The 288,358-nt window shown below is 40.5% G+C and overlaps 2 protein-coding genes and 2 pseudogenes across 11 annotated transcripts in view; 2 read left to right on the top strand and 2 right to left on the bottom strand.

Annotated features, from left to right (window-relative positions):
• Window positions 1-55,420: 55,420 nt before the first annotated feature.
• Window positions 55,421-183,092, bottom strand: ADD3 (adducin 3). 8 transcript variants are annotated; one of them, XM_065923292.1, is made up of 16 exons: window positions 182,867-183,092; window positions 104,665-104,710; window positions 84,905-85,128; window positions 73,126-73,264; window positions 71,253-71,404; window positions 70,181-70,261; window positions 69,192-69,341; window positions 68,577-68,720; window positions 68,366-68,464; window positions 66,996-67,178; window positions 66,182-66,439; window positions 64,756-64,875; window positions 64,234-64,320; window positions 60,075-60,198; window positions 58,307-58,402; window positions 55,421-57,687 (listed from the first exon to the last, which is right to left on the bottom strand). In XM_065923292.1, exons 3-16 carry the CDS (start codon window positions 85,097-85,099, stop codon window positions 57,395-57,397), a joined length of 2,121 nt encoding a protein of 706 aa, XP_065779364.1. In that variant the 5' UTR covers window positions 85,100-85,128; window positions 104,665-104,710; window positions 182,867-183,092; the 3' UTR covers window positions 55,421-57,394. The 8 variants fall into 8 exon arrangements, with proteins under 8 accessions (XP_065779364.1, XP_065779362.1, XP_065779365.1 ...); XM_065923290.1 differs by lacking the exon at window positions 182,867-183,092 and adding an exon at window positions 180,699-180,976; XM_065923293.1 differs by lacking the exon at window positions 182,867-183,092 and adding an exon at window positions 180,282-180,382.
• On the top strand, window positions 159,695-160,159 carry LOC136158316 (small ribosomal subunit protein eS25 pseudogene; annotated as a pseudogene).
• Window positions 183,093-196,848: 13,756 nt separating the features above from the next.
• LOC136158315 (protein SET-like) lies at window positions 196,849-198,022 on the bottom strand (annotated as a pseudogene).
• Window positions 198,023-273,245: 75,223 nt separating this feature from the next.
• Window positions 273,246-288,358, top strand: part of XPNPEP1 (X-prolyl aminopeptidase 1) — a 52,505-nt gene continuing 37,392 nt past the window's right edge. The window contains exons 1-3 of one of the 3 annotated variants that reach the window (XM_065923287.1): window positions 273,270-273,384; window positions 279,453-279,541; window positions 284,805-284,929. In XM_065923287.1, the coding sequence (XP_065779359.1) occupies window positions 273,353-273,384; window positions 279,453-279,541; window positions 284,805-284,929 (246 nt within the window). In that variant the 5' untranslated portion in view covers window positions 273,270-273,352. Of the gene's footprint in view, window positions 273,481-279,452; window positions 279,542-284,804; window positions 284,930-288,358 lie in introns of all 3 variants that reach the window. The other 2 variants (XM_065923288.1, XM_065923289.1) reach the window with 2 other exon arrangements.

Raw genomic sequence — 288,358 nt, 5'->3', positions numbered from 1 at the left:
CTGCATTGGCAGATGGGTTCTTTACCAATAGTGCTGCCTGGGAAGCTCCAGTTTGGGGGACATGCTTATGCTATTTGTTGTTCATCTGAAATTCAAATTTGACTGAGTGTCTTGTGTTTTATCCAGCAACTTAACTGGAGAGCTTAACCTAGTCAACTAAATTAGGCCTCTGGAAATGGGGTTCAGTTACCAATAATTTAAAAGATTTCCTAGGTGATTCTTCTGTGCAACTGGGCTTGCGAATCACTGATAGAAGGGACCTAATATGGTGGAAGGCAAAGGTGGAGGAGTGGGGTTTGGCTTAGGGTGTGTAACCCCTGAGCAGAAAGTGGTAGAGACATGTGACAAACTTCACTTACCCAAGGGTCCACTTCCAGGCCACATTCCAGCTACCAAGCACCAGATTATGCAGCTAGTATCGTGTCTCCAGAGCCACACAGGGGGGCCCAGCACCATTTCCAAGGAGCTTGGTGCCCTCCAAAGTCATGGGTCTTCCCTCTACCACCTCCACCCTTATACAGCAGAGCTAGCAGGCATCCAATTTTATTTCCTATGTGTATATGAATTAAGCAGGCACCCAAATTTCGATTGTGACTTGAGGAACTCAGAGTATAATCTGCCTTTGAGAAGTGACACAGCACATGGGTTAAAAGCTTGGGGTTTGATGCTAAGCAGAGATGGGTTCGAATTCTGTTTCTGTCATTTTCTCATATATATGTTTGGGCAAGTTACATAACCTCTCTGAATCTCAGTTTTTCATCTGCAGATGGAAGTGACAATTATACTTAGCTCACAAGATCATTGTGAGGCTCAAATGAGATAATGCCTGTAAAGTGCCCAATGCCTAGTAGGGAGGAAGCATCCAATAAGTGGTGGTTTAGTCGCTAAGTCGTGTCCAACTCTTATGACCCCATGGACTGTAGCCTGCCAGGCTCCTCTGTCCATGGGATTCCCCAGGCAAGAATACTGGAGTGGATTGCCATTCCCTTCTCCAGGGCATCTTCCTGACTCAGGGATCTCTTATGTCTCCTGCATTGGCAGGCAAGTTCTTTACTAGTGCCACCATTTAGAATGGCTATTACCAAAAAGATAACAAGTGCTGGTGAGGATGTGAAAAAAAGGGAATTCATGTGCACTGTTGATGGGGAATGTAAATTGGTGCAGCCACTATAATGGTATGAAAGTTCCTTAAGAAATTAAAAGTAGAATTATCATACAATCCATCAGTTCCATTCCTGGATATATATCTGGACTGCCATTTCCACCTCCAGGGGATCTTCCTGACCCAGGGATCAAACACTGGTCTCCTGCATTGCAGACAGATTCTTTATCATCTGAGCTACAACGTAGCTGTTGTTTCATTGCTTCTACCTTTCCCTGATGGCCCTATAGAGCTTCCTCTCCCAAAGCTTGGCAGCCAAAAATCATACAGGTGGGGCTACAGTCCTGTCTGATCTAGAGCTCCCCAAGGAGTCCAGCACACGAGCTCAGACCCTCTTGTTCTCAGCCTTCTGGCTTTGAGCACTTAACCAAGCCTTGTAAGACAGGATTACTCATGCCAAAGAGAAAGGTGGATTGCACAAAAAGGACATGACTCCCTGAATTCCACTTATGACTTTGTCACTGACCAGTCATGATCTTGGGCAGGTCATTGCACTTCTAAGTTTCTTCATCTATCCAATGGATATAGGTCAGATGGTCACATCTAGCCATAGTGCCCTGTGATCAGCTCGCTTGTAGAAATTCTGGCCCTGAGTCCCTAGCCACTCTCCTCAGAGAGTTAGGATTCTTTTCTACCTGTTCCCAGGCTTCTGAAGTAGAGATTCAGGATTCAAGCAGGACAGAGAGCTCTGAGGTGTGGGCTTCCTGCCTTCTCTTTAGGTACATACATACTCTGCTAAAAAGTCCAGTATATACTCTCTCTGTATTTTCCCTTCAAATAATGGAGGGAAACTTCAGTATTTATTCTGTCTTTTGTCCTTCTTAAAGATGAGCCCAGACTCACCACCATTGGCATTGCCAAAATCCACGGGTACAAATGGAACTGAAATGTGAGGGGGCAATTTTAAGGGTGTCATTCAAAAGCTAAAGTGCCCCCTCCAACTGGAGCACCCTAGATACACCTGTCCTTTTTCTCTTAGGTAATCCCTTGCTAATCCTTTTTCAAATTTCACCTGCCACTGAGAGTCCACTGCTGTTGTCATTTTTAAAGGACAAACCTGTTTTTCAAGTGATAATTGCACTGGCCATCTGTCTCCCATTAGCCATCCCCCACCCACCATCTTTCTCCAGCCCCTAAATAACTGAAATAATAGTGCAATAAAAGAATCTGGTTGCAACTGACAGCATTTTGTCCATGTGTGTTCAATACAGGATGGACCTACAAATACACCGTGTTACAACAGAAAAATCTTCTTTGGTTTCCCCAAGTTTTCTTGGCTCAGAGCTAGAGAAACAGTAGACTCTCATCTCTGATGAAGAAGATCATTTTATTAGTGTGGATCCCAAGGAGCGGTTCTGTTACTTTTTTACAAGGGGACATAATTGGCTAACATCCATGCCGATGGATAGTCTGAGAACACGACTATCTCCATTAGTGCTCGAGATAAAGTCCTAATCAAAGTGGTCATGAACTTCTTTTGAAACTGCACAGGAAATCTCTGGGAAATGCGGTTTAAAAAACTCTAGTTCAAAGGAAACTCCTCCTTTATTAATAATATTCAGAGATTTTTTTTCCTGATTTGGTTTTGGTAACTTGCTGTGCTGAAAGAAGCAAAATAAGAACTGGGGCACTATTTCTGGGAAATCCAACCCAAAAGGTTGGGCAGGGTTGTAGATAATTAATCTGGGGGGACTTTGTCAGCAACCTTGCAGTTTTGGCATGGTGAAGCAAGTCTTAGTAGCTGGTCATTTTGGTATTTTTAAGACAGCCATCCTGGGTATGAAGCTATATCCACCTCCTCTCTTTGAACTATCAAAATGTAACATCCTTTGATAGGGTTAATTTTACTCTGATTACAGATTTACCCAGAGAGGATCCTTGCATAGTTCAAGCCTGATTATCTCTTTGGAAAGAGAGTCACGAAATATCTCATGAAGATATTCTAATAGCAAAAGATTTTGATCACTTAAAAGTGTTGGCAAATTATGCTAGAAGTTAGCGTGATACTTAAATTTCAGTGGGTTTTTTGCTTTTGTTAACAGATGTAAGTAAAACACAGTGAGGAAAGAATTTCCACTTCTAAGAAGATGAGGCAGACATAAATCTTCTCTATTCTTTCTACTAAACACAATTAAAATCCTTGGTCATTATGTATATAGCAAATATAAGAAAACTCTTAGAGGTACAGAGAGAGAGGCAGACCAGTTAGGGATCTCAGGACCCAAGGAACACCACAGTGGTGAAGTCTCTGTGTTTTATTTTTGTCTCATTTATCCCAGACTTGGAGTTGAAGAAGCTAGGGCAGACAAGAAAAAAGAGAGAGAGACAGACAAACAAAAGTCTGTCCTTTCCAGCCAAATGATCAGGAAAGGGGTAGCCTAATAAGACAAAAAAACTTCTGGATAATAACCACTCTGCTTCAGCCAAACACCACAGAAAAACTGTGACCCCACCCACACTCACACCAGTAAAGGTCAACTGGGGAGAACAGAATTCCATCCTAGCTAGGCTGTAACAAGGCTCCCCGACATCCTCTGCCAAAATGGTCCCAGAAATGGCAGAACAGAGAGCCAGGACTTTCACCCCTACCAGCTGGTGAAAAAGACCCCTCTCCTGCAGTGTTAGTACAGATCACATGGGGCATTCCCATCTGCACAGCTTAACAAAAGTGCATCCCCATCAGGTGTCAAATGGGCTGAGAGGGGGGAATCTGGACTCCAAGCTCTGCAGAGTGGTAACAAGGCAGTTCCCTGCCTCTCTCTCTTCTCCTGCCACAGCGGTGTCAAAGGAAGTCACATGAAACAGAGGTTTAAATAAGATGCAGAGTCTTATAATATGAAGATGACCAAGCTTCAACAGAAAAATCATTCATCATTCTAAGAACCAGGAAGATCTCACACCAAGTGGAAAAAGACAATCAAAGGATGCCAATACCCAGATAACAGAGAAATAGCCATGATGAAAGTAGTTCAAGGAATGATTACAAAATGCCTGAAACAAATTAAACAATGGAAAGGCTCAGCACAGAAATCAAAGATCTACAAAAGAACCAATGGAGTTTTAGAACTAAAATCACAGTAACCAAAATAGAAAGCTCAGTAGATGGGCTCAACAGCAAAATGGAGGGGAGAGGAAAAATAATCAGTGATTTAGAAGATGGAGCAGTAGAGATTATCCTGTCCGAACAACTGAGAGAAAATAGGATTAAAAAAAAAAGGACAGAGACTCAGAACATGGGACTAGAGAAAATCATCTAAGATTAAAGTCAGTGGAATCTCAGAAGGAGAGGAGAAAGAGGGCAAAGCTGAAAAAAAAAAAACAACTTGAAGAAATAATGATTGAGAACTCCCTGAGTTTGTTGAGACAAAAACACTGATTCAAGAAGCTGAGTGAATCCCAGACAGGATAAATTCAAAGAAATCCATGATAAGACATACCATAATTAAATTTCTGACAACTAAAAACAAAGAAAATATCTTGAAAGCAGCCAGAAAAAAAAGTGTAGATGTAAACAAGATTATTCTAAAATTTGTATGGAAAGGCAAGTGAATCAGAATAACTAAAACAGTTTTAACTTCATCTGCTTGATATCAAGGCTTAGTATAAACTCTCTTTTATACCACTCACAAAAATTAAATTGAAATGGATTAAAGACTCAGTGTAAAAGCTGAAAACATAAAAACTCTAGAAGAAAACATAAGGAAAATGCTCCTTGACTTTGACCTTGACAATGATTTTTTGATATGACACTGAAAGTGCAAGTAACAAAAGCAAAAATAAACAAGTACATCAAACTAAAAAGCTTTTGCATAACAAAGGAAACAATCAACAAAATGAAAAGGCAACCTATAGAGTGGGAGAAATTATTTGCAAATTGTACATCCATAAGGTGTTAATATCCAAAACATATGAAGAAATCATATATCTCAAGAGCAAAGAAAAAAGAATCTAATTTTAAAATGGGCAAATGTCCTAAATAAACATTTTTTCAATAAAGGTAACCAATAGGTACACAAAAAGTGCTCAACATCACTAATCATCAGGGAAATGCAAATCAAAACCACGATAAGATCTTTTCTCATACCTTTTAGAATACATGTACATACTCATCGTGTCAGCTGTGTCTGACTTTTTATGACCCCATGGCCTGTAGACAGCCAGGCTCCTCTGTCCATGGGATTCTCCAGGCAAGAATACTGGAGTGGGTTGCCATTCCCTTCTCCGGGGCATCTTCCTGACTCAGGGATCTCTTTTGTCTCCTGCATTGGCAGGCAAGTTCTTTACTAGTGCCACTGTTTAGAATGGCTATTACCAAAAAGATAACAAGTGCTAGTGAGGATGTGAAAAAAAGGGAATTCATGTGCACTGTTGATGGGGAATGTAAATTGGTGCAGCGACTATAATGGCATGAAAGTTCCTTAAGAAATTAAAAGTAGAATTATCATACAATCCATCAATTCTATTCCTGGGTATATATCTGAAGGAAATGAAATCACTATCTCAAAGAGATGTCTGTACTTCATGTTCATTGCAGCATTATTTACAATAGCCAAGACATGAAAACAACTTAGGTGTTCATCAACAGATGAATGGATCAAGAAAATGTGATACACACACAATGGAATATTATTCAGTCATAAAAAGAAGGAAATCCTGCCATCTGCAACCACATGGGTAAAACTTGAGGTCATTATGCTAAGTGAAATAAGTAAGACAGAGAAAGTCAAATACTGTATGATCTCTCTTACATGTGGGATCTAAAACAAGCAAAGCAAAACAAAAAACCAAGAACATCTGAACCCATAGAAACAGTAGATCAGTGGTTGCCAGAGGCAAGGTTGGGGTAAATGGGTGAAGGTGATCAAACAGTGCAGACTTCCAGTTATAAAACGAGTAAGTTCCAGGGATCTGATTACAGCAGGGTGACTATAGTTAATAACACTGTATTATATACTTGAAAGATGCTAAGAGAACAGATCTTAGAAGCACTTACCAAACATACATACAAAAAGCTAACCATGTGAGGTGATAAGTTAGTTAACCTGATTGTGGCAACCATTTCACAATACATATGTGTACGAAATCGTCACATTACATGCCTTAAATTTATACAGTCTTATATGTCAATTATATCTCCATAAAACTGGGAAAAGAGAACCATAAACATACACACTGACAAGTTTCTTGTTAAGATGTTACCATTGGGGAAAACCAGGTAATGAGTAGACGGGATCCGTAATTGTATTAAAATAAAATATTTAATTAAAAAGTAGGGGGAAGGGATTAGAGTTAGCCTTAGAAGATACAGCCGTGTCCCACCATTCTTAAAATACAGAAGGTATGTATGTCAAATGTGGGGGCCACATGGCAGTCTGGCTGAGGAGACATTGTTTGCCCAGATTCAGAATCTAGACAATTGCCCGGAGGAGACATGATTATAGAAAAGATGGCCTGGCAATTGGTAACGTGTGTCCCGGGGCCCAGGGAAGGTCATGGGCATTGTCCTTGGAAGATCAGATTGCAGATGAGATTCAGAAGCAAGTAGAGCTTGCCAGGTTGCTCTCTCAACTTGCCTCTCCTCACTCCTACCTCTCTCAGTCCTCCAGCCATCTAGCTTGGATTGCTTTTAGTCTTTTTTTCCCCATCGACTTAAAAAACTTTAAGTAAATAACACAAAATGCAGAGAAGAAAAAAATAAGATAATAAAACGCATCAAAATCCCAGCTGCTACTTATAATATCTTGCTTGATGTGCCATGTGCTCAGTCACTCAGCCGTGTTCGACTCTTTGTGACCCCATGGACTGTAGCCCTCTAGGCTTCTCTGTCCTTGGAATTTTCCAGGCTAGACTATTGAAGTCGGGTGCCATTTCCTTCTCCAGTCTTGGTTGATATATACTCACAAATACACCTACTTTATCCACTTCAGGCCCTTAATTTGTACCACCCTTCCCTCTTGGGCATGTTAAGTGATAAAGCTATATTATCATAATGCAGAAACATCCTGCATAAGCTCCTATATTACATATGCCTCTAGCAAGATCTTCCCTAAAAGAATATTCTCCCAAGCTATCTTATATAAATATATGTACACTTTTTTTAATAAAAAATGAGATCATACTGTACAGGCTGTTTTGTAACCTCTTTTTCACTCAATAATGAATCATGAACATCTTTCCAGGTCAATAAATATGCTTTTACAATATTTTAATGGCTACACAATATTCCATTGTATGACTGTACCATAATTTATTTAACCAGCCTCCCAATTGTAGGCATTTAAATTATTTCCAAATATTTTTTGCTGCTGTAAACAATGTTGCAATAAACATCCTGGAACAAAATCTTAGCCCTTAATTATTTCCTTAGGATACGTTCCTGGAAGGGAATAGCTGGGTATATGTTTGCACATTTTTTAGGTTATAAAAGGTTTTGTCAAATTGTCCTGCAGTTAATTTGCTCCCTTTCTCTGCATATGAAAATATCCCACCCCCTCTCCCCAATACACATGCAGCATTTCTATCACTTGGGTACCATTCTGCTTTTCAAGGAGCTGCCAACAATTTCCTGATCAGTTCTTAACTGATGCCAAAGGTTTAGGATGATGAAAAACTTCAGACTTTTCCACGGCAATTTGCATTTTAGATGCAGGTACCTGAGGTGGGTGGTGTGACTCCTTTCATGGACCCGCCTCTGTAACATCTGCTCTGGTGCTCAGAAATCAGGGGAGGTGACTTTGGGCTATCCCCGACTCTTACTCACCATACTGGAGGGCAGTTTGCTGTGAGCACCCCTCTCCCCTCCCCTTTTGGGAAGGAGTGAGTCCATTCAAAACCAGTAGAAGCTAAGTCTCTCAAGGTGGGTACCTTGAGACCAGGACATGCACATATTTTCTCTACTTCCAGGATTATCGACTTCAGGAATGGCAGCACCTGCTTGTAACCCAGTTTGGTTTCAAATTCCGCACAGAATCATCTGCATCTTGCCATCCTCCCTCCAAGTGGGCAATCAATCCACATCCCTGAGAGTCTGGCCAGGCTGCCTGTGAGTCACATGTCAAGAGAAGAGCATTGGTTCTTTTTGAAAATTTTATTTATTTATTTATTTTTTTGCTGCGCTGGGTCTTTGTTACTGCTCACAGGCTTCTCTATCTGCAGCAAGTGGGGGCACCTTACTAGTTGCCCTGTGTGGGTTTCTCCTTGCAATAGCTCCCCCTGTTGTGGAGTTCGGGCTCTAGAGAGTGGGCTCAGCAGTTGAGGAACATGGGCTTAGTTGCCTTAGTTGTGGGATCTTCCTGGACTAGGGATTGAACCCATGCCCCTGCATTGGCAGATGGCTTCTTACCTACAGGACCACCAGGGAAGTCCCAGAGCATTGATTCTGAAACCAAGGAAATGGGGGTCTTGGGTCCCAACTCTCCAGGAGGGAAGCTGGGGATCAGGAATAAAAACCTCTTCCCTCTATGTCATCCATCCTGATAACTGGGAGAAGGGATGTCCCGTTTTCAAGTCTCTTGCAACCTAGCAGGACTGGACAATGGGGAAATGTCTGGTGAGAAAGCAGACTTTGAGCCCTCAGGACGCGCTCATCCTGTGTTTACTATCGCTGTTATCCTTAATAGTCCCTAACTGATACGAAGTGCTGCCCACCATGGGCCAGACACTTACAGCTTGACAGATAATTCGCTCATTTAATCTTAACAAACCCTGAGAGGTAAGTGAGTAACAGTATTGTCCCCATTTTACTGATAAGGCCCATAGAGGTCAAGAGACTGGCCACGTCCCATAGCTGATAAATGAGGGAGCTGGAAATCTGACCCAGGTGGTGTGACCCCAGAGCCCACGTTCTTAGCCACCATGCAGAACTGCCCGTATAGTCATCACACGGCCACCAGCCACTGAACAGATGCACGGGGTGTCTGGCACAGCGCTGAGAACTTGAAGCACAGAGTCTCACTTGATCTCCTCCACCTTTGGTGAAGTGGGGTTGACAGTTTCTAGTTTACAGATGAATAAATTGAGGTCCTGACAGATCCGGCAGCTCGTCCCAAGGCCAGGAGAGCCCTGACCATAACCCCACACTGCTTCTGCAGGGGCCCGCAAAGCCATGATCAGCAGTGACCGTGGCACGCCAGGACAGCATCTGTGTACTCGCTCCCCAGGACCCCTGGCAAACAACACGACTCACGCTGCTCCCTGGCTTATCTCCTAATTAAGCATTTTGTCAGGGCAAGTGGTGTTCTGTCCTCAAAACAGAACTCCTCTTTCCGACAGAAGAAAGCAATTTCCTCCATGTCAAAGTTGCCAATATCTTTTCATTGTTGTTTCCTGGAGTGGGGGCCGAGGTGACATATCAGCCCATGGCCCTCCCACCCCCTCCAGCCTTCCTAAGGGCTCTGGGCTTATCTGCAGGTATATCATCAGTTTTCAAGGCCAGCAGGCTTTCTATATTTGCAAAGAAGAGAAGGGAGCGCGTTTGGATCCTGGCTGTGTTTGGATGCCAGTTCAAACTTGCAACTGAAGCAGCTTTCAAGGACCGATGGAATCTCCCCCCACTGGGATCTGTGTTCTGAGATCAGCCTTGGGGTCTCAGGGTCCTTTTTTAATCTAAAATTATATATTTCTATGCATAAAAGTTATATATTTCAAACACATTTGAAATGATAAAGAAGTAAGTAGTGTAAACAATACAGTTCTCATTCATCCTATCATATCCCCCATCACTTACCACAATCTTTCCAGGTTTTTCTTCATACTTTTGCATTTGTCTGTGCAGACATAAATATATTACATTTTATAGATGTATACTTTTCATGCACAAAATAATATAAGCTGTGATTATTTTTCACATAAAAATATATCTTGTTCTTTCCATCCTTTTGAAAGTGTGTATGTGTTCAGTCACTCAGTCGTGTCTGACTCTTTGCAAGCCTGTGGACTGTAACCTGCTAGGTTCCTCTGTCCATGGAATTTTCCTGGCAAGAATACTGGAGTGGACTGTCATTTCCTCCTTCAGAGGAGCTTCCCCACCCAGGGATTGAATCCATGTCTCCTGCATTGCAGGCAGAATCCTTGCGGCTGAGCCACCAGGGAAGCCCATCCTTTTGAATAGCTACATAGTATTCAACAGTATGGATATGATCTCCACCCCCTCTATTTTATTTCATAATTAAATGGCTATTTTTATTTTGAAAGGGGAATACATACATGGATAAATTCAAAGAGTTCAAAGAGGTGTATGTGGTGCCTATCTTGTCCACTGAAATATACCCGACGCCTAAAACGTTATTTGACACATAGTGACCCAGTAAATGAAGGGTGTCTCCCACCCACTCCTGGACCGCCACCTCCAGTCGCTTGATTTCCTGTGTGTCCTTCTGAAGATATTCTGCGCACACACACAAGCATAGCGCCAAGACTGTCTGTGATTTAAACCACAAGGAGGAATTCACAGGCAGTCCCTCACTGCCCCCTTTCTTCCCTCCTCCTATCTCCATGCAAATTGGCAGAGGGCAGGGCTTTGAGGGAGAGAAATAACAGTCCATATGAATGCTGGTGTGTGCTGGTCATCCCACACATGAGAGATTGGGTGGAAGGAGTCGTAGCTTCGGTGTTTGGAACGTAGATTGGATGCCAACCTCCAAGACTGACTTCAGAGTTGCTTCAGGGGTAAAGCAGGGGAAAATCACACAGACCACACAGAGTTGTTCTGCAACAGGTGACAGGATGTCGAGCAAGCTGTTCTATGTCCTGCCCTGATGTGAAGGAATCCAGTTTTTCCAGGAAGTAGGGGAGAAGTCAAAGTTTTACTTCTCTGAAATCACATGAGCCATTAGAGCAATCTATTTTTACACCATGGTTTACTGCCATTAATTAGTCAATTAAGACTATATTTGAGGAGTTACCAGGCACCGGGCATTGCCCTAGATGCTTGAGATATAAAGAAAGAAAAGTTTAGGTGCCAGGATCCCTGGTTCTATTAGGAAAGAAAGACACAGCCTTTCAAACATTTGTTTCTTGAGAGCCTACTCCACCATAAAGGATGCAGCAGTGAACAAAACAGATAAAAATGCATAGAACCTACCTTAGAAGCTCAAATAAAGGGAGATAGACACTCAGTGCCTGGGAGAGGGGGCAGTTAGGTTAGCCTGAAGCTGCACATAGAGACAACATTTGAGATCAGTCTTGAAGGACAAGGGGAAATTTGCAAGCAGCCCAAAGGGGAAGAGCATTTGAGTTGGAGAGAACAGTCTTTGCAAAGGCACAGAGATATGAAAGATTACGGCATGTCTGAGGAATGTCTGACTGACTGGAGGACTGAGAGGCTGATCAGGCGAAGGGGACATGATCAGGAGATGAGGTTGGCAAAGTAGGTCAGGAGAGACCACGGCTCTGTATTACTCTCCTATTGCACTTAGCACTTAGTGGCTTAAAACAATACCAATTTAGTATCTCATGGATCTCGAGATCAGAAACCTAAAACAGATCTTACTGGGCTAAAATCAAGGTGCCTGCAGGACTCTGTTTCTTCTGGGGGCTTTAGGGGACAATCCATTTCCTTGACTCTTCAAGCCTCTAGAGGCTGCCTACATTTCTTGGCCTGTCGCCCCCTCTCCATCTTCAAAGCTGGCAGTGTAGTATCTCCAAATCACTTTCTCTTTCACTCTCGCTCGCCCCCCTTTTCCACATATAAGGAGCCCTGTGGTTATATTGGGCTCAGCTGGATAACCTAGGCTACTTGCTTCATCTCTGGATCCCCAGCTTCAACATAGCTGCAGAATTCCTTTCTCCACGTTTGGGTAACTTATCACAGGTCCCAGGGACTAGGAGGTGGACACTGTAGGATGAGTCCTTTATTCTGCCCACCCCAGGCCTCTGAATGAAACCATGTCAGAGCCTAGGACCTGGCTGAGTCATAGACGGAGCCCTGTTTGTAACACTGGGGTTTTGGAGAGCTCGTGTTGGTGGGCAGTGGGGAGGACAAGCCTAGGTCAAGAGGCTGCATCGATGGACCAGGAGAAAGAAAGGGGCTCCCAATGAAGCAAGTGGAGTGGATAGTGGACTTGAGAGGAGATGTGGAGAACTGGGGAAAGATCTTCCTAGAAGCCTATTGCAGGACAGAAAAGGAAGACAGGGCTGAGGGAAGATGTTTCTTATATTTGCTTGTTGATTGGTATTGTTTTATCTTTTAAGATAAAATGAAGTGCCTAAGTGTAATATTTTTGCTATGGGCACCAGGCAATGAATGAGAAGGGAGATTTTGAGAAATTTAAGATCAAACTAAATAGTATGTAAATTTTAACTTGAAAACATGTGTTTGCTGGGTCTCTCAGTTTGGGAACCAACTTCATTTTCTTTCATTCTGCCCAAAACTTCTGGGTCTAAGATAGAAATTCACTGGAGGATATTTCTAAAGAACATTCACCAAATGTCAACTTTAGAAAAGGCAAGCTCTTCCTGTATATATATATATATATATATATATATATATATATATATATATAACCTTTTTGTATTAGCTTCTTTAAAAAATATCTGCTAATGGTAACCCCAGCTGTCCTCTTTCAGGGCTATGCTGACTTCGGAGTCTGATGAGCAGTTTACTTTAAGAAACCACCTCTGACACTTTCCATATTAATGGGAAGAGCTCTGCAATTGAAATTGAAGACCTGGGTTCAAGTCTCAGCTCCATGCCTCTATGTGACCTTGGACAAGTCACTTATTCTTGCTTCTTTTATATGAATTGAGAATAATGGTAATACCTGTCCACTTACTTCATTGTGTTATGAGAAAATTAGTTGCAGCAGTCTACAAACAGCACAGTAATTGGTAAAGTGAAAGGGAAAGTGTTAGCCACTCAGTTGTGTCTGACTCTTCGCAATCACATGGACTGTACCCCACCAGGCTCCTCTGTCCATGGAATTCTCCAGACAAGCATACTGGAGTGGGTGACTCTTCCCTTCTTCAGAGGATCTTCCCAACTCAGGGATCAAACCCGGGTCTCCCAGGCAGATTGCAGGCAGATCCTCAACTGTCTGAACCACCTGGGGACACCATATAATTCAGCGGACCTATCATTACTTTTTAATGCCCAGATATTTATTCTGTCATTTTTCCTGAAGATTACATTCTAGTCCATTTATACGTAGGGAAAGGAGCTTTGGACAAATCCAGGCTCACCTGGCCATAGGGGAGATGGAGAGGGATGTGCCATTTGCTCTTGTTCCTTTTTTCCAGGAGGGGCTCATAGAGTTCTGTGTCCTCAGGGGATAGGGGCTTACAGTCCAGGCAGGGAGGGGAGAAGTGAAGTGATAATTACCACCTGTTTGGTAAGTATTGCGGATGTTGTCTGAATTTTTGGAAAACAGATTCTCACAGAATATGAAATCTGATGCTGGGGACTGGTGGTCAGGAATGACTTCCAGGGAGGTGATCATATGCTGGGTTCAAACAGACAAACAGGTAGGCAAAGGATGGGGAAAGTGCATTCCAAGTGGGAGAAATAGTATGTGCAAAGGCATGGTGGTTTTCAACAATATAATAGTTTCAGGAGCCTTTGTTTCTTGTTGCTGTTCAGTCACTAAGTCATGTCCAACTCTTTGTGACCCCCATGGACTGTGGCACGCTCAGCTTCCCTGTCCTTCACCATCTTCCAAAGTTTGCTCAGATTCATGTCTGTTGAGTCAGTGATGCTATCTAGCCATCTTGTCCTCTGCTGTCTCCTTCTGTTCCTACCCTCAATCTTTTCCAGCATCAGGGTCTTTTCTTGTAAGTCGACTCTTTGCATCAGGTGGCCAAAGTATTGGAGCTTCAGTTTTAGGAGCCTTTGTAGGACTGTCCAATTCACAAGGCTGCTGCCAGCTCATGATTTTATCTTATGGAGTTTCCAAAGCCCAAAGCCCATCTCAGTTTGCTCTGCTCTGGCCTGACCATCCTGTAGGCTGCCTCTCCACCCTGGACCAACTACCCCAGTTATGGAACTCCTGGAGCTCTCAGCTGGCCAGTCAACCTTCACTCCTTTTCCACAGAAGCCTTGGGTCGAAGCTTCATCTCCTGGAATACATTTGCCTTGTAAAAAGCCAGCCTGCCAGGAGTTTCTCACTGAAAGCAATTTTGTTATTAGGCAAAAAAAGCCTCTATGCGCCCCCCTCCCCGCAACCCTCCTCCAACTCCCTGACATGAGTCCGTGTCATTAGTTACTCGCTTTGGCAGTTTTATTATGGAAATGACATATTGAAATACAAATTGGGATGTGTACAGTATAATTACTAATACTGCATATTCATTTCCTCCCTTTGTTACTGTTGAGTCCCCGTAAAGCCCTCTTACCAGCCACATCCCGATTCTGTGTGCAGTTGGTTCTCCCCTCTTTTCTTCTGAGGGCCAGGCTGAGAGGGGAAGCTAGCCAGAGGAAGTACCTGCCTTCCCTGAGAAGGGCTATTTTCGTGACAATGCTGAGCTGACGCAGCAGCTGGGGCCTCCGACGTCCAAGGGCTTCCCAGCTCTTCCCAGACAAACAGACCGGGCCAGACACGGGAAGTTCCAGCCAGGGGACCTTTCTAAAAAATTAAATGCAACAAAACAAACATTTTCAGGGATACAGGGGTCAGCCGTCGTGGCTGCACTCTGACACCTTCCAGAACACCTTCCCTCCCTTCCCTCAGAGCTTCTCAAGAGAAGGAGGTCAAGTAAGTTGGTTAAACTGACCGCCTTGTAGCCTGTCTCATCTCCCTCCGTGGCCTTGGGGTCTGCCCTTGCCCAGGGGAGCAGTGTGCTGTGAAGACACCTCACTGTGACACACACACTCTTCCCTCTGTCACTTAGCAGATGCACCATGTATGAGTGCTAAGTCGCTCCAGTCGTTGTCCGACTCTTTGTCACCCCACGGACCGTAGCCCACCAGGATCCTCTGTTCATGGGATTCTCCAGACAAGAATACTGGAGTGGGTTGCCATGACCTTCTCCAGGGGATCTTCTGCACCCAGGGATGAAACTTGTGTCTCTTATGTCTCCTGCATTGGCAGATGGGTTCTTCATCACCAGCAGCACCTGGGAAGCTCACTTTGGGCAAATTTGCTTAATCCATCCGTACCTCAATTTCTCCATCTGTAAAGTGGGACAACACACAGTGTCCATCTCATAGAGGTGTTATGAGGATGAAATGCCTTAATACAGATAAAGCATGTAGAACAGAACTATTGTACTGTAGATTTCTTGCAGAGATGGCCTCAATTAAGCCCTTGGCTATGTGACTTTGAGGAGTCACAGTGGGCCCGTTCTGGGCCCCAAGAGGTCTTACCCACTTCTCTTTTGTCAGAGCCCTGCTTCTGCCATGAGAACAAGCTCAGGCCAACCTGCTGGATGTTAAGAGACTCAGAGCTGATTTCACCTTCTCTTCCCAGCTGAGGCCCCAGGCATGGGAGAAAGCCCTGCCATGATCAGCCCACAAATGACCCATGACTGTCCGCAGGATAATGAGTGCAGCCCCCTTAGGCCAGAAGAATCATCTGGTCAAGACATAGACTTGAGCGCCATTTTTCTGTTTTTTATTTTAAGCCACTGAAGTTGGAGGTGGTGTGTTATGCAACCATAGCTAACTAATACCCATAGCAAGCTATTGGTGTACTTTCTCCCTCCTGTCATACTTCATGTCTATATATCTTGATCTTTTTCCCATCTACACTAAAGTCCCCGGAGCAGAGAAATAACAAGTTCCTAGGGTAAGAGCATAGACCCTGGCATTGGACAGAGTTCAAATCCCAGGTTTGGCATCGTCAGAGATAGCTCCCATGGCAAGTAAATTTTGAGCTATTACATGGGAATAATAGCATCTATCATATGAGGTTCTAATAGGGCTTGAATCAAGCAATAGATGGGAAAGACACCGGCACCTGGACTCTCCTTCTCTTTCCACAGGAAGCTCAATGTCTTGCACATAAAATAACATTCAATACGTGATGATCAAAGTCATAATTTTCTTGACAAGGTTGAGCCTACCTGTTAAGCTCAGTTACCTGATGCTCAAAGAGAAGGCACAGGTCATAGCCCCACTTGAAGGCATAACAGGAGTCTTCTCCCATTAGCCAATGATGATAATCCAAATACCAATAATAACAGAAATACATGGCATTTGCTTACAGCTTACAAAGCACTTTCACATATATTACATTGTTGAATTTCCCACTCTGCAGAGCCCCTGAGGATCAACATTGTCCCCATTGTATAGCCTCGAAGAATAACACTGGAGTCAGTACTTTGCCCTTTGATACACAGCCCAGAAGGACAGGACTGGGACTCCCAGGGCCCACACTGCCCCAGTAAACCAGTTTATTGCAGCACTGAGGGCCCATGAAGTTTCCCGCTAATAGGATATTAACCTCTGCTTTCTTGTTTACTGAACGCAGATAACTTGAAATGTTCCTCATTTCCTGAAAACACAACTCAAACCTCACTTTGACTCAGCACCAAGGTTTTGGGTTTTTTAGTTGAGGAACCTTTTTTCTAAGGCAAAGAACCTCTCATTACCCTCATCACTCACCGCCAGGAAATAAAAGGACCCACAGCAGTTCTCAAGAACCATCCAAGTCAAACTCTGCAGCTGACATGTGGGTGGCCAGCCGATTGCACCGAGGGCCCTTCTTCCATCATCACTGGAGCATCCTCTCCAGCCACCACTGGACAATGTGTCCCGGCAGCTGAAACCTTCAAGGATTAGAGTATTTCTTGAATAAAGATCATCAACTCATTTCTAGAAGGACAGTAGGAAAGAGAGGGCTACCCCCTGGCGGTGTCAGTCAGCGCATGGACAGAGCCTTCCCTCCCCACAGGCAGATTTCTGTCCTCAGTCAGATCAGAGTTTGGGAGGTGGGCATGGGGGATATGAAATGCCAGTGAAACTGTAAGATCAGTTTCTGCCTCCCAGGAGCTCGAAATCCAAATGGGTCCTGGGAAATGCCCTTCTGGGGAAGCCAACTCCAGGAAATTTGTCAAAAGTTAAAAAGTTATTTGGACAAAGGTATTGATAGCAGAGTGATTCAGAGTGTTAAAAGCCTAGAAATTGCCCAAATACCCAACAAAAGAGAATTGGTTAAGCAAACTTCGTGTTATCAAATTGAAGAGATATTGCTTGACCATTAATAAGGACGATGATGAAGTTTAAGTAGATCCATGGAAAAGTACATGCAAAATAATGCTTGTAAAACAAAAAATGCAAAAGTTTCTGAGCACTCATACTTGTGTAAAATCATATATGCACAGTGACAATGACTGCAGGAAGACATCATAAAATAAAAATAGCAGTTGTCTTAAGGTAAATGGGCATGACAGTAATTGCTTGGTCATGTAAGTTAAATATGCAATGAGGAGTCTAGAAACTAGCAAGAGAGACACACATGTTATCTGACTTTTAGAACACTGTGTAAAACACCAATTGTGGAAATTAGAATTAAAGAAACACATAGCAGTGGGGGAATTATTGTGGATTTTGGGTGGCTTAATGATAGATCCCCAGTGCATTGGTGTTCCCAACACACAGACCCTCAGAAATTCAAAGCCACACCATACAGCAATACCTAAAATGGGATTTCAGTTACAAGGCCAATGTGCTGGGGGAGAGTTTTGGAGTTCAGGGAGGTCTATTTAGTGCCCTTCAAATCACATCAATAACTTTGTTTCTCATCCATCACTTGGAGGATCAGCCTCAACTGCATTCGAGTTTTTTTGTTCTGTTTTTTAATATAAATAGCAAGCACTGCATAAGGATAAGAAAGAACAAAGATGAGCAGTGAAAAGGTGAGCCGTGCATCCAATCTGATTCGAAGAAGCTAGATTTTACTATCAGGATGCTCACTGCAGGATGTTTCTGGGGGTCAAAGGGAGGTCAGTGCATATATCCCCTTTAAATACCCTCTCTAACCCACTCGTTAGTGCCCCAAATTGCAGTTTGGGACTCAACTCATCTGTTCTCAAACTTAATCTGAGGTGAACTTCAGATGCTTGATAAATATACAGATTCCAGGGCCCCACCTTCCTGATTCAGACTACAGACTTCAGTATTTGTCAACAAACCTATCTAGTGATGCTAATACATGTGGTCCTAGAGCTATACTTCAAAAAGCATGGAGCTAAAAGACTTTATATTAAAATGCAAATCCTAACCCTGACTTACCACCCCACTTGCCTCCTTGAAGCCATATGGGTCATTTTCACATTTTAATGAGGAGGGAGAAGGAAGACCCCAAGGGCATAGGACCCTGACAAAGAGGGGGTAGGTCTCCCACCCCCAGGGTAGAGGTGGAAAGCAGGAAGCCAAGGCCCTTGCATCCAACTTTCCTGATGCCATCTCTGCCACCATTGGCTAATGGTCTATGACGTCTACCATCTTGTTGTGAATGGATTGGGGTGTGTGAGTTTTGGAGCTTAGGCTGGGACAGGCATAAGAATGGAATCAGGATTGTGGTTGTTGCCTTTTGGATCTTCTAGCTTCTCAAGGTGCTCACAGATAGAGACTGACTTAAATAATTATATTGAAATAATTTAAAAAATACCTCAAGAGAGTAATAAGGTGTTGCGGGAACTGGGGCAGAGAAGGGCGTGACTAATAACTCTGTGTGTGTGGGGGGGGGGGGTTGGGGCTCATAGATGAATAGTTCATGGCCTATTAGTTAAGGGTCAGGCATTATATAAGACCATAATTTCACACTCACAACCACCCTGCAGAAGGAGGTATTATTTTATGTGGATGAACGTATGTCTCAGGAAGATCGGGTGTATATACAACATCGTACAGTGGTGATTTGGATGCAAGTCTGTTCAACCCTGAAATGTGAGGTGTGATCTCCCCCTAGGATTCATTTGGCTGTGATCTTGGGTGAGTCATTTCCTCTCAGGTTCCTCATCATGACAACAGGGTCGGGTTCCCTGTGTGACCCCGAGGTCCTCCCAGCTCAGAGCCCCGAGAGGAGCCTACCAAGACGTCAAGTGGAAAACCACTGGACCTGAAGGGAAAGGAAGATCTTGCCCTCCAAGAGGGATCGTTGCCTTCCAAAGAGGAGTCATCGTGAGACAGGATGCCAGCCCTACCTCCACCCCCTGCCAGACTTTAGGGCAATCGCTCTTAGACCTGGGTGAGAGGTGAGTATGGATGAGCTCCAAAGCCAGGAATATTTCATCAAGTTGCAGCAAAACTCCCAAGGAAACAGGATGAGATTTTTTTTTCTGGTTTCATATTTTGATCCTAATCTCTCATCTCTGTTCGAAAGTTTACTGATCCTCAGTGCAGTAGAGGATAGAGGAAGTCTTCTTTGTTAGTAGTTTAAAAAAAAAACAAAAACATTTTTGGCCACTGGTGACTTTAGCAGCCCGCAGTGGCTACACAATAAGTGGGCTAGGAGGAAGGCAGTAAGGGGGGGATCCTCTCTGGGAAGGACCACCCATCAGGCTTAGCCTCCCGGAGATCAAAGGCAAACAGAAGGGAAAATCAGCTGTGGGTGGCTTCAAACCTCTGACTTGAGGCTGTTAGAAAAAGAAGAGATCCCCACCTCAACCCCACCCCTACCGCAACTGCTCCCTCCCCTCCCATGAAACCTCCTAGGTCACCAGAAATGCTCTTTAACCCACACCCGTCCCTGCCCCCAGCAAGGAGCCTGCACATGGGCCCAAAAAGTGCCTACCACAGGCTCAGAGAAAAGGACACGGAGACTGGTCCTCCCCTTCCTGGGGCAGCAGCCGTGGCCAGAGTCTGGTCACAAAGGGCACCAGGGCAGCTCCAGGAAAGTCCTGGGCGTCATCACTTCAGCTGCCTCACCCAGCAGCTGCTCAGGGATATGAGCCACACCCCTTGGTCCAGATTATTTCCCTTTCTCTGTGGACAAACAGCCGCTTGCAGGGACCCCATATGATGCTTTGACACCCAGAACCTTGACACCAAACATTTCCCAGCTGTGGAAACAGGCAGAGCAGCTGTGGCTGATCAAACCATGGGGAGCAAAGCAAAAGACACCTCACATTTGGACCATTCCCCACACAGCTGGAGAGTAGCTTTAGCTTCTTCTACTAGTAACAGTAGCAAAGGCTCGTTATATACTTTTATGTGGGTGATCTTATTTATGTCTCAAGGGCTTCCCAGTGGTGAAGAATCTGCCTGCCAATGCAGGAGACACGGATTGGATCCCTGGGTTGGGAAGATCCCTTGGAGGAGGAAATGGCAACTCGCTCCAGTATTCTTGCCTGGAAAATTCCATGGACAGAGGAGCTTGGTGGACTATAGACCTTGGGGTCGCAGAGTCGGACATGACTAAGTACGCACACATACACATATTTATGTCCCAAGTAGCCAGGTGAAGCGGTTACTGGTTATTTATTTATTTTGCAAATGAACAAATAGAGGCTTAGAAATGTTAAGAGGTAAAGACAAGACAGCCTGGTTCCAGAGCCTAAGCTCTCAACCATTATACGAAGGGGAACTCTGGATTCCTCTGAGTTGGAAAAAATCCATCTTGTCCTCCATCCCATGATAACCAGTTAATGGGAAGTTTTTAAAGGCACCTCTCCCTCCTGAGAAAAGAGGGAGCTCTTATTTCAGACGTCGCGGGGCACTTGTTCGTTGGGAGAGGGAGTGTGCCTGGGTGGGGAGTGGGGAGGGTGCGTGCTCAGGACACCTGCGATCAGCCACCTAGGCTTGCCAGCTGCTGCAGGCCCCTAGGCCTCTGATCCCAGGCAGAGCCTAGGCCCTGGGGCTCTTTTCCTCTGCACCTGACTCTCCTCCAACATATTCTACAGCTAAGTTGAGCTAGTGGGCTATTGGCTGCTAAAGTCACCTGTTCCTCCTTTGAGTCACAAACATTTTTACAAAGGCCTTTCAGAAGTAAAATGGGAAGTGTTGGGGTTTTGTGACACCACAGGAAGTCTGAGGGGGAGATCTCTATCTTTTCCTCAAATCAAACCTGGGAGGTTGTCCCCTTGCCTTGCGGTCCTCACATTCAAGGGTAGAAAAAATCTTGCAGGGGTGGGGATGATTAAGTGGGGTGTGGCCATGATATGGAAACAATCTAAGTGTTGTCAACAAATGAACGGATAAAGAAAATATGGTGGGTAGTATGTACACATATACATTCACTCCCTATGTTTATGTATAAATATATACACACACACATACATATATACACAATGGAATAGGGGGTACAGTGTATAAGAATCTGCCTGCCAAGGCAGGGGACACAGGTTTGATCCCTGATCTGGGAAGATTCCACTTGCTGTGAGCAGCAAAGCCCTTGTGTCACATTTACTGAGCCCATGTACTGCAGCTACGGAAGCCTGTGTATCTAGAGCCTGTGCTCTGCAACAAGAGAAGCCACAAAAAATGAGAAGACGCCCATCCACGGCAATGAAGAGTAGCCCCCACTCGCTGCAACTAGAGAGCCTGTGTGCAGCCATGAGGGCACAGAGCAACCAAAATAAATAAATAAAAAGGAAATCCTGCCTTTTCTGACAGCATGGATGAACCGGCAGGACATTATGCTAAGTGAAATAAGCCAGACATAGAAAGACAAATGTTGCATGATCTCACTCATACACGGAATCTAAAAAATAGTCAAACATAGTAACAGAGAGTAGAATGACAGTTACCAGAAGCTGGGTGATGGGAGGGATGGGGGAGATTTTGGTCAAAGGGTCCATCTTTCAGTTGTAAGATGAATAATTTCTGAACACCTAAAGTACAGCATGGTGAATACGGTTGCTTGAAATTTGTGTTGTGTACTTGAAATTTGCTGGGAGTAGACCTTAAGTGTTCACCCGCACACACACATGCATACAAAGATAACTATGTGTTATTTAGCTTGATTGTTGCAATCATTTCACCGTGTCCACATATATCAAAACATCATTTTGTACACTTTATACAATTTATAGTTGTCGATCAGACTTCAGTAAAACAGAAAGGAAAAGAAAAAGTGGCGTGTGGCATCTGCCTCTTGCAGATACCTGAAAACCTAACAGAAGAGATCAGGAAGTTGGACTACGGAGGGCAGAAAGAGTGCGGTGGGTGTGTCTTAAGTGGGCAGTGTCAGCTTAACATAAGTAAGACTGCTTTTTTGTTATTGTTATTATTACTCTCACAGCTGCTATTTACTGAAGACAGCGGAAGGTGTTGAGCTTTATGCTAAGGACTCATATCTACGCTGCCTTAAGTAAGCTTCCTAACAGGCTGGGAAGTAGATGCCTGCAAGTAATTAGTGTCCTTACAGCGCGGATGAGGAGTTAAGCTCAGTGAAGTTCAGTAACTGGTTGAATGTGGCTGAGTTAGCAAGTGGGGAAGGTCCCTACCCACACTTGGCTCCACGTCCACATTTTTAACCATTAAGACCCATCCTGTCCCCCATCCGCTGGAGGTGCTCCCCATTCTCAGAGGTATTCCAGAGATGCTGTAAATAACCTGCCTGATCACAGGAATTCACCCTAGATGTTCCTTCATACCCAGCATCCCAGGCCTTACCGCAGAACCGCAGTTGAACCTCCAGGGAGGGCCGCAGTTTGTTTTCAGCAGACACTAGGCAAGCACTGAGGAAGCTGGACCAGATGCATCTCAGGGCTTCCAACTCCTGTGTGGACTGAGATTTTATGATTCTATTTTTAGGCAAGTCTTTCCTGAATCAAAGTGTCAGACTTTCTGGCACCTTCTGATGGCTCTAGGGCACCTGAGCTGTCTTCAGAGCCGCCCTGATGCCCCAGAGATATGAGGAACAGGGCTGGGAGGAACCCTGGGAGCCAGCAGAAAGCAGAGGGAAGCCAGATTTGCCAAGTGGGAGGCAGGTGGGGGAGGTGAGGGAGAGACATTCTTTCATTTCCAGCTCCAAGGGGGATTCTTGATTCTTTCCACCCTGAGGCCAGCAGTTAGGAGCCTGCTCTCCCTGTAATGGCTCCCTTGCAGACAAGTTATGCCTTATCTGAAAGCGTGGAGGGAGGGACAGAGTTTTCCTTGGACTGTTTTCCCAACTACTTTGGTGGGATGGAAGATGGCTTTGGGAAGATGAGTAGAAGGGACAATGCTAGAGAAGTCCTGTTTCTAGGAGTCTCTGCATGACCAAAATGATGGATGGGGATGCTTGCCGAGGCTCCCCATAGGCAGCCTCTTTGTTAACCCTCCTGAGAATCTCAGGAAGTAAGTACTATGACTGCTTGCATTTTACAGACCAGTTAATAAGCTTGGAGAGTGACATTACTTGTCTCCAACCCCACAATAACTGACAGAGCCTTCAGATCTCACTGATGGGGGTACTGTACTTTCCTGGTGGCTCAGACAGTATGGAATCTGCCTGCAATGCAAGAGACCCAGGTTTGATCCCTGAGTGGGAAAGATTCCGGGAGAAGGAAATGGCTACCCACTCCAGTGTTCTGGCCTGGAGAAGTCCTTGGACAGAGGAGCCTGCTGGGCTACAATCCATGGGGTCACAAAGAGTCGGACACAACTGAGCAACTAACACAACAACCATGCCACGTGCTGCCTCTCAAGCCCCTAGAGAACTTCAGTGTTTCTTAACCTACTTTTGGATCACCGACTTTGGAAGATGTGCCAAAAAGCTATTATTTTGTCATCACAGCTAATGATCAGTAATATTTGCCATGGCCCGACTACTCTTCTAGGTGCTTTGCATGTACTGATTCATTTCATCCTAGCAACAAATCTATAGGGTATACCCATTTAACGGGTGAGAAAACAGAGCCTCAGAGAGGTTGAGTAACTGTGTCAATGCTTATAAACTGCGAGGGCCAGACTTCAAATTCAGTGAGTTTGACCCCGAAGTCTACATCATTAACTATAATTCTATTCTGCCTTACGCCAGAGAAGCATGCACCCTTCCCCGTTCAATACACAGAAAACTGTATATTTAACTTTAGGGAATATAAGATAAGGCTCCTCTGAAATCCTCTTTTGAGGACCAATTCTAGGTTAACAATGACTATGGATGAATTAAAAAAAAAAAAATCAAAGCTCAAAACAAAGATGTGCCTTTACCCATCCAGGAAAACCACATACTAGAGCAGGGACGTACAGGTGTCTTCGTCCAGACTGCCCTGCAGCTCTCTTTCCCCTTCACCAATCCCAGATCCTGGCATCTACACCAAGGCTGATGAAAAGGTCAGCTCTAGCCACGCCTTCTTCTGAGAGCCCATGCTATTGGGCAACTCCATCTCACACCTGTCCCCTTGTCCTGAAACTACTGGGCCTACATTTGCCTTCCTGGGAGGGTAAGAGCCAGTGGTCAAGTCCAGGAGCGTGGGGCAAGTAAGGAAGTGCTACAACTAGATCACAGGTGTCGTAAATCTTAGTTTACAGCAGAATCAACTGTTCAAAAGCAGATTCCTGGCCTCTGCCCAAGATTCTGATTGAGTCCACCAGAGATGTTTTTAATAAAGGCCTTGAGTATTTCTGATGAGAGGGCCCAGCGACCAAGACTCCGATCAAGGTCGGAGTCCACATTGTCCCGGTCGTGGGAAGCTGTAGTTGAGAGAAGGACTCTCGGTTAGCTCTACTCACGCCCGGGGCAGGCTGGGAGCTCCTGGGTTCGTACACTGGGCAGTGAAGGAAGGAAGCGGCAGTCCGGGATCTTCTTCCTGCTGCCGCCTCCCTGACCCCCCAGTGGGCTGCCCGACATCGGTCACTCTCTGGTCCTCCCTCCCCACTTGCTTCCAGTCACTGGACTTCACCAGGCCTCCTCCCAGGTCTCTGCTCTGAAAGTTACCGAGGGATACAAGGCTGAATTTGATAGGACGAGACATAGTTCCTGGCCTCAAGGGACCAGAGTCTAGTTGAGAAGGTGAACAAGTCAAGCAAGAAATGTCAGTGAGCCTGGGGCATTTGAAATCAAGGGAGTCTGGGAGCCAGAGCCCAGCCCAGGGCCAAGACGGCTGAGTGTTGGAGAAGGGAGGTGATTCCCAGTGAGAGGCTGCAGTGAACGCTGGTTGAGGGTGTAGAGGTAAACGTCAGGGGACCTGGGAAGTAGAGTAACTGACTCGTGTTTTCTGGGGAGAGAGGCAGTTCCTAGGATGCAGAACTTTCAGTGAAAAGTCCTGCAACTGCTTGCTCAGTTGTGTCCGGTTCTTTGAGACCCCATGGAATGTAGTCTGCCAGGCTCCTCTGTCCAGGGGATTCTCCAGGCAAGAATACTGGAGTAGGTTGCCAGCCCTTCCTCCAGGGGATCTTCCCCACTCAGGGATCAAACCCAAGTCTCATTATGTCTCCTGCATTGCAGGCAGATTCTCTACCACTGAGCCACCTGCAAAGTCCTGGGCAGACCCTATAGGGAAGGCAGGTTGAGGTCACCTTCAGAAGGTCCCAAGTGCTTCCCCAAGGCACACAAGAGCCCACCTGAATTTTTCAGGACACTAGGCTCTTCCCATCCAGGGAGGAGGTGAAAGAAAGCTAGGGTATCTGGAGACTTGGGAACTCACATCTAAATACTCCAGGCATTTTTTTCCCCAAACCTTGAAATGTCCCTTGAAAGACAGAGGCTGAACCAGTTCACCTCAAGTTTCAAGTAAACAGATGAGTTATACTCCAAGAAGCAGGAGGAGGAGCAGTGACTAAATTAGTTCTTAATTGAGCTCTTACCATGCGTCAGGACTGTGATAAGCGGCTAATAGAGACTGTCTCATTTAATCCCCATAACTTCCTGGTGAGGCAGATTTCATTACCCCCATTAGACAGATGGGAAGAAAGAGGCACAAAGAGAGCAGATCCTGCTCAAAGCCACACAACTGGTTAAGTGCTGAGTTGGGACTTGAAAAAGCACACCTTAATTGAGAATAAATAAAGATCCACAGGATGTTTGCTCTAATTGGTCAGTATGAAACACCTCAACATTTTAAAGAATACTCACCCGTCACATAGAACCAGAGAAAAGACAAGACTTAGGCCAAGTCACTGCAGTTTTTAAAAAAAGGACAATCCAATAGCTAGAGACATCAAAGTGAGTCTTCAGAGTTTAAGCTGCTTCCTGGATGTCTAAGTTGAAGCAAGAAGCGAGAGCTTCAATAAACCTGTTTTCCCAGACAGAAAGGTGCTTTCTGGTCGGGGAGGATAAGCAGCATTTGAAAAAGGAATGAAAGAATGGTTGCATTTCTGGAGCCTGGTGAATAACAAAGAAGGCCTCTGTCATTCTCTGGGTCCGGCAAGGTGACACTGCTAATCCTAAAATCTATTCCACAATCGCTCCGCCAGTGAGAGGCTGCTGTCCCTGCGGCCTTCACCAGAGTCACACAGGCTGAGTCAGAAGATGAGGGCACCCCTCACCTGACTTTTCCCTTCATCTGCTTTATGGCAGTATTTTTCAAACTTTCCTACCACAACCCACAGTGAGAAACACATTTGCTGGCATAACCCAGCATGGACATATGTGTACATGTGTTTCAGGAAAAGAAAAAAAACCTGTCTTAAATGCAGTGTGCTTTTATTTTCCATTCTAGTCAAATTCATTTGTTTTAAGCTGATTGTGTACAAGTGCTAAGTCACTTCAGTTGTGTCTGACTCTTTGCATCCCTACGGACTGTAGCCCGCCAGGCTCCTCTATCCATGGACTTCTCCAGGCAAGAATACTGGAGTGGGTTGCCATGCCCTCCTCCAGGGGATCTTCCTGACCCACGGATTGCAACTGGCTAAATTGATTTCACTGCCCACTAATGGTTTATGATCCACAGTTTGAAAAAATAAAACTACCTCACACTGTGAACAGGGCCCGGGCAACTGAATAGGGGGTGTTAATGACAAGAGTTTATATTGCGGTCATTATCTCTACCATTGCGTCTATGAACAGTGTTTTGTGTTTACCCTGCTTTCATCTAAACAGAGTTTGTCAAACTGTGTTCCATGGATTACCTTTATTCCAGGAGGTTTAAATAGCTGTTTTCCTCCAAAGTGGTGCTGTGGTCAGAAGAGTTTGGGATATGATACATACTGTTCAGTTCAGTTCAGTTCAGTCGCTCAGTCGTGTCCAACTCTTCGCGACCCCGTAAGTCACAGCACTCCAGGCCTCCCTGTCCATCACCAGCTCCGGGAGTCTATCCAAACCCACGTCCATCGAGTTGGTGATGCCACCCAGCCATCTCATCCTCTGTTGTCCCCTTTTCCTCCTGCCCCCAATTCTTCCCAACATTAGGGTCTTTTCCAATGAGTCAACTCTTTGCATGAGGTGGCCAAAGTATTGAAGTTTCAGCTTCAACATCAGTCCTTCCAATGAACACCCAGGACTGATCTCTTTTGGGATCGACTGGTTGGATCTCCTTGCAGTCCAAGGGACTCTCAAGAGTCTTCTCCAACACCACGGTTCAAAAGCACGATACATACTGTAGCCACACACAATTGTCACAATGCAGTTATCATCTTTAAGGCTCTAAGAAGGTCTGCAGTGAAGGACTTTACCTCTGTTTACCAGGCCTCCCCTAGACCTTTTTCTTTAACCACAGAGTCCATATTCTTTCCTGGAGTGCTAGTGTCCTCAGAAACCAGTCAGGGTCTGGGGGCATCACACTCTCCTTTGTGACCTCACCCTGTCCCTGAGAAGCCAGTGATATTGGGATGCTGTTGGAACAGGCAGTTCACCTACTTGTCTGATTTCCCATGTCAAGTTGGTGGGAGCTGGGCCAATGCCAGACCTCCTGACACAATCAGATGGGGGAGCCCTCAGACAGCCCCACGGCTCCTGAAGGGCCACTTTCCCAAAGTGTCACCGTGAGCTGCATCCAGGACCAGTGGAAGGGTGCCGAGTGTGCCAGGAATTCAAAGCTCAGTCCAAAGAACCTTGAGCTGCTCAAATTCCCTGAGCAACAGGAGTTGAAATTCAGGGCAGTGAAAGTATTAGTCGCTCCAACATGCCTGACTCTCTGCGACCCCAAGGATTGTAGCCTGCCAGTCTCCTCTGTCCATGGAATTCTCCAGGCAAGAATACTGGAGTGGGTAGCCATTCCCTTCTCCAGGGAGTCTTCATGACCCAGATATCAAACCCAGGTCTCCTGCATTGGTAGACAGATTCTTCACCAATGAGCCACCAGGAAAGCCCAAGAGTCAACGCAGTGGGTGATTCTTTCGTCTTCACAATTGGTATTTGAGTTTCTTGACCCCTATTCAGGGGTGGAGAGAAAGCAATGGCAAGGCTCCCATCCCTTTTTAGTCTCCAGGGTAAAATGAACATACTCTGTACCCGTCTGCACCTTACTTTTTAACTTAATGATGGATCTTGTAAATTGCTCCCTTTTAGAACACAAAGAGTTTTCTGACTCTTTTGTACCCTCTATATATTATGGCCCTGCATAGATGCATCATAATGTATTTAACTAGCCTCCTTCTGATGAACATGGATCACTTCCAGTGCTTTCTATGAGAAACAATGTTGCAGAGGATAATCATATACCTAAGTTGTGCACACCTGTGAGTGTGTGTGTAGTGTGAGTCCTGGGGTAGAGCTGCCGGGTCAAGGCACATTCGCTTCCTTAGGTGGTATTGGGGGCTGCCTTGAGACTCTGCTCTGGCAGGGGGATCCCAGGGGGAGACTCGGGGTTCTCCTTTCTCTTTTGTTATTTCATCTTGGCTGATTTCAGGTACTGAGACTGGACTCAGGAAACATAGGGGATAATTCTGCCCTGTCTTAAACCAGGTGTATGATCTTAGATCAGTCACATGCCTAACCCAAATTTTTCCCCTCTGTTGTAAAATCAAGGTGTTAGAACACATGATAAGAAGATCTACCACCTCCTCATTCTTTGTGACTCTGGTAGGTGTTCTTGCTGGATTTCTCAGGGGTGTGTCAGGACAGCAATGAACTGTTCTTACCCCCTTGTCTTACCTGCATTCCAAACACATTTCTCATTTATAAAATGACTGGTTAGGATCAGGCCTTTTGGTCTCATTCTTTAGGAAAGGCTGTGTGGCTTGTCTCTGTTATCTCTTTCCACAAAAACAGGATCTTCATGTGCCTGGGGATGTTGTAGATTTCACTCACTGCTGAATCCCAATGTCTAGAGCAACACTGTTCAATAAAAATATAATGTGAAAAGACAACATTGACATACCATGAAAGAAAGAAAGTGAAAGTGAAGTCATTTCAGTTGTGTCCAACTCTTTGCAACCCCATGGACTGTAGCCTACCAGGCTCCTCCATCCATGGGATTTTCCAGGACAGAATACTACAGTGGGTTGCCATTTCCTTCTCCAGGAGATCTTCCCAACCCAGGGACTGAACCCAGGTCTCCTGCATTGTAGGCAGATACTTTAACATTTGAGCCACCAGGGAAGTCTGGGGGAAGACATACCATGACACATCTCTTAGAATGGTGAAAATATGAAACAAACACCAAATGCTGGTGAGGATGTGGATCAATAGGAACGCTCATACATTGCTGTTGGGAATGCAAAATGGTGCAGCCACTTTGGAAGACAGTTTGGCAGTTTCTTACAAAACTAAACCTACTCACACCATGTGATCCAGCAATCATGCTCCTTAGTATTTACTCAAAGGAGGTGAAAGCTTCAGTCAGTACAAAAACCTTCATAAGGATATTTATAACAGCTTTATTCATAATTGCCATAACTTGGAAGCAACTAAGATGTCCTTTAGTCGGTAAATGGATATGCAAACAGCAGGGTATCTGGACAATGGAATATTATTCAGTGCTAACAAGAAATGAACTATCGAGCCATGAAAAGACATGGGGGATCTTTAAATGCATATTATTGAGTGGAAGAAGACAATTTGAAAAGGTTACTGTGTGATTTCAACTGTATGACATTCTGGAAAAGGCAAAATATGGAGACAGTAGAAAGATCAGCGGTTGCTACAGGTGAGGGGGTGGGAAGGATGACTAGGTGAAGAACAGAGGACTTTTAGGGCAGTGAAACCATTCTGTATAATACCATAATGGGGAATACATGTCATTATGCATTTGTCAAAGCTGATAGAATGTACCACACCAAGAGTGAACTAAACCTACCCATAAACTATGGATTTGGGGTGACAAAGGTCATACAGTCAAAGCTATGGTTTTTCCAGTAGACATGTACAGATGTGAGAGTTGGACCATAAGGATGGTTGAGGGCAAAGAATTTATGCTTTTGAACTGTGGTGCTGGAGAAGACACTTGAGAGTCCCTTGGACTGCAAAGAGATCATACCAGACAGTCCTAAAGAATATCAACCCTGAAAACTCATTGGAAGGAGTGATGCTGAACCTGAAGTTCCAGTACTTTGGCCACCTGATGTGAAGAGTCGATTCACTGGAAAAGACCCTGATGCCAGGAATGATTGAGGGTGAGAAGAGAAGGGGGCAACAAAGAATGAGACGGTTGGATGGCATCACCGACTCAATGGACATGAGTCTGAGCAAACTCTGGGAAATAGTGAGGGACAGAGAAGCCTTGAGTACTGTAGTCCTCGGGGTCACAAAGAGTCGGATGTGACTTAACAACTGAAAAACAGCAGCAACAGTGATTTGTCAATGTGAGTTCATCAGTTTTAACAAATGTACCATTTTGATGTGGGATATTTGTAGTGGCAGTGGCTGTGGGTGTGTGGGGACACAGAGTATATGGGAACTCTCTCTACCTTCTGTTCAATTTTCCTGTGAACCTAAAACTGCTCTAAAAATAAAGTCTACTAAAAATGTGAGCCATGTATATATATTTCCATTAAAATTAAGAAATAATTTACATAACATAAAATTCATTCCTTTTGAGGCTTCAATTCAGTGGTTTTTAGTATATTCAAAAGTTTGTGTAGCCATCACCCCCATCTAATTTTAGAACATTTTCATCATCCCCAAAAGGTTTGAAATTCCATATTTGTGAGCAGATAGATAGTTGCTCTCCATCTCTCCTTCTCCCCAGTGCCCCAGCAACTTTTAATTTACTTTCTGTTTCCATAGATTTTATATGCTTTCAAAGTTTCTCTTGGGTGTATACCTAGAAGTGGAATTGTTGGGTCATATGGTAACTATGTTTTACTTTTTTGAGGAACTGTCATACTGTTTTCCAAAGTGGCTGCAACGTGTTATATTCCCACCACCAGTATAGGAACTTCTCCGTAACCTTGTCAACACTCACCAGCTTTTTTTTTTTTTTTTTTAAATAGTCATTCTACCAGCGTGAAGTGGTGTCTCATTGTGGTTTGATTGTATCTCCCTGATGGTTAATGATGCTGAGCATCTTTTAATGTGTTTATTGGCATTTGTCTATCTTCTTTGGATAACTTCTGCTCATTTTAAAAATGGGTTACATATCTTTTGTTATTGAGTTGTGATACTTCTTTACATATATTTAGAGACAAGTCCCTGATTGATAAGATATATAACTTGCAAAATGTTTCTCCCATTTGTAAGTTGCCTTTTCACTGTCTTGATAGTGTCCTCTGCAGCAAAACAGGTTTTAATTTTGATGATGTCTAGTTTATTACTTTTCTTTTGTTGCTTGTGCTTGTGGTGCCATATCTAAGAAAGTACTACCAAATCCAAGGTCACAAAGATTTGTTGCTATGTTTTCTTTTGAAGGCTTTTGTAGTTTTAGCTCTTACATTTAGCTCTTTTGTCCATCTTTGAGTCAAATTTTATAGATGATGTAAGGTTAGAGGACAGGTTCATTCTTTTCCATGTGAGTCTCTATTTGTGTCAGCACCATTTGTTGAAAAGACTTCTTTTCACCACTGAATAGTCTTGGCACCATTGTTGAGTGAATTGACCATAAGTGGGAGGGTTTCTTTTTGGGTGCTTAATTCTATTCCATTGATCTATATGCCTATTCTTAGGCCAATACCACATTTTCTTACTGTAGTTCTGTAGCAAGTTTTGAAACTGGGATGTGTGAGTCCTCCAAGTTGTTTTTTCTTTAAAAAATTATATATATATATATATATATATATTGGCTGCACTAGATCTTAGTGGCAGCAAGCAACTAGTCCTCCTGCATTGGGAGCATGGAGTCTTAGCCACTGGACCACCATGAAAGTCCCTGTTTTTCTTTTTAAAACTGTTTCGGCAATTCTGAATCTCTTGCATTTCCATGTGAATTTTCAGATCAGCTTATCAACTTCTGCAAAGAAACCATATGGAATTCCGATAGGAATGTACTGCGTCTGCAGATCAGTTTAGGAATATTGGTGTCCTGACAACTTTAAGTCTTCTGATTCATGAGTAAAGCTGTTTTTCCATTTATTTAGGTCTTCTTTACTTTCTTTCAGCAATGTGCTGCAGTTTCAATGTACAAATCTTGCACTCCTTCTGTTAAACTTACTCCTGAGTGTTTTATTTCAGGTCCCTTGGAGATCCTGAGTAAAGCTATCTCCCCCATGTTGTGAGTGATCATCCCGTGTGAGTGTATGCATTGGGGGCTCATTCACAATGCTTCAGTTCTAGGGCAATACCCAGATGCTGGCTAACATGCTCTGCTTTGCTTATGCTCTGAGGGACCCCTCCCAGGAGCAGCAGTTTCATTTCACAAGAACATGTTAACACCTCTCAAAGACAAAGGGAACTTGAAAGATCTGGCTCATCACAGAGATGAGTCCCTTCTTCAGACACCCAAGGAGACCCGGAAACCATCAAAAGCTGAGGCTGGGAAACCCGACTTCCTGCTTCTGGCCTCAATTCCCCACCACCGTTACCACCGTGACCACTAAAAATGAGACCAAACCCAACACACACCCTCCCCAAGTCATTCTCTTTGTGATTTATCTCCCTGCTTCCTGTTGATCTTGAAGGTTGTTTTATTTCACAGCCTCTGACTTCTGTTCTCAGTCCACTGGGCATTCCCCCATCTTAAGAGGAAACAGCATTTTAAAAAGACCGAGACAAGGTGGAAGGTGAGAAATAACAGGGTAGTAAGTGTTGAGGCCCTGCCTCTGCTCTTCCATTTTGCTGGGAAAGTGCACACCTCCCTCCCACCCATGATTGTGGCTGCTCTTGGGAACTCTGGTCCAGACCTAACTGAAAGGCTGCCAGGGCCAACCTAGATGAATCTTGGCCACTAGTTTTGACAAATGTCCCCACGGTCCCACGAGTGTTGTGGGGATATGGAAAGCTGACTGGAATTATGTTTTCCAAGGAGCTTAGGGGAGGACTGGGCCACAGGACACAGGGTCTTTGGGAGAGTTGATGAGAAACGCCCTTTACTCCTCTCCTTTCACCTCCAGGAGAAACGGAGACCATTGGCCCAGTTATCTGATTTACCCCAAATGCTTCTTCCAGTAATAATTTCAAAGTCCAACCTCTCCAGGAGATGAGTCTCAACTCCACCCTCTCTCAGTCTCTTAGCTCCCTTTGCAACACTCATATCTGTCTTCCTTGCTGGACTATGAACTGGTGGAAGGGCATGGGTAACCTCTTAGTCACTCTTTTTAGAAATTACACAACTAACATACATTTATTGTGTGAAAATACTAGAAAATCCAGAGAGCCTTCCCCTCCAAAACAAAAAGAAAAGATAAGATTTATCTACAGAGCCTTGTAATGTATCAGTGATCTTTCCATTTTCCTGTGCAGATCCCCGCCCCCCATCCCACCCCAGCACAACACACACACATTACACATTTACTTAGAGTGGAATCATATATTCTATTTTGAGTTCTATAACTCCTTTTATGCCTGTTCAATAATCTTAAGACATTTTCCTATCAACATTTTATATTATTGGCAATCATGGCAGAGTGTTCTCTCTGAAAGTCGTACCACAATTTTCTCAACTGGTCTTCTATGGCTGAGCATTTAAGTTGGATCTAGTTTTTTTTTTTTTTTTTTAATAGCTTAATTGAGATATAATCCACATACCATAAAATTCATCCTTTTAAGATGAACGATTCAATGGTTTTAGTATACTTAGAGAATTCTTCAACCATTACCACTGTCTAACTTTGAACATTCTCATCACTCCCAAAAGAAACTCCACAGCCATTAGCAGTCACTGTACCCCTAGACCCTGGAACTTCTAACTTTCATTCTTTCTTCGTGGATCTGACTATTCTTGACATTTCCTATAAATGGATTCACACGATACGTGGCTTCCTTCATTTAGCACAGTGTTTCCAAGTTTCATCCATGTTGTATAGTGTATCAGCACTGTCTTTCAGTTGCTGAATCATAAACCATTGTGTGGATAATACCACATTTTGCTTATGTATTCATCAGTTGATGGACATTTGATTTGTTATACTCTTTGGCTATTATGAATAATGCTGCTATGAATATTTGTGTACAAGGTTTTATGGAGACATAGTTTTCAATTATTTGGGAGATAAACTGAGGAGTGGAATTGCTGGTTTACTGGATAAGACTTGACCCTTGAATATAGGAACTGCTGAATCCATGTTTGCTGGGCTGATCATGTGCTTTTCCTGAACAAACCTTCTGTTTCTTTGAAACTCATCTACCCACTCTGTCCTCAAAACACTAAGCCAGACCCAGCCTCCATGCTTGGAGCTGAGGAAGGCTTTGTGGAGGAGGAAGTGTTGAAGCTGCCAGACTATTGTATCAAAGAGCATGGATTTGGGACAGGATTAACCACTTGAGACTTTAGTTCTACCACCTGTTAAGCAGGGAATGATAACTATGGTGGAGGTAATGAAGATAATGGCAACCTCCTTCACCCATGCGTGCACTGCTGCACTCAATGCCCCCGACCCTGAAGCAGGCCACTGCCGACACATGCCTCCGCTGGAGACTCCTGGACACTCACGGGCAAGTCTGGGTCAGTCTCTTGTGGGGCCACTGCTTCTTTCCCCTGGGTCCTGGTGCACACAAAGTTTTGTCTGTGCCCTCCAAGAGTCTGTTTCCCCAGTCCTGCGTAAGCTCTGGCAGCTCTATGGTGGGGTTAATGGCGACCTCTTCCAAGAAGGCTTATGCCATACCTAGGCCTGCTGCACTCAGAGCCCCTGCCCCTGGGCAGGCCACTGCTGTTCCATACCTCCGCAGGAGATACTCAAACACTCAAAGGCAGGTCTGGCTCAGGCTCTGTGCGGTCTCCTGGTGAGCACAAGGTTTTTTGAGCCCTCCGAGCATCTCTGGCGGGTATGAGGTTTGATTCTAAATGCAATTTCGCTCCTCCTGCCATCTTGCTGAGTTTTCTCCTTTGCCCTTGGATGTGGCATATCTTTTTTGGTGGGATCCAACATTCTCCTGTGGTCGGTTGTTCAGCAGTGAGTTATAATTTTGGAGTTCTCGCAGGAGAAGATGAGTGCATGTCTTTCTACTCCACCATCTTGGGTCTATCATTGATATGACACTGAAAGAACTCCCCAGGACAGTAGGTGTCCAATATGCTACTGGAGAACAGTGGAGAAATAACTCCAGAAAGAATGTAGAGATGGAATCAAAGCAAAAACAACACCCAGGATGTGGATGTGATTGGTGATGGAAGTAAATTCTGATGCTATAAAGAAAAATATTGCATAGGAACTTGGAATGTTAGGTCCACGGATCAAGGTAAATTGGAAGTGGTCAAACAAGAGATGGCAAGAGTGAACGTTGAAATTTTAGGAATCACTGAACTAAAATGGACCAGAATGGGTGAATTTAACTCAGATGACCATTATATCTACTACTGTGGGCAAGAATCCCTTAGAAGAAATGGAGTAGCCTTCATAGCCAACAAAAGAGTCCAAAATGCAGTACTTGGATGCAATCTCAACATTAACAGAATGATCTTTTGTCATTTCCAAGGCAAACCATTCAATATCACAGTAATCCAAGTCTATGCCCCAACCAGTAATGCTGAAGAAACTGAAGTTGAATGATTCTAGGAAGACCTACAAGACCTTCTATAACTAACATCCAAAAAAGATGTCCTTTTCATTAAAGGGGACTGGAATGCAAAAGTAGGAAGTCAAGAGATACCTGGAGTAACAGGCAAATTTGACCCTGGAGTACAGAATGAAGCTGGGCAAAGGCTAACAGAGTTTTGCCAAGAAAACGCACTGGTCATAGCAAACACCCTCTTCCAACAACACAAGAGAAGACTCTGCACATGGATATCACCAGATGGTCAACACCAAAATCAGACATTATATTTTTTGCAGCCAAAGATGGAGAAGCTCTATACAGTCAGTAAAAACAAGACTGGGAGCTGACTATGGCTCAGATCATGAACTCCTTATTGCCAAATTCAGACTTAAATTGAAGAAAGTAGGGAAAACCACTAGACCATTCAGGTATGACCTAAATCAAATGCCTAATGATTATACAGTAGAAGTGACAAATAGATTCAAGGAATTAGATCTGATAGACAGAGTGCCTGAAGACCTATAGATGGAGGTTCATGACATTTTACAGGAGGCAGTGATCAAGACTATCCCCCCCAAAAGAGAAATGCACAACAGTAAAATGGTTGTCTGAGGAGGCCTTACAAATACCTGAGAAAAGAAGAGAAGTGAAAGACAAGGAGAAAAGGAAAGATATACCCATTTGAATGCAGAGTTCCAAAGAATAGCAAGGAGTGATATGAAAGCCTTCCTCAGTGATCAATGCAAAGAAATAGAGGAAAACAATAGAATGGGGAAGACTAGAGATCTCTTTAAGAAAATTAGAGATACCAAGGGAACATTTCATGCAAAGATGGGCACAATAAAGAACAGAAATGGTATGGACCTAACAGAAACAGAAGATATTAAGAAGGGATGGCAAGAATACACAGAAGAACTATATAAAAAAGATCTTCATGGCCCAGATAACCACGATGGTGTGATCACTTACCTAGAGCCAGACATCCTGGAATGCAAAATCAAGTGGGTCTATGAACAAAACTGGTGGAGGTGGTGGAATTCCAGTTGAGCTATTTCAAATCCTAAAAGACGATGCTGGAAAAGGGCTGTACTCAATATGCCAGCAAATTTGGACAAGTCAGCAATGGCTACAGGACTAGAAAAGGTCAATTTTCATTTCAATCCCAAAGAAAGGCAATGCCAAAAATGCTCAAACTGCTGCACAATTGCACTCATCTCTCACACTAACAAAGTAATTCTCAAAGTTCTCCAAGCCAGGCTTCAACAGTGCATGAACCATGAACTTCCAGATGTTCAAACTAGATTTATAACAGGCAGAGAAGCCAGAGATCAAATTGCCAAGTCCGTTGGATCATCAAAAAAGCCAGAGAGTTCCAGAAAAACATCTACTTTTGCTTTATTGACTATGCCAAAGTCTTTGACTGTGGATCACTACAAACTGTGGGAAATTCTGAAAGAGATGGGAATACCAGACCACCTGACCTGCCTCCTAAGAAATCTGTATGCAAATCAAGAAGCATCAGTTAGAACTGAACATGGAACAACAGACTGGTTCCAAATCAGGAAAGGAGTATGTCAAGGCTGTATATTGTCACCCTGCTTATTTAACTTCTGTGCAGAGTACATCATGTGAAATGCCAGATTGGATGAAGCACAAACTGGAATCAAGATTGCCAGGAAAAATATCAATAACCTCAGATATGCAGATGACACCACCCTTACGGCAGAAAGTGAAGAAGAACTAAAGAGCCTCTTGATGAAAGTGAAAGAGGAGCGTGAAATAGTTGGCTTAAAATTCAACATTCAGAAAACTAAGATCATGGCATCTGGTCCCATCATTTCACGGCAAAGAGATGGGGACATAATGGAAACAGTGAGAGTATATCTTGGGCTCCAAAATCACTGCAGATGGTGACTGCAGCCATGAAATTAAAAGACGTTTGCTCCTTGGAAGAAAAGCTATGACCAACCTAGACATATTAAAAAGCAGAGACATTACTTTGCCAACGAAGGTCCGTCTAGTCAAAGCTATGGTTTTTCTAGTAGTCATATGTGGATGTGAGAGTTGGACTATAAAGAAAGCTGAGCGCCGGATAATTGATGCTTTTGAAGTGTGGTGTTGGAGAAGCCTCTTGACAGTCCCTTGGACTGCAAGGAGATCAAACCAGTCAATCCTAAAGGAAATCAGTCCTGAATATTCATTGGAAAGACTGAGGCTGAAGCTGAAATTCCAATGCTTTGGCCACCTGATGTGAAGATCTGACACATTTGAAAAGACCCTGGTGCTAGGAGAGATTGAAGGTGGGAGGAGAAGATGACAGAGGATGAGATGGTTGGATGGCATCACCGACTCAATGGACTTGAGTTTGAGTAAACTCTGGGAGTTGGTGATGGACAGGGAGGGAGGCCTGGTGTGCTGCAGTCCATAGGGTCGCAAAGAGTTGGACACAACTGAGCGACTGAACTGAACTGAACACGAGATAATGCAAATCAAATGCTCAGCACAGTGCCTGGCAGATAGCAGGTCGGGAGAGACCCCTTCTCCCCAGGAGGCGGAGGAGCTGGCTCTCAGGTGAGGTGGGGAAGGACACACCACAATGAGGAAAGAGTACGTGCAGTGACATGTGTGTGAGAGCAAGTGGCTAGAGACCGGTGAGTGGCTGAAGAGTGGAAATAAAGCTGGCCGGTTCCACAGTAGGCTCCTTGAGGGCAGAGAAAGCTTGATATTATCCTTCCTGTAAGTCATTGATCCTGGGATAGTTGTGACAGGACCAGTATTTGCATTTGAAGAAATTCCCTGTCTAGCAGTATGAGGCTGGAGCAGAGAGACCAGTGAGGGGGCTATTTAAAGAAATGTAGGTGAAAAATGAAGAGCCTAGGCTAGAGCCACAACAGTGGGAATCAAAAGAGTAGCTTAAAGGGGAAGAAATTTCCTGGTGGTTCAGTATGTAAAGAATCCATCTGCAATGTGGGAGACCTGGGTTCAAGTCCTGGGTTGGGAAGATCCCCTGGAGGAGGGCATGGCAACCCACTCTAGTATTCTTGTCTGGAGAATCCCCAGGGACAGAGGAGCCTGGCGGGCTGCAGTCCATGGGGTCGCAAAGAGTCAGACACGACTGAGCGACTAAGCACTCCACAGCAGTGGATGGGATGACCATGTGGCCTCTGTTCTGGCAGAACATTCTACACATGGATCTCGCCTACTCAACACTCACGAGTCTTCAAGGAGGTACCGGTTTCCCAGGGACAGATTAGGAAACAGGCTGGAAGAAAGTAAGTCACTTGCTCAAAGTCCTAGCACAGGGCTATACTCTGAACCCAGGTCTGCCTGCTTTCTTTATATTGGTGTCTCTCTGGGTGACGCTTAGCTACACAACAAAACCCGGGCCGCACTGGATGGGTGGGGAGAACAGGGGGAGGACAGTGCTTCTCAGGGAGGGCTTGATGGCCAGCTCAGAGTTCAAGTGTGGCTGGCTGAGGGCTGGAAGGCCTCTCTAAGGAGCAAGACAGAGGGGAAATAAGAGAACTTGTTCCAAAGGAGTTGAGGTGGTTCTCATCCTCTCTCTTCCCCCAGGGGCTGCCCACAACATGAAACCTCAGAAATGAAAGAAGTGTGTTCATTGTAGACCATGATCCAGTTCTCCCAAGCGTGGAGTAAGGGGGACACATGGGCCCGGAGGAGAACACCTTACTTCCTTCTTCCAGAACGCCATCCTGGAGTGAGACGAGATCCCCTGGGCTTGGGGCCATCTCGGGGGGCTCACAGGACTGGCGGCTGAGGCCAGGCTCTCCCAGATAGCCTGGGGCCTCTTCCTGACAGCAGGGGTGCCGAGACCCTCACCACCAGCCTGCACTCACAGAGTGTGGTGCTGTCCCAGGCCTGCATCACAGGAGCGGGTGATCGGAGGAGCAGTGTAGACGCCACACAAGATGCCCCCGCCTGAGCTGGGGCTGAGGGAGGGGCACCTGGATGGGTGTCCCGAGCTGCCGAGCCTCACACACGAGGGGGAGCCCCTGGCTTCCTCCTCTTCCCCAGGCCCTACCCCCATGGCCCTCTTCACGTGGGCATCAACCTTTGTCCCCGAGGCCCAGATGGGGACACGGCAGGGAGCCATCTGGTCTTCTCCCAAGACCCTCAAACTCCACCCCCAGTGCCTTGCCTGCCTCACCCCAATCACCCCCTTCTTCTCTGCCCCCCGGGTCTTTATCTGTGTTTACTGTCTGTCAGTTAGGCAACCTCAATACCCTGCACACAGAAAGCCAACCAGCCAAGCGTGGAGACCCGGGGGCCCCCTCCCCTGCCTCTCTTTTCCTTTGGGTTGGGGGACTATGGGGCGGGGAAGAAGTCAGTCTCCCCTCCAGCTAAAAGTGACCATGGCCATTGCCGCTTTGCAGTCAATGGTTCCCCCTGGACCATAGCTGGAACTCCTGGGGTGGGGGTCGGGGCGAGGAGGGAAGGGGGCCAGCAGGTGCCTGTGAGTGAGGGGTGGGCGGGGGGCTTGGGGGCTCGGGGGCCTGGGATGTGGCTGTCACAGGTCATGTGATCTCTGGTTGACTCAGACCTGGCTCAGCTAACCCTTACCGTTGGAAGGTTCTAGGCCATCAACAGGTGTGTCCAGTGACCCCTTCTGGCGTCACTGGCCACTCAGCCACATCTCTCGGGCCACACAGAGGCCTCCAGCCCCAAAGAAGGAAGAGGGCGACGGAGAATGGAGGAGGAGAAAGAGGAAGGAGACAGGAAGAGGAGAGAGGTGCAGTGGGGTGGAGTGGGGGGCCCAGGGGGGCCTCACAAGCCCCTTGGGGACACCTGGATCCTGGAGTGGCCAGCTCCAGGGCGGGTGCAGGGGCCCCACTCGTTTCATCCCTAATATCAACCCCTGGAGGCGTGTATGCTCATTTTCACTTTACAGCTGGGAAAACTGAGCTCAGAGAAGAAATCTGCAAAGTTCACTCAGCTGATCCTCAGCAGAGACTCCCGACACCAGAGTTTATGTGTTTGCTTCCTTCTCAGCGGCTCAGCCTCTGCCCTCCACCCCTGGAGTGGAGCCCACAGCCACGACCCAGTACCTCCTTGCCAGGGTGACCCTGCCTTCTCCAGGAACACACTTGGCCCGGTTTCAGGCCCCAGATCTGTCCTGGAAAATCCAGTCTCACAGCAAGGGTCACAGGCACTTCCCAGGGTGAGAGGGCCCAGCCTGCATCCTCGGAGGAAGGCAGAGGCTTCAAAGAGGCAAGAGCTGGGGGTCCCAAGCATCCAAGAGGTGACTTATCTCAGAGAGACGCGGTGGCTTGGGGGCACTCTCAAGTCAGAGATACCAGCCTTTGAATCCCGATTCTCACTCATTGACTTCTGTCTTGGGCAGGTAGTGTAGCCTCTATGGGCCTGAGGTTCCTCACTCAGAACAGGATGAGTAATAGTGAAGCTTGTTCCCAGGGGCATCCTCAGGGATGCAACCATCCTTCTAAAGTGCCCAGAGCACTGTCTTGGACAGGTCAGGGGCACCACACATACTAGCAGAGTTTATCATTCTTGTGCTTTTCAGCCTGGACCAACCTCTCCCAGGGCCCAACCACACACTCTTGGCATCCCTAGTAGCTCAGATGGTAAAGAATCTGCCTGCAGTGCAGGAGACCTGGGTTCGATTCCTAGGTCGGGAAGATCCCCTGGAGAAGGGAATTGCTTTCCACCCACCCCAGTATTCTGGAGCTGGTGGGCTTCAGTTCACGGGGTCGCAAAGAGTTGGACATGACTGAACAAGTAACATTTTCACTTGGGCTCTCAGGACCACATGGCAGGAGTTTGTCCACCTGCTTGTAATGTGGTCTGACCCTAACTTGCAGCTGCCCTCCCGGCACCGTTGTGGGCTCACCCTGCTTCTTTCATCAATGCCAGATGTCCCGAGGGCTTCCAAGTGAGGGATCTGCCTTAGCTATAAAGAAAGGGAAAATTCAACCTAATTGTGACCAAGGTGGACAGCCAGCAGCCAGTGTGTGGTTCACTTCCTCCCAGAGTCTGTCTGTTCCAGCGAGGACAGCTCTGATCCACCCCAGAGGCGCTGGCTGCCCCCTCGCACACACTGCTCCAACCAAGGCAGACAAGTCCTGGTCCTTGCAGAGGTGCTGACAGCTTGGTGGTAGCTGTCTGTTGATAACCTCTCAATATTTGTTGCTCCTTTTCTTGGAGAGGAGGCTGAGCACAGACAGAAGGGTGGAGGGCCAAGTAGGGTGGGGTGGGAGCAGCAATGGGCTTCAAATGCACAGACCACACCCGGAGAGAAAGCCCTGCTGTTCACCAGATCTTCACCTTTGGCAATTAACTGATGTGAGAGGTCTCAACGCCTTCCCCTGCCTCGGAGTATTTCATCATACTATTCTTTCAGTCACAGACGGTTGAAAGATACCTCCTAAAAAGTTGACATTCTTCATCCTTTTTATCTACAAGGATGGTTTTCAGTGCCCTTGTAGACTAGAGCATCGGTTAACAGCCCAACTGACCTACTTCTTACTCCAGCTCTGCCTCTAACCACAGCACTGTTTCCGCGGCTTCCAAACCCAAGAATTCTCTGTATGAGGAAATGTGACTTAGGAACTGAGATAGCAGTGGAGCAGAAGTCCAAGGATTCCCCAGGTGTAAGTTCTCAGCAGAAAGGACTATTGACCAGAGAATCTATCAGCAGATCGTTTGTGGGACTTCCCTGGTGGCCCAGTGGTTAAGACGCTGTGCTCACAGTGCAGGGTGTCTGGGTTCCATCCTTGGTCAGGGAACCAGATCTCACATGCTGCAACTAAGACTGGGTGCAGCCAAAATATTAGAGAAGGTTATTTCTTAAGGGGAATGGAGTGCGCAATGCTGGAAAGGAAAGTAGGGGTAGAAGGAATTCCCCTGGAAACCAGTGGTTAAGACTCCATACCTCCAATGCAGGGGGTTGCACATTCGATCCCCTCCTTGGGGAGCTAAGATACCACATGTGGCCAGAAAAACCAAAATATAAAGCAGAAGCAATATTGTAACAAATTCAGTTAAGACTTTAAAAATGATACACATTAAAAAAAAAAAAGTTGGAGGAGGAGGGATATGGATTCAATGTTTCTCCACTACCCCACAAGCAGGAGCTGGTCTTGCCCTGGATCAGGTCCCACCTCACAGCAGCAAAGAGGCTGCTAGTTACGTGCAGAGAGGAGTACCCATGTGACAATCAACGGATGGAAGGGCAGCGTCAAGAGAAGTCTAAGTGGAAGAGGATGCTAAACTGGGTGGGTGATGCCCTGGCCTTATCAGGGCCCCACAGGCCAGCGTAGCACCAGGGCAGATGGCCTGTTCGATCTCCACCCTATTGGGCTTGGTTCAGTCCCCACCAGAAGGAGGCCCTTGTCCTCACACACCACGGTCTGTGTCACCCTACTCCATTGACCCCACTGGCCTCCGTGTTACAGCCAGCTGCAATGGGAAGAGAAGCTGGCTGACTTTCAAAGTCTGGGGTGAGCAGAGGCAGGGCCTCTGCCTGAGCACCTACTGGCAATGGCAGAAGGCAGGGGAGGTGCTCCTGAAGGAGAATTAACACATTTGATTCCAAAGGACTTGGAGGTGAATTAAACAGCTCTATTAGAATTCATTCAACTTGAAGTATTTACGACATTTCTCTCTGGTGGCCAGTGGCCATGGCTTAGGGAAATCAAGGTGGCAAATAGCTGAAGATGCTTTCCATTTCCCGCTGGGATGGGTGATAGCCCAGCTGTGACCTCAGGCTGACGTGTGCTTGACAGGCATCTGACACTTACTAGCTCCGTGATCGTGGACAAGTTGTACAATCTCCTTGAGTCTCACTTTCCTCATCTGTAAAAATTAAACACAATCCCGTTTGTGAAGGATAGAGCTCAGGATAGAGCGGGGTGCTCAATGGGTGTGTCCTCCTTCTCAAAGTGACCTTCCTTTACTTCTTATGGCCCTTACCATCTCATTTAACTAATTTGATATTGATTTATTTGGAATTTTTATTATACCCTGTGGTGGTTTTTAAATATGACCACAAATTCTTTGACACTCCTCCTTTCAAAAGGTGAAGCCAAATAGCCCTCCTCCTGAAGACCGGCTGGACTAGGTGACTCATTTCTGAAGAGGCTGTGGCAGAAGTGAAGGTATGTGACTTCCGGAGCAAGGTCCTAAGAGGATGTGGCTTCCGCCTTGTTTTCTCTTGGGTTGTGTGCTCCCTCGGCCACCCTGCCCCGAGGACGCTCAGGCAGCGGGTGGAGAGGCCCGTGTTGGGAGGATTGAGGACCTCCCACCAACAGTTACCACCAGCTTCCTGACCTTCCCAGAATCAGGATCTCCAGCCCCAGCTGAGCCCTCAGATGACCACAGCTCTGGCTTATGTCTCAGCAGCGATCTCTTGAAAGATCCCAAGCTAGAATGCTTCTGAATTTCTGACTCAAAGAAATATTTCTGTGAGATACAATAAATGTATATTGTTGTTTTACGCATCTACATCTTAGAGTGACTTGTTACCTATCAGAGGTTTCCCAGGTGGCTCAGTGGATAAAGAATTCACCTGCAATTAAGGAGACACAGGACACGCGGGTTCGATCCCTGGGTTGGGAAGATCCCCTGGAGGCGGGCATGCAACCCACTCCAGTATTCTTGCCTGGAGAATGGGCTGAGGAGCCTGGTGGGCTATAGTCCATAGGGTCGCAAAGAGTTGGACACAATTGCATCGACACATACGCATGTTACCTAGCAATAGATAACCAATACATAGCCATTGCCTTTCAAAGAAGTTTTGAAACTGCATCTAGGGGAAGGCATAGCTCTAACCAAATGGAAAGCTATTAGAACAAGATTTGAAATATAAGAGTGGAGTAATAAATGGGGTGTGTCTCGGTAAGAGTCTGACTGTCCCCCTCAACCAGAAAATCTGGTTGAAGGCAAAACATAGCTCTTGGCTTCTTGGAAGCCAAGGCAAAAATGGAAACTTGATGACTCATATTAAGGCTAGTTTTTTTTTCTTTTGGTTCTAAATGAGGATTTGCATTTGACATGTGGGCCTTTAGATAAATAGCACCACAGAACGTGGTGCAAGGTATCCTGGTATCTTGCAGACATTCTACCTACTGTAGATCATACAGAGTGTGCTTGAAATATATGCATAGTTAATTTATAATGATATGCTTTGTACAATTTTCAGGAACTTTTGACGTTACAATGGGGAAAGTATACTGCATTTTAAAAACTTTTTATATAGGCACTCAATTAAAGAAGTAGAGTATCAAAGCATTTATGGTGAAACATCTCCCACAGGGCACTTCTATTTCCCATGGTCAACCTATGCCACTGATTTCCGGTTTAATTTTCCTGGCATATTTTATACACACACAAACACTATGTATACTTTGCTCCCTCTGTTGCATGAATGGTAGCATGTGATTGGCACTGTTCTGCTCTGTGCTTGTCATTCAGGGTTGACATATGACTTAAAAATAGCATTTCCCCTAATTACCACAATTTTTGATACTCTGTGTTTTTCATATTTCCTTATTCAAAATTTGGAAATCTGAAAGAGTCAAATAAAAAGCACATGTAATCCCACTACCAAGATATTACCACTGTTAGACTCAGACATAGAGAACATAGAGAACAAACTCGTGGTTGCCAGGCGGGAGGGTGAATGAGGAGGGATGGGAGTTTGGGATTAGCAGATGCAAACTATTACATAGGGAGTGGGTAAACAACAAGGTCCTACTGTATAGCACAGGGAACTATATTCCATATCCTGTGGTAAACCATAATGGAAAAGAATATGAAAGAGAATGGATATGTATAACTGAATCATTTTGTTGTACAGCAGAAATGAACACATCATTGTAAATCAACTTACTTCAACAAAATAAATTTTAAAAAAGATATCACCACTCTTAAACACATTCTGTTTGCGTGTATTCTTTCCTGTCTCTCCCCAATAATTATGAAAGTGTATAATGTGCTTAATTATTCAAACTGTCAAACGAATTTTACATTCTGTGTCCCCTTCCCATTTACTTTTACACACCCCTTTTTCCTCTCCCCTACCTTTGATCAGATTTTGTGCACATGCAGGTTTTTCTTATGAAGCATATTTGTTTTCCTACTAATGTTCTGCCCAGCCCAGGACTGACAAGAACATGCCTTTTCTGGGACTTGTTCATGCTGCTTGGAGAACAGTTTTGGTTAACCTCTGTCACCAGAGCATCCCCCAGAGGGAAAACCAAAATTGTGATGTATCATTTAAGCTTATTCATAAAGGACTTTCTTAGATTTCCAAGATCAGACAATTAGAGCCACAGAGGCTGCAGATGGCCAACCCCCTACATGATGGCACTCAATTTTCAAGAGAACAAAGAGAGCTAGGAAAATCCTTTCCAACGAGAGCCGCAGAGGCGGTTGTTTCCACAAACACTCCTTAGCACCTATGGGATTCTCCATGAAGCTGCCTTAGGTCTAGGCATCCCCTCTGGTCTTGAAGTTGCTGCTCTGGAGTATCCTTGTCTGGGAGTAATCAATGCAGTAATTCCTTTATCCATCACCTTCCCAGACTACAAACCTTGTCTCCCAACAACAAAATTTTTTTTCTTACTGGTAAAGGGCCAGTTATAAATTATTATGTTCATCCCTTGTCATTTCTGCCCTTCATTTTCAAGATTTTTTTTTTTTTTTTGATGTGGACCATTTTTTAAAGCCTTCATTGAATTTGTTACAATATAGCTTCTGTCTTATATTTTGATTTCTTGGCCCCAGGGCAAGTGGGATCTTAGTTTCCTTACTGGGGATCAGACTAGCACTCCCTGCATTGGAAGGTGAAATCTTAACCACTGGATGGCCAGGGAAGTGCCAGCCCTCTTTCAAAGACTGGAAATCTAGTCATAATTGTACAGAGAATTTTGAAAAGAAAAGGAATGACAACATTTCAGATAGATAACATTGAAAGGGATAAGTCATTTACAGTTTAATCTTTTTTCTAATATGCATTCTCTCCTGGCAGATAAAGGAGACCAAAGAAAGTGATAATGCTAACAATACCAACATTAATTGAGGGCTTATTGATTCTGAGCTCCATGTGAAGTTTTGTGCATATTACAATTTCACTTTATTCTTATAAACATTCTAAGAGTTTAGTACAATTATTCTACCCATTTTACAGAAAAGTAAAGTGTCAGGAGTCAAAATCAGGTCCCTATGACTCCAGAGCATAAGCTCTAGACTATAATGTTCCACTACTGGACAAAGAAAAAAAGGCTACAAGGATTTCAAATGTGGAAATTTCAGAGTATTATTGGTACAACAGTTGGAATTAGATACTATGTAATGTATCATGTGCCATAGCTAGCATTCTAGAACAAAAGAGTATTCTAGCACAAAAGTGACAGAGTGAAAGAAAATTTGAACCCCGAACCCTGTATAATGTAATAGCATATTAATTAATGTCTGCTGTCCCCAGAGATCCATGTAAGTGAAAAAGATGAATAAAACAGCAGTTATCCTTGGGAATCAAATCTCAACTTTGATTATGTAGGTTTCAACCCCGGCTTTTGCCACCTTAGGCGTCTTCTCTAAAGCCAGTTTTCTCATCTGTAAAATGGAGGATAATAGTGTTTATATGGAGGTTTGCAGTAGTAAATTAATGCATCCATTTAAAGCACATGATGCTCAGTAAATCCTAGCTATTACACTTTACCCAGGGAGTTATAATGTGTCAACAACGTCTATCAATGACAGCAGCCTTCAGTTAAACAATCTGCAGAGATTCAATGGGCAAGATTGGGCAATACATGCATTAAAAAACCACACTGCTGATCAGGACACAGTGACCGTATCACTGTTAATTTAGTAGCACACCTGTAGTAGTGTTTGCTAAGAAAAGACCAACACCCAGTCTTCTTTTCTATACAGATCCTCTAAGCTGTCCTCGGGTTCCTAAACAAAACTATATTGAATATGTGCACAGGACATTCTCTCCTACTCTGAGTTAGTGATTGCAGTGGGGCTGTCCAGGCACTCTGTCCTGGGTTAACTCTTCCTCACCTAGAAGCCAATTTGGCCATGAGAGGGACAGCCTGGGGAAGGCTTCTCTGTTATTGCTGCAAGTTCTAATACTTGATTTTTCTACCAGATGACAAGAGGGCTGCATTTGGTGAATAATCTGGCAGAGAGTAAGAAACAGACTTGGAGTTTGAATCCTGGATCTACCATTTACTATGTAATGATATGAAACAATGTATTAGCTTCTCTCTAAACCTCAGGTTCCCTTCAGTGGAGGAAAGGGAATTAAGATAATGTTATAAAACCTGTGGGACAATGCCTACGTGTGGTGGGCGGGCACTTCCTAAACTGTAGCAATCATTTGCTGTGCAGATCAAACTAGTGACTCTAACCATGGTTTTCACCTCAAGCTGCTTCCTGATTTTGGCTATTTAAGATACACAAGAACATCTTTTTGCTATGTACATATTGTTAAGATGACATCAACGTGAAAGTATTGTCTATCATAAGCAACAAAAATTCAGCATCTATGTTCAATGAAGCATGGTGGAGGACAAAAAGAACAGGTATAACCTCTGCTTTCCCATAGTTCATAATCTTGTAGGGGGAAAACATAACAATGTTAATTTAAGACAGACTGAGATAAGTATGACCCTAAAGTGACATTGGAGTCTGATGAAGAAGGAAGTTATTTTGATGAGAGTAACATGCTTCATCAACGGGGCCAGGTGGAGGATTCCTGGAAAGCTAGGAAGACACTGGAGAGGCTGCAAGCCTTCTGCTAGGTAAGCAGGTTAAGGGAGACGGGTTTGAAGAGATTCTGTTTGCCAGGGGGTAGAACAGTTCTATGGACAGCTCCTGGAGTAGAGGACAGAATGATTTGAACAGAGGATAATGACAGACATGAGGTTTGACAGGTAAGGGCCCAAGGAAGTCTTCCTCTTGGCAGCAGGCTGGAGGAGTGGACTGAGAGGTCATTCTTTGGGCAAGTGTGGCAAGACAAATTGGTGAGGCTCCTGCCCCAGGGCAGAAGCTTGTTACCCATCACCCAAGGGTCTGGAGACATACCATGTAGAATCAAGGTTCTTCTGCTCACCTAAAATCATAGCCTCATTTACCCCAGGAGGAGGAGAAATACAGACCACCCTCTGATTCTCTTCTATCCAATTACTAGTACTCTTTTTAAAGTATATATTTATTTATGTATTTGTCTGAGCCAGGTCTTATTTGCAGCTCACGGAAACTTTTGATCTTCATTGTAGCATGTGGGATCTAGTTCCCTGATTAGGGATCTGCATTGGGAGGATGAAGTCTTAGCCACTGGACCACCAGGGAAATCCCCAATTACCAGCACTCTTGACAAGCAGCTTATACTGACTTCCAGAACGGGGGCCAGATTTGTCACTAGAGCTCATTTTCTGGGGTAAACTCTGTATTTTCTTAGAGGAAATGAGTTCCCGAGGAACACAGGGCCATTCTGACAGCTAGTGTCTTGGTAGTGCTTGGCCCTTGTCCCCCTCAGCTGGGTTCTAGGGTGAAATATTAATAACCCATCCTGGCTGCCCCGCTGAGCCTGTTATCACGTGGGGGCTGCTTCCATCATGAGCGTCAGGCCGGGTCCCCTTCCTGTCTCTGCAGCACTCCTTGCCCCCATTGGCTGGAGCCACTTGACCCCCTCACCAGGCTGTGGGCTTCAGGGCTGGTCCTGATGAGACAAGAACTAAGGTGGCTCTGGGACTCAGTAAGAAGTCATGCCTGTTTGCAGGCCAGTCATGACCTTGTGTCTCGGCTCTGAGCACTGCTTTGCTCCTGGGACCCTAGGCATTACCGTGTACCTCGGCTCTGATCACAGGATCCCTGTCTGTCCTTCTTCCATCTGAGTTTCTGTTCTAAAGAACTATACTCAAACCCCTAAGCCCAAGTTCCTTCCCCGATCTTGCCGTTGCTCCACAGGAAGTGGAGGAAGCACTGCTCTTAAAGCTCAGCCCTGGGCTGGGGCTCCGACACGAGCTACACGATTGCTACAGTCCGATTCTCCTGCTCCAGGTTCCTGACTGGGTCTTAACTTCCTGGATACGGACCACTGTACCAGATTGCGCTTTTGGTCGACTGCCACGTCCTCCGGATTCCAGGCTTCACCCGCTGGGCTGGACTTCCTACTTCAAGCTGCTGCCCCAACGCCCGGCCTTGCCCAGTGAGTGGGTAGGATTCCAGAGCTTGCCCCACCCAGTCTGCCCTGTTCTTCTGCAGTTAACTGAGCCACGCTCAGCCTGACTTCAGCAAGGGTATGTGCATGTACTCTTGCTCAATGTTAACCTAAAGGTCAAAATGGAGACAGGAGGCCATACCTACACGAAGTTATTTCACACACATGGTTCTATAATATAAAATTACCTAAAAGATTATTTTAAAAATGAAACACCTCAATTATCACACACAACGTATTTTAAAGGGCTTAATAGGCTTCCCTGGTGGCTCAGACGGTAAAGAATCTGCCTGCAATGCAGGAGACCTGGGTTTGATCCCTGGGTTGGGAAGATCCCCTGGAGAAGGGAATGGCTACCCACTCCAGTATTCTTGCCTGGAGAATCCCATGGGCAGGAGAGCCTGGTGAGCTGCAGTCCATGGGGCTGCAGAGTCGGACGCAGCTGAGTGACTAACACACGCTAACAGACCCAAACATCCAAGTGCAGTGGGAGCTTCAGCCCTCCCCTCTTTTCCCCTCCTCCTCCCAGCACCATGGCCTGGTGGATAATATTTGGAAAACATTTTGGTTTGTCTTAATAGCCTCAAATGACCTTCATTTCAGTTGAAACAATTGAAGCCAACATTTCCAAACTAGAAATCAGGTAAGAAGTAATGTTTAACCTTGTTAGTCCAGTAAACACCTTTCGAAGAGTAGGCCTGTGCCTGCCAGCAAGTTGGCTCTATCTACATGTTCTCTCATAAAACCCAGGAGGTCACCTACTCTAAAGTCAAAGTCTGCCCAACCAGCCACCACTGCAATCCAGCCCCCAGAGCATTACTCAACAGGAAAGCGGTGAGCTATAGAGTGCTGCAACGACTTCCTCCACAGCTCCTGCTCGGTAAGAATCTTCTGAAGCTATTGCTTTTGGAAAAAACAATTAGTTTAGATCCTGCTTATAAAACAAAGTGCCCTTACATGAAGTAAGGACACACGCTAGTCTAGCAACTCACTGGAAAGTGTCTGGCAGCACTGTACTTCCGAGGTCCAGGCTGGGACTGTCAGGGTTTTTCTTTTTTTTTAACCCAGAAAATATAATTTAAGTCAAGAGGACCAGTGGGAAATGCACAGAATAGTCTGCCTCTTATAACCACACCACTTCCTCATTTCCATCCCTGTCTGTTAGGACATTACTGCTTTGGAAAATTCGTTGTTTTTTTTTTTCTTGAAAAATCCTCAAGTCTAAATATCAGTCCAATAGGACATTCTTTGGTCTAAGAAGTCCAATAATTAACACTCCAAATTGGTCCTTCCACAGGGCTCATACTACTGACCCTTTGGAGTGAAAGTTGAATATAAATGGACAATGAGGAAAAACCTTGTCTGTAAGAGTTTGAAATAATATGTAGTACAGACTCTTACAGACAATATTTTTTACTCGTCTATTATTTTAAAAGCATATTAAAAATTTTAGAATCACTTCTTAGGAATTGATTATTACTTTTGTGTGCTTAAAAGTAAGTTTATTTAGAGAGGTACACATTCCACAGGCAGAATCCAGTTCAATTCAGAAGGCGAGAGCCTGAATGATTTCTCAGAAAAATAGTTTTTCTGTGAACATCCAAACTGGATTAATAAAATCAATGCTATTGATTTTAAGGTATAGAGATTAGCCAGGAACTAGTATGTTGCCTAGAGATAGGAGTTACTCGGGACTGAAAATAAGGAATTTTCTTTTTTTTTTTTTCACTATTACAAGCAAGGTCAGCACTGGCCCAAGAGTGACAGAACCTAAAGTAGTTTGTGCAGAAATAATCAGTAACTTTCACCATTGCTTCATTATCAAGAGTTAACCAACTATAAATTACACAGGCCTTAAAAATAACTGTTAACTGGAGACATGTCCACTTGTCTGCTAGATAAGACATATAACATTTGCTATGGAAGGAATATTAAAACATATCAGTTTGTCATTTAAGGTATAAATGGCATTTAAAGATCACAGGTTGTAGTTGGAAGGCAATCACTATCTGAATTCACTTGAGAGGAAACACAGAAGAGTGTCACAGAGCATCTAACCGACTTGAAATTTTAGGAAACAATTATTGATAAATAACACACGAGCTCTGTTCTGCAATGTTTCTCTTAACTATTCCTGTAATAAAGTCCTAAACATTAATTTGCAGGGAATTTTAGATAACTGTTTATTTATCTGTTCCTAGGTTATGATCCAGTGGGCTTCCAAGGGAGACGGCGGTATTGCAAAGTGTGAGATGCAGACTTGAAGATCTGTGCTTGGATCCTGGCTGAGTTGTTTCTGAATGACTAGTGTTAGGCAAGCACAGCTTCTCTGGAGGACTAATTCTTCCTAAGTCAGAACAAGATAACTAGGCTGTAAGGAATGCATGAAGTAATTCAGTGTTTATAAACTGTCCTCAGCCTTATTCTGACAAAGGTCCATCTAGTCAAAGCTATGGTTTTCCTAGTAGTGTGGATGTGAGAGTTGGACCATAAAGAAAGCTAAGTGCCCAAGAATTGATGCTTTTAAACTGTGGTGTTGAAGACACTTGAGAGTCCCCTGGACTGCAAGGAGATCCAACCAGTCAATCCTAAAGGAAATCAGTCCTGAATGTTCATTGGAAGGACTGATGCTGAAGCTGAAACTCCAATACTTTGGCCACCTAATGCAAAGAACTGACTCACTGGAAAACACCCAATGCTGGGAAAGATTGAGGGCAGGAGGAGGAAGGGATGACAGAGGATGAGATGGTTGGATGGCATCACCAACTCAATGGATGTGAGTTTGAGCAAGCTTGGGGAGTTGGTGATGGACAGAGAGGCCTGGCATGCTGCAGTCCATGGGATCGCAGAGTTGGACACAACTGAGCGACTGAACTGATTCTGCATCCAGTAATACATAATCAGAAAACAGATGCAAATCCAAGCCCAAAATAGACATTTTGAAGTAATTGGACTCCATCAACTAAACTTAGACCCAGGATTGCCCCCTAATGGTCATCTCTTAGAAATGAAATCTCTGACAACTCCCAAAGGCTGGCTGCTTCTTCTGATCTCCAGCATGTATGTTAGAATTTTTCTCCAAGGAAGATCATCTCCAAGTATGTCCATTTAAATAATATTTAAGTTGGTACAGTTTATCTTTTAAAATGCTTCTATAACTAGATTAAGCAGTCTTTCCAGGTTTTAAAAATAACTTTCCTTAGAATGTCTCTCCTTACCCCCAACTTTGGAAAATTTTTTTTTTAAAGCAAAGATAAAGAGCTTCTGCCCAACTCTTTTTTGCATCTTATGCAAAAGTACAGATATCTTGTCTTCTGGGTGTCATGATGAAGGTTCAAGAGCTGGTTCTTTATCCTAAAGGATCATATTACCACAGGTTGTTCCCACTTTTCAGATATTCATCAATTTCTTAATTCTTGGGGTAAACTTAAGTCTTCCAAATCAAAAGTTAATGCTTCATCCCAAATCTACAACCCATCTTATATCAAAACATGAATTCAGCATGGGTGGACTTAAGAGTTCACAGTAAGTAAGCTACCACTCCCTCCAGGAAACGTACGCATAGGACCTGGCACACACACAGTACTAGAATTGTAAAAATTTGTATCTCAAAGTGAAACGCTAGCACCTCCTTTTTGTTGTCTGCAAGCCTTAATCTTTATCTACAAAATGAGGATAATATCATCTACTTTCTTAAGATGTTGGAAAGGCCAGAGGAGGTAATACATGAAAAGCATTTAGCATAGTTTTTGATAACACAGAAGGCGTCAAAAAATGACAGACATTATCAGTTATCTCCCCAGTCAAAAAAATGTCAGTTATTTTTTGGAAGCAGGTATTATATTGCCATTCACAGGTGTGAAAACTCCCACCATGGTTACTTTCTGAGACCACACCTCAACAATTGTCAGTGTGTTCTCCACTGGCATTAGAGTCCCTGCTGGTGGTATCTGCATTGGTGAAATGGGCCTGCTGAGACAACAAAGTTGAGAACAGTCTAGCTGAGGAGAATGATAAGCAACAAACTCTTCTAAGTTCTGGGTATTTGACAATAAACATGGTGGTGCTTAGCCTTTCAGAAAAGGAAAGTTCAAGGACTAGAAATATACAGGATTGTTAGGTCTACCGCACCCTCTAGTGGCCACAGAGAATATTGCTTGTTTAAAATTCTAGTTTGGTTGAAATTGCACTATTGATGCATATATACATCACTCTTGAATTTAAAAAATAACCAATTTGCCTTTTTCTGTTCTCTGCCTGTGTCAAAACAAAACAAAACCTATTATTAGGGAAATCCAATGCTGTCACAATTTGATCCATTTGGTTCTCTCTATTCCCTGCTGAATGAAAATACTAATCAATAGAGGAAAAGGTACAGGCAACGCTACCTTTCATGCTCTATGGACTCTCAAGTGAGGACTGAAGATAATTGCCTTTGTTGCTTTATGAAAGGGAATTTTCAAATGAGCATCTTTCTAAAACAGCAATTTTTTCACCAAAGGGTTATTTACAAGACAAGGTAATAATTAAATATGCCCAAGACTATGAATCTATTCTCTGCCCAAACCCTTCATTTTTATAATGGGTAATTATAGTAAAAACTTCAATTAACCAGAACCCTCAATTAACATGATTTCCCCTCTTGCACTCTATTTTTAGGACAAAGTGGTGGAAAAAAATCATAAGACATCATTCATGTGAGTGATTTAGTTTGAACATCTTTCAGGATAGAATATGCTATAGTATAGTAAGTAGATAAAAATATTGAATAAAATTACATCCATACCATGATAACCAATACACAGGAAATACATACATAACAAGAGCTGGAAGAGAATAAATTATTTTGTTGAATATTGTGGTATAATTGTAACCTTTCTATTCCACTATCTTTTAATGTTATGTTGTTACATGAATCAAAATCAAAGAGAAGCAATGTATAAACTCAACATATATACTACAACATTATCTATTCTACATCCATGTAGCACTGAGACTGAGAATCAGAATCTTAAATCCTTCAAAGATCTCTATAATGCCAGAAAAATATTTAAGACTGTCACATCCTATCAAGAAAGAAAAATAGGTCACTTGGGGAATATTTCCTCCAAAATGAGCTGAAACAAGAAGGGCTTATTAGTTAATTTTCAACTAATTTGAAAATAAATGTATCAGGACATTCCTTATTCAGAAGTGTCAGTCTTACTCAAAATCTCACTGCAGTACAAAACTCAACAGTCCATAGAGTAGTTCAGGATTAAGTAAGCACTCCTGAATAGAAAGCTCACGACACTAAGTCCATCTATTTAAAATACTGTTTATTTGTGATTTTACATTAATTAGCATTACATCTAAGAGCAATATCAGATAACATTTATACATTTTCCACAGGACACAGAGGTTCATTGGCTCATTCTTTATGCCAAAGCAAGTAAATAGAGGCATTAGCAAAAGGTGCAAATAGTTCACTGTTGCATTTAAAAAATACTTATGCACATTGCATTCATTTAAGATATATATATTTTTAAAAAGTTATGGAAAAGCATAGTTCACAGGTTACTGTTTCTACATACGTTGTAATACAACATAAATGATGTAGAACAAAAAAGAATCCTCAAACACAGAATTAAGCAACTGAAGGTTTCCACTAAGATTAAAACACTGACTCCAGTAGTTAGTGAGATCTAGAACGAACTTTCCAGGCTCCATTTCAACTTTGCATCGTCAAACACTCACAGTCAAACAGAACCAGCCCTGCAACACACTATAATCCATGGAATTTTTTTTATACACCAACTCACCCTCCAGAAATACTTTGGATTATTTTTACTCATTGACTATTTTGGATCACTGATTTTACATTGATTTGTGACATTACTTGGGTGAAAGGAAAAAAAAAAAAAAACTATATTTAGCCTAGGTTTAAATTTGTATTTACATTAGAAAGAAAGTTAACTGAAAAGATAAGAAAAATTGGTAAAAATTAAGAAGTGGTAGTTTTTTCATGGTGGGGGTGCAGGGATTAGACCCACTGCTTTCTTCTTGTGCCACCTTCTAAAAATCATAACGTTAAAAAGGATTTCACCCTTTTAAAACTTGAATGTCAACTAAGAAATACAATGATTTTGGTAGAGAATCAGAATTTTAGCAATTGGGGACATGCTGTAAATAAATTACACTTCAAATCCTATCCTGACCGTGCAGCATCAACCTAGAACTCTCCTCCTAACACCTCTCTTATTCCCTTCACTGCTCACTTCCTCTCTCAGTCTCCTCCTTTCCATTTGGTTCCCATGCGAGGGCTTTTTCATTCATTAGCAATACTAAGAGAAAAATACATTATAAGGTTCAAATATGAATCTTGTTATGCTTTTAAATGCTCTAATCCCCTTTTGATACTAAGTCCCTGGATTCTTTAATTATATTTAAAGTATACTTAGTACCAAGCAGCCTCAAATGTGCTCTACTGTTAAATGATTGGCTAATAGGCTTATGACATTTTTATACTGAATGGTATACAAACGTCTCAACATACAAAAATCGTTTTTGCCAGAGTTAAACTAAATAACCCATGTTATATGTATAAAATCCCCTTCACTGAAAAATAAGGGGGTTTCTAAACTAATAAAAAAGGAACTTTCCAAAAATTATAGTTTACTAAAATGACCTTTTTTTTTCAAACAAAGTTACTTCAGGTGAGGAAATTTCATACTATGAATAAAATTCCAAATGAATCTTTTCTTAACTTTAAAAAAAACAATTATGTGCCAGTGTATACTAATGCTATAGATTCTTATCTTAGAAGCTTTTAAAGCATTGTTATGCCCATTGAAACAATGGGAACCCAAAAGTTACAGTCAATAATCATGATAAAAAACTATAATCTCATTACCAAGTGAAGTAGGTTTTGAGAAACAAAAATTCTCTCACTTGTTCACTGGTAATTTCTTTCCAGATATTATGTAGAAGGCCTGAAGTAATTCAGACAGATATCTGTTTGTGGAGATTATAATAATACTTCATGAGGGCAAAGCTAATCAAAACTAGCAACTGTTTAAAAATTCAAAACCTTTTTGGGACATAGAAAATGAGAGATGACTTTGAAAGTGTTTTTCATAATATGTTTTTCTTTTAGTAAAACTCTTTCCAGTTCTTAAAAGTCCAGTTTGCTACAGACCCCCAATCTGATCTACCACTGCATATTAATGATCAACTCATATGTGGTTTTTAAATGTGCAACGTCACATTGTAATAACAATTATAAAAAGACTCTATTTAGGCTTCAACTTTCTCCTTTTTTTTGTTCTTTTTCAGAAAAGAAGGAGTGCGGAATTTCTTCTTTTTCTTGGATGGTGATTTTGAAGGTGAGCCTTCAGGTGACAGGACTTCTTCAATTTTTTCTGGAGACTTGATAGTTATCTCGATGCTTTCTATGGTGGTGCTTGTGGTTAGCCTGCTTACTCGCTGAGCAAGCTCATCTTCAACACCATGCATGTCATCCTTGCCATTCACTATCAGGACAGGTACGTCCATGGAGATGAAGCTCTTGGAAAATAGCTCATGGTTTTCTATAAAAGGGGAGGATTTTTTTTGTTATTTTATATAGTCAACATCTTTGCTTTATTTTACAAAACTGAAATGCTTAAGCAATGTACTAAGGCATTACTTTGATCCCAATAAAGACAGATGGTTATTTTAATAGACTATGGGCCTATTAGCATGAAGCTAATGCTCTTAAATGGTATAAAGGGAACAAAGTTGTTAGAAGAATGAAGGCTAGATAAGTCCAGTTTGATGACTTGACAGTTTCATTGTAAATCAAGTCAGTATAAATGAGGAAGACAACATACATATATTTTTCTTTAATTTTGGAGTCATCTGGAAATCAAAGTTGAAAAAGATTTCATGCTTCTGACTGGAAGACATATGACAAACCAATTTTAATTTCACAAATTCTTAAGAACTATTAGGTTGCCAAATATCCAGATTAAGGTAAGTCAGTATAAATGCTGAACAAAAGTAGCACCCCATAATAATAAAAGAAAATAAAATCATTGGGAGCTGTAAGTAAAATGCATGGTAAGAAACTTACTGTATCAGGTGTTCAATTTCTTTATATGACAAATGACAGAGGGACAGACTCTAAAGATTAACTGGGTGAAGGCTGTGGGAAATTACATTGAATACCTTCTAATTTTTCAGGGATATTTTGCGGTGACTGAGTTTGAGACTGAATTTGTGAAACAGATGAAGCGTCATCTGAGAGTAATTCCTGCTCAGCATCTGTTGGATAAGAGTTTAGTTAAAAGCCATGCAAAACAAAAAAGCATTAAGATTTCAGGAAGGTTAGTGCATACATCAAATACCTGCATACACAGGGATGATAAACGCTTCAGCCATGAGCTGAGCATGCTCACAGTTATCCCACACATCGATCATTATGCGTGGAAAGAGGAGGTTCATGTGTTAACACTCCGGCTGCTACTGCTAATTTGACATACATGCTTTAAGGAAGCATGGCTACTGGCAGCCCAGGCAAATAATATGTTAAGCATTTAGCTTTTGCTACAGTGTTAGAAAACCAAAAATACATTGAGCAGCCAAATGAAAGGAAATCTGAAAGCCTCACCAATGATGCTACATTAATGAGGCAAAACGCCTCACTGAATTTTTGAATAATATCCAATTAGTGATTCCTCTCAGAGCAATATTAGTGAGCTAATTCAGGTCATAATGAATGTGGAAGAAACTACTTATAAAGTTATATATACAAGGAGATGGTTCTATTGTGCTATATTTGTTACCTGGCATCTTTAGGCTTTCAAAAAATAAGAGATTAAAGAGGGACATTTTACAAAATACAAAAATAAAAGTTTCCAACCTTATGTTAGAATGAACATAAGTTGAAGAATACCACTTAGAACACTTAATGTGATTATATTAATGAATCAGGATGACTCCCTTTTGTCACAAAGACACTATCACACTAATGAGAACTGTTTCCTGGATGATGCAGATGTCATTAGTTCTTTCTACATGACATCAAACAGGCACAAAGATTCTTTAACTAGTGGTTCTATTTTGCTTTGGGTAAAAATTTCAACTGTGTGTTGAAGATGCTTTAAAGCAGAGGCTCTTACGCTCTTTGGGGGTCATAGACTTCTTGTCCTCTACCCTGCACCCCTGACTTCCTCAAATATAAAATTAAGCAAATATTAATTATATTTTATATTATATTTAAGATATTTTTCAGATGGCTCATAGATTGTCTGAAGCTTATCCAAAGAGCCAAGACTGAGAACCCTCTCTATAAAGAATCTCTTATTCTTGAGTAAAAGTGAGCTAGTATTCAATTGGTGTTTTCATGAACAGTTCTTAAATGCAACCCTTACTTAGGGTTCTGAAGTCAGAAAAAAGAAACCTTACTAGAGTGCCCATGTGCTTAAGGGAAGTCACATAAAAATTCTAGCATCCCACTTTATTTCAGATTTGGAAATTACAGTACTGACATCTTGAGACATCCAGGAGCAACAGAGATTTTACAAAACATTAAAGCTACATACCTGTGAATTTACAATTATGTCAAAGTAAAACAAAATTTTTTAAAAAGCCACATTTTCTGAAATGTTTAAATCTATTAATTTATCTACATTTACTTTAGCTACTGATTCTTTACTCATCTGGGGATTTCACTTTACTATAGAAGACTTTCTGCTAGCAGTCAGATTGCTTTCTAATGAAAAGAGTCTTCTCTACATGTTAACATATGTGGTCTGTGGTAACTCTTCACATTTTAATCCTACTTACACTCAAGTAAAGACTGAGAGAGAGCACATGGAACAACTGATGGTAAAGAAACATTAAAAAAAAAAATCCTGACTGCCTTCTATCATCCAACTCAAGGGGCTCTGTTAGCAGTGTGGTTAGCTGGGGCTTAACTTCAAAGTGAACTAACCTTCCAGGCCTTGCTGTTTACGTTCGATTGTCCTCTTATACTCTTCAAGTTCTCCTTCTGTGAGATGACTGAAGGGGTTGGGAGGAGCTGGTGGGGCATGATCATCATCTTCAAACTGCATGGTCTTGTGAAGAAAAACACTGACTTGTTACCAAGAGTAATACTCATATATGTATATTTATTTATATATATATTTACATGTATATATACCCACAACTTCATATACACCCACTTATGTATATATGATGTGACACCCCAACTCACAACACCCATAAGAAATGATCAAGTAACAAGTTTTAAAATATTCATATCCAGATTAGTGATTTTAGACTACTGATCCAATAGACTAAAACTACCAATGATGCTTCCTCAAGGTCAATTTTAATAACTCCTTAAAAAAAAAAAGAAAACTAAACTAAGTTCTAGAAACTTCCATATAACTAAGAAATATCTTAAAAACCAAGAATGTCAAAAAGCCTTTGTAAAAAAAGCCTTCGAAAAATGAAACTGCACCAAGAGAACTTTTAAAATATGCCATGAAAATAAACTTGTACCTATTTGCTCTAGGAAAGAAGTCAATGAGACTTTGAGCTAAACATGGCAGATTGAGCCTATGCATTAAAAGAAAATTCCTCCCCAAACCCTACTAAAATGATAGTAAAGGAACAGTAGCAAAAATGGTATAAACTTTTAAGGACAAAAGAATGGAAGAGGAGACAACACAGGATGAGAAATGGTAACACATGGTCCGAAGATGGAAAGCAGGTAGAAGAGTAGGTGGCAGAGATGAGAGAATTGAAGCCTTAGCCCTGCAAAGAAGGATGCAAAAAAGAATGCTTGTGTGCCCTGGAGGTCTGAATAAGGCTCAAGTACCACAGAAAGTCGTGGTGAAGAAAAGCTGAAAAGAGACAACTTAGAAGTGTGAAGAAGGAACAGATAGATTCTCAGCTCCCCTTTCCTGTTCCACACACATGAGCAGTGCTCTCTCATCTCTGCAGAAGATCAGGGACTTGTTCTTCAGAATGACTGATTTGGGGACACAAAACACAGTTAAGCGCTCCCAGGATGGTGGAGGCAGACTGGCAAGAGACTAGAGAATTCTCTGGATAAATTAAATGACCCCAGATAAAAGAACTACAGATACTAGCATTTGGGCATTCCTGAAAGAAACAACCTGGTCCATATCCGGGCACCCTGCAGAGGAGCTCACCAGTTCCCAAGCTCTGCACACACCTGAGCTCTGACTGGTTTTCAGTGTCTCATTCTTAAATACAGACAGACTACCATGGACTTCCAGACACTTGAGGAAAAGTTTCCAACATGGAGGAGACCAGAATTAAGAAGAAAAAGGGAACTCAGAAGAAACAGACAATAAAGGCAGCTGAAGAAAAATTAAAGTTGATATCCTCAGAACAAGAGGGGAAAATAGGAAATACTATAAGAGAAAATATGACCAAGATATTATAAGAAAAAAAAAAAAAAAAGGAACATTCAGGGAATAAGAAGTCTTAAAATTTAAAAAAAAATTAAAATAGAAAATTAAATAGAAGGCTTAGAAAATAGAGTCAAGCAAATCTTCCAGAAAGTAGGATTAAAAGACAAAGAGAAAATAGGAAAGAAAAAAATCAGAGGCTTAGTCAGAGATCCAACTAACAATATATTAATATACATCCTGTGAAGAGGAACTGAAGAACCTCTTGATAAGGGTGAAAGAAGAGAGTGAAAAAGCTCAACATTCAAAAAACTAAGATCATGGCATCCGGTCCCATCACTTCATCACTTCCCCAAGTAGAAGGGGAAAAAGTGGAAATAATGACAGATTTTATTTTCTGGGACTCCAAAATCACTGCAGACAGTGACTGCAGCCCTGGTATTAAAAGACACTTGCTCCTTGGAAGAAAAGATATGACAAGCCTAGACAGCATATTAAAAAGCAAAGACATCACTTCACTAACAAAGGTCCATCTAGTCAAAGCTATGGTTTTTCCAGTAGTCATGTACGATGTGAGAGTTGGACCATAAAGAACACTGAGTGATGAAGAATTGATGCTTTTGAACTGTGGTGTTGGAGAAGACTCTTGAAAGTCCCTTGGACTGCAAGGAGATCCAACCAGTCAATCCTAAAGGAAATCAGTCCTAACCCTAAGGGTTAGGGTTAGGGTTAGGGTTCACTGGAAGGCCTGATGCTGAAGCTAAAGCTTCAATACTTTGGCCACCTGATGCAAGGAGCCGACTCACTGGAAAAGACCCCGATGCTGGGAAAGATTGAGAGCAGGAGGAAAAGGAGGGTGATAGAGGATGAGATGGTTGGATGGCATCACCGATTCGATGGGCATGAATTTGAGCAAACTCTGGGAGATAGGGAAAGACAGGGAAGCCTGGTGTGCTGCAGTTAAGGGGAGGCAAAGAGTCGGACATGACTTAGTGACTGAACAACAACAATATATAACCTGACAGAAAAAGAAACTGAAGGGAAAAAAGACTACTTAAGTGAAGAAATACTTTAAAAAATTCCCAGAACTGAAGGACAAGACTTTGCAGATTGAAAAGGGTTACTAAATGCTAAAAATGGAAACAAAAAAGAAATCTACTACAAAGCACACCATCATAAAATCTCAGAATAGCAGGAATGTAGAAAAGGTCTTAAAAAAGAGGCCTACAGGAAGGCACATTAATCACAATACTCTCCTGCTTTCAACATTAATGGGAGTTAGGGGACAACATGGTGATGTTTTTCATATTACTTGCAAAATGGAATTCTGTATCTATTACATGCACATATGAAGGTAGAATACAGGTTTTCAGACTGTTACCTCTTATGATACGTATCCTTTCTCAGAAAGCTATTAGAGGATGTGCTCAATGATAAAGGAATAAATCAAGAAAGTGGGAGACATGCTGGAAACAGAATGCAGGAAACAGAACCACATAGCGAGAAGCACAGGAACCTCAGGATGAGCCAGTATATCTGGCCTAAAGAGCGGCTAGCTGAGATCTGGACCCTAATGACAATGACAAAGAGCTGGACCTGAGAGATTACCTGTTACCTTTGACTCTATGGAAAATAATAGTAAGAAAAGTTTGGGAAGAACTAAGCCTCAGTTCAGTTCAGTCGCTCAGTCGTGTCCAACTCTTTGCGACCCCATGAATCACAGCACGCCAGGCCTCCCTGTCCATCACCAACTCCTAGAGTTTACTCAAACTCATATGTCTATCGAGTCAGTGATGCCATCCAGCCATCTCCTCCTGCCCCCAATCCCTCCCAGCATCAGGGTCTTTTCCAATGAGTCAACTCTTCACATGAGGTGGCCAAAATATCAGAATTTCAGCTTCAGCATCAGTCCTTCCAATGAACACCCAGGACTGATCTCCTTTAGGATGGACTGGTTGGATCTCCTTGCAGTCCAAGGGACTTTCAAGAGTCTTCTCCAACACCACAGTTCAAAAGCATCAATTTTTTGGCACTTAGCTTTCTTGACAGTCCAACTCTCACATCGAACTAAGCGTAATGTATCCCAAATACTAAGTCAATGAAAAAAGGAGGCAGCTTTTTCTCCAGAGGCAGAAAAATTGTCTAAGAAAGGAAATGTCATCTTCAAATACTATCTGGCTCAGCAGTAAGCATTTGAAAATATAAACACTGAAAGCTACCTAGACAAAACATCGTGATACAACCTTACTGGGAGAATGCAAATGGGAAGCCTTGTGTAAATAGGCTAAATCCTCATCATCCATAAAAGAAGTCACTATTATCTTTCATTAATTCTAAGATGTGCCTTTCTCTCACAATTTCTCATCTCTGAAATTGGGATTCATCTTATCATTGGTTTCTTAACAATTATAAATGTCAACATTTATATCTCTTCTAGTGATATATAAAACAAAGGTTTAAGCTGATGAAGCAGATTTGATGACATAAAACTGAAGTCTAAAACTGATAAATCAAGAAGGAGAATAAACATGCTCTTTAGAAACCAAAGTAAATGCTAGAATAAAGTCCCTGCCCCTAGAAATTGGGAATTGAAGGTGACATTTTAAGTCTTGTGGATTATTTGACTTTTTAACTTGTGTTTACATTAACTTTAGTAAAAACAATTACTCATATTTAAAAAGCAGAAATTATTGGGAAAACAAAGATCATACTGCTTCATGGACTTACAGAAGGAGGCTTATCCACAACAATTCCAGCAAGCAATTGAGACTGTGGTCCTGCTGTTTTCAAGTCATATCGATTTTGTTCTCGAATCTGAATTGAAAAACAGTAAGAAGTTCTTAGGGGCAACTCTGCAGGTGACCTTTGGCTTACTATTTGACTACCCCGGGTAAGGGCTGCTTTAATTCCCCCTCCATAAAGCTCTCTTTCACCATCCTAACAACTCACATTAATCTCCTCCACTTTTCTTGACATGAGATTTCCTATTGTCTTGCAGTGTTAGAGAGCTACATTTTTCACTAATACAGCAGAAATATGTCTAATACTTCTTCCCCATATAGCCCTCTTATCAGAAACCAGAAAAGAGCTGGAGGTATTCCATACAAGTTAAAATTATACAGAATTAAATGGCAAATTCTTCGGTATTCAAACCTCTAAACTTAGCATTAATCAGATTTAGTCCCTAGTGATTTAAACATAAAACAGCATAAAAATGCCTCCTCCAGCCACAGAAGACCCATGTCTTACCTTATTTCTCTTTTCTAGTACCTCATTCGGGTTGGTGTTTAAAGGAACAAACTGATTTGGATCTTCAATTTTGATAGGTGTTCCGCTACTAACTTTAGAAGAGTCCTCTGCTTTCATCCACTAAAAAATATAAAAAATTTTCTAGAATGAAGCTTTGTACTAAGGATATATGGTAGATTCTTGACAACTGTTTATTGACTCAAGAGGGTGGGGGCATACACCGCCAACATGTTAAAGAATTTCACTAAGCAGTTGTTAGTGGTAAATTAGTATATCTCCCATACTAGTTAAAATTAGCATTCACTTAAAAACAAACAAACAAATGTTGGTACCATGAAGAACACTAAATTATGCAGCTATTTAAATTTTCTCCTTTTGGCATTTTAAACATGTTGGTGAAAATATTTCAAACATATAGAGCTTGATCTCACACTAACTCACATTTAGAGTTGCCACCTGCACTTAAGTTTTATCATGTGATGATGGCTAAGAAGTCATCAAAAAGGACTCAAGAAATCTCTTAGGATTTGGTTTCTCAGATTGCATTTTAAAATTTTGGCTGACAGAATGGGCCAAGCCCCTGACTAGCATTTTGCAAAGGGGATAACCTGGTAGTAATCTATAGTATAATGGCACCACAGGGGTGGAAGAGCCTTATATAATTTTCATTTATCCATCATATCCCTCAAAGAAGGATAATATTTATCAAGATTAATGATGACTAGCCATTAGTTCTTTCAAGAAAATTAATTCTAGGAAACATATGTTCTTTTACTAGGAGATAAGAAATCATATCGACTAGAGAAAAAACACTGATGCCTAGGTATTTCCATACTGAATACTACTGATTTATATGATAGGATGAACTAATTCTGAGTACCTAGAGAATATTTAATGATAATGATAAGCACTCCAAAATTAAACCAAATCTGAGACAAAACGTTGAAAACTTTTAAGATTACCTGTTTCTTTATCTACAAGATCTTGCTTAAGGGTAGCTATGTGCAGTAATTCACAAAACTTGGCACCATTAGGAGTTGACAATTTTTATAGTTCTGATTCGTGAGTACACTATAACTATAAACCAGTCATCATGCAATGGATAGAACTGGGTTCCAGAGTCAGATTGCCTGCTTTCAAACCCTGATTCTACGATTCACAGATGGTTAGCTAATCCCTCTGTGCTTCAGTTTTCTCATCTATAAAATGGAGGCGAAAAACAGCATCTGCTCCATAGTAGGAGAAATAAATAGAGATAATTTATGTACGACATGTGGAACAAAGTACCTTGCACAAATGTTATCTAATAAGTTATAGTCATATTATTATATTCTACTTTCCCAATATCTTCAACACAGACCATTCAATTCATCAGTAACTAGGCAAAATCTTTAGTAAAGGCAAAGCATGTTAAGTAGGGACATACTGTGATTTTGGTCCTGGGGCTCATCTCCCCATTCCGAGACTCCTCAGGCACGTTCACTTTCATGTAGGTATTTGGTGAGTTCAACCATCTGGTTTTTTCACGCTGCTGCCTCTGTGCCATGTATTTGAGAGGTGAGAGGGGCACTGTATCATCTTCAAAGGAAAAGGCAGTCACAGTGGCTGGGATCTCTACATCACTCTTGTGCCTTGGCTTTTCTCGAATGAGAGGGTGCCTATAAGCATAGCCTGTTCTATATCCCTGGGGAAGGGAGAAACCACATTTGAAGCAATCAAACTTGTCCCAAACACAGCATTTAGAGGCTAATCCTTTAAACAAATGATTCTTTTGCTGAAAAACAAAAAGGGGAAATCCTTCCAAACTCCACATAACTGCCACATAACACTAGAGTTGAAGTTAAGCAAATTTCAAGATCTAGTTAAAATTGATTTCAGCTGACAAAGCAATTTCCACTCACACAACTATTTCTGACAAAGGTAATTTCAAAACTGCTGACCAGAAACACTTTCCAAGATATAAACTGGTTTTCTGGAGGCCAAATCTCAGTGCTCACTTAAGTCTTTGTTCCTGGGTCTGAAGGCAATATGCTTTCTGACTCTTAGCGGAAGAGGGTAAAAATCTAAGATAAGATGACAGTTGCCTGTTTCACCAATTCTTAAAATACACCAAGTTCCTTCCTAGGGTCACACTGCTCCCAGAGGAGTAATGAGCATGTTCCCAAACCACAGGGAGGAGGGGACATCTGGTCCTAAATCTGGAAACAGGAAATCAAGTTCATGGTCAATTTTTTACCTACCAAGTTGTCCAGAGTCCTCATCAGCCCTTCGAACTCAATCTCGCCAACCTTCCACTTTTGATGGGAACCCATATTCACTCCTCCTCCTCCAGAGGCCGCTACAGTGTGAGTGGAAGCTTTGTACTTCTGAAGGTCCAGCACAAGCAGATTGTCTACCCCACCTGCCCCCGCCAGTGCCCGCACCTGTAATTGACGGCACAGTATTAGAGGCACAGGACTGCAAAGACTGGAACGAGCACTTCACTTTGAAAAAGGCACAAGTTTGATTCTGCAAGTATCTGTAACATGTCTTCAGGCTACCAACAAAGACACTTGTGAAAGCAGGCAGCTTTAGGAGCTTTTCCATCTATCCATACCTTCCAGGGCTCTGACCCTCCCTGATGGAAAACACATTTAGAGCCATACCCTTTAATATATTTCAAGTAACTGAATTCTCTTGCCAAATTTTAAAGTTCTTTCCTTGCAGTTTTCCCATGGTCGTCCAGTTTAAACTTTTGTTGAAAGTTATAATTTTAAAGGAATATAAACACCATATTGTGAATTTAAGAATACTGAAGCAAAAAAAAAAAAAAAAAAAAAAAAAAAAAAAAAAAAAAGAAAAAAAAAAAAAAAGAATACTGAAGCAGAAGTCACCTCATTATTTCAATATAATGAAGCTTTTCATAGCCTCATTTGAGAAGACTGACCATTAAAGCAAAAAAAAAAAAAAAAACAGTTGGTAGTTAATAACAGTTAAAGTTGGTAGGAAAAGTACACCCCCTCTCTCCCCTCCTTTTTGCAGCCTTTCCAATAAATTCAGATTCTAACCATTTGCTTCAAGAAAATCTGCCTGGTTTTTCTTAAAGGGGGGAAATTAGGGCTGTTAAATACGCCCAGCTTCTCTGGGGTTAATAAAAATCTAATCCATTTTAATAATGAGGCTGAGGCTATGGAACCTCTGGAAATTGCATGAGTTCCTAAAACTTCTGGTGCTGCTCTTACCCTTTTTATAAAAGTGACCACAACACAGCTGATCTTTGATAACTGGCAGTCATCTTTGTTCATCAATTAGCACCACACTGCTAGAGGGTGAAAAGGGAGAAATGTGCAACTATACCGTCTTGAAAAGTAGGATTATGAAGAAAATTATGTTTATGAAGCCCTTAGATTTGGTGTGTCTATACATGAATTTTAATTTTCTTTCTTCCCGTTTTCAAGAGATACTCAGTTGACCCTTTTTACTCAAGTAAAGCACAACTTCTCTTAAAAGACAAAACAAAACAAAACAAAGACACCAACTGATAGAACCCTGGAAATAAGTAAACACAATACCCAACCCAACAAATAATAAAGCAAAAAAAGGCAGGGAGAGGGGTAAAAATTTTTCTTACTTGAGTCTCACAGGCTATCTGCACATTAAAAATGTAATGAAAAGCCTCCTCCACTGTTTCTCCAAGTGCTACCACACCATGATTTCTGAGTACCAGCACCTAAAATAGAATCCCAAAGCAATCACTTTAAATAACTGGCATAGCTCACACTGCATTCATCAACAGTAACAGCAACAAAAATAGCTCCTTTGATAGAGACTCTACTACACACCTTACAACTTGGCCCCAGAACTTTCTGCAGTTGAATTCTCTCCTCCTGTTCATCAAGTGACCCTTGGTAATCATAATAAGCAACATCTCCCAGGATCAGGGACTCTTGAGAAATTGGAAGGATCCCACACTTCATGGAGGACACCTATTCGATCGGGTTCATGCCAAGATAACACATTTGGTTACTGATTACATCTTCAAGGAAGAACTGGATTCTTCAGTCAGCTCACGCAGCACTGGCCTATTCACTGTGCTCAGCACTCCAGATTCCTCCCATTTTAGTTCTTTGCTTCTTCAAGAGAAAGAAAAGAACTTGGGGATTCTATTTACATGCTGTGCCAGCTATTAGGAAAGAAGCTTTGCTCTAAAGAACTCAATGACGCAATTATTAAACGGATTCATTAAAAATGCAAATGCTCTCTCTCCAGTTTTTTCCCAGAATAGTAGCGTTTAGTCCAAAGGGCCTTTTGCTTTCTTATGCAGAGGATTAATACTTTGAAAATGACTTCAAATGGTGGGGTCTGAAAGAATGAAGATTATAAAGTATCATGGAAGGAAAGCCATGGAAATAACACTTCCCAGGGTCATTGTTGGTTTTGGCCCTTCAGTGACTTACAGCTGCTGTTGCGAGGGTATGGATGTGTATCACACACTTAACATCAGGACGTGTTGAATATATTGCGGCATGGGGACTGAAGCCTGCATGGTCAATTTTCAAATTAGTACTTCCCTGATCAACCACTTCTCCTATTATATTGACTTTCACCTGGAAAAATCAGAAAGACATACTTAATTGGTACACAAGCATCAAAGTTTCCCATGTTCCACAAGCTAAATTGGTGGGTGGGGTTGGGGTGGAGGGGGTGGCAAACTTCTTTGTCAAAAGCCAGAAGGCAAATATTTTAGATTTTGTGGGCCTCTGTTGCAACTACTCAACTCTACCACTACAGTAAAAAAGCTGCCACAAAGGACTGTGAAAGAATGGGTGTGGCTTTGTTCCCACCAAATTTTATTTACAACATGTAGTCTGCAACAAAATAGCATTGAGCAAGAAGTACAGTTTTTAAGAAACTGAATAACTTAAGCTCTTCGCTGAAGGTCTGGCATTTACTGAACTTGATGGAAAATGCCTATTTGCTAATTAACACCACAGCACTAGAATCAACAAAGTTCCTACTGCTCTAGAGGTCAATGACAGTACTCCAGAGTACAATCATGAAAAAATAAATGCTAGAATGTCACACACTATACTCACACCAACTGAACTTTGTTTAAATCTATCTATAAAACATATAGACTGTGTGTGTGTATGTTTAAACAAATTACAGAGTACAGAAAAAAAAAATCAAAAGATTCTCTTCAAAACATGAATGGGTTTACTGATTAGATCAATTCATTTATTAGACTCTTCAACTACCGTGCTTTTCTTGAACCCTAAAGCTCTTCTTAAAAAAAATCAACATTAACTTTCCAAATTCTTCCCTGTTCACTAGTAAATGTTTTTCCATCCATACCTCTTCTTATTCTGTTTGCTACTAAAAGCTAAAAGCTGTCAGAAAAGTACAAGGAAGTACAGAAAAAGTAACATAGGAATGAAAATTGTACCAAATTGGAGGCTGTGGCTTCAGAAAAAGACAGGCCTCTGGGAATTATTATTATGTGGTCTTGCTCCTTACTTATTCTTACCTGGGAGAAACAAAACAAAACAAAATAGAATTAGTATGAGGTGTTTATATTTCACAGTGTAAACATGACTAAGAATATACTCATAATGAATAACTGTAAGATATCTGGGTGGGGGGGGTGGACAAAGCAGAAATTAAAGGCGTGCAACATGGAACTTGCCTTGAAAAGTTTTCTTCCCTCAAGCCTTCAATACTTGCTAAAAAAATCTGACATTAGGTCTTCATTTACTGGACTTACCTAAAGTGTTATTTTGGGAGTTCTAAGGTTGTTTAGGGTCAGGTCATCTCAGGATAAATGAATGCCAATATTATTCAACCTAATGAGATATGACTATAATTTTGATTTACTTTATGGAAATTAAGGGGAAACAGGCAAAGGAAAGAGAAAAAAATCTCTTCCTAGGAAGGAATTAAGGTGGAAAAGAAATAGAAACCAAGGAATAGCTGGAGGAAGGAATGAAAAGTTGTAGGAAAATTGTATCTCATATCTGTGCCATTTTCATAACACATTATTTCCATACCTTTTGCTTCCAAATATTGTCTTGTTTCCAAGTGTGGCAACATGAAAACAAGATAATGATGAAGAACGGGGAAAATATATTTAAAAAATAAAGACCAAGGAGGAAACCTCCTTTGCCTCCTCTACTTTCCTGCCCCAAATGCTTTTTAAAGCATAAAAAAAAAAAAAAAAAAATCACTGACTCTCAGATATAATTGATACACAGAGAAAATCCTGCCAGGAGGATTTCTTTTCAGATAGGTTCTGCAACTGGTCTGAATTAAAGAAACAACACAGGTAACAAATGGAGAAGAAAGTTGGGGTTAACAGTAGCCTCTCAAAGATAAGTTTTAAATTAGGATGAGGCTGTGGTCCAGCTTGCTACATTCAGAGAACAAAGTCTGAAAATTGGACTTCTAAGTAAAGGTGAGGAGAGCACAGTTACCTTCAAGTTGGGATTTTAAAAAAACGAACTGAAAGCCGAAGGACTCACTGAGATGTATGTATTTGCCAGGTGGGCCCATCCAAACAAGTCTGCAAGTCTGTACAGGCTGGCAAGTTTACAACGTGTGAGCTTTTCTCCCTTCACGTACGAGGATGTATCTGCTCCAGGAAGGTCATTGATAGGTGTGACCATGCCGAGACCTAAGAGGAAAAATTGGGGAGAGAGGTTCAGGTCAAATAATTCCTTACCTGAAAATTAGTTGCCAGAAAGTGGCCTGAGTCTGGAAGTGTTCCAGCCTGTAAATGATGATCTGAAACTTACCACCCCACACAATGTTACATTAGCTTATCCTCCTTCAGGAAATTACACTGAGAGTGAAAGTTCCTATCAGCTGTTGCCTTGCTGTTTCATCTAGTACTTGGTAGGGAGTGATGTTAGGGAGTTAGGCTCATGCCACTGGGGGAATATGGTCACATGATCCCAATGGTAACAGCTGATAAGATCTAAAAAAAAAAAAAAAGCTACCTTACCTCTTTTGACTTTTATTCAAATAAAAAATATTTAAGAATGCAATAAAACAGTAGTCTGGTTTCTGCCCTCAACAAGCAACAAAAACTGGTCTTAATCTCTCATGACCCAATTGCTAACTTCAGCTTTTGCTGTCTTCATTCTCCTGGTTACCATTACTCACCTCTTTCCTAGACTTCTTCTCTAGGCCTGTGTGGTACTATTGTGGGGCTCTTGGCCCTTAGCCCTACATACTCTTGTTAGGGTGCATGGCATATGTCAGATAATCAGTATCATAGAAAAAGTGGACCAAACTAGCTCAACCTTTCAATTTTCCAGTTTCTCCCAAGTGTGAAGAGTGAGTGATGTTGGAACTCACCGTTCCTCTTACCACTGATCTGCCACCCCCGCCATCACCACATTCAAACCTGTTGATAAGTCTTCTCTCCCCTTCCTTGGCTATGCCCTTCTCACTGATCTCTTCGTTCTCATTCCCACAACCACTACTCTAGTTCAAGCACTTAAAACTCACTCTGGGACTCTTTCAAAGATTCTTTAACCTGATGTGTGTGCCAAGATACTGATCCACTTGAGTTCTACCCACACCTTGCATGTTCCCACCATCATGTCTCTTTGCATGCTATTCCTCTATTTGGGAAGTACTTGAATTCATTGAACTCCTACTTGTAAATCTTTAACAAAAAAGAAAAAAAGGAAGTAACAAAGAAAGAAAGAGAAGGAAAAGAAAAGTCCCTGAGGTCTAGGATTCTGTGCCTGCCCAGGTGCAGCAGTCAGTTCTGTGCATGTCTCTCTGAGATGTAAAGTGCTTGTACTCAACAAGTTGTGACTCTTGGCATCCTGACAGCGTTCAGTCCACCAAACTGGCACTCTCTGTAAAGGCCTGGTGAATGTATAAAATGTGCTAACACCTCTTTTACATCAAGTTCTAACTGCTACTGTTCTATTGTTTTAAAGTCTGGTTAGTTGAGGCCTCTCTTCTTTCATAAAGTTCTTTTGGTTCACTTCACTCCATAATCAAATCCAACTCTGAGTTCATAGCAAGATGACTTAGAAAAAGTCAGTAGACAATTTCTTTTATGTTGCTTTGTAATTTTTTTCCTCTACAGTTATCTTGCAGTTTTAATCTTTTGTGCATTCAGTGTATGTCTCCTCAACTCAAATATGCATTTATCTGGGGCAGGGACCACATTTTATAACTATTCTGTAAACCTCACAAAGTCTAGTAAACGTCTGATTGGTATGAAAAAGTAAGAGACCCTAACAGTATGTTACTCTAAGTATTAGATGTTATAAACTGAAACACTGAACCAGATCAGAACATGCTGCTAGAAATGTGCACTGTTCAAAGTGGAGATGAAATTACAGTTTTTCAAACTTTACAAAACTGACGTACTGAGGGGAGGTGAAGTAAAGCCCGAAAAAGAACTGGTCATGATGTAATCCGCAATCTGTTGTAACGCTAGCAATCCAGTTGGATTGTGGCCTTTCTTCATCTGTTCTTGAATAAGGCATTCCAGGTCTTCCCGAAAGGCCTGTAATACACAAAAATAATCACTGAGCACATGTGTGTCACATGGAGCAGAATGACCCCAACATAACTTGCTCTGATATAATCAATCTTTCCCCCATTCCTCTCAGGAATAACTTTCATTTACACTATTTAAAAATAAATATAAAGCACAAAATAAGAAAACTAAAACACTGGAAGCAGCTGCAAGAAGCTTTGCTTTCAGGGGATAGAAAGTCATTAGGCATTCTTAATCTCTAAGAAAATGAGCTTTACAACATCCACAATACAAAGGCATGGGTAAAGGCAACTCTGTTAATAATATGCAACTAGAGCACCCAGTATAGCCTGATGTAAAAAGAGACCCATTCCTTGCCCAGGAGCTTACTATCTAGGTTAGGATAGACTCCTTATCTGAATGGAACATGCCTCTGACTATAGCAACTCCCAGCAAAAGTCTTCACTAAGACATAGTAAATCAAGGCTTCCATTTTATGATTTCCATGGCAATTCCTTAGCTCTATAAACTCTGAAAACAAACTCGTAAAGAGCAGAGAGCTGATCACTCCCCTCTGCAACACTGTGCTAAAGAATGAACTTTTCTCCCAACTCTGGGTACTAGACGTTCCTGTTTTGGAGCTCTGCTTTTCTTCTTTTGGGAAGGGGGATGTAAGTGTGGCAGATAGTATTTATACAAATAAAAATACTGAATATTAAAAGAACAGTTTCTATTCCAATAAGCTTTGAGTTGCTAATATAATTCATCATTTGAAAAATCCCCCAATCCTTCACATTAGTTGAATTAGCTGGCTTTGTATTTCTATCACACTCAACCAACACTTAGTTTATTAATCACCTATTCTCTTGCTCATGTCTATATTCGTTCACCTTAAACATGAAGGCACTTGCATTGTAAATTATCCAGACCTTGCTCTTCCATTTGAGATTAGTTACATGTGTAGCAGAATGCCCTGCTGGAAAGTATATTCAGTTTGTTCCCACTTCACTTAAGAGGGACATGGCAGAATATACTGCTTTGTAATAATTTCCTCCAAAAGAGCAGGTATAAACACCACGGAGATCACCGGGAAATTCTCCCGAGAAGTGTGACTCTCCTTCGAGTCCCTGTGAGTAGTCTTCCTTGTAAGGCTGGGAATACAATCTCCTGGAGTGGCTGCTTAGATGGAGCCTTGCTTAGAGAAGGCTGAATACACCTCAGAGGTTTTCAGAAGGAAGAACATTTTTAAAAAATTTAGATAATGGCATAGAAGCTCACGCTGAAAGGGGAAATGTGGTTGTAAGGCTACGAGGTGGTAGTACATATTAGAACCAGTCCTGACTCATGCTTGCATTGCTTTTAGAAAACAGTTGAAAGGCATCTGTGATGTGAATTGAAAGAGCTGAGTGTTAATAACTGTAATCTTGGGAGCTCAACCATGGAGCACCAAAGAACACCTTAACTGAGCCTAGCGCAGGAAGAGCGGAGAAGGTCCTTCTTCCCGGTTGCACCTCGATGGCCTGCAGAGGCATCTGAGTCAGCAGTGAACCTGCATCTCCTGTTGGGCAAGGGTTTCAACAACACCACCACGTGGCAGTGAGAGGCAGGGGCAACGGCAGTCAGTGATGGACAGACTCTGGTGTGACGCTTTCAGAGACGCAGAAACGTGTACCACACACCACAGCTTGGATACGGAAACCACTGATGAACATTTTTGGACTATGTAAACCACTTTAAGTTCCTGGGACAATTTAGGGGAAAGTAGAAATTCCAAGAGAAAGATGCTGCTTGAATGGTTAATTTAAAAAATACTAGTTGTGACCATATTTGAATTCTGAGTTCATAGTGCAGTTTATACCAGTTAAACATGGTTTTCCTTTTACAAATGCAAGGCTTGTTAAACACAAATCCTTGGCATAATTATAAAAAAATTCTAACCGTCTAATTCCATTGACTTTTATCTAGTTCATTTAAGCATGTGATTTAAACCAGAGATACTATCATATAAAATATCCTTGACAAAGACACATTACACTTATCAGAAAAACTCCATTAATATATTTCTAAGACCTTGTGAACATAAAACGGCTGTGAGCTGCATATAAGATGGATGGACATCTTCATATTGATGACTAACATGAGTGTTTTAACATGTTTAAGGCTGAAAGAAAAAGAATCTTCCAGACATACTCATTTATCTTTATATAAACTACAAAAAACTTCTAGACATCTGGCAATGGGCCAATCTGTTCTTCTGAAACTTTATCTTCCCTTCAAAATCAAACTCTATTTAAACCTGCTATAACCAATATTCTTTGATTCAGTGAGAAAAAAAGATTATACCTACTATATGTATCACAATAGCTCTGAGAAGTAGGCATTATTTATTTTATTGAATACTGCACCTTATGTTGGTCCAGCAAGAATTTGAGGCAGATTCCATAGATTAAAATGACACAAAAATAAATATTGGTAAGAAAAATCAAGCTAAAATGAAAATAAGCATATGGAGGTTAGACTGAGCCAGGAATGAGGTTGAGATACAAACAGCACACTATAAAATTGTATCATTTGCTAGAGATGGGCCAATTTTTATCTAGAGTTTCCAGCAGCCAACGTGAATCAAGACAATTGCTCAGTATGCTGATTTACAATGGCTTTAAGGAAAAAAAAAAAAAACACCAAGTAGTTGCTCAAGAGAATCACAATTATTTACGATCCTGATGAGAAATTTCTGCTGGGTATATTGAGAAAGCTAAATAAGAAAGGTTGAAAAGTTTGTTCAAGGTCACAGAGCTAGTAAATGTCAGAGACAAGGACTCAGGTCAAATGCCTTTTTCATCAGTGAAAATGCCCTTTTAAAAAACTTCCATTTATCCCATAAGATAGTACCATCCTAAAGCTTTGAGATGATCCACGGTGTCATAGAGGAATGCATAAGCCCTTCTGAAATTAAGATAAATATATAAATTTCCCTTTTAAGGCTAGCAAATAGTTTCCATGCTGTACAGGAGAAGAAAATAATTTTCAAAGTAAATGAAAAGTTCCCAGCCTTTTGATATAGTTGACAGTGCTTCAACAGATATGAATTCTTTTATTCCAGAAGATTTAATATTTTTTGTCATGGACATTTATAACTCAGTTCTTAATGTTGCAAATATTTTTGAAATATTGTTCAGATAATTACCTCAGTCATAAAACTGTTAGTATAAAACTTACTAATGATATAAAACTGTTTCAGCTGGCTTTAAAATTTTATCAATAAACATATTAAGCTTTCATTAAAATATTATGTCAAAAAATAAAAATTTTGTTTGTCTTTATGGTGGATAGTTAATCATGTTCCTACTAAAATTCAATATTAATAAAATAATCCTTTACAGTTCATTCATTTGAATCTCACAATAAAGTCCTAAAACAGGCAATAACTTGCTTGTGGTTGCATAGCTAATAAGTAAATGGAATAGTGATTCAAATCTCAGACTCTGTTGGGTATAGGATATCTGCCTAATTGTATCAGAGGTGAGTAACTGAATCCAGTTACAGGTATGCCTTGTTTTACTGCACTTCACATTATTGTGCTTTTTTAGGTACCGTGTTTTTTCCTTCTAAATAAATTGAAAGTTTGTGGCCACCCTGTGCAGAGCAAGTCTAACAGTGCCATTTATCCAACAGCATTATTTTAAAATTAAGGTATGTACATTTTTTTTTTAAGACACAATGCTCTTGGACACTTAATAGAATATAATATAAACATAACTTTTGCATGCACTGGGAGACAGACTCTGTGTGACTCACTTTATTGCAATGTTTGTTTTACTGCAGTGGTCTGCAACTGAAGCTGAAATGCCTCTTAGGTGTGTCTGCGCGGCTAGTAAGGCGGCAGGTGTGCCGTGATCAGAAGCACGAGCAAACCCCGGGCTAGATTAGAGCTTTAGGTCATAGTGAGAGATAAAGCAAGAAAAATCATATAGCAGATCTTGGAGTACCAAAACTCGCCCTCTTACAGCTAGGAATTCTCCCATCAAAGCAGAATAAGAAACTCACTTTTAAGTAGGGCAGCAAGATCACATGCTGGGCTTCTGAAGTCAGATTAAACCAACAATTCCCTAGGGTCTCTGTTAGAGGAGTCAGGTTAAAAGATCAAACGACACACACACATATGTGGTTTTACAGCATAAACCATCTTCCTTCTCACATAGAGACCAGAGAAGAGGAGATATTGGGGGTTGTTACACCCTGAAGACATGAACGCGAATGAGGCAGAAAGCCAACGGAGTGATAGATTCTTTAAGGCCTTCAAATGCCAAAATACAGTCTAATGAATGATGATTCTAATCTTCAAAGTGTTGTCACGAAAGCATAAAACTGCTTTACATTAGCAGTATTGTATTTAACCCCATGTACATACATTTCCATAAAACAGTCATCTACTCTGTGCTAGGCACTGCACGATACGCTTCATGTTATTTAACTGTCAAAATCACCATGTGAGGTCCATCTTTCCCAACAAGGAAAGAGAAGCTCAAGTTAAGTGAGTTTCCTAATGTCACAGTGCGATTAAGTGGTGGTGAGCCCAGATCCAAAACAAGCACTATATGCACGTACAAAAAATTGATACAAAGAGATTAAAACTAGAAATGATGAAAAATCGGCTGACTTCTAACTTAGGTCACAACAGTCTGGTACTCCAGGATCGCTACAATCTGTTAGGTTAGTTTTTGGCTGTATCTCCCATTACTACCTCATGCTCTGATCCACAACATGTACTTTTCTATCCTTGCTCACTATATTTCATCAAAGGGAAAAGCTGGCTTCTACTGTTCCTCTACCAGATGAATTCTTACCCTTTATACTCAACACTCATTTTATTTTTATTTTATTTTATTTTTTTGAAAAATTTTGCCTAAGATTTTATTTGTTTCTTTATTTTTTTTATTTTTTTTTTATTTTTCAGTGGGTTTTGTCATACATTGATGTGAATCAGCCATAGAGTTACACGAATTCCCCATCCCGGTCTCCCATCCCACCTCCCTCTCCACCCGATTCCTCTGGATCTTCCCAGCCCAACAGGCCCGAGCACTTGACTCATGCCTCCCACCTAGGCTGGTGGTCTGTTTCACCACAGATAATATACATGCTGTTCTTTCGAAACATCCCACCCTCCCCTTCTCCCACAGAGTTCAAAAGTCTGTTCTGTACTTCTGCGTCTCTTCTTCTGCCCTGCATATAGGGCCATTGTTACCATCTTTCTAAATTCCGTATATATGTCAACACTCATTTTAAATGCCACATTCTCCTTGAAGTCTCTCCTTTAATCACCACTGTTAGGAGGGATCTCCGTATTTCTTCTCTTCCCACTCCACTTTGAATTCTTTTAACATTTGCCTATACTGCATTTAGGGTACTTATCAGGACTGTGATTTATTTTTCCTACTCTACTATACAGTTAAATATCTGATGGCTGGGACTGTGTTTTTCATATTTCTAGAGAATCCCTGAGTGGCTAGTTCAGTGCTGAATTATTATAGTTGATAAGTTAGAGCTTCTTTTCTTTGTATTTTCCTAGATATAAGGAAAGAGAGCAAAGAATCTGATCTCATCTTAATTGAGTTAATGATAGGAAAGATCCATTTCACAGGTGATTAGCACTGGAATCTGAGGCTCTAGAAAACAGTCTTATCAGTCTGTCACTTGAATGAGAAATTTCTCCTATGTTATTAGGCCTGTCCATCATCTAAGGGAAGAAATTCCTTTTTTTTTTTATACTAAGAAGTGAATCTTCACAGAAAGTTATAAATTTTTGAAAAAGTCATTTAATTCTTCAACTCAAACAAAATCCTACTTGAAAACTTGGTCTGTCCCCAGAACATTACAGTTGGGATAGCTCTCTCGGCAAACACATGTCCAAAAAAACGTGGTTTAAAAAAAAAAATCACTAGGTGAAAAACAAAATGTTTAAGTTAGAGAGAGGGTGACTTTAAAGGCTTTTCTGAATCTCATACTGTTTTATTTGTATATCTCCTGTCAGTTAAGGGACTGATCCTGTAATTCTGAATTCATAAATGTATGGATAAAAATAAACTTGTAAAAACATAAAGGATTCAAGAGATTTGAGATTCACGTAAGGTAGGAGTATAGAGTATACACATGTGATGGTGGTTTAGTCACTCAGTCATGTTCGCCTCTTGCGACCCCATGGACTATATGTAGCCCACTAGGTTCCTCTGTCCATGGGGTTCTCCAAGCAAGAATAATGAAGTGGGTGGCCATCTCCTTCTCCAGTGGATCTTCCTGACCCAGGGATTGAACCCGGGTCTCCTGCACTGCAGGTAGTTTCTTTACCAACTGAGCTACCAGGTATACACACATTCATGTATATTATAAAGCAAAAGTAGGAGTAATGTGAAATATCAGATCTTAAGTCTTCTGCAGCTAAAATCAGAATTGTCAGAAGAAAATGGTAATAAATGAAAGAATTTTTATTTTTAAATCACAGAAAAGAACCTATTTTATAAAAGAAACTAATGATGCAATAGTTTTGGTTAAGGCTAAAAAAAAAATTACACGGACTGACCTATAAGTAATGTCTAACTTACAAAAATCAGGTTAACAGAATACTGATAAATCTCAGAGCTGGATTTTAAATACCCACATCTGGGTGTTGTACCTCATAATAATTACTAGAAAGAAAAACTGGAGCAAAAAGGAAAACAGATTACAGACTTGCTGCTCCCAGGGCACCCTGCAATTATGTTATTAGATCTCTCCTCAAGTGGAATTAGGAGCATAACAAACTTACTTAGAATTTCTCCATTAAGAAATGTATTCATTTGGAAATAGATTACCACTGGTCCTGTTGAAAGGAGAAAAAACACATAAACCAAATTTTCTTCTGGATGATCTTTCTCGTATATCTACGTGTAATTAATATAAAGCTAAAGATTAGAATAATATCTTTTCTAAAAGCTGGCATTTTAATAAAATTGCAAACAAAGTTAATAAAGAATATTTCCATTTGAAACTTCCAAAGTGACCAGATAAATCATGGTAATTCTGACCTATTTTAACTAAGGTGACCTGTTAAAAAATTTTAGGCCTTAATTATAGAGACAGGAAATTTTTTTTTTTTTTTTTTTTGGAGACAGGAAATTTTAACATGAATATGACTTTGAAGTTTCTCCTATCTTTAAAATAAGTCTGAAGCATTACACGCTGCCCTGTTATTAAGAAACGTTAGTGTGTCTCAGGATCTACTGTCTAGGACGTGGAATTCTCTGCTCAGTGTTATGCGGCAGCCTGGGTGGGAGTCTGGGGGAGAGTGGACACGTGTACGTATGGCTGAGTCCCTTCGCTGCACGCCCAAAACTATCACAGCGTTGTGAATCGACTATGCTGCTGCTAAGTCACTTCAGGTTAATCAGCTATATCCCAACACAAAATGAAAAGTTAAAAGAAAAGGCACTAGTGTGCCATGGGCCTGAGCAACCAACACCTACACTGCTGTTGTCCTATCTTTCAGAGTAACATTACACACGTCTCTCAACAAGTCTAATTGCTTTGACAGTGATATGACTTTAAGAACTTTCATTCTTTTCCTGAAACTTGCCAACTGTCTTTCATTTAAGCAGTACAGTTCACTAGGAACTTACTGGACAACATTCAAGTGTTTAATGACTCAAAGTCCATTTAGCCATTCATATATCCATTCATCCAAGTATTCAGAATTTACTAAATATCTACAACATTCTGAAGTTTTCAACTTACATGTTTCTTTAACTTTGATGAGGCCCATCATTAAATTCTAACCATCTGCCCTGGATACTTCATTCTTAGACAAGAGCAATCATATATATGTCTCCAAAGACATATATACAAGGAGTATATTGGGCAAAGAAAACTTGTAGATTCTCTTGAGTGCATTAACAAAATCTCTAAATAAGTTTAATCACCAGCACTTAATTTCTAAGATAAATACTTCATTAAAATTAAAAAAAACCATGTCAAAAGGCCATGAAATTTCTAGAAAGAAACAATATTTGAAGTTGAGATGAGACAAATTGCTCTTCTCCTATTTTCTCAGCTCAAGGCAGTAAGGCATTGTGTTTGTCAACCAAATTCACAGACACCAAAATGTCTTATGATTTGAAACTCCTCTTGAGCAAGAGAATTTGAAGAAGAATAAAACACACGTGGAACTTTCTCGTAGTTATTGAATGCTTTATGCCTAGCAGGAAAGGGTATAAGTTTGCAGTTTAAATTCAGATCCTGCTATTTAACCAAGGGTATAAAAACTTCTGCAAGTTATTTAATGGCTCTAAGTTTCAGTTTATTCATCAGGAAACTAGGGGACAGTAATACTTCTTTGACTGAGTTGTTTTGAGGATTAAATAGGATTCAATACTTAATAGTTGCCTGGTACACAGTAAGCAGTTATTTAAAAAAAAAGTATTATACTTTGCTTTTATTAGTTTCTTTCCTGATTTACTTTCTTCCCAAATGAACTCAGCATTTCAAATAGAAAACTTACAATTTGTTTCTTACAACATGTACTAGTAATACCTTTGATTTTGATCTTCATTGGTTATGGGTTTTGTCTAAGAGAATGAACCTCAATATTCACAGGAGACACATAAAGTTTTTAAGAAAATTATATTCACAGAAACATTACAGGCTTGGACTTAAAGAAACAAAGAGAGTACAAAAAGAAAAGAGGTCTTTGAACTCTAAAACCTCCACAAGAAGGAAGCAGGGTGAGAAAAATACACAGCTACAAACATAGGCTACTTTTTAAGGAAAAGGAACAGTAATTCAGAGAATGGAACCAAAAACCCAGAGGGCAGAGCCAAGAGCCAGGGAGACTCATTTCTACTAAGTAGAAGGACTGAGTTCTTATCAAGCGAACTTTCAAACATTGGCCCAGATGGATTTTAGAATTGCTATGAACCAGGCTCCTCTGTCCTCAATCCTTCTCCCTTTTTGAACAGGAATGTCAGCAGTTAGCTTTGGGTGTGTCCCACCACTGAATGGGTGTGAGGGCACTTCTCAGGTCTACAGATTGAGAGGAACTAAATTTAAGGAATTTCACTTGAGGCAGATCACCTATATCTGGACCAGATTTAGAAGCCAATTCAGGCTAATGTTGTAATGGGATGAAACTTTTGCACAGGTAGTAGGAGATGGTGAGTGCATTTTGCACGTGGGAGGAAGGCAGATAAATTATGGCAGACTGTGGTGCTTTTAAAATAAATTGTGATCAGAGAGTGGACAATCCTCCCTTCCAAAGGTGGAGCTTCATTCCTCTCGAGTATGAGCTGAACTTAGCGACTCACTTCTTAACTAACAAATATGGCAGAAGTATTGTGTGAAATGTCTGAGATTAGGTCATAAAAGGCACTGCAGGCCCCTCTTTGCTCTGAGATACTTCCCCATGGGGAGAGCACTCAAACAGCCTCAGTAAAGGTCCATGTGGCAAAAAACTGCAGCCTTTTGCCAACAGCCAGGTAAGTGACCCATCTTAAAAGAGTGGAAACCTCCACCCCAGTCAAGCCTTCAGATGCAGCAGCCCTGACAGATACCTCATGAGAGACCCACTCAGCTAAGCTGCTCCTGAATTCCTGACTCACAGAAATGATGAGATAATAAAACCTTGTTGTTTGAAGCTGCTAAGTTTTGTTTTTTAGTAATACAGTCCACCATACATCATTTCCTTTGGTGAAAAGTTTGTTGTATTAAAAGAAATTTGAAAGCCATGTGCTAAAACATGGCAGAAAGACAAAATGTATATACTTTTCCAAGTCTTTCACAAACAAGATTTTAAATTCACTAGCAAAGAACTAGGGAAAAAAATGACCTATCCACAATTCTTTTAAATCTTCTTTTGTACAAAAAGAAAATTCTTTTGTTTCCTTCTGGGCTGAAAATTATCATTCTTTGTCATATAAACATGGAAATGACAATCTATATACCCGCCCTTTACCATTCTTTCATTAAGTTCCCCAAGGCATAAGTAAAATTGGTATTTTAAAGTCAATCTTACAGTGGCAATACACAAGTAAAAAAAAAAGAAAAAATTAGGTAATCTCAGTTATGTTGTTTTAGTTTAGTGGAAAAATTATTTTTAAAAAACCCTGGCATAAAAATGTAATTTGGTACTTTTTCCTTTAAAGCTTTACTTAGAATTGAACGATTCTCTTTGAAGCACTACCCAAAGAAATCTTGGTATTTAATCTTGAACAAAATCTGAACTTCATCTCATTCTTTCAGTTACTTTATCCTATATGCTACCATAATTCTTTGGCTAATTAGTTAGTTCTTCAAAGTGGAGTTTGCCCTTCAAGTATTTATAAACACAGAAACTTGTTTGCATAAAATAAGGCACTGAACATTTACTCTCTCATGATAAGTGAAGTGAAGTCGCTCAGTCGTGTCCAACTCTTTACGACGCCATGGACTGTAGCCCACCAGGCTCCTGCATCCATGGGGATTCTCCAGGCAAGAATACTGGAATGGGTTGCCATTTCCTTCTCCAGGGGATCTTCCCGACTCAAGGATTGAACCCAGGTCTCCTGCATTGCAGGCTTTAACCTCTGAGCCACCCAAATTTTCTGGTTAATCTCCTTTCCATTAGAAAAGGTTTCTTTAAGGGTTTATTTAAAGGATAGCTTTATATTTAAGCTATACTTGAATTCCTGAAAGCCTGCACTGCTTTTATAACTTCTATTTGCTTTTATCTAGGCCACTGATACAGGAGAATTAGTCAGGAATGGAATTCCCCTTTGGCTTTGGACTCAGTCTCTGTGATTAAATCCACAAGGGCACAACAAAAATGACTTACCAGGGCCACCTCAGGCAGTTCTATGTCTTGGTGCTTATTTTAGTACCTAAGTTGGAAATCTAATACAACCCTATCCTGGGCATTGTGTGTCTATGTATGATGAACTCTATCTTAAGGGGCCCATGATCTTCATTATACATACAGTTATGAATTCAATTTGCATGTTAAATCAAGTTGATCACTCATTTTCCAACACTTACACGTGACCTTTACAATTCCACTAAAGGTGTATAGGAAACTCAAATCAATTGAACATGATTTACAAAGTCTGGATATTACTATGCAGACAGAATTTTCAGCTTGAGTTAAGGTTAGAATCTACGTTTAATCCAGTTACTTTGGCGTGCATGCACGTATGTGCACCTACATTAGGTGCATGGAATATTAAGCTGCCAAATGACAGATATCTTCATAAACCTTAAGTCTTCCTATGATTGTCAAGATACCCAAAGGAAGAAAACATGCGCATGGGGTGTATCTAACTCATTTCTTGGTTCCTAACTCTTCACTCATGCCTTTCTTTTCTTTACAGATATTCAGTCTGAAATGGGAATCCTTGAATTTAGCAGCATCTTTTGTTTCCCTGTAATGAAACATTACACTCAAAAATCACATAAGAAAAGTTACCACCAAGATGATGCTAGTTTATTATTAAAGTGATGCAAATTAAATTTATAAACTAGGTGCTTATTTTGCCTCTGAAAGATTGGGGACAACCAGCCCCCTTCCTACACCACTCTTCTAACCCAAAAGCAGATACCTCTGACCTCACTGTATCATGGTTTCCAAAGAGTAAAAAACATGAATGCTTCTGAATCATTTTGACTCACCGGACTTTGCAAGATCTGAGTAACTCGTTTCCTCTGCTCCATCATATTGAAGTCTTGTCGCAGATCAGGAGACATGTTTCTCTCCCTTATGTATTCTGGGTCATTTTCATTGATGCGGTCAAAATACCTCTCTTTGTGAGGCATGCTGGGAGGAGGAGGAGTAGTGACCACGCCTTGGCTAGCATCTGAACTCATGCTTCCCGTCTGCCGACTCTCCTTGTTATCTGCATTAATAAATACAAAGTGGGACAATCATATTAATAATAAATTCATTATTAAATTCGAATTTTACACTGGTCATGCAGAACTGTTACCCTGTAACGGTGGCCATTTTCTTTAAAAAGCAGCTTTTCAAAAAATATTAGGATACTTTTTTTTATTAGGGTTAAAATAGATATAATGTTAAATTGTAGATTGAATATTTTCAGAGCTAGAGAAATTTGTGGTTCAATTACAATAATGTCATCAACTGCCAAACAGATTTTTTAAAGAAGCAATAATCAAAATATCCAAAAGTAAAATGCCACATCTAAGACAGCAAAATTTCATCATTAGTGATTACTGTTAGTGGAGATTCTCTTTTCTCTCTTACTCATGCTTTTATGTTAGACCAAACTCGAGCCATATTTAACAACCACTGTATTTTATAGTGAATGTAGCTTATTAACTTAAGAGAAACAGCTGTAAGTTTTTCAAATGATTCAGTAAATTTTAGGTAAAATGCAGGAATTATTAAGGCTGCCAAACTATATAACTTTAACAGATAGTATTTTAAATCCAGTGAGAAACAATAAAAAGCTATTCAGAAACCACAGGAACAGCTGATTAATTTAATGATTACTGACAGGATAATCATTGGTTTTATGCCAGGGAAACATTCATTTGGGCTTTGCTACAAGTGAGCATGTAATCAATCAACAGTAGATAGACTAATAGGACAGTCATTCAACATCCATCCCCCAGCCCCAGGCTGTGATGGCTTGTATTAGAAGTTGAGGAAGCCATCTAACCTGGTACTTCTCAAATTGTCTATGGTGAAGAACTTTCTCCAATTTGCTGTGGACTAGTATTTTTGTAAAATACAAAATAATGCACTCAGATGTCAAGGCAATGTCAAACTACAAGAAGTTTCTAAATACTTATTATCATATTTTGTCTGCAGACTGGCACCGGATCCTGGACCACACTTAGAACATCACTGACCTAGCGAGAGGTACAGTCACTGCACACTAAAGGAATGCTTCCTCTCACTTTTAGATGTGATGCAGCACAACCATGAGAAAAGGACACCACTGATTAGTGTACCCCTTTACCTAGTTGTTCTTTTGAACTGAATATAGAAAGTGCAAAAATGTGCAACAAGGAAGAAGAAAAGGAAACAATTTTTAAAAAGGAATTGTAAAGACAGTTTTGTGTAGCAAAATTTTCTCTGCAGGTGGTAACAAATGCAATCTGTTCAACATAAATGACTGGGTAACAGAAAAAAACATTCTCACTACAAATGGTATTTAACTGATTATTTGCCTGTAAGAAGAATCACTTCATAATAAGGGAAGTTAAATGCAGAACAGTTTCTAGATAGATCCAGAAGGGAAAAGGCAAGGGCTACCTTTTTCTTAGGGATCTGAATCCCTGATATAGACCAAAGATACCGGATCTCATCTCCTGAACACAATTAACAGCTGGTGAGGTTTCTGTATTTGTCTCTAATAATAGTCTTCTCTGATAGAATTCACTTCTAAAGCTGCCTTGACCCAACTTAGCCCAGGTAAACTCACTGTAAGATATTAAAAACTCTTGCATTAATTCTGGTCCTGGAAATGTAAACTTATTTTGTTAAAGATAAATTTTTGCAAAACATGCTAAAACTGATTTCTTTTACTTGAAAACATCAATCTGATGTGCAACATTCTACAAGCTACCTGAATTGTTCTAGTATACAACTCCTCAAATTCATAAAATATGGTTAAAATACTTTACATCACATGGTTTTAATGAAATTCTAATCTGATCACTAGAAAGGAACTTATTAGTATCAGTGAAAGAAATGTAAAAAATAAGCTTTTCTATAATTGAATCTTCCACATCCTAATTCATTAATTTAAAAATTGGAAGAAAACACTAAAGAATGGATATCTGTTCATTATATGTGTCCTCCACAGGAAAAATAGGGTTGTTTCTTTTTCTTTTTAATATAACATTCACTACTAATGGAATGACCCTGGCCATATTATACTTTTCCAAAAATTAGCTTTTGCTACACTGTTATCAGATTGACATTAACCTATAGTATTTTTCATCATCCTGCTATTATCCAAAAATGTGGTGCACAGAGCACCTATCACAAGAAACTTTTTCATACCCATTTGAGTTATCAGCAGTCTAAAGGTCTAACCGATCTCTGGAACCTAGTTTTCTTAGAAGTTGTTTGTAACAAGGCCATTTGAACTCCTTAAAATAGTTTATAGCTAGCAGATAAAAACTCCAAGGAGAAAGTTTTTAGAGAAACAAACAAACTCACATATAATGGTAAATGTCATGCTGCCTTGGCCAAGTACAGACTAAGTGGGTACTCAATAAATGCGACATCAATTAACAAAGAAATCAATTCTCTTTAGTTTACCACACTAGGCCACTGACTATGAATAAGCCATTTTTAAAAAAGAAATCCCATAAATGTTGCCTTTAGTTGGATTTTAACCTATTCCTCAACCCCTAAAGCACTATTTAGCCTAATGGAGGAACAGAGATAGATAATAAGCCTATGTCTAACTGAATTTGCTGACGCTTATAAACTAATTTTACTAAAAACACAGCAAAAAGCAAGGAACCGTGGTAGTAGATTTATTTTGTTGTCCCAGCACTGGTTTAAGAAACTGATAATAGGAACACTGATAAGTAAAAGCTTAAGAGTTTAAAGAACTCCTGATGAACGCATTTTTAGATGAGGGAGGTAAAAAGGAAAGTACATCTAACCACTCATTTTAGTAATAAAAGAACATATTATATATGTGTTAACACTTTATATAGTTTATACTATGCTCTTACAACTTTCTATCTTATTCCATCTTTGCAACTACACAATGAGATAGAGATTAATAATCTAGAGATTCCATGGATTAAATATCCTACCAAAAATCCCACTATTAATGTCAGATAATATTCAAAGCCACAGTTTCCATCTCCTAGTCCACTTTACAATGAAACATATCATAAAACACAAGAGGGCTAAAATTTTGAGACTTTTAGTCTACATTCTGTCCTAAATATTAGGCAACTGAGAATATACAGAATCTGTCAAAATTAAGGAAATGATACCAAAAACGGGAAATAAGATTAGAAATGACTCAAAACACTCAGATCTTTTTAAAACTTCAAAAGCTCAGACTTCTGGTTGCCAAGGGGGAGAGGGGCGGGGGAGTGATGGATTAGAACTTTGGGATTAGCAGATGCAAACTATTATATGTAGAATGGACAAACAGTAAGATCCTACTGAATAGCACAGGGACTATATACAGTATCCTATGAGGAACCACAATGAGAAAGAACAATAAGAAGAATGTATATACATGTGTAACTGAATCACTTTGCTTAGCAGTAGAAATTAACACACACTGTAAATCAACTACACGTCAACAAAATAAATTTTTTTAAAAAAGTTCATTATTTACCATGGCTTTTTAATAAAAGAAGTTTCAAAGTTTTATGTACTTGGAGTAAGGATTGGGAATTAACAAGGATATAGAAATAAAGAATAAGGGCAGTAGTCTGTCATGCAGGTGCTCTTCTATACCCAGATGCTCAACAAAAGTTTTACACAGATTTTTAAGCCAATCATAAGCAACAACTGATTATCTGCAATTTTACAGACTACGGACAGAACTGCTATTTCAAGCCTGGAAAAAACCTAGGATCCACAAGGTTATCTGAAATAAACAGAATTCAGGAAAAAAAAAAAGAGAGAGAGAGAAGCCTTCAGCATCATACACAATAGCCAAGACATGGAAACAACCTTTGTGTCCATCCAGAGAGATGGACGGATAGAGAAGATGTGACATACACAGTGAAATTATTCAGCCATAAAAAGGTGATTCTGCCACTCGCAACTACATGCATGGGCCTTTATGGTCTTATGCTAAGTGAAATAAGTCAGATAAAGACAAATGTGGTATGATCTCACTTACATGAAGAGTCTAAAAACATCAGACTTACAGAGAGTAGAATGATGGTTGCCAAGGGCTGAAGGGTGGGGGAAATGGGGAAGTACGGGTCAAAGTACAACATTCAGTTGTACATTAAAAACAAAGTACATTCAGTTATAAGTTCCAGGGACCTAAGGTACAGTAGGATGACTATAATTAACAATATCATATGATATATTCGAAAACTGCTATGAAAGTACAACTTTAATGTTTTCACCATAACAACAACAAAGTAAGTAATGTGAGGTAAGACTGCTGTTAGCTTACCATATTATGGCAAGTATTTCACTATACATGTATCAAATCATCACACTGTACACCTTAAACATGTACACTGTCAATTATATTTCGATTATATAGTTACCCACAGGACACATGTCACCAAATACCTTTCTGGAAGATTATGATACCAATGTTAAAGACTAAATAATTTTTACTCAACCTAATACATTTTGCTCAAAATTAAATGATTTCTATGCTTAGCGAGAACTCCTAAATTAGTCTGAAATAATGATAAACAGGCCACAGTTAAATAACTTGCTATAAATAAGTATTTATCAGGTCCTTCTTTCCTTCAACAAGTATCTACTGAGCATCTACTATGTTCCAGGCCTTATACCAGAGGTATTGGTGGACGGTTCAGTCAAATCCTCTGAGAGCTCTGAGAGTAGTTCAGAGGTTTCTATAACCCAGTGAAAAGGATTCTACCCAGAATAAGGGGAAGCTTCCTAGAGAACATGACATTTTCTCACACTAAGGAGGGTAAAAGCCTAGGCAAACAGCAACGTGTCAGGGAATAAAGTTAGCAATGGAATAAACAGCGCATCAAACAGACAGCAAAGCAATTGTTTGAAGATTTGGTTAAAAATCATTCCTGCAGGTAAATTAAATCATTTAACATCGATTATTTTTATAATAAAGTTACATGACTTTTGAAGAAACAGGTGAATTTCATGCTTGCTTAGAAAGCAGTGCAAGCTTACAGACTAAGAAAGCAAGCAAAGAAGTGATTCCTACCATTTCTCAGCACTTTGTACACAGTATGAAGTGAAAAAAAGGGTTCCAAAGTGAAAGCTTTAAAGAAGTATTAGTAATCAGTACTTCTTAATGCATATACTCTACTCACCTTCACTAAAAAGTTGACCCAGAAGTTTTCTCACAGTATTTTGTAACAAAGTTCAATGGTTTTACTAAGACTAGGAAATCAAGCCCATGTAACCCACTCATGTTAAACTATTCTTTTCTGGGAGCTGGGGGATAAAGTAAGGAAAATAATAATAATAGGCCTTTAAAGACAGCAGTTAAGTTGTCTTCTTTAAATAAAAGTTTTCTCCTCAAGCTAGTTTTAGGAGTAAGATTTTAGGTCCTTGAACTTAAAAAAAAAAAAAAAACTAACAATTTATATGCAACATATGTAAAATGGCCCGTTTTATGAATCTGAAGCTGATTTTTCTCAATTTGTTTAAGTTCCTGAGTCAGAAATGTCACAGAAAATACAGGCAAGTCCATTTAAATGGGGTGTGAACACTTTCCCACACCTTTGTGTCAGTCTTGCCTGACTAGAGCCTATATTCCATTCTACCAAGAGTTATCTTCTTAAAGTCCATCTTTTAATTTGATCTGATTGTCTTTCTTAGAACCTTAAATGGCTTCCTGTCATCCATGGGATAAAACCCTTTATGGACTACTTGTTTTATCTTTTCCTCATCACCTCTATGTTTCTTTCATAGAAAATACAATTGCTTTGTCTGTAACAGAAATATCCAAGCCTCAACTTTCACAAATATAAAGAAAACTCCAATAAAACCCACCATACTATCCTTACAGGCTCGCATTACAAATTCTTTTGCTTTTCTTCACAATTAATGTGTATATACAGAAACTCTAGGGATAGGGATTCTCCGAAAGCTTTAAAATAATTCTGTTACTAATGGCCCTTGCAAGATAGCCTTTTCAAAAAATAGTGAAGAAACTGTACACCCATAGGCAAAGGAAGAAAAAGAAAAAGAAAACCTCAACCTGAGTCTTGTTCAGTCGCTCAGTCTTGTCCAACTTCTTTGCAACCTCATGAACTGCAGCACGCCAGGCTTCTCTGTCCTTCACTATCTCCCTGAGTTTGTTGAAACTCATGTCCATTCAGTCAGTGATGTCATTCAACCACCTCATCCTCTGTCGCCCTCTTCTCCTCTTGCCCTCAGTCTTTCCAGCATCAGGATCTTTTCTAATGAGTCAGCTCCTCGCTCATTAGGAGGGAGGTGACCAAAGTATTGGAGCTTAAGCTTCAGGACCAGTCCTTCCAATGAATATTCAGGGTTGATTTCCTTTAGAATTGACTGGTTTGAACTTCTTACTGTCCAAGGGACTCTCAAGAGTCTTCTCCAGCACCACAGTTTGAAAGCATCAACTCTTTGGTGCTCAGCCTTCTTTATGGTTCAACTCTCACATCCGTGAATGACGACTAGAAAAACCATAGCTTTGACTGTACAGACCTCTGTTGGCCAAGTGATGTCTCCACTTTTTTTCCTTTTTTTTTTAATGTTTCTGCTTTTGAATATGCTGTCTAGGTTTGTCATAGCTTTTCTTCCAAGGAGCAACCTATGTCTTATACCTTATTAAAAAATTAACTCACTTCTAAGAATCTACCCAAAACAACTGAAGACAGGTATTGAAATAAAAACTTCTGCATGAAATGTTCAAAGCTGTATTACTCACAACAGCCAAAAGATGAAAACACACCAAATGTCCATCAACTGATGAATGGATAAACAATAACTGTAGTGTAGCCACTAATGGAATATTTATCCATAAAAGAAATGAAGTATTGCTACATCTACAATATAAATGAACCTCAAAAACATTAGCTAAGTGAAAGAAGCCAGACACAAAAGGCCACATGTTATATAATTTCACTTATATGAAATATACAGAAGGGCAAATCCATGGTACGGAAAGCAGGCTGATGACTGGCAGGGGTGGGAGTGGAGGAGAAATGGGGAGTGACTGCTTAATGGGCACTGGGTTTCTGTTTGAGATGATGAAAAAGTTCTGGATATAGAGAGTGGGGGTGGCTGTACAATATTGTGAATGTACTCAGTGCCACTGAATTATACACTTTGAATGGCAAATTTTATGTTATATATATTTTACCACAATAAAAAATTAACTCAAACAGAAACTATAAATCATTTAGGAAAAAAATCTTCAGGATCTAGGCCCAGGCAGTGTTCACAGATTTGACACCAAAACATGATCCATAAGAGGAAAACTGACATACTGAGCTTCCCCTCAATTTTAAATATTTATCTGCAAAAGACACTGTTAAGAAGATGAAAAGACAAGCTATAGGCCATGACAAAATATTTGCAAACCACATGTCTGACAAAGGACGAGAATGTATAATATGTAACAAACTCTCAAAACTCAGAAGTAAAAAGAAATCAAACAATTCAATTAGATAATGGGCAAAAAGACAGGAACAGCCATTTCACTGAAAAGGATACATGGCAGAAAAGCACATGGAAGGATGTTGAACACCATTCGCTATTACTGGTAGCAGACCACAGAAAGGACTGGGTGAGAAACGTGTGCTCGGTCGTGTTCAACTCCTCTGCGACCCCATGGACTGCAGCCTGCCGGGCTCTTTTGTCGTGGGATTTCTCAGGCAAGAATACTGGAGTGGGTTGCCATTTCCTTCTCCAAGGGACCTTTCAGACTCACGGACTGAATCCATGTCTCCTACACTGGCAGACAGACTCTTAACCACTGAGCCACTTGAAAAGCCATTAGTTATTAGGGAAAAACAAATTAAAATCACAAAGTATTACTACACAGGTCCTGTTCCCAGAAAGGCTAAAACAAACAAAAAATAACGATAACCTTAAATGCTGCGGAGGGTACAGAGAAACTGGATCCTTCGAACCTTGCTAGTGGCAACATAAAATAGTAAGCAATTTCAGCAAATGTTTGGCATTTTAAAAAACAAAACATGCAACTATGAAATGACTCAACAATTGATCTCCTGGTCATTTAACCCCCCAAAAATAAGGAGAACATATGTTCACACAATGTCACAATCTGTATACAAATGTTCACAGAAGTTTTAGTTGTAACAATCAAAGACCAGAAATAATCTAGATATCCTTCAACATGTAAATGATGAAACAAACTGTGGTATATCCATACTAGAAAATATTATACATGTAATAAATGGAATGAATTACTGATACACATAATAGCCTGAATAAATCTCTGCTGCTGCTGCTAAGTCGCTTCAGTCGTGTCTGACTCTGTGTGACCCCATAGACGGCAGCCCACCAGGCTTCCCCGTCCCTGGGATTCTCCAGGCAAGAACACTGGAGTGGGTTGCCATTTCCTTCTCCAATGCATGAAAGTGAAAAGTGAAAGTGAAGTCGCTCAGTCATGTCGACTCTTAGCGACCCCATGGACTGCAGCCCACCAGGCTCCTCCGTCCATGGGATTTTCCAGGCAACAGTGCTGGAGTGGGGTGCCATTGCCTTCTCCAGAATAAATCTCTAGTGAATCACAATTGAGTTAAAAAAAAAAAAAGCCAATTCCAAAGGATTACATACAACATGATTTCATTTATAACATATTCTATGAATAACAAAATATAGGAGTGGGCAAGGCGCATGCTCTGGAGGGAGAGAGGAGTACCCAGGAGGAAGGAAGGCATGGAGGATTATAAAAGAAGAGATCCTGGTGGGGATGGAACTCTTATGTCCTGACTACAGAGGTGGGTACATGAACGTACACATGAGATAAAACTGCACAGAACTAAACTCACAAACATACATACAAGTGACTTACAAGCAAAACTGTGACAATCTGAATAACACCAGTGGATTACCACAATACCAATGTCCTGACTGTGACATTACACTCTGGTCTTATAAGGTGTCACCACTGAGGGAAAGTAAACGAAGGGTGGGGCTTCCCCATCGGTTCAGAAGGCAAAGAATCTGCCTGCAAAGCAGGAAATCTTGCACTCAATCTCTGGGTCAGGAAGATCCCCTGAAAAAGGGAATGTGTACCCACTGCAGTATTCCTGTCTGGAGAATTCCACGGACAGAGGAGCCTGAAGGGCTACAGTCCATGGGGTCACAAAGAGCTGGACATGACTGAGCGATTAATACTACTTCAAGATGAAGGGTACACAGGGTCTCTGTATTATTCTTATAATTGCATGAGAATCTATGATTATCTCAAACTTTGAAAATTTAAGTTTAAAAAAGGCCATTCCATAATGATGGAAGAAGTCAAATTGCTAGTTTCTATTTCATATAAAAATGTGATCAACTCTACAGCAGAATAAAGCTTACACTGTAGTTACTTTTTGGATATTTTCTGTACCAGAATGTATTTTAAAAGCAGTTCTGTCAATACAACTAAATAAAACACATGAATAAAAATGTATACATTCCATTAGCATCAACTAGTCACTGAAAAATACTTCTCATGATGATTAGAGTCACTTTGGAACTTACTATCTGGTTACATAGTAATTTACTCAAATTAAGGACAGTCAGAATATGAAGCCCCCAGCAGAAAATAAAATACTGTAAAAAGCATTTAATGGATACTGTTCAGATTTCACTACAAGTCTTTATAAACCAGGAGACGTAGCGAGTGAAAATACTAACTCAACTGTTGGTTCTGTTAAGGAAATGTAAAAAATCTTGCTGTGGTCAGATCAATTTAATATTATTGCTTTCTATGAGAAATAAAGTCACTGAGAAGGAGCTCATTTCAGGTCCAAGAGCTAACAAGTGGTAGATCAGGGATTTAAATCTACTTTGTTGATTCAGTTCAGCCGCTCAGTTGTGTCTGATTCTTTGCAACCCCATGGACTGCAGCACGCCAGGCTTCCCTGTCCATCACCAACTCCCGGAGTTTATGAAAACTCAAGTTCACTGAGTCAGCGATGCCATCCAACCATCTCATCCTCAGTAGTCCCCTTCTCCTTCCACCTTCAATCTTTCCCAGGATCAGGGTCTTTTCAAATGAATCAGTTCTTCACAACAGGTGGCCAAAGTATTGGAGTTTCAGCTTCAGCATCAGTCCTTCCAATGAATATTCAAGACTGATTTCCTTTAGGATGGACTAGTTGGATCTCCTTGCAGTCCAAAGGACTCAAGAGTCTTCTCCAACACCACAGTTCAAAAGCATCAATTCTTCAGCACTCAGCTTTCTTTATAGTCCAACTGTCACATCCGTACATGACTACTGGAAAAACCACAGCCTTGACTAGATGAACCTTTGTTGGCAAAGTAATGTCTCTGCTTTTTAAGAAGCTGTCTAGGTTGGTTATAACTTTCTTCCAAGGAGCAGGGTCTTTTAATTTCATGGCTGCAGTCACCATTTGAGGTAATTGTGGAGACCCCCAAAAATAGTCTGTCACTGTTTTCACTGTTTCCCCATCTATTTGCCATGAAGTGATGGAACTAGATACCATGATCTTAGTTTTCTGAATGCTGAGTTTTAAGACAACCTTTTCACTCTCCTCTTTCACTTTCATCAAGAGGCTCTTTAGTTCTTTGCTTTCTGCCATAAAGGTGGTGTCATCTGCATACCTGAGGTTATTTCTCCCGGCAATCTTGATTCCAGCTTGTGCTTCATCCAGTCCAAGACTTCTCATGATGTACTCTGCATATAAGTTAAATAAGCAGGGTGACAATATGCAGTCTTGACGTATTCTTTTCCCAATTTGGAACCAGTCTGTTGTTCCATGCCCAGTTCTAACTGTTCGTTTTTTGACCTGCATACAGATTTCTCAGGAGGCAGGTCAGGTGGTATGGTATTTCCATCTCTTTCAGAATTTTCCACAGTTTGTTGTGATCTGCAGATGCAAAGGCTTTGGCATAGTCAATAAAGCAGAAGTAGATCTTTTTCTGGAATTCTCTTGCTTTTTTGATGATCCAACAGATGTTTGCAATTTGATCTCTGGTTCCTCTGCCTTTTCTAAATCCAGCTTGAGCATCTGGAAGTTCACAGTTCACACACTGTTGAAGACTGGCTTGGAGAATTTTGAGCATTACTTTGCTAGTGCGTTTGCTATGACCACTGCGTTCTCTTGGCAAAACTCTATTAGCCTTTGCCCTGCTTCATTCTGTACTCCAAGGCCAAATTTGCCTGTTACTCCAGGTGTTTCTTGACTTCCTATTTTTGCATTCTAGTCCCCTATAATGAAAAGGACATCTTTTTTGGGTGTTAGTCCTAAAAGGTCTTGTAGGTCTTCAGAGAACCATTCAACTTCAGCTTCTTCAGCGTTACTGGTTGGGGTAAGGGTTGGATTACCATGATATTGAATGGTTTGCTTGGAAACGAAGAGAGATCATTCTGTCGTTTTTGAGATTGCATCCAAGTACTGCATTTTGGACTCTTTTGTTGACCATGATGGCTACTCCATTTCTTCTAAGGGATTCCTGTCCACAGTAGTAGATATAACGGTCATCTGAGTTAAATTCACCCATTCCAGTCCATCTTAGTTTGCTGATTCCTAGAATGTCAGCATTCATCCTTGCCATCTCCTGTTTGACCACTTCCAATCTGCCGTGATTCATGGACCTAATATTCCAGGTTCCTATGCAATATTGCTCTTTACAGCATCAGACCTTGCTTCTATCACCAGTCACATCCACGACTGGGTATTGTTTTTGCTTTGGCTCCATTCCTTCATTCTTTCTGGAGTTATTTCTCCACTGATCTCCAGTAGCATATTGGGTACCTACTGACCTGGGATGTTCCTCGTTCAGTATCCAACCATTTTGCCTTTTCATACTGTTCATGGGGTTCTCAAGGCAAGAATACTGAAGTGGTTTGCCATTCCTTTCTCCAGTGGACCACATTCTGTCAGGGCAACGGTTAATAGAGTTTTGCCAAGAGAACGCACTGGTCATAGCAAACACCCTCTTCCAACAACACAAGAGAAGACTCTACACATGGACATCATCAGATGGTCAACACTGAAATCAGATTGATAATATTCTTTGCAGCCAAAGATGGAGAAGCTCTATACAGTCAGCAAAAACAAGACCAGGAGCTGACTGTGGCTCAGATCATGAACTCCTTATTGCCAAATTCAGACTTAAATTGAAGAAAGTAGGGAAAACCACTACATCATTCAGGTATGACCTATATCAAATCCCTTACAATGATACAGTGGAAGTGAGAAATAAGATTTAAGGGACTAGATCTGATAGAGTGACTGATGAACTATGGACGGAGGTTCGTGACATTGTACAGGAGACAGGGATCAAGACCATCCCCACGGAAAAGAAATGCAAAAAGGTTGTCTGGGGAGGCCTTACAAATAGCTGTGAAAAGAAGAGAAGCGAAAAGCAAAGGAGAAAAGATTCCCATCTGAACTCAGAGTTCCAAAGAATAGCAAGGACAGATAAGAAAGCCTTCCTCAGCAAGCAATGCAAAGAAATAGAGGAAAACAACAGAATGGGAAAGACTAGAGATCTCTTCAAGAAAATTAAGAGATATCAAGGGAACATTTCATGCAAAGATGGGTTCGATAAAGGATAGAAATGGTATGGACCTAATAGAAGCAGAAGATATTAAGAAGAGGTGGCAAGAATACACAGAAGAATGGTACAAAAAAGATCTTTCTTCATGAACCAGATAATCTCAATGGTGTGATCACTTACCTAGAGCCAGACATCCTGGAATGTGAAGTCAAGTGGGCCTTAGAAAGCATCACTACGAACAAAGTTAGTGGAGGTGATGGAATTCCAGTTGAGCTATTTCAAATCCTGAAAGATGATGCTGGGAAAGTGCTGCACTCAATATGCCAGCAAATTTGAAAACTCAGCAGTGGCCACAGGACTGGAAAAGGCCAGTTTTCATTCCAATCCCAAAGAAAAGCAATGCCAAAGAATGCTCAAACTACCGCACAATTGCACTCATCTCACATGCTAGTACAGTAATGCTCAAAATTCTCCAAGTCAGGCTTCAGCAATATGTGAACCGTGAACTTCCAGATGTTCAAGCTGATTTTAGAAAAGGCAGAGGAAACAGAAATCAAATTGCCCACATCCACTGGATCATCGAAAAAACAAGAGAGTTCCAGAAAAACATCTATTTCTGCTTTATTGACTATGCCAAAGCCTTTGACTATGTGGATCACAATAAACTATGGAAAATTCTGAAAGACATGGGAATACCAGACTACCTGACCTGCCTCTTGAGAAACCTATATGCAAGCCAGGAAGCAAAGGTTAGTACTGGACATGGAACAACAGACTGGTTCCAAATAGGAAAAGGAGTACATCAAGGCTGTATATTGTCACCCTGCTTATTTAAGTTATATGCAGAGTACATCATGAGAAATGCTGGGCTGGAGGAAGCACAAGCTGGAATCAAGATTGCCAGGAGATATATCAATAACCTCATATGCAGATGACACCACCCTTATGGAAGAAAGTGAAGAGGAACTAAAAGGCCTCTTGATGAAAGTGAAAGAGGAGAGTGAAAAAGTTGGCTTAAAGCTCAACATTCAGAAAACTAAGATCATGGCATTTGGTCCCATCACTTCATGGGAAATAGATGGGAAAATAGTGAAAACAGTGATAGATTTTATTTTGGGGGGCTCCAAAATCACTGCAGATGGTGATTGCAGCCATGAAATTAAAAGACGCTTATTCCTTGGAAGGAAAGTTATGACCAATCTAGATAGCATATTAAAAAGCAGAGACATTACTTTGCCAACAAAGATCCATCTAGTCAAGGCTATGGTTTTTCCAGTGGTCATGTATGTATGTGAGAGTTGGACTGTAAAGAAAGCTGAGCACTGAAGAATTGATGCTTTTGAACTGTGGTGTTGGAGAAGACTCTTGAGAGTCCCTTGGACTGCAAGGAGATCCAACCAGTCCATCCCAAAGGAGATCAGTCCTGGGTGTTCATTGGAAGGACTGATGCTGAAGCTGAAACTCCAATACTTTGGCCACCTCATGCGAAGAATTGACTCACTGGAAAAGACTCTGATGCTGGGAGGGATTGGGGGCAGAAGGAGAAGGGGGACAACAGAGGATGAGATCGCTGGATGGCATCACCAACTCGACGGGCATGAGTTTGAGTAAACTCCAGGAGTTTGTGATGGATAGGGAGGCCTGGCGTGCTGTGATTCATTCGGTCACAAAGAGCCGGACATGACTGACAAGTGAACTGAACTGAACTTAATAGTGTGTGAGATAAGTGCAATTGTGCGGTAGTTTGAGCATTCTTTGGCATTGCCTTTCTTTGGGATTGGAATGAAAACTGGCCTTTTCCAGTCCTGTGGCCACTGCTGAGTTTTCAAATTTGCTGGCATATTGAGTGCAGCACTTTCCCAGCATCATCTTTCAGGATCTGAAACAGCTCAACTGGAATTCCATCACCTCCAATAGCTTTGTTCATAGTGATGCTTTCTAAGGCCCAATTGACTTCACAATTCCAGGATGTCTGTTTGTTCATTAGAGAAGATTAACACCCATGGTCTTAATTACAAGTCAGATTCAGACAGGGGTAACTAGTAGTTTCTTTTCAAATGCTAATTCAAGCCACTATTCAGTGGCACTGAGGGGTTGAAAAGATTTTATTCAGGTCCCAGAAGAAAAAATATTCATACCAGAATTGCCATGGCTTAAAAGGGAGTCAGCATCTTCACCACACTGAGCCCTAAGGAAGCATGTTTAAAGGGAAGTAAGTAGTAGATTCTAGTTTTTCTTAACCTTTTATGCTTAATTCTAAAAGCATAAAGATTTCTGCTTCTGGGTGATATTTAAAACAACTCAGTTCTAGGACTCCTTCTCTTTAAAATTAACCAATCCTATTACACAGTCATGTCTTCTACTGCTTCAGAACAAGATGACAGCACAAACCAGTTTGAACTCCACCGGTGGGAAAAATAGTCTTTCAACAATGTTCTCTGAATTGAAAATGAGGCAGAAAACAGATTTTTAAAAAGTAATATGAAACTTAACACTATGGGTTTTCCTCTGGATATGCAGATTAGAAACAAGATATCAAGCATAAACAAAGTTCTAGCTTTAAAAATCTCATCCAAATATTTATGCAGTAACTATCTAGTATGTATGTTTAAAGAACATTAGTTTCAAGACATAATTAGATGAAACATTTTGGAATGATGGCTTTTGAACTTGTAAAAAATGGCAATCTACAGTAAGAAATATATTTTATATTGTAATCACATACAAATCCATGAGATGTACAACTGAAACAAACTCAGGACATGACACTAATACTTTCCCTTACTGTGTGGTATATTCTGATGTTTTCTATTTTAACCTCTTCCTTTAAAAAAATGCTGGTCAAATTTATTTATGATCTGCTATTAAGCTGTAATCTACAGTCTGAAAAACACTGCCCTAGGCACTCTAAGTCATGATCAGATAAGAAATAGAAAGAAGAGTGTGTGTGAGAGAGAGGAGGGAGGGAGATGGGGGGGATGAATATGAGCTAGAGAGATGGAAGGGAATAAGTGATTCCTTGATTCTTTTAACAATAATATTCATGGCAGATTATAGCAATGAGATACTAGTGCTTTGAGGGATAACTAAATTTTCCTGCATTTGAACACTTAGAAAGTATTGTCTGTGTTATTCAATAATAGGGTTTTTTTTCCCTTCATTTTTTCTTGACTCACAGCTACTTCCACTTCACTTTTTGAGATCTCTCTGCTTATGTTTGTAGTCCCCAAAAGGACAGAGTACTCCATAGCAGCGGCTGAATTGAATTATTTTACTATATCACAACTCTTTCCAAATCAATCTGGTGTGTGTTACTTCTAGGCTGAGAATGGTAAAAATAATCCTATGAAAAGTTATTACTTATAAAAAGTCTTTCCAAACTTGAAACTCTTGGTACTTTTAACAGCTTTCTCCAGAATATAAGCAAAAAGATGGGTGTACTTTTCAAGTACCAGGCCCATGGTTTCGTATTTAAAACAACAATCAAATATATGCTGAGACTTCAAAGCAGCATATTTGGTTAACAACAACAATAACAAATGCTGGTTTATTTAGTTTTTCTTAATGAAAGTTACTATAAAATTGTGAACGTATTTAAAGTTCTAGAAAACAACTTAGATTCTGCATAAACTACGACAAGCCACATCAGATCCACCAATGAAGTTTTTATTCATTTTACACTATAAAGTACATGAACTACTTTCAACTGCTAGCCAAAATTTTATACACAAATGACACGGAAATTGATAGATATGGAAAACTGAACTAGAAGTAGATAATAGCCAAGAAAAAAGAAAAAAAAAAAGCTATGGAGTGGCACTGAGTACTACAAATGGTACTTTCTAAATGCCCAAATGGAAGAAGATTTAATGAGCCCATGAAGCATTGTGATCTTATTGCTATAATGGCTACTGATTCTGAGAGCGCTCTTGGAATATTTCAGACCAGAATCAAGGAACACATTTTACTGATAAGAGGAAACTACACTCAGAAGTGTTGAGCAATTTTTCTTAAGCTACAATGCAGAAGTATCAGATACTGCTATAAAATTATATTAACATTTGTAATACTAACTTATTAGTATTACCATATCAATCACAGATAGCCCCATGGTCAAAATTTATGCCTCAAATGAAATATAAGAAATATAAGAAAAAAACAAGGCCCACCATACACAAGTATTTCATAAATACTATTGACTGAGAGGAATAGGCAATAAAGAAAGCCTAAAAATCCCAGTGCTTGTAAATGGACTTAATGTTATGATTGTCTGTCTAGCATGCACAGAAAAGTAGATGCACAAATGAGGCAGCTGCATAGTGGTGCTTTGCATGACTAAAATGGTCTAACACATTTTCTTTAAGTAACTAGACTTTTAAAAATTAAGAAGTATCTACTAACCGTATTACTAGTAAATTAAGGATCTGTCTTTTCACTTTAATTCTTTGCAGGCTCTGAAGCAAAAATTAAGAGAACAACCAGTCCAAATGTCTAGTTTTCTAGATTAGATAACTAATGAAAGAGGTCTTCATTCAGAGACATGCCCAAGATTACACACCTAACACCATCCGGGTGATCTAAGTTCTCCTAGCTCTTTATGCAACACAATATTGCTTCCTCATTCGTTGGCCTTCTTTTCTATCAGTACTCAAGCAACCCAGATAAATAAGATACATAAGAACAAGGAGTATTAGGAGATGGGCAGACCAAGAAGTTTAATAAGATAGGCAAAGATGAGTAGTATCATAAAATATCATGGAACATTCCATACAATTTTGTTTTTCAAACAAAAAGGAACTAATTAACACATGGAGGGTAAGCGTCCTTAAACTGGCTCAAGTCCATATGAAAACACCACCACCCGGGCAATGATCAGTATTTTGGAAGTTATAATTGTTACCTAGCAGATAACTGTTATGTCTTAATTAGAATTATCAGAATGACACTGACTGTGCCCTGGGTTACCAATAAATTATGTTCAGGTTTACATTTTTATCTCTAAAGTTAATTTAGTATCACTTGAAAAAGAGTTGAGGGTTTTTAAATATGTTAAGTTCAGTTCAGTCACTCAGTCGTGTCTGACTTTGCGATCCCATGGACTGCAGCACTCCAGGCTTTCCCCGTCCATCACCACCTCCCAGAATTTACTTAAATTCATGTCCATTGAGTCGGTGATGCCATCCATCTCATCTCATGTATAATGAAACAAATCCACCCTCGGAAAAAAATTATGTTGGCAGTAATTTCACTGTATAGATTAAAAAAAAAAAAAAAAAACCCTGAGATTTAGCAATTTGCCTCGGACTACCAAACAAGGAATTAACTCACAGTTATAGATCTTAATTAGGTGTGGAAGAGTGGACCAAAAAAGATGGAACAGCTCAAAGGGCTTTATTTCCTACAAGTACATACAGCTATTACAAACTTAACTACTGTCTTTCTTTACTGGGCACCTAAAAATATATTCTAGAATTAAAATACTCAGCTCCAAAACAGAAATGATAATTATTCTCAAAGTAGTAAAGCAAAAAGTCTTGGATGGCTACCAAACTGGTATAAATTTAATTCTCTGTGTTCTATTGCCAGAATCCTAAAATTGATCCAAATCATTCTTAAATTTCTGAATCCTTTTTCTGTTCTTCTGAAATGACTTCTATTGCTATTGTTTAGTTGCTAAGTTGTGTCCGATTCCTTTGAGACTCCATGAACTGCAGCCTGCCAGGCTCCTTTGTCCGTGGGCTTCTCCAGGCAAGAATACTGGTGTGGGTTTCCATTCCCTTCTCCACGGGATCTTTCTGACCCAGGGACTGAACTGGTGTCTCCTGTATTGGCAGGCGGATTCTGCACCAGTGAACCACCTGGGAAACCTTACTTCTGTTCAGTATACCTTTGAAATAAAACTATAAACTCTAAGCTTCAACACAAAAGTCTAGGACTCAATGAATCTACAGTTGATTGGCAAAAGATACTATTGATTTGGGCCTGAGTTAAAAATTCAACTTAACTCAAAAAACTAAAATAGAATACCATATGATCCAGCAATTCCAATTCTGGGTATATATCCAGAAAAACAAAAACACTAATTGAAAAGATATATGCACCCCAATGTTCAAAGCAGCGCTATTTATGTACACAAGATTCAGAAGCAACCCAAATGCCAGACAAATGAATAAAGAAGATGTGCTGCATATATATACAATGAAATATTACTCAGTCATGAGGGGAAAAAATGAAATGCTACCATTTGCAGCAATGATAGAATCTAGAGAATATTACATTTAGTGAAATGAGTCAGAGAAAGACAACTACTGTATGACATCACTTATATCTGCAATCTAAAAATAAAAAGTATATGCAAAACAGAAACAGACTGATAGATGTAGAAAACAAACCAGTGGTTCCCAAAGTCGGGAGAGAAGAGGAGGGGAGCAAATTAGGGGAATGGAGTTAAGAGATACACTCTACTATGTATAAAATAGATAAACAACAGGGATATATTGTACAGCACAGGAAATTATAATCATATCTTACAATAACTTTTAATGGAGTACAATCTGTAAAAATAGGGAATCACTATGTCGCACACCTGAAATTAATATTGTAAATCAACTATACGTCAATTAAAAAAAATCTGTCTTAAAGTCAAGGAAAACAATGCCAACAATAATAAAACAAACTAATAACAGTAACAACAACCCTTCATGTTTCTAAGGGTCTTGTACTTAACGGAAACTGATAGCTGGCTCAGCATGAGAAAGGAAACCGTATCAATTGGAGAGCACAGCTATGGGAGTATTTTGGCTTTAAACTGTTTTATAAATAAATGTAATACTTCTAATTAAGATAAACTATTTTAGCAAACATGAAAAATACACCCTGTGCTTGTATAAGTGGAACACAGTAGTAGTTCTATATACCCATAATACAATGTTGTTCAAGTAGTCCTTGCTGGGTTACACTGAGCAAAGTGATTCAAAGACTAAAGACATTCACTGTTGGACAAACAAAATGAATCTTTCTCACTAAGGTATTAACAGTTGAAGAATATTGCATTGATCAGCATTACCTGTTTGAAGGAACTATGAGCTGGTCTTCTATTTGAAGAGTAGGGGCTGTGGAAAAGAGAGAAAGTCACTTGCTTAGACATTGCTAGGACTGGAAAAAACGTTTGTCAGTAAACTGAAAAAACTCTCATTATAAATAGGTCAAATCGACCAGTTCTAACAGGCATGCAAGGGACAGAGTTACAAACTTGAAGACATGAACCATGAGTTCAGAAGTGTAATTTTTTGAAGCCTAAACTTAAATCATTTTTTAGACTTTGCTCAAATTGTTCCCAACATGAATCATTTGAAAAAGCAAATATAAAACTAATTTTTAAATATATATATATATATATATATATATATATATATATATATATATATATTCCTGTAAAATGATGAGTAAAACAACCAGAGAGAGAGGAACTCTCTCAAGTATCTTACAGAATTCAAAAACACATGGCCTCGGTGCCTATACCCTCCTTTCTACAAAATATGATGAACATTTTGTATATATCCCTCCAGTCATCATTTGTCTTCAACATGGAGTGTATTTGGAAATGGTTAGGAAAAAAATCAAAAGGTGGATTTTTTTTTTTTTCCTAAGAGAAAGTTGACAGAGACTAGTGGATTGATTACTCAAATGTGCCTCTAAGACATTTAGTTTCTGTTATTAAGTCCCCTGGTATCAGTGAAAATTTTTAAATTGAGATCCAGGAAACTATCCAAAACCTGACAGCTAATGATAAATGAGAGGTTTTAAAAAGTGGAACCACTGGAGATTATGATTTTTAAAGAAAGAGGCACTGCTCTCAGTTTCTGGAGATACCTTAAATCTTTGGCTTTTTACTATTTAGTCCTGGAAAAAAGCTTTTAATAAAAAATTTACTTGTGCAGTACTGAGCTTGAAAAATTTAAAGTCGCCACTTTTGACATTTTCTTGAGAGGAATGTTTGAGGAAAATTCACTCTTACCTATTACTGCATATCTCCTCTGAAACCTCAGGAAAATTTTTCCAAAGTGAGTATCAGAATACAAGTAATATATAAAACTTAACTCCCTCAAATTCCAACCTTACATATACCTATTTTTTAAAAAAATTCTGAACTCAAGAAATTCTAGCTTCTCATTCTGAAGAAATGCAAATAATCCTACAAAAGTTCATTACAGTATTAAAAATGAGTTGAATTTGCAAAATAAAACATTCACCCAAAAGGCTGATCTAGTAAACTGAGTTGTTTTTGTAGATAGTGCTTCTAATGTCGATTCCTAATGTCATCATTATGACCAGTGAAGACAGGAAGAAGACTGATACAGAAAATATGAGGTAAAGTTTCTTATTTTAAAAATTCAAAGGAAAATATACAGAAAATGTTAAAGAACCCATGGTATGAGTTAGTTCCAAGAATTCATTTTGATCTACTATTTCAGGTATCTCAACTAACGATTTCTGGATTTTGTGATTATAAATTATAAAGTACAGCTGTAAAAAGTCAATCCAAAAGCTGTAGGTAACTCAATACATAGCTCCTGCAAAGAAATCTGATTTGAAGAAGTTCCTCCTACCAGATTTTGGATGGTAAGTAGGATTTCAAGATCATCACAACCTCATCTTTTTTCTTTCTATGGAAAGTCTAAGACTGTGTCATGAAAATGTAATTTATTAAGCACAGGTAATAGTGGGGCTTCCCAGGTGGCTCAGTGGTAAGGAACCTGCCTGCCAATGCAGGAGGTGCATTCGGTTCGATGGGGTTCAATCCCTGGGGCAAGAAGATTCCCCTGGAGGAGGAAACCCACAGCAGTACTCTTGCCCGGGAAACCCCATGCACAGAGGAGGCTGGTGGGCTGCAGTCCATCAGGTCGCAAAGACTCAGACATGACTGGAGCGACTGAGCACACACAGGTAACAGTACTTTAAAATCATTTCCAAAAATACTGGTCATAACCTGTCATTCAGAACTCTGATAATGATTTTAAGTGGAAGTCCATGGAAAGAGATGTTTATCAACCACAAAAATGTTTTTTTTATTTTTTAAATCTATTATTGTGGAACTATTATTTTCAAATGAATTATCCCTTAAATCTAAATTTTTTTTTACTACATACTGTACTGGGTTGAATAGTATCCCCTAAAATTCATATCATTACCTAAGATTGTGACCTTATTTGAGAATAAGGTCTTAATTTGTAATCAAATTAAAATGAGGTCATAAAGATTAGTGTCTTTCTAAGAAAAACCTGAGATGTGGACACAAAGACACACAAGGGAAAAAGCCATGTGATGGAGGCACAGACTGAACTGATGGAGCCACAAGCCTGGGAACACCAAAGACTGCTAGCAACTACCACAGGCTAGAAGAGAGACACAAAATGGATGTTCCCTCAGAGCCACCACAAGAAACCAACCCTGCTGACACCCTAAATTTTGGACTTCTGGGCTCAAGAACTGTATGAGAATAATTTCTGTTGTTTTCAGTCACCCACTGTGTGGTACTTTGTTATGGTAGCCCTAGGAAACTAACATACATACTGTTCCAATGGAATTTCCATCCTAATAACACCTATTTTAGGAGGCATGTTACCATCACAACAGTTGGGGAGGGTAGCACACCTTTGCAAAATCAAAGTCAGCTCTTTAAGAAAGGCAGAAATCAAAATAGCAAGCCAAATGGCATTTGATATAAGTAAGGGCAATGCAACATAAATGTCTTCCACAATGGCATGATTTTCACAAACTATCACAATGTTAGACCAAGAAACACTGTTCCCAAGAAAATCTGCAGCAAAAAGATATGAATGTTCCTGTTATATCAGATTCTGAACAGAAATTTCTTTGTAAAACTCCATGAAGATTCACAATGAACATCAACCACAAATGAAAGATGCAGTGGGCTCTGCTGGTTCCACCACAGCTGAAACAGTAAGGCAGTTATCAAATGATAAAACACTGCAGTCTGATGGAATGTTTTCTCATCAAGTAAGAGTGAATTTAAAAAGGCACGCACTCAGTTTTATCAGGTTCCCTGTCACGTGTACATACAAGCTGCATTTCGGCCCTTCTCCCCACATTAGGGATCACTAAACCCTAACCTGCAGATTCAGCCTCATGCCAGGCTCTGGGGGCCCCCAGGATTCCAGGAAGCCTTAAGAAACTAGTTTAGCAGCTCAGCATCAGGTTAGACCTGCTGCTGCTGCTCCCACTCTGATGTTTGACTTTCACTTCAGCAATACTTTTATCTGATTATTAATAATCAAACTCTGTTCTCTCTTAGCCATTCACTCACTCAAAAGTGAACGTGTCAGTTGCTCGGTTGTGTCCAACTCTTTGCCACCCCATAGACCTGCATTGCAGGCAGATTCTTCACTGTCTGAACCACTAACCCTAACCCTTCGTGCCTTTCTATCAGGTAACTCCGCAACACTTTCAAAAGCATTTAAAGTATTTCTAAAGGCCCTCTTTCCCAGATTTTAGTTTTAGACACTTCTATCAGTTTCTATTGTTGCCTGAGGTAACCTAATAGCACAAATCTTGACTTTTGGCAGAGGACTGCAGATGCCATGCAGACTTCCCCGGCTTTAATTCCCATCCAGACTTCTACCAATGGCCACCCTTTCCAGATCACCCTGTTCCTATGCTCTGCCTACAGGCCAGGGTTTGAAACCTACTGTCCAACCTCCCTTACACTAACAATCGTACACCTGGGCTTTTTCCTACTGCCTGTTGTGAGGAATCTGTCCTATCCTCAAGGGTCTTGCCTGGATTCCAAATCTTTGTCAGGCATTCAGCCGTTCCAACTCTGTTACTAACACCATCCTTCTTAGTAATTTAGCTTTTGCATTTTTCCATTAAACAAATTACACCAGAATTTTTAAAAACACAATTTTTGAATGTTTTTATGAGGAGAGGGGTAATGGCCAGGAGTCAACATTTCCTGAGCATATTACCTAACATTGTTTTAAAAGGTAGCATGTTTTAACTCTCATTTAATCCTCATAATAACCTTAGGCAGGTAGGTGCTATTAACATACTCAATTTACAAACAAAGAAACAGCACATTGAAGTTACATGTCCAAGGTGACACAGCAATGTGCGTGTAGCTATGATATAAACTCAAGCATGTGGGCTCCAGAACCTACACTATGTTGTATCTCGACCTTCTACTATACCTGTCCCCATCACTAAACTTCAGGGTTTTCAGATTTTGAGTCATTTCAAACTTATACCTGGTTAAGCTCCTTTGATAAATGTTTCCAACTCCTCCTCTATCTACTCAGCTCCAAATCCAAGTCCCCACCTCTAGTGTGAACTCTTTGATTAAGATATATGTTTTCATAGATTGTATTTTCTTACAATCAAGTTTACCTGAATGTAAAAACATGAAGTACAGAGTGTGACTCTCAGGAATTTGAATATCAAGTCAATCATAAATAAGTAAAATCCCTTGGTCAATTAACTAAATTTTATCTTCTGCAAAGTACAATCTAAAACTGTAACTGTGAGCTTTAGAAAGAGGTGCGGGGAGTCCTTTGGATCCTAATGTCTAGATTATATATGCTTCATTATTTCATCTAGAACTGTGTTAGTCATTTACTGCCATATAGGCTTGTAGATTCATTTAAAGAGGTCTAGATTCTGACCTGGTATACAATAAGATTTAGCCTTGAGAAGTAAGCCTAGTCAGTATGAGTAAGAATCTTGAAAATGTGTGTGCACACATTTTGATATTTTATCACAATTCATAGAAGAGAAAAGAGACTGAGATTCTTTTCAGACATGAACAGTGAGAAGACTGAAGATGATGGGAAGATCAGCTGTTTCCACAGCTGGAAACAGAAGTCTTAACAAAAAGTTAAAAAAAAATGTGAAAGAAGATTTAAAAAGTCTAATGTCAAATTCAGGGGAAAAGAGAAAATATTAGAATAACATCTTTAATTTACAGAGGCAAGCTTATTAAAAACAAGAGGCTGGAAAAATACCTTTGTAATGATAACAGAGAAACAACCAGCATTTATAAATCTAAATGGCAACTCCTCCAAGAAATAAATACTGTCTTTCCTAATATTATCTAATTACAAGCAAAAGAGGAAGAGCATCTCTAGAAGTTAAAGGTGTTAAGAGTATTATTACAAAGTACCACCCCCTCATGTCTCCATAGGAAGAAACAGGTCCTAAGAGACACTGACTCACACAAGTACCGCAATTTATCTTACTCAAGACTTTTCACCTTATTGAGAGTAGCATATGATATAAGGAATGCCAATCACATGATCTCTCAATGTAAGAGATTATTTAAATATGAACAACATTTAAAAAATTCCTTTAACTAAAGGTTTTGGCAATAAACTAATTTTAAAAGCTACTGTACATTAAATGTTAACTTTCATGAGAAAGAAAAATCACCTAGTGCCTCAAGCACCAGTTTCTTGAGTTTAAGGGGTTTGTAAGTATGTATTCAGGGTTAAAAACACACAAAACAGACTTTCTTGGTGTGTGCTTTCATAAGAATTTAGAGTCATTTATACCATTTTTAGATAATGAGAACACTTCTCTTTTAAACTTTCAAGGTAATTCACTAGGGAGGATATATTTTATGACTCAGCTTTTAATGCCCACTCATACATGCCTGAAGGGTCCACTTAAATTGCCTGCTGTATTTTACATTCAAGCTTGGAGTAGGATTCTTGTTTGTCTGATGCTCACAAAGACTAGACTCCCAGTTTAGTTCTATAGAGCCTATTTAGCTGGATTTAAAGCCTACATCAAGATTTTATTGTCAGATAAAAAGCAATCTTCATGGAGCTTAGTAACTTAAGTAACTCTCCAGAGTTTGGTAAATACTTTGTGTCCACTTTTTATCTCTACTGTCAAGGAAGGGTATTCTATAAAGTTGTAAACTATTATTTTAAACTTCTAAAAGGTAATACGGATACTACAATCCTTTGGGTTCACTGTTAGATCTGAGTAACACAAAGTTACCTACCATAATTTTCCAAACACACTTAGTCATTCTTAGTCATTCCCTCAAGTTGCTTTTTTTTTTTTTTTTTTTTTTTAAAGCATCCTGGAGTCCCATCTATAAAAAAGAAATTACTCAGAATCAGGCTGGGGGTTTCTAAAATTCAGGCTCTGAAAATAGAATGGAAAAGACTTTAGGATCCTTCACAGATTTAGAGGAAAATGATGACTCTCCCAAACAAAAGCCATTTCCCTAACTGACGCTCTGGTCACCTTATTTCTCACATACTTGGAACGTTTTCCCGGCTCATCTCCATCCAGTCAAATCTTAATCTACACCTTGCGTTCTATTAGAAAACCAGTTCCCTCCATGATGGCTTCCCCAGTCTCCTCCATCAGAATTAGCCTCCCCACTGCCCCTCCCCTTAGTATTCCCAAAGTACTTGATCATAGTCAGTATTGCTTTTGAATTGTTTATGTCTGTCTGCTCCAGTAACTGGGCCAACATCTTTTTCCTTTATTCACCGTCCACTTACATTTACTAACATTACGCAGTAAGGGTTTATTAAACTGAGTGAGGTGAGTAGGGCTACTGACTTATAATATCCCATTCTCCAGTAAACTAGGACAGAGAATCTAGAGCAACTCTTGAAAACTGGGCTAATCACAGTTTGATCCGAATGGCCAGGCACCCAAGACGGCTGAGGTAATGAAACGTGTGAAACGTCTACAGCAGACTGAAAAGTAATCACAAAAAAATGTGAAGGTATAAAAAGAGCAATTTAAAAATTGCTCTTTAACCACTGTGTTCTGAGGCCAGATACAAATAATGCTACAAAATATCATCTTAATAAAACTAAAAAAGCGACTTATCCACTAATCCAGCTATTAGATAAAGAGTATAAAGAGATATAAAGCACAGATCTAGGTCCTGCCCTTGAAGACTTTTTTAGTTTAACTATTGAGAATTAAAATTCTCTATTGACTACATGGAGAGATAACTGACAGTACAAGTCAGTTTATGACAAATGCCAAATGAAAGATAGATAAAAATAAGATATCTAAGAGCTGAGATGAAGCATGTATGTAATATTTTTATGACGGCATTTTGTTTTATGTCAGCACGAAACAAAGGCAATTGGAGGGGAAACAGGAGACCGCCGTGCCGTCTGTTACACATTTGCTGTAGTACCACTTTGTATGTTGTGTAAAACAAGAAGCACAGAACAAAGCAAAAAGGTGATGTGTGTATATGAGAAAAATTAATTGTACGGTATCATTCCAGTACATTCTGTTGTACATTTTAGTCTTGTTTCCTTTCTCTTCAATATTGCTAAGAAGATGCGAACTGTGCTGTTTCCAGCTAGTTACCCATATTAGAGAAGAAATTAAAAAAAGAGAGTACTAGAAGGAAACAGGAAAGAACATGTGAATTGCAGTTGTCAAAAAAAAAAAAAAAGTAGCCTAGCTGGCCTTATTTGTGAAGCATAATTGCTTTTAGCATATGGAAGTATTTTTTTTCACATTTTCTTTGTATAAAATTTGTATTAAACTCAAACATCTTTTTTGACAATGGTATTTCTTTGTGACTGAGCCAGTGGACTCACATCGTATCTCTTTTGGGTTCCCCATCCCCTAATTTTTTCTGATTCTTCACCTTTTTTTAATTAAACTGTTTTGGAAAAATGCAAAAATAAATAAGATATCTAAGAGTTGTTGAGGACTGCTGATAAACAGAATTATGGATTAAGATAGTAAAGGAAGGTTTCATTGAAGAGGTAAGGTCTGAATTTCATGATGTATAAAGTGAGGTGGTTTGAAACAGATGACCTCCAGGCCAACCTTCTAAATCTGAAATTTTATTGTAGTCTTATCACATAATTATAGTAGTGACTTGATATTAACTAACCACCCCCTGAATGGAGTTTTCTTCTTAATCATTCATTATAAAAGTAACAGCTTTTGAAGGCTTGATATTTTGTAAGAGAACTTGAGTTGGAGGCTTTTTTCTTTATACCAGTTTCTTGGTATGGCTTCCAAAATTCAAAACAGGCTTTTAAATGGACATTTTTCATACCCCCCAAAACATAGCTGAAATAATTTATTCTTCTCTGTTGATAGGAAGTGAGTAGAGTAAACCTGCAAAAGTTCATCTCCATTATTAAAGCACTTTTTTCTTCTTTGTTCTTTTTAACTTTCATGGCTTTTGTACCCAGCAGTTACTGATGGTCAAAGTTCTGAAGCCTGGCCAAAGTTTTTTTTTAAGGGCAACACTCAAAACAAAGCAAATATTGGCTTAGTTATGACACTTGTTGTTCTAATACATTAATAGCCTATTGTCCACTGTGGTTGTCTCAACAAGATAATACATTGAAAAACAGCGTTTCCTGATAGGAAGTGAATTCCCACTGTGTGTCACAGGACTCTGGCCAAAAGCTGGACTCCAAAGGAGAAAAAAGCAGGCCCTTCTGGGACTGCATACATAACAGACCAAGAGTAATGATTAGACCATTTCTCTCTTGTTTAAAAAGCTTTCTGCTTCAGTTCAAATGACAATCTACTTGACTGATTTTGCTATCCTGGGACTGTTTTTCTACAATGGTTTCAAAGGTACTAGACAAAGTTTGTTCAACATCCTGTAGGCAGAAGTATCCTGTATATTTCTAACTCTGGATAATTTCCTTAGTTGTAAATGCCACAATGGATGAACTAGCTTGACAAGGATATTGTGATATGCCATCAAGACATGATGTGACCATTTTCTAGGTTAGTTTCATACAAGCAATTGTTTAAGCCACTATAAAATACAAGGTACAATAAGTGCAACAATAGGCAAAAATGAGGGCTCAATTAATCCACGTATCACAAATGTGTTTCTTTCATTTAGAATTTGATTAGTGGGACACTGATGTCACCAGCAGACCCACACACAGAAAAGTAACTGACACTACCCTAAGAAGGCATTAATACCCCTTATTAAATACCGGAAAGATACTTTGTTTTCATTTATTTTCTCAAACTTGAAGAACTGTCTCTGCCCAGTTCTATTTACCAGTGGATATTGGAAAACTGCAACAATGGAAGAAATAACAGTTGTCATTTTAGTAGATGCTGGTGAGCCTGTCTCTATCACCTGGCATTCCCACTATTTAATGCAGTCCTTGGCTCCTAGAAGGTCCTCAATACATTTTGCTAAACTGAACTATGTCAAACAATTGATAGGAAAACTAACATGGAATACTAGCATTATTTGGATAACAATCTCTCAGGTTTCAGGGAAGCACACTTATTCAAGGTATGTCATGCTTTCTGCTAAGAAGCTAGGGTCACCAGTACACACACACACACACAGAGACTCCTCTACTTCCATGTACACACACACACACACACACTCCTCTACTTCCATGCCAAGAAAATGTCATCTTATCTCCCTGTTGTAATGATATAAATCAAATGAAGACATTCTTATTCCATTTTGCTTTCAGGATAGCTGTCATTTGACAGAATTATAAGAATTGTGAAATAAGCAATGCTAAACATCCTACATGTGATACAGCAAAAACTCCTGCTTCTGTTACTTTGTAACTTCGCTATGTAACTTGATAACTCTGCTGGCAGGATGGGAGTGCACAGTTCACCTCTAAGACTGCTTCCTCAGCACCAAATCAGAAAACTTCAGCTATGTCAAGCAACATCAATTTTAGCATTCAATGAAACAAGGAGATGGATTAGAGGGCTAGAATGTGAAAACAATTTAAACAAGTGGACTGAAGCCAAGTTTCAAAGCCCTTAGGATTAACTCTGAATGGCTGGATTCATTGAAAATTACAAAGATCCATTTTAAAAACAAACATCACCTCACTCAGAATCTTCTCCTCAAGTATTCAAAAGCTTGATAAAAAGATTTGCTTTTACTTTTGGAAAAGGTTTTATACTTCTGAAAGTGATTTTTTTTTTTAAAGGAAAAGGAGAGTTTATGTAAAATACCGTATATTATTCAACTTCTCTTTTTATTATTTTTTTTTAACATTCTTAAACTTTCAAATAGCTTAGACCATATGGCAGGTCAAACAAATTACAGACCACACAATATACACAAAAGATGTTTTTAATTTAAATAACAAACTTCATACAATTTGGGTTCTAGAGCTTAAGCCAATATTAAAAAACACTATGTAACTATTACAATTGGAAGGGACATTAAAGCTCATCTATTTCAATGTCATTTTATAGATGGTAAAACTGAAGATCAAGGGGGTTAAGTGACCTACTTACACTCTAGTTACCAGACTTTGAACCCAATGTTATTTCATTAATCTGCTGAAAAATGACTCCCAGGGCAGTCTTAGACACTCATGATAGTCGGGACAGTGGGGCCTACTTTGGCGTTCTATCCAGAGGAACAAAAGGTGATGAGGGGTTTTTCCATTTCCACACAGCACTCTCACCCCTTTCCAATAGCACCTAGGTTCTTATGTTCTGTCCCAAAATGGAGGTAGGAGAGAAGACTGATAGACTAAGTATATCTGATAAGGGAGAATGGAAATAATCCAGCTATCTATCAAAAGATGAATGCTTAAATAAATGATAGTATATCCATCCATACATTGAAGTACCATACAACCATTAAAAAGAATGAGGTAGATACACAATGGTTTATGTGGAATATAATTTTATTTGGATTTTTAAAAAAGATATCCACTCATATTCATAGAAATTTTCTGGAAAAAATAGAGAAGAAAATACCCACCAGGATACAGGGCTCAAACAGGGTGAGAAAGAGACATTTTGTCTTATGTCCTTTATATTGTCTCATCTTTTTTCATGTGCATTTTTTAAGGTACAAAATTAATACATTTTAGAAGTCCATTAAATCATAGAAATTATATTGAGCCCTGGGAAAACTCTGAGGAAAACAAAGATAGGGTCTATCAAGGCTAATTTGATACTCTATCTAATCTACATGACACACAATTTATTTCTCTGGAAAAGACTTTCTAACCCTTTTCATGTCATGGTATGTTAGTTTTCACTAATACAATAGGCATAAATAAAATTTGTAAAGCACACTGGAGGTAAAGAGGAAGGGATTTGATGGCAGCTATATAATAGGGCTAAGGTAAAAAAAAACCATTTTCTCTACGCTACATAACAATTACAAGAAAAAAATAAGATACAGTATGAGATATCACCTACTGACTTTCAGTAACAGTTCTAAATGAAATCTATCTAGAAAAGCTTTTAACTTCAATATTTATTGAATTTTAACTTCAATATTGTTGGCACGTTTTGCCCTGGAGCAACTATAAAAGTCCAGGAGTAACTATATTCTCCTAGAGTTCAAAGGGATGGCAGAGGTCATTTAACTCAGTGGATTGAAACACATTTTTTTTTTAATGACTCAGAACAGAAAATACAGCAGTGTATTTTTTGTGCTAAGAGAAATTTATTTTGGGGATTAAGTGGTATGTATGTGGTACATGTACTGGGTCATGATGCAAATATATATGTATTTTGAAGACTGAAAGCCACTTACCCAAGGTTACAGAACTAATAACTGTTCACTGAGTATGCTGCTGCTGCTTACTCACTGCAGTCCAACTCGATGCGACCCCGTGGACTGCAGCCCGCCAGGCTCCTCTGTCCATGGGATTCCCCAAGCAAGAATACTGGAGTGGGTTGCCATGCCCTCCTCCAGGGGATCTTTCCAACCCAGGGATAGAACCCAGGTTTCCCGCATGGCAGGCAGATTCTTTACCATCTGAGCCACCAAGGAAGCCCACATTGAGTATAGGCAACATTTAATAAAATGTCTACAAAACACCTGTGGCAAGAGATTCACCAAGTTACAGCTTGAAAATTTACTTTCTTGTTGAGAAGATGATTTATATATCTAATTCTACTGCTCAGATACTAAATAGCAAATTCCCCCAAATTTCTGAACATGCAGTTTATTTAAAGCAAAGCTTTAGTTCTAATGTCATTTGTAAGAATGTTTCTGGATTAACATCTGAACATTTTTTTTCCTCAAATCTAATACATTCCCTTTAGCATCTCTGGAATAGGCATGATTCTTTTACCAAGAGATCAAGAGTATTCTAAGCTGGAAATGGTCTTAGAAAGCTAACCCAAATTCCTAATTTCACAGATAAAGAAACTGGTGTCCAAAGTAAAAGTCTCTTGGTTTCCAGGTTAGTGTTTCTTTCTATGATACCATGCTTTTACTTTATTCTTATATCCTTGTGATGTTACAAAATAGCTAAACACATTACTACTACCAAAGAGTAGTAATTCAACCAAGAGGAAGCTGAAGTAGGAAATCCAAGTCCAAAAAGGATGACACAATGTCACCCCTGCAAACTTTACAGAAAATCTGTTTTCAACACACAGCTTTAGATTTCAACTAAGGCAAATGATTCCACTTGCTTGTATCAAGTGGGTGTGTCTGCCCCACAAGGGGGCACATTGAACCTACAGGAGGAAGACAGCAGTAGAGACATCACACAGCACAGCCGCCCTCCATCGTGCCCTCGCAGGCCAGTGCAGAATTAAATACTCACAGGCATTTAAAACCCACTCCAAACAGAACTCCAATATGTGAGAAAAAGAAAAGTTAGCCCCCATTTGCAAAGAATTATTGCTGAATGCGGCCCTCACTGAATAACAATACATCTCCTATAGTTCAACTTACCGTTCACGTCACAAACTCTAGAAAGAACACAGAGGCACAGACAAGGCATGGAGCAGAACTTTGGGCTTCAGCCTTCCCCAACGCTTCTGACAAACACCCAATAGCAGGAGGACAAAGCATCATTATGAGAGAAATAAAGGCTCTTTAGATGCTGCCTTTTTTTATTTCAATGAACCCACTCTTACACACAAAGTTCATGCCATAATGTCTTGAAATACAGTATTGCCAGATTATGCTATTAATGAGTCCAATATATTCAGTGTAAAATATGACTTTAAGCATTTTACTCTTAAACAATTAGCACATGAGAGACTATCAGTATTTTCCTTAAACAGTCAATATTATCCCCCCAAACAATTAAGAACAATTCAGTAAACTGTTCAAGAGTGCCAAAAAGCAGACAAGTGAACTAACAGGAAAAAACTTAGTTGATTGGTAAAGACACAGGCTCCTCCCCAAGAAGAATATTGCACATTGGTAGCAACTGGCACAAAATTAACCATCTATCTTATCTCTGCTTCCCCCTAAAGCTGTGAGCTCTCAGGATTACAATGGACAATTTTGTACTTACTTATTAAAAAGAATGGAAGCTGCTGTAATTTTCTTAAGCCGGCTTTTGTGTGGCAACTCTGATGCAACGCTGCCCTAAAAATGAACTTTGTTTTAAACAGTGAGATATCCACACCGTGCGGTTAGAGCAAGGGTGGAGCTCACTCTAGGGGAAACAACACACCCAGACCGACTTCAGTGAGGGCAAACTGCACGTTAGTGTTGCCACAACACTCTGCAGTGCCTCAGAGTCAAAATTAATTCGTTAACTGTCTTCAAAGAAATGGGGGGAAATTTCAGGTTTGTAGATCAGCTTTCCTGCCACAGAATGAAATACAGACATTGCTTTTTCGTGAAGAAAGTAAAGACGAAATGCAAGGTAGATCATGCAGCTCAGCCAACAGAATGATAGGTGGAAGTGGATTACTATAAAGGAAGTCCAACCATGCCAACTTCTAAGTTTAGCAACAGCAGCTTCTGCATATCTCAAGGTGTCAGCAATACTGCTGTAGAACTTGACTTTGGCCTATTTGGCTAAGACAGGGGACCTGAACATGTTCAAGCATTACCTATCCTTTTCTACCAATGCTCCAGTTCTCCTGGCAATGCAGAAACAACAAAAGCATTTTCTTATTAACTAATTAGCAAGAGTTGCCTTCAAAAACAAGGAATTTGATTTATGCTTTGACATGATATTGAAATCAACACATAAAAGGGGAAATTATTTTGATGAAAATCATTAATATGCACGCTGGGCTTTAAAAAAAAGTTGCACTCACTTTTTCAAATAACGCCATGCTTTAATTTTTTCTGATTTATTTCCACATAAGATATTCAACAGGATGTATATATACTGTCTAAAAACCTTTAACAGTGTTTAAAATTTCAGTTACTGAAACTTATTAAACATGATTATTGTTCAAAATGATTTTAATCAATACTACTTTCCCCATGCACAGAGACACAACCAGTTATTACTAACTGAACTCCTATAACTAATGAAACAAAAAAAAAATAGGTTTCTCAGTAAAATACCTAAGCATGTAAAAAATAAGCTATATAATCATTTATATAGATTTTAACACAAACAATGGAAAAAGCTCTGGGAGAAGACTGGGAAAATATTTTTAATGATACATGCTGTCACATTACCCTAACTGCTACTCCCTCACAATGGAACAATAAATCAGTCTGGAGTACTGAAATTTCAATATTTTGAGAGATGGCCTAGAACACCCGCTTTCAGGAGGTAGGTGCTGACTGATCTAACCTTTTGCTGGATAATAAGGTCACTCTTGCCATATAAGTCAACCCATTCTAACATCTTCCTTTCATAGTCCAACTGCTTGATATAATTATTTTTTCATCCACATATGTAATTATGAATCACCTGCTGCCATCCATTGCTCTTCCCCATCTAACCTCCAAACTGAGCAACTTAAAGGTAGCAGTTAGATATTCTATCTGAAGAGTCCCATCTTGATACTTTCTGGATTTGCACTGTTGGAAATGTCTGTTTTCAAGTCAAATTTCACTTTCACAGCTGCAAAGGAAATGACAAGAGAAGAAAAACACAGCCAATACATATCAGCAATTAATTCCATCCACAACTGCCCAGCTGTTTGTGCATGGAAGAATCAGTCTGTTTCCTTTTGGGGCTTTCACCACTGAAAATGGATACTGCACACGCAGAGACACAAGCTGTTTGTAACATGTCAGGAATGTGCACAAGATCACACAGAGTTGAAGAGACAAAATGAAATCCAGAGCTAGTTTTCTTGGGATTTGCCAGTATTATTTCATAGCTTTAAGGAAAAAAAAAAAAAAAAGAAAAGAAAAAGAAACCGTAAGAACACCTCAGAGAGAGAGCAAAATACAGGGAAAAAATTTCTCCCTTCTGAGTATCACCCTACCAATAAGGAGGAAAATTTGCCAATGACATCAGATTTAGTATCAAGAATAGACACTCTGATTTATTGGCATAGACAAGGTGTGACATTTTTCAGAATCCACATGCTCCCAGTATGTTAAATCCAGCCAATACTTTTTGGACTACAGAGCTGCTTGCCCAAAGTGTAGTTAGTCCTTAAAAAAAAATCCTTATAAACGTGAAAGTTGCTGGGAATCAATGCTTTCACCACAGTGATGCAAAAAAGTGAGTTTTTCTGAGTTAGTTCAGACATTATTTGGCACCCACATACACCTGCCCGTTTCAGGGATTCATGTAAATTTACAGATCCAATCTTCTAGGATAACTCTCAAGTAATCAAATTTCTCCTTTCCTCTGCCCATCAGTTTTGTGGGTTTTAAATAAAAATACTCTCTACTGAGTGCCAGAGACTCATGTGAAACTCAAGAAGTATTCTATCCCCTTCTCTCCCTTGCCCTCCAACTCCAATTTTATCTCAAATGTCTGTTTCACTTAAATTTTGTAAAATGTCATTTTGTTATACTTTATTTTCAAACATACAGCATGTCAATAACTTGTGTTTTCAGTATGTAAAATGACTTGTGATTAATTACTGTCATGAGAGTTATAGAAAAGAAAAAGTCATTTTTAGAACAAAATAATTCAAAACAGATTTTACCGATTTAACTTTATTTTTAAAAAAATAAACTAGGTATCCCATGATTGAATTCATTGTTCCAAACAACTCCCCTCTCTTCTTTTGCTGCACAAGAGTTCATACACTCCCAATGCCAGTATTTTCAAACACAACTTGGATGGCATATTCAATTTGGGTACCACTAGGGGCTAGGGCTTCCCAGGTGGCACAGTGGTAAGGAATCTACCCGCCAAAGCAGGAGACACAGGAGATGTGGGTTGGATCCTGGCTCTGGAAAACTCCCTGGAGTAGGAAATGGCAGCCCACTGCAGTATTCTCGTCGGGGAAATCCCACGGGGGAGAGGAGCCTGGCCAGCTGCAGTCCATGGGGTCACAAAGAGCTGGACACCACTGAGTGACTGAACACACGGGGAGGGGCTAAGGCTCAACCAATGAAGAGAAGAAAAGTTCTCTGCTCCAAATAATCTTCAGAATGAAGATGCTCTCGAGTGCCAGAACTCAAACCAGCACAATGAGAGGTTGTCTCCAACTAAAGTGCTGTGAAAGCACGAAGTGTGATTTGTGAGAGAAATATAAGGCATCTCAAACAAGTGGTAGACTGAAAACAAAGCACAAAACCAAAGAACGTTTTTATCCTTAACAATCCTCATGTGATCGAGGATGTATCTGGGGTAGGAAAGGGAGGAGAAGAAAAGTTTAACCTTGGCTGCTGGGGACACTAGTTTCTAGAAATATGGTATAACTGTTACTGACTCAAACAGCAAAAGAGATGAGCTTTGCTTGGCAAGCTTAAGCTCTGAGGGACACTTAAGACTAGATTGAAATGTCTAAGGGAAGGAACCTGCCCCACCTACAAGATTGGCTAAGGAAAGCAAAGATCTCCTGAGTTGTTTATATCAGGTCACTTAAACTCATGACAGTCTAACTAGAACCTTGGGTGGTACTAACAAAGATCATTCAAATGAGGAGGCTGGAGATACGAAACTTTGGCAGCTCATTTTTAAAGTGATTTTTCTCCTCAAGAATTTATTGTATTTAATACTAATACATATGTATTTATTTTATTCTTAAAACTTTTACATTAAAAAAAAAAAAAACTTTTACATAGACAGCAAATTAGAAAGAATTTTACAGTGAGCACCATACATGCACAAGCTAGATTTTATCATTAACACTGTACTATACTTTATCACACATGTCTTCAACTACCCATTTCTCTTTCCATCCATTAATCTAACTTACCTTTCATGCATTTTAAAGTAAATTACAGGCAATTGTACACTTCCTGTACAAATGAAAGTGTACAGATGAAGCACAAATTGAAATCAAGATTGCCGGGAGAAATATCAACAACCTCAGATATGCAGATGACACCACCCTTATGGCAGAAAGTGAAGAACTTAAAGACCTCTTTATGAAAGTGAAAAAGGAAAGTGAAAAAGTTGGCTTAAAACTCAACATTCGGAAAACTAAGATCATGGCATCTGGTCCCATCACTTCATGGCAAATGGATGGGGAAACAGTGAAAACAGTGACAGACTTTATTTTGGGGGGCTCCAAAATCACTGCAGATGGTGGGTGACTGCAGCCATGAAATTAAAAGACGCGTACTCCTTGCAAGAAAAGTTATGACCAACCTAGACAGCTTCTTAAAAAGCAGAGACATTACTTTGCCAACAAAAGTCCATCTAGTCAAGGCTATGTTTTTCCAGTAGTCATGTATGTATGTGACAGTTGGACTATAAAGAAAGCTGAGTGCCAAAGAATTGATGCTTTTGAACTGTGGTTTTGGAAGACTCTTGACAGTCCCCTGGACAGCAAGGAGATCCAACTAGTCCACCCTAAAGGAAATCGGTCCTGAATATTCACTGGAAGGACTGATGCTGAAGCTGAAACTTCAATTCTTTGGCCACCTGATGCGAAAAACTGACTCATTGGAAAAGACCCTGATGCTGGGAAAGATTGAAGGTGGGAGGAGAAGGGGATGACAAAGGATGATAGTTGGATGGCATCACCGACTCGATGGACATGAGTTTAAGTAAACTCGGGGAGTTGGTGATGGACAAGGAGGCCTGGTGTGCTGCACTCCATGGGGTCGCAGAGGTGGAAACAATGAGCGACTGAACTGAACTGTATACTTTCTCTAAATACTTCAGCAGGCATATCATTAACTAAAGTTCAGTGTTTACTTATCACTTTTTTTCTTTTGGTACAAAATGTACCAACAATGAAGTTGCAGAAAGATGTAAGTGTACACCTATATAACCCCAACTCCTGTCTAGATATAGAACATTTTCTTTACCCCAGAAAACCTCTGTCATGTCTTTTCCTAGGCAATCTCTTTCTCCCACATTCCCAGAGGCAATCACTGTTTTGATTTCAAAAGTGATTTTAAACAACTCCAAGTAGTCATGTCTTTGCAACCTGGAGATCAGAACATTCTCTACTACATCACGTAACTTATACTTGGCTGAACAAAATGATCAGATATGAATGAAACAGATGGAAGGAGCCTAAGAAGAAATCATAAGGTTAAAAGGAAGTGTAGATTCATCTGCTCCAATTACTGAATTTCTTGGGTGAAGGAAAAAAACTTAGAAATCTTTGGTTGCCTGTACCAGTTATCCAACTGCTCAGCAATTTACTGGGTGGACCTAATCTAAGGTTCTTTGGCTGCAGCTCCACATTTTAAGGGTGAAGAGAACAGAAACTTTGGAGATAACACTGGTTTCAAGGAAGAGTTAAACCACTTCAAGGCTATACATCTGAAACAAGTTTTTTTAGTTTCAGTTTTTTTAAACACCTTTGAGTCTCAGTTTTCTCATCTGCTAAATGAGGAAAATCTTAGTTCATAAAGTTGTATGGATTAAAAGAGACACCCATTGTAAAGTGCCTGGCATACAGTAAATGATTAAAGAGAAGAAACATAGCAAGTGGAGGGAAAATTGACAGTACGAAGTTCAGTTCAACAATATGCACTTTCCACATATTGCTTCTAAGTGCGTGTGCTACCCCACCCCTACATTTGCTCTCATTTTGCATATATATGCCAAGAAAATAACTCAAGCACTGATGCAAGAAGTTTTTCACATCTGAAAAAAAAGCTTTTCCTTTTCTTCTGACTTCATAGTGACTATATTTACCTTACATTTTTACCTGTCTTTGTATAAACAGCTCATTTTGCCTGAAATGATCTTTCTTTTATCCACCAAATGAGAGGTCCAGCTAAAAGCTAACCTACTTTTCTGATCTTATCAAACAAATTTAAAATTCCTTCATGTGGGTTTGGGTTTCCATAACGCTTAAAGTAATAGCATTACAGAACTCCCCCTACCAGCTGGCTGCTTCCCTGTGTTTTCCCCTCCTTGAATGAGTGCACCTCTCTATCCCAAAACCTAGCACAGAGCTTAGCACACTGAAACCATCCATGAATATCTGCTGAATGGACATGCCTGGGTAAATGGGTACTTGGTATGATCAAAGAAGCAAAACAACTAAGGCTGAATACTCACCAAAAAAGGAAAGCAAAGTGCCAGAAAAATGGGGGGGGGGGGGTGGGCGTGCAGGGAGATAATCATAGGGCACATGAACAGGCACAAAATTTTTAGATTAAAAGCCAAGCATGTGTAAACTTCTGTGTTTTAAGAAAAGTGGCTACCACCAAGCAGTTGGAAGTGCCACTAGAATAATTCAGGCTGTGGTGTGCTTCATACACTTATCTCATATACCACCCACAACAACCCTATCAGGCTCCTTTTATAGATGAGAATATTGAGACTCAAGGAGGTTAAGCAAATAAACTCAAACAACCAGTGGCAATGGAGATGAAAAGCAGAGTGATGATTTTTCATTACAAGTCATTTTCACATAAGACAGTTTTACACACAGTGTGGGGAGGCTCTGCAATAAGAAAACCCAGTCGTTGAGGGGCAACCAAACAGTACAAGAGATTCAACAGAAGGAGCAAAAGTCAAAGGGAGAAAAAAGGTCTAGACAAAAAACAAACCAAAGCTGAGGCAGTAAGAGGTGTGTGAGTTCTATGTAGGTGTTATCTTCACAGAACAGTCCGCCACCCAGAGTTATGAAACATAAGTCAGAGATGGCCCTGGAATGTGCGGGAGTGCTAAAGAGGAGCTCTTACTCCCGGCATGGCCTTTCTTCCCCAAACTAATTGTTCTCAGAAGTGATAAGACAGCATGGATAACCTTGATGAGAATGGTGACCATGGTGTTCATGTATCAAGAATCAAAACTGTTTATTCACTTTGACTCAACATCCTACCTCCTTCTGAGAATTTAAAATGCTCTGAGACAGGAAAAGGGTACTGACTAGACAGGTTCCTTATAATATTAGAAACAGCTTGAGCGTTTAAATCTGGGGGATAGTTCAATACATATTATGTTCAACAAATATGAATTAGGAGTTTGGGATTAAAACATACATACAATATATAAAATAGGTAAACAACAAGGTCCTACTATAGCACAGGGAAGTATACTCAATATTTTATAGTAATCTATAAGGGGAAAGAATCTGAAAAAGAATAGATATAAATACATGTGTAACACATGAAGCTAACACAACACTGTACATCAACTATACTCCAATTCTTTAAAAAAGAAGATAATGATGGCCTCAAGTTGGTGAAATGAACTCTTACCTGTGGGCATCTCTGACTATATTCCATAATTTCTCTTTTAGGAATACCCTAGTTTTGTCTCCCTTTCAAAGATGGATTTATGAAGGAAAGCCTCCAGCCTAAAGTTTAAAGCCACAAGTCCCTGTGGCTCACCTCCAATACAGCACTCATTACACTGACTCACAATTGTCTGTTCACTGACATAGTTCTCACATGTGCTGTGGGAAACAGTAAGGCAGGCTGCCTCAGGACCTAGCACAGGCAAATTAAAAAATACGAATGGTAAATGAATAATGTCTTTCACCTGTTTAATACTTGACAGATGGTTATTTGTTAAAAGAAGTAATACAGGATTTAAAGAGGAAGCAATTACAGAAAAGTCATATAGAAAAGGTTGAAGATAAGAGAGATTCGGTTAATATTCAAAATAGCTTTTTTCAGGATTAAAAAAAAATATTCAACATAATTTACAATGATTGATGAGTCAAGCTTAACAGAGCTGAAGCTGAAATTCAGCGAAATAGTAGGTCTAAAGATTAGGCATTATCCCAATTTAAAACAAAAAATAATCAAACTTAAGAGTTTGTATTGTATCTGAAGGCTGTCAAACTTCAAGTGAGAAAAAAAAAAGTGACTTTGACTCAACCATGGCATAATACTTCCAAAAACAAGGCATTTTATTAACCATCTCTTAAAAGGTGAATAGATTCAAGGGACTAGACCTGGTACAGAGTGCTTGAAGAACTATGGACAGTGGTTCATAGCATGGTACAGGAGGTGGGACCAAAACCATTTCCAAGAAAAATGGATGCAAGAAGACAAGTGGCTGTTTGAGGAAGTCTGACAAATCGATTGCTGAGAAAAGAAGAGAAGTGAAAGGCAAAGGAGAAAGGCAAAGATATAACCATTTGAATGCAGAGTTCTAATGAACTGCAAAGAGAGATAATAAAGCCTTCTTAAGTGAACAATACAAAGAAATAGAGGAAAACAATAGAATGGGAAAGACTAGAGATCTCCTCAAGAAAACTGGAGATACTAAGGGAACATTTCATGCAAAGATGGGTATGTGTCACTCACTCAGAGCCACACATTCTGGAGTGTGAAGTCAAGTGGGCCTTAGGAAGCATTACTACAAACAAAGCTAGTGGAGGTGATGGAAATCCAGTTGAGCTATTTCAAACCCTAAAATGATGATGCTGTTAAAGTAAAAATGCCAGCAAATTTGGAAAACTCAGCAGTGGCTGCAGGACTGGAAAATGTCGGTTTTCATTCCAATCCCAAAGAAAGGCAATGCCAAAGAATTTTCAAACTACCACACAACAGCACTCATTTCACATGTTAGCAAGGTTATGCTCAAAATCCTACAAACTAGGTTTCAGCAGTACGTGCACCAAGAACTTTCAGATGTACAAGCTGGATTCAGAAATGGCAGAGGAACCAAAGATAAAACGGCCAACATCCACTGGATCACAGAAAAAACAAGGGAATTCTAGAAAAATTTACTTCTGCTTCACTGACTACACTAAAGCCTTTGACTGTGTGGATCACAACAAACTATAAAATTCTTACAGAGACAGAGTGTCAGACCACATTATCTGGCTCCTGAGAAACCTACATGCAGGACAAGAACAACAGTCAGTACCAGACATGGAACAACGGGTTGGTTCCACCTGGGAAACGAGTGCGTCAAGGCTGTATATTGTCACCCTGCTTATTTACCTTACATGCAGAAGACATCAAGTGAAATGCTGGGCTGGATGAAGCACAGCTGGAATCAAGATTGCTGGGAGAAATAACAACCACCTCGGTATGCAGATGATACCACTCTAACAGCAGAAAGCAAAGAGGAACTAAAGAGCCTCTTGATGAGGGTAAAAAGAGGAGAGTGAAAAAGCTGGCTTAAAACTCAACACTCAAAAAACTAAGATCATGACATCTGGTCCCATCACTTCATGGCAAATAGATGGGGGAAAACTGGTAACAGTGACAGATTTTATTTTCTTGGGCTCCAAAATCACTGTGGATGGTGACTGCAGACATGAAATTAAAAGACGCTTGCTCTTTGGAAGAAAAACTATGACAAACCTAGACAGAGATATCACTTTTCTGACAAAGGTCTGTCTAGTCAAAGCTATGGTTTTTCCAGTAGTCAACGTTCGGATGTGAGAGTTGGACCATAAAGAAGGCTGAGTGCTGCAGAATTGAGGCTTTCAAATTGTGGTGCTGGGGAAGACTCTTGAGAATTCCTTGGACAGCAAGGAGATGAAACCAATTAATCCTAAAGGATATTATCTCTGAATATTCATTGGAAGGACTGATTCTGAAGTTGAACCTCCAATACTTTGGAGGTTGACTCATTGGAAAAGACCCTGATGCTGGGAAAGATTGAGAGCAAGAAAAGGGGGCGACAGGATGAGATGGTTGGATGGCATCACTGACTACTGAGTTTGAGCAAACTCTGGGAAAGAGTGAAGGACAGAGAAGTCTGGAGTGCTGCAGTCCATGAGGTCACAAAGAATGGGATACAACTTAGCAACTGAACAAGAATAAATGATGAGAAACCCGCATTAAAAAAAAACCCTACATAAAAAAAGGGAAGAATAATATTCACGATATTCATGTGCTATTAAGAAACCTGCATTCACAAATAATTTTTGCTTTGGAGGAAAGTCCAAAAGAGAATTAAAAAAAAAAAATCTATTTAGTTGGGAAAATGTGTCATATTTCAAATAATTTACCCAGTGGAAAAAAGCCATACCAATTTAAAAAAAAATTATCTTCCCCAAATTCAAGTATTTACCTTGAAAGAGTGCTAATTAGCTAGGTGAGTGCCAAGCTAACACATCACAGGACTTAGAGGACTAACAATCTTTACTTCTCCAAGATCAAGCTCTAGAACATGTGCTGCCTACCCACGACAAGAACCACATCCCATCCTTTAAAACTAAAACAGCTTTGAGTCACCAAATACCATCGTAAGTTGTATCCAAGACAGGGCAGGAGACAGGTTTAGGAATTTTCTCCCCATGTTCACTCCCATTCCTCAATCCCTCCAGTTCCGCATGACTTCAGGAAAGTATCTCCTGTGGTTGGTAGAAGTGCCAACATTTCCTCAGTCAAACAGACAGCATGATAGGAGATTTAATTAAAATTAAAACAAATACAGAAACAAAAGTAGCCCATAAACACATTTCTTCTTCGCATTTAGAGGCAGTTTACTTCAGTTTACTGCATCATACTTTCTGCCTCTAATTATTATTAAAGTTGGAGAATATCAACTCGTTCTGTGCCAAATCTATAGCTGTACTGATTTTTAATCTGCTCTGAATTTATATTTCAAAAAATTATCTTTAAATTCTAAGTTGGTCAGTCAATTCATCAACTAATATCAACTAATTTTTCTACTTTTCTACTTAAATTAATTCATTCTTTTAACAACTCATTCAACACCTATTATGTCCTACATCTAAGGAGGCAGTACAACTGGAAAATGAAGAAATGAATGAGATATGATCTCAGATTTTAACATATCAGCAACTTAGTGGGTTGGGGACACAGAAGTACAGAACAGACTTTTGCACTCTATGGGAGAAGGCGAGGGTGGGATGATCTGAGAGAACAGCATTGAAACATGTATATTATCAAGTGTGAAACAGATCGCCAGTCCAGGTTGGATGCATGAGACAAGTGCTCGGGGCTGGCGCACTGGGACGAACCAGAGGGATGGGATGGGGAGAGAGGTGGGAGGGGGGTTGGGGATGGGGAACACATGTAAATCCACGGCTGATTCATGTCAATGTATGGCAAAAACCACTAAAATATTGTGAAGTGATTAACCTCCAACTAATAAAAATAAACGGAAAAAAAAATTATACAGCACGCTGTTATTAGAGCTGCATTACAAACCCAGAGAAAGGAGCCAATTTGAAAAGTTCTTGAGAAGTTACACTGGAGTTGTACCTTAAAAGGATGAGTAGGTACTGGAGGTGGGGGGAGCAGAAAGATACGAAAAGCAACATACCTAATAAACCTATGATTTATCACATGGTTTTATACTAAATAAAATTAATAGAACTAATAGAAAACTAACAGAAAATTGAGACTAATAGAAAAAGGAGATGAAAGTTGTCACTAGTTAACAGCTTACAGTGGTTTGTATAATTTAAGCTAGAGGAACCCTATAATCTACTAGCAAACCATACACTTTTGTGTCATGTGCTTTTGCTTTCACCCTGATCTTTTGACTTGCATGCTAAGAAAAGAAACTCAAAAGCCTTTTATATTCTTTCTTGGAACAATGCTTGTTCTTACACTGCTTTAACCAAAGACTTAGGAATAATTAAGAGAAATTATCTTGGAGCCAGTCAAACTGCAATCTGCCACCATATCACGATGAAAGGAGACTTAAGAATGCTCTAGGTTAATACAAAGGTCAGTAAACAATAATTTGGTCAACCTGGCCCAGATATACCACACCCTATAGGCTCAAAGCCTTAATGGTATCTAGTACAAGTATGGTAGATTTTATGGCTCAGACAGTAAAGAACCTGCCTGCAATGCAGGAGACCTGGGTTCAACCCTTGGGATGGGAAGATCCTCTGGAGAAGGAAATGGCAACCCACTCCAGTATTCTTGCCTGGAAAATCCCATGGACACAGAAGCCTGGTGGGCTGCAGTCCATGAGGAAGAAAAGAGTTGGACACGACTGAGTGAATATCAGTTTCAAGGAAAAAAAAAAAGAAAGCCATAACAGATCACAAGCATTGTGTTTGAAAGGCACCTAAATGCTCAAACTCACTGACCCAGAAAGATGCTTATACATACGAGAAAGATTTTTATGAATTGGAAAATTTGGCTAATCCAATGAAAGGTGAAAAGAATACCATGTTAAATTGCTGAGAACAGACCTCCCATTTTGACCAAGTTACAACTACTGTTGTTGCTTAGTCACTGAATCATCTCCAACTCCTCAATGGCATGGAGCCTGCAGGCTCCTCTGTCCCAGGGATTTCCCAGGCAAGAATACTGGAGTGAGTTGCCATTTCCTCCTTCAGGGGATCTTCCTGACCCAGGGATGGAATCCTGCATTGGCAGGTGGATTCTTTACCACTGAGTTACCTGGGAAGCCCATTATATTAGGATATAGTCAAGTTTTTAGAGCATATATTTTACATAAAGCAAGTGTTATCTGTACTTCATATTCATGAATTCACACCTATAATATCTAAGCACTGACAAAAAAGCAAAAAAAAAAAACCCTCTTGCAAAAAAGTTCAAACTGAGAGATTTAACCCTAGTGCAGAAATTTGTCAATGAAACATGTATCTTTGGATGGTGTATAAGTAACTTCCTTAGAATATTTTGAGAAAAGGAAAAACAAAACCAAAAAAGTTCTCCTGAGAACAGCTTTTGAACCTCTGAGAAGGGAGGTGGCTAGAGCTGTAGAAAAAACTGGGTGGAAGAGGAAAAAGGAGGAGCTAAGATAGTAGATGAAGAGACAACTAAGGAGCCAAGAGTGACGCCAGCTAAGGAGGATCAAGTAACTGCAGCAGCAGTCTGAGGCCGGCACACCCACAGAGAGCTGTGCGGCTTATTTCAAGGGGGTGGAACACTGAGAAGTGAACAATTTTGGTTTTGTTTAACTGAAAGATTGAGCAATCCTACAAATGGCAGCAGGAAAAAGAAGGGGTTTTTTCTAATATAGAAAGTGTTGTTCAATCGCATAGTCATGTCCAATTCTTCTCGACCCCATGGACTGCAGCACGCCAGGCCTCTCTGTCCCTCACCATCTCCCAGACGTTGCCCAAGTTCATGTTCACTGCATCGGTGACACCGTCCAGCCATCTCATCCTCTGATGCCCTGTTCTCCTTCTACCCTCAATCCTTTCCAAAATCAGGGACTTTTCCAATGAATCATCTGTTCACATCAGATGACCAAAACACTGGAGTTTCAGCTTCAGCATCAGTCCTTCCAGTGAATATCAGGGTTGATCTCCCTGAAGATTGACTGATTTGATCTCCTTGCTGTCCAAGGGACTTTCAGGGATCTTCTCCAGCACCACACTTCAAAGGCATCAATTCTTTGGCATTCTGCCTTCTTTACGGTCCAGCTCTCACAGCTGTATGTGACCACTGGGAAGACCGCAGCCTAGACTATACAGACCTTTGTTGGCAGAGTAATGTCTCTGCTTTTCAACACACTGTCTAGTTTGTTATCGTTTTCCTGCCAGGAAGCAATCGTCTTCTGATTTCATGGTTGCAGTCACCATCCGCAGTGATTTTGGAACCCAAGAAGAGAAAATGTCACTACTTCCACCTTTTCCCCTTCTATTTGCCATGCAGTCATGGAGCTGGATGCCATGACTTTAGTTTTTTTAATATTTAGTCTTAAGCTGGTTCTTTCACTCTCCTTCACACTCAAGAGGCTCTTTAGTTTCTCTTTGCTTTCTGCCATTAGAGTGGTATCATATGCATATCTGAGGTTGTTAGTGTTTCTCCCGCCTATCTTGATTCTGGTTTGTAACTCATCCAGCTCGCATTTCTCATGATGTGCTGAGCGTTTGGGTTAAACAAACAGGGTGACAGCAGACAGACCTGTCGTACTCCTTTCTCGATCTTGAACCAATCAGTTGTTCCATACAGGATTCTAACTGTTGCTTCTTGACCTGCATACAGGTTTCTCAGGAGACAGGTGAGATGGTCTGGTATTTTCATCTCTCTAAGAGCTTTCCACAGTTTTTCATGATCCACACAGTCAAAGGCTTTAGTGGAGTGGATGAAACATAGATAGATGATTTTCTGCAATTTCCTTGCTTTCTCTATAATCCAGCGAATGTTGGCAATTTTATAGAAGATGTTAGGATATAATAACAACACTATCATTTTTAAAACTATCAAACAAAAAAGAGCAGTAAATACCTGATATATGAAAATGAAAAATTGACACCTTTGAGGAAAAACACTCTAAAGTCCATGTAAATACAGAGCTGCGATATTTATTGTCATGTACAGTTTTTTACACTGCGGACTACATCATCTTTCAAACAAGATCCTGCCAAAACATACTGACAAGAATCTGGGGGGTTGTGGATCAGTGCAGTTTTTTTTTTTTTTCCCAATTCAACTTTCAATTTGGCAGCTTATAGAAACAATCCTCGATGGTTGAGTTTTAAAAAGTTACTCCAAGATAAGCAGGATTTTGACTCCACTGGGCTATTTCCAAGTTGCCAAATCATTAATCTAACACAGCTCTCAAGTCCTTTAAACTGATTCCCGCTGCTCCAATGTAATAAATGATATGATGTTTTAAATAAAAAGGGGAGAAGGAGAGGGGAAAGAGGCTCAAACTAGTACCTTTGGAGTTCTTGTTAAGTTAAAAAAATAACCGGAAGTGGGAGTAATAAGGTAACACACATTTACTACTATATTTTTCAATCATGTGTAACTTCTAAAATTACAGCCAGGATTTTGGTTAGGCCTTCTATCCGAAGCAAATCAGCTGCTTCAACTTCAAGGTTAACAGTTATTTTTACATTTGCTACATTCCCAAAAATGAAAGGTGAAACAATGCCCCCCTGATAAGAGATGTTTCAAGCTTTCTGTAGATGATTTACTACATTAATCACATCTGTTCATTCTTCTAGGCATTAATGGCTACCTTACTACAGGAACTAGAAAAAGGATACTGTGTAGTCAAGTATTTGTCTTTGCCATGACACACAGGATATACCAGATAAATCCTAAGCCATCAGCGCACGGAGGCCAGTGTTTTCAGTACAGTGAGTTTGAGGAGTTGCATCTTCATCAGCTTAAAAACAAAAATGTGTAGCTAGCGCTCCAAGGAGCAATCCTTTCGCAAAACAAAGTCATTATATAGATCATACCACTATGAAGAAACACTCATGGAAATAACTCTTATTTCAGTAATTAAAACAAAATAAAACCAAACATTTAATTACAAATACAAAGCAGTGTAAACAGCTTAAAAGTTGTGAAAGAATTTCCAATCAATTTACGAGGGTTGAGTAGGATCAAAAATAAAAAATAGAAGTTGCCTGATCTTCTGAAAATGATGAGCTCAATGTTGTGAAGAAAAAATTCCTCAATTAGAAATCAGATCTTCTTTTAAGTCACAACTTAGAGGTAGATAGAGTTCCTTCCAGAAAGCAGGGAGTTGTTATTAGACCTCTCTACCACTCCCCTCCTCAAAAAGTCAGAGTCCCCAAGGGTAATACCCTCAGTTAAGAGGCAGACCAAGAAAAAGAAAAAACATGTCTACAAACAGAGGGAATTTAAAACACACACACACACACACACACACACACACACACACACACAGACCAGAGTCTTATCTGTCTTTTCCAGAGCACTGAGTGGCAAAAGAAAAATCTCTCCTGAGAATCTGTAACAACAGGTCTATCCTCCCAAGAACTCGGGATCTGAATTTACACACCAGAATGGTCCACAAAACCTTACTCCAAGAGAGTAACCTAAAGTGATCTTAGGTTGGTAGCCTCTCCCCCATCGCCACCAGATACCTGGCAGGAAAGAAACATAGGTTTGGAGAACGTTACTCTCAAAACAGGATACCTAAGGATTCCCACAGATAAAATCTGGCCAAGTTCAAAATTCAAAATTACAAAGCACATGAGTAAACAAACCACATTAAACAAAAGTCAGCAGAAAACAACAAAGTAGAATTTGATACCTCCTCCGCCCCCAGAACTGCAGACAATGGAATAGTGAGACACAGACTATATAACATGAGTAAAAACCATGTTCAAAATCCTTAAAGACAGAATTAAAAGTATGAGAGAGAAACAAGATAATATAAAGACCCAAGTGGAAAGAGAATAATCTGAAATACAGATTTGGAAAAACTAGTCAGACTGAAGCACAGAAAGACAGAAAAATATATATATATATGTAAAAGAGAGGCTGAGATACACAGACAACAAAGAAGTTCAACATACTGGAATTCCTAAAGAGGAAATGGAATAGGGAAGAGGTCATGGTTGAAGAGATCACGTCCAGAAGTTCCCCAGAAATGCCCAGAGACAAATCACCTATAAAGGACTGGCAGTTAAATTTGTGGTGGATTTGAAAGAAAAAATAGTTGTATGACACCAAAGTATTTCCAAAGTGTTGAGAGAAGGTAACTGTCAGTCTACAACTATACATTGAACTATCAAGAGGAAGTAAAATAAAACAGTCTCACTAAAATGTTCTATGAACTTAAAGGAACATTCAAAGGATTAACTTCAGAAAGAAAACTGGAAGGAAGAGTTGAGATGGAAGGAGTGAGCAAAGAAATTGGTAAATGAGTAGTTTCTAAAATGCTATATAAAACGATTGCAAATAGCAAATGAAGGGGGGTTAAAAACAAGGTAGAACTAAAATGCCATCACATAAGATGGGAATGAGAACAAAAGTTAAACTGTTTTAAGATCTTTATTTTGTTCAGAAGGGGAGAGAGACAGAGCTATTACCTTTGCCTAGAATATTCTCAAAACCACTAAAATCAATAAAAATAAAACAAGACAACCTAACTCTGCCCACTGGTGAAAGATCTGAACAGGTATTTCACAAAAGAGACTATCTAAGTGACCAATAAATACATAAAAATTGTCCACACCATTAGTCATCAAGGAAATACAAATTAAAACCATAATGGGAAATGGCTATCTACCAACAAGGTTAAAATGTAAAAAACAAACACAAAAAAACTGTGAATATCAAGTCCTGGCAAAGGTGTGGAGCATCCGGAACACTATAAGTCCTTGTGCATTTAGTATAAATATGTTGGAAGATTTTTTGGCATTATCTACAAAACCCGGACACACACCAGCCCTGCAATCCAGCCATTCCTCTCCCAGGAACACGTTCAACAGAAATGCATGCATATGAGCACCAACAACTAGAAACAAAATCTGAATGTCCATCAACAAAATGGGCAGATTATTGGGTATTCATAAAATGGAATACACACAATGAAAACGAACTACTGTTACATGCAACAACTTGGGGGGAAAATGTTGAACAAAAGAAGCCAGTAGATATTGAATGATTCCATTTACACAAATCTCAGAAGCCAGTAGGAGGAGATGAGAAGGCACACTGCTGTGCTCCTAGTGTTCCATTTCTTGATTGAGGTGAGGTACACAGGGTGATCATGTTGTGTATATTCACCAAGCCATATCTTATGATCTGTGCACTTTCCTATGCATTATGTTAAACTTATACTTAAAGGTTTACCTGAAAAAAAATTAAAACAATTTAAGAGAAAAGCCTCCATTCTGTATTTAAAAAAAAAAAGCATATACAAATACTGAATCAGTATGTTGTATACCTAAAACTAATGTACTGTTGTATATCAATTATACCTCAATAAAATACATGTACTGTTGTATGTCAAGTATACCTCATTAAAATAAATATACAAATATTTTTAAAAGCAAATAGCCTTTCATTAGCCAGTCCATTTTTTTACGGTAGATTTCCACACAAATGGATATTTCGTCTTCCTCTACAGGCACCTGGATCTCATCTGTGCGTCACAACACACTACAGGAAGTTTACTCTGTGTGAAGTATAGCACCCATTTGCTTCACTTGTTACAAAAAACTTCTTGAAGATGCTCTTATTCTGTGTTCCCAAAGGAAGGCTTAACTCCAGTCAATTTTGTCACTGAGACTTCCCCAAGACCACTAGCAGTAAGAGAAAAAAAAAAAAAGACAATCTGTTTCTGGACTGTGCTGTACCAAAAAAGTGAGTGTCAGTGAATAAGTCAATCCGTCAGCCCCTACCATTAGTCCACGACCCGCACTGTCAGGAGGCCATCAGCATTACCTGTGGCTACTTTGGCTGTAGTCTGTGGCTCTGCTGGATGAGTCTCACGATCTGGAACACTGTGGCTTCATCCTTATAAATCAGAAAGTTCAACTGGCTTACCTTCTTTTCATCTTTCACATTACAGAGTGGGTGTTTGGAGAAACAGCCATTAATATAACTAATAAGACAACTGAATTTGTTCAAGCAGAGAACTCATGCTCCCAAAATGTCAAATACAGCTGAAAGGATGTTTAAGCTCAAGTAGTCCAACTCTCTCTTTTCACTGTGAGAATTCTGTTCCCTAAGGCTGCTACCTAAGGTCGCACAGAGCACCTATCTCTTGACTTCAGGCCAGTACTCTTTCCACTCTTACCATAAAAGTTAAAGTTGCCATTCAGGAAAGAATGCTCAAATTGGAATCCTCTCTCCTATGCAATTGTTGCTTGTCATTCTGCTGAATCATCAATGAAACATTCCATCCCAACCGAGATGAGATACTGAAAAATGTTTCCAAGCTATTTGTCTCACATGAAGAAATGAACTGGCACTGATGAAAGCATTTTACCAATGTAACAGACATTAGAAAATGAAATCCCAAAGAAGGAAAGAGCTCTGGGTAATTAGTATTGTTCCAGTGGCAAACAAAGATGGTAAGATGAAAGAAGTAGTGTCCTGAGGTTGTTCTAAAGCTTTGAGAGAGAATAACGTGGTAGAATGGTTACAATACAGAGCAAGTATTTAGTTCTTTGTAAAGGAATTGAGTGGTTTATGTTCTTGGGACCATCTTTTAAAAATTTATTCAGAGGGGGTTTCTCCTTGTCATTTCTGCAGCACACATATCCCATATTTAATTCACTCTGCCTCTAACCTAGTATTTAACTATTGTTCACATTGTAATCTGGGCATATATCCAACCCCTTGCTCCATAAAACACTGGAATAAACTTTGATGTATTAGGAAATTAGAAAAATGAACAGGAGGGAAAGCAAATACATTTTCACACAAAGTACAGGATACAGCTGTGATCTGTCAAGCTTACGGGACTATCTTCTTAGCTAACAGCAAAGTTACAGGAGTTTCCTTAATCCAACAGGAAGTAGCAATCCAAAACGTACAAATGTTCCCAAGCCTCAATTCTATTCCTTTCCCTTCACATATTCAGTACACACTCACCCTTTGACCAGGCCTATGCTGAACACACCCATTCAAATAGCCTTGATGAAGTGTCAGTGGTCTACGGATGACAGTCAAGCACTTTGACAGTTCACAAGAATAACCTTTAATCATGACATCTCCAAAAAAAAAAAAAAAAAAACCCCACCTATGTTGGTTGTACTTTTCTGAGGAAAGAGGTTGTAGTAAGAATGACAAAACCAGTCTTGTCTCTTAAGAAATTCATACTTGAATGATCTTTAGTTTCCCATTTCTGAAAGTTGTTTCCATGGCACCAAAACACAACTAAAAAAAAAATAGAAATTCCTTTTGTATCTTTGCAGGAGGATACTATGTGAGCTCACAAACAAGACTATCTCACCCAGGCCCAGCACAATAGAAGTGGAAAGGGAGCATTTCATAATGGAGCTAACATGTGACTATAATGTATACAATATGTATGAGATTTATAAATTGTATATATTAGATTTATAAATTATAATTTAAAAGAATAAGAGTTATCAGTCAAGCAAAGAAGCAGTGAGTTAGAATGTTCTAGGCACTAGTAGCAGCTTGAGCAAAAGCAACCCTATATCTGGGACCAATGATAATCTAACAGAAATCCGGCAGATTCTTCCTCTAGCTCCACTTCAGGATGGATTCGTTACTGAAAAAGTCCGTTAGCTGGGTATTTGGATGCTGATTAGAGGTGCTCAGGTGGATCAACAGGCGATCATATTCCAAATGGTAGTTCTCTGTATATAAATAAGGTGGTGGTTTAGTCACTAAGTGAAGTGAAGCCGCTCAGTCGTGTCCAACTCTTCGAGACCCTGTGGACTGTAGCCTACCAGGCTCCTCCGTCCATGGGATTCTCCAGGCCAGAGCACTGGCGTGGGGTGCCAGAGTCACTAAGTTGTGTCCAAATCCATGGACTAGAGCCTGCTAGGCTCCTTTGTCCATGGGATTTCCCAGGCAAGAATACTGGAGTGGGTTGCCATTTCCTTCTCCAGGGATCTTCTCAACCCAGGAAATGAACCCAGGTCTCCTGCATGGCAGGCAGATTCTTTACAGACTGAGCTATGTGGAAAGCCCATATATATAAGAGAGGCTCAAAACAAAGGAAATAGTGATATGCTCAAATGGGTGTGTCTAGAGAAGGGAGGAAGTGGTATCTTAACCAAGAAAACACTGTAGAATTAATTTCAGAAGAATACTCCTTTTACTCACTTGATTTTCTCAGCTTACCTTTTAAATCAATCAGAGGAGAGTACACCAGTGTTGCCACAATCCTTCAAAGTGTTACCACAGGGTCTGACACACAAACAGAGCTCTCTCAAACAGGAAGCCAACATGTTGTCACTTGGATGGTGCACGTTAGATGTGAAAAGGTCAGCGGTGTGGAAAAGTAAGAAGAGAGCTTGTGGAAGGAAGAGAAGGAACTCTTTCTGAGATTGTGCTCTCTGCCACAGCAGGCTCCACAATTTATGAACAGCTGGGAAATTTCCTTTTCACAGGAAAAGGATGACTTCTTAGTTCACATGAAAGTGGAAATGAAAAAAAAAATGACTATCACACAGAAAAAAAGGTGTTTCCTGAAGAAAGGAGACAGAGCACTGCCTTTATTAAAACAAACATACACGCATGCACACACACACAGGAAAAGCAAAATACATGAAAACAGTAAGCAGAAAAAAATCTTTTTCAAGAGATAAAGGAGAAAACTAAATCAAGGAAATATTTCCCATGATAGGAGTTAGCCTTAGTGGAATAATTATCTTGCCCCAGTGGGTTTATCTCAAGTGCAAATGCGCTTAAGTGGAATAAGAACATATTTGCACTTTACATTCATGCAGGAATTTTTATATATTTTTTAAAAAATTAACTTCGTTTGTTTTTTTCTACACACACACACACAAAGGATCCATGTTTTATCACTAATTTATCAGCAGTTTTTATAGTTCGGATTATTTCAAAGAGCTGGTGTTTGAATGGTTTATTCTTTAAATAAATCATACTAATTCTCAGGAAGCATATTCTTTCATTCAACAAAAAAATATTCTCTGAGTGCCTACTGTGCACCAAATACCTGTTTACCTATTTGATACACAGTGGAACACAAGCTTCTTGCCTTCCATGAAATTATACTACTCACAACTGTAAAGGACACATTTTATAAATTACTTTGTCTAGTTTTGTTGTACTCAATCGCAGCCATGATTTTAAAACTTTACCGCAAAACAGAATTACATGAGTTTTAAAAAAATCCCAATACTCAGGCTGCATCCCGTACCATTTAAATCAGAATCTTGGGGGTGAGACCCAAACATCAGTATTTTTGTAAGCTTCTTAGATAGCTTCAAAGAACAGTCATATTTGAGTACTAGTGAATTAGTGCATTAGTTCTCAACTTTGAGTCTCTGAAGAACTGAAGATAAAAATAAAGGATGCCTAGAAATAGATTCTTCCATGTTCTTCTCCCAGTCCTACCAATCCAAAGCTAAGGAGGTTTATTTAGAGTACAAGACAGTTTTCTTGGTGAGAAAGTGAAATCTACTTTCTCTCTTCATCAGCAACTCTTCCACCCCTCTCCCTAGTCAAGATATAATCCCTGCAGGGGGCGGCTATCGAACTTGCTATTTCTGCCTACTGCTAGGACACCTGGGATGACTGGGGACAGAACAGTCATCCTGGATATGCTGACACACAGGAAGCATATAGGGGTGCTTCTGTAATGCAATAATCGTAGCATAAAATGTAACTGTTTAAAAATTCTGTTAATTGGATTATTTTTTATTTTCCTTAATTTTTTAAAAATTATTTCCTTTTATTTATTTCGCTGTGTCGATCTTAGTTGTGGCACACAGGATCTTTAGTTGTGGCATGTGGGATCTATCTGGTTCCCTGACCTGGGAACGAACCTGCCCGTCCCCCTGCACTGGGAGTGTGGCGTCCTAGCCACTGGACCACCAGGGAAGTTCCTGGATTGTTTTTTTAAATCTTAGGATCAAAAAGGCACACTGGGGTTCAAATTAGCAGGAAGGGGTTAAGCACCATTAATGCAAATATATGTTCAGGGGAAAATTAAAATAACCCCAAATCAACAAGTTTTGGTTCTTAGTGAGAAGAATACATGACAATCATTAGGAACTGCCCAAATCCAAAAGTAGGTATTATTAACAATGTTATGAAATTAAAGGGAAGAAAAGACAGACAAAATTAAAGTCCTTTATAAAGCAAAATACAGTCCCTTTAATTTTCATATTTGTATATGTTTATTTAAAAAGCAATTTAACTAGTATGAGCAAAATGGAATTAAGTTTTTCCCCATGAAAAGTCATTCCTTGTACTTAACTATCTCACTAAAAATCAAAAGCTAATTTAAAAAAATTAAAAACTGATTTATGAAATTCTATAGCATTCACATTCTAGACCTGCACAGAACTTTTTAGAGAATATGCTTCATGATATCACAAAAGTTACATCTTTTAATTGAAAGTCATTACCTATTTTATAAATCCTTGGGCTTTTATAGTTCACTGTATCAAAAAGCCGCCTTCCCATTAGATTTTACAGCCAAATCCTTCAGGCAAGTCACTGATCCCTTCTTGATTATTTTCATCTCACATGTGAGTCACAAGCATTTCTCAGTATTTATACCATGTGTTGTAATATCCACTGTAATCAGTTTTTAGTATATACCTTTTCTCTTTGAAGTAAATATTCTAAATGCTTTAAGCATGTCCCATTAGTATGTCCCAAGAATGCACTCGGTAATAGTCCATGATTTTAAAATAACATATTGGAAAAGTAACATCGTATACAGACACCACAAAATCACCATTTCTAAAATGGTAGAACCATTCATTATACCAAACGATCCATTTAATATCTTTTGACATGTTTATGTGCAAAGTTCACCCCATGTTACAAAGAATGTATTCCAAGTTGAAAACATCTTTCTCTCATCTATGAATAGAGAGATAAAGAGATCTAGTGGCTAAAAACAAAGTCACTCTTGGTTAAGTCAAAATGCTTTCCCACATCTTTTCAAAGGAAGAAGTTTCCAGAGCAAACTATTAGGAAAAATTACTGGCAATTATTTTTGGACACATAACAACAATGTAATATGTTCAATATAGAGTAAAGTTAGTTGTCACATAATAAGCAGTTAGAAAAGAGTTGAGTAGGATGGGGTAGTGATGGGGAGAACTGAGGTTATGAGAAAAGAACATGCAAGTATCAAAGATTTCTTAAGGATCTGTGTCACGGAGTAACTACCCTCGCCCCACCTCTTATCAACAAAGGCATCAAAAGATTTTGCAACCAAAGGAACTCTTAAGGAAACCATTGGAAACTGTTAATAACCTAGCGTTTCCTTATAACACTGACCACAGGAATCCAAACAACTTTCTAATAAAGACACAGCTCTGGAAAGAACCAAAGTAATCTAATAATAATTCCAAGTTTCCCACTAGTATCGCTACTGTCCAAAAAGTTCCTTTGGAAGCTGAAGAAAACCCATCATGAGTTCTCCATTTGCTCTAGAAATATGATGAGGGTACCTCTGAGGAAGATGGGCTATAAAGTAACTTCATCAAATTTCACTTGGTAGGCACTGGAGATAAGGATCTTGTATCTTAAATCTATGCCAGTGGTTTTAAGTTCAATACTTCTGTGAATCTATTCAGTGTTGACTAAATGAAAAATCTGATTTGTCCATTTCCCATTGCCTCTGTTAACTCTTGGTCAGAACAAATCAACACCCTAAACCATGAAGTTCATTTTTCACTTTCTATTCCAAGTCTGGAGTTATTTAACAAAAAATTTCATTTCTTCCCAAAGCATAAGGAAAGGTATTCCCCTGTTTTTAAAAATTATATCTACTATTGTCTGTGAAGGGGGGAAACCCTCAACTTCAGCTGAGCTGTAATCTTCAAATTAATTTTAATTCTCAACATAAAAAGAGGTCAAGACTAACTTTTTAAATCTTTGGTAGTTCTTACTTGCACTCTCCTGCTTTTTATAAATATTAAAGTATAAGTATATGCAAGTACATATGAAAGTGTTAGTTGCTCAGTCATGTCCGACTCTGCGACCCAGTGGACTGTAGCCCGCCAGGCTCCTCTGTCCATGGAATTCTTCAGGCTGAAGTGGGTAGCCATTCTCTTCTCTTGGTGTCCCAACCCAGGGACTGAACCCAGTCTCCCACATTACAGGCATATTATTTACAACCTAAGCCACTAGGGAAGTCCCCCCCCCTACACACACACAAGTATATATAAGTCTGATCCTGAAATTGATCATTAAAGGAACCAGCTGACTAGAAGACATACCATTCAATCCAAGGACATTTTGCAAATGCAAAAATGGAAGTCACTTTGATGTGCAATTTATTCATGAAACTAATTATATATTTGAGGCTCATCAGAACCCTTCTGAATTATGTCAGCTCAGGGATTAAGGTTTCCCCTCAAGTCGAAGCCTTGGAGATGAAGGAGGGTGACAATTATGCAGCTAGTTATTCCATTAAGAACACTTGGGATTGTGATGTGATTTTGGATTAATGTCTTTGCTGATTTATAAAAATCTGTTTGTAATTCAACAGCCTTCAGGTCATAAGCTCATATGCTACCACAGGCACTATAATAGTCTGCATGTTTAGCTAGGCCAAAAGATTTCATAGTGGTTAGCCTGAATTTACAGTAAGTGTTCCATTTTTACCGTTACTGTCTAATTCCATCAAGAAAATCGGCATGATGGGCTTTTATGTCATCTAATAAAACATACTGTGCAAAGAAAGTCCAGATTGCAAAAAGATTACATAGCCCCTTCTATGTGCACAGTGCCTTCTAGTTTACAACATACTTTCGTAACTACTGTTTCATTTTATACTTAAAACAACTATGAAAAATTATACCTCCATTAAACAGACAAAAACCTATCAAGGACACAGAGTTAATAAATGGCAGGATTAGGACTGGAATCCAAGTCTTTTGACACCTGCATCTATATTCTTAGGTATACTTTAGAAACAAACTTTCGGCATATTAGTTTTTTTATTAGGATTTTCTTAGACATATAATATGAAAAATCAAGTAAAAATAATAAGTTATTAACATTGTAAGTATTTATAAAGACTTGAACTTTAGATAATTTCATCACCTCAATAATTAATATGTGAAAATTTTCAACTCTATTGTGATAAAATACACACAACATAGAATTCACCATCCTAACCATGTTGAAGTGTAGAGTTTACTGATATTCAATATATTCATAACGCCACGCACCCATCACCACCATCCACCCCCATAGCTCTTTCGTCTTATAAAACCAAAACTCCAACCCTATTAAGAAATAACTCATTTCCCCTCCCCATCCCCTGGTGAACCACCATTGTATTTTCTGTCACTTCAAGTAGTCAAAAATCTTAGATTCTCACATAAGTGGAGTCATAAAGTATTTGCCTTTTTTAACTGGCTTATTTCACCTAGCATAATGCCCCTAAGATTCACCCATGTTGTAGCATATGTCAGAATTTTCTTCCTTTAAAAGGCTGAATAATATTCTATTGTATTTATATCTCATAGCAAGTTTATCCATTCATCCACAGATGCACACTTGAAGGCATGAAAGTCAAAGTCGCTCAGTCCTGCCCGACTCTGCGACCCCGTAGACTGTAGTCCATGGGATTCTCCAGGTCAGAATACTCGAGTGGGCAGCCGTTCCCTTCTTCAGGGGATCTTCCCAACCCAGGGATCGAACCCAGGTCTCCCACACTGCAGGCGGATTCTTCACCAGCTGAGCCACCAGGGAAGCCCATTTCCTTCATTTAGGAGCAAACCAGAGATTTCTTATTAACTCTGCCAAATATGGAGCACTGTTCTCAACACTTAGCCCAAAATACGAATATTTTAAAGCAAAGTAATGTTCAGAAAGTACCACATGTATTTCTGAAATTAAGGGTAAGAGTGATAATTAGCTTAGCAGTCTACGTAAAGATGCTGATTTACCACTATATTCTATATCCACACATTGCCAAAATAATTCAGAACACTTGGACAAGTGTTCAACAGTTCAACCAAATATTGTGAATACACCTGTCTGAATGTTTTATCACTCCAGCTTTCTCCTGTTTCTTTCCGGTATTTTTTTCAGCTTGACATTATGTCAATCAGTATATACATTAGAATTAAATTTTCATTTAAGATTTCTGTTCCAGGAAACTCTTACTCATTTCTTTACTCAGTGAAAACATTAATGTTCAAGGAAAAACAATCAGTGGTTCTATTAACTTCCCTGCAAGATTAGGCTACTAATTATCAGTGAAGGTTCCATTTACTGTTCTTAAGTTAAAAAAAAAAAAATCAAACTAAAAAAAACCAAAAAAACCTCAAGTACATTCTGTGAAATAAACCTTGTTACTTTAAGTTCACAGAAGAAGAATAATATTGGGTATTAGAGCATATGCACCTGATTCTATTGTACCTATGGCTATTCTATTATTCAGAATGAGTATAACTAGAAATGCTGACTTAAAATATATCTAAACACCCAACAGTGACCTCACAGAATCCAGTTAGACAGCTTCTAACAGCAATAACCCAAAAGATAATATATTGAGGAATGCTCGCTGAGAAGTGAAAAGCCTTCATACTCCATTATCATCTGCCACAAAAAAGAAATTTTCACATTAAGTCCAAACAGAAACTGGCATTATTTACATTCACCTACTTTAGAGCGAATCTAACAGCATCCTTTCTATTACTATTGAATTAAATGTGAAAATGTAGAAGGATGACCACCGGTAAATTGCTGAGTGTGTTTCCCCCTTCTGCTATGACCTTATGCTCTCAGCCACCTGGATTGTGTTTACTGCACTACTGGGAGCTGTATTTGCTAACAAAAGTAAAAGCTCTATCTTTCTTATTGTGTTTGCAGTTATTCCCATGAGCTACACCAAGTATTTTGACCGCCTCAGAATAGATTCTTGAAGGTCTCATTATTATTTATTAACAGAATATACTATCCTCCTTATAGTATGGTTGCTTCTGCACAACAGTTGAACATCAGTTTCTTTAAGCTGTAAGGAAATTCCTCTCTTCAACTTCTCTAGCAACCCTGGTGCTGAAAGGGTCTTAGTGCCCATGATAGTTTATTTCATGTGTCAGCTTGACAGGCTACAGATGTCCAGATTAAACGTTATTTCTGGGTGTGTCTGTGAGGGTGTTTCTGGATAAGACAGAATTTCAATCAGTGGGTTTATAGACTGCCCTCCCCAGGGGATGTCCATGTGAATGGGCATCATCTAATCCTTTGAAGGCCTCAGTTCAGTTCAGTCGCTCAGTTGTGTCTAACTCTTTGCGACCCCACGGACTGCAGCATGCCAGGCTTTCCTGTCCATCACCAACTCCTGGAGCCCATTCAAAGTCCTGTCCATTAAGTCAGTGATGCCATCCAACCATCTCATCCTCAGTCATCCCCTTCTCCTGCCTTCACTCTTTCCCAGCATCAGGGTCTTTTCCAATGAGTAAGTACTTCACATCAGGTGGCCAAAGTACCGGTGTTTCAGCTTCAGCATCAGTCCTTCCAGTGAATATTCAGGACTGATTTCCTTTAGGATTGACTTCCTGGATCTCCTTGCAGTCTAAGGGACTCTCAAGAGTCTTCTCCAACACCATAGTTCAAAAGCATCAATTCTACAGCCTGAATAGAACAAAAGGTGGAGGAAGGAGGAACTCGCTTTTAAGTCATTCTGCCTTACTGTTTGAGCTGGGACATCTCATCTCCTGCTCTCAGACTGAGATTTACACCAGGAGCTCCCTGAGGATTTAAACACATTATTGACCAGAGATGTATTAATGCTACTGGTGTTAGTTTCTACAAAAATCCCCTGGTCAATAATGTGTTAAAAGTAAAAATTAACTTATTTTTAAAATAACTATACTTCAAGAACACTGCTCCTACTATAAGACTCTATTCCTATATCTATGACTGTTTCTGTTTTGCTCATTTGTTTTGTTTTTTTAGATTCCACATATAAGTGAAATCATTGCCATTTGTCTTTCTCTATCTAACTTCTTTCTTTCACTTAGGATAACATCCTCTAGGTCCATTCATATTGTTACAAAGGCAAGAGTTCATCCTTTTATATGGCTGAGTAATACTCCATTATATAAACATTATATATTACATACATAATGCATGAATATTATATGTGATGGGAACTCATTGAAAAAGACCTTGATGCTAGGAAAGATTGAGGGTAGGAGGAAAAGGGGGTGACAGGGGATGAGATGGCTGGATGGAATCATCGACTCAAAGGACATGAGTTTGAGCAAACTCTGGGAGATAGTGAAGGACAGGAAAGTCTGGAGTGCTGCAGTTCATGGGGTCACAAACAGTCAGACAGGACTGAGCGACTGAACAAAAAATATATAAGATATAATATATAAACATGAATAATGTTATATAATAATTTAGTCATGTTATATATAATGATATATATATCAATTTATCAATCACATCTTCTTTATCTATTCATCTATTGATGGGTACTGAGGCTGCATCTATACTGGCTACTATAAATAACGCTGCAATAAACACAGGGCTGTATATATATTTTGAATCAGTGTTTTCATTGTCTTTGGGTAAACACCCAAAATTCCACTGTCTTTAAGAAGACAAATACTTCATCTTAGTAGAATCTGTCACACACGGATAAACCTTAAGGCACATTGTAAACATTACTTCAGAATCATACTGGATCTCAGCACATAAAACAAACAAAAAAAGGAACAAATTGTCCTGCATTATGACAGTATTTCAGGTTTTTTTTTTTCCAATTTTAAATCAATATTTTCAAACCAGTATTTTATAATGCTTCATCAAGCATTATATATATGAAGTTCCAGAAACAAAACCATAAAAATACACGATTCTTACTGTCAAGGAGCCAACGACCTAATAGGCCGGAAGACACAATAATACAGTGACTAAATTTTCACATAATGTCTCCCATAGGATATACTCATACCTATGAAGTCTAATTAATATAACCATAAGTTTTCTTTTTCTAAGTATTTAGCGAATTTTCTTATACAAGATTCAAAAGAATACCATCCCTGATTCTCTTTCCAAATACAAAAATCAATCCTTCCTTTGAACTCCCAGTCATTGAAGTCTGTATAAAGTCTTCACCACTTTATACATATAAGTATACAGCATGTTCTCTCGAAGCAATTTGATATTCTTTAAGGAAAGGATCTATTTGTGGTTTATCTTTGCATCCTTTATCCTGTTTAGTAATAGCAAGAATTAAAATATTTATTGAATGAAGAATTTAGAACTCCATAAAATAATTTGAAAATAACATCTTAGTTTCAAGGGATTAACATAGCTTTTAAAAATTCCCAGTCTGTCTTGAGAGAACTTGTTCAGTGGAAAAATGTGGCTTCCAATGGTGATATCTTTTTCCCCTTGAAGAAAGATCGGTTCTTTTCACCATGTTATTCTTCCCAAGCTATTCATCCTTGGTTGAAACATAAGAATTAAAAATTGGACTGAGTAATTTAACCATAAAAGTGGAGTAACAGCAAATGGGTAAGTAAAATATCTAGAAATATCCAAATGGAATGTATAGTAAAGGTAGAAAGTCATAAGAACCACCCATGGAATTCTCCAGGTCAGAATACTAGAGTGGGTAGCCTTTCCCTTCTCCAGGAGAACTTCCCAAACCAGGGATCGAACAGGGGTCTCCCACATTGCAGGTGGATTCTCTACCGGCTGAGCCACAAGGGAAGACCAAGAATATTGGAGTGGGTAGCCTATCCCTTCTCCATGGGATCTTCCTGACCCAGGAATTGAACCAGGGTCTCCTGCATTGCAGGCAGATTCTTTACCAACTGAGCTATCCGGGAAGCACCAAAGAAAGACTAACTATACTTTAAAAATAGAATTGTTAGAAAATACTAAAGTGGGGGATCAATTTCTTTACATGATAATGTTAAGAGCTTTCTCTAAAAACATTATTCGGATACACCTGAAAATAAATTCTACTTCTTTCAAAACTATACATGCCTGGATTTGAAACATTTCTTATTATATGATTTTAAAATACCAAAAAACTTGATGAATATATTAATCTTATTTTATTAGTGCTTAAAGTTTATTTCAGGAAAAAAATTCATCTGGCTTTAAGGACTAAGACAACCTCAAGTTACAGTTACTACCAGAGCAGAAAGAGATGTTCACTTGTAAAGAGCAAGTAGATTGACTAAAAATTGGACTGGCCCAACAACCATATAGACCAAGGTCTCCAGCACAATTGAAATGCAAACAAAATCACTGTGTCCTCCTTAGGCTGTTCCACAGCCTGGAAATAAGTTTTTTAAATCAACATTCTTGACCACTGAACCAGGATTAATCATTACTGCCCCAGTGCATGCAATTTGCCAAAAAGCTGAAATACATAATGATTCAAGAAAAACAAAATAAAAGGTAACCCATTAAAATTCTGAAGTGAAAAAACATGCATTCTACTTTTTCTCAAACTTTTAAATATTAATTTAGATCAAAATTAATTTAAATTTTCTTTGGTAGGTATTTATTTTTAAACAAAGAACAAATCAAATTGTTTCACCATTAGTGGAAACCTTCTTATGAAATAACTGGATGATGGAAACTGTTGAAGAAGTACTTATTTGTAATTACCACGATAATTAGACTTGGTTCCTGAGTTTAAGATGTGAAAAACTTGATGGAAAAAAGTACCAGACACAATGAGTAAGATTGTTAGTATCATATAATAAAGCTAAAGCTAAATTAAATATGCTAACACTAAAATTCATATTATATGTAATTCCAGAATATTCCCTGATTAAAAGTAGCATTAATTGAAATGAATTATTTTTTCTCTTTTAAAAGTATGAGGCTTTTTGGTAAAAACATCTGTAGGATTATTTCTCACATAGGATTATCCTTATAGGATTTTATTTGAAGAATTTTTTTTCTAGTTCACCTATCATATATACTCCTAAACATTTCCAAGTCACTTGGGCAAGACTGAATTTGACAAACATGTTGTCATAAACAAGCAAAACACTTGTATACTCGTTAAACCTCCTGAAGGCCTGGACTCTTCGTAACCTTCTGGCTGCCCTCACTGCCCTCCTCCTGAGAAGGTAATACAGAATGTTAGCATAAAATGGGCTTCCTTGGGAGCTGAGACAGTAAAGAATTTGCCTGCAATGCGGGAGACCTGCGTTCGATCTCTGGGCTGGGAAGATTCGCTGGAGGAGGGTTTTACATGATCTGTCTTCACCAAGTAGAGAAAAAAAGCTACATCACTTTTCTTCCACTGAGGGTATTCTCATCCAAACCTCACTCAGACAAGCAATGCTGCCAATGTTTAACACCTCCATATAAGATAAAGGTTGGAAATCTGTGGAAACAATAACTTCCCTAATGATTTACCTAAAACACCATTGGTATTTGTGGTGGGCAGCCTCTAAGATGGTCCCAGTGAGTCCAAAATCCTGGTATTCACACTCTTGTGTGGTCCACTCCCACACTGGCTTATGATAGTCAGCTGCAGAAGATTCAAGATCTAGTGCAGGATCTGAAGACCTGGTGGAAGGAACCATTATTTGGATGGGCCTGGATCTCAAAATCACCCCTCTCCCATTTACACTGAAGTTACATGGTGAAAAGTAAATCGTTACATTAAGTCACTGAATTCTGAAGCTCCAATACTTTGGCCACCTAATGCAAAGAGCCAACTCATTAGAAAAAAACCCTGATGCTGGGAAAGACTGAAGGCAGGAGGAGAAGGGGGTGACAGAGGACAAGATGGTTGGATGGCATCACTGACTCAATGGACAGGAGTTTAAGCAAGCTCTGGGGGATAGTTAAGGACAGGGAAGCCTGGTGTGCTGCAGTCCACCGGGTCGCAAAGAGTCAGACACAACTGAGCGACCAAACAACAGCAGCAAAGTACCAAAGTGACGGTAACGTATTAGGCTCTCTCTGGGGGATGATTTATTCTTGGTTTTTATTTACTAACTTGTATCTATATTTCCTAAACATTTTATAATGGGCTTTCTTACAGTCAGAAACAAACATTTTTAAAAAATGAAACACACACATGCACACAATATATGCCATGAAATGGCAGTAATTTCTTTGGATTTACATAGATTTTTAAAACATCAAAAACATTACAATTTCAAAAATAAATATTGTGTGCCATTAATTTTTAAGAAGTTGAACTATGTGGCTAGTTGTACTACCCCAATGTGCCACAAAATTTCCCTTCGTGCCAGTGTCAAAGAACAGCAAGAGCCCTGAGGCAAGACGGAACCAGTGGTCAAGTGACCTGTATATGGCTGGCTCTGTGACCTTGGGCAGCAAGTCTGGGAAATGTTCCACTTTTACCATGTCAAATGAGAAAGGTGGACTAGATGACCTCTAACGTTTATGAACAGTTCATTACAAGTAGCATTTTCTCACTTTTTTATTATGATGTACCCAGTGCTCCTATAACTGTCCATCCTCCAGAAACCCACCTGCTCATTCTCAGAACTCAGTACCTGGCCTATTTCTGGAAAGCAAGAAAAGCACTAGTCTGATTAACCACAAGCCAGGAAGGGACTGAGATAACAAAAGAACAGTTCCTTGAAGAGGAATAGTCTAATTCTCTTCACCTAACTTCTAACTCCAGCAGGCTAGTCGTGACACTACTTTTGACTGCTGGGCAGTAATCTGCACACCCTGCTATGACATAGTATCCTCCTACCCTAAAATGCCAGCATGAATTGAGAAGATCACATATATGACAGTACCTCAGAGAGTGGGAACCATCTATTTAAAAGTTGAAATCTCTCCAACTAATAAAATAAAATTAAAAAAAAAAGTTGAAATAAATGGTAACTAGACTTGTGGTGGTGATCAATTCGTAGTATATACAGATGTCAAATTATGTCATACACCTGAAGTATATAACAAAAAAAGAAATATAGGTTTCTCTGGAAAGGACAAGGAGTAACGAGTTGACGCCACACAGGTGATCTGAAGCTGCTCATGAGTCTCGTGAAGTCCATGGTAGAAGGGAGGAATGACAAGGCTGTCCCTGAAGCTTAATGCCTGGGCATGGCAAGGGCAGCGAAGGCCCCAGTGTGAGGGCTGCCCTTCCCTAGCAATGGAGGAAACACCAATCTCCTTGGACACACTCAGTGGCAACTCCCTAACAAGTCATTCCCACAGCTCTTACTATAGCGCGACGGAATGACCTTCTTGTTGCACACACAGTCATGCTTCCAAGCATGGCCCAACCCTGCAGGCTGAGCAGCATCCACTTCTGTGTCAGCCACCTCACAGACCTAGAAGCTCCGACCTACCTCTCAACAACTAACTTTTTCGATTTTTCTCAAGTGGGGGTAAAGCATCTTAAGCCACAAAGAACTCTGTTGATGCTGCATATACATGACTCAGGAAGGCCACTTACATGACTTCTGCCTAAAGACTTTCTGGTAGAGTCTACACTGAGGAGCAGCCAGAGCCTTCTTTGAGTTAAGAAAGGACACAGGAGTTTTAACCTTCCCCTGAAATAAAGGGTCTGACTCCATTTTTGATATCTGACTTTTCTCCCAATTTTATTGAGGTATAATTATTTACAAACTGCACATAATTAATGAATTAAGTGAGTCTGGATGTATGCATATACTCATTTTACCAGCACCACAATTCAGGTAATAAACACATCCAATACCTCAAAAAAAAAAAAACAAAACCCTAAACAAGACAACTTTAAAACATGTATTTTCTAAATTACGAAAGGGGATGTTTACATGAGAAATATCAAAGCTTGAAGAAAACAAAGAATTCCAAGACTGGTAAAAATACTGTACAGTTATAAACTGACTTCATTGTATAAAGCTGTCTCACTGTAGATGGTTTTAAAAAATGAAGGAAACCAATGGAGTAAAAGCTTATAAGTAAAGAAGGCTTCTGGAATAGTTCCATAACAGAAGATGGCTGGCTTTTGACGGGGACAGTGGGTGGCCTGGGGGTGGAAAAGGAATGAAAGGAAAAGAAAGATTCAAAAAGATTCCCTAGTCTAGAAAAAAATAACAGCAGTTCTCAAATCTGGTCTCAGAACGGCGGCATCACCTGAAAATGTGTTAGAAATGCAAATTATTGGGCGTCACTCCGAACTGCTGAGTCAGAAAGTGTGCGGGTGTGGCCCAGCAAGCTACAGTTTAATAAGCCCACCAGCTGCTTCCAGTGCAGGCTAACATGTGAGAACCACTAGTCAAAAAGGCTTCATAGTATCACTGGTGGTAAGAGCGTGCGTCCCTCTCCAGGGAGCTAGGATGGTCAGTTCCACAAGTGAGTCTCTCTTTGAGTCAGCTTGTCTAATTTGGCTTGAAAATTTGATCCCGTTTCTGTTGCTGAGCAGTTACTTTCTGGTGGAGTTAGTTATCACCCTAATCTTTTGGCTTTCTCACCAAGCACTATCTTATGGATGAAAGGAAACTGTGGATAAGACAATTAATTACCTATGTTCCACAAGAGAGCTAGTTTAAAGATCTTGTACTAACATAATACTAAAGGGAAATTTCTTTTTTTAATATTTCAGTAAAAGGTATCTCTCCCTCAATTCCATTTGGGGTTTGATGGTCTAGTCATAAATGCTACTTAGCATTAAACATGCCATTTTTAGTTATTCAGCAAATGGCAAGCCAAAGCTAACAGATAACATGGTCTCCCAAATACAACCGAAAATAAAATACTGTCTCATGGTTTGGTTTGGTGGTTAATGGTAAGAGCTATTTCTTTTCTTGTAGGAGATTATATTTATACATTACATATTCCAAAACCTGAAACATGGCTGCCTAAGCTTTTTTTGGTTTAATTTAATGTATGCACTAGCTCACACTGGGAAGCCTGAATATGTTTAGTATTTTCTGTTACTCACAATATGACACAATTTTCCAATTTTCCAACCTGGGGATGATTCAAGATCCACATTTAGCTGTAACATTTTAAAAAAATTCTCAGATGTCATTTAAGAAATTCATAAAAAGCAAAAAATGCTTAAAATCTCTGATGTATATTCTGGTTAGAGAATATAAACAGTAGGCTTTGAAACAGTAGGTAATTTGTTTATTCTTAGAGTGTCATTGTCTAGACTGACAGTCTCAAAACTTCATTTCATAGAACTAATTACATGGCAGTATCTTGGGTTACTGAAATCTTTGGTTCTTCTCCCAGTTCAAATAAAAACAATTACAGACTGGTCTGTTGTTTAGTCGCTAAGTTGTGTCCGACTCTTTGCAGCCCCACGGACTGTAGCCCGCCAGGCTCTTCTGTCCATGGGACTTCCCAGGCAAGAATACTGGAGTGGGTCGCCATTTCCTTCTCCAGGGATCTTTTTGACCCAGGGATCGAACCCACACCTCCTGCATTGCAGGTGGATTCTTTGCCATTAAGCCATGAGGAAAGCCCACAGACTACTTTAACTGCTACTAAAACATCTCTTTACCTAATAGTTGAATTATATTTTATTTTATTCTTGAAAAAATATATAATTGGAAAATAGCATGTTAAATTATCTGGCTTACCAAAAGTATATGTAAATTTTAAAGTATAAGAAAAATTATATTTATAAAAAACATCAAAATGCCCCCAAAAGATAATGTCAACATCAATGCAAAGACATACCTCATAAAAATGAACATTTCTATGTAAAATTACAAAATTTCTATGTAAAATTATCTTGTAAGATAATTTTAAAACAAAAGCTTTAAGCACAACCATGTCTCCCCTAGGCTAAGATAGCTGTAACTGCCAAATATAACCTTAAAAAAGGGGAATAATCACAAAAACAAGCTCTGAGATCTGCTAATATGTAATTTAAGGCATTATTTCCCCCCAGTATAGTCTATAAAACAAGAGTTCCATGGGATATTAAAACATTTTACTAGAGAAGCTGCTTTCCCTGGTCTATGTGACATTCAATTTGCAATACACTGACTTTTTTAAAAAAGGTAATCCCAGTACTTAGCAATATTTCTCAGTCTTTGCTTATGCTAATATGCATTATGAGCCTTTAAGACAGAGTGCAGAAAACAGTTTCCCAAACATATTTGGAACTATTTTTCCTGGGAAATCTTTTAGAACTAACGATCTACAGAATATGCTGTGGAAATGCTACTCTGTGGCATGAGGTTTCTAACATGATCATGAAAGTGTATATTAACACTTATACGCAGGGGAACTTTGGAGTTTAAAAGGATCCATATTAGTTCTTCAGGTCTAATCCCCATCTACGGTGTACGAATTCCTTTTCATTTACACCAAGTGATCTTTGACTAAGCCTCTCTACCAGTTCACCTTTTAAACAGAGTATCAGTGTAGAGCTTATTCTACATGAAAAGTTAGCTGCCTACAGTTTCTAGGGTTAACCCATCTGCACTTCAGTATCTTTCCTGTTCATAGAGATTAAGGAGGAAACAAGATATGATCCTAAGAACTCAAAATAGAAATGAAAAACAAATGAGTACAATACAATGAACTTATTGTTCCTGCTATTTTTTATTTACAAAAATGCATGAAGTATTTGCACGACATATATTACAATGTTTATACTATATACATTTCAATAGAGCACATGAGACTTCTAAAATTAAAAATTTACTTATTTTTAAGATAATACTTCAAGAACACTGCTCCCGCTATGAAATTCCATTCCCCAGAAATGGGCTCATCTGATTAGCACAACTGATCTGCCAGCTGGATGGATCTCAAGTAAAGTTCAAACTGGCATTTGGCAAAATATCCCTGTACCCAGCATTTTACATGGAATACAAATTAAAGATGCATTCCGGGACTGCCCTGAGAACCAAAAAATTGCATGGTAACATGAATATATTCAATAGATATCCTCTTTATGCTAATATATTATCCTCTTTATGCTAAATTTGCAAGATGAGCAGTTTAAATAATACTTCAAATTCTGTGCTTGAATTCTGCTTACATTCATTCTGTGTAAGTCTGTTGGTGTCTAACACTGGATTAAGAAAGACTGCCATCTGGTAGTTATAGCAACCCTTTACTAACGTGATCGGAAGTCGAAGACCATGAGCCTCAAAGAAATGCAAACCAGGTTTATTACTATGAATATATCAAAATCTTTAAAAAAAAAAAAAAAAGGCATTGAATCGGGCCTTTCGCTTAAAGAGAACACTGTGTGTGCTTGCACATTCATGCATTATATAATCGACCTACAAAAGTCAAGTTTTAAAAGGGGTTAAAAGGATGAATGATTGAATTAAATAAGCAATTAGGTCTACATTCCCTTCACCCACAAGGCTGCCACTGTCCTTTTTATAAAGCCTAGGGATGAGAGCCAAATTAGTCCGACTTGCTGGCCATTTAACTCTAACTTCCCTTAATCATGTGAGTGTTCTTGGGTACACATTTTTCCCTACCAATGGTGTTTCAGGTAAGCAACACTTCAGATGCAGAGTAAATAGCAGTATAAAAACACTAATAACGTGAATGCAGCACATGAGCCTATCCCGAAGTGTTTTCAAACTCATCATGATCTTATTAAAACATGAAGGTAAAGTCAGAGAGGGAGAAAGACAATGATTATCTCAGACTCTGTAGTTTCCTAGGGCTACAAGGTTAGGGATGGTAGAGCTGGGAGAATTGAATCTACATCTCCTAGTTAGAAATTCTGTTTTCTTTCTAGTATATCACAGTTTCTTCCCTGAAATAACAGTATTTTACATTTACATGGCTTCTAGTACTATAAATATAATGTGTATACATGAATAAAAGGGCTTTGCATTTTGAACTTGCCTAAACCTCCCTGTGGCCCACCTCCAGTCTAGTTTCACTCCTTGAACCTCTTTGATCTTCCTTTTGTCCCCTTATTTTTTTCAAAGTCACTACCACTTACTTGAGCCAAGTGAAGGCAGCAGAGTAAATGCCACATCCAGCCTTCCAGAGCATTCATGAATTATGATTATATCTACTCCAATTTACAGACAAACAGGCCAACACATGGACTATTTCTCTCTTGTTCTCAATTCTTCATGCAATAATGTCAAGGATACAGCCATTAAGAGATGACTGAGGATTATACAAGACTTATCCAGCTCAATATGCCATTATTTCATTTCAACCCTCTTTATTAAAAAAAAAAAAAAACAACCCTTTGTTTATTAAAAACAAAAACCTTTCCATATTATGGCCAGTCTCTGAAGTCTAAGATTTGATAGCCCTGGAATTTAGAGAAATTCTCCTCTTGTGTCTCTTCCTGAAGGCATCTGAAACATTCTTTGTTGATTGATTTTCAACGTGGAAGGGATGCTCTTTCCCAGGAGGCCTCAAGATTATCTATCCTGCTCCACAGGCTGTCAATAAACATAAGTCTCTGCATTAAAGTCTGGGCTACTGCTAGGTACTAGACAGGGAAGGAAGGCAACCTGGAGTGAAGAGCACTGAGGTCTTCACCAAGACAAAAGGAACCAAAGACCAGTCAACACTATTTGGCCAGAGACCCCTTTATATTGAGCATTCTTTTTCAGACTAAAGTATACACACACAGTTAATGGAAAACATGAGTAGAGCATAATAAAGGAGAAAGAACAATGGCTCTGGGATCAGAGAGATTTGGGACGGAATCTTGATTTTGCCACATAGCTGCCACTAGCTGACCCAGGGCAAAGAACAATGTACATGGATCTCTTGTCATTTGTAATATTGATCCTGAGAACTGATGGGAGGATTCAAGATTTTATGTAAAGTACCTAGCACACTATGTGATAAATGGCAGGTACCCAATACATGGTACTTATAAATCTATCCTTTTAATCATCTAGCTTCAAGAAATTTCCTAAAGGAAATCAATCCTGAATATTCATTGGAAGGACTGAAGCTGAAACTCCAATACTTTGGCCACCTGATGCAAAGAACTGACTCATTGGAAAAGACCCTGATGCTGGGAAAGATTGAAGGCAGGAGGAGAAGGGGATGACAGAGGATAGATGGTAAGATGGCATCACTGACTCAATGGACATGAGTTTGAGTAAACTCCATGAGTTGGTGATGGACAGAAAGGCTTGGCGTGCTGCATCCATAGGGTGGCAAAGAGTAGGACACAACTGAGCGGCTGAACTGAACTGAGCTTCAAGAAGCTGGTCAGGAACTAGCAATCATTTGGAGAGGTGGGCAGAGTAACTCTCTCACTGGGAGAGTTAGAGAAGAAGTGGGGAGAGAGTGGCTGCTTGTGGGCAATGGCCCTTGGAAAAGCACATAACAGGAAGCGGCCCAGCCAAGTCAGCTGAAGAGCTGTCGCTGAGGCGTCCTGAGGGGGCATTTCCCTGAACCTCTGCAAGCTCCCAGAAGTAAGAACACAATGCAAACTCTTTATAACAGCATTGTCCATTAGAAATAAAATGTGAGCCACAACTGCTTTTATATTTTTCAGCAGTCACATTAAAAATGTAAAAAGAAACAGGTGTAATTAATTTTAACAATATATTTTATTTAACTCAATATATCAAAATATCATCATTTCAACATGTAAGAAATATTAAAAATTGAGTTCCTTTACAGTCTTTTTCTTCTGCAAAGTCTCAGAAATCTAGCATGTATGTTCCACTTAACACTATATCTCAATTAAGTCTTAGTTACATTTCAAGCAGCAGTAGCTATACACAGCAAGTGCCTGAGTTACTGGGCAGTGAGGCTCTATAATCCTGACCCCAAGCCTGGGCCCAGTCCAAAGACTCTGTCCTTTTAAACCTCATTATTCACCATCCCACTGTGTGCATGCATGCTAGGTCACCTCAGTCGTGACCAACTCCTTGCGATCCTGTGGACTGTAACCCTCCAGGCCCCTCTGTCCATGGGGTTCTCCAGGCAAGAAAGTGGAGTGGCTGCCGTGCCTTCCTCCAGGGACCTTCCTGACCCAGGGACTGGACCCCCACCCCTTATGTCTCCTTTACTGGCAGGCGGGTTCTTTACATTAGTACCACCTGGGAAGCCCCACTATCCCACTAGGGACCTTGAAAGCTTTGTTGTTAAAAAACCTCACTTTTAACACCTCTGGAAAAGCAGTGAATTAATCAGCTAACATTTCAACAGAGATTATCTGAGATAGGTTAGCACCTGGAAAGTCAAGAGGAAGAAAGCAAAAAAGGGGTGCTGAGAAGGGAATATTAAGGAAACCAAGGACATATTTTGCCCGGTTCACAGGTTAGCCTAGATTCAGGCCACTTAATACATCTCACAAATCTTTTCTAGGGCCGAGCCCTAGATTACTCTTATTATATCAAAAGCTCACACAATCATGTATGACAAAGATCTATGTTTAAGTATGTCACAAGTAACACCTGTAGGAAGCTGTAAGCAATGGAGAGAGGAAGGCCAATCATGTCAATTAACACCATTTCTTGGTTGCCAATCAGCACAGTGTATTCCAGTCAGGTCAGTACCTTCAAAATTCCATAAACTTGAAAGAACTTTCAATAAGACGACCTCTGTACAGGGTCACTAGACTAATATAAAAGTATGGACAATTCGAAAAGCTGGTAACTATAAGAATCTCAGGTTATCAGTGTTAAGAATCCATGCATTTAGACAATTATGCCTTTGTTTGTTAAAGTTCATCTATAACTGTAAACAACTTTCAATCAGGTAAGAAAATATGTCATGTGGTTTGCTCTTTCAAAGTATGTAAAATGCAACCAGATGCTATTGGCAAAGAACTGACTCTTTAGATGTGACCAGTTTCCAAGAACATTACCAGCAATGTGGCCTACACACTGGGTGCATACAAAGCTTTGAAAAGTTCACATCTAATCTAATCATCTATTCAAAACACTCCACGCTTTCCCACATTTCAGTGGTGTTTCAAATTTATAAATCAATTTCTCAAAATGCACAGAGAATCAGAAATACATGTATGATTGAAACCTCCCTCCTTCCAAATAGATTCAGAACATGCTACCTGGTTAATGACACTGAAAGCCCCCTTTCTATCTAAAAATACAAACTGATGGTAATGTCTGAGCAAGAACAATAGGTCACTTGCATCGTAACGTAAAGCTTAGTCACCAAGTGACAGCTTTCCTTTCATTTAGAAGAGATTTCCTTAGTTTCATGTAGTACACAAGTTTAAATCATCAGTATACTATTACACTAAAGACTAGCCTTCTGTAGATACAAACGTATTTAAATTCCAAGTTGCAATAACCTTTGTGATAAAACTTTTAAAGAAATGGATAATGATGCATTTCTAACATATCTAGAAAAAGATAAAAAGAGGTATTTTAATAATTGAGATTTTTCTCTTAAATAATTAGGAACAACTACAGGTGCTATTTTTACTGATTACTGAAATAAAATTGATACTATTCATTTCTATTTCAACAATATGGAGTATGAACTATTTCATATTATTACTTTGTGAACCTTCCAGATAATGGTCCCAAATTAAAATCTCAATCACAGTGCTTAGGGACTAGTTTGTTCCGAACAAACACTGAATCCTAGTCAGTTTAGTAAATGGATAGCTTTCTTGACTATATTACAACATTTATTTTAGGTATACCTCCTCTTCCTTATTCCTCTCACAAGAAAGGATTTGGGCTTTTTTTTTTTTTTTTTTGTCCAACATCTTAGCGAGGCGGCAGTGGTTGCAGTTGCTCTCCGGCCTTCACTATGCCGCCCAAGGACGACAAGAAGAAGAAAGATGCCGGAAAGTCGGCCAAGAAAGACAAAGATCCAGTGAACAAATCTAGGGGCAAGGCCAAAAAGAAGAAGTGGTACAAAGGCAAAGTTCGGGACAGGCTCAGTAACCTAGTCTTGTTTGACAAACTCTGTAAAAGAAGTTCCCAACTATGAGCTTATAACTCCAGCTGTCGTCTCTGAGAGACGGAAGATTCGTGGTTCCTGGCCAGAGCAGCCCTTCAGGAACTCCTTAGTAAAGGACTTATTAAACTGGTTTCAAAGCACAGAACTCAAGTGATTTACACCAGAAACACCAAGGGTGGAGATGCCCCAGCTGCTGGTGAAGATGCATGAACAGGTCCCACCAGCTGTACATTTTGAAAAATAAAATTTTATTTAAAAAAAAAAAAAAAGGATTTGGGAGTGGGAGACATAAGCAAGCAACAATTACTTAACACAAATTTACTTAGCAACTCATAGTTACACATTTCACATCTGTTACCTTGTTTAAACTCCATTGCAACTCAAGAGATGGCTATCTTTATCCTGATTTCACATATGAATAAAGTAAAAAGGCTCAGAGAAGTGAAGTAACTTGCTCAAGGCCAGCAGGATTCTGTTCAATTTGTGCTACCCGGTGCTGACCCCTCCCTTTGGACCCCAGCTCTCTTCACTTGCCCACAACCAACTGAACTTGCCCTCTGAAGCTCTCATGCAGCTGCACTGACAGTTCTTTAGCAATACTAGTTTTTGGTTATCACATTATAAAAGCAAAAAATGATCAAAACAAATATAATTGAGAACTTTCTGTTACAGATCATACACACAGATAGATGGCAAAACTTTAGCCCCCCTGGAATAAATTTCTAGTGGAAGAATCTGCAACACTGATGTGGGACAAGAGAGAAAGATGTTCTAGAGCTATGTTGTCCAATTTGGTAGCCAATAGCCACATGTGACCCCCAGTACCTGAAAGGTGGCTAGTGTGAACTGAGAGGCACTACAGTGTAAAATATACACAGGATTTCAAAGACTTGGTAGATAAAAAAAGAGCAAAATATTTCATTAATTTTTCACTGAATCAATACTTCAATGAATCAACATTTCATTAATACTGATTACATGTTGAAAGATATTTTTAAACTGTGTTCAATAAAATTCACACATGTTTCTTTGTAGTTTTTTCAACATGGATAGTAGAAATTTTTTTTTTTTTTTTTTAGCCTGCAGGAGGCCGGATAGCAGAAAATTTTAAACTACACTTGTATTTTGAGGAAGGAAACAGCATTAGCCTAGGGCCTCCATATGCGGCTTCAAATCAAACTTTGTACAAAAGCCATTCTTGAACAGAAGGCCCAAACTCTTAGATTAAACTCTTAAAAGAAAAGGTAGTAGGCTATCAAAACACTTTGGGGAAACCTATATAATTAATTATTCTGATCATAAATGGTAAATAATTGTCAATTCTTATAGTAATAAGCCAAAGATGTAGCTTTCTCATCCACGCTCCAAAAAAATCTAAAAAGCCATCATTCCAACTTCTGGTTTCATATACATCTGTGAACACATCTGTCTTTATTGCTTAAGACTTGTGCAAATATTAGGGTCTTCCCTCTGAATGATTATTCTAAGTACAGTAGACCACACAAGATACAGGAGTCAAAATACACCCACCTACAAGTCACTGCTTCCAATACATCCCTGACACCCTTTTGTATGCTTAATCATTTGGTTATTTCCCAGTAAAGGATCCAAGGAATTTCAGGTAATTGAAGTTTCTATTTAAAAGGCATTTTATCGTCTATAGACCAAAATCTCAGGGAAAATCACCAATAGAAGCTTTTTAAAAAAAAAAATCATAATTAAAAGAGACTGACATGGTTTTCATAATAACTGATCTATAAAGTTTGGGGGTTTTTTGGGCTGTGTGGCATGCAGGATATTAGTCTCCTGACCAGGGATGGAACCTGTGCCTGCAATGGAAGTGTGGAGTCTTAACCACTGGAGTACCAAGGAATTCCTAGGCCTATAGTTACCAGGAAACACTGCCAGCCCCCAAGTGGTTTAAATCAACTTAATGAAACACTGGACTCAAAGTTCTCCAGTAAGTATTTTGTTGCTGTTGTTTAGCTGCTAAGTCGTGTCAGACTCTTTGAGACCCTGGGAACTGCAGGCTCCCCTGGCCTTCACTGTCTCCCCAAGTTTGCTCAGATTCATGTCCAAGAGCTTTGACTTTGTACCTCTTCCTTAAAATTGATTTAAAAACAGATCAAACTACATCTGCCATAAAACACCACAATCAGCCGTAAGAGTGTGTGTGTGTGTGTGTGTGTGTGTGTGTGTGTGTACATATCCCCTCCCTCCCGACCCGTCCTAGGAGCCAGGCTGGGCTCCCAGTGTTAAACTGCAGCTTCCCACCACACACAGACCTGGTTATCTTAATGCCTACCAAAAGTGCTGTCATGGAATTAAATGTCGTAGCAAAACACTGGGAAAAAAATCTGACAGAATCCATTCAAAGCCCTTGTATGATGCAACAGATGGTGATTAAAAACCTTATTTCATAAAGAGTTTAATCACAAAAGTATACTATAACATTAACAGTTCTACTATGTCCAATTTCTTCCTTCACTGTGCCTTACATAAGGCACTATGCCTTATGTGCCACTTAGTTGAAAATAATAGAAAATTGAGGCGAGAAGTTCTATAATCTATTTTACTCAAACGAATGACCTAAAACTTTTCCTTTTCATTGGAGGATGGAACTGTTTCTCATTTAAACATGTTCTTTTCCAAAAGAAAAAAAAGTCAAGACAGCCAAATACATCTAGTTTGAATTTTCAATATAATGTTCCTAAACATGTCAGAAACATTTACCATGTACATGACTTGTTTCAGTGGGGAGCATGCTTAAACGGGAAAAATATACAGAAGGTCAGCAAAGCTTTTTGTTACATAACAAGAAAGTTCATGACAAAGTCCAGATTTTTAGAAAAAAGCTTTACAAAACACTCCCCAATTCATTGACAGATTAAAACAGAGATGGTACCAACTCTTTCTTGAAAAGCAGCTTCAAATCCCTAAGAGACAAAGGTCTTCCATCCTAAGGCTAAGTGAATTCTGGTGAACTCCCTCACCCCAGAATTGCATGAATGGGTTAAGACGGCTGAGAATGTAATAAAGTAGAAAAAGCACTGGCCTGAGAGTCAGGGGTAACAGTTTTGAGTCTAGATCAGCTATTTTGAAGATGTCACTTCACTTAATCAAACAAGGTCATTGATCCATAAAAATGCGAAGGTTTCCAAAATTCTATGCGTCTAGATTTCATCCTCCTCCTCAGTCTACCAAGCTCTGCTTCTCCAAATGTTAAAGCTAACAGAGAATTCACACTTTGACTAATAATAGAAGGTCTGAATGATTCAACAAAGGCAGAGTTTTAGCATCCAACGAAATGTGCAAACCTGTGGAGTCTCTGTATCTATTACTAGGAAACTTCCTTTTTATTAGGTCATGGGGGCAGAGGTTGGCTAGCACCAGTTTGCTGATCTCTGCCTCTCCCATAATTAACCACCTCCCTCTCCCATTCAGTAACATATATAAGTTGCACAGCTGAGGGGTGAGGTCTCTTCTAATTATAATGAGGCTATATAATTCTTCACTTTGAAATATGTATCAAAGGCCACAGGTTCTGTGACCCTTGTCTCAATCTTCCAGGGTCCTGAATGTCAATCATAAACTTTGCTGCAGAATACAGACCTGAATAGGGATTTCAAATTACAATCTTGATTAGAAATAGGAATAATAGATCTTTGTATCACCCAAAATTTTGATCTTGAAATAATCTTTTTGATCCAGGAATATAGGAGGGGAATGGGAAGTTATTGTTGAACGGGTATAGGATTTCAGAGTTACATGATGAAAAGAGCTCTGGAAATGGATGTTGGTGATGGTTACCCAACATTATGAATGTATTTAATACCACTGAACTGTACACTTAAAAATGGTAAATTATTGTGGTAAATGTGTATTTTACCACAATAAAAAGTACTGGAAGACAGCAGATACCCAGGACTCCAAGATGGCATCACTTGTATCAGTGAAGAAGAAACTCATGGATTTTAACGTTAAAACGGGAGCTGCCAATCTGGATATGAGGTAGGATTTTGCCTCTAAATGCACTGCTGGAGTGTTTCAAAGAGGTTACTAGTGGTATGACAACAAGTATGTCTACGTGAAGAAAGGAAGCACTGCTGGGGTTTCTAGAGTGCTGGCAGCTTACAAACTTTTCAACTACTACCTTTCTTAGAAGGATCTCAAACATGAGCAGCTAAGCAAGTACCCCTGAAGAGGGCCCAGTGCAGGGACACACTCTGCTTCCCTGACTGTGACCTTTGCCCAACACTCCTCCTTGAGGAACATGATCACTGCTGAATATCCTAATTTGCAACAATGACCAATACAAGATAACCAGTACAAAAATGAAAAAAATACATTGGAAAACTTTTTTACAGGACTCCTCCACATATATACAAATATGCGACTATTACTTGCAGTATCTGCATAGGAATGATGTTCTATTAAATACCATCCAAAGAAGAAACCAAGTCTAGTATTGAAAAGTTTTGAGTCAGGTAATCCCAAGGCTTGGGAGGAAAATCTTATGACTTGGTGGGTAGCCAAAGGCAGAATCAACAAAATAATGCCAAGTACTAAAAAATTAAAAGTCAAGCTTTAGAAGCAGTCCAGTCCAGCTGCCCTAACAGGGCAGATACACACGATGGGAAAGGCTGACCATTTTTTTCCCTCCCTACTTGAGGATGTTTTCCATGGGAGCACTTCTCAGCTGGAATTTGCTTTGCTAGCATGTATCATTTCATAAAAGTTACCTGTCACTGCCTAGCATAAAATATGAGTGAACGATGATTACAATGACCACCTTCCACTTTCCATAGCTTTGTCTGAAGGGGAGGGGAAGCTAGGAAACCACACTCTTTAATTAAGAGACAATCAATCTAGAAAACACACCAAGGAAAAGAACAGGGCTGGCTATTTCCTCAGATTGTTTTGAGCCTAAAATTGTATTTTATGCAGCAATATTATACAGCAATTTATCTACCAGGTGTAGGCAGGCAAAGTCTTGATTCAGGAATTTAAAAATAAACACTGAAAAATATCTCTAGAATAATATACAAGAAAGAGAGAGAGTAGAGTAGTTCAGGGATGGGGTGACAACTTACTTTTCTCTGTACATTCTTATGTGCCTTTGGATCTTGCTTCATGATCTCATATTTCATATTTAAAACAAGAACAAGAAAAGAATAATAAAATAAAACACAAAAACTTTCATTGTATTGTATGTCCATAGAGTATTTTTAATTTTATTGAGTTGCTTTTAAATAAGTTATTTTAAACATTTAACACTTAGAATCTTTAAGCACAAAAGCAAGTTATACACTACACTAATTCAGTAGTCAGTTCTGTCAAATTCAGTATTTTCTTCTACCCATTTATAAAATCACTGTGTCCTAATGTAACACCCTCTTTGCACATGTTTTATTAAAGGGAGCTACAAACAAAAATAGTCAGTCATGCCTGTAAATAAGCAATGAGAAACATCAGAGGAGCCAAATCTTAATTGTTTCACTAAGCAAAAATACAAAATAAAGTCTTACTGGATTGGATTTGCCACTACATTTACACAGAAAAAACAAATGATTTTGTAAGCTGCTTTTGACATTTCTAATTGTTTCTTACAGGTGTTTACCATGTGTTATTTTATAAGTTACAAGATAAACCACTAAATGAAATAAGGGGGAAATTCAAAATGGCACAATGACTTCCTGTAATGACAGCATAAAGTACTTGATATGGCAATGGCCAATACCACTTTCAGTTCTTTCTTTTTTATTATTCCACTACACAGAAGTATAAAATGAAACACAAAAGCACAGCATAGCAGTTTCATTTGGAAACAAAAATACTATTCTTTTGCCAAAATGATGATTATTCAACCATTTCCAAATGCACAAATGAAAACATCGCCAAAGACTGGAAAATTGACTAATCACTGACGTGCACTAAAAATTAAAGAAGATTATGAAACAGTCACATTTCTAAAGTCTTTTATGTATAGTAAGGAAAAGATACATTCAAGCCTTGCTGAATCTACCTAAATTCTAGTTTAACAGGTGTATTTTCCCTCTGTCATAAATCAGAGTATCAGAAATGGAGTAAAATACAACATTTAAATTCCTACACCTGGTGATCAAATGTTCCCTCAACATCTTCATTGCTCAACAAGTTGGATGGATTTCTGTGTCCAAAATGTCCCATTCCTCCCTTTCTATCTCAAAGCCATTACCTTAGTTCATCTGCTTATCTCTAAATGTCTTCTAACTTGTCTCTCTGCCAACACTCTTTATCACCCCATTCTTCACAACACCAAATCTCAGACACATCTGATTATGCCCATTAGCTAAAATCTAAGTGCCACAGAATAAAACTTAAATTCTTAAAAGAGCACCCAAGGCCTTCATGACCTAGTGCTCTCAACCTTATCTTTTCTGTTTTCTCTTCCATCACATCCATCCACAGACCCGCATGCCCGTTGCACAGCCTATTATTTCAGTCAGTAATTTACTCTCGTCTTCAACATTTAAGAGATCTTCTAAAGCTCAACTCAAATGCCATCTCCTCTGTGAATTACTGCTCTCCACTGGATAAACACTTCCCTTTTCTGTGCCCATCTGCACTTCCTGTAAATTGTTGTGATAGCACTACTCTCAGGTTGGTGTTGGAGTCAGTTACACAAGATCTACTTTCCCCACGATAGCTCTTGTCTGGTTCACATATGCATTCCTTAAAATGCTGAAAACGTATCAAGCCACCAAAAATATTATTCTAATAAAGGAATATATGAATATATATATTGTTGCCTTTGTTTAGAACGAAGTCATTCGTGTGTGACTCTTTTGAGACATGGTTGTAGTCTGCCAGGCTACTCTATGGAATTTCCCAGGCAAGAACACTGGAGTGAGTTGCCATTTCCTTCTCCAGGGAGATCCCAACCTAGAAATCGAACCTGAGTCTCCTGCATTGGCAGGCAGATTCTTTACCGCTTAACCATCAGGAAAGGTCACGAAAATATATATGTGTATGTGTACGTTGCTAATAAAATTAGGGGGTGAATTTTATGGTATGCAAATTATATCTTAATTTAAAAAAAACATTAGTGTGGGTGGTACATGAAAGTTAAAGAAGACAATCCTTTCATGTACTTCCTCAACAGGCAACTCTTTGATAGTAATAATATTTTTAAGAAGGTAAATATCATCTTGGGTTGGCTAAAAAAATTACTGGGAATTGAGTTTGCCATACTTTTTAATTATAGGTATGGAGAGAAAATAAGCCATCTTACTGACTTAAGACCTAATAAAGTTATTTATAAACGAGTTCCTGCTTTATGAAGCCCACAAAACTGATTATTACAGAGCCTTCTTTTGCTTATCTAGGTCATCTCCATGAAACTGGGCATTTAAAAACATTTAGATTCATCCATGACTTGCCAAAGACAGGATCACAAACTGCTTCCTGATTTCTACCTGAATGATCTAAGGATTTTCACTTTGCCTCTTTAAGCAAACCAAGCTAAACCAAGTTTAGCATAATTCCTGCTTCATCAACTGGGGAAACTAGTTTGATTTTGGAAGTAAGATCTATGTAAGTTTTTCTTCAGTTATTCTTGTGTACATATGAATGTGCACAAACACTTTTTTCCTGGTATCTTTCTTCAAAAATTGAGATATAATTCACACACCATAATATAAATTATTACTGCAAAAGGGACAATCTGTTGCTGTGCAGTCTGTAAGTCGTGTCCAACTCTTTGCAATCTCATTGACTGTAGCCTGCCAGGCTCCTCTGCCCATGGAATTCTCCAGGCAAAAATACTGGAGTGGATTGCCATTTTCTCCTCCAGGGGATCTTCCAGACCCAGGGATCGAACCTGGGTCTCTTGAGTCTCCTGCATTGGCCAGGGAATTCTTTACTACTGAGCTACCTGGGAAGCCCCTCACACACCATAAACTTCACTATTTTTCAAACTGCACGATTCAGTGGTTCTTAGCATATTCACAATGTTGTGCAATCATCAACACTATCTGTTCTAGAACTTTTTCATCACCCCAAAGGGAAACCAAGTACCCAATAAGCAAATACTCCCTATTTCCCTTATCCCCTTCCCCTGGCAACCACTAATCAATTTGCTTTCAGTAACCAGGGATGTGCCTATTTTGCGCTTTTCATACCAACTGGAACCATACAATATGTGGCATTTTTGTGTCTGGATTCTTTCACTTAGCATAACGTTTTCAAGGTTCACCCATGTAATAGAAAGATTTCATTCCCTTTTATGACCAAATAATATTCCTTTGTGTGGATATACCATGTTTATTTAGCCATTAATCAGCTGACAGACATTTAGGCTGTTTCCACTTCTTGGCTATTATGAATAATGCTGCCATGAACACCAGTGTACACGTTTTTGTGGGAACATGTGTTTTCAATTAAGTGTATAATGTAGGAATAGAACCACTGGGTCATAATGGAACCTATATGTTACTATTTTTAACCATTAAACCATATTAACTTTTGGAGGAAGAGTCAAACTGTTCATTTTACATTCACATACATGTTTTGAAGGGCAGTAACAACAGTTTCTATTTTCACATTTTGTTAAAAAGTAAATTGTTCTACCCTAGAGGAAAAGATTTCCTTTGGGATTCAGGGTCCTTAGAAGTTAAAGCAAATCCAAGATTTTACAGGACAGATTAAGATTAAACCCCTTCAAAGAATAAAGATGTATAGCAACAAATCAAACCCTTACTACAGCAAAGTCCAGTCATCAAAGGGATTAAATATGCAAATATTTTAAATGAAAGAGGAAAATAATAACTCCCAATTTTATACAGTCAGTCAGTAACTAGACACTGATCTTCACTCACAGAATCTTCTACTCCAACATCTCTCATAGACATTTCAAACTTACTATGTCTCAAACTGAATTTCTACTCTTTTCTACTCCCCAAATTATTCCTCCTGGTCAAAATTATTCGTCCTGCAAACTTTTACCTACACCCCAAAACTTGGTGTCGTTTGACTCCTTTCTCTCATGTATATACTATACTCTCACATATATACTATACTCCACATCCTAGTCAGTAAATCATATTGGTTCTATTGTCTGAACACTACATTCAGAATCCACTCAAATCTCACCACCTCTACCAGAGCAATCTCTCACCAAGATTACTGTACCACCATGATCGAGTGTCAAAACACAACCAAATAACCCTTGCAAAATATATGTCAGATTATGTCCCACTTCTAACAGTCATCAGTGGCTTCCCAACATCCATCCCCCATTTTGTTTCATCCATACCAGACACCCTTGGGCCCCAAGGCGTTTGCTTGGCATTCCCTCTGCCTGCCATGACCTCCCCCTTGGTATCACACACAGTTCTCTTGGTACTCAAGGGGGATTTGTTCCAGGATCCTAGTGATACCAAAATCTGTGGATGCACAAGTCCTTTATATAAAATGGCCTAATATTTGCATATAGCCCTGCACATCTTCCTATACACTTTAAATCATCTCTAGATTACCTTTAATGCCTAATCCAATGTAAATGCTATGTAAAGTTATAAATACTATGTAAATGATATGCAAATAGGCTCTGAAAGGGAAAGTGTGACTCGCTCAGTCCTGTCTGACTCTCTGCAACCCCCTGAACTGTACCCACAAGGCACCTCTGTCTGTGGGATTCTCCAGGCAAGAATACTGGAGTGGGTTGCCATTTCCTTCTCCAGGGGATTTTCCTAACCCAGGGACTGAACCCAGGTCTCCTGCACTGCCATCTGAGATTCTTTACCATCTGTGCCACCAGGGAAGGAAGCCCTGGCACACAGCAAATTCAAGTTTTGATTTTTGGAACTTTCTGGAATTGTTTTTCCCAAATATTTTTGGTCCGTGGTTGATTTAATCTGCAGATGCAGAACCCACAAAGTACCGATTGTATCCACTCCCTTACCTTCTTTAGGTCTTTGCATACATGTCAGTTTCTTAGTAAGGACTTCCTCTGGCCACTTAAATTTGTCATTGCCCCCAAACACTTCCTTTATCTCCTTTCCCCCTTCTATATTTCTCCAAAATATTTCTATCAATACAATATATATTTTACTTATTTATTTTTCTTTACCCCCAAGAATATAAACTCCATTAGGGCAAGAGAGTTTATTTGTTTTGCTCACTGCTATATTCCCAGCACTTAGAAGAGGATCTAGCACATAGTAAGTGCTCAATAAATATTTGTTTAATGCATAAATGAACAAGCAAAAGGAAGCATAAAGCTGCTCAGAAAAGCTAAAGAAAGGTAAGAGAAAAATTTATGAGGAACTAATATACCAAAACATAATACAGTTGTGATGTGAAAGGAAAGTACATTTCTAAAAAAAAGGTTCAATGTTTCTAGTTGAAACAAAAGTTCAATGTTTCCCAAAGCCTAGTTGGCTTTAGGGAAAGTTACTATCCTTGACTATTTCATTGTTTTCAAAGAGGATCTATCCACTGTCCATTGCCATGGGCCCTTAGCTTCTGAAGAACTGAAAGAAACTCTGGGAATGGACAAGTTCCTGGAATGATGATGTCCTTTTCTCAGCTACCACATACACAAAGAGACAAGGGGTTGTCTTAGCCTTCTATCAGACCTAGTCCCAGGACCTTCACAGCCTTCTATCAGACCTAGTCCCAGGGCCTTCACACAGTACGATCATATGTTTCTTAGCCACCTTTCAACTAAAACCACTAATTGGTAAACTCACCTTTCTAAGAACTACAATCACAGCCTCTTCAAACTAAAATGGATCTTAAAATGATCTCAACCCCTCACATTTTATTTTAAAAACTACAGTGAAAAAAAAACAGGGACTTGCTCAAAATAACTTGAATAGTTAATTATACTAATATTTTTCAAATAGTAAGTGATAAATGTTACCAAATCTAAGAGAATTCAGACAATTGGGACAAATTTTCAAGTATCCAAAACAAGATAGTCACAAAAATTAAGTCAAAATTATTATATCTCAGTATCAGCAACACCATCTATCCACATGTTGGATCCAAAAGTTATAACAGAGCCATCAGCAAAACCATACTCCAGTATTCAGCAAACAAACTAAACGATGGATGAATTTAGATTTAAGAAAAATATACACCTTTTCCCCAAAGGAGGCTTTCATTGTCCAGTGTTGGGAATGATGAGGACTTCTAAAGTCTTTTTGCAAGTACCAACTTTCCTAAGCATTACTGGCTTCAAATAGCAGTATAAAGATGTTTCTACGAATCAATTATTTTCACATGAGGTCCAGAGGGAACAATTTTTAAAAGGTTCATGATTTTCACCACGCCTACCACCCTCTCCTCCTTGCCCTGCAATATTCTAACACACTGCCTCGGCAGTGTGTCCTCGGCACTGTTTCTCATAGGGTATGTAATAGCCTTCAAGTGCCTTACAGTGACCATGATTATAAACTATCTCCAGCGTGCTACAGGAAAAAGGATTACTATTTTTTCAAATATTTATTTATTTGGCTGCACCAGGTCTTAGTTGCCACACGCGGGATCCAGTTCCCTGACCAGGGATCAAACCTAGGCTCCCTGCTTTGGGAGCATGGAATCTTTGCCACTGGACTACCAGGGAAGTCCCAAAGGATTACTTTTTTCATAGTCAGAAATTTCTTGCCAAAACCCTTTCCATGGTCTGCATCTAGTGAAACTCTACCATGCCTTTAAAGGACCACCCTTATACTTCTTTCCTGGGGACCTTTTTCTGACTGTTCTATCCATGGTGCTCTTTTCTTGATCAGATGACCTATAGCATTTGTTATCTGTACCTGTAGCATTCATCATACACTGGCAAGTAACATCTTTTGTATAGTCATCTTAGTTGTTGCTGGCTTTTTTTTAATGCTTGACTGGATAGAGAGTCAGAATCTCAAAGAGTTACATAATTGATATTCCTAAGAGGATTTTCCAGACAATAAAGCGTAATGTTTCTACATATGAAGGGAAAAAGTCAGAAATTATAAAAGAGCAATTGGGTTTTAGAATACACAGCACAACCATGACTGAACTGTAATTTCAGAAGCTTTGTATTATACCAAAATAACTATTTCCATGCTTTTAAAGTAATAAGGATGCCTTTTAAGGTCAAAACATATTTTAAGGTTAAAATATATTTGTGTACCAAAAACATACTCAGTATTAGTCAGGTGTAAAATATCTTTTAACAGAGAATACATGCATTCAAAAGTCTAACTACACAACGGTATGTTAAGATGGTACTTATCTGGTCTAGAGAGCTTACCCGATGTGCACAAGAAGCTGAGGTTACCCCAGGACCTCGGACTGCACATGGTTGAACTTCACTGTGCTGTGGACACGAAATATTACCGCGATATCAAAAAGTACTACAACCTAAAACTATTTAGGAGCAAGCAAAACACAGAAGGACTGATGCTGAAGCTGAAACTCCAATACTCTGGCCACCTGATGCAAAGAACTGACTCATCTGAAAAGACTCTGATGCTGGGAAAGACTGAAGGCAGGAGGAGAAGGGGACGACAGAGGATGAAATGGTTGGATGGCATCAATGGACAGGAGTTTGAGTAGGTTCCAGGAGTTGGTGACGGACAAGGAAGCCTGGGGTGCTGCAGTCCATGGGGTCGCAAAGAGTCGGATACAACTGTGACTGAACTGAAATACAGAAAGACTAACAAATCCCTACCTATCCCCATCCTACTCCCTCTCCCAAATCAAACATAAAATCCTTCATTAACTCAACCTTTCTTTCCAAGCAGCAGCAGATTTTAAGCAACGTGAAACAATTCACTTCAATGCTTCAATAATGAACTTTTCTTGTGGTTTTAAGTTAATATTATAGCAAAAGGAACAAAGAAATGAATATTATAGACAAACCAAATATTTGAAAGTTCATCTCTCATGTATTTCCTAATTCTACTGAAATCTCAATCCTATTTAACCATTTTATCACCTTCTTCAAACAAACAAGCAAAAACCACCAATATTTTCCAGCAAAGGTAGAAATACCATTGTGATCTCAGTTCTAGTCTTTTGTGCAGTTACCAATAAGAATGAGCTTAAATAAAGAGCAGGTGAGCAGGGAGTTTAAAGGAATTAGCCCTGGGCTCAAGTCTTGGTTCTGTCACTCATTAACTGTATGATCTTGAGCAAGTTACTTAACTTCAGATAATTTATGTAAAGTGCTTAACAGGATCCTTGGCAGGTTTTAAGGCTGAGAAAAGTGGTTACTGATTAAGTAATTATATATAATAGATACATAACAAAGATATCCTTCTTACCAAAATAATTTCAAAGCTTCCTTTCAATTCCCTCTTGTCTGGCTCTGACAGGTCTGTCCCAGGTATCATAAATCTCCACTCCTGACCCATACCTGGTTCTACTACCTCCAGTTCTACCCTTGGCTATGACCATAAGCAGTTTCTGGAAGTGAGGGAACACATGACAAAAAACAAAACAGGAGACCACTTGAGTAAGCCAAAACAGCAACAAAATCCACTTCAAAACACAGAATTCACTCAAGCAGGAATCTGCCTTAGAACCAGAGACAAAGAAAAAGGCAAGAGAGAAAAACTAACCAAATTACTCAAATACTTTTAAAACCCTTACCTCCAGTTAAACAAATGACTGAAGATTTGAAGTCCAAATTTTAAACAACAGCATTATTGTCTGCATGAGCCATCAATAACCAGTGCTACTAATGAAACATGTCTCACTAAAACAATTCTTTACCATTTTTAATTTAACAATGATTTAACCGTTGCTAGACTATTTTTTAAGATGACGTCCAAGCAACTTTTTCAAGTTTCTCCTTTCCCCTTGCATTTCAACAGGCAGTGAATTAGTTCTTCATCATGTGTTCCGGCCTCCTGCAGGCAAGCATAATTAAAATTAAGCAAACAACAATTCCACTTGGTGTTACGATCCTGTCAAATTCTTTGATGAAGCTGAGTCTGGTTTCTCCAGAAGCCAGTTGAAAGTTCTGCAACAAAAACTTGGGGTTGCTCAACTTGATGCTGGCCATTCATTCAGTAGATGGCACTCTTCCCTTTGAGCCCAAATTACACACATGCCAAGAAGCATGTTCTATGACATTCAGGTGTGATACAAAGCAGGGATTCTCTCTTCAAAGCTCCTAACTGGCCATCACAATCCCTCCAGAAACTCATTCATCAAAAGTTGATGGTCCAACCAGACACTTTTAAAGAGCCCAGGGAAATTCAGATTACAAAACATCAAACACAATATTAATAAAATCACCTTAACAGGTGATTACCAAGTAATCGGCTTCTCAGAGCCTTTTCTATACTTTTTTATTCAGGCATAAAACGTTTTCCCTAATACAGAGGTAATGGCCTTTCAGTGGCTACTGATCAAATCTTGTCTATCAAATCTCATTAAGGTATTCAAGACAGCACAGTGTTTGGAAAACTGTGATTTTGTCATTATCAACATTCACTAGGACTAATGAAAGATGTATTACTTTCATATTACTTTCAACATTTTTGGTTTAAAAAATTCATATAATTTTTGATACCCACTTAAAAAGAATCAAACATCCTAATACAAAATTACTGTACATCTAATTTTCCAAAAAACAAATACATATTTCTGATTCATTAATCTGTCTTTTACTTTAATACATAATAGTTCCCAATTATTAATGATAAGTAAGGTTTCCCACACTTCTGTTTCAGACTTTTTTTTTTTTAATTAAAAAGCATACAGTTGTGGACAGAAACAGAAGGAAATTCTTTTTAGTGTAACCTCCAGGTGAACGCCAAACTTTTCAATGATCACCTTAAAAATTCCACCTTTTCTAGTTAAGCTAAAACTCAGTCCTGGCCAAAAAAAAAAAAAAAAAGAAGTCAAAGGAGAAAGGCAAGGTAAGAGGAACATGGTTTTAAATCTTTAAAAAGGAAAAAAAAAGCACTGGGAGTGGGGATAAGAAATAGGGAAAACATATCAATTTCAGTAACCATCTCGTCCCCCTGTCCACTTTCACCCTGTGCATCTAAGCCCATTCACAGCTCCACTTGAGCTCTGACCATCACCACCCTTCCCTAAACACTTCCTCAGATAATAAAAGGCTGACCTCACAGAATCTTTTCCTTATGTACTAATAAGACAAAGGAGATTAGAAGGAACAATGCAGCTAACAGTTGCTGGCTCTAATTTCTGAAGGATTAAAAAAGGGATCCCCGGGGAGGCCTTGATCCCAAAATATACCTCTTTAGATGTACCAAATAAGCCTAATTACCTTCTCCACGAGGATACTGAGGAAACCTATCTCTTTGCCATGGCATGGAGTCATTCCAGCGGATCCAAAGATGACAGGACAAGAATATTGTATGGAAAAGGGAAAGGAAATGCTATTCTCTTCTCGCACAGGATGAGCTGAGCCATTGTGGAAGAACTTCACAGAAACACTGCTGACGGTGACAAATTAAAGGCACAGACTAAGTCCCCAAGATACTGATAAAACTCAGCACTGCTCCAACCTGACTGCTTTCTACATTGTTGAAATTCCAGCTCCCCTAGCAAACAACCAATAGCCCTGGGAGCTGAATTAAACAGGCTCCTGAACTCACACCTGCACTGTCCTTTCCTCTTCCATCCGAAGTAAGCACTTCTTTGGTGGGGGATGGGGGAGTGAAAAATTACAAGAACAAATTCAAAGAGATATGAGAATTAGCAAAAGGAATAAAGCAAGAATTCCATGTATGTTACTTAGAGTTAAGTTTTTTATATTACTTCCCTTAATGAACGTTGTGAGCATTAAATTTTGAAAATTTGAAATACAGTGTGCTTCTTGAAACACTGGTTTTAAGAATGTAAGTTGTTATTACTGCCCTTAAGTTTCCAAAAAGTGTTTCACCCCCTGGTTGGCTGGTTGTGGGAAGTTTTTTATCTTATGGAGGTCAGTATGTCTGCAGCAGAAAAAGTGAGCTTCATAACCCAATCTTCAAACTCTAGTCTAGTTTGAGTCAGTAGCAGTCTTAAATGCTAGTTAATGTACTGCTACATACCAATATCCTCAGGTCCAGTTTCAGGCAATTTAAAACAAGAGGTTTCAAAGTTCATTTTATATCAGGAAGTCTTACCATTTCCAATTAAGCTTACTAAAACCAACTTTTAAAACAAGTAATTGTAAAGTATATACAGTGCTGAGACAGATCAGCCTGACATTAGGTAAAATCAACTGAGATCTCACCTCATTATAAAGATATAATTATATGTCAAAGACTAAACACACTGGAGAAGGAAATGGCAACCCACTCCAGTCTTCTTGCCTGGAGAATCCCATGGACAAAGGAGCCTGGTGGGCTGCAGTCCATAGGGTCGCACAGAGTTGGACACAACCAAAGCGACTTAGCAAACATATTTTATAATAATAATTCAGCTCTGGCATAGTTAAAAACCAGTCTATACAATCTTCCTAGGAAGGAAATTTACAAAAACAAAAAGCCTTCAAACATCAAGCATGAGTTTCATCCATTTTTATACTTTTTGGAGGTCAAGCAACTAGTTTTTAAGTTATGCTAGACAATTATGAAAGCCACATTTATTATTTAAGGTTTCTAGGATACTCTTTTTAAAATTGCTCCTTCAGTGTAGTAAGTCATGTCCTAGAAACCTGAAAGCTACTTTTCAAAGATACCCAACAAGAAAATCATTTAAAGAAAACAAAAGACTCTGATTCTCATTATCTATGCTATCTTCTAAGACTTTACAGTAAGTTAAACGGTACTTTAACGTTCAAGTATGTTTTCAATTGTGTAATTAACTTACTTTTGAGCTTGATTTTGTGATTAGTCCACATATAAGAGATCAACATTAAAATACACATGAAACAAAAAACCCACACACATCTTTTTCTCTAATACTTTAACACTTTCAGTTAATTTCACTTAAAACTGTTCTATGCATGCGTTGATAGTCAAATAATCACTACATGAATGCCAGGTGAATCATTTTGTAATTAACCTGAAAGGAAGAGCATCCTCCAAGTAGTATGGTTACATATGTGTGTCCATAACTAGCTACTGCTAGGAAAAAAAAAAAACTAATCAAATTCATCTAACATATTAGACATAAGGGATATACAAGGGATAACAAACTTTTTCTTTCAAGCCACAGTCAATGAAACACTGCTAACCTGTATGATTTAAAGAGGATTCTTAATATACGCAACCCACTGCAGTAAAAATTTGAGACTGTCTTGGCTTTTGGCCAAAAGAATTTAGTCACTAGCAAGACCTGAAATATCTCATAACAATCTCATCTAGAAATACTAGGGCACATACCCCAAGATCAAATGATTAAGCATTAACAGAAGACATGAAATAAAGTATTAGGGCACCCATTTTGAATCTCAATGACTAGCCACAGTCTATGACTGCTCAATTAATTTCAAATAGTTTACGTCTAAAAGAAAGTACTCTTGATTAAACATTTAAATGTTTTCTATTCAAATTCTACATGTTTAATATTTCCAAAGGAATCTGAAACAGCACTGAATTTTAATATCAGAAAAACGCGTGTTTATTTAGTGTGAGGAACATATTAGTAGCCTGTGTCTTCAATACAGTTTGAGCTCTCTTAATTCAACAGATGCTGTTTTTATTTTATTTTTTGAATGCTGTTTTTAAACACTGCCCCCTAATATTACCTTTCACTAAACTGCCAACAAAGGACATATTTAATCTCTACAATAGTAATCCTAAACATTACTTCAAAACAGCTACTAATTTAGGTTATAATTAACTGGCTTGACCTATCAACGACACTGGTGAAGCAGCTACACAGAGGTCCTTGAGGAATGGGAGTGACAAAGTAAAAGCCACTTACAGCTAATTGTAAAAGGTAACTCAGGTGGAATTTTGAACAAACTGAAGTTAATATTCACCTCAGGCCGATGCAGTGTTGATAATCAGAAGATCAAGCCTACTGACTTAGTGCAGAACTAGAATCAACAAAGAGCCTGTTGGACCAGCTGGGGCCCTACACATCTGGCAAGCTCAAAGAACAACAAAAAAAGACTTGAATCTTCAGTAATTAAAAAGATAACACAGTAGAGCCCACATTCTAGCATTCAAGCTACACATATGTCATGTGAAAAGAGAATCCTCTTCCAAAGTCAAAAAGTGATTCTACTTAATGCAGATTGATTATCGCCCTTCAGATTTAAACACATCTTGGGGATATTAATACAGGAGGGTGTTGCTAAACAAGGCATACGCACAGTTGGAGTCTTGGAGACCCTGTGAAGATACTTCATTCATTTGCAGGTATTACCCCGAGTTTAATAGCAGCAGGGGTTACTGGTTATGTGGACTCACTTTCAAATCAGGCTCTGGGTTCAGAACCAGCCAGTCTGTGCCTAGGAGCTATACAAAATACTTAAACCTTTATGTCTGTTTACGCATTGGGTTGTTATGAGGATTAAACATATAAAAGTCTGTGCCTGGCACAGAGGTAGAACAATAATATTGGCTGTTACAAGTATTTGCTGAGTCTTCACTTGCTGGGACGCATGATATAACCACCTTCAAAAAAAGTAACCTTATAGTGATGCTGATAAACACACAAAACACTGAGTACCAAACTATATTCTAAGCACTTTATATATAAGAACTCATAAGGTTCTGATAGTATCACTCCCAGCATTTTACAAACCCAGTTTGTTCCGAGTTGGGTTTTTATGATTTTAATATGATTTCTTTCTCGAAATAAAATTTCCTGTACTCTGATGACATACGTAAGTGTTGCCCAGTACTGCTAGTCAACTACTTTGAGATGGCAGAGATTAAACAGCTAACAATCTGCATAGGCTTAAGTGTAACAAAAACAGGCAGGCACAAGAAACCTACTTCAGGAGCGCTCACAACTTCAGAGGTTGGGCCCTACTCTGCATTCAGGTTTCAGGATTGCGTGTAGGAGGTGGGCTGATGCTATGTCCTCTTAGTATCAAAAGACATTCTGGTTTTACAAAGACCACATCCACACTTTAAACATCACTGAGCAGAACCCGCATTCACACCGGTGTAACATTATTGAAAAGGGGGTTAGAAATAGCAAAGTGTGCAATATCATTTTCTCATTCATTTTCAGAATGTAAAACATACTGTGAAAATACAATCTATCATGCAAAATAGTTCCTAGATGTCTTATGACCACCTGTGTCATATGTCTACCAACAAACATTTCCTTATAACATGTAAAAAAGCTGCAACTTATTGAATTCCTCATAACCAACTATCTCAAGAGCTCAAATTATGTTTAACATTCAAAAGAGACATATCCATTTTTTTCTTTAAAAGCAACTATTGCCAACATTTTTCAGTCAATTTAGAGTTTTAAGAGCAGAGACTGAACTCTTCGGAAAGAGTAACACTTAAATATAGCAAAAGTGGCCTTTTTTCCCCCTGGCCTTCCCTTTGCAAAGGTAATCTGCTCAATTTAAGCAGAGGAAAATGAGTTACAGTGCAATTACAATGCAATGGAGACTTTTAGATATCCAAACTTTATACATATGCTCCAAAAGTAACTTAACCCTATAAATGAATGGGTCCCATATCTTAATTACCTTTTTTTTCCTTTAACAAAATAGTCAAGCATCTTATTTAAAAACGACAAATTACGGTATTCTTATTTTACTCCCTTTAATAATCTAATTAGAAGTCCTCCAAAGCCCAAAGTAGGGTGTACCCAGCATGGTGCTGATGCACTCCATTTCAAGAAAAGCAAACATTTCATACTGCTAAATCTAAAGTGTCATAACATAAAAAAGTTCATGCACCTTTAAAATGTAGCTGATTCCTACCCCCCAAATCTTATCAACTCCCTCACCAAACCTGCATATAAATCCCCACTCAAAGCCTCTTGGTTGATTTAAATTCCATTTCTCTCCACACCACTCCAGCAGGTCAATTACAACAGCACATGTGCCAAAGAAATTAGAGGATTTACTCACGCTCCCATTTTAAACGGGCACCTACTTGCAATTAAATCTCTCCAACAAAGAAAGTTTACCTGAGGCCATTCTTGCTATTTTACTAGAGGCCTAGCTTATTCTACCTGTCTCTGTGGTCTTGCCTCAGCTAGGATGGCATACCTCCAAACAGCCTGGACGCCCCTAAACACCAGCTAACCCGACCTGCAGCCAACTCTTGCCTGTCACCCCGGGCAGGAAGCACAACCTAACGTGTATACATTTGTAGGGGTGGGGTGGGTGGGTGTGTGTCGGGGGGATGGGGACACAGATTACGGGAGAAAGGTTTGGTTGAATACTCTCAACTTGGTAACAGGAGTTTTTTTTAACGAGGAAAACAAACCAACACTTCCTCCCTTACCTCCACCTTTTTCCGAGCGCGGGAACCTCCCAACCCTCCTGGAGCGCACCTCTAGAGCTTAAGGTCCCTCGGATCCCGAAGCTTCGGCCACTTCTTGGTTTTTAGAACTTCCCGTCCTCTGGGAGAAATCAGAGGACGCCCGAAAGACTCGGGCCCACCCCGCGGCGCCCCGAGATCCTCCCCTGCAGGTCCACCTTCCTCGCCCGAGGCTCCCGTTCCAGTCCCGGAGGGAGAAGGGTTCACCTGAGGCTGCAGGGGCAGCCAATAGCAAAGTCCCCTCGGCCCAGCAAGTCGCCGCAATCCAACCCCCGCGCGACCCCCTTGGAAGGGTCCCCGCAGCCCAGCCCGCGCTGGCGCCTGCCGTCCCCGCCGCGAGAAGCGGCGGAAAGGCCGCGCCTTCTCTCCCCTCAGGATTACCTCGCAGCGCGCAGCCGGCTTTGTGCTCCCCTCCCTCCTTCTCCGCGGCCGCCGGGACTGCAGCGGCCGCGCGATCCTCCACCGCCGCCTCTTAAGCGCCGCACGGCTCCAAAGGGGAGGGCAGAAGGGGAGGGGGCGTGAGGAGGGAGGGACTTGGGCGCCGAGCCCTGAGAGGCAGGAAGCGGCGACACCTGGGTCGCGATGCTTCTAGCTTTCGCTCTCCGTTTTTAAAAAATACAATATAAACCCCTCTCTTTGCCCTCCCGCCCCGCGCCCCCGCGACCGTTACCGGCAGGCGGCTCACGCTCTGGCGGGACTGGCCGAGAGCCCCTCGAGCGTCCCCTGGCCCCGCCCCAAGGCTCCGCCCTTAGGCCCCCAGGCGCCTCTGGCTCCACCCCCACAAGCCCGCCCCCTCGCGGCCCCCGAACGCCCCTGATCCCACCCCTCGGGTCCCCGAGCGTCCTGGCCCCGCCCCTCGGAATCACAGGATGTTCCTGACCCCGCCTCCTCAAGGCCCCGCCCCCAACGCGGCCCCTCGGGCCCCTCCGGAGACTTGGTACCGCCCCCTACGGCCCCCTCCTCTCCCGCCTGCACCCAGTCTCTAAAGCCGCGGCCGCCGGGCCCTACAGGCCTGGCATGTGGGAGGGCCTGGTGCGGGGCAGCTGTCTGGCATCTCTTCAGCGTCCTCCTCCAGCTCTACACCTTCGATCCGTTGCGTGCCTTGCGGGAGGGTCGGAGGTGTAAAAGACCCCGACGGAAGCTCGACTCCAAGGGATAGGAGGGGCGCCTTGGAAATGCCGCCCGCCCAAACCGGAGCGAGGCCCCCACCTCCCGCCGCCGCCGGCCACGCTCCTGACGCTGAGCCACAGCTTTCAGAGTCAATCTCGGCCGCCTACACTGGCTGCTGGGTCTTCAGCGGGAGGCCACTGCTAAGGTTCAACCTCCGGACGCCCCTTACAGGAGGGGCCTGGGCGTTCTCAGCATAGTTGCCTGTGGGGGCGCCTCTTTCCCCTACTCACCTCCACAGAGGAGCAGGGGCTCTCTCTATCAGCTCCACTTGCACGCCTCAAGGGTCTTCACCCAGAATTTGGCCCCTTGCCTTGAGACCTTATGAGAGCTCATCTCTTGGAGTGAAAAGTCAAGGCACTGCCAGCCTTGAAAATTAATTCGGGGCCGGGTAAACTTTGCAGGGATGTGGATCCATCCACAGGTGACACTGCCCCCCCACCTCCGCCCAGACAAGACCTACCCTAGAAATAGACCTCCCAGCAACGCACACCTTCCTCTACCACCCACGACTTGCACACCCCTCCCGCATACGTGTACTGCAGGGACACAAATCCACTCCCAAGCCCACCCTCTGAGCGGCATTCTGGTTATTCATGGTCTCTTGAGTCAACCCAACCCTAACACACAACAACAAACTTCATTCCCCACCCTTATCTCCCTTCGTTTCCAAGGCATTGGGGACAGTCCACTTCATTTCCTTCCTCCTCTGCACTCTTCTCTTCCCCCTCAAATACTTCGTGCCATCCCCCTCATCTTCATCCCCTCCCTCTTCCCTAAAAATGTGCTAATTAAAATGTAGTTTCCTCTTCCCACATATGAAGTGTGGAAAATGAATCTTGTCTTGGCACAAACTGTGATTCATTTATCCTCGCTTTCTCTCTCCACTGGACCAAAGCTATAGAAATTTTAGTCTACCACCATCTCCCATATGCTCAAAATCTAACCATGCCTCATGGTTTTTAAATACCCCTAAAGGATGGTGGGGAAGGCTTCCTGTCTTTGGGGAGAAAATATTTAGAAAATGCTTGGCCTGTCATTTTATTTGGCATTTTAAAATATCTGCAGTATTTGAGAGAGATATTGGGAGTGGCTGGTTGTTTTCTTGCATTTAGAAAGCAAAAAATGAAAAAAAAAAGAAGCTTGGCACGCATCAAGGTTAGCCGGTTTATGAATAGCCCCCCAAAAGTGCGTTAGGGGTACATACCAGACAATAGTCTCCACTGCACAGGACGTTTGCCTGTCACAGATCTAGACCTCCCCCCGCCCCAAAGGAAGACAAATTAACATAATCCATTTTAAGCATGTCTGATGAGCAATCCTTCCCGTGATCACTCCATTTCCCACAGTTTCTGGACAAAATGGATAAAAGATTTGCTTACCCGCTTAGGATGCAAGGCTTTCTTGTGTCCAGGGCAGTAGACGTGTGTATCTTCTAGGTGTGGATTCTGCAGTGCTGCACAGAAACCCACTGCAGCCTCAGACCGGCGGCTGCGGCGGCTTCTCCCAACGCCGAGTAGTAAAGTGTGTGACTCTGGTAGAGACTCCACGATTACCATTAGGCGCTTGCTTATGAGAGAGGAGGCGGAATCTTTCTTAAAGGAATGGGTAGTGTTTTTCCTCTCCACTATTGCTTCATGAGAGGCTGAAAGGGTGGAAGCAGGGAGTTTTTTCGGACTGAGTATGGCAGTACAGCTGTGGGAGGTCAAGGTTAAAATTAACTGGGTGATCGAGGGACCGATTTAGTGTGAGTCAATGAAATGCTAGAAGCATTGGTTTTAAAGAGCCCTGCTAACTTCAAGCTCTGGGGTCCATGGCAAAAATAAAGTGATGTGCCTTGAAACTGACTAGTACTTTGTGTTAATAATTAATTTTGAATCATCGCTTTAAACTGATAACTCTACAAAGGGAGGTTATTTCATATTTAATACAAAAACAAGAAAAGAATTATAAAATAAAACGCACAATTGGGAACAAGAGTCAAGTCTTCCTAATACAAGCATATCTGGTATTTCAGTGAATATCAGTATTAGAAAATATTGTAAATCAACTGTACTTCAATTAAAAAAAGAAAATATACTATTGACAGATCAATCTGTACTTGTAAAAATTATAATATTATTTATAGAAAAAATAAAAATCTAAACTAATTTAAGAAAAGAATAGCTGGCAATTATGCTATTTCAGTGGCAATTAAAAGTTCAGCAAAATTAAGGAACTCATAGGTAAGATTACTTTAAATGCATCCAAATTTACTATTTACATTATTAGAATGTGGTGTGTCCACACAGGAGGAAAATGAGCCTGCTTTATAACTTTAATTTTTATCTCAAATAATATTCCTCAATTTAAGCACTGAACATCTGAGATTTTTTTCTTCAGTAGTAAATGAGGAGGTGTGGTCCCAAAATATGAGTAGAGAAAAATATGGAAAATATTCTGCGATTGATGTTTTTACACAGCTTTTGTTAACTACCAGTGATCTTGAGCAGGTAAGTAAACGTTTTTGTTCCACAGTCCCCTGTTTTTAAAAATAAGGATGTTGCATTGAAATTTTCCTTTAGCATTCCAAAATACTATGATTTTTATGACAATTAAACATTTATATTTTTGTTATTTGATGCGTATGTATTTTACCTTACACTCTGCTTCTCCTGAAAACTTGGATTAAAAATGTCTTTATTTTAAATATATAAGCAGAGCTTATTATTTACAACTATTCCAAAACTATTTTGCAAATCACATATTGTTTTTGTAAAGCGAAAAAACTTAATTTTATCTGACTTATGATTGCATACCCAATTATGACCAATTTTCCTGCAGCAGAATCCTACAATATTGCTAAAAATACTGACTGACTGGAATACAAAGTATGTGTTTAATAGCAATCGGAACATCATTTAAAAGAACTGGTTCATCATCACTGGTAGAGTTGGAACAAAGTTTAGAGCTCACCAACTCCAACCCTGGAATTTCACAAATGGAAAAAAATGGAAACCCAGAGAAACAAACTGGGGGCTCAGGGAAGTTAACTCGGTCTCTACTCTTCACATAGACAACCCCATGGACTGTATCCCACAAGGATCCTCTGTCCATGAAATTCTCCAGTCAAGAATTCTCCAGGTGATCTTCCTGAACCAGGGATCAAACCTGGGTCTCTTACACTATATGCAGATTCTTTACCATCTGAACCACCAGGGAAGCGCCTTCACACACACAGCAAAGAAACAACATGTATGAGCATACATACTGTTTCACAGACCCACACTGGGGCCTGAGCAAGACCTGTCACATCAAAAAGTCTTTCACTCATTTTGTGTTCATGTATTATAAACTAAAGATATATCAAACAAGTGCTCATAAATGTGTAAATTTTAACACAAATATTGCCTTCAGGCTTGGAGGTGTTTATGCTGGAAAGTAAAGAAATTTGTCCCCAGGGAATTTTTTTTTTTAAGTGACCTCTGAGGAAATTCACAACAATTATTTGCAAACTCTTATTCATCTTCCACCCAAATGACAGGTCCCTGGCACTTCTTTTCTGCACCCTTTGGTGCCTCAATTCCCTTTTGTCTAGATCCTCAAGAGCGCCTGTGAAGAGGATAAGTTCATTTTGGATCCAGGGAGGAGAAAGTATTGTAGAGATTTAGCTCTGAACTTCAGAGATGCTTTTTGGAAGTTGCTTTTGGGGCTAGGGTCTAGCATTTTTTCCCTTAAATCCTGATCTGATGTTCCTCATGAGGAACCTGGCATACCTCCCTAGTTTCAAAGGGGCATTGCCTTAGATTAGCTGACAGAGTAAACTTGGTGTTTTGTGTACCAGGCAAGACAATTTATCACTTACATTTTTAAAAAAAGCCTCCCATAGGGAGAGATGGAGAAGGGAATGGCAACCCACTCCAGTATTCTTGCCTGGGAAGTCCCATGGACTGAGGAGCCTGGTGGGCTACATGCAGTTGGAAAGAGTCAGACATGACTTAGCAGCTAAACAACAACATAGGGAGAGAATTGAAGGAAATTAGTTGCCCAGTTTCTTCATCTCTTTTTATCTTGCTCTTCTGCAAGGAACGCAATTGTCTATCAGGTGCTAATGGACAATGAGTAAAATGGCTGTTATTCGTATAATTCAAAGCAACTCCTCAAAATTAAATGCATTTCTTTGTATCTTCCCCAAAGTACTGAGCATAGTCTCTTATATAAAGGCACTTAATAGATACTTTAAAAAATGAATACACAAATTAATGAAATGAATAGCCCCCCAAAATATCCAGAAACTGATTACAAAGTGTTTTTGTGTGTTTGTAATTTGCATTGTCTAAAACAACTGACTCCATTCTCTACCTCCTTTTTCTCTAACACAGTCATGATCTAAGAGAAACAATCTCCTTTCTGTAGAGCTCTTTAGGCATGCCTGATTTGTATTCTCCAATTAAATTGTAGCCACAAATCACCGCATGAACTCTGGGTAGATCAAGCAATAGCCGAGACACTCTCTGCCAAGAGAACAGAGGATTAAGTTTCAGAATTCCAGTGCTCTAGTTCTAGTTGTGAAACCAACTGGTTATGTGACCTCAAACAAGTTTCTGGACATGCTTGTGCCTCAAGTTGAGCCATTTTTTAAATGGTGGTGGAGGATGATAAGACCTGCTGTCCCTACTTCTTAGGGTGGTTATAGAGTTCAAATGATAATAAAAGAAAAAATGCTTTGAACTTTTCAAAGCACTTTGTAAAGAAAAGGTGTTATTATAGGCAGATGTATTTAAAATCAATTATCTAGTTCAAGGGACTTTACCCTAAACAACCTGTTTTACTACTTTACTGGTTTGGAAAGCAAACAGGTTTATCTCTCCCTGTGTGTGTGTGTGTGTGTGTGTGTGTGTGTGTGTGCGTGCGCGCACACATACACACGTATGCACCCTGCTGCTCCCAGTTTAACAACTTCTCAGCTTTGATGCTTTTCCCTTGGGCTAGGAAATAGCATCTGTAAAATGAATAGCTAAGAATTTGTATAGAGAGCCCTCCACCATCATTTCCCCCCAAATTTACATTTTTAAAGCTCTCAGACAGAAAGATAAACTCAGAGAAGCACAACAGTCTTTTCATACTTCTTAATGTCATGTATTCAATCAGTGGGGTTAGATGAACCGTTCATTTGGGAACTTGGCCGTGCTACATACATTTTGATCACCCCTTTGTGCCAAGTAAGTGTGGAAAGTATTTGGGGAACAGAGGAGGAAGGACTGACATGGAACTCATGCTAATGAGTTCCCCACTCCCCAAGCAGACATAATCAGAGTGATACTCAAGGATGTATCAACATATTTTAATAGTACTATGTGACCATATGGTTTATTTTAAAGGAATTGCCTCAGTTAAATGCCTGACAATTTCTTATACAACTGTTTAAGTAACCAGGCCTGATACATATCTGTAACATTTATAAAATACCACCCTCAGAGTCTTCCCTTTTTCCCCAAAGGGTATTTATTGTCATTTATTCATTCTCCACTTGATGAGTCTTTTAAGATTATCATGTGGTTAGTTGCTAAGTTGTGTCTGACCCTTGAGACCTCATGGACTGTAGCCTGCCAGGCTCCTCTGTCCATGAGATTTTCCAGGCAAGAATACTGGGGTGGGTTGCCATTTCCTTCTCCAGGGGATCTTCCCAACCCAGGGATCGAACCCAGGTCTCCTGCATTGCAGGCAGCTTCTTTACCGACTGACCTACCAAGGAGTCATCATGGCTAAACAAATAACTGCTAACACACAATGGCTAAACAAATAACTGCTAATACACAAAAAACTAATAAACAACTACTGTAAATAAGATATTCCAATAAGAGCCCCATACATAGGTTAAAAAAAATCAACCTACACAAAAAATCAACTTACCAGTTTCTGTGTAGAGAAACACAAAATGAATACAAAATATGGGCTTCCCTGGTAGTTCAGTGGTAAAGAATCTGCCTTCCAATAAGGGAGACATGGGTTCCATCCCTGGTCTGGGAAGATCGCACATGTCTCAGAGCAAATAAGCCCTTGTGCCACAACTATTGAACTTGTGCTCAAGCCTGGGAACTGCAGCTACTGAAGCCCATGCACCTTAGAGCCAGTGCTCAGCAACAAGAGAAGCCACTGCAGTGAGAAGCCCAGGTGCTGCGACCACGAGTAGCCACTGCCCATGCAGCAACAAAGACCCAGCACAGCCAAAAATAAATACTTTTTAAAAATTAGCACAAAGTATGCAATCGCTATGTTAAACCTAAAATACATTGTTTATTATCATCACATGCCTTAAGATTTCAGGACCAGTCTTTAATATACACATCTGAATTACATGATCTTAAAACTGGGTGTTTTACTGAGGAAGTCAGAATTGAAAGAGACACGTGTACCCCGATTTTCATTGCAGCACTGTTTACAATAGCTAGGATGGATGTGGAAGCAACCTAGATGTCCATTAGCAGATGAATGGATAAGAAAGCTGTGGTATATATACACAATGGAATATTACTCAGCTATTAAAAAGAACACATTTGAATCAGTTCTAATGAGGTAGATGGAACTGGAACCTTATTATATAGAGTGAAGTAAGTCAGAAAGAAAAACACCAATACAGTATATTAATGCATACAAAATGGAATTTAGCAAGATGGAAATGATGACCCTATATGAGAGACAGCAAAAGAGACAGAGATATAAAGAACAGACTTTTGGACTCTGTGGGAGAAGGTGAAGGTGGGATGATTTGAGAGAATAGCATTGAAACATGTATGTTACCATATGTGAAACAGATGACCAATGCAAGTTCGATGTATGAAACAGGGCACTCAAAGCCAGTGCACTGGGACAACCTTGAGGGGTGGGTTGGGAAGGGAGGTGGATGGGGGGTTTAGGATGGGGGACACATGTACACCCACGGCTGACTCATGTCAATGCATAGCAAAAACCACTACAGTGTTGTAATTTTAAAAACTGGGTGTTTTAATCCTTACAACACTATTTCTGGAATGTGATCAGGAACTATGTGCAACAGAATGACTTAGAGTGTTTCCTGAAATGCTGGTTCTTGGACTCTATCCTTGAATGAGAATCTTTTAGGCTGTGGCCCTGGATTGAGGGTTTTGACAAGCATCCCAGGTGATTCCCGTGTACACCAAATTTGAGTACTGCTACCCTACAGAGAAGGAAATGGCAACCCACTCCAGTATTCTTGCCTGGAAAATCCCATGGACTGAGGATCCTGGTAGGCTACAGTCCATGGGGTCGCAAAGAGTCGGACACGACTGAGCAACTTCACTTCACTTCACTTCACCTTACAGAAACAAGACAATGTTTGTAGAATCTCTGAGACAGGATGAATGAAACACAGGTGGCTCATTTTTTATTATGTGAGAAGGATTCAGAGAAGGACTAACCCTGGCTCCACTCTTTCTACACTGTAAACTTGGGCAAAACTTTTAATCTCTCTAGATCCTAGTCCTCATCTGTAAAATTATTCTTGTTTGACTATGTTGTTGTGAGGATTGACATAACACAGGCAGAGTTTCTATTCTAGAGCCTGACCCATAATGGAATATATATATATACATATATATATATATATATATATATATATATATATATGTTCATTCCTTCTCTCTTTGTTAAAAAATGAGTTTCCAGGTGGTTCTTCTTGTCCAGTGTTTTAGTGTGCTTGGTAGGGTAATATGAACTAGTAGTTTAATGAGAGCTAATATTTCCAGTACTGATAGTGTGCCAGTGATAAATACTTTACATGCATTACTTCATTTCATATCCACAATAATCCTTAAAGATAGGACTATTATTATTTTAAGTTAAACAGAGGCTGATAGAGGATAAGTAACATGCCCAGAATCTCAGAGCAACAAATTAGCAGAGCTAGGATTCAAACCCAGGCATTCTGACTCTAGAGCCTAACTGTTCATTATGCTGTGTTTTGTATATTCTCTAAGGGGCTTAGATTCCAAAATAGGAGCCAGTTTCTTGGAAGGAATAAGCAACTTCAAAAATGGAGTTTATAAACCTCCCAGAAATACAAACAAACAAATGTCATTCTTTGCCTATCTTAGAAGCCTTTGCCCGTTGCCTATGACAGAGCATGGCTCCTAGTAGGTGTACAGAAGTGTTAAATAGATGTAAGGCAGACTTTTCATTGGGCTTCCCAGGTGGTACTAGTGGTAAAGAACCTACCTGCCAATGCAGAAGACAGAAGAGATGAAGGCGCGATCCCTGGGTTGGGAAAATCCCCTGGAGGAGGGCGTGGCAACCCACTCTAGTGTTCTTGCCTGGAGAAACTCATGGACAGAGGAGTCTGGCAGGCTACAATCCATAGTGTCGTAAAGAGTTGGACACGACTGAAGCTACTTAACACACACACACACAGACCTTTCATCAGCACACTATTTAAGAAGCTGACACATCTAAGCCCAAGTTTTAAATTTTCCAGAATTTCTAGATCAGCTTATATTCTGATATAACGCAAGTCACTAAATTTCAGAGCTAGAGATAATCTTACCATTTGCAACAAACAAATGGACTTATGATGAACTATGCACCAGTTTGGCACTTAGAGGATTATTAAAAACAAAACAAAACCTTGAGACATAGCTAGCCTATGCCCTAAACATCTAGCTGGGAAATGAAACACAAATGTGTGAAGCAACCAGATTGTAAAATCACCACATATGAGACAATAAATGTGAAGCTACTAGAAAATAGTAAACAATCAATAAATATTATCACCAATATTATATTATCAATTATTATCCAAATATTATTTTCTATTTCAATAATTATTGGTCTAATTGCTATTATTTATTAACAATAAGAAGAAATAATAATTGTTATAGTAGTAGTAGTGTAAGTTGCTCAGTCGTGTCTGACTCTTTGAGGTCCCGTGGACTGTAGCCTGCCAGGCTCCTTTATCCATGGAATTCTCCAGTCAAGAATACTGGAGTGGGTAGCCATTCTCTTCTCCAGGAAATCTTCCCGACCCAAGGATCGAACCTGGGCCTTCTGCTAAGCAGGCAGATTCTTTACTGTCTGAGCCTCCAGGGAAGCCCAATAATTGTTACAGCCACCATTTAGTGAGTGATTATGTACCAAGCATTGTTCTTGGTGTCATATATATATATGCATCTTATATATACCTTAAGCTTCTTATCAATCCTGTTAAATCAGTACCATGAATTATATTCTTTAAATGAGGGAACTGAGGCTGAGAAAGTTTAAATAACTTGCCCAAGGCACAAGTCTGGTACATATTCCAATGCACGCGACTGTTCTAAGTTGCTTCAGTCGTGTCTGTCTCTTTTTAACTCCATGGACTATAGTCCACCAGGCTCCTCTGTCCATGGGATTCTACAGACAAGAATACTGGAATGGGTTGTCATGCCCTCCTCCAGCGGATCTTCCAGACTCAGGGATCGAACCCATGTCTCATGTCTCCTGCATTGGCAGGTGGGGTCTTTACCGCTAGCGCCACCTCCAGAGTCAAAGTAAATAGTGTACTCAGAGAATCCTCGAAGAGTCAGGGAAGAGAGAGATCAATTTCTGCTGGAGAAAACAGGAAGTATGAAGAGCCAGAACTGTGATGGGGGAAGGATGGAGCAGAAGGGCCTTTGCTGAGGGAGGTGGAAGAAGCACAGGTGTGTATGTGAGTTTCCTGACACAGGTCACCCAACACTTTGCTCAGGACATGCTCATGGTGGTGGCATGACTTGGGTCTCTTCACTGAGCAGACAGGAGAATATGAGGAATGTTGGCTAAACAGCAAGTAAACCTGTCTGCCTGGAATGAAAAGTTTGTGCAGGGCAAAGTTAGAATTTATGTAGTCTCCAAACGTGACCCTGAAAACTCAGCCTTTGTTTACAGATAACCGGTTTAAGTAGCCCCACCTCCAGCTGGGATCCGGAAGATCCCCTGTTAAGAGGGGACAGCAACCCACTCCAGTATTCTTGCCTGAAGAATCCCATGGACAGAGGATCCTAGTGGGCTGTGGTCCATAGGGTCGCACAGAGTTGGACACGACCGAAGTAACTTAGCACTCACGTACACACCACCAGTTACTTTCCATTAATACACTCACTTATTTTCATTCATTAAGAAAATAGTATTTATTGAACTCCTATTATGTGCCAGACAGCCTGTGCTAGGGTTAGAGCAATGAATAAAGCAGACAAATATCTTTGCACTCAGGAAGCTTTCATTGTACTGAGAAAACACAGATGTTAACGTGTAAACAAGTTGACAAGTCAGGTTATTTCAGATGCTAAAGACTATGAAGGAAATAAAACAGACTGTTGACAATGACTTGTTTGGAAGGATGAAGAAAGTCTCTGAGGAGGTAACATTTGAGCTGAGGCCCAAATGACCTGAAGCTGTCAGCCAGGGAGAAAACCTGTTCTAAGGTTATGAAGCCGGACAATCTTGGTATGCCTAGGAGATTGAGAACAAAGGACATGGCACCCCATAGGTGGCGGAAGTGCTTGGGTGGGGAGGGTGGCTGAATCTTGTAGTTCTGGTAGATCAGGGTAAGTTTGACTTTTAGGAGGTTTCAAGCTAAGGAGGAGCTTCCTGGTGGCTTAGATGGTAAAGAATCCGCCAGCAATGAAGGAGCCCCGGGTTTGATCCCTGGGTCAGGGAGATCACCTGGAGCAAGGAATGGCTACCTATTCCAGTATTCTTGCCTGGAGAATCACATGGACAGAGGAGCCTGGTGGGCTACAGTCCATGGGGACACTGAGAGTCAGACACGACTGAGTGACTATCACTACTACTACTACTTGACATGACTTGAGGCCAGAGTGCTTATGGCGGGTAAGGGAAGGGAGGGAAAGAGAGAAATCAACTCAGAATAATCCAAACCTTTGACCTGAGAATCTGGGTGGAGAAGGGCACCATATCTAAGAGGAGACATGAGAAGAAAGAAAATGACAGGCGAAAAGTGAGCACTTCTGTTTGGTCATGTTAAGCTTGAGATCTACAATTTTCCTGTTCGTTTATTTTTTCTGTTTGTCCATCATTAATTTCCTCTCCATTGTTGTTGTTTGGTCACCCAGTTGTGTCCGACTCTTTGAGACCCCATGGACTGCAGTGCGCCAGACCTTTCTGTCCCTCACCATCTCCCGGAGTTGCCCAAGTTCATGTCCATTGCATCGGTGATGCCCTCTTCTCCTTCTTCATAAGAATCTTCCAAAGAGCAAGAACTTTGTCTTGTTCATTGTTGGATCTCTAGAATCCAGAACACTGACTGACGCAGAGTAGATGCTCAACAGCTATTGGGATTTGTTGACTCTGGTTCAGTGGTTCTCAAACAAACATTAAAACTACCTGGGAAGCTTAGAAAAAGTTTACTATCAGTCCCCACCTGAACTTCTCCCCACCAGAACTCTGGGATTGCACTCAGGAAACTGCACATTTGTTTGGGATTATAGATGGGCAGTGGGAGAAGGCAATGGCAACCCACTCCAGTACTCTTGCCTGGAAAATCCCATGGACAGAGGAGCCTGGTAGGCTGCAGTCCATGGGGTCACTAAGAGTCGGATGCAACTGAGTGACTTCACTTCCGCTTTTCACTTTAATGCATTGGAGAAGGAAATGGCAACCCACTCCAATGTTCTTGCCTGGAGAATCCCAGGGACGGGGAGCCTGGTGGGCTGCCATCTATGAGGTCGCACAGAGTTGGACATGACTGCAGCGACTTAGCAGCTGCAGCAGCTTAGATGGGCAGTGATCTACAGTCTAAATCAGTGGTTGAGATATATTAACATTCATTCAAATATTTACCTTCGAAACCACATTTCAGCACCATTGCAAAAGACTGAAAAGTATAGCTTTCAGAATTCAATATTTTTCTCAAGTGCAGTTAAACTTTAAAGGTTTTTGAGAAAACCATTGAAAGAATGGTAGAGTCACTCTTATCTCACTTGGCTTATATGCTCTCATTGGAGACCAGGAAATGGTCTCATTGGAGGGTCCTTCATGTGAAGAAAGATGGTGACCTGAATGTGGGGACAATCCTCCTCTACCGCATCTCCAAAGGGCATGTCCCACACCCATTTACGGGCTTGTGAAATGCCTTTACTTGGTGAGTAGATTAAATGTATGTTTTTGTCTGCACAGCATCTGTTGGTCTCTTTTCCAAGAATGCCTCAGTCCTCTGCGGAATCTTGTTTCACCCCACTGCTGCAGTCTTGGCACCCTTTCCTTTCCCTGAGCAAGGAGTTGACCTCAAGCTGGACCAACCAGATGTTCTTTCCCTCGCATTTAAATATTGAGTAGAATGACACAAAAACTTAAGGAGATCAGAGTTCATCTTGAAGGAGGTCCCTGAGGAGAAAGTGATTAGATACTGCTGCAAAGATGTTGCTTGACTTGGCTCCTGTCCTTCCCAAGACCTGATTCTTCAGCTTTCCTTCAATTTTATGAGCCGTGAGCTTATTCTTCCAATAAATTCCTTTTGCCTAAGTTAATTAGACTGGTCTCAGTTGCTTGCAATATAACTCATGACACGGCAATTAAAAACCTTGCGATCTATAATTCGAGGTACAGTTTTCAAACCAAATCCTTCCTGAAAACAGTAACACATTGACCTAAGTTTTCACCAAAATCTAAATGTCTGATAGCAGAGTCTGAACAAGCAGATGAGAGTGAAAGCGCTCTGTGACTTGACATCAGTTTTATCACTGATTTAAGAAAGAAAAGGATGGCAGGGACATGACGCATTAACTCCACTTTACAAATTTTCCCTGAATTTACACATGAGATAAATACCTTGCTGGAAACTCTCAACATTTTTATTTCATGGTTTCTACTCAGCTCTACCAGCTCCTGAATTTCTGTCTTCGAACTAAACTTTCAGAGTAATTCTTTCCAAAGCAGGGCACAATTACTGGGACACATAAACCTAAGACATCAATTTATGAACATGAGAACTCATGATATTAAATTTAGTTCTCATTTCCTTCTGTGGCCCTCTAGGGGGAAAAAAGAACATCCTGTCCTTTTAATCATTTGGGTTAAATCCTAGTCATTTGTTGACCTCTCCCCTCCCCACATTTAAAAAAAGACCTATAACTCTTTAAGACGCTGAACAAATGAATAACTTTTGTATTGTAAGCAAATTTTTCTGGAACAAAGTTTCTCACAATCTCATTTTTAGTGACTGTTGGGATTAAGTCACAACAGATAGAATGCTGAACAAAGCCAAGCACATGCTGAGTGTGAACCACACCCAGGGAGGATAAGATAAAATGGGTAACCAACAAGGGCATACAAGCACAGGGAACTCTGCTTAATGTTATGTGGCAGCCTGGATGGGAGGGGGGTTTGTGGGAAAACAGATACACGTGTATATATGGCTGAGTTCTTCTACTGTGCTCCTGAAAATATCACACCATTGTTAACTGGTTACACACCAATATAAAATAAAAAGTTAAAAAAGTTTTTTCAAAGCAGATTATAGTTTAACAGGACCAATACAAATGAAATCTAATCACTTGCAGACTATATGCAGTACAGAGTGTTGCTCAGTCGTGTGTGGTGTCCCACTCTTTGAGACACCATGAACTGTGTCGCCCACCAGGCTCCTCTATCCATAGGATTGCCCAGGCGGGGATACTGGAGTAGGTTGCCATTCCCTTCTCCAAGGGATCTTCCTGACCCAGGGATCATACCTGGGTCTCCAACTTTGCAGATTCTTTACTGTTTGGGCCACCAAGGAAGCCCATATGCAGTGTAAGTGGAGCTCAAATGTAAAGAACCGTATTGTTAATTTAAGCATTTTTAATTTTAATACTGATCACTGTTTGTGAAAAGCAGCCATGACAATATATGGCTATAACTGTACAGAGTCTGCATGGCCAATCATTTTCCTCTCAAATGGGAGGAGGTGGATTACCACTTTCATTATTAAAACATAAAACAGTATTACAAGCATTTGCTGAACACTTACTATATTCCAGGTATGATTCAAAGTGCTTTATAATATAGATATCTCATTTAATCTTTACAACAGCCTCGTGAGATATTATTCTATTATTTTCCTGTTTAGAAACAAGGGAACTGAGAAATTAAGTAATTTGTCTACGCTCAAAGAACTGGTAAATGGCAGAGGTTGAGTTTGAAATCCAGGCAATAAAATGACTCCAAAATCTGTTTTCTCAATCCCATCTCTCACCACCTTCCAACACTACTTGGTCAATTAGTGAAACAGCACCTGGTCTCTTCTTCTGCCTGTATTTGAGGCCCTTCTAGCCCTCATTTTGAATGTTTAAAACTACATTTTGAGAACTACCTGAACAAGGTAACCAAAATAAATAGACTTTCCAGATGCCAATTTGGTTGGATGTTAATAAACTGAATGGTAAGCCTTTCCAAGTGAAAAAGGAGAGTGAAAAAGTTGGCTTATAACTTAACATTCAGAAAACTAAGATCACGGCATCCAGTCCCATTACTTCATGACAAATAGGTGGGGAAACAATGGAAACAGTGACAGACTTTATTTTTTTGGGCTCCAAATTCACTGCAGATGTGACTGCAGCCATGAAATTAAAAGACGCTTGCTCTTTGGAAGAAAAGTTATGACCAACCTAGATAGCATCTTAAAAAGCAGAGACATTACTTTGCCAACAAAGTCTGTCTAGTCAAGGCTATGATTTTTCCAGTAGTCATATATGGATGTGAGAGTTGGACAATAAAGAAAGCTGAGTGTAGAAAAATTGATGCTTTTGAACTGTGGTGTTGGAGAAGACTCTTTTATGTGTGTGTGTGTGTACACATTTAGTTTTATTGTAACAAAGCAACTTGTACACTTTTAACATTTAAAACTGAGCATCATCTTTCCTTTCCAGTGAAACAAAAAGAAAAATTTAAAAATAAACAGGAACAAAATTACAATAGAGAATGTCAATTGCAAATAAGATCCTACAGGTTCTGCTGATTCTCCCATCGAGTGGCAGGGCTCAAGTCATCATTAGGAGAGAATTTTATTTTGAAAGTGTCATCTTAAACTGCAAGGGTGTCGGTTAAACATCACAATTAAACATGCCAAAGGAGAAGCCATGTTGTCAAAATGCCCACTTAACCCACCCAACATCTCAAGCCCACCCTTTGCTGACCTTCTATAACCCCATTTTTTAAAATTTTTTTTCTTTTTTTAAACAAGAGAAAGTAGACAGATACATGTTGATAAATGCTAACTGTCCATATTCACATAGAAACACAGTGTAATCTCTGAGCCCAATATACAGAGAAAGGAGGAAAAAAGCTACAATTCTATGCACTACTACACAGGGGCCTAGCACCCTCCAGCTTCCAGCAGAGCTAAGGGAGCAGAAGGTTTTTCTTTTTTTCCCACAGAGCATGGTGGTGTTGATTCCATAGTTTTTGTTGAGACAGGAAGGGATAAAAATGAATTTGAAACAGAAAGGGGTAGAGATTCTTTTCCCACTGAATTCTGCTCAAGATATTTCCCCCCTCCCCAAATAAGTTGTGAACCATGGTATAAAGGAGAAAAGAGACCTCAAAAACAGGGCGACTAAGCACAAGAGGAGGAGAAAAAAAAAAAAAAAGACTGCAACTTGCTCCCAGGAACTGGAGAAAATTTAAAAAAGGTTGGAATCCATCAGTGTTCCGTTAGTCATCTTCTCCTTCATCTTCCTCTCCTTCCTCCCCCTCATCATCATCTTCATCTTCTTCACCTTCATCCTCATCCCCTTCTTCATCAATATCTTCCAATCCTTCCTCCTCTTCATCATCATTGTCATCCTCTTCTCCTTCCCCTTCCTCATCATCCATGTCAGGAACCAAGTAGTACTGTAATGGATTTAGCCAAATATCATCTTTGATGACCTCTCCTAATTCATCTGCACCTGCATCAGAATGATCAGTAAACCAGGTGAAGAAGCTTTCTGGTTCCTCATGCTGTCTCTTCCTGCTGGCTTTATTCTGTGTTTGACTTGATCGTTTCGTCAAATCCTTTCCAGATTTCCATTTGATTTCAGTGGACTTTGAAGATGGGTCACCACTCTCATTCAGATGAAATTCTTTGGAGAGAATTTTATTTTTGAAGAAAGGGTTTTCATCAAAATAAAAATCTATTCTGTAACCTGATTTAATGTCTTCAAATTCTGTCACTTCAACTCTTGTCAAATAATGCAGCGCCTCTTCATCCTCCTCCCCAAGCAGTGCAGACACTTGTGGATGGTTAACAAATGTTGTTACCCAAAAATTGGGGATTTTGGCGATCAATTCTGACCTCTTCTGAAAAAATGGTTGGCAGAGTTTGTTATATTTCTGTTCTACTTTCAAAATCTCCTCACTGGCTTGTTCATTAAGTCTGTCTATTTCATTTTGTACTCATCAATATGTTCAATTGCTTCTTGCTGTTCTTTTTCTTCCTTCGGCAAATTTGAAGAAGCAGATGCCTCGTCTGGCCTGGAGGCAGGAGTCGACTTGGCTTTCTTCAGTTTCTTCACTTGGGGTGGAAGACAAGACTGGTGTTTGGGGGCCATGCTGGGGAAAAAAAGCCAAGAACCCTCCCAGGAGAAGAAAGGAACTGCGAGCTCAGAGAACTCTGGAGAAGACTCTTGAGAGTCTCTTGGACTGCAAGGAGATCCAACCAGTCCATCCTAAAGGAAATCAGTCCTGAATATTCATTGGAAGGACTGATGCTGAAGCTGAAACTCAAATCCTTTGGCCACCTGATGCGAAGATCTGACTCCCTGGAAAAGTCCCTGATGCTGGGAAAGATTGAGGGCAGGAGGAGAAGGGGACGACAGAGAATGAGATGGTTGGATGGCATCACTGATTTGATGGACATGAGTTTGAGCAAGCTCTGGGAGTTGGTGGTAGACAGGGAAGCCTGGCGTGCTGCAGTCCATGGGGTCGCAAAGAGTCAGACACCACTGAATGACTGAACTGAACTGAAGCCTTTCCAGTGGCCTGGACAGAAATTAACTCAGATTTTACATTAAGTAAAATAGTATAAATTTAAAGCTCTAAACCAAGTCAAGTCTCTAATGCATGAGAAGGCCTTGGGTTTTTAAATTCCCTCGAGGGGTTTCTAAGTTGTTAGAGCCAATTTGGGATGGGGGAATGGGTGGTGAGCTCTCACAGAAAGGGGTCCTTTCTCTGATGTGTGGATTTCACTTTTTTACCAGAGAGATAATTGAGAGACCAGACTGGGGCTTGCATCTCCGGGCAACCTGGGTACAGAGTAAGAACACTAAACAGTTTATTCTCAGACATTCAGAGGCTCTGCAGATACAGCGTAATTTCCCAAGCCCGTCTCCCAGCAGTCTGACCATGACACAGAATGCTTAAGCCCAGAAGGTGGGTAGTTTCTCTCAGATTCTTCTCAGTTTTTTTTTTTTTTTTTCCTTTTCCTTGAAATGAATTGATCCAATCCTGGATCAATTAAAAAAAAATTGATTCAATTTTTTAAAAGAGGGCCAGAATTTTAACTGCAGGTACCTCTAATCGGGCGTGGCTTTTGTTTTTTTCTGGGAGTGTGCCAGCCCCTCTTCTCTCATGTTATTTCTTTCGTTACATACAACATTAGTACTTTTATTACTGGATTAGCAATCCAAGGCATTAAAAAAGAGAGAGAATATAGGGTGACAACAAATGGTCCCGCCCTTTGTGCCTTGCTCTTTGAAGAGATAGAAGGAGGGGAAAAAAAGGAAGAGATGGGAGTGGAAGACAAAGGCAGGACTGACTCCCTGCCTCTAATCTGGTATTTGTTGTGGAATATCAAAGGCACAAATAAAAGGGTGCAGACATACCTCAGAGATATTGCGGATTCTGTTCCAGACCACCAAGATAAAGTGAATACCACAATAAAGCAAGTCACACGAATTTTTTGGTTTCCAAATACCTAAAAAAGTGTGTTTACCTTATACCTCTGTCTATTAAGTATGCAATAGCATTATGTCTTTTAAAAAAAAGAGTACATACCTTAATTTAAAATTACTATATTGCTAAAAAAAATGCCAACCATCATCTGAGCCTCGATAGTAATCTTTTTGCAAAAGTAACATCAAAGGTTACTGACCACAGATCACTGTAACAAATATGATATTACTGAGAAAACTTGAAATATTGGAAGACTTACCAAAATGTGTCACTGAGACATGAAGTGAACAAATTTTTTGGAAAAACAGCACCAATAGGCGTGCTTGATGCAGGATTGCCGCAAACTTCAATTTGGGGCGGGGGGGGGGGGGGGAGCAACGTCTCAGTATCAGAAAAGTGCAATAAAGCAAAGTATGTCTGCAAAGGGATTCAAAATTATGTAGAAAAAGTGCTCAGAAGGCTACAATCATGGAAGTAGCTGTGTTCAAGGAAAGGTCAGTAGAAGGGTCACCGTGCTGTTTGGGTTCTACACAAGTTTAAGGAGTCTCAGCTTCTGTTTCCTTCTCTTAAAATGAGTGTGGGAATCAAATTATACATTTGCAGACTTCAAAAGGGACTCAGAGGTCATTTGTTCCAGCCTCTGATCCACTATAAGAATTTTTTCTACAGTATTTTTGACAGAAAACCAATCACCCAACCTCCCATGAAAGGGCACTTGTAACCTCTTTATTCTCCTTATACTGAGCTAAGCTCTGTGTACCTCAGGAGGTCCATCAGGACCTCCATTTGCTGGTGGTAGCTCTTTTCTATGAAGTTCTGAATTGGCAAGTTTGATGGCTACAGAGATAATACAGTGCTGTGGAAAGGGAATCAGGTGAGCCTGAGCCGGGACCCCATTTCGAGCACTTACCTAGCTGTGAGATCTTGACCAAATTTATCTTATTTTATGAGGAACTCCAGTCTAACGGAGAAACCGCAACCTACCCTACAAGTTTGTTGGGGGAATTAGAAATAATTTATGTAAAATACCTTCGCATTGAGAGTGCTTTATAAAAAGGCTGTTAAAAGGATTATTTTCTTAGAATATAATAAAATCAATATTCATTGAAGCCTGAGGAGTTTGTGGCATGATTTCATGTCCTTGTTAAAATGGTTTGTTTTGAAATTTTCTTAGCTTTTCCCCTTGTTCCAGTCATAAATAAGCAACCACTTCCTATATGTTTCAATCCATTTCCCTTCCCAATAAATCTTCTCTTCCATGTACAATTAGAAAAGGAGAAAGGAGTTTGAATGTAGCCTTAATGAAATTGAAATTGTATGGGCATGTATGCTGACCAATTAGGGAAAAAAATCCACAGTGGAGGTAGTGTTTAATCTTTACTCTGAGACATAACAAGTTTCTGAGTTTCGAGCTGTAAAGGAATCATTTGCTTCTGAAATAAAGCATAGTTGCTAAAATGTGCACCGGAAGGAAAGATTGTGGCAAAACCGAGAACATGGTCACTTTCCCGGGGTGAAAGGACTTCTGTGAATTTAGGAGTGAGTTACGCAGAGTTGTGGATCCCACAGTCAATCAAAACCTCTAGAAAGCTTCCTCAGGAACAGATGCTTCAGAGTGTCTCCTCTTGAATTTGGCCATTTAACTGTCAAAAATTAAAACATATGACTCTTTGACCAAGTAAATCCACTTAAAATACACTATGTGTGTTGTGTTAAGTTGCTTCAGTTGTGTCTGACTTTTTGAGACCCTATGAATTGTAACATGTGAGGGCCCTATGTCCAGGGGATTCTCCAGGCAAGAATACTGGAGTGGGTTGCCATGCCCTTCTCCAGGGGATGTTCCCCACCCAGGGACTGAACCCACATTTCTTATGTCTCCCTGCATTGTCAGGTGGGTTCTTCACCACTAGCACCACCTGGGAAGCCCTAAAAGACACCACCCTACAGAAATCCTGTGTGAGCATTTTAATGAGATAGTTACAAGGATGTCCCCTGCCATGTGGTTTCCAATAGCAAACAGAAGAAACAACAATCTAAATCTTTAAATAGGAGAACAGTAAAACCGGTTATTATGGATCCACAAAACAATACTCTGTAGCATTGAAGAAGTATGATGTTGACCTTGATATACTAATCTGTCATGATGCCCATGATATATTGTTGAGGGAAAAAGTAGGCCATAGAATAATGGGCTGAGAGTAATGTCATATTTGTATATATACATACATATGTATGTCAATGAATTCATATTTGCATGTGCAAATAGTTATGGCTGCTTAGTCACTCAGTCATGTCCGACTCTTCATGACATCCTGAACTGTAGCCTACTAGGCTCATCTGTCCTTGGGGATTCTCCAGGCAAGAATACTGGAGTGTGTTGCCACTTCCTACTCCAGGGGATCTTCCCAACCCAGGGATCAAAACCAGGTCTCCAGCATTGCAGGCAGATTCTTTACTAGCTGAGCCAGCAGGGAAGACCAAGAATACTGGCGTGGGTAGCCTATTCCTTCTCCAGGGGATCTTCCCGACCCAGGAATTGAACTGGGGTCTCCTGCATTTAAGGTGGACTCTATACCAGCTGAGCTTCCAGGGAAGGGTAAGTGAAAGTCGCTCAGTCATGTCTGACTCTTTGCAACCCCACAGATTGTACAGTCCATGGAATTCTCCAGGCCAGAATACTGGAGTGGGTAACCGTTCCCTTCTCCAGGGGATCTTCCCAACCTAGGGGTTGAACCTAGGTCTCCCACATTGCAGGCAGATTCTTTACCAGCAGAGCCACCAGAAAAACCCCATAGGTTATATGTTTTAGAAAAAAGTTTGGAATATATACACAAAATTGTTAATATTAGCATTTGTAGTTAATTTTGAGGGGTGGGACTAGGAGGGTGAGAGATTTCAATTTTTTATTATAAATGTTCGTATATTCAATGCTTTTACATGTGTACATACTATTCATATTATTTTGAAAAAAAAATGACATGAGAATAGCTAAATTCAGAAACATATGTTTAAGCTTTTAGTTACCTTTTCCTAAGTTTTAGGAGTCCATCTCTCAGAGAACATGTTTTCAAGGGAAATTGGTAAAGTTAATTTGTTTCCCTTCGATGAAAGATGAAAAGAGTCTCAGAATTGAAAACCCATTTTGTTTATTTCTCTCGAAATGCACTGTCCTATCTAAGCCCTGGAGACAAAGGAGGAGTCTGGAACCCCTGACATCCCCGGGTTTTTTTCGTTCCTCTCTACTGCTTCCTTTGGACCTCAGATAAGGCAAAAAATTTAACTAGTGTATGAGTGCTTTCCTTGAAAGGAAATGAGATTTGGTTATCAGATAGCTTTCCACAACCTGATGTGTGTACTTGAGGTTAAGTGCTGGTCACTATGAATAAAGCTCTGTGGCCCAGAAACTTGCTTTCTAAAGGTCAGCATTGGAAACATCTACCGTTTTTCCAGATGACAGTTCAGTTGATTAAAGAACAATGTTAATGAGCACTTGGGTTGATTTTTTTTCCCAATGGACCAAATTACCTTCCACACAAAAAATATTCTTCAACAACCACACTTCATCACTTCCAGTTGGTTGCATCTTGAAATTACTCCACTAGTTGTAAGAGTTAGGGAAATAGAGGATGTGATTGGTTACATTTATCAGTTTGTTCATTCACTTATTCATATATTTCTTCATTGTCAGCAGTAAAACATAGTAGTTAGCAGTCAGCTGGCAGCTTTGGAGTCATAAATTCTTGGGTTTGAATTCCTGACCTGACACTGGTTGTAGAATCTTGGCAAATGATGTAACTATCTAAGCCTCCATTCCTCATCTATAAAATAGGGGCAGTTATCAAAAAACTGCTGTGAGGATTTTTAGAACATTTAAAGCATACCATAGTACCTGGTGGGGCTTTATACACACATCATTGCTTCAAAACTATAATAGTTATTAGACTCAATGCTGGTTCTGGGAATTGTGTTAATAAAGAAGCATATAAATAACTATATCTCAAATTTTATAACTTCACAGCTATATATTAGTTTATTTATTTTGTGGTCCTATGTATTTTATCTTATGCATTTTAAAACAGTGTTTTGAAATGCATATATAACATACATTTACCGTATACTCATATGTATACGAGGGTGTCCATAAAAGCACTATTCAAAAAACTGAGAACAAACTACATCTTCATCAATAGAAGAATGAATAAACCAGTGGTGGTATATTCATACAACGAGATACCACCCAGCAGTAAGACTGAATACACAACTGCTACATTCAGGAACAGGGGTGAATTTCACAAACATGATTTGAGAAAAAGAAACCTGACATAAAATGGAACATACTGTATGACTCAATTTATATGAAGCTGAAAAATAGGCTAACTAATATCTGGAGTTACACATCAAAGATAGTGTTTATCCTTTTGTGGGGTGATGGTTGGGATGGTGTGTGGGGCTTTGGGATTATTTATTGGTCCAGATGTTAGCAATGTCAGTGTGTTCATGTCATACACTTATTTATAGTTATTGTACTTTGATAAACATTTGCTTGAAAAACAGACATCCAGGGATTTCCCTGGTGGTCCAGTGGTTAAGACTTTGCCTTCCAACGCAGGAGGCTTGGGTTCAATCCCTTGTGGGGAGCCAAGATCCCACATGCCTTGGGTCCAAAAAACCAAAACATAAAACAGAAGTAATATTGTAGCAAATTCAATAAGCACTTTAAAAATGGCCTAAATAAAAAAAATCTTTTAGAAAATAAAAGATAAAGTAAAAGGAGGGGTCCATAGACTTCACCAGGCACCAGGCTACCAAAGGAATTCAAGATACAGAAAAAAAGGCAATGGCAACCCACTCCGATACTCTTGCCTGGAAAATCCCATGGACCGAGGAGCCTGGTAGGCTGCAGTCCATGGGGTCGCTAAGAGTTGGACGTGACTGAGTGACTTCACTTTCACTTTTCACTTTCATGCATTGGAGAAGGAAATGGCACCCCATTCCAGTGTTCTTACCTGGAGAATCCCAGGGATGGGGGAGCCTGGTGGGCTGTCGTCTATGGGGTCGCACAGAGTCGGATACGACTGAAGCGAGTTAGCAGCAGCAGCAGGTCTAGGTGGAGACACAAATCCAGAGAAATTACTGTAATACGAGGTTTCATACACACCATGGATGTTCCAGATCATTCCTGATCCCGGTACTCTATGGATCTATAATTCATACTTTTTGGACGAAGAATCCAATATTTTTATGTGGAAAGTATGGTCACTGCAACTGTAGGAAAGGAACCACAGAGTACTGCGAGAGCATAGAGAAGGGAACCACTAATTTTGCCAAGAGTGCTCGGGAAGGACTCTCATGGAGTGGGTGATATTTTAGTTGAGCCTCAAAGGATAAGTTGACTTTCAACTAAAGGACTTCCTGTCAAAGGGAGCAGCATCAGGAAGAAAAATAGGAAGCGTGCTGTTTGGAGAACACTGAGTCATCTGGTGTGGCTGGATCCTGGGAAAGATGATTAGGAATGATGGGGGGAGGGAAAGTGGGACATACATGACAGCCTGTGTATCATGCGAAGGGGAAGCAACCAATGCTGGCTATTTCTTTTTGCTTTGTATTGACAGAAAAGACATAAATAAAGGTGCCCAAAATATAAGTGTGCAGCTTGATATATTTTCACAAACTGATCACATCTGTTTTACTAGCACCCAGATCATGAGATAGGACATTAACAACATCCCAAAAGCCACTTTGTGATCCCTACTAGTCCCAACTTTATTGAGGCATGATTGACATGTAAAAAGCTAAAATATTTAATGAATGTGACTCGATGAGTTTAGAGATAGAAGTATACACTACTATCAAAGCCATAAACATATCCATTGCTTCCCAAACTTTCCTCCCACTCCCTTTTTTATAATTATCTTTGTGTGTGTGTGTTGTGAGAAAATTTAACATGGCATACTCCCTTAGCAAATTTTAAGTGTACAAAACAACATTGTTAGCTCTAGGAACTATGCTACATAGTAGTTTTCTGGTGGTGATTTAGTTGCTCAGTTGTGTCCAACTCTTTGCAACCCCATGGCCCACCAAGTTCCTCTGTCCACAGGATTTTCCTGGCAAGAATACTGGAGTGGGTTGCCATTTCCTTCTGCAGAGGATCTTTCTGACCCAGGGATCAAACCTGCCTCTCTTGTGTCTCCTACTTGGCAGGCAGATTCTTTACCACGGAGCCACCTGGGAAACCCCATAGTGGGTCTCTAGAACTTATTTAACCTTGCAAAACTGAAACTTTGTACCCTTTGATTATCATATCCTCATTTCACCCTTCCTTGGCAACCACTATTCTACTCTATGCTTCTATGAGCTTCACTCTTTTGGCTTCCACATATTAGTGAAGTTGTGCAGTATTTGTCTTTCTGTGTCTGGCTTGTATTGTTTAACTAATGTCTTCCAGGTTTATTCATGTTGTCACAAAAGGAAACATTTACTTTTTTTTTTTAAGGCTGAATAATATTTGATTATATGTGTATATCACAGTTTCTTTATACATTCATCTGTTGACAGACACTTAGGTTATTTCCTTATCTTGGTTATTGAGAATAATACTTCAGTGAACATGGAAGCTCAGGAACTCTTTGAAATCCGGATTTCAATTTTTTTATTTTATTTTATAAATACCCAAAGTGAGATTGCAGTACCATACAATAGTTCTATTTTTAACTTTTTGAGGAATTGCCATATTGTTTTCCATAGTGGGTGTACTAATTTACATTCCCACCAACAGAGTATTAAGGTTCCCTTATCTCCACATTCTCACTAACATTGTTATCTTTGGGGTTTTGTTTCTTTTAGTAATAGCCATCCTAACAGGTGTGAGGTGACATCTCATGCTTTTGATTTGCATTCTCTCAAGACTAGGGCTACTGAACACCCTTTCACATACCTGTTGGCCATCAGTGTGACTTCTAACACCATAGATTGGTTTCGCTGGGTTTTGTGCTTTATTTAACATATATACTATTTTGTGTCTGGCTCTTTTACTCATGTTAGTAAGTGAAATGTAACATCATTGTATGTAGTTATGTATCATTGCCACCTAAGTTTAAGCAGGGGAATGGCTTGACCTGACTTCTATTTTAGAAAAATCACTCTAGCAACTTAGAGGAGGGCGGGGTGGTAAGATAAGAGACAAGTCCCATGCAGGGGTCTAGAGCAATAATCTAAGTGAGAGATGATGAGGGCTTGACCCAGAGCTCAGGCAGTGGGAAAGGACAAGAGGCGGACAGATCATAGTCACCCTGAGCTCTGGAGAGGCAATTCAAAACATATGTTCCATACAGTGTCCTTCAAACACAGAGAAGAGTGCTCAGAATCAGATCAACATTAATTGACCATGACATTAGTTTGGGTGCTTGTCAAGACTTAAATGAAACAAGCTATATCCCTCTTAGAGTCTATTGTCATAGATGACAGGAATGAGACAGACCAAAAGCCAAAACAATGTGGATAAATGAAGACTGTCCCTTGAGATGTTAGTGACCTCAAATGAAATTGGAGGAGTTTTGCAGTTAGAGCTATTTTTCTTAAATTTCTGTTGAGTGGTGGAGCTTCAATATAAGATCTAGATTAGTTAGAAAAATAAAATCAAGATTGGAGAAACAACAGAAATAGGGGAGAATTTCAGCAGAATGTTGGGAGAAATGAGACGGCTGAGGGCATGAGATGGGTGTGTAGGATGAAGAGATGGAGAGATAGTTGGCAAAGCCTGAAGTGAGAGCCTCTGTCTTAACTGGTCATGTTTCTCAAACTCAGGAATGCATAACCCTGACAACATGTCAGGAGGAACTTGAGTCACCTGATAAATATGATACATCTTGCTGGAGTGTCCCCAGGGTTGAGGAGAAGGATGCCATGTATAGAAAAGTAAACAACATGTTATGGAGTAGAATATAAATTTTATGTGAAGTATCAAAATAAAACACCAGACTTTAAATAATTTTTTAGCCACAATGCTTTCACATTCAGCCCCAATGTTCCCCTTCCATTCAGTACATGAAATTTAGAGGAGCAGTTTTAAGAAGCCTCATCTCAGCAGCAAAAAACAAACAAACAAACAAACCCTAATCTTCACTTCCAGCTCCATGCTGTACTCTACGATGCTAGGACCTCCACTAAGTTCTTTTCCAGACTGGGTGTTGCTACTCATTCAACAACATTCCTTCCTTTACTCATTCATTCCAACAGTATTAAGTAAGAGCTTACCACACACCAGGAGTTGAGAGATGTTTTTCTCGTATATACTATCATAAACTCCAAAAAGGACTGTGCCTTAAAACAAACAAATTTAGAGTCCCCTTAACATTTGTCAAATCTTGCATATATCAGATGTTCTGTTTGTGGACATGAAATGAAATGGGATCTTTGCAAAAATCTGAGGAGGAATTAGGAGAGAGACAATAAAGGAGAGAAAATGGGATAAGCATGTGTGAACTAACTGCTAACTATTATGAATTACACATATTGTTTCACCTATGAACTACTCTGAGATAGACTATACATTATATTCACTTTATACCCAAGGAAATTGAGGTTGAGAATGAATAGCATAACTTGTTTGAAGTAATACAGCTAGTGACAGAGTACAGATTCAATCCCAGCTTTGTCTGATGCTAAGTCTATGGAGAACATTTATGGAAGTATAAAACGCATATACCCTTTGACCCAGTAATTCTACTTCTAGACGAATTTATCCTCCTGATACTGTGATGTATAATAAGGAACATATATTTGGTCTACATCCCATATCTGGCACATCGCTCCTGAAACTCTTGGAATTATCTGAGTGATGGGAGAAATAAAGATAGATGTCTCTTGTTACGTTAATGAGGTGACTCCTATACCACACCTACGGATGCAGTCTGGGTGCCAGTGAAGCAGGCCACGTGGTCAGAGGCCTGCGAGTCACAGCCCCTTTCCTCTCCCTGCCTTGAGCTTAATCACTAGTGAACAGTGATCTTCATGCCTCTGGAAAGAAGCCTCCCTAAAAACTCAAGAAGGATGGAGTTCAGAGGGCTTCCTGGCTGGTGAACATGTGGATATTGGAGATTTCAGACCACATAGAAGCTCCGTGCCCTTTCCCCATACCTTGCCCCACGCACCTCTTCTGTCTGGCTGTTAGTGATCTGTATCCTTTTATAATAAACCAGTATTCTAGTAAGTGGGCTTCCCCGATAGCTCGGTTGGTAAAGAATCCACCTGCAATGCAGGAGACCCCGGTTTGATTCCTGGATTGGGAAGATCTCCTGGAGAAGGGAAAGGCTACCCACTGCAGTATCCTGGCCTGGAGAATTCCATGGACTGTATAGTCCATGGGGTTGAAAAGAGTCAGACATGACTGAGTGACTTTCACTTCACATTCTTATAAGTAAAATGTTTCTCTAAGTTCTGTGAGGCTGCTCTAGTGAATAAACTGAACCCAAGGAGGGAGTCACTGTAACTTTGAATCTACACTGGTCAGTCAGAAGCATTTGGAATTGTGATTGGCGTCTGAAGTGGAGGACTGGGCCCTTTAACCCGTAGAATTTGATGCTGTCCCTAGGCAGAAGGTGTCAGAATTGAGTCAAATTGTAGGGAACTTGATTAGTGTCAAAGAACTCCTTGGGGTATGGTAAACACCTACCCTCCTCCACATTGTAAATTGGGTTTAGAACTGTTAATACTGTAGATATTCTGAAATAAGTGGTTAAAGATATAAATACAAGAATGTTTATTTCAATGCTGATTACAGTAACACTATACTGAAAATTATCTAAATATCCTTTATTGGTCATTTGTTTGAATGACTTAAGGACCATTAGAAGCATAACTGTGTGTATTGATATGGAAAACTTGATATATCAGTAGTTAAGGAAAAGCAAGTGTAGAACAGTATATATTATTTGATTATATTTTACCTTTTTGAAAAAACAAGCAAAAAAAAAAAAGCAAAAAATGCAAAAAAAAAAAAAAAAGAAAGAAAGAAAAACCAAATGCACAAATCATATATGCTTGCATATATAGGCACCAAAAATTCTGGAGAGAATCATCAACAGAGATTACCTCTAAGGAGGTTATGTGACATTCCACTCAAGTGGGAATGAAGAGAGAGGTCTCTCTCTCTTTTTTTTTTCACTTTATTTTCTTTAAAAACTATGTGAAAGTAAATTTTAAAACATGACTGTGTATTACTTTCATAATAAAAGGAAACAAGTTAGTAAATTAAATAAAAATAAAGCCTTTTAATATATCATGATGCATGGATAAGTAAAAGTTCCAGGGATAGGGAAGCTGTTAGGAAGAGAGTTGAAAAAAAGCAGACAGGCTTAAGGGGCAAAAGAATCAAGGAGGAAAAAAAAGAAAGAAAAGAATCAAGGAAAGGGAAAATGGTAGCATTAAGGAAGCTCATGCGAAAGTTTTTGTTTTTTTACTTTTTACTGGCTCAATCAATAGAAATCTAGTGTGTCATGGTTCTGGGAACTACTAGTCCAAGATCAAGGTGTCAGCAGGGTTAGCTCCTTCCTGGGACTTGGAGGAAGAAGCTATTCTATGACTCTTCCCTAGCTTCTGGCACTCTTTTTTTTTGGCTGGTAGGTCTCTGCCTTCATGTTCACATGGTATTCTCCTTGGGTGTGTGCCTGTGTCCAAATTTCCTCTTCTTATAGAAACACGAGTCATGTTGAATTGGGGACCCATCTTACTCTAGTGTGACCTCACCTTACTAATTGCATCTGTCAGGGCACTATTCTTAAATAAGGTCACATCTGAGGTCCTGGGAGTGAGTTAGGGCTTCAACAGACAGATGTTTCAGCCAGGAGGGAGGATACACAATTCAACCCATGAAAGCAGATGTTGACTAAAAAAAAGATACAACTTGAGAGTTGTGAGTTAAGTTTTATTTGGAGCAAAATGAGGACTGCAGCCCAGGAGGCAGCATCTCAGATAGCTCTGAGAGACTGCTCTAAAGTGGCAGTGGGGGAAGGTCAATATATAGGGTTTTGGTGAAGGGGGAGTTCAGTGCCATGAGGCTCATTTTACAAAAGATTTTTGTTAGTCAGGAGGATCTGATGTCACCATGAAGGGATTAGAGCTTCTCTAGATATGAGGAGATGCAAGGATTGAGATCATAAAATCTGTTCCTAAAAACATCCAACTATCTAAAGACCTGTCCCACCAGATTCCCTGGAGCACAGAGTGCCTCACTCCATCCTGAACTCCCTCAGGAGTGGTTGAAGGTCGACAGCTCTAGCAGCATGGGGTTCAGTCTCCGCAGAGGCAGATGGCAAGTGGCTTTGCTGTTCAGTTGTTGGCAATGCTCTTGGTAAGTGTTGGTTTATAGTTGAAACACACAGATATAAACATGTTTATGATCTGTGTCATGTGCAAAGATTTGAACTTTAAGATTTTGGATTTTTCCATTTTAGAGATAAACCAAATTTATCCTGTGAGATAATCAACATACTAGTTTTCACGTTTTGGTCAAAATCATATTTTATGCAAGGGAACTCTGGGAATATTGACAAAACCGGAAAAACAATTATCTCTAGCTGATTGAAGGTCACTATGAGCTGAGTGGAAGCTTGAGAGATTCAGAGGAACAATATGTAAATACTTGGGCTTGGATTTCTTTCACTTGTTGTTGACTTACCCTGTTTTAAAGGGGATGATTTTTCCTGCCTCAGTACTCTCAGATTTTACCAGTGAACCTCACAATTACACTGCAGTAAAATGAGACTATGGTCACATTTTGAACTGTGTTCACATTTTGAACTGTGGTGTTAGAGAAGACTTTTGAGAGTCCCTTGGACTGCAAGGAGATCAAACTAGTCAATCCTAAAGGAAATCGGTCCTGAATATTCATTGGAAGGACTGATGCTGAAGTTGAAACTCCAATACTTTGGCCACCTGATGCAAAGAACTGCCTTATTGGAAAAGACCCTGATGCTGGGAAAGATTAAAGGCGGGAAGAGAAGGGGGTGACAGAGGATGAGATGGTTAGATGGCATCACCGACTTGAAGGACATGAGTTTGAGCAAGCTCCTGGAGTTGGTGATGGACAGGGAAGCCTGGCGTGCTGCAGTCCATGGGGTCGCAAAGAGTCAGACATGACTGAATAGCTGAACTGACTGATTGATAATGAGACTATAACAACTGTACATCTGCTTGTAAAACTGTGTACAGTTTGTTAAGGACTTAGACACTTACCATTTCTCTCTTTCTCTCTCACTCTCCTCTCTTCTTTCTTGATTTTTCAAATTAAAAAATTAACTATGTAAAATACACATAACAATAACCATCCTAATCATTTTAAAGTGTACAGTTCAGTACTGTTCAGTACCCTCATTGTTTGCAACCAGCCTCCAGAACTTTTTTACCATGCAAAACTGAAACTCTATACTATCCATTAAACAACAGTTCCCCATTTTCCAGTTCCCCAAGGCCCTGGCAACCACCATTCTACTTTTTGTCTTTATGAATCTGACTACTCTAGATACTCATGTAAGTGAATTCATACAATATTTGTCATTTTGTGCCTGGCTTATTTTACTTAGTATAGCATCTTTAAAAGTTGTCCATGTTGTAATCCATGTCAAAATTTCCTTCCTTTTTAAGGCTGAATAATATTCCATTGTGTGTGTATGTGTGTGTGTGTGTGTATACATGGATATGTAAATCACACTTTATTTATCCATTCATCCATTGGTAGACATTTAGGTTACTTCCAGCTTTTGACTATTGTGAAAAATACTACTATGAACAAATATGAGTTTACAAATATCTCTTCAAGACTCTGCTTTCAACTCTTTTGGAGATGTACCCAGAAATGAAATTGCTGAATCACATGTAGTTCTTTTTTGAGGAGCAGCCATACTGATACAAGGCTTTTAAATTGTTCTATACTTACTGCTTGGTTCAAAATATAGAAGGCAAGAAGGTGGCTGTTTTTCAACATATAAACCACACAACATCCAGGGAAGTAGCCTTGTCTTCAGTAAAATCGAGAAGATTTTTTTAAAAGATCTCTGCTGCTGCTGCTAAGTCGCTTCAGTCGTGTCCAACTCTGTGCAACCCCATAGATGGTAGCCCACCAGGCTCCTCCGTCCATGGGATTTTCCAGGCAAGAGTACTGGAGTGGGTTGCCATTGTCTTCTCTGAAAGATCTCTGATCCTACAGCAAATGTAAGAGTATGCTCCAGACTGTTTCCTTGAGAAGAGAAGGGAAAGCAATTGCTGACTAAGTTGCTTAAGGATCTAAGTATTTTCTGCTGGGAAATATTTATCTGTTTGGTAGAGCTGCAAGTTCTGGGGAGTGCTCTCATTAGAAAACAGCTGATGATTCCAGGAAAACTTGGAAGAATCACCATGGTGATGGGGAGTGACCCATTTAGAGTGTTAAGGCCTATTGTGAGTTGAACTTCAAAAGATGCCTGTATAAAAGTTCCTCTTTCATTTTTTGTTGGGCAGAGGATATGAAATAAGGTAACATTATTATTATTATCTCCATCCATCTTGCAGTCTGATGTGCTAGGGTTTGGCGTCTAATACTGGCTTGGTTATATCTTGGCAGGCCTGTGAGTTGAGCAGACCACTTAACCTCTCCAGCCTTTGAGGGTTGACCTAAAGAGCTTCTAAAATCCCTTTAGTTTGTGGATTTACTTCTATGCATATTTATAATTGCTTCAGCTTCTTTTTGTTTGCCACTTACTTTCTCTGGAACTTGGCTATTAAGCAAATTCACTTAATCAGACACAGTGGAAAATGAAGAAATAAGCTGAAAGGTGCTGAATGGACAAGCACAACATCAAAGCTAAAGCTCCTTCACCTTACTGCTTTCCTGGGACCTCGGGTGCACAGAAGTGAGCTGACCATACTCAGGGTCAACTCGTCTTTGATGGTTAGTCTGGACATCGTTAGTGTTTCAATTGTTAGTCTGGACAAGGCCCTTCTCTGTTTAATCTCACTCTATTTTCTTCTCCTTCATGTCCTGTCCCCTTTCTCGTTTCTAGCACTGGGTTTGGTGGTATAAATAGACTATTGTATTAATATGTAATTCTAATGGCAATGCTATGGGATGGACAATGGTGTTATCCCCATCTTACATGTGGGGACACCAAGGATTCTGGAGTTTAAGGGGCAGGGAAGAATTTCAGCCCAGCTAGACAGATCCACAATCTATACTCTTAAACCCTACATCATTTAATCAAGAAAACTTGTTTAAAATACAATTTGTCTCTAAGTTATTTTGAAATTCATGTGGGAAACTCTCCCTCCCGTTCTTCAAAGAAAATGTTAACAGATCTATTTTCAGACACTTTGCTTGTCCTCATTCATCTTTTGCAGAACTTGGTCACTGACTCAGGTCACTGACTCTTCGGATTTCCTTTTCCTCCATTCCATTTCTTGAGAAACTTGGAGTTATAATTGTCGGCTTGGCCCTTAACTCTATTGCTTGCTGGGGACATAACTGAAATGTTAAATGATAGCATTTCCTCTCCATAAGCGGAACACCTTTCCTCTCACATTGTATTCTTCATGCATCTCACTTGTAAGAAGATGATGGTTGATGTACAGAATAGCTCTTGAAGTCACATTTCTGCCCTGAACGGACAGTGTAGGGATTTATAATAAAATGGAGTGTTTGTCATCTTGAAGGTAAATCCATCCCAAATTGGTGGTTAGCTAATGTGATGGCCACTTGACATTCCTGGCATCCTTAACACAACTATGATAGGTGTTAGGACCAGATAGATTATTGGCATTGGCTGTATTTTGTTTGTGAGCCCTGGTGAGAGGGAAGGACATTCCTGGAAGAGATGCAGGGGAGGAAGAGGTTAAGGGCTTGGTTGATTAAGAAGATTCTTTCCACATTTGTCTGAAGATGGATTGGCAGGATAGAGAGTTCAGATCATAGCTGAGAGGGGAGAAACTACAAATATTGATGATGGTGATGATGATGATGAACTTTGGATCCAAGGTTTAAGGTGAAGATAAAATGAGAGAATGACATTTGGAGGGGGTGACTGATGAAGTCTACAGTGGGACCATGTGAAGGTGTCCCAGTCTGGCTGAGTGGTTCAGGATTCTACTTCTATGTGGAGACAGAGTTCCCTGGGGTGGTCCTCCTGACTGGTGCCAAGCATCCATGAGTCCAGGCCAGGGCCACACCCTGTCCTCAGAGTCGTCTCTTTTCTATCTTTTTCCTAGTTTTAAGGCCATGCTATTACATAATTTGTACATAACAGCCAGAGATAACTTTCTGCTTGAAACAGTTGTATTTTTTTTTTGATAGGTTTGACTAAGTAAAAGACTTCTTTCTTTAAGTGAGCATTTTATTCTGTTAATTGTAGAAAATCTTTGCAGAGACATTTTTGCAAATGATGGAATCTAACACTTCCCCTAAGAGAGTGATCCCTAAGAATCCCCAGAACTTACAAGGAAATCGTGCACCCCTAGCATTAAATTCATTAGAGTCCCATCAGAGCATTCTAATGCAATTTTTATGAAGTGTCTTTTATTTTGTACTTGGTTCTTCTGTTAACAAATGAGTCATTGATTTTCAAAAAATTTTAAATGTATCCAGAACCTTTTTTTTTGGTTTTTGTTTTGAACAGCCACTTAGACGCCAAAACCAGTAACCCTGTCCTGTCTCCCCGCTGTTTTGCTGTAAAGAGAGCTTTCCTCTAAATGGATCACGGTGGTTCTGTTGACAAGGAACCAGCCAAATTGTTGACTAGGTGAAAGAAATGCCTCACAAGTCTTTGTAAAATGTGGCCCAGCAATTATTTTTTTTTAGCACTTGTGCACTCTATTCCAGGAAGGCCTGAAAACAACAGTTTAAAAAAGAATTTTAGGGCTAATCTCGGGTCTCTTTGTGATTTACAAGGTGTTCTAATCTTGGGTTTGTTTGGAAGCCTCTCCACGTGAGTTTAAATAGGGAAGCTGACTGGAGCCTCACCATAAAACTGTGGTTGGGTACAATAAACCCTGGAGGACTTGGTCAAAGACAGATTCACTTGATGCCAAATTCTTTTCTCTCATCCAAGAGTGGCCAGCGAGACCAAGGGTGGGAGTGTGAATTCACCAGGGTTTTTCAACAAAGCATTCCAATAAATTAAAAAACAACCAACCTTTGTTAGAATGAAAAAAAAGTGTGTGTAATGCTGGCTTGTTAGAGCGCCCTCATGTGTCTCAGTGCGGTAATATCATTTGGGGGCTTTCAAAGAGCAAAAAAATTCTCTTCTGAGTCACTCCAACATTGTTGAATGACGTTCTCTTCCTTCCCATTTGCTTCCAGGGGCCACAGAGGAAGCTCCTTCTTCTTTAGGTGTTGTTAGAACTTCCAGTGTGATACTTTTTATCAGAGGCTCTAAGCATAAACTATCTCATTTTTCAGAGTCTAACATGCATATAGCATGTTCAATAAGTACCTACGCCTGGCTTCCCAGGTGACTCTAGTGGTAAAGAGCCCACCTGCAATGCAAGAGACATAATGAGACTCGGGTTCAATCCCTGGGTCGGGAGGAACCCCTAGAGGGCCTGGCAACCCACTCCAGTATTCTTGCCTGGGAAATCTCATGGACAGAGGAGCCTGGTGGGCTCCAGTCCATAGGGTCACAAAGAGTTGGACACAACTGAAGCAACAGCACGTACCTGTTTAATCTAAACTCAGAACTGGCATTGGTGGTATGACACTGAGCTTAGCTTCCAGAACTCATCAAACCATACACTCAAAAAAGGTGAAATTTATTGCATAAATTAAATTATACCTCAATATAATATAAACTATACCTCAATAAGCCTCACATAAAATTTTTTCAATTCCTAAAAGAATCACCATGGACTTCTTCCAATCTACAAATCCCCAACCCTTCTGGGTTAACAAACTCTTGGCCTCCTTTTTTTTGCGCATCTGTAAAAGACACCAGGATGAACTCTTATGAGTCTGCAAGTTCCAATCCATTTCAAAGCCCCTGTGGGGCCAGACTGCATTCCAAGCTCTCCGCTCCCTGACGCTGCCATTGTGCCTGAGAAGGAGTGTGCAGTGACACGGAGCCTCCCTGGCATTTAGATATTGAAAAGGAAAACTTCAAAGTTCCAGGCCAGTGCTAACTCTGTTGCCAACAAGTGGGAAACCATTGAGGGGAAAGGAGATCTGGGCCCTGCAGGCAAATTTGTACTGTCAGTTCGCCGGCTTCCCTCCTTGGCAGATAACAGCCAGAAGCCGTGCCTTGTGCAGACCATCCGTTAGTCACAAGACTGAACGTTCCACCCCAGGCAGCGCCCAACATCTGATTCTAAAGCAAACAGCTTTGATTCAGTGACTCGCAAATGTTCTACACACCCTCATTCCCAACAATGGTGACCCACAAATGTTAATCCAGGCCAGTGTTCTTAAACTTTTCTGGGCTCAATTATCCCCTACCTTGCTAAGACCTAATTCTTATATGTTCTCATCACACCCACACATAAAAGTAACTATATGAGATGATGGATGTGTTAATTAGTTTCAATTATAGTAATCATTTCACAGTGTATACATTTACATTAAATCATCACGATGTATAGTTTTTAAAAATCACATTGTACAACCTGAATATATCCAATTTTTTACTTCTCAATTACACTTCAATGAAGTTCAGAAAATAAAAAGTAGTAATTGACTAAGGAGTATATTTTCTAAATAACAGTTCCTGGGCTTCCCTTGTGGCTCAGCTGGTAAAGAATTCACCTGCAATGAGGGAGACCTGGGTTCGATCCCTGGGTTGGGAAGATCCCCTGGAGAAGGGAAAGGCTACCTACTCCAGTATTCTGGCCTGGAGAATTCCACGGACTATACAGTCCATGGGGTTGCAAAAAGTCAGACACAACTGCGTGGAAAAAAAAAAAAAACAGTTCCCAGCACCCACCCATACCTGAGGTTCCAGTGCAGTAGGTCTCAGAGAAGTCCCTGGAAAATGCATTTTAAAAATTGAATATAAATTTCAGGTGTGCAACATAGTGATTCTGTAGTTTTATAGCTTATACTCCATTTAAAGTTATTATGAAATAATGGCTATATTTCCCTGTCCTGTACAATATATCCTTGCTGCTTATTATTTTGTACAGAGTAGCTTTTATCTCTTAACCCCCTACCCTGGTCCTCTTTCCGCTGGTAACAACTAGTTTATTCTCCATATCTGTGAGTCTGTTTCTGTTTTGTTATATTCATTCATTTGTTTTATTTTTTAGATTTCACATGTAAGTGATAGCACAGAGTATTTGTCTTTTTCTGTTTAATTTATTTCACTAAGCATAATACCCTTTAGGTCCGCCCATGTTGTTGCAAGTGGTAGAACTTCATTCTTTCTTATGGCTCAGTAAATATTCCAGTGTGTGTGTGTTTGTGTCTCACATTGTCTTTATTTATTCATCTGTCTATGGACACTTGGGTTGCTCTCATATCTTAGGTGAACACTGAGGTGTATGTATCTTTTCAAATTCGTGTTTTTGTTTTCTTCAGAGATATACCCAGGAGCAGAATTGACGGATCATATGGTATTCCACTTTTAGTTTTTTGAAGAACCTTCTTATTGTTTTCCGTAGGGACTGCCCCGATTTACATTCCCACCAACAGCATACTAGGGTTCCCTTCACTCCACATGCTCAAAAACTGCATTTTTAAAAAGTACCTTGGATTATTCAAATGTGAGAAGTCTAAGAACCATACGTTAAGAAATGATGGTCTAAAGCCTAGAAAACTTTTATTTTTAGGTTTTTGCTTTTACTTCAGAAAGTTTAACATTTTACTTTGAAAATATTAGACCTACAAAGTAGTTGAATAGCACTGTGATTAAGAATGGGGCTGTGGAGCAGGGTTCCTGAGTTCAAAGCCCACCTCTACCTATTTTTATCCATGAAGTCTCAGACAGCTTACTTAATCTCTCCACATCATGAGTGTAAGAGGGGGTAAGATCAAATAAGCTAACACTTAGAAGGCACTCAGAACAGTGCCAGTAAGCATTAGATGAACATCAAGTATCATTCTGTCCAGATCAATAAAGACTGAGGGGAATATTGCAAACTGTGAACAAAGAGAGTTACTTCAAAAAGCTTTTCATTTCAAGCTTGGACATCTCCAAATATTTCAAATGGTAGAGAAATTATAACCACCTTATGCTTGCCAACTTTCCAGCATTCCTGATTTCTTTACCCTGTTTTCAGTATTAAACATGTAACTTGGAAAAAAAAAGCTGATATTAGCAGTACCATTCTTTAACTGATTAAGAAGCTTAAGACAGCTCATATATTAGCTTGTTCATATTTATAAGTTGTACATGATTTTGGTGATTAATTTTTTTAAAAATAATTTTATTCATTTATTTATTTATGGCTGTGCTGGGTCTCATTACTGCACAAGCTTTTCCCTACTTGTGGTGAGTGAGGGCAACTGTCTAGTTATGGCACAAGAGCTTCTCATTGCAGTGGCTTCTCTTCTTGTGGACCACGGACTCTAGAGTGTGGGCTCACTAGTTACAGCTCCTAGAGTCTAGAGCACCTGCTCAGTCATGTGGTGCAGGGGCTTAGCTGCTCTGCGGCATGTGGGATCTTCCTAGACCAAAGATTGAACCCATATCTCCTGCATTGGTAAGCAGATTCTCCACCACTGAACCACCAGGGAAGCCCCCTTTGGTGATTCTTAAACATAGATGCAAATCAGAATCACGTGTAGAGCTCTTGAAAATTACAAATTTTGACTCAGTAGAGATTAGGGGCGGGCCTAGGAAATCTGAATTTCTAATTCTCTCTGTAGTTGGCTATACATTCCAAATTACTGTTACAGGTGACGGCTAGGGTAATCTACCTTGTTTTATACCTTAAGAAATAGACCAAAGTTAAATACTTTGCCAAGGTTACTCAGCAAATTATTTGCAGAGGCAGGAGTTGGATTTTGGTCAGTAATTTTAAGGTCAATATTCTCCCCACTACAGTTCGTACTGTAGGGGCTATTTGTGCAGGGAGGAATAAGCATAGCAAATTTTCATTTGCTCGTGAAATGATACTCTCTGATCTGGACTTTATTATTGTTTCGATGTGGACTATTTTTTAAAGTCTTTATTGAATTTGTTACAATATTGCTTCAGTTTTCTTTTTTGGTTTTTTGGCCATAAGACATGTGGGTTCTTAGCTCTCTGACCAGGGATTAAACTCCTATTTTTGCATTGCAAGGTGAAGTCTTAACCCCTGGACCACCAGGGAAGACCCTGATCTTTAAATTAGAACTGATGATCTAGGATTCTGAATTCCTTTTAGATTGCACTTTTTACCTTCTTACCTGTGTGTCCCCGTTTACTGATTATCCCCATTACATCCCTGGACATGTAAAAGAGAGCTGCCTCCCACGGACACTGGGTCAAATCCCTATGGGAAATATGATCATGAACTTGAGGATTCTTTCTTCTTCTCCACTCTAAAAGCTTAAAAAACTCTAAGAACCACAGCTTCGTCATGGACTAATCCAAGATAAATGGCATGTAAAATGAGGAAACGAGGAGCCTCTAAGATCACGATCCTAAGACTGTTATCCTGTTAAGAAGTCCCTGGGACATGAATCAGGAGAATATCTGAAAGGTGATTCTAGTGGCTAAAGGCAGTGGCATTTTGGTGACCTCAACTATGGGATGAGGTTTTTATGGGCTGGCTTTTCATCTTGGGACATATATGTGACCTATAAAGTTGCTCAGAAACCATTTTCTTCCATGCATTATCAGAGAAGAAAATCTGTCAAATTAAAATCTGCCATGTGAAAGGGATGGCCACCAGTCAAATGAAATCATTCTGCTGAACTTGAGCCAGGGAAACAAACTGGGGCAGTATCATTTCACTTACAAAATGGCCCTGCAGGCTGGACTCCTGCGTGCAGACCTTCACACATCACCAACCTCTTGTAAATAAAACAGATCTTTATTAGTTACTTCTTGGCATCCACTGACTGCTTTCCTTTTAGATTTTCTGTTGTCCAAATTTCAATATCCCGCCTTTGCATTTTGCTCCTGATCTTGTTAAAAATACTGTTTCTTTCTTTCTTTCTTTCTCTTTTTTTAATGAAAAGATTCCTTTTAATCAGATAGCTCTTGCTGGCATGAGCTGTCAGAGGTATTCATTTCAGTGGACTCTGGCCGTATGCTGTATTACCGTGGCAACAAGATTTAGAGGCACAATCCTGGCCTTGAACTTGTCAGAGTCTCCAATGATGTGAACTCAGCACATATTACTCTCCAGCATATTAAGTTGTCATGCCAACCACTAACATAAAATCCATCTCTCTCGTAGGGTTTTAATTCAATAACTTTTCAAATTGGTTCCTTCTGTAATTTAATTTGGCCTGAAATGTAATATATGAGTGCGTGTGTGTGTGTGCAGGGGGGTACCTGTGTATTTAACCAGTCACTAATGGTCTTCCACTAAATGACCGGAGATTGGAAAAGCAATTCAGGTCAAAAGTTCATCAAAAAGCAAAGAAAAACCAGTGCGGCTCTAACATAAGGAGACTACAGTTTTGGAAATTTTGACAAAGAGGTACCTAAACAAAATCTCAAGAGCTGACTTCTGCCCTTAGCATGTAAGGGACTCCATCTGCCCCACAGCTGCAAAGCACATTCAATAGCCAGAGTAGCTGCACCTCTGTATGTGTTCAGAACTCTTTTGATAAGTTTTCAGTACGAACCAACTTCAGTTTCTTAAAAGTACTCCTACTTTCATACTTACATTTGATTTTCCTCTAAGCCGGAAGGCTTTGAAGCTGTCCCCTTAGAAAGTCTCTTCAGGCAGACAACTATTTTTATCATCCCAACCTCACAGAGTAAGGAATGGAAACACAGAATTTAAGCAGTGTGTCCACAGCCCCCTGGCTTGTAAGTGTCAGGACGGAGGCTCAAACCTAGCCGTGTGGTTCGAGTCTCAACTTTATGTACAGCTTCATTGGATTCTGGCTGATTGAGCCCCTTTGCAAGATCTTATGTAAGAAGCATCAATTATCTAAAATCACAAACTCCTTGAAGGCAGAACAAATCTAACACTTCTACGTCTTTCTTAGTTTCTAGTTGGGTGCCTTTGGGCTTCTCTGGTGGCTCAGATGATAAAGAATCTGCCTGCAATGCAGGAGACCTGGGTTCAATCCCTGGGTTGGGAAGATTCCTTGGAGGAGAGCGTGGCAACTCTCTCCAGTATTCTTGCCTGGAAAATCCCCATGGACAGGGGATCCTGGTGGGCTATGATCCATGAGGTCACAAAGAGTCAGACATGACTGAGTGACTAGGCACTGCACAGTGCATAATAGTTACTCAGAAATATGGTTAGCTTTGTAAAGATTGATCTATTAATAGGAGAATCCTATAATAGAATATAAAATTCAAGGTCACTGTGAAAATAATTTTAAGTTGTAACAATAGGGACTGTCATCACCCCCAACCTACAGGCCTTCTACAGACCAAACTCACTGAGAACAGAGGCTGTGTTTCATGGTGTGTTGGTGTGTTTAAACATGGTGTTCAGCTCAGTTCAGTTCAGTTCAGTCTCTCAGTCGTGTCCGACTCTGCGACCCCATGGACCGCAGCACGCCAGGCCTCCCTGTCCGTCGCCAACTCCTGGAGTTTACCCAAACTCACGTCCATGGAGTCGGTGATGCCATCCAACCATCTCATCCTCTGTCGTCCCCTTCTCCTGGCCTCAATCTTTCCCAGCATCAGGGTCTTTTCAGATGAGTCAGCTTTTCTCATCAAGTGGCCAAAGTATTGGCGCTTCAGCTTCAACATCAGTCCTTCCAAGGAACACTCAGGACTGATCTCCTTCAGGATGGGCTGATTGGATCTCCCTGCCATCCAAGGGACTCTCAAGAGTCTTCTCCAACACCACAGTTCAAAACCATCAATTCTTCGGTGTTCAGTTTTCTTTATAGTCCAACTCTCACATCCATACATGACTACTGGAAAAACATGGTGTGTTTAACATTAAACATGGTGTGTTTCTTGGCCTCACCAGACACTTTCTACCTTTTCCTCCTGTGTTCTCTGCCCAGAGCATGTGATTTAAAAAAAAAAAATGTTTTAAAAATTGAGGTATAGTTCATTTACAATGATGTGTTAGTTTCAAGTATACAGCAAAGTAATTCAGTTATATGTACACATATATATATACATATATGTATATGTATTATATTCTTTTCAGATTCTTTTCCATTATAGGTCATTACAAGATATTGAATATAGATCCTTGTACTATACAGTAGGTCCTTGTTGTTGCTTACTTATTTTATATATAGCAGTGTGTACATGTCAGTCCCAAGCTCCCTAATTATCCCTTCCCTCCACCCTTCCCTGCTGGTAACAATAAGTTTGTTTTCTAAGTCTGTGAGTCTGAGTTTGTCTTGTAAAGAAGTTCATTTTATCTTTCATTTTAGATTCCATGTATAAGTGATTCATGATATCTGCCTTTTTCCCTTCTGATTTACTTCACTTAACATGATAATCTCTAGGTTTATCCTTGTTGCTGCAAATGGCATTATTTTATTCTTTTTATGGTGAGTAATATTCCATGTATAAATATATCACATTTTCTTTAGCCATTCATCTGTCAATGAACACTTAGGTTGCTTCCATGTCTCGGGTATTGTAAATAGTGTTTCAGTGACCATCAGGGTGTGTGAATCTCTTCAAATTAGTTTTCTCCAGATGTATGCCCAGGAGTGGGATTCCAGGATCAGATGGTAACTATATTTTAATTTCTTTAAGGAACCTCCATATTGTTCTGCATAGTGGCGGCACCAATTTACATTCCTACCAAGAGTGCAGAAGGGTTATTTTTTCTCCACATCCTCTCCAGCATTTATGTGTAGACTTTCTCATGATCGCCATACTGACTTGTGTGAAGTGATACCTCATTATAGTTTTGATTTGCATTTCTCTCTAATAATTAGCGATATTGAGCATCTTTTCTTGTGTCTGCTGCCCATCTGTATGTCTTCTTTGGAGAAATATCTATTTAAGTCTTCTGACTGAGATTTTATTAATAGACTTTCCAATAAATACATCCTTCGTCTCTTGACAGAATCCTGGCTCTTAATTCTGTCATCTGGTCCAGTGCATCTCACATGGGAATCACTCACAGATCTTGTTAAAAGGCAGATTCTTATTCAGAGAACTGGGGTGGACCTTGAAATTCTGCATCTCTAACAAGTCCTTGAGTAAGTGGATCCTCCAGAGGCCACACTCTCAGTAGCAGAAATCTAGTAACTGGTTATTGTTGTCATTCAGTAGGTATTTTAAGTTGAATAAAAGAATGGTAGATGAACAACTTGGATGCTATGCTGCATCTGTTGACATTGGTGGAGGAAGCCATGCCCTCTTCACACCTATCTTCTAATCACTTACCCTTGAGGCCCCTGTGTGGTTACAGCAGACCCACCTGGTGACATCTGGAAGCTCACAGGTGGCTGGTCATCCTTATCTTTGTCCTTCTCATTGTCAAAGCTATCTTGTTGATTCTCATCATCTCTGGTTAATACTGTTTATTAAAAATAGCAACGGCCACAACCAACCTCCAAGAAATCGAATTCACACACATGAATACTTTTTTCTTCACAGATAAAAGTAAAACACATACGTTCTACCTCAACAGTGATCCCCTCAAGAGACGATCCTTGCTGAGTGAGAGATGTTAAAGAAGTTCATGGTTTGCCAAACAGTAATTCTTATTTGTTCAGATCATGTACAGTCTTGTACAAACAGGTTCTATGCACAAAGGTAAGGTCATGCTCTAAGAGATTATTCAAGACAAGTTACAGCTCAAGGCAAAATACACCTAACTGTGTCCATAAACAAATCAAGCTGTCAGGAGATCTGAGGTCCTCTTTATATGTAGCTTAACAACAGACACTTTTTGAGCACCTACCAAGTGCCAGACACTTTGCAGGCCATGATTATGTACATAGTAAAATCTTACTAACTTCAAATTTGAATAAATTGGATACTGTAATAGTTTGGGCAGATGCTAACCTGCATTTGATTATTTTACTAACTGCGTGAAAGGATTTACTTTGTCAATAATAGGTCAGTAAGTTTGCAAAAATGCTACTGAAGAGAATAAATGATTTTCAAGCCTTTTTAATCAAGTTGTTTGTTTTCTTGATGTTGAACTGTTTATATTTTTGGGGATTTTAACCTCTCACCTACCATATCATTAGTAAATATTTTCTCTCATTCGGTAGATTGTCTTTGTGTTTTGTCAATAATTTCCTCTGCTGTGCAAAGCTTTTAAGTCTGATTAGGCCACACTTGTTTATTTTTACTTTTATTTCCTATGTTTTAGGAGACAAATCCAAAAAAGTATTGCTACGATTTGTGTCAAAGAGCATCTGCCTATGTTTTCTTCTAGGAGCTTCATGGTTTTTGGTCTTACATTTAGGTCTTTAATCCACTTTGAGTTTATTTTTGGGTATAGTGTGAGAAATTGTTCTCACTTCATTCTTTTACAAAAAACTATCCAGTTTTCCCAGCACCACTTGCTGAACTTCTCAAGTGTTTTACAAAAGCAATTTAGGTATTGACCATGGAGTCACTAATTGATGAATTAATTATGTTGATTGTTGTGCCAATTAAAAACATTCTTATAAATGCTATGTGATATTCTAGATTATATCTTGGGATTAAAAAAAAAATGAAATCTGAATAAAATGTCAAGTTTAATAGTAATAGATATGCTAATAGTAATAGTAAATAGTAATGTGCCAATGCTGACTTCTTAGTATTGGCAAACATACCACATTAAAATGTTAACACAGAAAAATCTGGGTGAAGTGTACTTGGGAATTCTCTAGACTATCTTTGCAACTTTTCTATAAATATAAAATTATTACAGGATTTTAAAGTTCATTTAAAAAAATATTGTACATTCATGAAGTCTGATTCCCCAAGAATTCCTAGTAGCAACAACAGAAACTGTTTATTGAGCCCATATAACAGTTGGCATATTGCAAAGTGCCCCTCCCATGTTTTCACAAAATGTTATGAAGTAGGTATGGTTGGTTATCTTTATTTTCTAGAAACTTGCCTGAAGACACACAAAGTGTGTGTGTCAAAAATTGATGGGGTCAGCACGTAACAAGTTCTGTTTTATCCTGAAGCCTGGGCTCTCAGCAGCTCCACCACTCCACCGTTTTGCCTGTCTTAGTTTGAATTTCTCTGTGTAAAGGACAGCTATCACTTATTCACATGGACACTCATCTTTCATTTGAGTTGGTGAAACATGAACCCAATTATTTGCACTGCACTTTTAAGCAAACGAGAGTATCATTTTGAAAGTAACCAAATTTAACACACAATAAAGTTGTCCACCTTTCTGCTTTGTTAAAATGGGCTCTGATTTTCCCAGAGGAGGGACTGGGAGAAAGGTTGAGTGAGGCATCTATCTCAAGGAGCTTGGCATGCTCACAGTTCTAAGCAATGGGCACTTTCTCCTTGGTTCCTCTCTTCTTTTGACCATCATGTGCTCACCTTGAGATGCTGAACCTGACGCCCAGGGTTCTCCTCACACGTTTCAGTCAGGCTTTGGCCACGGATGGTTTACTCAGAAATGGAAAAAGTTAGCCTGCTCTAGTATGACACATGGTCCTGGGTCAAGAATGCCAGCTCTGTATGCAGAGAGGGAAGAACTGGTTTGCTTAACACAGCAATTGGAGAAGCCATAGAATTGTCTTTATCCCAAGAATCACTCCTACTGCCCCAGCAAGATGCCTGTGATCAATTAATTCAAGTTAAATGTAGCACTCTGTCATGGCACACATTCTTCTCACAGCATCTCACTAATTTGCTCAGGTACATCCCTTGACACATTCCATGGGTCTGTGCATCCCGCTGGAGTTTGGCCCAATTTCATCCATCACTCATTCATTTGTGAAGAAATGAAAATTATTACACAGCAGAGTTCCCACCCTTTCCCCTATCTTGATAGCTGCAGAGGATTGTGTAATTGTGAATCATTCTGCCCTTTGAGAAGGATGCTGTCATTGCCAGATAAACGGTTCTTTGATTCTAGATACAGAATCAGAAAGAAAGGGGAAGAGTAGGAAGAGGTATATTAACCAGCAAGAAAAGGTTTTTGAAGAAGACTGCAGAGTGGGGCAGTTTCAGTGAATGAAACACAGTAACAGTCTTTAAGCCCCTTAAGAAAGAATTGGGGCTTAAAGAAATATCATCTACACTATTTTTCCATTTTTGGTGTTCAGAAAAATACAAATTAAGGACCAGTTTATGGATTAAAGTCTTGGATATAAGACCTGAAACCATAAAACTCTTAGAAGAAAATATAGGTGGTAAACTACTTGACATTGATCTTGGCAATTTTTTTTTTTTTGATTTAACACCAAAAGAAAAAGCAAAAATAAACAAGTAGAGTTACTTTATAAAAAACTTATGCACAATAAAGGAAACCATCAGCAAAATGAAAAGACAACTTATGGGAGAGAAACATTTGCAAATCATATATCTGATAAGGGGTTAATATACAGAATATATAAAGTACTCATATACCTCACTAGCAAATAAATAAATAAATAAATAAATAAATAAACAAATAAAAAGCCTAATTTAAAAATGGGCTGAGGAACTAGGTATTTTTCTAAAGAAGATGCACAAATGGCTAACAAGTACATGAAAAGTTGCTCAACATCACAAACCATAAAGGAAATGCAAATCAAAACCACAAGGAGATATCACTTCACATCTGTCAGAATGGCTGTCCTCAAAAGGGAAGGGATAACAAGTGTTGGTGAGAATGTGGAGATAGGGAATCCTTGTACACTGTTGATGGAATGTAAATGGGTGCAGCCACTGTGGAAGTTCCTCAAAAAATTAAAAACAGAACTATCATTTGACCCAGTAATTCTGCTGCTGGGTATATATCTGACAGAAATGAAATCACTATCTAGAAGAGATATCTGCACCCACACATTCACTGCAGAATTATTTACAGTAGCCAAGACAGAGAAACAACCTGTGTTCATCAAGTGATGAACGAATAAGAAAATGTGAGATATAGAAATATGTAATATATATATCACACACATATAAATTCATATATTTATACAACATATATGAAATACATATCATGTTACTATATACACATTATTTGGCCATAAAAAAGAAGGAAATTCTGTTATCCGTGAATGACACAGATGGACATTTAGGGCATTATTCTCAGTGAGATAAATCAAAGAAAGAAAGACAAAAAACTATAACCCCTCTTACGTGTAGAATTTAAAGAAAACTAAACTCAGAAAAAAATAGATTGGTGGTTACCAGAGGCAGGGAGGGGCAGTGGGGGAAATGAATGAAGGTGGTCAAAATGTACAAATCTCCAATTATAAGATAAACAAGCTCTGGGAATGTAATGTACAGCGTGGTGATTGTAGTTACAATATTGTATTAGATTCTTGCAAATTGCTAAGAGAGTAGATCTTTAAAATTCTCATCACAAGAAAAAGAACTTTATGCTAGGTGATGGATGTTAACTACGTTTATTGTGGTGATCACTTCATAATATATAAAAGTGAAAGTGAAAGTTGCTCAGTCATGTCCGACTCTTTGCAACCCCTTGGACTATACAGTCTATGGAATTCTCCAGGCCAGAATACTGGAGTGGGTAGCCTTTCCCTTCTCTAGGGGATCTTCCCAACCCAGGAATCGACCTGGGGTTTCCCGTATTGCAGGAGGACTCTTTACCAACTGAGCTATGCGGGAAGCCCTCATAATATATACAAATACCAAATAATTGAGTTGTATCTTAAATGAGCACGATGCTGTATGTCAACTGTATCTCAATAAAACCAGAAAAAAATCATTCTGGAAAAGTCTAGCTTTGAGGTAATGGGTCTCTGAAAATTGTTAGTGGTCCAAAGCTGGGAGACCTCAACTTGTGACTCAACCTTGGCCAGAAGAAACAGCTTTTCAAATTGACAGTAAGCAAAATAGATGGAAAAACCAAAAACATTAAGAGACTTGATATCGAACAGCAATGGCTGCTAACAGCAGAAAAAAGAAAAAAAACTACACTTTAAGTCCCTTCTGATTAAAACAAACACTATGAAATCATCTTTTAAAGAAATCAAACCTGAATCTCATCAAGGTTTCAGAGGTAATTTTTAATTTTTAGAAAACATAAAACCCCTGGGTGGGAGTGAGAGGAATATGTTAGGGAAATTCCAAGAGTTGATAATTGTTGAAGATCATCAAAGGGTTCATTATGTTGCCTTTCTACTTTAATATATGTTGGAAATTCTCCTTAAAAATAATCCAACCAAACAAAAAAGCGAGACAACAGCAAAATCAACAACAAAACCCAGGAGAACGTGATGTATCACTCCTGTCATCACTGTTTGATAAAAAAGCTTATAGCGTCTCATTTTCCAAGACAATATAAGTCACCTCTTAAAAGTTATTTCAATAGCACCTATCCAATTTTCTCTCTTTCCAGGGGAGTTACAGAAGAGACCCACTCTCCATTTCTTCCCATTTACTAATATGATTTCGGTGGGTGAGAAAAAGGAAAGAACTACCACTCTATACTATTTTTCCCTTCTAAGTGTTCATAAAATGCAGATAAAGGACCAAGAGAGTTGAATTTTCTTTTTATTTGTCAGACAGTGTTTCTTTGGCCAGGACCCTGCCTGCTCCTGGACCACACAGCATCCAACTTCAGCAGCAATGCATTTACTCACCACCAACCTCTTGCTCTCACCACCAGCTGCCACTCCCCTCTTGCCAGCTCTGTCTTCTTGTCCTCAACACTCTGCTGAGCGCTGCCTGAATCTTCATTGATCTTATATTAATAACTGCCAAAGTCAATGCACACTTTCAGCTTTTACTTATGTAACCTCTGCAATATTTGTCTATTGCCGATTCTTGATAGCTGTGTCCCACATATCGAGAATCCTCAGTTCGAGGTTCCAGGCATTTTCTATTTATTATTTGCTTAATCCTCACAATTAATTCAGGAAGGAGGTTTTATTTCCCACCTCACCCTCAGTTTTGCTAAAATAAGGAAACTGGCTCAGAGACATTAGTAATTTAAGTTCTTAGAACTAGAAAATGACAGAAGTAAGACTTAAGCCTAGAACTGTTTGATTCTGAAATATTTATTATTATTATCTAGTAAATAGTTTAATAAACCATTACTATAAAATATTTCATTATAAAGTATTATAATACCATAATTATTATATTAGTGCTATATGTTACATATTTATTATTATCATGCCAATGGTTTCAGCTTTCAGATTTTGTGGCCTAAAGGAAAATTTTCAGCTTCTTTGGGTCTGCCATGTGTGTATGTGTATGTGTACTCTTTAGGACATTTTAAAAATACTCAATTACAATATATCATCACTCTCACTTAACTTAAAAACATCTTCTCAACTGTATTGATATGGATATATCTCTACAATCTGTTATTAAGTGAAAAAAAAGCCAGATGCAATATACCGCCTGCTAATTAAAAGTGAGTTTCTATAAATGTATCTGCTAGTGTATGCATACAGCATTTCTTTTTTTTTTTTTTTTTTTAAATATTATTTTATTAGTTGGAGGCCAATCACTTTACAACATTTCAGTGGGTTTTGTCATACATTGACATGAATCAGCCATATAGTTACACGTATTCCCCATCCCGATCCCCCCTCCCACCTCCCTCCCCACCCGACTCCTCAGGGTCCTCCCAGTGCACCAGGCAAGAGCACCTGACTCATGCATCCCACCTGGGCTGGTGGTCCGTTTCACCATAGATAGTATACATGCTGTTCTTTCAAAACATCCCACCCTCACGTTCTCCCCCAGAGTTCAAAAGTCTGTTCTGTACTTCTGTGTCTCTTTTTCTGTTTTGCATATAGGGTTATCGCCACCATCTATCTAAATTCCGTATATATGTGTTAGTATACTGTAATGTTCTTTATCTTTCTGGCTTACTTCACTCTGTATAATGGGCTCCAGTTTCATCCATCTCATTAGAACTGATTCAAATGAATTCTTTTTAACGGCTGAGTAATATTCCATGGTGTATATGTACCACAGCTTCCTTATCCATTCATCTGTTGATGGGCATCTGGGTTGCTTCCATGTCCTGGCTATTATAAACAGTGCTGCGATGAACATTGGGGTGCACGTGTCTCTTTCAGATCTGGATTCCTCAGTGTGGCATACAGCATTTCTTGAAGAATAAGAAATCAGTAATGGTGGCTGCTTCTGGGTTTGGGTACTGGAACTTTGGGGTAGGAGGGAAGTGGCCTACATAATCAATATTAGAGGTTTTTGTACATTTTGAATTTTGTGCAAGGGGCCTCACACATTAACTATTTCGAAAATAAGTAAATAAGTGCAAAATAAATCCCTAAAGGAAAATATACTTCTATGGCTTGAATGTTTGTGTCCCCCCCAAAATTCATATTTTGAGATCCTAACCCTTAAAGGTGATGGTATTAGAAAGTAGGACCTTTGGGAGGTGCTTAGGTCATGAAAGTTGAACCCTCATAAATGGGACTAAGGCTTTTTATTTAAAAAAATTTTGCATTTAATTTGGCTACACTAGGTTTTAGTTGTGGCATGTAGAATCGTCTAGTTGAGTCATGTAGCATGGAGGATCTAGTTCCCCGACCGTGGATTGAACCGAGGCCCCCTGTATTGGGAGCATGGAGTCTTAGCCACTGGATCACCAAGGGAGTCCCCAGACCAGGGCTTATAAAAGAGGTTCCCTAGCTCCTTTCACCATGTAAGGACTTAGCAAGAAAGTGCAGGCTATGGATTAGGAAGGGACCTCTCAGCAGAAACCAACCATGCTGGAACCTTGATCTTACACTTGCCAGCCTCCAGAACTATGAACAATACATTTCTATTGTTTATAAGCTACCCAGTCTGTAGTATTCTGTTATAGTAGCCCAAAATGGACTAAGATAGGTATTTTAACATCTTCAGAAAGATGTGGCTAACACAATCACAGAATAATTTGAATAAATTTAACTTTACCTTATTTTTCTCTTTTAAAAAATTTTATTTATTTATTTATTTTTGGCTGTGCTGGGTCTTTGCTGCTGTGTGGACTTTCTCTAGTTGCAGTGTCCAGGCTTCTCATTGTGGTGGGTGGCTTCTTGTTTTCTGAAACATGGGCTCTAGAGCACTTGGGCTTCAGTAGATGTAGCATGCGGGCTCAGTAGTTGCAACTCCTGGGCTCTAAAGCACCAGCTCAGTAGTTTGGCTTTGTTGCTTTGCAACAAAATAAAAATACTGACTTTGTTGCTCCTTGGCATGTGGGATTTTCTGGATCAGGGACTGAACTTGTGCCTCCTGTATTGGCAGGCTGATTCTTTACCACTGAGACACCAGGAAATCCCTACTTTTCTCTTTTTGATATGCCTTGGTGAAAACTTGAATGGGGTCTGACAGTAGCCTTCGAACTGACCTTCTGCTTCTCACTGATCACTCTGTACACATCATGTACGGAGTTGTTGTCTTTAAGTCTTCCTGAAAAATATCTACCTCTGCTTTATTGACTACACCAAATCCTTTGACTGTGTGGATCACAACAAACTGGAAAATTCTGAAACAGATGGGAATACCAGACCACCTGACCTGTCTCCTGAGAAATCTGTATGCAGGTCAAGAAGCAACAGTTAAAACTGGAAAGGAATAACAAACTGGTTCCAATCGGGAAAGGAGTACATCAAGGCTGTGTATTGTCACCCTGCTTATTTAACTTATATGCAGAGTGCATCATGAGAAATGCCGGGCTGGATGAAGCACAAGCTGGAATCAAGATTGCCAGGAGAAATATCAATAACCTCAGATATGCAGATGACACCACCCTTATGGCAGAAAGTGAAGAAGAACTAAAGAACTTCTTGATGAAAGTCAAAGAGGAGAGTGAAAAAGTTGGCTTAGAACTCAACATTCAGAAAACTAAGATTATGGCATCTGGTCCCATCACTTCATGGGAAATAGATGGGGAAACAGTGGAAACAGTGTCAGACTTTATTTTTGGGGGCTCCAAAATCACTTCAGATGGTGATTGCAGCCATGAAATTAAAAGACACTTGCTCCTTGGAAGAAAAGCTATGACCAACCTAGACAGCATATTAAAAACCAGACATTACTTTGCCAACATAGGTCCGTCTAGTCAAAGCTATGGTTTGTAGTCATGTATGGATGTGAGAGTTGAACTATAAAGAAAGCTGAATGCTGAAGAATTGGTGCTTTTGAACTGTGGTTTTGGAGAAGACTCTCGAGAGTCCCTTGGACTGCAAGGAGATCAAACCAGTCAATCCCAAACGAAATCAGTCCTGAATATTCATTGGAAGGACTGATGTTGGAGCTGAAGCTCCAATACTTTGGTCACCTGGTGCAAAGAGCCGACTCATTGGAAAAGACCTCGATGCTGGGAAAGATTGAAGGCAAGGAGAAGGAGAAGAGGAATGGCAGAGGATGAGATGGTTGGATGGCATCACTGATGTGATGGACATGAGTTTGAGTAGGCTCTGGGAGTTGGTGATGACAGGGAAGCCTGGCGTGCTGCAGTCCATTGGGTTGCAAAGAGTTGGACACAACTGAGTGACTGAACTGAACTGAACTGACCCACAAGTGAAGGCATCTCTTTTGGTGGTCCTTTCTAGGTACCCCAAATTCAAAACAATTTTCCCCACATTAGAGCAAAAATAGGGTAACTGAGCCTTGCTGGAGTCAGTGGTCTGAGATGAGGTAGCTGGATTTGATCAGTTCTCATCCTGTTACAAATACTTGATCTTGACTGCACTTCAGAATCAACTGGCTAGTTTGTTAGACTAGCATCTTCTCAGAGACTGTGTCTTGAGGTAGGTCTAGACATTTGAACTTTAAACAAGCATCCTGGGGATTGTGATGGATTGCTATTTGAGAAGCATGAATAGTTCAGACTATGTATCCGCACTGAACTCAGGATGATGACTGAGTTTTAGTACAATTCAAACTTTTCCTGGGAAAAAAAAAAAGAAAAAATTCAAAAAAAGTGGAGGCCCTGGGATCAGTGACAGTCAAAAGTCAAACAGAACAATTCCCCTCCCCTGCTACACCAGAGGTCAAACAGGATGTGTCTCAGATGGAGTCCACTGATGCAAACAGGATCTGGAGAGAAATAGCAATTTTTCCTTTTCATTCTGAACCTCCATCCGACCAGCTCCGGAAACAGTCCTGATTAAAGCATAATTGATTTGGACTCGGCGAGCAGAGCAGGCAGGCCTGCACATGGCCTTCCCGCACAGGGCAAGCTGCGCAGGATCACCTGGCTCTTCACTGCATTAAAAGCAATGTGATATGACATGTGCTGGTTTCCTAACAACATTCACAAACTAAGTAAGATTATATACTCAACGACTGTGCCAATTATACTTTAGAGGAGCAGCCGGGCATTTCTACCCAGCCCCCAACAACAGCAAACAAACGACAGACACTACAGTTGCATCAATACTGACTCTGGTCACACAGGATTTGGGGTCTTTTGCTGGTCAGGAAATGATCGTGTATTACTTTTCAAAGTTGAATCTGCTATTCCAGTTTAAACAAGGATTCTAAACAGTTTGCCTTTTCGTTTTTTTCCATAACACACATCATAGAGTGACTATAATTCTAATTTATCAGAGATTGAAAAGACAAACCAAATAAACAACACACAAAAAAATAACCCATCATACCAGAAGGCTGGGAGGAAATCAGTTGAGTCAGAGAAGAATTCCAGCAGGGACTTTTTGGTTGGTGTGTTAGACTTCTTACTTTCATGTAGCTGTTTCCTCTTTCTGTCCCAGTCTGTGTCCAGACCCCGCTCAATGGCAAGCAGGACAATCGGTCAACCAAGGAATAACTGCTGGTTTGAAGCATCTCTTAGGTCCACACCGTAAATCCTACTCCTTGAATTTTTTGTTCCCCCAAATTAGGTCTACACCATCCAATTATCCCAGAAAACAAGAATACCAATGGTAATATAAACACTTTATCTGTGAATTTACAGGAAAACGTAGGCATTCTGCCATGAAATATTCTGAGATATAAGATGTTTAATCTGTAGCTCTAAATGGCTTAATTTTGCCAGTGTGCCATTTCATTTTGTCCTGTGTATACCTGAGATCAAAGTCCTTTATGATAAACAAAACAAAACAAAACATGTTTTCTATTAGATCCTAGTTTGTATTTTTTTTTTTGCAATATAAAATAAATGTATCTGTGATAACTTTGATTTAAACCTTTGTATTATGGAAAATTTTAAGGATCATATATAACAGTAGGGAGACTATTATAATGCTCTCTAAGTTTATGACCAGTCCCCAGCCTCTGGGGAGTGCCCAGATTATTTTGTAGCAAATTCACATCATATCATTCATCTGTAAATGTTCAGTATGTAGTCCTAAAAGATAAAGTTTCTTCTAAAAACATAAACACAATGCCATTATTATACTATCAAAATTAACATTATCTCTTTAATATCAACAAGTATCCAGTCATCTATTGATTTTTAAGCAGAAATATTACAGAAAGTCATGCTGATGATAATCTAACAATTCCTGCAGTGCTACAGGAACTGTGTGATTGTCCCTCACCCCCAACACTCCGAGGCAAGGATGCTTAAGAATCAGATGCACAAAAGTTCTTTCAAGGACTTGAGGCTGAATTCATATGTCCAAACCTCGCTGTCTGCGGAGACCGGGTTGGATTCCCCAGCACTGTTGACTTTGGTCTGGATGTTTATCCATTCATTTTTCAGACCTCCAGTCGCTTGTTTATCTTGGCCATCCCTTTCCAGCCTGAGACTTCCCACACTCTGCCATCTGGCACCCTCTCTGGTTTCATTCCCACAGCCCCAGTTCTGAGTAGAAACCTTAGCGGAAGCCCAGATCTTGCAAAGGTCCCAAGTGCTGGGTCTGTGTTTTGGTACCCTAGTTTTGCTGTAGAAAAGAGGGGGCCAAAAGGACATTTTGGAGAGTGTTCTCAAGCTTTATTACCAAAGACTACAACTCTATTGCCAGTTGATAGATTTATAGTCAATAAATATCTCAGTGCCTTGGTGAATATTATCACATTGTGTTAAGCTTAGAAATCGTAGAACCGTATCTAGTGGTTCTTTTTTTTAAAAAAATCCTTCATATAACTGAATATTCAACTTGCATCCTTAGACCTGTAAATTGCTCTAGTCAAGGATAGCAGAATTTTTAGCTATAAGGACTTCAGGTTTAACAGAGCACTTTGGATGGTAAAGAAAAATTTTAAGCCATCCCATGCAAACTGAAGCATGTCTATTTGACATTTCTTAAAATTGCCTGCCATTTTCTTGCTGTTCTGAGAATCACAGGATTTTGTCCGATTTACCTATCCTTGAGGGTTCTATTGATCACTCAGGCCAAAGAGTTTTCCTCTCTAAATTCTGACGAGAGTGACACCATCTGCACCCCCGGGATGTCTGTGATGGTTTCAGAGAACTTACTATGTGCTGGGCATTGTGCTTCATCCTTAGTGTATGTCACTTACTTTTAGTGTATTATCTCAACTAGACAGCTCCAGAAAGGAAGGGAAAAAAAGCCCATCACTTTAGAGATGAGGGGAATAGGGACAGTAAGTACAGAGCTGGGTTACAGGGCTCAGAGGACCTCCCCTCAATCTTGACGCTGTATTGCCTTAAAGACATCATACACTACACTTTGTGTATCAACAACATGTTTGTGTACCATGTGCCCTCTCCTTAACATAGGCAACGTAAATTAATTAGTGCAGTGTCTGGCAAATACAGCTGCTGGATACTCAATAAATGTTATATTATGATTGTTGTTTTTGTTACCAGCAATTATGTATTGTCTAGTGCAGAACAGCCTTACTATGACGCTGAGTGCAGTGGTAGATGCGGAAGCATAAGAGACTGACCTTATTGTTGCCAGATGGAGCAAATAAAAATATGAGATGCAATACATGGAGCACACGTATCCTGGGAAGCTATTTGTTGCTTCTCTGAAATTCAAATTTAACTGGGCATCCTGTATTTTATCTGGCAGGCTTTGTCGAGGGACTGAACAGCAATCAGGAGAGATGACCACGGGACTGCAGAGGAGGAGGCGTGCTCCCTGCCCAGACATATGGTGTTGATTAGTAGTGTTGTAGGAGTCCTGAGAAAGGACGGCAGATTCGGTATTGGGCAACCAGAGAGCGCTTCACAGAGGAGGTGAGGCTCCCAAATCAGGCAGAGTGGGCATTTTTAAAGACTTATAGGCCAAAGAAAGGATTAATGGAAGCAGCAGTGGACCAAGTGGCTTCTAAAATGTGCTTCTCTTGTTGTTCAGTGGCTGAGTCATGTCCAACTCTTTGTAACCCCATGAACTGCAGCACACCAGGCTTCCCTGCCTTCGCCATCTCCTGGAGCTTGCTCAAACTCATGTCCACTGAGTCAGTGATGCCATCCAACCATCTCATCCTCTGTCTGGAAATAAATTCACAGAACTGAAAGAAAGGGAGTGGCCCCTTTAAGTTGTTTTGGAAAGTGCACGAGACAGCTGTCCTTGACATTGATCCAGATTGGTTCAAACAGAAGAGTTTCTGTGAGGCCAGAGGTATCCACCTTCCTGGTCTCCTTTAGAAGAAGTGGAATAAGCACAGGTCTAATCTTGGAGCCCCACTAGGCCCCAGAGAAAAGGAGTTGAGATGTGCTGAAGAGCAGGAGCAATCTGACTTTTGTTGGGGGTGGGGGCGTGGGGAGAGCATAACTGCTATCTTGGAAAGACGCTCCCTCACAAGCAAAGGTGCTGGCTTAATTCCCTCCTGCAGAGACTGAGGACCTTCTGCATATAGATCCCATGATGCATTGCATAGGGCAGAGCATTTAGTCAGAGCCTGTGGAATAGAACCCACTGGCTCAGGGGTAAAGAAACTGCTTGCAATATAGGAGATGCAGGTTCGATCCCTGAGTTGGTAAGATCTCCTGAAGGAGGAAAGTGGCAACCCACTCCAGATTCTTATTGGGAAAATCCCAAGGACAGAGGAGCCTGGCAGGCTACAGTCCATGGGGTTGCAAAGAGTCAGACACAACTAAGCAGGCTTGCATGTGGAATACAAGGCATAGTTTAATTCTCATAGGAATGCTATTTTCTATTGTAATCCGCACTTTATGGAAGAAGAAACAGAGGTTCAGAGAGCTCAGATATTTCACTGCAGGTCACCCAGCTAGCAAGTGGCAGAGCCAGGTTGCAGATTTAAGTCTGCCAGATTTCCAATCCTGTCCCCTCTCTCCTCTACCACCTGGATATGAGTCAGTTCCCTGCCAGTCATTTTAAAGGAAACACACCTGCCATCTCTCGTCCTTCACTTCCAGGACAATGACTATGTTCTCACTCCTGGTGAATGATGTCTTTGGCTCAGATTGGTAACTAGATTACTCTCGGATATTCAAGTCTTCCTTTTGACAACACGGCATGTCTGTGTGTCTTCACCCCCCATGCTTGTGTGCTTGGGAGGGCAAATTCTTCCATGGCGCTTTGATACAGATCCCTCAGGCATCTTTTTCTAGAATCCGAGGGGGGTTCTTGGTACAATGGAAGCCCCCTAAAAGGCCTCCATCTGGCTTAGTGACTCCAGAGACCCCACTTCCTCCCAGATCCTCTATATAGTGCTGCCACCAAAGGAAGGTGAGGAATAAAGATGCATCTAATTAAAATAACTTTCCAGGTGCAGGACCAAAATCCAGGCTGATTACAGGCCAGGGTGGGTTTCAACCACTAGGTTTTACAAATGTCTAGAAAGATCCTACTTGTGACGAGGAGCAGAGGAAAAGACACTTCCAACCACAAAGAGCTGAATGTTGACGTTGAAGGGCTATGAAAACAATATATCTAATTTATTGGAACATGTTTTTCTAGGAGCTTTGGGTTAGAGCCGTGATTGCCTCCCTACAGGGATTTGTGACCTCATCCTTTCTCTTCCCCTCCCCCTCCACCCGCCTGGCTCTAAACTGTAACTATAGGGTTTTCCTGTCATAACCTAACATATGGTTTGCAGCAGGAAGTGCAAAATCCCAGGAATGAGTTAGAGGCTCAGGTTTCAGACTCAAGAGAGACTCAGGTGAGCTACAAGGAATGGGCTTTGTTTCCTACTAAAACAGAGCTGAAAAGAGCGTGTTTAGTGAGTCCTTGGTTTGGAATGAGGTAATTAATTCTCCAGAAACTCCCTCTAGTTTCCGGGGCAACAAAATCAATGTGTTGTTGATAGAAAAACTGGGAACAATAAATTGGTTTACGTTGCAGATTTTCTTCTTTTGTTTAAAATAGGGACTTCCTCCCCAACCAAAATATAAAACAAAACAAAAAGCAAACAAAAAATTTAAACAACCCACACAGCACCCACACACAAACTCATATAAACTTAACTTTCCCTCACACTCTTTGACTCAGTCTCACTCTTTAAAAAGTTAAGTTTAGTGCTGTGTGAATATCACTCTACTCAAGAAGACAGGGACGTAGAAAGGTGGGTCAAATCCCATGCAAAACTGTACACAGAGCAAGAACGTTTTGGGTAATCTTGAGGCCACAGACTCTTATTCTGAGTGGGGTGATGGCAGGGCCAGTATATCAGAATTCCTGGGGGGTGTCAGAGGGAGGGAATAGATGTGAGGTTTGTGTTTATCAAAAAGTGGTGAGGATTAAACAAAATAAAAAAGACTGAGAAATTGGCCTAGACTACTTTGGCTCCCCTCCCCACCCATTTTAAGACCATATAAGTAAAGTTTAGCTTTTTAATGACCAATTGAAGAACTAGGGAAATGCTGTGGTCTTTAGAAAGCTTTCTCAGAGCACTTTCAGAACTCCTAGTCGAAATCAAAGCGTATTTCCCACCCATCCCCTCCCCCTCCCTGGGGCAGTAGGAATCTCTTACTGTATGGCCTGACAACACAGATGTCAGAACCAAACTGCTTGGACTTTATGCTGGCTCTCTCACCTTCCACATCTTATTACACTTAAGATGCCATTGACCGTAAAAGTGAAAGTCGTTCAGTCATGTCTGACTCTTTGCAACCCCATGGACTATACAGTCCATGGAATTTTCCAGGCCAGAATACTGGAGTGAGTAGCTTTTCCCTTCTCCAGGGGGCACACCATTATTTTAAGCTTTACTAAGAAAAAGAGCTGCCAACTAAATTATGACACAATGCTAATATGCCATCAATTGTAGGGCATACCTTAATTTCAGTGATGTTAAAATATGACAAAAATTTGTCTTTGAATTGATGAACTATGGCACTTGTTTAGGAAATTTAATCTTCCTCACTTAACCTTTCTCTGTTTCATCTTCCCACTTAGAAGATAAAAATAATAATGGTACTTACCTCCTGGGATTGTTGTGAGGATTCAGTGATAATGCTGAATCACTTAAAATGCTGGTTCACTTTAAATGCTCGGACCATTCCTTGACACATAAGAAACACTGAATTAGCTATTATATTCAATATACAGGCTTCCCAGGTGGCTCAGTGGTAAAGAATCTGCCTGCCCATGTAGCAGATGAAAGAGTCACGGGTTTGATCCCTGGGTCGGGAAGATCCCCTGGAGTATGAAATGGCAACCCACTCCAGTATTCTTGCCTGGAAAATTCCAAGGACAGAGAAGCCTGGTGGCCTGTAATCCATGGGGTTACAGAGTCAGACACGGCTGAGCGACTGAGTGTGCGCGTGTGTGCGTGTGCGCGTGCACACACACACACGCACTCAATATACACCACTCCAATTGATAGATACTTTCTCAAGCATAAGGTAGAGTTTTTCATGGCTCTCATTTCTGCTACGGTAAAAAACAGCATGGTAATACCCACACACTGCAAACGGTGATTTCAGAGAAATAAAAGCGGGCCAAATTAGGAGAATGGTAACAGATCACTTCTCTCTGCCTTGGTCTTTGTTTCTTAAAGTACACCCTGGTTCCCACAGACAAGTACTTGGCTTGTCTGGTAATTGTTCTGTTGTGGGGAGAGTTTTTGTATTCATGATGCTCTTGTGGATTATTTTTTGCCAAATTTGTGTTGCTCTAAGCACTTCCTGGAAGCACCCCAGTCACAGGAGTGTTCTGACCTCTGAGGGTTGCCAGGCAGGATTTGATGCAAACAATCCATGTTCTGCCTGGGCCAGATGGCGCTACACAGCAAGCGCTGTTATTTCATTCACAAAAGTCAGAAATAAGCTGACTTTTCCCTTTTAGCCCTAACAAATGGAAAAGTGAACAACTCTATCTTGATAAGCCGGGCCCATGTTGAAGCAACTCATTTTTGCAAATAGATGAACAAGAGTGCAAATGAGAATTCCCAAAGTAAATACTGCTTAGATGTAGCTGACTCAAAATTAAAACCCGTAAGGGCAAGACTCCAAGTCCACATATGTTTTCCAGACTCTTGGAAACTCTTGCATTTTGTTGTTGTCCTTAGCCTTTTGCGATCCCTAACTTCCTCCTGAAGTTATTGAAGAAATAGATATTTGGATGATTAGAATGTGAACTAACTGGCATTCATTTAAAGGCACATGTCTGTTTTTATACCCAACCGAGTTTGATCAAAAAAAAGAAACTGTGTGGGAGTTGGCACTGGGGCTCACTTAGGATGCTTCACTACAGAGTTTGAGAAAAAGCAATGACTGGGCTTTAGGAGACATCAAGCCAAGCCTCTATTTTGGGCCCAAGGTCACACTTCACCATTCTCTGGTTCTTAGATTTCTCACCTATAGTGTCTCTCTGATCCCTGAATCTTTTCCGCATAGGAACTTGGTTTTGCTGGATACCTTTATTTTTAATTATTATTTTTTGAAAGTATTTTTATTTGTTTATTTGGCTGTGCTGGGTCTTAGTTGTGGCACACAGGATCTTTTTAGTTGTGGCATGCAATCTCTTAGTTGCAGCATGTGGGATCTAGTTCCCTGACCAAGGATTGAACCTGGGCCCCCTGCATAGGAGCAAAGAGTCTTGGCCACTGGGCCACCAGGGAAGTCCTTCTGCTGTGTACCTTTAAACAACACATGGCAGTTAATTTTATGTGTCAACTGACTAGGCTATGGCATCCAGTTGTTTGGTCAAACACTAGTCTAGATATTGCTGGCAAGATAGATGTGTTTAACATTTACAATCAGTTCACTTTAAGTAAGGGTTCCCAGGTGGTGCTAGTGGTAGAGAACCCACTTGCCAGTGGAGGAGATGTAAGACACAGATTCAATCCCTGGGTTGGGAAGATTCCCTGGAGGAGGGCATGGCAAGTAAGTGATTCCCCTTTATAATATGGGTGGGCCTCATCTAATCAGTTGAAGATTTTAAGAGCAAAAACTCTGGTTTCTTGGATAAGAAGGAATTCTGTCCCAAGACTATGATAGAGAAATCTTGCCTGAATTGAGATTTTATTGACCAGCTACACATATTTAGTACTCAAGCCTGCAACACTGGCTCTTACTTGGATTTCCAGCCTGCTGGCTCTCTCAATAGATTTTTGGAGTTGCCAGCCCCTACATAGGCTTGAGTCAATTTCTGAAAATAAACCTCTCTATCTCCTCTTTCTCTTGATATGAATTATTTCCTACTGGACCATTTGCGCTGACTCACCTTGCACCTGACCTCCCTATGTGACCGTCTCAGTTTTTGGCTTGTTTTTCTACACATGAACTTGCTTCACCTCTCACCTCTAGTTTTCTAGTTCCATCCTTGTGTTTTTCTCCTAGATGACCAAGATTTTAACTTTCTTTTTGGCACAGTTACTGTTTATTTCCTTCAATAAAACTTCCTCTGATCTGCCTCCAACTCTGAAACCTCACAGATTGACCCCGAGAGACCTGAACAGGTATGACTGAAATCAGCTCGGTACCTGCACAATTGTGCCCATGCTCACAGCCTCCAGCGCTTCTACATTTTTGTGCTTCAGTGGCTTATGGTGTTCTTGACCTATATACAGAAGCTCAGAAGCCCCGTTCTTTCCACAATGCCCCCACACTTTAACAAAGGGTTAAAACGCAGTCCAACTCATTTCCATCTCCTGGGGGTTGTATTTCTTATTCATGTCACAGGAAATATGTGTTTCTAGAAGGACATACTTGTTAATTAAAAGGGAGTGTGTACAATTAGTTTTTGTTTACTCACAAGAGAGATTTTAAAAAGTAAGCACAGTTGCATGCATGTGTGTAAAGTTATTTGACAGCAAATATTTGCAAAGCTCTTGGAGATCCATGAAGGGAGATTGCTTGACCAAGGCCAAGAATTATTAGAAACACAGGCTTTGCTGTTGTTGACTCTGCTCTAGAAGACTCTTATCATACAACAAGTGTTTGCCTTCCTAAGCGGCACCTCACAGGAAGTCTAGGGCAGATTCTGACTTCAATGCATTGCCTGTCTGCCGGAGTCTGAAGGGCCTCCTGTATGGTCTCTCAGTGTGCTGTGTCCTTTAGACATTATATATGCTGCATTCCTTTGGACTCTGGTGGGATTATGCCAAGTTAGTGTTATATAACACCCCCCTCTCACTGTGTAATGAGCAATTTCTGAGGAGGAGGCAGCAGGGGGATCAAAGCCACCTGCCCTTTGCCAACCCCTCCATGCTCTGCCAGTGCACCTGCAGAGAGCTCTGGGGGCTCGGCCTGGAAGAGAGGCTGCTTATTATGTTTCATTGTGTAGATGACACAGGGCCTTTACAAGACAGGTTGGACTAAGAAAAATCTCTGCTTTGTTTCTTGGCCAGGTTTTATCCAAGGTCTCCTAGGTCTGAGGTATCACTAAGCAACTGCCTCACTGAACCCTTGACTTTCGCTTCACCTGTTTTGAGAATTTTGATCAACTCAGACAGAGACATGAAATATTCAAAGGAAGCCCCAGCAACCAGTGTCTCAACAGCTTGCAGGGTTTAAACTGGGGATGTGTCACTTGTTGGTTACAACATGTAATTGTTGCCCACAGTTCAAGTCTGACCCATCGGTGTGCTAAGTCAGACTGAAGTTTCATCACTGTTCTTAGTTGTAAGGGACGCATCATTCTCTTCCCCATGGTCTGCCACTATGGGTTGGAAGAGGTTGTGAGATAGGGCCCTTTCTGTTGAGACAGAAACTCAGTTCAAATTGGTTTAAATGAAGCAGGACATGAATTGGATCAAGTAACTAAAAAGCCCAAGGCTAGCTTGGCTTCTGGGGTGGCTGGCTTCACGGCTTGAATGAGGTCAGCAAGACTTGGTTTCTCTCCATCTCTAGGTTCTGCCTTCTGTTTGGTTGGCTTCATTTTCAGTGGTCAGGGGGTGGGCCCCAGCAGTTCTATACTGCCCCTTGTGGTGGCAAGGTGGCTGCAATGGTTCTAGCCTCTTTAGTATTAAGACAGGGGTCAGCAAGACATTTCTTTAAAGGTGACAGAGGGAAATATTTTAGGCATTGTGGGCCACACAGTTTCTGTTGCAGCTATTCAATTCTTTTAAAATGCAAAATCAGCAATAGATATTATGTAAATGAATGAATATAACTGTGTTCCAATAAAACTTTATTCAAAAACATGCAGTGAACTGAATTTGGTCTGTGGTCTATAGTTTGCAGATCCCTGGAACTAGAGTTGCTATTGGAAAAATAGCTGCCCACCCAGGGGCTAATCTCCTAGCCTCCTTTATAATTGGGTGTGGCCACAAGACTGGGTTCTAGCCAATGCAACACAAGCGGAAGCTATGTAGACCACTTCTGGGTCAAAGCTTTTAATAAGCAAGTATACCCCTTCATGGGCTCCCTAGGCGGCATAGTGGTAAAGAATTCACTTAACAAATGCAGGAGATGCAAGCGATGTGGGTTCAACTCCTGGGAAGATCCCCTGGAGAAGGAAATGGCAACCCACTCCAGTATTCTTGCTTGGAGAATCCCATGGACAGAGGAGCCTGGTGGACTATAGTCCATGGGGTCTGACATGACTGAGCAGCTGAGTGACTAAGCAATGTATATGTTTCAATGTTGCTCTCTCAATTCATCCCACCTTCTCCCTCCCTCACTGTCATAGAGATCAGGCAAGGCTTTATTGGGGCTCCTGCTGCAGCTCAAGGGAGCGAAAGCAAGAAACAGGTCCCCTTACCCGCTTCGTAAAAGGAGACACTTGGGTACTTAAATGGGATAACAACAAGGGTGTATCTGTGGGATGGGCAGGAGTCGTGACTTAGGTGGTCTGTCCACCTCTTGGTAGTTCTGTGTGTAGTGATCATGCACAGCACCCTGCTTTTGCTCCCAGCATCTCAAAAATGAAGGTTTGCTTGTGGAGGTCTTTTTATATTTTATTGCTCATGACTCCCCCAACTGCACATGCATGTAGTTATTTTTAGTCTCTTAAAGTTTATTTATATCTTATTGCTCAAGGAAACATTTGTCCAGGTGCAGAGCATATTGGTAGAAGATACGGGAGTCCCAGCCAGTCTTACTCTGGGATTGGACACAGATGATGAGAAAGTTCCAGAAGTGGCAGAACCACAAGATAAAGGAGTCCGATTCCCGAATCACTGTTGGACGGGAGTCACTCAATGGCCACGAACACCTGCCTTAGACTATTTCACCTAATAGTCTAATAGCGGGAAGTCAATTTCTATTTTGCTCAAATCATTTTACCTTGGGGCTTCCCAGGTGGCGTAGTGGTAAAGAACCTGCCTGTCAATGCAGGAGATGTAAGAGACACGGGTTTGGGAAGAACCCCTGGAGAAGAAAATGGCAACCACTCAAGTATTCTTGCCTGGAGAATCCCACGGACAGAGAAACCTGGCAGGCTACAGTCCAAGGGGTGGCAAAGAGTCGGACATGACTGACACAACTTAGCAGACAAAGCTTACCTACCTTAAGTGATGCAGAACCTGGTGTTCGGAAAGGACTGCCAAGGAAGAAACACCTACATTATGTGGCACTCATTTAGCAGTTGTGCAGTGAGAGACAAGAAAATAGAGTGAGCTGAAAAAATGATGACCCATGTAATGCAGTGACAGAATATTTATTCAACTGTTGCCAGCAGTCATTTGGAATACAGATCAATATGAACCTGTATCTCTAGGAGCAGCCACGAGAAAGATACAGAATGTTAGTGTACGTTAGAGTTGAGTTCCTTGCTACTTAAAACAAATTACTACTAGAAAAATATGAGCCCTGGCAATACTTGACTAGTTTATAAGCAGAAATAGAAAAGACTGAAGAAGGCCTCCAAGTCTAAAAAGCCTCTTGATTCTGGATCTCAAACAGTAAGAAATAAGATTAGAAGAAAAAATTAAAACCCCAGACTTGGAAAAAGGACAAAAGCCCATTAAGAATCCTCAGTTAAATATAGCAGTTCAGTCTCTGCAGTTAAGATCAGATTAAGGGTTTCCACTCAAGCCTTTCCACTTGAGTCAGGTTGGCCTCGCTGTGTCTGTCTCTTAAGTTGGGACAAATCTATAAAGACTCAGAACTATGTTTAGGAAAGAATTTGGGGTGTGGTTATTGGCCTTGGGAATTTACTAGAAGCAAATAAATGACAAACTGACTAAAATTTTCGAGGGGATTGTATTACTAAAAGAGTCACAAACCTGGATGAAACAAACTTTGATTGGTCAAGCCTTACCCTTTTGTCTTAAATTTACATGAGTAGAAAGTGGATTATGAACGCTGTGGAGTCTTCCAAGAGGGCACTCTAGAAGTGGCCCAAAAGAATAGTGAGCAAGGAAGGATATTGAGAGGATGGAGGAAGGGGCCCTAGAGAAAAAGAGAGAGTGAATTCATCCCAGAAAGCAGATTAAAGGACTAAGCAGGAAATTTATTCCTTCTTACCAGACAAAGGGTCTTCATACCATCTGCCTAGCAGGGTTCCATCATGCTGTTAACCAAAGACTCTGTTTTTCCTATTGTTCCTTTTTCTGAGCTAGGGTCTTGCCGAAGTTGTCAAGTCCTATTCCATCATGTTATAGTGGATGTGTGTTAGAGGCCAGATAACGTGTCTTTTATTGATAGTTAATATATCATGGGACTATGAGGAGCCACCCACAGATATGATTGAGAAAACGTTGCATCCTCAGGAATCCCATAGTTTGAGGTGAATGTAGTGACTAAATGGAGCTTTGGTTGTCTTTCTTGAGGAGGGCACAAGTGTAGGCTCTTTATGTGGAAAGAAGGGTGCAAATGGATAGTTAGTGTCTGGAAGGGTGGACCATGATAGAGTGAAGCTATCTACTAAAAATCCATTTCCTCTTCTTGAATGCACAGCTAGACCATACTTCCCGGGTTACATATGTAGTAGAACAGTTACATGAGTGAATTCTAGCCAAAAGAATGTGAGTGAAAGTGATGTAAGCCATTTCAAGGCCAAGAAGGTCATATGTCCCATCCTTGCTTCATTCCTTTTCTGTTGCCTGGATATAGATAACGATGAGCTCCTAGACCCTGGAGAATAGTGAAGGCACAAGCTAGAAAGAGCATGGGTTTCTTAATCATCACACGAGCTGTCTTCAGACTGTTGAGTAAGCAAAAAAAAAAAACTCCTATTGTTATTGAGCAATCATAAAAGTTTGTGTATTTGTCACTCCAGCTTAGCTTAATTAATACAAGAAGCAAAATGGTCTCTGTGTCTGCTTAACCCTTTTTCTCTCTGAAGACGGGCTTTCGTTGCACCTCTGTATGTAACTCAAATGTTAGCTGAAGCTTCTCTTCTCCTTGAGGTCTAGGTGAAACTGGAATGGACTCTCAGTTTCTTGTTCTATCAGGATCCAAAGACTTTCCCAAGATAACTCTAAATTTCCAGTGAAACTGCTGTTCTTATGGATTCCTTTCCCTGTGAAGCTCTGCAATTCAGATTGTCTTTGTCCTGTTCCGCAGTGACCAGACATGAAACTCAACCCTTTTCTGACTTAGTCACAGACATATACATCACACACACCTCTCATTCACACAAAATCTTTATGAGCATGAGAAACTTTACAGAGAAATTGGTGAGGAAGAATGGAGGAAGAGCTTACAACCACAAAGTGTAAACCTTAAATGAAACAGTAGGTGTCACCATTCTTAAATCACCCACCCCTGGTGAGCCTCACTTGCCCTTCACTTCACCTAGCCTGAACTTTCCTCTTTAGTTTTTGCTCTTCTCCCTCCCTCTTTCTCTTTCCCCTTTATTTATACCAAGAACCAGACAAAAGCTCTTGGATACAATGGACAGATTAACATTTTGGCACCCTGGGAAGACTGATAATTAGATGTCTTTTCCATGTGCACCCCAATGTTCATTGTAGCACTATTGACAATAGCCAGGACATGAAGCAACCTAAATATCCACAGACAGATGAATGAATAATGAAGATGTATACACACACACACACACACACGCACACACCATATATATATATATATATATATACACACACACACATACACGCACACACCATATATATATATATATATATACACACACACATACATACACACACACGCACACACATACATACATACACATACACAGTGGAATATTACTCAGCCACGAAAAGGAACAAAATGGGATCATTTGTAGTAGTGTGGATTGACTTAGAGTCCGTCATGCAAAGTGAAGTAAGTCAGAAAGAGAAAAACAAATGTTGTATATTAGCACATATATGTGGACTCTAGAAAAATGGTATAGATTAACTTATTTGCAGGGCAGGAATAGAGACACAGAAGTAGAAAATGGACATGTGGACACACAGGGGGAGGAGGAGGGTGAGACAAATTGGGAGAGTAGTGTTGACATGTATACACTACCATATATAAAATAGATAGCTGGTAAGAAGCTGCTGTGTAGTACAGGGAGCTTAACTCGATGCTCTGTGATGACCTAGAAGGGTGGGATGGGAGGGCTAGAGGCAGGTTTTAGAGGGAGGGGATCTATGTATATACATCGCTGACTTTGTTGTCCAGCAGAAACTAACACAACATTGTAAAGCAATTATACTCCAATAATAAAATAAAAAGAATTGGATGCCTTTTCAAATGGGTATCTGGAGGGGAGGCAATGACTTGCCCGGGTGCAAGTGGGGAGAGCAGAGGAGGAGCAGCACACTCAGCCTGTGCTCCGTCATCCTGAGCAATTCCGCTCTGGGCCCAAAGATGCACAGCTCACTGAGTAAAACAAACATATCATGTGTAACTTGACCCATCCTCCTAAAAAGCTGTTTTAAAACCAGTTATCTGTTTTTACACAATCATGTTCCTGGTGGCTCTTCCCAACCCACGTGGCTTATCAGAGTATCTGCTGTAAACTTACCTTTCTATATCTGAGAGAAGTTTTGGTAACCTCAAATTTCCCTTTCCCTTCATATTTCCAGTGTTGATTTTATGATGAGGTTTCACTGCTGTTTTTGTTGGCATTCCAGGCAGGGACCTACCAGCTTCCTCCTAAGACATCATTGCTCAACTGCCTCCATTCTAGGAGAAAAACCAAGAAATCTTTCCCTTTGCCCCAGGCACTGTGGTTTTCCTCCTACTCTGATGTATTGGCACCAACTTATGTTTGTCAATGAAGGGTTCCCAGCCCATGGTCTATAAGGTAGCCTAGTACAAAAGTTTTGCATAAGAGGATTGACAGTGATTAAGTAAACAAATCAGACATTCTCTCTTATTGAGTTCTCAGGGCTTCCCTGGTGGCTCAGTTGGCAAAGAATCTGCCTGCAATGCAGGAGATACAAGGTTGATACCTGAGTCAGGAAGATCCCCTGGAGAAGGAAATGGCAACCCACTTCAGTATTCTTGCCTGGGAAATCCCATGGACAGAGGAGCCTGGTGGGTTACAGTCCACGGGGTCACAAGAGTCGGACTAGACTTTGCGACTAAACCTGCTTGAACTCAGTAAGAGAAGGCTGAGTCAGTTGGTAGGAGAAACAGCCTCCCACCACCACCCCTCAGGTCTTACTGCCCTGTGAATCTCCAGATACTGAAACCTGCTGGAACCAGCCAGGAACTTTGTACCCCACATCTTGCACCCCTGCCTGCCCCTCTGAAATCTTGGTCCTGGCATCATCCTGCATCCATTGACCTAACGCCTAGCCCAGCACCTGGTACGAGGCTAGAATTCAGTGGACGCACATGTGAATGTTCTCTATCCCTTCTGGGTTGAGGTGACGGTGGTAGGAGTTAGACGCCTGGCCTGTGAGTTCTGGCTTTGTCTTTTCCTGTTGGTGTAAACTTAGGCAAGTTTCTAGAATCCGCTAAGCCTCTATCTTCTTCTCTGTAAAGTGAGGGCGATATTATCTACTTCTTAGGCTATTGTGAAGTTTAAAATAACAGATGTGTTAAATGCCTGTACTTAATAAGTCCTCTAAAAACATTTAGTGCATCTGAGTATAAGGAAGTTGCATTTTATATGAGGGTTGTACTTTTTAAGACCTCATGTAAGTGAAAAACAAACAAGTCTCATGATGCAAGACTCTTCCTGGCAGAGGATGGTAGCCATCATGATGGCCAGCTGGCAAGAGAATAAGCAGAATTTCCAATTCACTGGGCTCTTGAGTTAAAAATTTTGCAATTTTGAACAGATTTTAAATTTTAGGGTATTTTCAAAAAATGAGTCTTTATTGTTACTTTCACATTATGCACTTTTAACTATACTCCAATCAAATTTGCTTAAAATACACCGAACTCCATAATTTGAGAGAGAAGAAAATGAAAAATGCACATTGTGATTCAAAATGAAAGATTCTTCATGGTCCCGCACAGCTGCATGTTCCCGCATTGCATTAACCTCTGGATCTGCTCAGCCTTCACTCTGGAATTTTTTAAATGTCATAACAATGTACTTGCAAAATCATATGCTCGTGCACCCTCCACTTCCCCCAAGTGTGTAATCTTGTCAGGATGTTTTATCTGGTGCCATATATCTTGCACATGAAGAATCCATTTCCCCAAACAAACCATCACGCATGTCCACAGTGTCTATAAATTTTGAACCCTGATGTTATAACCCTCTGACGTTTGGATTGGCCTGACTTGGGCATAATTTGGGGGCGACGTTTTTAAGGAACAAAGGGGATGTCATTCTTTTCTTCTTGATGGGTTCCCACTGCAGAAAATAATGTCAGAAACATGCAAGACTTAACCCTGTCGGAGAAAGCCCCAGATGCTCTCCCCGGGGTACCAGGAGATTAAGCAGGCCTGATCTGTAAGCATCCCCACTGTAGGGGTGATAACAAGGTCATTCTGTACTTAGGTTTGGCTTCTTAATAGTACATCTGGCATCGATAGAGTTTCCTTCTTTCCAAGTGCTTTCCTATTTATGACCTCATTTTGCCCTCACAGGAGGAGGAAAAGGAGTTGGTTGGGACTAGCAAACCTGAGTTTCTCCTCCTCTGAGTCTAGGCAAGTTACTTTCCCTCTCTCAGATTCAGTTTTCCCATCTGTAAAGTGGTACCATAATCACTGTTGGGTTCTTGGGGTTGGATAAGTGCAAACATGCCCATGATCTAACTGGGAAAGTACTTCGGAAAACTCCAAAAAGCTCTGCAGGTTTATCTCATTTTCTTGTGCTTCACTTTATTATGCTTCACAGATGCTGCATTTTTTTCTTTACAAACTGATTTGTGGCAACCCCTGTGTTGTCAGTTGATGGCTAGCATTTTTTTTTAGCAGTAGGATAGTTTTAAATTAAGGTATGTGCATTTTTTAGACATAACGGTATTGCACACTTAATAGACTATAATATACTACAACTATAATATTTCTATGCAGGAAACCAAAAAAATCCATGACTCTGTTTATCGTGATATTCACTTTATTGCCGTGGTCTAGAACCAAATCCGAAATATCTCTTACAGACAGAAATATGCTGTCATGATAAAAGTCATTTACACACTCGAAAGAACTTTAGAAATAAAACAATGAGGGGTTTTCTCTTTCTCTTGTGAAGACCCACAGATGAATGGTGGTCATGAACAGGGCACATTTCTTTTGTAGATTCAGATTTTTGCTCTCTCACTTCAAATGATACCTAAACCATAGGTCAAATGCCTTTGCCTGTGTTGGTTCTTTCTCCACCTCATTCTCTCTCACTCAGGAAAGCACATCAGAATGCAAGCCAGAGAGATGTTATTATGAGAGTAACCTTGATTTCATTCAATTAATTTTTTCCATTTATTTCCCATAGATGCAAACTCGTGATTCTTATAAGTAAAAGAATCCTAACCCAAACTGACTTAAGCAAAAGATAAAATGCACTGACTTGTATCAGATAAGAATATGCAAGGGAACTTCCCTGGTGTTCCAGTGGCTAAGACTCCCTGTTCCCAAATGCAGAGGATCTGGGTTCCATCCCTGGTCAGGGAACTAGATTCCACATACGGCAACTAAGAGTCTGCGTGTTGCAACTAAGACCGAGAGTAGCCAAATAAATAAACAGATACTAAAAAAAAGAAAACGAATATGCAGGGGCAGACGCTTCGGTCATGGCTGCATTCAGAGACACAACGGTTTAATCAGGGCTTAGACTATTTATCCATCTCTAGGTTCTACTTTAGTTTGTATGGACATTTTCAGACAGAATCTCTTCATGAGTGATAAATGGCTGCTGGCAGCCTTAGGTTTGTATTCTCAAAGCTTAGCACCCTCTGTGAAAAGAGAGCTTTATTTTCGCAGTACTGTAGTCCTATCACAAATCCTAGGATTAAGACTCTTTGGGCTGATTTGGAAGCACTTCCCGCTGCCCCTGAATCACCCACTGGGTTCTGGTCAGTGGGATGTGCTGGTTGGCTGGGACAGTATTGCCTCCCTCTCTCTCTACTGTGGCAGCTTGGGGGATGGAAGTGGGGTCAGTCTTGCCCAACCATGTAGACTAAGAGTGGATGCACAGTATTTCCTAAAGGAAAATTGAGGGGCTGTTGTTAGAAACTAGGAGAACAGAACTGGGTGGGCAAAACCATTAGAGGATCACTATGGTAAACATGATATCATGTTGTAAGAAATTACAACATACAATACAAATTGGTTGTGATTTACCGGTGTGTTAGAATAGTGTGACTTGAAAACCTCTGATCTAGTTCGACCCTCTCATTTTCCAGATTTTCTTGTATCTTAACAAGTTTGTTTTGAACATAAAGAGATCAAGTTTTATGTGTGATTTCGATACCTCATTAAAGGTTTTCTCAACATAAGGAGCCAACCTAAAGGCTCTTCTCACATTTCCAAGAAAGAAATTGTCCCTCCAAAGGTGAGAAGATGGCTAAGGTCTCCTGTATATAGATAGCACCTGTACTTCTGCGGGAAGAAGAGTTTACAAAATTTAATACCTCTGATTTCCCAATTATTTCATACCCAGGAGCCATAGAAGGAAGTGCAAGTTTTAGCACCTGAATTTAGAGGCCGGGAAATTGAAACAGAAAGAGAAAACCAGGTCTATATGTAGGCAACCTGACTAGCTACTCCCAGAGTTATGATTGAGGTACTTCTCAAGGTCCTCTATTTCTGGAAATCTCTAAAACAAGAACTTGGTGTCATTGAAATGCTCTGTTAATGAGATGTGTGTAGTTTAACAGTATCAAGGCATTATACTGCCTGGAGGCCAATGCATAATTAATATGCTGTAAGGGGTCAGTTCAATTCAACAGATCATTATTGAGGACTTATTACTAGCTGTATTGCTTAGGGTGCTTCTGGTTGCAAAGAACAGAAAATCCAGTTCCAACGGTCTTAAAAACTTATTGTTAAGCCCAGTGCTAAGGTGGCCCTTACCTGAGGCTTGATTCAGAACTTCACCAAAGACCCAGTTGTTTCTCAGACTTCCAGGCTGTCTGCTTCACCCTAAGGATAGCTGCCAGAATGGTCTGAGAGCTGCATGCTTCCTTATTTACTTCTCTCAGAAGAAAACCAGTTGTCCAAGGAATTTATATGGGTGAGGCATGTTTTTTTCCCCAGAGAATCTCCTCACATCTCACTATTTCAAACTAGGACATTCCTGAACCAAGCTCTGTGACCAGAAGGATGGGATATGCTGGTAAGCAAGGTCCATGCCTGACACCCTCTTCCCCAGACACTAGGAAAGATAATAGGGGCTGGGTTGTGGGTGAGGGTGGGCAGGGTTCTTGCCTGAATGGAATTCCATGTACTGTCAATAGAAATAAGGGGAATAAAATGCATCTCATTACAGGCTGGCTTTTTGTTAATGAATAGAAAGGTATTGAACATTTGTAAATACAACATGGGAATCAATTTTCAAGGAGAGAGGAGAGAATAATCTTAATCTTGAGCATATTGAGTTTTAAGTGCTTGTAGAATATTTGGGTAATACTGTTGAATAGAGTTAGTGAGGACCCAGTACCCAGAAAATCAGGGTTCCCCTGGTTGCTCAGTGGTAAAGAATTAGCCTGCCAATGCAGGAGATGTGGGTTCGGTCCCTGGGTTGGGAAGATCCTCTGGAGAAGGAAATGGCAATCCTCTCCAGTATTCTTGCCTGGAGAATCCCATGGACAGAGGAGCTTGGTGGGCTACAGTCTATGGGGTTGCAAAAGAGTCAGATACAACTTAGCAACCAAATAACAACAAAACCAGAAAATCAGGTCTGGGCTAGAGATTTAGGTAAGGTGCCTCCATGACCGTGGAGGCGAGTAGCTTCAGAACCAACATCCAGGGCAGTGCAGGGTGAGTGAGAAGGAACCCTGATACCTGTAGAAGTGGGAAAAGGAAAGGGGACCCAAGTGGCTGGAGAAAGTGACGCGAGCACTGTATCAAGAAGGCCTGGAGGAGAGCAGTTCATGAAGGAGGGAGGGGTCATCTCAGAGGCCAAGTTAGATGAGACCTCCGCAGTGTCTGTTCAGGTTGGCAGCTGGGAGGTCTGCAGAGGGTGGAAGAGAGCCAGTGGAGAGAGGGGCAAGTGAGGGGACGAAGGCAGTGACAGGGCCCCTCACCCTGTAAACCTGTCTCAGGAGGTCAAAGGGAGTGAGGGCAAATCTCAGAGAAGACTACCTTTTTCCAGACAGGGTCTTACACAGGTGACTGCTTTTTGTCTCAGGCCATTTAACCTTTTGATGTTCCTCTTTCTGGACAGGAGGGCATGTGTGGGCATAAGAGGTGGGGCTGGAGTCTTCTACAGATAGCAGACCCCAAATCCTTCCTTCTCCTAGACTAGGTAAGGGCTGATGGTGCCCCAGGGTGATCTCTAATGCGTCCAGGAATCCAGGTAACTTCCTGCTCTTCCTCTCCACCTGGAACAGCCCAAGGGCATCTTCAAGTGGTAGCTTGGGCATCCTAGGTGGTAGAAGGTATCTGTACTCCTCTCCACCTCTGCTTAAAGGAAGTACTGAAGTAAAAGTGAAAGTGTTTGTTGCTCAGTCTTGTCCAACTCTTTGCAGCCCTATGGACTGCAGCCCACTAGGCTCCTCTGTCCATGGGATTCTCCAGGCAAGAATACTGGAGTGGGTTGCCACTTCCTTCCCAGGGAATCTTCCCGACTCAGGGATCGAACCCGCGTCTTCTGCATTACAGGTGGATTCTTTGCCATCTGAGCCACCAGGGAAGCCACCAAAGGAAGTCCTGAGGCTCCTCCAACTCCATACAAAGACCTCCCAGATTGATGTGGAGACTACCTGCCAGGATGTCCAAGCTTCCCCAATCCTCTCCCTTTCATTTCTAGCTCCATCTTGCTGCTCAACCTACATCTGTTTCAAAATTCCTGTTTGAGCTATGGGAGCACCTGGGCCTCAGGACACAGCCCCTGACAAACATTCTTTAATAGGCATTAGACCCCGTGTGTCTTCTATCCTCCAGTATCATGGGACTCACAGGCCCTTCTGCTTTCTAGCTCTTGCTATTGATGCCCCTGTGACCCGCTTCCTTCCTGCTTGTCCCCAAGAAGACACCCTAGGCAGATGGGCAGAGCCTAAGTTCAAGCTACGGGGAGTGGGACATGCTAGTCAGTCAGCACTTCAGAGAGTCAGAGAGAAAGTTTCCCCAGGGTGCTTATGAGACTTGGAGAAGGGAAGGGGAGTTCACGGAATGCTATGCTTAACACCTTTAATTAGAAACCAGAGGGCTCCTGCATACAATTCCCTACCAGGCTCTTCGAAGGGCCTGCTGTCCCATTGCATTGCAAGCATCTCTGCACTTGGCCTCAGACCTGGGCAGTTCCTGGAAGTGTGAGCCACTTCTGAGGTGCAAGAAGAGGATTCCAGGAAATGCAGGAGGCCTCAGAGGAGTTGAAGTCCTTGGCCGGCACCAAAGCTGCCCTCATCTGGACACTAGGCGCTGCTTCTGTGACAGGGGAGCTATTAGCTTCTTCACTGGAATGGCCCCCACCCTGCACCTCCCCCTGTAGTGAAGCATCAGCTACTCTGGGTTCCAAGTGCTGCAGACTTGCATTCTACCTCTGCCTATTCTGACAACAACTTATTTTAGCAAGAGACCAATCTGATCTTGCTTAGCTTGAACATGAAATTGGAAGTGTTAGTCACTCTATTGTGTCCGACTCTTTGCAACCCCATGGCATAGTAGGGCCATTAAAGTAGATTTTTTTCTACTTTTAATTCCCTCTTTATGCTAATGGTTCAAAGGCAAGACTTAGGCAAATAAAATCTTCAGAGAACCAATCAACATTGTATTCTGTTCTTTGAGGAATAAAGAAGTGAAAGTGAAAGTCGTTCAGTCATGTCTGACTCTTTGCAATCCCATGGACTATACAGTTCATGGAATTCTCCAGGCCAGAATACTGGAGTGGGTAGCCGTTCCCTTCTCCATGGGATCTTCCCAACTCAGAAATTGAACTGGGGTCTCCTGCATTGCAGGCAGATTCTTTACCTGCTGAGTTACATGGGTAACCCTAAGTCAAGGCAGCTACTAGTCACAAGTGGCTATTTACATGTAAAGCAAAACTAAATAAAATTAGTTCAGTTTTTAAGTCATACCAGCCAGAGTACTATTCATGGGGTTCTCAAGGCAAGAATACTGAAGAGGTTTGCCATTCCCTTCTCCAGTGGATCACGTTTTATCAGAACCCTCCACTATGACCCGTCTGTCTGGTCCATTGTTTTACTTGGGGCTTATTCTAAACTCAAATGCATTTGAGCAAAGTATTAGGAATATATACAGGTTGCTTCTCTGGAGTTCAGTTCAGTTCAGTCACTCAGTCGTGTCCAAATCTTTGCAACCCCATGAATGGCAGCACGCCAGGCCTCCCTGTCCATCACCAACTCCTGGAGTTCACCCAAACCCATGTCCATCGAGTCGGTGATGCCATCCAACCATCTCGTCCTCTGTTGTCCCCTTCTCCTCTTGCCCTCAATCTTTCCCAGCATCAGGGTCTTTTCCAATGAGTCAGCTCTTTGCATCAGGTGGCCAAAGTATTGGAGTTTCAGCTTCAGCATCAGTCCTTCCAATGAACACCCAGAGTTACTACTTATTAAATGAGTAGGTACTCGGTAAGTACTACTCTGTAAGAGCCAGATTAGGTACTCTGTAACCACATGTGGCTAGTGACCACCATATTGGACCGTGTGAAATGAATATTTTTCCTCTCCAGAAAGTTCTATTTGGTAGGGCTGGCGTTTAGTAATAGAGACCAACTTCATTCAATAGATATGGCTTGGGCTGGGCTGGGACAGATAGCAGAATTAAGTAGAAGAGAAGGGGAAGGGTCTTCCAAGTGGGAGAAACTGTGAAACTGTGCTCGGATGTTGGAGTGAACCTGACAGTTTGGGGCGATACCTGGGGGGAGAGAAGAGCTGAAACACAGAATTCCTCTTGAGGAATTGCGGAAGCCATCAGCACTGATTCCCAGAGTGAGAATGAAAGGAACAAGGCTATCCGCCTCTTCTCAGTTCTCAGCCCCAGATGCCATCCTTCACACTCACTCTACCCCCTCAGGGGGAGAGGGTTCTGACTGGAACCTAGCTCCTGATCTCAGGGAAGGGGCATCTTGGCATCGTAACTCTAGTCATCTGCTCTTTTCAAAAACACTGCTGAGAATGGACTAGGATGGGAATCTGGACCTGTGACCTCCCTCTCTCTACAACCTGGATGTCTGATGAGCTGACCTCTAAACCTCCTTGGCCGAGTAGAAAGTGGGGTAAGCCTAGAAGTCAGGCCCACCTGAGTTCAAGTACTGGCTCAGTAGCCACATAATTTAACTCCAAGCCTCAGTTTGAAGTGAAAGTGAAAGTCGCTCAGTTGTGTCCAACTCTTTGTGACTCCATGGACTATACAGTCTGTGGAATTCTCCAGGTCAGAATACTGGAGTGGGTAGCCATTCCCTTCTCCTGGGGATCTTCCCAACCCAGGAATCGAACCCAGGTCTCTCACATTGCAGGCGGATTCTTTACCAGCTGAGACACAAGGGAAGCCCAAGAATACTGGAGTGGGTAGCCTATCCCTTCTCCAGGAGATCTTCCTGACCCAGGAATGAAACCCAAGTCTCCTGCACTGCAGGCAGATTCTTTACCAGCTATCAGGGAAGCCCCAAGCCTCAGTTGAAGCATCTGCAAAATAGGGGTGATAATAGCACTGACCTCATAGGGTAATTATATGTATAATGGATATTCAATGGATAATGTTTGCAAAAGGTGTGGCATAGTGTATGACAAAATAAATGCTACCCATTCATTATGTTATTCCTTAGACTGAAGCTGTTTGCATGTTCATTGCTGTTGTTTCTGTTTCCCTCTTTAGATAATTTTTGTGTAATTGATTAATCATTTTTCCTTAAAGATTTGTGTTCTTTGTGTTTTATTTTAGAAACTGTCCTTACCTTAAGATCTGAAAGAGTCTTTTGGATTTTATTCTGAAAGTGCCTTTAAGTAAAATTTTCACTAATTTGCCTATAGGCAATTGTGTGAGCTGTAATAGTGCATCTCTATAAATTTTCACAAAGTCAGCATATCTGTGAACAAAAACCTAGATCAAGAAATAACATCATCTATTCCCTGGAAGCCACATTTCATCCCCATTGCTCTCTTGCTAGGGTAACTACTAACCTGACTTCTAATATTATAAATAAGTTTTTCCTGTTATTGAACTTTATAAAGATAGATTCATACAATACCTCTTAGATGTTTGGGTCCTGTTTGTGAGGACCATTCATGTCGTGCATGAGCAGTAGTTTGCTCTTTCTCATGGTTTTATTCTATCAGTTGCATGCATACACCACAATTTATCCACTTTACTGTCTATGGACACTCAGGCAGTTCCTGATTTGGGGCTACAATAAACAGTACTGCATTCATAAGTGCCTCTTAGTAAACATATGTCTGTCTGTCTGTAGGCTGTGCAGACTTAGGAGAGGAATATCTTGGTCATTCTTCACTTGATATTAGAGTCACCAACTGCTAGAGCAGGGGCAGGGCTTGAAGGACATCTGATCTTCCATATTACAGAGCAGGGAATTTGACTCAGTGGGGACCGTGACCCCCGAGGTCACACAGTTCAGCAATTGGCAGAAGCAGGTCTCCAAAGACAATTTCTCCTTCCAATTCTTCCTCTGCTTCTCTGAGAAATCAGTTGGATCTCCTTTTCCTTAAGCGCCATGCCAGTCCCCCACCCTCTGCTGCCCCCAAACACACACACACACACACACACACACACACACACCTGGAAGCACAGCTGCTGTTCCAGGGAACTTACAGCCTTTTAGAGCATTCACCATGTGCAAAGGCCCTGAGGCATAAGGGAAGGTCCCACTGAGGAACTTGATGGGGAGGCTGGAGCCCAGAGGGAGGTGGAGGGTTGGACAGAGCCTTGCCCAGCACAGCAGCAGCTTAAGGTTTTTAGACTTTCAAATCCTGTTTGCAGTAGACAAGTGACCATGTCACACTGTTGCAGGGAGGAAGCCAATTTTGACTTCATGTTGGAAACTGTTTGACTTGTTTTTATTATTACAATCATACTCAATGGCTTGCCAGGAGGACCCTGCCCCTCTGCTTAACTGTAAACTAAAGTGCCTTTGTTCAGTTCATGGAGATATAGTTTGTCCCTGCCACCTGTGAATAGAAGAGATTAAAGAAATTGCACACCCCTTCTGAAGGCTTTCCTTTCCCTTGGAGATGTTTTGCAAGACTCAAGAAAGACCCTTTCGCTCTACCTCCCCACTGCATCTCCCTCTTTATTCTGCCTTTTGACTTTAGTTCCTCATTGCTTCTTTCTCTCTGATCTATAAAAGAATCTGGCATCCAGACCCCAGGAAGATGGTTACTTTGAGGCACTAGCCTGCCACCTTCTCAGTCTGTCGGCTCCCCAATTAAAGTCTCTTCCTAGCTTCAACACCTCGCTTCTCGATTCATTGGCCTGTTGTGCAGCAAGCAGAGCGAGCTTGGACTCGGTAACAGCACAACAAAATCTTCTTTAGACAGTTTCAATCTACTACATTTATTTTTTATTACTTAACACCCACATGATTCCAATTCCACCTAACTTCAAAGGAAGGAAGAAAGACCTGGTTGGTGATGAGGTCCTAAGATTGAATACTTTGTTTTCCTCTCTCTGTTGAAGAGCAGTTCCGCCTATGCTCCTACTTCCTGAAGCCCCTGCATGGCTTCTTTGTGCCAGAGAGCTGGGGGCCGCCAGGGGGACGGGCTGTTTTCACAGCTGTGCTGAACTCCCACCCGAGCTGTCCATCCCACTGCTCACACACTAGGGCTACCCCAGCGAAGAGGGGAAGGATGTAAATCATGCTCTCCCACGTGTGTTCCTGGCTCATTTGTCTCTGAGCCTCACCCAGGGGCCTCTTAAGTTCTGACTATTAAGTGGTGAGCCAAAACTGCCAGGAAAGGTGACTCTTTAGCATAACAGTGGGGCCTACCCCGCGGGCAAGTCGACCCGGAGGTCTACAGGTGCGCCTTGCTTTACACAATGGGGGCATTCACAGGACCCTAGACGGAGGGGACCACACACGGATCCGGGCCACCGCCTCATCTGAGGGAGGAGGAAACTGCTTTCCCTGTAAGTTTAGGGAACTGGATGGTCTCCACCGGCTCCTCGGGTTTTGACAGTTGTGATTTTATGAAGATGTATCGATATCAGTTTTTTAAAGTGCACTGTGGGAGCTCGCCAGTAATAACAGAACCAACACTGCTTGTGTTCTTTCTGGGCTCCAGACACAGCGCAAAGTGCTTGTCTGGCGTTCTTTTGTTTAGTCTTTGGAATTGCCTTTAGGGTCCCTCGTATTCTTTTTCCCGGGTCACCAGTTAGCAATTGATGAGACGAGCTGATGGTGCTGCACTGCAGAGAAACCTAGATGGCACTTTCTGGAAACAGCAAAGCCCAGCGCCTCCAACCTAGGGGGCCGAGGGGTGGTGAAGGGCCCCAGCTCACGAGACGGCCTGCTGTTCCCGAGAGTTTCTCTTGCTCTGAGGCTACATACCGTCACCATTTCTGTGAAATCTGTGGCGGCCTTGCAGCATCTGCTGCTTATTTTACGAACCGGGGCAAAAAAGAGGCCCCACAGCCACCCCACCCCCACTCTGCTTCTCCCAGCACTCTGGTGTTCCTGTTTTGATTGTCTGCTCCCCTGAAAAGTCCTGCAAAGATCTCAGCTGCCCACAGGTATTTGACTGGCTGGCTGGTGTGCATCTTTTCTCTTTAACCAGGGTCCCATGCAGAGTGGGAGTACTGCAGACAGCAAAAGCACCGAGGCCTCACATAGATCTCAGTTACTTGGACTAAGAGCTCTAAATTCGAGTACTTTCAGGAACAAGGCAGGCTGCATGATGAACGGAGCCCACTGGCTTTGGGTGGTACTGCTCAACTCCAGCTTGTTGTTGCAGGAACCAGACCCAATATTAATAGATTTGGGGGGTGGGGAGGTGAAATCTCATTTTTATGAGTTGGCAACTATTTTTAAAAAATCTTAAAATACCATGTGTGTGCATGCTAAGTTACTCCAGTTGTGTTGACTGTGTGCGATCCCATGAACTGTAGCTCACCAGGCTTCTCTGTCCATGGGATTCTCCAGGCAAGAATACTGGAGTGGGTGCCATGCCCTCCTCCAGGAGGAGATCTTCCTGACCCAGGAATCAAATCGATGTCTCTTATGTCTCCTGCATTGACAAGCGGGTTCTTTACCACTAGTGCCACCTGGGAAGCCCCAAATACCACGTAGCCTAAGCTAAACATACCTATGAATTAAGCTCAGTTCTCGGGTACCCAATTCACAATCTTTGATCTAGGTTTTGACTTGAGTCGGTTTTGTGGTAGGAATTATCCAGAGAATCATCTCATTCTTCTCTTTGCTTGGTGTGTGTATGGATGCAGTCCTTGCTCTTGAAATTATAACTGTCCTGGTATTTGCTGAGCTGGGTTTGCTCAGATCAGTGAATGATAGTAGAGAACCAGCAGTGCTGGGATCCAGGCTTATTCTGCAAGAAACCAGCTGTGTGGCCTTGCTCACATGAATCTCCTGGGTTGAGCACTCTCATTGATAAAAATGAAATCACTGGTTGAGGGACTGCTAGGCTTCCTTCCAGTTCCTACATTTCATAAATCTATAGCTTTAATTTACATAATTGAATTACTTTCCTTTGTTTGTATCTAAAATATCTAGACTAGGTACTTACAGACTTTGGTACTTACACATCTGATTTATTAGAGTAATGGGGACCTTTGAAGTATAATTTTTCCAATTACTTCCCTGAGAAGAGAGGCTAAAGTGAGTGGGTTCTCTAAAATGAAGTGCCTCTTCACTTCCGCAGTGGCAAAAACCATTTGAAATTTCAGTGAAATCTGGGGAGAGTTAATGGAGAAGGAGGGCAAACATTTCAATCAAGAATAGTAAGAACAGGGACTTCCCTGGTGGTCCAGTGGTTAAGAATCTGCCTTGCCATGGACAGGATGTGGATTCCAGCCCTAGTTGGGGAACTAAGATCCCATATGTTGCGGGGCAACCAAGCCCATGTGCCATAACTAGAGAGCCTGTGTCACAACTACTGAGCCTGCATGCGGCAATGAAGACCCCGCGTGCTGCAACTAGGACCCAATGCAGCCAAATAAACATTAATGTGTGTGTGTGTACATATATACATATATATACATATACATATACGAAAGAATAGTAAGAACAGATAAGGGTGTGAAGGAATTGCAACCCATATTCATCACTGGTGGGCATATAAAATGGTGCAGCCACTTTAAGAAACAGTTCCTCAAAATATTAACCATAGAGTTACCATATGACCCAGTTGACCCAGCAGTCTAGTCGTAAGCATATATCCAAGACAAAGGAAAACTTAGATCTACTCAAAACAACTTATACATGAATGTTCATAGCAGCATTATTCATGATAGTCCCAAAGTGAAAACAACTCAAATATTGATTAAAAATCAAATTAATTAATTTTTGACTAGTAAAAATTATATATATTTAGATGTACAATGTGATGTCTTGATATATGTATACATTGTGGAATGATTACAACAATCAACTAACATGTCTATCACCTTCCATGGTTATATTTTTGGTGGTAAAAACACTTGAGATCTACCTTTTCAGCAAATTTCAACTACATAATACATTATTATTAGCTCTATTCACCATACTGTACCTTAGGTCTCTAGAACTCATTTATCTTATAACTAAGATAACCCTTTGATCAATATATCTTCTTTTCCCTATCCACCAGCCCCTGGTAACTGCTGTTCTACTCTGTTACTAAGAAATTGACTTTAATATTTCATACATTAGTGAGATCATGTGATATTTGTTTTTCCTGTGTCTGGTTTATTTCACATCATATAATGTCCTTTAGACTCATCCATATCTCAAATGAAAGTCTTTCGTTTTTTTTGAAGACTGGATGATATTCCATTTTGTATATATACCACATTTTCTTGATCCATTCATTTGTTGATGGACACTTAGATTTTTTTCCATATCTTGGCAATTGTGTACAATGCTATAATAAACATGGGAGTGCAGATTTTTCTTTGAGAATGTGATTTTATTTTATTTTTGGCAGTATACCCAGAAGTGAGATCACTGGATCACATGGTAGTTCTATTTTCAACGTTTAGAGGAACCTCCACACTATTTTCCAAATGGCTGTACCAGTTTACATTCCTACCAACTGGGTAGAAGTGCTTCCTTTTCTCTACATCCTTGCCAACATTTGTTATATTTTTAATTTTTTGAAATCATAGCCATCATAAGAGGTGTGAGATGATGTTTCATTGTGGTTTTGTTTTGTAATTTCCTGATGATTAGTCATATTGAATACTTTTTCATATACTTATTGGCTGTTTGTAAGTCTTCTTTGGGAAAAATCTCTATTCAGGTACTTTGCCCATTTTTAAACTGGATTATTATTTTTATTGCTACAGGTTTGTATGAGTTCCTTATATCTCCCAAATGTCTATTTGGACAGATAAATAAAATGTGGTATACCCATAAAAAAGAAAGAAAGTGAAGTCGCTCTATTGTGTCCAACTCTTTGCAGCCCCATGGACTGTAGCCCACCAGGCTCCTCTGTCCATGGAATTTTCCAGGCAAGAGTACGGGAATGGGTTGCCATTTTCTCCTCTAGGGGATCTTCCTGACCCAGGGATCGAACCTGGGTCTCCCACATCGCAGGCAGACGCTTTACCGTCTGAGCCACCAGGGAACAATGAAATCTTATTCTGCAATAAAAGGGAATGAGGCACTAATGCATGCCACAACATGGACGAACCTTGAAAGCATCATGCTAAGTGAAATAAGCCAGACACAAAAGACGCCATGTTGTATGATTTCATTTATATGAAATGCTCAGAAGAGGCAACTCTACTGAGATAGAAAACAGACGAGTGGTTGCCCGAGACTGAGGTAAAAATGGGAGAAATGAGGAGTGATGATGAAAGGTAAGAATTTTCTTCTTGGGGTGATGAAAAGGTTCTGAAATTAGACAGTGTTGATGGTTGCACAGTTCTTCGAATATACTGAAAACTACTTGTCCACTTGAAAGGGTGATTTGTTTGGTATGTGAATTATACCTCAATAAAGCTGTTTTTAAAAAAGAAGAGTAAGAGGACTTGTTTGGTGGTCCAGTGGTTAAGAATCCGCCTGCCAATGCAGGGGACACAGGTTCGGTCCCTGGTCTGGGAAGATCCTACATGCTGTGGAGCAACTGAGCCTGCGTGCCACAATTACTGATTCTGTGCTCTAGAGCCCGTTCTCTGCAACCAGCCCCAGTGAGAGGCCCAAGCACCACAACTGGAGAATAGCCCCTGGTCGCTGCAGGACCATGTGCAACAATGAAGACCCAGCACAACCAAAAAAAAAAAAAAAAAAAAAAGAGTAAGAATAAAAATATTTAAGTGAAGGAATGGATGAGTAAAGAGTTAAACAAAAATTAATGAGAAATAGGGCAAAAGAATGTTCTATGATCAGGTTAAATTACTAATATATCTTTTTAGAGATATTTTCATTTTATTCTAAGAGAGGACTCTTTTTTTTTTTTTTTGACAGGCAAATTATGATTAGGGAAAAGGATGGTTAGCAATCAGAAATTGTGATTTTCCACTCTTGGCAATGGTTTTAAGCACAAAATTGTTTTCTGGTATTTTTATGCAGTGTTTTGAAGCTCAGGCAGCCTGTTACTTTATTTTTCAACTACATTTGTTTGGCTGGTTTGAGTTAGTGATGAGGATGCATTATGGCAAGGGTCGCTCATGACATCAGTATCAATAGGGCTGCCAAAACTCTGGAGCCCTCGCCAAGCCCTATGCCTTACAAAATCCAAATCACAAAACAGGAAGAGTGGGGGAATTTGCTGAATTGTGCTATGTTTGGGGGAGTTGGTGTTTAAGTGCCAAAGGTGAGAAACATTCTAGCAAGAAGTATGTGTGTTAGTCACTCAGTTGTGTCTGATTCTCTGTGACCTCATGGACTATAGTCTGCCAGGATCCTATGTCCATGGAATTCTCCAGGCAAGAATACTGGCTTGGGTAGCCATTGTCTTCTCCAGGGGCTCTTCCCAACCCAGGGATCGAACCTGGGTCTCCTGCATTGCGGACGAACTCTTTACCATCTGAGCCACTAGGGAAGCCTAGCAGGAAGTGCTTGATTAATTGCAAGGGTCATTTCAGTAGAGTGTAAATTCAGCTCACGCTTTGTCAAATTCTCTAAGAGAAGGAATTACAAACTAAGATGTATACAGGGGCCTAGCAGGTAAAATAGAAAAGATCACATGATCCCATCCCAAGGGAGTAGCCCCTTCTCTGGCTGGTTGCTGCTACATAGGAGGAAGGACTAGTGTTGCCAAACCAAACTTCTGATCTTCAAAAAGAAGATGAAGATTTAACTTTTAAATTTTTATTTATTTATTTAATGAACTTACATCCTTTCTTCCCACCCTCTTTTTTCTCTTTTGGCTATGCCATGTGACCTGTGGGGTCTTAGATCCCTGGTCCCAGGCCCCTGGCAGTGAAAGCTTGGAGTCCTAACCATTGAATCACCAGGCAATTTCCAAGATGTATGTGTGTGTGTGTGTGTGTGTGTGTGTGTGTGTGTGTGTTTAAATAGAGAATGTCTCCTTTTGAAGTGCTGCTATCTAACTAGAATAAAAGATGCAATGACCCACAGAACGGGAGAAAAAATTGATATTTCTGATGAGGGAATTACATCTAGAATAAATAAAGAATGCTTACAACTCAATAATAAAAGAAAGAAATAATCCAATTTAAAAATGGGCAAAGCATCTGAATAGATATTTCTCCAATGAAGAAATACAAATGACCAAAAAGCATGTGAAAAGAAGCTCAACATCATTAGCTACTGGGGAAATGCAAATCAAAACAGTGAGGTACGATTACACATCCAGTTAGATGGCCAGAATCAATAAGAAAAATAATAATGCATATTGGTGGGGATATGGAGAAACTGAATTCCTCATACACTGATGCTGGGAATGCAAAATGTGTAGCGACTTTGGAAAATATTTCTGTAGTTCCCCAAATGGTTAAACACAGGGCGATCATATGACTCAGTGTTTCCACACATAGGTATATAATCAGGAGAAATGAAAACATATGTCCACAAAAAAACTTAAACCTGACTTCATAGAAGTCATATTTATCATAGAAGTTCATAGAAGTATGAAGTTCACAGAAGTATTATTTATCATATCCTCAAAGTGGAAACAACCCACATGTTCATCAACTAAAAAACAGGTAAACATGGGGAATATTATTTGGCAATAAAAAGGAATCAAGTACTGATATACATGACACCATAGATAAACCTTGAAAACATTATGCTAAGCTAAAGAGGCCAATGACAAAAAAAAAAAACAACAACAACACATATATTATGATCCCGTTCACACAGGTCCAGAAGAGGCAAAACTATAGAGACAGAAAGTGGCTTAGTGGTTGCCTAGAATGGGGAGGATGAAGGGAATTGGGGAGTGATGCTAAAGGGTGTAGATTTCTTGTTGGTGTGATAAAAATGTTCTAAAATTGATAGTGGTGATGGCTGCACAGCTCTGTGAATATACTAAAATACCTCTGGATTGCAAACTTTAAATAGGTGAATTGTATGGTATGTGGATTATACACCCATAAAGCTGTTACTAAACAAGAATACAGTGAGGGCCACATAAAACATATCTGCTAGGCTGCCAACTTCAGGTTCTCTTACTAGGACTTGATCAAATGAACAACAGGTCTGGAAGGGGCTGGTCCCATCTAAATTTTTAGGAAACCAGGGAAGTTGCCCTGCCAGTTCTAAAGTCACGTGCCTTTTTAGAGGCAGAGCCAGGACCAGAGTTTGTCTTTTGACTTTGACCTTTAGGCCATGCTGAAAGTGCAAGTGAAAGTGCAAGTCGCTCAGTCGTGTCCCACTCTTTGCGACCCCTTGGACTATACAGTCCATGGAATTCTCCAGACCAGAATACTGGAGTGGGTAACCTTTCCCTTCTCCAGGGGATCTTCCCAACCCAGGGATAGAACCCAGGTCTCCCACATTGCAGGAGGATTCTTTACCAACTGAGCCACCAGGGAAGTCCAAGAATATTGGAGTGGGTAGCCTATCCCTTCTCCAGAATATCTACTCGACTCAGGAATAGAACTGGGGTCTACTTCAAGGCAGGTGGATTCTTTACCAGCTGAGGTACCAGGGAAGCCCTTCTATCCAAAGCCCCTCTTGCAGGGCATAGCCAGGAAGGGAATGTGAGAAGTCAATGTCAGGAGCAGCGAAATATACTCTTTCTTTTGCTGCATCTTACAAAGGTCCCCCCAAGACTTCTTGAGAAAGGGATAAAATATGGTTAAAAGGAATCCTCCTTAAGGGAAAAGACAAACTTTGCACTTTCCTGAGGCTTTTTTTTTTTTTTTTTTTGTATAGCATGGGAGGGTGTGTGTCTTTTAGAGTCACTTACTCAGTATGTTTCTGATTCATTTACACTTAGCTCATCAATATGTTGTTTGTGCAAGAAACTTTTGATGTCCAAGAAATCTTCTGGGCCTCCTGAGGTTTTTTCTTTTTTTTTTTTAAACCAGAAAACAGAGCTTTGCCAAGAGTAAATGGAACTCAGATATCAAAGGTCTGAGTTCAGTTTTCATTGAATACAAAGGGTGAGTGGATTCTGATCTGAGCCAAATGCATTCTCCACCCTTAATTTACAGTACATTGTTTTGGCAGACTCTTCGATCCTGAAAGTTGGCTTTTCTTCTCTGATTCCTTTCTAGGGTGTAACCACAGGCCTATCTTTTAGTTAACATTACAGAAAATAAGACCATATTAAAACAATTTATAAGAGCCTCACTCATCACTGTTCCTATAACTATCAATTTTATTAGAACAAATTGAAATGTTTGAAAAGGTTAAAACCATCCACTAAAGTTGTAATTTTGTTTAATAGCCTATAGGAATCTCTATCTTTTCAGTCCTCTCATTTGGGGGTTTACCAACAGGGATGTCCCACTTCCCCAATCAATGGTCAGGCCATCAACCAGTTATCAAGTTGAACATTGAAGGACTACTATAATTTGTGATGCTCATATTTGAGGGATGGAACAACTTCCCTTCTTTCACCTTCTCTCTTCAAAGGTGAAAGAATCAGAGAAATGATCAGTATTGATATTTTGCATTTCTTTTAGATTAAAAAAATCTCAAAAGAAGCAAAGCAAAATTAAGATCATCCCAAATTCTGCCACTTTGAGGTAAGGATTATTAATATTCTGTGGATTGCTTTCTTTTTATTCTTGATTATTTATTTATTTAAAAAATTTTGGCCACACTGCGCAGCATGTGGGATCCTAGATCCCCGACCAGGGATCAAACCCTTAACCTCTGGCAGTGGAAGCATGAGTACCAAGCACTGAACCACCAGGGAAGTCCCTGATTACTTTTTATTGTAAAAAATAAATCCATATCAGTATTAAATAGGCGTGCATGCTAAGTCACTTGAGTCATGTCCGACTCTTTGTGAGGCCCCATGGACTATAGTCCACCAGGCTCTTCTGTCCATGGGATTCTCCAGGCAAGAATACTGGAGTGGGTTGCCATGCTGTCCTCTTGGGGATCTTTCCCACCCAGGGATTGAACCTGCATCTCTTATGTCTCCTGCATTCGCAGGCTTTTTTTTTTTTTTTTTACTGCTAGTGCCACCGGGGAAGCCCAATATCTTAATTCACAATTGTCAATATTAATACAACTATACCCATTTCATACATAAAATCCAGTTGTATAGATGGAACATAACTTACTTAAATGATTCAGTGAGGGTTCTTTGATTGCAAGTGACAGAAAATTTACGTCAAACTGACCTAAACACAAAAGGAAATTTTTTGGCTGACTTCCAAAAAGTCCAGAGGGAGATCTGGTTTCAGGCTTGCAGGATACAGGGCACAGATAATATTAAGAGGTTTCTCTGCTTCTCTTTCTGTCTCCCTGCTCTGCCTTCTGCTGCTTTAGTACCATTCACATGTTACATGGAGAGGCAGCAGCTCCAGAGTAGGTGCTTCTGGGTTCTTGCCTGGCAAAGGAGAACAAGGCTCTCTTCCAGGAATTGCCTCGCAAATTTTGTTGCATTGGTCCTATTTCTGAGCCTATCCCTGTGGCTTGTGCTGGAATCCAGGTGTTTCACCAAATAACTTGGACTGACAGTAAGAGAGGGAAGGATGGAAGTAAAGATGGATCCTCAGAGGGCAATAGAACGGTTACCAGAATTAGAATGGGTGAGTGCTGTGTGGCCAAAATAACAGTTCCACAGTTCATATACTTGGACCTTTAGAACTCACTTTGTATTGTTTCCTAGGGCTTTTGTAACAAAATACCACAGACTGGGTGGCTCAAACAGAAATTTATTATCTCATAGCTCTGGAGGCTGGAAGTCCAAGATCAAGGTGCCCTCAGTATTGGTTCTTTCTGAGGACCATGGTGGAAAATCTGTTCCAAGCCTCTCTCCTAGCTTCTGGTGGCATGCTGGCAGTCTTTGGAGTTCTTTGACTTAGAGAGGCATTGCTCTGATTTCTGTTCTCATCTTCACATGGCATTTTCTCTGTGTTCAAATTCTCTCTCATAAGGACATCAGTAATTTTGATTAGGGGTCCACTTTACCTGAGTACAATCTCATTCTAACTATCTACACTGCTCTACTTCCAAATAATGTACCTTTTGAGGTTTGGGGGTTGAGGCTTCAACATATGAATTTTGGTAGGACACAATTTAAGCCATAACATATATCCATACAATGTTTCTTTGTTGTTGTTGTTCCGTCACTAAATCATGTCAGACTCTTTGCAACCCAAGGACTGCAGAATGCCAGCTTCCCTGTCCTTCCCAGAGTTTGCTCTAATTCGCATCCATTGATGCGGTGATGCTATCTAACCAACTCATACTCTACTGCCCTCTTCTCCTTTTGCCTTTGATCTTTCCCAGTATCAGGGTCTTGCTTTGGTGACCTAGATAGTAAAGAATCTGTCTGCAATGCAGGAGACTCAGGCTCAGTCCCTGGGTCAGAAAGATCCCCTGGAGAAGGGAATGGCAACCCACTTCAGTATTCTTGCCTGAAGAATTTCATGGACAGAGAAGCCTGGTGTACTAGAGTCCATAAGGTCGCAAAGGACTGGACACAACTGAGCAACTAACAATGTTTCTGGGTACATTTAAAATCCATCCAGTCTGAGTTGGAATGATGAATCCAGTTGCTTCCTGCTTTCCACTGTGTGGACTAAAAGACTGTATGAGGTGAACCCTAGTCAGTTAGTTCAGTCATTCACTTGTGTCCGACTCTTTGTGACCCCATGGATGGCAGCATGCCAGGCTTCCCTGTCCATCACCAACTCTTGGAGCTTGCTCAAACTCATGTCCATCGAGTTGGTGATGCCATCCAACCATCTTGTCCTCTGTCATCCCCTTCTCCTCCTGCCTTCAATCATTTCCCTTCTCCTCCTGCATCAAGGTCTTTTCTAACGAGTCAGTTCTTCACAACATGTGGCCAAAGTATTGGAGCTTCAGCTTCAGCGTCAGTCCTTCCAATGAATATTCAGGACTTATTTCCTTTAGGATTGACTGGTTTGATCTCCTTGCAGTCCAAGGGACTCTCAGAAGTCTTCTCCAACACCACAGTTCAAAAGCATCAATTCTTTGGCATTCAGCTTTCTTTATGGTTCAACTCTCACAGCCATACATGATGTGAGACTACGAGATTGTATGAGGACTACGAGATTGTATGAGGTGACCTCTAGGGTTCCTTCCATATAACCTAGTGACGATTCAGTGTCTAAGGGCGAGGAATCCATCCTGTCGCCTGAATGTACACTTCAGTCCAACCACTAACCAGCTAGCAGACTTTGGGCAAGTGACTTAACCTCTGCAAATCTGTCTCCTCAACAGTGAAATGAGGATGACAGTCTTTTACTCCTTGGGTTGTTGTGGTTGAGGCACAAAGTAAGTATTAGTCAATACGACTGTACCATCTCTTCAGACACGTGCGGACTTCAGAGATCAGAGGAGAGCCTGACATAACCCCAGTGTTCTCACCCTCTGCTGATCATTTGGCTCAACAATTTCTCCCTGAGGTTCTCCTGAAAGAAATTCAAAATGGGGAGGGATGCTTTGTTATCCTGCAAACAGAAATTCAAATCCGGTTCAGAGAACACAAAGTATTTCTCTTTCTCCCCTAAAGCCAGATGCAATAAATTTTGAGCAGACTCTAGGCGATGTGATTACGAAATACCTGCTCCCTTTAGGTTCCACTTAATCTGTCTCTCTGACATCTATTTTTTTTTTCCCTTACAACTTGATCTTTCCCACCATCTTTCAGATGTGGGCTGGAACCAGTCATTTTATTTACAATCTTTTTTTTGGCTTCATAAATTTGGGGAAATGAAACAGACATCTGCTACTTTCCAAGGCGCCACATCTTTTAGTTCTTTTATACTTTTTCTACAGGCCCTAATTTAGCTTGTCTAGATGCTGACTGAATAACAACTAGGACTCCAAGCTCTTGTATGCAGCATAACTGCTTGCTACAGATGTATCAGGGCTTCACCAAGGTCAAAGGAAGAGGTGTAGATTGCTTTCATTTAGTAAATATTTCTGAAGTGCTGACTTTGTTCCGAGTGTTGGTTTAATCACCAGGTTCATAACAATGAACAAGAGAGCCACTGTCCCTACCCTTGAGTACTGCACATTCTGGGGACATTCATTCAAGGAGAAAATGAGAACTTAATACACATCAGGTATTGTTCATCATTAAAAAACACAGACACCATTTCTGCACTAATGGCTATGATGTGTGTGTATGCTTGTGTGTGTGTATAAGGTGGGGGCAGAATACAATATACACATACATATATTTTTATCATGTTAAAAGGTAGTAAGTGCTGTGGAAAAAACAGGTCAGGGTAAGGGGATTAGGAATTTGGGGGGGTTACAATTTTAAATAGGGTGAGCATGGTAGGTCTGTTGAGAAGGTGATGCTTGAGCACAGACTTGAAGGCAAGAGGAGGGAAAGGTGAGGAAGGGAGCCTGGATATTTGGGGGAAGAGCGGGTCCATGGGCTCTGGGGCATGAGTGTACCCAACTTTTTCAAACAAAGCAAGGAGGTCAGTTTTGCTGGAGCTGAGAGAGCAATGTGAGAACAGAAGGAAATGGTTAGGGACAAATCAAGCAGAGCTTTTACCCTGAATGAAATGACGAACAAACAGAAAGTGCTAAGCAGAGCAGGGACATGATCTCAGACGTGAAAGGACTGACCTGGCTGCTAAGTTTAGGCTAGGCTGTGCAGGTGCCGGTGGTATCAGGGAAGCCAGAATCATCAATCACAAGGGTGAGAAGGTAGTGAGTGACACAGGAGCGGGGACAGGTCGGGGTAGTGAGAAGAGGTTGGATGACGGATCTGTATTGAAGACAGGACCAACACGATTTTCTGACAGACTGGATGTAGGGTGTGAAGGAGGAGGTAAGGATACCTCCAAGATTTATCCACTGACTCGGGGAGCACGGTTCTGTTTTGGTGCGTTGGGCCAGGAATGCCGTTCGGACATAAGTTTGAGATGCCTATTAGCTATCCAAGTGGAGTAAGCAGCTGGCTTTTGCCTGTATAATTGATTCTGGGAATATGCTTACGCTTCAGGAAGTGAGATCGTGTTGAAGCACTTTCAGAACTGGGTACGTCCTCCTCCTAAAAGGTAGAACATCCCTGAAGGGCAGCTCATCGCGCCGCTGCAGCCCCTTCGGCCGACAAAGCCCTTCTTTTTCCTCTTCGGGGAATGGCGAGAAAAATGAACCGAACCACACGCCAAGGCACAGCCTCCATTCCCTCACTAGCCGCGAGGAAAGAAGCCCGGGGATTGAGATGGGAACGCAGATGGGTTCAGCGGGGGGGCGGTCCGGCGGGGGAGTGGGCGGGGCCTGGGGTAGGCGGGGCCGCGGCGCGGGCGCCCGCCACAGGGCGGGGCGTGGCCGGCCGGGCGCGCGCGCCGGCCTCCTTAGCTCCCGCAGGTCCGCCGGCGATCAGCTGGTCTGCGCTCCACTGACGTGGGCCCCGGCACGTCACCGCCGAATGGCAGCCTCCAGAAAGGCACCGCGAGTAAGGTGAGGGCGCTCTGCCGGGGATCCGGCGTCCGGGCAGCGCGCGCCCCCCCGGGCCTGGGCTACGCGTGCTGCACCCGGGAGGACAGGGACGAGCGGGTGAGGAGCTGCGGGCGGCCCACCGCAGTCGGGCGCCGGCAGGGGCTGGCTGGAGCCCCCAGAGCGAGGCCACGGGGGAGGGAACCGTGCAGCCGGGCAAGTTCCGGTTGGTTTCCAGCGGTCGCGGGCACCCCCAGGCAGCCCGAGCCGGGTTCCCGGACGTGTGTGTGTGCGGAGCTGCGGCGATCGGCCCGAGGGGGCGGTGGCCATCGCCGCCCCTTCCCCGGCCGGGTGAGAAGGCCCCGCTCTGGCAGGAAGTTGACCCCTACCGGCTCTTCTCCGGGTTCGGGGAGGCGGGCGAGCCCCTGCCGTCGCTCTTCTACCCTGGGAATCTAATCCTCAAATTACAACCCTGACAGTATGACACCTGCAATTCGCCTTACTGATCTGTCACCGCCACAAGGATAGGCAACTGCGGGCCCTTCCCCACCCAAGTGTTTTCAGAGACTAGGGAATAATACTTGGGCATAATCTCCAGGAAAGTCCCACCAGTAACCTGCCCCGGGTTCTCCCTGGATTCAGGGAGGTGAGAAGGATAATCCTCTGGTCTCACATTAACAGGTTGCAGCCTGTGCTTCCCCCATACCCAGGGAATACTTATCAGAGCAGCTAACAAAATGGGAGGAGGCTGAGAGATATCTTGAGGGTCACAAAGGTCAGAAGCCAAGCACTCTGGCAATCCATACGAGGTCAGCCATCCTCTAATCAGCTGAAACTTGAATGAATAAGCTTCGCAGCCTGGGCAGACTCACTTGCTGAACACAGACCAAGGTTTGTGCTGGTGTTTGTGAGTGGACAAATCCCAAGCCGACCTTGAGTTGAACTTGGCCTTGCCACAGCATGTTAGGGATGAGTAAAGAACCTGCCCACCCTGTGAAAGGGTGTCTGATGTGTGGCTAACCTGCATGGGGAAGGAGCTGCCTGTGTGTTAAGTGCTGGAGGTGGGGTCAGACGAGTGGATCCTGAGTTAGGCCCCTAGGCTGAGAAGTAGCCTTTGAGGACCAAGTTGGTCTTTGCTGGTTTCATAGACTCACAACATTTTAGGGGTAGAAGGGTCTTTAGGCATCAACTGAGAGAGCCTTTCTTACCACTGAGAGCTGAGAGAAGGGGGCCATTTGCCCCAAGTACTTCCCCTAATGGCAGAATTTGGGTGGTATTATTGTAAACATGACTCGGTTTAGATGATGGAAACTAAACTCAAATTGACTTAGTTAAGGGGTTGAACCAGCTTCTAGTGCAGCTGAGTCCAGGTGACCACACCAGCTTCAAACTTGGTTTCTCTCTTGCACTTCTTGGCTCTGATTTCTTTAGTGTTGTCAGGTAGACTTTCTCCTTTGGCAGGTTATGACAGTTGTGGTCTGACAGCCCCAGCAGAAATAGGGTCTTTTTACCTAATGGTTGGAGCAGAAATTCCAAATCTGATCCTCACTGGACTGATTTGGTCCTATGTCCATCTCTGGTTTGGAAGGATGGATTGATCCTATGTCCATCACTGGTTTGGAAGGATGGATTGAGCAGGCCTGGGTCCCAGAACTTGGTAGGTGAACAGGTGAGACTCATTCCAACTCTGTGGGCTGAAAGTGGAGAAGAGACATTTTCAGAAGGAAAAACCAAGGTGCTCTGATCAAAAGGAGGAGGGTTGGATCCTGGGTAGGCAAAAATAACATTGCCCACTTCTTCACCCTAGAATCTGTTCCGTTCTACCCTTGTCTCACCTTACAGGGCATGACTGAGCATCTTGGTCCTTGTTTTGCCCCATCCTGATTGATACACATGTGTGATTCTCATCATGGACTGGGGGCATGGGGAGGGTAATAACACTGCTGGGATTTCTTTAAAAAGAGAGAGGGAGAAAAATGTGCCATAACCATCTTATAAATAGATTGAATAGGAAGTTCTCTGCATGCTTCTTTCCTCTTATTCATCTCATGGCGCATCATGACATCGAGAAGGTGTTGGCTGGAGAAGAGGCTTCTCAGGTGGCTCAGTGGTAAAGAATCTCCTGCCCAACAGGAGACATGGGTTCGATCCCTGGGTGGAAATGGCAACCTGTTGCAGTATTCTTGCCCGAGAAATCCCATGAACAGAGGAGCCTGGCAGGCAGCAGTCCATGGGCTTGCAAGAGTCAGACACGGTAGTGACTAAACACCAACAGCCATAGGCTGAAGAAGTCCTGGTCAGGCGAAGAGCACTGAAGTGAAACTTGGGAGGCCTAGACTCCAGTTCTAGACTAGCTGTGTCATCAAATAGCTCTGAGGCCTTGAGCAATTTGTTGATCTCTGTCTCTCAGTTTCTTTCTAGAGGTGGGAGCTGAGTTGGATCATCCCTCAGGTATATTCTAACTCTAACATTTAATGATAACCGGCTCTGAGAGCCAGAGAATGTGTCTGTCCAAGCAAGTGAAGGGTGGATGAATCTCGGACTCTGCAGAGACCGGGACATGACAGGAGCATGATTGTTTTAATGTGTAGCTGCTTTGTGGCTCCTTTGATCCTTACAGGAAGATGGAGTTGGTGATGCAGACAGAGTGCTTGAATTCAAGTTCTCTGGGAACATCACCTGTCAGACTGATTTCTGGTCTTGTCTTTGTAGCTCCTAACATTTATGGCCTGTGGCGAGTTGTTTCTTCTCTTGTAAAGTGAGTGAATAGGGGGCTGCTTTTGAATAGTTTCCCTCCAGCTCTCTTGTCCTGTCTGTGAACCAGTTACTGGCACCAGTTAAACTTGAGTATGTAGAGAAATTGACTTCCTTGGCTCACCATCTTTTAAATGTGTATATGAAGTCAAGGGAAACCAGGTAAGAATGTGACTTGTTTTCTGTCTAGGAAAAGAGGTTTTTTTTACTTTGTAAAATATCACAACAACTTTATTGAGATATAATTTACCTATTAAAAAGTACAACTCAGTGGTTTTGAGAATATTCCCAGAGTTGTACAACCATTACCATGATCAGTTTTTAGGACATTTTAATCCTCCCCGGAAGAAGCCCTGTACCCAGTGCAGTCAGTCCTTATTTCCAGCTCCACCCTGGGTCCAAGCAACCACTGCCTACTCTCTCTCTTTGGATTTGTTTCTTTTGGACACTGCATATGAAATCATACAATATATGGTCATCTTTGGCTTATTTCACTTAGCATAAAATGTTTCCTAGCTTTACTAGGTTGTAGCATTTATCAGTAATTATTCCTTTTTATTGCCAAATAATAGTTGATTGTATGCTTAGACCACTTTTATTTATCCATCAATTGATGGATGTTTGGGTTGTTTCTACCTTTTGAATATCATGAATAATGCTTCTGTGAACTTCATGTGCAAGTTTTCATGTGGACTTGTGTGTTCAGTTTCCTTTGGTATGTACCTAGGAGTGAAATTGCTGGGTCATAGGCTAAGACTGTATTTAATCTTTTGAGGAATGCTGGACTGTTTTTCAAAGCTACTGTACTATTTTACATTCCCACCAGTGATTTTCTGGTTGTTCCAATTTTTCCACATCCTTGCCCATACTTGTTACTGTCTTTTTTGTTTTGTTTTTAATTATAATCTTCCTAGTGGGTGTGAAGCGATATCTCGTTGTGGTTTTCATTTGCATTTCCCTTATGAATAATGATGCTGAAAACCTTTTCATGTTGATATTGACCACTTGTATATCTTCTTAGGAGAAATGTCTTATCTGGAACCTTTGACCATTTAAAACTTGTAATATTTTTCTTTTTATTGTTGAGTTGTAATAGTCCTTTAAAAAAAAAGTTTTATGTATTTTTGGCTGTGCTGGGTCTTTGTTGCTGTGTGCAGCCTTCTCTAGTTGTGGTGAGCAGAGGCTACTTTCTAGTTGCAATGTATGGGCTTCTCATTTCAGTGGCTTCTCATTTCAGGCTCAAGGGCATGTGGGTTTTAGTAGTTGCAACTCATGGGTTTAGTTGCCCCATGGCTTGTTTGATCTTCCCAGATCAGGGACTGAACCCAAGTGCCCTGTATTGGCAAGTGGTTGCTTAACCACTGGACCACCAGGGAAGTCCCTATAGTAGTTCTTTATATACTCTGGATACCAGAATCTTATCATATATTTGAGTTGCAAATATTTTATTTTATGGGTTGTCTTTTCACTTTCTTCATGGTATCCTTTGAAGCATTAAAGTCTTTAATGAAGTCCTGTCTGTTTTTCTTTTGCTGCATATGCTTTTGATGTCATATCTAAGAAATCATTGCCTAATTCAGAATCAGGCAGATTTATGTTTGTGTTTTCTTCTAAGGAAACATTTATGTCTGTGATCCATTTTGAGTTAATTTTTGTATATGGTGTGAAGGTGGAAGTTCAACTTCCTTCTTTTACATGTGGATATCCATTTGTCCCATCATCATTTGTTAAAGAGACTATATTTTTCTCCATTAGATGTTGTTGTTGTTGTTCAGTTGCTAAGTCGTGTCCGACTCTTTGTGACCCCGTGGGGTGCAGCATGCCAGGCTTCCCTGTCCTTCACCATCTCCCAGAGTTTGCTCAAACTCATGTCCATTGAGTTGGTGATACCTTCCAATCATCTCATTCTCTGTTGTCCCCTTCTCTTCTTCCCCTCAATCTTTCCCAGCATCAGGGTCTTTTCCAACGAGTCAGCTGTTTGCATCAGCTGGCCAAAGTATTGAATCTTCAGCTTCAGCATCAGTCCTTCCAATGGATATTCAGGACTGATTTCCTTTAGGATTGACTGGTTTGATCTCCTTGCAGTCCAAGGGACTCTGACTCTCAAGAGTCTTCTGTAGCACCACAGTTCAGAAATATCAACTCTTTGGCATTCACCTTCTTTATGGTCCAGCTCTCACATCCATACATGACTACTGGAGAAACCATAGCTTTGACTATATGAACCTTTGTCGGCAAAGTGATGTCTCTGCCTTTTAATACGCTGTCTAGGTTTGTCATAGCTTTTCTTCCAAGGAGCAAGCATCTTTTAATTTTGTGGCTATAGTCACCATCAGCAGTGATTTTGGAGCCCAAGAACATAAAGTCGGCCACTGTTTCTATCCCTGCCCCCCCCAGTCTATTTGCTATGAAGCAGTGAGACCAGATGCCATGATCTTCGTTTTTTGAATGTTGAATTTTTTCACTCTTCTCTTTTACCCTCATCAAGAGGCTCTTCTCTGCTTTCTGCCGTTAGGGTGGTATCATCTACATATCTGAGGTTGTTGATATTTCTCCCGGCACTCTTGATTCATCATTCCTATGGTGTATTCTACATGTAAGTTAAATAAACAGGGTTACAGTAGTATACAGCCTTGACATACTCCTTTCCCAATTTTGAACCAGTTCATTGTTTCATGTCTCGTTCGAATTGTTGCTTCTTGACATGCATACAGATTTCTTAGGAGGTAGATCTGGTTATTGTTGTTTAGTCATTAAGTTGTGTCCAGCTTGTTTGCGACCCCATGGACTATAACCCGCCAGGTTCCTCTGTCCATGGGATTTCCCAGGCAAGAATACTGTGGTGGGTTACTATTTCCTTCTCCAGGGGATCTTCCTGACCCAGTGACTGAACCCATGTCTCCTATATTGGCAGGCAGATTCTTTACCACTGAGCCACCAGGGAAGCCCTCATTGATATATAAGTCTATCTTTATGCTAGTACCACACTGTCTTGATTACTGTAGTTTTATTAATTTTGAAATCAGGAAGGGTTGAATCCTTCAACTTTGTTCTTTTTCATGATTGTTTTGGTTATTTCAGATTCTTTGCATTTCTGTATGAGTTTAGGATCTGCTTATAGTGGAAGAAAATTCATGAATTAGAGACTGAGATTGAGATTTACCTGCCATGGTGATGTTTTATCTGAAACTTACTTATTTCATCACTGATACTGGGGTGAGAGTTTTTCCATCTCATAAAGGAAGATTGCTAAGTCAAGTTGATGTTCCTCTCTGACTAAACCTTGCCACGTTTACTGAGGTCAAAGTCTGCAATAGCCTATTCTTTCTTTTCCTTAGGGCAAATTACCAGGATTTTCAGCTGAAAAATTTAAGAATAATTGAACCTAAAGAGTTGACATACTCAGGAGACCCAGGTGTGGAAACAGGTAATAATTTTGCCTCTTACTTTAGACGGAACATCTCGGAAGGATTTTAGATTCCTCTACTTCAGCACCAAGTTGAGAGAGAAGGGAGGGTAAGGGGTTAATAATTGATCATGATTAGGGATGAGGGGATGTATGTCTGGAAATTAAAAACCATTTTGTCTTTTGACTTCCTGGGTTGTTGGTTATTGTGTGTATATGTGTATTTTGTGTGTGTGTGTATATATATATATATATACACACACACACACATGTATATAACGTATGTATATATGTTACTTTTTTCAGTCGAAAGTAGAGACATATGGTTTTTGAATTCATTGTTCTTGGCATGGTGGTGATGCTGGTGGTAGTGGTAGAGATAGGTTGTTATTGAAAAAGTTCTAGTCTGATTTTTCTAATTTCTAATATAATTTATTGACATCCTTAGAGATTGGCTTTCAGTTTTCATCTTAAGACTATGAAATAAGTTTATAATGTATTATTGTGCTTTATAAATTGAACAGGCATTCAGGAAAATCCTTTGGGGAAAAATTTCTGTAACCGTATTCTCTTCCCAAAACTGATTAGTTATATCGTTGGGTTGCCAGAAACCCAAATCTGAAAAAAAGTGGTATTTTTCTATATTTCCAGTCCCTTTTCTGTGGACTACCCAGGAGGACTAGTGTTTCCTTCTAGTTGACTGAAAAAGATCAATCCCACGAAACACGTTAGAAACCATAACTGATCTCTCTTTGGAAGATCAATGCTATAACTATATGCAATTTTAGGTCCTTTTTCTTTAAAAATGTGGCTGTATCCACCACATTTTGGGCCATGTTAGGAGGAAGGAGAGGAAGGACTGAGAAGAAGAGGAAGTGGGAAAGGCAAAAGTGATAGAACCATTGGATTTAGAGTTTGGTGAGAATTTCTCTTTTTATTACATATGAAGAAATAGAGGTTCAGGGCGCTTCAGTTGTCCGAGGTTGTAAATTCCAGCTGGAAACTGGAGCCCACTTGTTTTGACTCCTTTGGTCTTTAGACTTGCTTTAAGAGAGCCGCCTCTGTTCTGTTCTCTAGATAATATGATGTATCAGTGCATGGGCTTGGTAATTGGATAGGCCCTGGGTCCTCGTCCTGGTGACCCACTTGACTTGGGTCATCAAGTGTTTGACTTCTGTTTGTTTATCTGTAAAATGGGGAGAGTCGAACCTCCCTGGGCGGGGATTATTATGAGGATTAACCACTAGTGTATGTAAAGCTCTTGGCGCTTGCTCAGCAGTGGGACAGAGCAACAAACTCTAAAAGCTCTGGGTGCTGGAGGAGCAGCTTGGCATCTGTGAAAATGTTAAGATGCTGAAATTGGAGTAAACCAGCCCCTTCTATTCTGGTAACAAGACATGTAGGAATCCCAGCTGGTGCTTCGGATTCAGATTGAAGTCATATTTCTTAAGCTTCTACAGTGTATCAGTTGCCGTTCATGATGCTTTCACACAGGCTCTCACGTTAAATTCTTCTAGCCACCCAGTGAGGTAAATAGGGTGTGCTCTTCATGTAATTCCAAGCAGTGAAAAGTCTTTTGTTTGTGATAAAGGTTGAAGGCTTAGGAACTTATTTCTAAAAGCAGACCCACATATGCAAGAGCCTTTCAAATGAGTCATTCTTTTTAGAGCATGATTTAAAAATACCTGGCAATGTATGGGCTAATTTTACATCATGCACTAGGTTTGTTGTTCTTGGCTCTCCACGTCTCTGCACACCCTGATTAGCTCTTGGCTGCTTCTAACGTTTCTGAAAAGTAATGGGATGTGGAATGAGCAGATGCTAAAATATGGCATCTTCTAGGATGCTAGCTTTCTTTCACAGAAGATTCATCCTTGTTTTGTTGAGTCTGAAAAGATAGGCACAGAGCTGTGATACTCATTCAGCCATCTTCAAGTGAGCTTATGCATGTTTGAGATGCTGGGCTAGGTACATGGATTCAGGGATGAAGATGACACGGCCTCTGCCTTACGGAGAAGCGATATATCCACCGTTTCTCACCATTTCTCACATTGCTTTCATAGTTATTGTAGTTAATTGTGTATCTACCTCTAGTAATTGCAAACACAACATTTATTATGTGCCAGGCGCTGTTTCTAAATGCTCCCCATATGGTAGTCCATTTAATCCTCATAAAAACTAGCCTATGAGGATCACCAGCCATGATTTTCATCTCCTCCATCGTGACTGTCGTTTCAGCTGCTGCCGCCTCAGTGGTCGGGTCTCGTAATTGCACCTGCCTTGTCTCCTCCTCAACTCTAGATGCTCAGTAGAGCAGCTTGTAAGGCCTGCTTACACTCACTTGTAAGGCCTCTTGTCCTGCAGCCACCTTTTCTCATTGTATCCATCTCCATGATAGCTGCCTCCATGGCCACAGCCCATTTGTTGCCTCAGCCACAGCCATCCTGTCTGTTGGCTGTGGTATTGGGAATCTTTTTGTTGAGTCTCATATAGGTGACAAAGATGTGTCTGCATCAGACCGAGGACACTGACCAAATGTGAAGGGCATGAGGGATGAGGAAGGCGGGCTCAGGTGAGATGTTGATAGTGGTGAGGGTGGCAGGTGGCATTGTGGAGGAAAGTGTGAAGATGCCCCTGTAGTGGAGTGAAACTGAGGATGCTGGTGGTCCTGAGGGAGGCCAGTCTAGAGGAGGAATGTAATTGATGAGGCGAGAGATGGTGATGAAGGTCAGAGTGTGTGCTGAGGAAGCAGGCTGTGGCGACCAGGAAGCAGAGATGCCCTTGACCGGCTCCATCTCGCCTTTGATGGTTTTCAGTGTGTGCTTGCTGTGCTAAGTCGTGTCAGTTGTGTCTGACCCTTTGTGACCCTGTGGACTGTAGCCAGACTCCTCTGTCCATGGTATTCTCCAGGCATAAACACTGGAGTGGTTTCCACCCCTCCTCCAGGGGATCTTCGTGACCCAGGGATTGAACCCATGTCTCTTATGTTTCCTGCATTGGCAGTCAGGTTCTTTACCACTAGTGCCACTTGTAACTGAAGATTTTGTGCTTGCCATTGGGTCTGTTGACTTTACTGATGAAGTCAGTAACTGATAATATTGATCCGTACTACAGTCAGCGCAATAAACACCTAGTCAGTGCCAGCAAAATCCTTAAGTCAGGATGTGTCCAAATAGAAGTCAATTTCTTCTATTTGGAAGAACAGAGGAAATTAATGATCTCAAAAGAAAATACACTGGTTTCTATCATAATAGTTGCTTTTTAAAATTCCAGATGCTCAGGCTGTACTCCCTAGGTAGCTCTCATGTGCCACCAAGGTTGGAATACTGCTCCAAAGGATGTCTACATTTTTGCTTGACTTTTAAAAATATTAAATTGCTCAGAAATATGATTTGGAAGCACAAATTTATTCTGAAATCCTGAAAGACATCATAATAAAGTTTTCAGATGCTGGCAAGCTTGTGAAGTCACAGTAGGCTTTATTTTGAACCCAGTGGAGGTATTAACATGTAAATTTAGGTCATTAGATACTTCTGATCCCTCTTTTTCATGTACATAACAAATTATAGGCTCAGTAGGACAGACAAAAGGAAAGGATGTCCCTCTGAAAAGTATTCAGAAGCAACTGTAATGCAGGGATTGTGGACATGTTTGATTTATGAATAGGACCGTTTCTGGTGTCTGTCTCTTTTGGAGACCTCTGTCTTTTGGAAACTTCTGAGTGGGAGCCCTGAGCCCAGTAATTGAAGCTGCCCTTGCAGATTATGAATAAGATGGGGCACTTTCCCAGTGAGTCCCAAGATTAGTATCATACCCTGTAGAGGAATCTATTGGAGATAACCATAAAGACTGAGGCTTTTATAGCCCAAGGTGGTGGTGGTGATAGAGAAGCACCAGATAAAACTGTTAAAGAAAAAGAACCAAAATTAAAAAAAAGATCCATACGTAGCAGACTATAAGCTACAATGAGTCAGGGTATAAACTTTAAAAAAAGATTTATTTATTTATTTTATTTTTGGCTGTGCTGAGTCTTCCTTGCTGCACTTGGGCTTTCTCTAGCTACAGCGAGAGGGGGCTACTCTTCATTGCAGTGCATGGGCTTCTCATAGCAGTGGTTTCTCTTGTTGCAGAGCATCGGCTCTAGGGTGCGAGAGCTTCAGTAGTTGCAGCATATGGGCTCAGTTGTTGTGGCTTCCAGGCACTAGAGCAATAACTCAATAGTTGTGGCATGAAGGCTTAGCTGATCTGCAGCATGTGGGAGCCTCTGGAACCAGGGCTCGAGTTCATGTCTCCTGCATTGGCAAGTGGATTCTTAACCACTAGAGCACCAAGGAAGCCCCAGGGTGAAATTATTAAAGATAACCTGTAGTACAGTGACCTCAATATAACTCTCCATTATTTACAGCATGGTGCATTAGGATGTTTTTGGTTAAGCCAAGTATTTTTTGTTTGTTTGAAAAATTGGTTGGTAAAATCCCTAAGTCTGAAAACACCAAATGCTGGCTAGGATGTGGACCAACAGGAACTTGAATTCATTAATGGTGGCAGTGCAAAATGGTACAGCCATATTAGCAGACATCTGGTAGTTTCTTACAAACCAAATATACTCTTACCATATGATCCAGCAGTCATGCTCCTTGGTATTTAGCCAAAGGAATTGAAAACCTACGTCCATACAAAAACCTGCAATGTGGATGTTTATAACAGATTTATTCAAAATTGCCAAAACTTGGGAACAACCAAGATGTCCTCCAGTTTGTGAATGGATAAATATTAATAAGCTAGGGTATATCCAGACAATGGAATAATAGTCAGCAATAAAAAGAGATGAACTATTAAGTCATGAAAAGACATGGAGGAACCTTAAATCCACATTGCTAAGTGAAAGAAGCCAATCTGAAAAGGCTTTATACTGTATGATTACAACAATGTGACTTCCTGGAAATGGCAAAACTATGAAGGCAGTAAAAAGATTAGTCATACCAAGGGATTGGAGGAGAGAAAGGAAGAATGAATTGACTGAGCAGAGAGGATTTGAGAGCAATGAAAGCTATTAAACTCTTAAATCATAATGATAGGTACACGTCATTATACATTTGTCAAGACCCATAGAATGTACAGCACCAACAGTGAACTCCAGTGTAAACTATGGACTTTGGAGGATCATGGGGTTTCAGTGCAGATCATCAGTTTTTATACAACGTACCTCTCTGGAACTCAGCTGGTCATTGAGTTACGTGGGACAGTCTGACTGGTTTTGGAACAAACTCTCTTGTTGTTGCAGACAGCAGAATGGCTCCGAAGGTAACTTCAGAGCTGCTTCGGCAGCTGAGACAAGCCATGAGGAACTTGGAGTACGTGACAGAACCAATCCAGGCCTACATCATCCCGTCGGGAGATGCCCACCAGGTACTGAGTGGAGATGGGCTGGTGATGGGATTCTTTCCTCCTCCTTTCTTTTCCTCCTTTCCTCCCTCAGTGTGTTTGTACCCTAGGATTCTAGTTGTTAAACCACATCTAAGCGTGTCCTCCAGGGCTCGGCACAGGGAACTGTGTCCATTTGAGCAATTTCTTAACTATAGGATTTCTTAGAGCCTTTGATATACTAGGGTGCACTGTGTAACTCTAAGAAGCAGATGAAATATTCAGCATTTTCCAGATTTAAACATCTGTGGAATTTCCAGTCGTCTTAGAGTGGAGTAGGGGACTCAGTGTTCCAGGGAATTCCTTTTTCTGTAGATGTTCAGTAGCAGTTTCTATACAATAATGGGTTCGAACTTGCTCCTTGAAGAGGGGAGAGAGGGGGGAGAATAGGAGGTAAAGAGGAGAGGCTGCTGAAGAGGAGGATTTGGCACGTGAAAGTGGTTGAAAGGTTGAAGGAGGAGGTGGGAGAGCAGGTGTTTAGTGTGGAAGCAGAAGATCAAGCAGGACAGGATGTGTGGAAGACGTGGTGGCCGGGTACATTAATGTTAAGTTTAGTAGGCAGTGGGGAGATAGAGACGTGGGATTTAGGGTGGGGGTTTGGTAATGGAATTCTTCCATTCGCCTCTGTTGTTTAGATGAACAGGATTCACTAACTTCATAGGAACCAGAGTTTCACCTTTCGTCTTGACTGAGGACTGAATGTGAGTAGGTAGCATAGTTAGCACAAGTTGGGCCTGAGGCGTGTAGGTAGCAGAGGAGGCGGGCATCTCACCATTTAAGAAGGACAGACCTTGGTCTTATCCCCAGGGAACTCCTTTCTTCTTCCCCTGCCTGGGTACTTCTGATGGGTCCTCACCTGCTTCCCGTCTGTCCCAGAGTTCAGCCTTTGGACTTGGGCTTCAGGTCACATGGATTCTCTGCTGAACTTATCAGTGGCATTTTTCATTCTCTTGCCTTTCAAGCATCAGGCAGTTGTCCTGGACTGATTTGACTGTAACTGTCCTATCTCAGTATTGGGCGGGATGGTGGAGTACATCATGTAGCAGTTGGTTTAGGGTCTTCTGTAAGTCCCTGCATCAGTAAGTTTCTCCAGAGAGACAGAACCAAACACATGCATATGGGGAGAGAGGGAGAAAAAGAGAGATATTATGATATTATGAGTGGTGGCTCACACAACATCAGCTCCCTTGGTTCTCAGGCTTTGGTTTGAACTGGAATTACACCTCTGGCTTTCCTGGTTCTTCAGCTTGCAGAGGGTACTAGGGATGTTTTCACATCAGAGGCCTGAGAACCAGAAATGCTGAAGTCTGAGAGGGAGAAAAGATGGATGTCTCATCTCAAACAGGAGAGAGCGAATTTGCCCTTCCTGCACCTTTTTGTTCTATTCAGACTCTCAACGAATTGGATGCTGCCCCTGTATATCGGTGAGGGCGATCTTTATTGGGTCTACCAACTCAAATGTTAATCTTTTCCAGAAACAACCTCACAGACACACCCAGAAATAATATTTTACCAGCTTGCTATCTGGGAATTCCTTCACCCAGTCAAGTTGCCACCTAATATTAACACTCACAGCCTTGCACACTGTTGTCTGAAATTGGGTCTCTCCTTTCAAAGGGCCTCACAGGCGGTCGCGGAGCCCCAGCCAAACTCCTAATAGTTCTGCTTTATTTATGAAACTTCACCTCAAGGTGAGGCCTCATTGTATGGAAAGATGTGACCTGCGAGTATTACTTGTTTTAACCTTTGACGGTTTTTTCCACTTAAGAGTGTGTGGAAACTTTGTAATGTTGGTATTTCAGTTTCAGTTTTCTTTTACCTGAAGTAAGAAGAGGTGGCAAGAATACACAGAAGAACTGTACAAAAAAGATCTTCATGACCCAGATAATCACAATGGTGTGATCACTCACCTAGAGCCAGACATCCTGGAATGTGAAGTCAAGTGGGCCTTAGAAAGCATCACTATGAACAAAGCTAGTGGATGTGATGGAATTCCAGTTGAGCTGTTTCAAATCCTGAAAGATGATGCTGTGAAAGTGCTGCACTCAATATGCAAGCAAATTTGGAAAACTCAGCAGTGGCCACAGGACTGGAAAAGGTCCATTTTCATTCCAATCCCTAAGTAAGGCAATTACAAAGAATGCTCAAACTACCGCACAATTGCACTCATCTCACATGCTAGTAAAGTAATGCTCAAAATTCTCCAAGCCAGGCTTCAGCAATATGTGAACCGAGAACTTCCAGATGTTCAAGCTGATTTTAGAAAAGGCAGAGGAACCAGAGATCAAATTGCCAACATCCACTGGATCATTGAAAAAGCAAGAGAGTTCCAGAAAAACATCTATTTCTGCTTTATTGACTACGCCAAAGCCTTTGACTGTGTGGATCACAATAAACTGTGGAAGATTCTGAAAGAGGGGAATACCAGACCACCTGAACCGCCTCTTGAGAAACCTGTATGCAGGTCAGGAAGCAAAGGTTAGAACTGGACATGGAACAACAGACTGGTTCCAAATAGGAAAAGGAGTACGTCAAGGCTGTATATTGTCACCCTGCTTATTTAACTTCTGTGCAGAGTACATCATGAGAAACGCTGGGCTGGAAGAAGCACAAGGTGGAATCAAGATTGCTGGGAGAAATATCAATAACCTCAGATATGCAGATGACACCACCCTTATGGCAGAAAGTGAAGAGGAACTAAAAAGCCTCTTGATGAAAGTGAAAGAGGAGAGAGAAAAAGTTGGCTTAAAGCTCAACATTCAGAAAACTAAGATCTAAGATGGCATCTGGTCTCATCACCTCATGGGAAATAGATGGGGAGACAGTGGAAACAGTGTCAGACTTTATTTTTTGGGCTCCAAAATCACTGCAGATGGTGATTGCAGTCATAAAATTAAAAGATGCTTACTCCTTGGAAGGAAAGTTATGACCAACCTAGATAGCATCTTAAAAAGCAGAGACATTACTTTGCCAACAAAGGTCCATCTGGTCAAGGCTATGGTTTTTCCAGTGGTCATGTATGGATGTGAGAGTTGGACCATGAAGAAAGCTGAGTGCCGAAAAATTGATGCTTTTGAACTGTGGTGTTGGAGAAGACTCTTGAGAGTCCCTTGGATTGCAAGGAGATCCAACCAGTCCGTCCTAAAGGAGATCAGTCCTGGGTGTTCATTGGAAGGACTGATGCTGAAGCTGAAACTCCAATACTTTGGCCACCTCATGCGGAGAGTTGACTCATTGGAAAAGACCCTGATGCTTGGAGGGATTGGGGGCAGGAGGAGAAGGGGACGACAGAGGATGAGATGGCTGGATGGCATCACCGACTCAATGGGCATGAGTTTGAGTAAACTCCGGGAGTTTGCCATGGACAGGGAGGCCTGGCGTGCTGCAATTCTTGAGGTCGCAAAGAGTTGGACA

The sequence above is a fragment of the Muntiacus reevesi genome, chromosome 2 (assembly GCF_963930625.1).
Source record: "Muntiacus reevesi chromosome 2, mMunRee1.1, whole genome shotgun sequence".
In the NCBI taxonomy this organism is placed as follows: domain Eukaryota; kingdom Metazoa; phylum Chordata; class Mammalia; order Artiodactyla; family Cervidae; genus Muntiacus; species Muntiacus reevesi.
This window is presented reverse-complemented; position numbering and strand designations above follow the sequence as displayed.

Coding starts and splice junctions, on each gene's coding strand:
- ADD3 (XM_065923292.1), bottom strand. CDS start 85,099: ATGAGTTCAGATGCTAGCCAAGGCGTGGTCACTACTCCTCCTCCTCCC. Junction 71,405..73,125: donor CTTTACTTCACCTCCCCTCA/GTACGTCAGTTT, acceptor TTTTCCTCTTAG/GTCTCGGCATGGTCACACCT. Junction 57,688..58,306: donor TATCCCTGAAAAATTAGAAG/GTATTCAATGTA, acceptor CCCCTTTTATAG/AAAACCATGAGCTATTTTCC.